The sequence below is a fragment of the Mustelus asterias genome, chromosome 13 (assembly GCF_964213995.1).
Source record: "Mustelus asterias chromosome 13, sMusAst1.hap1.1, whole genome shotgun sequence".
NCBI lineage: Eukaryota > Metazoa > Chordata > Chondrichthyes > Carcharhiniformes > Triakidae > Mustelus > Mustelus asterias.
In genome coordinates, this window is record NC_135813.1 from 23,619,479 (window position 1) to 23,865,052 (window position 245,574).

Sequence of the window (245,574 nt, forward strand, 5' to 3'; positions counted from 1 at the left end):
TGGCGCTTGATTATGTTTAAGTCTAAAAGTGAAATAACATATCTCTGAATATTATTTGGAATCCATTCTTTCTTGAAAATCAGAGGCTGTCACTCCTCTGTAGTCTGTGAGACATTGTAATACCAGGTAGGACTGGTAAAGGAGAATAGTTCACCTCCTGCCACTCAGCTTGGGATTGTGAAGCCTCATTGAATTGGGGGAGAATTTAAAAAAAAAATTGTGATGATAAAAGTAAGCTGAAAAGAAAATATGGAGAACTGTATTTTGCTTTATATTTTATAGTTGATATTTCAGGCAATGATCAAGAGACAATATTTACAGCGCTAACAAAGTGCACTCAAAAAGGAATCAATAGCTAGATATCTAGAATCCATTATCCCATTTTAAATCTAATGCAAACCCTACAGCAACAGAGTTTAGTTTTTTATGATGTTGTATAGTGATTTAAGGTCCCAAAAGGTAAGCTTGTGCTTTTATATTTCAACAAAGCAAGAATTGGTGTCCGGAAGGTAAATGCAGCATGTTGTTTGGAACTGGGTCATGCCAGCAGAAAGATTGCAGATTCAATCTTTTGTCTATGCTGAATTTGTTGATCTCAGCCAGAGTTGGTGAAGACATGGAAACTCATCAAGACTAAGAGCATACAGCAGCCAGAGTCCATGACCTTTATCTAATGGTCTCTGCTGGAAGTGTACTGTGCAGATGACAGATTTGATTTGATTCGATTTATTATTGTCACATTGGTATACAGTGAAAAGTATTGTTTCTTCTGCACTATACAGACAAAGCATACCGTACATAGAGAAGGAAAGGTGAGAATGCAGAATGTAGTGTTACAGTAATAGTTAGGGTGTAGAGAAAGATCAACTTAATGCGAGGTAGGTCCATTTAAAAGTCTGATGGCAGCAGGGAAGAAGCTGTTCTTGAGTTGGTTGGCACGTGTCCTCAGACTTTTGTATCTTTTTCCTGACGGAAGAAGGTGGAAGAGAGTATGTCCGGGGTGAATGGGGTCCTTGATTATGCTGGTTGCTTTTCCGAGGCAGCGGGAAGTGTAGACAGTGTCAATGGATGGTTTGAGTGATGGACTGAGCTTCGTTCATGACCCTTTGTTGTTTCTTGTGGTCTTGGATAGAGCAGGAGCCATACCAAGCTGTGATGCAACCAGAAAGAATGCTTTCTATGGTATATCTGTAAAAGTTAGTGAGAGTTGTAGCGGGCATGCCAAATTTCCTTAGTCTCCTGAGAAAGTAGAGGCGTTAGTGGGCTTCCTTAACAATAGCGTTGGCATGGAGGGACCAGGACAGGTTGTTGGTGATCTGGACACCCAAAAACTTGAAGCACTTGACCATTTTTACTTCGTCCCCATTGATGTAGGCAGGGGCATGTTCTCCACTACGCCTCCTGAAGTCGATGACTATCTGCTTCGTTTTGTTGACATTGAGGGAGAGATTGTCGTCACACCAGTCCACCAGATTGGGATTAGCAATGATAGATTTCTCTACTATCAAATGGTTTGCCAAGATGCACTGTCCTAGCTCAAATATTTCAACAAAATATCACAGAACTGTACCCCACTTCATTCTCTCTTGCCAGAGACAAGCAGGCAGAATGACCATGCAGATTTGCTAGGGTTACAGGCTTAAACAACAGTGGACAACAAACTGAGATGTTGCAAATATCTCCAGCTCCAGCCTGAAAGGAACCAGACACCTAAAGGTTCATTGCCACAGTTATCTTCACATCAACTGGATATGTATTCCAATGTGGCTGTAGCAGTTGGGAAATTTCAGCGATGACCTCCTTAGTGAAACACACAAGTCTCACACACTGGGATTCGGGTAGGAGAATCGGTCCCTAAAAAACCTGAGCAGGTTAGACAACCTGCTGAGAGCCTTTCACACCTCCACTTCCCTCTTTCAGAAAATTGTCCTACTCCACATGGAGTTGTGAAATTCGGTGCATTATTCATGTTTTAGAGGTATAACATTTATTTTTTGGAATTGAAGTGTTAAATGTAAGACAAATGGAAACGCTTGGTTGAGAAACTGGTATATCGCTAATGTATATTTAAAAGAACAAAGTTGAGTTAATTACACAATTAAAATGCAACTTTTGTATATCTTACAAGGTCAGGGATTGAAGTGTAAAACCTAAACAATCTCTGGGCTTGTAGTGGACTCAATAGGTCGATCCTTACTTGAATAAAAGGTTTAAATTATTCATGTGGATTAGATCAACAGAAGGTAAAACCAACAAAGATGGTTTCTTGTTGGGATCCAGCAAGTCTGGAGAGAGGGCATTCATATCCATTTGAGATTTAAAAAATTATTTTTATGGATTACAGGATCAAAAAGTTGTTTTGGAGGTACAAAGTTTACATATCTGTTTGAAACATCCCAGGTGTGCCTGGGATGTTTCAAACATCCCAATGAGGCTTGGGATTGTGGGTGGGGGTGGGCTATGGGGGTTAGAAAGTTCTGTTATTTAATTTATCTCTGAGTATTAGCTCACAGAAGCAAGCAGCTAGCAGTCAGTCAGTTTAGAGCAGGCAGGGAGAGACCAGAAGCTGGGAATCAGCTATGGAACCAGAAACTGTGGTAACATTGATTGCCATTAAGAAACAGGAGTGTTTAAATCCCCTAGCAAGAAGGCGGTGAAGCCCACACTTGAACTGAAGAGTCCACTGTCGTGAGATATTTGAAGAAAATGGAGGATTGCTTAGTGAAAAGCTAATGGAAGGATCCCCATGAAATTTCATACCTCCGGAATAACTGGAAATCTGAGGAAAAAATGACATCTGGAGTATTATAACATACATTTACGTTGGTCCCAGAAAAAGTAAATGAACTTTCAAGATTTTTGTAATATGTAAGGGAGCTCTTGGGGAGGAAGCAACAAGTAGAATGGAATTTATAGCACAAGTCTTTATAAGCAATAGTATTACGTTAGTGGAGTTTGCTTTTTTTTTGTAAATGTGACTGCCTATGATGTACTTCTGACAATTAATTGCTGAGTTTTCAGTTTCTCTTTAAATATTAAAGGTCTCTAATGGGATTGTAACAATGGCCTTCACTCAGTCTCCAAGTCATGTGCTGTTCCAAGTGGAAGGCCTACAAGTATATCCATATCTGGGAGGAAGTGTGCGTGCAGAATCCTTGGAAGTCAGCAAAAAGTACTTCAGCACCTGGCACACCACTTCCTGCTGTTTCATTCTGAAACTTGAACTAACTGAAATGCTTCAAAATATGTAAAATTGTAGCCGTTAACCTGTAATTAGTTGACGTTTCCTTTAAATAATGCTGTTGGAGTGGTCTTTACTGCTGTATAATGTGTATTCAGCATTGTATGCTTAAGAGAGGGCATCAACTGGAGCTTTGAGCATCAAAATGGTAGTGCTGGTGTCAGTTTAGTGGTCATGATCAGCCTGCTCTGCAGATTTATGATGTGGAGATGCCGGCGTTGGACTGGGGTGAACACAGTAAGAGTTTTAACAACACCAGGTTAAAGTCCAACAGGTTTATTTGGTAGCAAATACCAAGTATTTGCTACCAAATAAACCTGTTGGACTTTAACCTGGTGTTGTTAAAACTCTTACTGCAGATTTATAGCAGGCTTTCAATGTGTGCATCGAGGTGTGTTTGGCACACTTTACATCACAGGGATGCGTGCATTAACATGGACAGCATTTTTTCAGCTGAAACAGCACTCATAGTACCCCAAAACACAGGCGCGAGTGAGCCTAATTTCTCACCTATTGTGTTTAGGACAGCATGGAATAAGGAACTGAACAGTCTTTTCACAACGTTATGATTATGTTGCACACTGTTTAATCTATCAAGAGCAAATAATTCATTGCTATGTCACAGCTGCTTCAAAGGGTCTTTTTTATACATTTATCAAAATGTTTTACTCAGACCCTAACATGCAGTGCACATTTGTATTAGCAACATCTGTCCTGCTCCTATCATTAAAAGCTTGCCTGAACTTATTTTACGTAAAAGCTGTGGTTATTTTCTGCCCAGTTTGTATCCTGATTCCCTTGCTTTAATCCAATCCAGTATTTAGCAGAGAAATGTTAAGACCACCTTTGTGCTGGCTTATTAAGGGTCAATTTTATCAGGCTGTACAAGAGGTGCAAAACCTCCTCCACCGCAGGCTTAGGCCATAAAACTGGGCTTTTAGAGGGTGCCTACATGGTTTGCTGTGCATTGCATTTCAAACACATTTCAGCAATCAACATGGGACTGCTGTTTGGGCAAAACACAGTTCCCATTAACATTGAACATTTATTAAAATTAGATTTTGTGGCAAATTTCATAATTTATGAATGAGGCACTACCCACTGCTTCCATATTACCCATACTCAATGAATGCATAAGAACTTCGGAAACTGGCTTGAAGTATTTTATCATATTTTTGAGTTGCTGCTGAAAGTTTTTCAATTTTGTATTTTGCTGCAATTGCTCCATTCATTAGTTAGTCATAAATATTCACCTTCATTTAAATAGATCCTCACAAATTTATGAGATAGGGTTCCTTTACATAGCCGCACAATAGTATGATTTACAAGAGGAAGATAAATTCATGAGAGAAGAACAAATGCAGATGGTTAGAAACTTGAAACACTTCCTTCCATATCTGTTACTATGCCAGACTCCATATTATAAACCTTCTACATGTACTGGAAACATTAGAGAGACCTGGATAAAAGCAAATTACTGCGGATACTGGAATCTGAAACCAAAAGAGAAAATGCTGTAAAATTTCAGGTCTGGCAGCATCTGTAAGGAGAGAAAAGAGCTGACGTTGAGTCCGGATGACCCTTTGGGCCCGATTTTACCATTTTCATTCGAAGTGCCGAATCTGGGCATAATGCAGATCCGACTTGGAAATCTGCTTTCAGGCGCCCCCATACGCACTCGGCCATCTCCAGTCCCATTTGCGCTGTGGGCGGCGGGGCTTAGCGAGGCCAAAACGATCGGAGCTCTGAACTGTGCATGCGCAGATAGAAAAAAATTTGAAAAAGCACGCCCGTGTCAGATCGCTCCCGGGCCGCAGAAAATGAAGAAAGCGGCTTTGGAGCGATAATCGGGAGTGAGGGTGCACACACACATCACTGTCCCCCTTATCCACCCTCCGACTACCCACACACATCACTGTCCCCCTTATTCACTACCCCCCACTACCCACACACATCACTGTCCCCCTTATCCAACACCCCCACTACCCACACACATCACTGTCCCCCTTATCCAACACCCCCACTACCCACACACATCACTGTCCCCCTTATCCACCCCCCATTACCCACACACATCACTGTCCCCCTTATCCACCCCCCCATTACCCACACACATCGCTGTCCCCCTTATCCACACCCCCACTACCCACACACATTGCTGTCCCCCTTATTCACCCCCCCACCACTGTCCCCCTTATCCAACCCCCCGCTACCCAAACCGATCTCCACTCCTGCCCCCCTCCCCTCCCCACCGATCGCCCGCTGAGTGACAGCGGACCCCCCTGCCTCCCTCACCAGAGATCCATCTGCCCCCCCCCACCACCACCAGAGATCCATCTGCCCCCCCCCCCCCCCCCGAGATACATCTTACCCGCCTCCCTCCTCCCCCCCCCCCAGACAACAATCTGGCCTCGCCCCCCCCCCCCAAGAATGGTCTGGCCTCACTCCCCGCCCCCCCCCGATAACGAACTGGCCTCACTCCCCCCCCCCCCCCCCCCGATAATGAACTGGCCTCACTCCCCCCCCCCCCCCCCATCGCAGAGAATGGTCTGGCCTCACTCCCCCTCCCATCCAGAGGAACATCTGACCCGCCTCCTCCTCCCTCCCCACAAGACAATGATCAGCCCTCCCCCCCTCACCCCCAGACAACGGTCGGCACTCTCGCCTCCCCCCCCCACCCCCCCGAAATACATCTGACCCGCCTCCTCTCCCCCCCAACCAGACAACGATCTGACCTCACTCCCCTCCTCCCCCCTGCAACCAGAGAATGATCTGACCCACCTCCCTCCTTCCCCCCCCCACCACTGATCTGAGTCAGAGAGCCATTGGAAACACTGAATGCGCTCTTCAGAAGCTGGAGCATCCGTTTCAGACTTTTATTTAGCAGGTCCATTACGGCGCGGTTCCGGATTGGCAAACGTGGTGGTAAAGGGGTAGATGCTGATAAAGTTGGGTGGGCAGTTCATTAATGCAATTTAAATGCATGCAAATGCATTTAAATCGTCGTTGTGCCTGTTTTGGGCGTGAATCGGATCGGCGCCATTCCCGGGTTTCGGTAAAGTGGCAATCTGCGTGGATGCGGGCGCAGATCGCAATAATGGCCTCACACCTGACTTTAACACGTTTTCGCGCCCGTCTCAATGGTAAAATCGGGCCGTTGTCAAAGCATTGCAGAATCTTTCCGATCCTCAACAGGACATTGCTACGGGAAATCTGCATCAGCTGTCATTTACAATCCATTTAATCTTTTCTGGACACAACAGTATCAGATTGACTGCATCTTTGTGAAATGGGGATACTGGATTTTTCACCAATCAAACCTGCCAGCAAAGTATGCATAGACCAAGTTCTCTGTCAAAGCCTTTGATATACCAGTGGCCGATTCAAATTACCCAGAAGGAACGGTTGAAATTGAGATGAAAACAAAATAACACGTAACAAGATTAGCAGGTGCCTGAAGGAATAATGAGATGCAATTTCACAGTTGTAAGATTAGCAAGTGTCAAGAGAAATTGTGGTGTGATTTGCCATATCAGAAAATGATTTACCAGAGACCAGAGGGGCTATACAAATGGAGACCCCATCTTCTAAAGTCAAGGAATTTGAGATGTCGACAGCCAAATCCACAAGGTGGAATATCAAAGAAGCTAAACAATATAACCACTAGCACTCTCATTGGGGAAGAGGGTTAGTTTTTGATCCAACAATCAGAAAGAAGCCTGTTCCATCTAACATCTAGATGGCAGATTGCAGATATTCTCCTCTAAAAGATCAGTTTTGTGCCTTTGCTGAACCAGGAAAAGACATTTTCCCAGACTAATCATCTAAGCTATATTGTGTAGTAACTAATAGCTGGATTTGACTTATAGGGTTACTAAATTGGATGTAATCTCCGCCACTCATTTATATTTTCCAAAAGGTGCTGCACCTCAGACCTTGTTCTTTTATATGTCCTTACTCCTTTGTCCTTGTTTAGTGTCAAGCTGCTTGAGATTTCATGCAGGTGAAATTAATGCTAACATTTATTTTCCTGTGAGAAAGCATAGCCACTGCACCACGCCGATATAAATTTTTAGAATTTTTTCTGGAAATTTCCAGTATGTATAGAACCGAAGTGCAGGAGACTGCTCCTTTGAGTCAGGGTTGGACCACATTGCTGGAGTGCCGTGTATTCTGTAATAATTTTATGGACTGTTTATTTATTTTTCAGAATATGTTGAAAAGATCCAATGCAAGGGTAGAACTAAATTAGATGTTAGGGAAGTTCTGTTCCCAGGGAATAATGACTTTGTGGAATTTGCTGCTGGCCTGTGTCGTAGACTCTGATTCATTGATTTCTTTGAACACGAATTGGACTTGTTTCTGCCTGTATGGTGATCTTTTCATACAAGTGGTAGGTATCTGGTAATGTTGGTCAGAAAGGTCTTCTGGACCAGTTTCTGATTGCCCAAAGAGATGGGAGAAGAATCTTTCGTCCCCCTCTTTAATGGTCCTTTGTTTTTACCTTTTTACGGCCTCTCATGGGGCTTCCAGTTGAGTGTGTGTGCATTGTGATGCTCAAGGCATCATAACTGAATGGTACAAATTGGCTGGATCTGTAGATATTTCCCAGTTATTTATTTTTCATATGTTTGTAGTGGTGATGATGAGTGTGGTCTGTATCTATATCTACAGCTAATTTTTAATCAATTTCTCTGGAATTGTAATGATTTGAGAGAAATTTGCTGACTGGTTGCTCTAAGAGTGCAGTATTGCAAAGTTATCGTTTGGTGGCAGAAGATAGGAGTTAAGGAAAAGACTGGGGTTATGTTTGAGAATAATAGTGGGAGATCTGTTGGATTGAAATGCTGTTGGATGCACTGTTAGCTCCACAAAGAAATGGGCCATTTAAAAAAATTTGTGAAAGACCATAGAGGTCTTCTTGGAATCAAAGGTATTAGTTCAGAAAGTTCCTGTCATTAAGGACATTATTTAGAGATGTTGTACTGGTAACAGCATTAGCCATTTTGTACATTGGAGCATTAATGTGTTGCAATACAGCCAGAAGTTTAATTTCCCCATACATTGCTGACCTTAGTTGTATTGCTGTGGACAGCAAGGAAGGATAGCATGTCATCATGAGCTGCTGTTGCAGTGCTTCAAGTGAGTTTAAGGGTGGCATTGCCAGAAGCACGGGAGCAACATGCTCATCCACATGAAGTACACGTCCTACACAGCAAAACCCACAGAGGAAGAAAAGCAGCAAAACTGAGATTTCATACTCTCACGTTAAAAGTTGAAACAGATGATATGCCAAGAATATTGTCCCAGTTTTTTCTAGCCCCTCTTCCTGGATGTCTTTTCCACTAAATAAATAAGTTGAAAACTGGCAGGAATGAAATAGCACCAAAGGTAGCAGCACTATAGTCTGCAAAATCACAAGTGACTATTAAATCTGCATTGTTTCATCATTTTGTCTTATTCTTAAAGTTATAACACAACAGAAAATTCCTTCTTGTGCAGCATTTTGGTAGATGGGTATTCTGTGTGATGAGGTGTTATGAGTAGTGTCAGGACACCAAGACCTCACACTGTACACTTTTATAAAATATATAGATATCCTCATGACTAATTTGTAAAATTAAAAAAAACTGGGCAAAGAGCTTTCAAAATGGATGTATTTGTCTGTGATCCTGAGCAAAAGGAGCTACCATGACAATATTGCAGAAATATGCACTTCATTATCTCTGAAGAGACACTAATGACCTTGGGTTGCAGAGACTAAATTCAAAGAACTATACAAAGACCATCTGCATTTCATAACCCAGACTGGCTGACCAGAGTCTATCCATCTCGAGGACACAAGTTCCCAAAATCTTCCTTTCAAGTCTGAATGGTCGGAATATTTAACCATCTCAGGGACCCAGATGGTGATCCACACCCCTTATCAAAGAGGGAGGGTGCATTGACTTGTTATGCTCTTAAACCAACCATAGCAGATGGTTTCAAGGCAGCATAAAGAGCACAAGAGTTGGCAAGTCATGTTGCAGCTCTCTAAAACCTTGGTTAGACCACATTTGGAGTTATTCCGTGCAGTTCTGGTCACCATGGTGAAGAAATGGTCACGTGACATGGAATCCTCTTGCTTGTGTAATCAGCCTTTTCTATACTGAAAAACCTCAGTCTGCCATTTTGCCATCTTTTGGCAGCAGCATTGAGAAGGGGCTCTATGATTGAATACCTGAATATCCCATCAACACTTTCTACTGGAACTACTGTAGTATTACCTACAAGATTGATTTATCTCTGCATGCTCATCACCTCGCGTGAAGTCAATTCCACTAGAAAAGTGATTTATACAGCATCAGTTTTCAACTTGCCAGCTTCTGTGAAGGAATGCCTCATTGGACTATCTTTCTGGACACACGTGAAACAATTATTTTCTCTGTCGGCTTTGCCCAATACATCTTTCTTTTCTCTATCTCTTTTTCCTTGTATTGAGTGGGGGTTTGTGGCGATCCCCCTCCTGCATTTTGAGCGTGTGCAAATAAACCATTTGCTTTCTCCCTCTCACATGTTTGCTGGGAGGTTATTAATAGAAATTGGATCACACCAAAACTGAGAGATTAGGAAACATGCCATCACTTATAAAGACGAAAGCAAATCAAAAAGCACCTCTCTGTTTACGGATGCGTGGCAAGTGATGAGCGGAGCAATTAGGGCTGTTTAAATTAACCACCTTCCTGTTTGTAACAGGAGGGCGTTCTCTACCACTTTTCATGTTTTGAATATCCAGTCTCAGCCCACCAGTTGTATGGGGATTGAATGCAGGGAAGATGCATTTTCTGAAAGAGGGAGGGTGCATTGACTTGTCATGCTCTTAAACCAACCAAAGCAGATGGTTTCAAGGCAGCATAAAGAGCACAAGAGTTGGCAAATCATGTTACAGCTATATAAAACCTTGGTTAGACCACATTTGGAGTTATTCCGTGCAGTTCTGGTCACCACACTCCTAGAAGGATATGGAAGCTTTGGAGAGAGTGCAAAGAAGGTTCTCCAGGATGTTGCCTGGTCTCAAGGGCATTGGTTACGAGGAGAGGTTGAATATACCAGGATTGTTTTCACTGGAAAGACAGAGGTTGAGGGGAGACCTGATAGAAGTCTACAACATTATGAGAAGAAAGACAAGGTGGATAGTCAAAGGCTTTTCCCCAAGGTGGAAGTGTTTATAACAAGGGGGCACAGGTTCAAGGTGAGAGGGGGAAGTTTAAGGGAGATGTGTGGGGGAAGTTTTTCACACAGAGTGTTCACGCAGCCTGGAACGCGCTGCCAGAGGAGGTGATGGAAGCTGGCACATTAGCAACATTTAAGAGGCATCTGGATGGGTACATTAATTTGGAAGGAATAGAGGGATATGGACCGAGTAAGGGCAGAAGGTTTTTTTTAAGTTTAGTTAGGGCATCATAATCGGCACAGGATTGGAGGGCTGAAAGGCCTGTCCCTGTGCTGTTCTTTTCTTTGTTCTTTATAAACTGGAACTTGAGAAAAATGTAATCTGTTTTCCCTGAATGATGGACAAAATGGGATAGGGAAAATGTTACAAATTAGACAAATGTTTAGGTTAAAATGGTCTTAAAACTGATGCCCTGAACTCATCTTGAGTAATTAATGGGGTTGCTGGTTCTGATTCTTGATATGAAGTACAACAATGTCAGAATATTTTTTTTAAATGGGAGCTGATGGAAAGAAATACACCTTAAAATTAATCTACTAAATGCTTTAATTTAATATTTAAAAAACTGATTGCATGTGAATCACAATTTCTGATAAGTACCCTGGAGTTTTAACAAAAATGATTTCCTGGTAACACAGCTTTAATAAAAAAAATTATCAACATACAGGCTGTAGATCTGGGACACTAGAGCTCATTGATAATTCACAAAGTGTGCCACTTTTGGTTGATTGCAAATCTACAACCAGCGCTGCAATTTATGACATAGGACTAAACCTCGTTCCAAGGTGTAATTTATGTTTCTGTTCTGGATACATTGAGTAATGGTGTTGGAAAGTGCAGTATATCATGTATTATGCACTTACATGTGTAAAAATGCACTACTTTGGCACATTACATGGCAAAACTGCAAATCTATTGGGAAGTTGTGAAATAAAAATTGACAATTTTCAACTCAATTGTTTCTACTATTCTGAATAAAAAGCTATGCTTTTGCTAAAATTTAAAAACCAAAGTAATGTTCAAGTATTGGTGCATTTACATTGATTGTATCTCCAAAGTCTGACATGCCTTTGAATTTAGAGCTTCCACATAATCTGACAAGCACTGTTTAGAAATTTATATTCAGGACAAATAATTAACTGATGCTTAGATTCACTCACAAACCAACATTTTCACTGCCTTAGGAACTTTACATGCAAAATTGTGGTATTCAGGCAGCAAATTACTATTCAACACTAAGTATTTGCTGAAGTGTTGTGAATGTTGCATTACATCATTTGCTATATATTACAAATTGCGATTAGGGGATGTGAAGAATATCAGTGCATTCGCTAAAGCTATTCCTGACCTTTATGCCCTCCAATAACCCCTTCTGAGCTGGGAACCCTGCTACCTATCTCATTGGAAAGAATGCTTGAGAAAATATGATAAATTGTTGGACGTATGCAAAAAAGTCATAAGAGTTTCATAAGAGTGAGTGTAAAGAGGCAGAAAACCTGTTCTAACTTTTTGGACCTGGTTAATGTTACAAGAGACCAACTGATAATTTAAAAATGATTCACTCCTTAAAATATGATTGAGAATGACAATTTGGGCATCTGGTTGTAACTATCTTAAACTAAAATAGAACGACATAACCCTCAGTTCTTTCAACAATTATCAAACAAAACTAATTTGCTAATTGGAAGTCTATCTTATAGTATTGAATGCTCATCAGTAAAATCAGCACTCTTCAAATTTATTTTGTAGTGTGCAGTCATCATGATTCTACCCAATGGTTGTCAAACATAAAACAACTTTCACAATCAATAGAAGATTTAAGGATCTTTTAATTCAACATCAATACAAGAAGTTCTTCCATAACAACTTAAAGTCACCTATGATATCAAAGAATAAACACTCACAGTTAAAGATTATTTATTAGTCACAAGTAGGCTTACATTAACACTGCAATGAAGTTACTGTGAAAATCCCCTAGTCGCCACACTCTGGCGCTTGTTCAGGTACACTGAGGGAGAATTCAGCAAGGCCAATGCGCCTAACTAGCATGTCTGTTGGTCTGTGGGAGGAAACCGGAGCACCCGGAGGAAACCCACACAGACACGGGAGAACGTGCAGATTCCGCACAGACAGTGACCCAAGCCAGGAATCGAACCTGGGTCCCTGGCTGTCAGACACGAGTTTAAAGACCTGTTTTACATATTTTTCAATTTGGTATTACATATTTGCTTCAAAATACAAACCAAAAAGGCAATGGTGTGCTAATTCACTACCACGCAAGATTCCCCGTGAAGTGATTCCCTGATGTTGTCCAAGGGAGGTGTGATGCTTCCCCAGATGGAGGCACAGAAAACAAGATCCAGGCGACCCAGTCAAAAGTTGAAAGCGTTCTGCCTTTTGCAATTGGTGAATGGTGGAAGTAATGGGGAGGAAACATCGCTCGAAAAGCATATGGAATATAAATGGCACAAAAATAAAAAACATTTTTTTAAGTTCAGTTTACCAAATGTTCCATTTTAGTACTGCATGTCTAAAAATAAGATTTAGAGCATAACTTTCAACAATTGTGCAGTTCAACTAGAAAAACAGTAAAATCATAGTGCTTTGAATGGCCTCAGTGGTAAAAAGCAGATGCAAACAAGACTGAAAAGAATTAGAATTGTAAAAGTCTGAAATCGTAAGTTGTCAACAAGTGGCTGCATTAAGCAGTTAAGTTGTTAGTGCATTTAAAATGATCAAGTCCACTGATTTACATATTTTCACACAAAAAAGGATGAAATCATGAAATGCATTCTCCAAAACATTGGTGAAAATCCTAGAACAGCTAATAAAAACATGATTTAACTTACTGTAAATCAATGGTCCTGCATTCTAAATTATTTTTGTGATCAAGCTCAAGAGACTGGGCAGATGGTACCGACTGCGTCACATGGCTAACCACCTACAACAATCACACTCTTATGTGAAAGGAATACTAAACCAATTTATCTTAGTTTAATAGAAACAGGTCTTTAAACTAAACAGCAGTCAGTATGTTCATCATATCAAGAAAAAGCGTAGTGGAAGTCTGAATTTTTAAAAAAAATGACAGGATGTGGATGTTGCTGGCTAGGCTAGCCTTTATTGCCCATCCCATCATGAGAAGGTGATGGTGAGCTGCCTTCTTGAACCGCTACTGTCCCCGCGGTGTAGGTACACCCACAGTGCTATTTGAGAGGGAGTTCCAGGATTTTGACTCGGCGACGGTAAAGGAACAGCAATATATTTCCAAGCAGGTCAGAGGCTAGGAATACTGCGGCAAGTAACCCACCTCCTGACTCCCCAGAGCCTGTCCACCATCTACAAAGCACAAGTCAGATGTGTGATGGAATACTTCCCACTTGCTTGGATGGGTGCAGCTCCAACAACACAAGCAGCTTGACACCATCTAGGACAAAGCAGCCCATTTGATTGGCACCACATCCACAAATATCCATTCCCTCCACTACCGTGCTCAGTAGCAGCAGTGTGTACTATCTATATGATGTGCTGCAGAAATTCACCAGATATCCTTAGACAGCACCTTCCAAACCCACAGCCACTTCCATCTAGGACAAGGGCAGCAGATACATGGGAACACCACCACCTGCAAGTTCCCCTCCAAACCACTTACCACCCTGACTTGGAAATATATTGCCGTTCCTTCGCAGTCGCTGGGTCAAAATCCTGGCATTCCCTCCCTGACAGCATTGTGGGTCAACCCACAGCACGTGGATTGCAGCGATTCAAGAAGGCAGCTCACCACCACCTTCTCGAGGGTAACTAGAGATGGGCAATAAATGATGGCCAGCCAGCGACGCAAATGTCCCATGAATGAATAAAAAAGTCAGGATGGTGAGTAGTTTGGAGGGGAACTTCCAGGTGGTGGGGTTCCTATGCATCTGCTGTTCTTATCCTTCTAGATGGAAGTGTTTGTGAGGCTCTGCCCAAGGAGTCTTGGTGAGTTCCTGCAATGCATCTTGTAGATTGTATACACTGTTGCCACTGTGCGTAGATGGTGGAGGGATTGAATGGTTGTGGAAGGGGTAGCAATCTGGCGGGCTGCTTTGTCCTGGATGCTGTTGAGCTTCTTCAGTGTTGTTGGAACTGCAATCCAGGTAAGTGGAGAGTATTACATCACAGTCCTAAGTTGTGCCTCATAGATGGTGGTCAGGCTTTGGAAAGTCAGGTGGTGAATTAATTGCTGCAGTATTCTTACCCTCTGACCTGCTCTTGTAACCACACTATATATATGGCTAGTCCAGTTCAGTTCCTGCTCAATGGTAACCCCCAAGGATTTTGATATTCGGGGATTTTGTGATGGTAATGCCATTGAATGTCAAGGGGAGATGGTTAGATTCTCTCTTGTTGGAGATGCTCATTGCCTGGCACTTGTATGGTGCAAATGTTACTTGTCACTTGTCAGCATGAACCTGGATATTGTCCAGGTATTATTGTATTTGAACATAGACTACTTCAATACTTCAGGAGGGGTCACAAATGGTGAACATTTTGCAGTCATCAGCAAACATCCCCATTTCTGACATTTTGATGAAGGAGGCGAAATGGTTGAATGTAGGACACTACCCTGAGGAGCTCCATGTCCTGGAACTGCAGTGATTGATCTCCAACAACCACAACAATCTTCCTTTATGCCAGGTATGACTCCAACCAGTAGAGGGTTTCCCCCAATTCCCATTCATTCCAGTTTTGTTAGGGCTCCTTCATGCTATACTTGGTCAAATGCTGTCTTCATGTCACACTCGTCTCACGTCTGGCATTCAGCTTTTTTGTCCATGTTTGAACTAAGGCTGTAATGAGGTCAGGAGCTGAGTGACATTGGCAGAACCCAAACTGAGCTTCAGTGAGCGGGTTATTGCTGACTAAGTGCTGCTTAATAGCACTGTTAATGACATCTTCCATCACTTTACTGATGATCAAGAGCAGACTGATGGGGCAGTAACTGGTTGGATTGAATGCGTCCTGTTTCTTGTGTACAGGACATACCTGAGCAATTTTCCACGTTGCCAGATATATGCCAGTGTTGTAGTTGTACTGGAACAGCTTGACAAGGGGTGCAGCAAGTTCTGGAGCACATCTTCAGTGCTATTGCCGAAATATTGTCAGGGCCCATAGCCTTTAATGCATTCAGTGCCCTTCGCCATTTCTTGACATCATATCGAGTGAATCAAATTGGAAGACTGACATCTTAAGGTGTTGGGGACCTCTGGAGGAGGCCAAGATGGATCAGCCACTCGGTACTTCTGGCTGAAGATTATTGCAAATGCTTCAGCCTTATCTTTTGCACTCATATGCTGGGCTTCTCCATCATTGAGAATGGAGATATTTGTGGTGCCTCCTCCTCCAGTGAGTTGATTAATTGTACATCACCATTCACAGTTGGATGTGGCAGGCCTGCAGAGCTTAGGTATGATCCCTTGTTTGTGGGATCGCTTAGCTTTGCTGCTTAAGCTGTTTGGCACACAAGTACTCCTGTGTTGTAGCTTCACCAGGCTGTCACCTCATTTTTAGGTATGCTTGGTGTTCTTGGCACGCCTTCCTGCACTCTTCATTGAACCAAGGTTGCTCCCATGGTTTGGTGACAAGTGATAGAATGGGGATATGCCAGGGCATGAGGTTACATATTGTAATTGAGTATTATGCTGTTGCTGCTGATGACCCACAGCATTTCACGGATGCCCAGTCTTAAGTTGCTAGTTTTTATCGAAGTCTATCTTATTCAGCATGGTGGTAATGCCATACAACATGTCCTCAATGTGAAGACTGGACATGTTCCCTAAAAAGACTGTGTGGTGATCATTCATACAGATTATGTCATGGACAGACACAGCTGTGGTAGGCAAGTTAGTGAGGATGAGGTCAAATGTGTTTTGCCCTCTAATTGGTTCCATCATCACCTGCCACAAACCCAGTGTAGCAGTTATGTTCTTTAGAACCCAGCCAACTCGGTCTATGGTAGTACTACCGAGGCACTTTTGATGATGGACATTGAAGTTCCCCCACCCAGAATACATTCTGTACCCTTGCCAACTTCACTGCTGTCTCCAAGTGGCGTTCAACATGGAGGAGTACTGATTCATCAACTGAGGGGGGATGGTACGTGGTAATCAGCAGGTTTCCTTGCCCATGTCTGACCTGGTACCATGAGACTGCATGGCATCTTGAGTCAATGCTGAGGACTTCCTGGGCAATTCCCTTCCGACTGTATACCACTGTGCCATCACCTCTACTGGGATGGTGATGGTGGCGTTGCGACATTGTCAGTAAGGTACGATTCTGAGAGTACAACTTTGTCAGTATGTTGCTTAATTAGTCTGTGAGACAGCTCTTCCAATTTTAATAAGAATGTTAGTAAGGAGGACTTCGCAGGGTCAACAGGGCTGGGTTTGCTTTTGTCAATGGTGTGTTGTGGAAATTGTCAACATTTCACATAATCTTACAAGATTTATTGGAATTTCAAAAGGTTGAGCAACTTTTGCCATGGGAATTTGCCATGCATTCAAATCATGTTTTTAGGAGATATTCTGATAAATAAATAAATTAGATACCGCACTTTAAATATTATGTTGATGACATCCAAATGTTGACTAGAATAATAATCATAGGGGACATCTCTGAAAGACTTACCTATTCTTAATGTGTTGTTAGTGCTCTCTTATACAGCTTCAGAAAACAACCATTTTCTGCTTAAGAAAGCTACAAAAGGTAACCTTCATTGTGCTCAGCAATAACATGTTGGCTTTTGCTCGTGCAACTGCAACTGTGAGATCAAGGCCAATAGCCTTCTGCTTCTAGAATACTAAATATTAAGAAAAAAATTCTTCCTTGACACCAGCATTGTTTCCTGCAACAGTTCACAAAATTTCATCATTTCACACACACACAATTTTGAGGCTCATTTTTAGTAATTTTACTTTCCGTGTGGCATTTCTTAAATTTTCTCTCCATTAATTAACTCATGCATCCCTCTTAGAGCCACCACAATGTGCCTGTGCCGTGAGGAGTTTCTCCACAAATGGTAAAATTGCTGACTGATCAGTCCACTTGGCACAATTGTGCTTTTCCCCCATTGGGGTTACAACTCAACACAGTTCATCATTTGCAACAAACTCCAAAACAAAAGAAGCCTTCTTTAATATTCTACTTAAGTAAACATATTTTAAATGAATACGGAACTGTTCACATTATATCCTTCAAACTCAAAACAGAATGGGAATAAATGAAAAAGAATGCATTACAAGCTTAATATAGTGCTCTATTTGGTAATTAGAACAACTAGAAGAACTAAGACAGCAAGATGCATGGGAACACCACCACCTGCAAGTTTCCCTCGAAGTGACAAACATCCTGATCTTGAACTTATCAGTGTTCCTTCATCATCGCTAGGTCAAAATCCTGGAACTCCCTCCTTAATAGCAGTGGGTATACCTGCACCACATGGAATGTAATGGTTCAAGAAGATGGCTCACCACATTCTCAAGGACAATTAGGGGTGGGCAATACATTCTGGCTTTGCTAGTGAAGCTCACATCTCATGAATATTTTCTTTTTGCAGAGGATGCAATGCCTAGCAATCTTGTAACCTGATTAGGGATGTGCTATAAACCACAATCAATGATCTCTTGTGCAATTTAGAAACTAGAAAACTAGAAAATTTGGTATACTAAGGAGATTCATATAGTAAAAGATAAAGTCGCCATAGTCTCAGATGACTATAGCCTGCTCTTCCCTTTCAGGGAGATGGCTGACTGGTGGTGACTTTAACATGAGGATCACCACACCTCAGCCAAGGGGCAAGGTTGAGAAGGCTGGCCTTCATGAATAACCTCAGCTGGTACAGGAATTGAACCCCCACGGTTGGCATCACTCACCAGCCATCTGAGCTAACCAAGTGTGCAGAACAGTCACTAACAATATGGCAGACCAATCCATGAACTCGCATAACTCATCAACACTTCTAGCAGATGCAGTGGGTATTTTCCAGGTAAGGAATGTCAACTCCAGCACGTGGTTTCAATTTTAAAAATTCTGATTTCAAGTTCTCAGCCATAAATCACAGAAGACCACACCCATAATAATTCTTCCACATGAAAGATGTGCCATTAGAAAAAGTCAGCTTGACTCCAGGGGAGCTTTTGAGCAAATTTAGTCAATATGTAGCGGAGCCAGACAAACCAGGAAGATGACAGTTTCAATCTCCAGCGTAGGTTAGCTGATCTCAGCTGAATAGCTATAGGGATACCACAATCTAACTCTGTGTTTTGGAGTTACAGCTAATTCTGTTCCATTCCTAACCAATATCTGCCTGAAGTGCATTTGTATGGGTATTGCAGGTCCTGGTCTGATACCATCCTCACTCTACCCATTTACCCCTGCCAGGTGAATTATCTGTTAACAGTCCATGTCAAAACTCAAGTGAATAATGACTGGTCAGCAAGGTACAGTAGAGCAACCAGCATCGATGGAAACGTAGGCAACCAACCTTTAGAAGGGGGGAAATTTGGTGAAACAAAAAAACTTCAATGATATCGACAACTATGAAAATAACATTTCTACCTATATATTGTAAGAAAATACATTCTAGAAAATCCATGTTCCTAAAAATTGCTGTTGCATCAACTGGGAACTGAGAGAATGTTCCAAGGTTTATCTGCAAAGTGATGCATTTTTGCAACAAAATGTGTGGGAAAATATCAGCATATAATCCACACACAGCCACCAGTAAACAAAATCCACGGTGTTTCAGTATAAAAGGAAGTTTGTTTCCTTTGAATGCTTAGAGTATCACAGTGACGTATGTTTCCATTAGGGACCTGCCAGAAGCCAGTCAAAATGTGGTTGACTGTTACCTCAGTGGTATTTAAGAAAGGGGCTTAAAAGCAAACTCACATTGAGTGTTGCACATGAATAGTGGGAGAGGACACCCCTCCGGAGTGAGAAACAGCCAGAGTGAGTGTGGGTGTCAGGAATTTGGAGCCGAATGGGAATTTGGTGCAGAAGGGAAAGAGGTGCCTTTTGCTTTTTCTCCTCACTTTCTAACTTTTAAATCTTCAGAGAGTAGTCTTGTCCTGCTGCAGTAGTAGAGGGCACAAGGGAGAGAGCTGATTGTTAAGTAGTGGGTAAGGTAGGGTAAGTATTTAATACTTTTATCATTTATAGTTTGACAGGTCTTTTTTTGTGGTTTCTAGTTTGTAAGGGTATATTCAGTAACAAGGGCCAGGAAAGAAGGGCAAAAGAGAATAGGATATAATCTGATATCAAGCATCTTCCAAAGGTTTAATGTAAAGGGGTAAGTCATGACTGGAGAGCTCCAAGCCAGGTGTGCTCCTCATGTGGGAGGCCGGGAACACTTTCCAATGCCCAGGGCCAGCATGTGTGCAGGAAGTGTCTCCAGCTGCAGCTCCTGGAAGCCCGGGTTTCAGGGCTAGTGTGGCAGCTGGGGCATTGGAACATATGCGAGGCGGAGAGTATCGTGGATAGCATTTATAGAGAGGTGGTCATACTGCAGGCTAATATTCCCCAGGCAGGAAGGGAATTGGTGACCACCAGGCAGAGCAAGAGGGTGAGGCAGGCAGTGCAGGAATCTTCAGTGGTCATTCCCTTGAAAAACAGATATACCACCTTGGATACTGTTGAGGGGAATGACCTCTCAGGGGAAAGCAGCAACGGCCAAATTTGCACAGTTGGTTCTGCTGCAGAGGGGAGGAGTAAAAGTGCAGAATACAAGTTATAGGGGATTCAATTACAAGGGGAATAGACAGGCATTTCTGTGGTCGCAAACAAGACTCCAGGATGGTATGTTGCCTCCCTGGTACAAGGACCAAGGATGTCTTGGAGTGGTTACAGAACATTCTGGAGTGGGAGGGTGAACATACAGTGGTCGTGGTACATATCGGTACCAATGGCATATGTTTTAAAAAGAGATGAGATCCTAAAAGCAGAATATAGGGAGTTAGAAAGAAAGTTGAGAAGTCGGACCTCAAAGGTGGTGATCTCAGGATTACACAAGTGCCACTTGGTAGTCAGAATAGAAATATAGCTGGATATATCGGATGAATATGTGGCTGAAGAGATCTGTGAGGGGGAGGGGTTCAGATTCCTGGGGCATTGGGACCAGTACCAACTGGACAGGTTACAGCTAGGTAGGACTGGGATTGATGTTCTCGAGGGAGTATTTGCAAGAGTGGTTGGGGAGGGTTTAAACTAAAATGGCAGGACGATGGGAACCTATGCAAGTTGTCAGAGGAGATGGAATCAATGACAAAAACCAAAGACAGAAAGGGGATTAAGAAAGTTGATAGGTAGAGAAACTATGGGGCAGATTCAAACAGGGCCTCGGTCAAAAATAGTGGGAAAGGGACCAGTAATGTTAAAAAGACGAGCCTAAAGGCTTTGTGCCTTAATGCGTAGAGCATTTGCAAAAAGGTTGATAAATTAATCATGCAGATATAATAATAGTCAAAATTACGGAGACATGGCTGCAGGGTGACCAGGGATGGGAACTGAACATCCAAGGGTATTTAGTATTGTTAACTTTGACAATGTGAAATCTATATTGGTAGAGCTAAGAAATACCAAGGAGCAAAAAACATTAGTAGGGGTTGTATATAGATGCAAACTGTAATGGTGATGTTGAGAATGACATTAAACAGGAAATTAGAGATGCATATGGTAAAGCAACATCTGTAATTATGGGTAATTTTAATCTGCATATAGATTGGACAAATCAAATACTGTAGAGAAGGAACTACTGGAGTGTATACAGGATGGTTTTCTGGACTAATATGTTGGGGGACCGAGGGGGCAGGCCATTCTAGAATAGGTATTGTATTGAAAAAGGAATAATTGGCAATCTAGTTGTAGGAGACCTCATGGGGATGAGCAACCTTAACACAGTAGAATTTTTCATCAAGATGGAGAGTGATATCGTTGATTCGGAGACTAGGGACCTGAATCTTAATAAAGGAAACTACGATTAGATGAGGCGTGAGTTGGCCATGATAGATTGGGAAATGCTACTTAAAGGGATTATGGTGGATAGGCAATGGCAAAGATTCAAGGAGTGCATGGGTGTTTATTCCTGTCTGGCGCAGATGTAAAACTGGAAAAGTGGCCAAAACATGGTTTACAAGGCAAATTAGAGATAGTATTAAATCCAAGGGACAGTCATACAAATTGGCCAAGAAAAACAACAGACCTAAGGATTGGGAGTAGTTTAGAATTCAGCAAATGAAAACCAAGTGATTCACAAGGGGAAAATAAAGCAAGAGAGTAAGCTTGCATGGAACATAAAAACTGACTGTATAAGTTTCCATAGGTATGTGAAGAGAAAAAGATTGAAGACGACAAATGAATGTCCCTTACAATCAGAAACAGGACATTTATAATGGGGAACAAATGGCTGACAAACTGAATACATACTTTGGTTCTGTCTTCACAAAGGAGGACACAAATAAGATATCAGAAATGTTGGGGAACCCAGGGTATAGTGAGAGGGAGGAACTGAAGGATATCAGTATTGGTAGAGAAATGGTGTTGGGGGAACTGATGTGACTGAAGGCCGATAAATTACAGGGCCTGATAATCCACATCCCAAAGTACTTAAGGAAGTGGCCCGAGAAATAGTGGATGCATTGGTGGTCATAGTCCAAGATTCTATAGACTCTGGAACACCTCCTGTAGATTGGAGGGTAACTAATGGAACCCCACTATTTAAAAAGGGAGATAGAGAGAAAACAAGATAATATAGACCAGTAAGCCTGATGTTGGCAGTGGGAAAAATTCTGGAATCCAAATACTTACAAAACAGTGGTAGGATCAGACAGAGGCAGCATGGATTTATAAAAGGGAAATCATGCTTGACAAATCTACTGGAATTCTTTGAGGATGTAACTAGTGCAGTTGGTGAGGGGGAACCAGTGGATGTGGTTTATTTGGACTTTCAAAAGATTTTCAACAAAGTACCATGGAAGAGATTAGTGTGTAAAGTTAAAGCACATGGGATTGGGGGTAGTGTATTGACATGGATAGAAAACTGGTTGGCAGACAGGGAACAAAGAGTAGGAAAAAACTGCTCTTTTTCCAAATGGTAGACAGTGACAAGTGTGTCATTGCAGGGATCAATGCTGGGACCCCAGCTATTCACTACATATATTAATGATTTAGATGAGGGAACTAAATGTAATATTTCCAGATTACACAAAGTTGGGTGGAAGGATGAGCTGTGAGGAGGATGAAGAAATCCTTCAGTGTGATTTGGCCAAGTTGAGTGAGTGGACAAATGAATGGCAGATGCAGTACAATTTGGAAAACTGTGAGGTAATCACTTTGGTAGCAAAAACAGGAAGGCAGTTTACTATCTGAATGGCCATAAATTAGGAGAAGGGAATGTGCAAAGAGACCTGGGTGTCTCCGTACACCAGTTACTGAAGATAAGCATGCAGGTGCAGCAGACAGTAAAAAAGCCAAATGGTATTGTGGCCTTCATAATGAAAGGATTCAAGTGCAGGAGCAGGGATGTCTTGCTGCAATTGTACAGGGCCTTGGTGAGGTCACACCTGGAATACTGTGTGCAGTTTTGATCTCCCTTATCTAAGATAGAACTTTCTTGCTCTGGAGGGAGTGCAGAAAAGCTCTTTCAGACTGATTTCTGGGATGGCTAGACTGACGTATGAGCAGAGATTGAGTAGATTGGGATTGTATTGCTAGCATTCAGAAGAATGAGGAGGGATCTCATGGAATCCTATTAAAATTTAACAGGACTAGTCATGGTAGATACAAGAAGAATGTTCCCAATGGTGGGGGTGTCCAGAACCAGGGTCACAGTTTGAGGATACAGGGTAGACCAGTTTAGGACAGAGATGAGGAGAAATGTCTTCACCCAGAGAGTGGTCAGCCTGTAGAATTCCCTACTACAGGACGTAGTTGAGCCAAAACATTGTATGTTTTCAAGAAGCAGTTAGATATTGAAGGTGATCAAAGGATAAAGAAAGGCGGGGGGGGGGAAAAGAGACGGGATCAGGTGATTGAGTTGGATGATCAGCCACGAACATAATGAATCGCAGAGCAAGCTTGAAAGGACAAGTGGCCTCCTTCTGTTTTCTATGTTTACCTACCTTCTGAAACCGTGTAGCATGCCACTGAGTCATAGGCTGCTCACTGCCATCTCCTCAAGAGCAATTAGGGATGGACAATAAATGCTGGGAGGAGGTCAAGTTTTGTAATGCAGTGCATAACATCCTGCCTCTGAATGAGAAGTTCCAGGTTCAAGTCCTGCCCCAGGACTTGATGGCCATGGAAAATACATTAATAACGTGGCCAAACAAGTTATCAACTTGTAAATTCTTCCAACATACGCCAGTGGCAGGTGGTAAAATCAAGAGAGATTCCTGCTCAGCCATGTGATGAAAAGAAATTGGAACATACACTTGTACAAGTGTGGATTAGATTGATGCCAACAGCATGGGGTTCGATCTCCATACTGGCTATGGTGGATTTGGGACCTGGCTCCAGTCTACCCTTTGGGCAGAGAACTCAAGGTGAAGAAATGCTGGTCTTGCCAGCGATGCTAACATCCCAAGAACAGTTTTTTTAAATAAACATTGTTCTAGTTTCATTACAATAACTGATCATGATTCATTCTGATACTTCCACTAGATTGTCATGAGATTTAGTTGAGTTTCCAAATTTCACAGGAGCATTTCTACAACATAATTTGTTGATCAGAAATTGGACAAAGCCCTAAAGGACATTTTATGGTAAAAATATACTTAAATTCAAAATATTAGAGAAATCTGTGTTGAAAGGATTATATCACAATTGTTGATATATGTTGCGATATGACAACATGCACCTTTATCTTAAACTGCTATCCATCATTACTACCTCAACAGGATATGATGCATTGGTCTCAAGATTTGCAGTCAGTCTGTAAGCAGCAGGGGTAGAGATGCATAGTACCCATGTTATTGTTTCACCAATCCTTATGTATGACTAGTACTTTTGCATTGAAAGGAAGAAGAAAATAAAGAAAATAAAAAACTGAAAGTGTATTTCAATTGTAAAACTTAGCAAATGTCTTAATGTTTTAAACAATTTGCCTGACAAGGAAATACGGAGGTCTGAGAAAACTGCTAGAAGGGGTAACCCAAGGTCATGTTTGAGGATGTGTTTTTACTGCCTGGATTGATGAAAGACAAGTAGTTACCGCCGAAGCTCCACATCTGCAACAACTGGAACTATTATTAGGTGGGATGTATATATATATATATTCATATGTAGTCAGGAAGTTGGTAATAATGCACTCGTAGGTTATAGCGAATTGTGCAGGTAACCACATACCAACTTGTGGTATTTGCAAGTTGCCTAGCAAAAACTATAAAATACAATCTAAGCTGTCAGATCTCCAGTAATCATCTAATGTCTGTTCTCCATCAGTTCTTTGTGGTCAAAGATAATGGCCCGAGTCTTCCGATAATCATTGCTCACTCTTATTATAGTGTAAATTCAAGAGCAACTTACCATGCCTGCACATGTGCAGTTAAAATTGGAAATCAGGAAGTTGCTGTCCAATTTACCCTGCTTCTCCACAAGCTTTGCTTTTACACCTTTATCTCACCAAAGGATTTGGCATTAAAACACTTATGAGAATTTGCAGTGCATACTCACTGAACATGCCAGAAAATCTTTAGTTTGTCTATTCAAATGCAAGTCAATTTTAACAGACAATAAGTCTCAATTACTGTCAAATGTCACTGGCACTGAAGATTTACTTTTGCAAGTGTGGAGCCTCAGTCCTTCAGATTTTAATTATTGGAGATTTTAAACAACTTTTAGCAACACTGGCGAGTTTCTGCTCCCTAGACCTAGAATAACTGATGCTAAAATGCTGCCCCTACTACCTTCCGCGAGAGTTCACCTCAGTTAGCCTGACAGCAGTTTACATCCCACCCATGCGAACGTGAAGACCACGCTGGATGAAATGCACAACACCTCAAGTAGCCTTGAGACGAAACATCCCAAGGCCTTGTTCATCGTGGCCGAGGAATTCAATCAGGTCAAGCTCAAGAGATTCTGACCACGTCTCCTGTTCCACCAGAGGCCCAAATACCTAGACAACTGCTACACAAATATCAAACATGCCTACCCACACTTTAGCAAATCAGACCACTGCTCCCGGCTAACAAGCAAAAAATGAAACGGGAGAATCTGTCAAAGAAAGTCGTGCAATGTTGGTCTGAGCAATCAGATGATCTCCTACGGGACTGCTTTGAGTCAGTAGACTGGTCAATATCTAAAAACTCAGCGACCAACCTGAATGCATGTGCCACGACAGTAACTGACTTCATTAGTAAGTGTGTAGAGGACCATGTGTCCAGTGGATATCCCTGTTCATCCGTGTGTTTCCCAACTGGAAACCAAGGATGAACAGGGATATCCACTGCTTGCTGAAGTCCAGATCTGAGGCATCCAAGTTAGGCAACCCTGACCGATAAGAAATCCAGATATGATCTATGGAGATCCATTAAAGATGCCAAAAGACACTAGCGGACCAAGCTAGAGTCCCAGGCTAGCCACACGGATTGCCATCATCTTTGGAAAGATCTGCAAAACATAACAGGCTACAAGATGAAGGCATGTAAAATCGCTGACACCAATGCACCACTCCCCGATGAGCTCAATGCATTCTATGCCTGTTTTGAGCAAGAGATCCGCGAGTGCACGCCCTACACCATGGAAGAACCTATATCTGAGGTCACCATCGCAGACATCAGCGCAGCCTTCTCGAAAGTCAACTCACAGAAAGCGACTAGCCCAGATGGGGTACAATGAGTACTCAGATCCTGCACGGATCAGCTGGCGAGGGTATTCGCAAACATCTTTAATCTCTCTTCATACCAATCTGAAGTCCCTAGCTGCTTCAAGAAGATGACCGTCATCCCGGTACCAAAGAAAAGTCAGGCAGCGTGCCTTAACGACTATTGTCCAGTGGCTCTGACATCCATCATTATGAAGTGCTTTGAAAGATTAGTCATGGTACGAATCAATTCCGGCCTCCCAGATTGCCTGGATCCACTACAGTTCGCCTGTAGTAGCAGACGCCATCTCCCTGGCCCTACACTCAACCCTGGAACACCTAGATAACAAAGACACCTATGTCAGACTCCTATTTATTGACTGCAGCTCAGCCTTTAACACCATTATTCCTACAAAACTTATCTCCAAACTCTGTGGCCTGGGGCTCGGCTCCTCCCCTTGCAACTGGATCCTAGACTTCCTAACCTAGACCGCAATCAGTAAGGATAAACAACAACAGCTCCTCCATGATCATCCTCAACACTGGTGCCCCACAAGACTGTGTCCTCAGCCCCTTACTATACTCCTTATACACCTATGACTGTGTGGGCAAATACCCCTCCATCTCAATTTTCAAGTTTGCCAATGACACCACCGTAGTGGGTCAGATCTCAAACAATGATGAGACAGAGTACAGGAAAGTGATAGAGAATCTGGTGAACTGGTGCGATGACAAACTCTCCTTCCATGTCAACAAAACGAAGGATAGTCATCAACTTCAGAAAGCCATAGTGAAGGACATGCCTCTGACTACATGAATGGGGACGAAGTGGGAATGGTCGAGAGCTTCATGTTTCTAGGTGTCCAGATCACCAACATGTCATGGTCCCTCCACACCGACGCTATAGTTAAGAAAGCCCACCAATGCCTCTATTTTCTCAGGAGGCTAAGGAAATCTGGCATGTCCGGTATGATTCTCACCAACATTTACAGATGCACCATAGAAAGCATTCTTTCTGGTTGGTATCACAGTTTGGTATGGCTCCTGCTCTGCCCAAGACTGCAAGGAACTACAAAGGGTCATGAGCGAAGCCCAGTCCATTATGCAAACCAGCCTCCCATCCATTGACTTCCTGCTGCCTCAGAAAAGCAGCCGGCATAATCAAGGACCCCACGCACCCCGAACATACTCTCTTCCACCTTCTTCTGTCAGGAAAAAGGTACAAAAGTCCGAGGACACGTACCAACCGACTCAAGAACAGCTTCTCCCCTGCTGCCATCAGACTTCTGAATGGAGCTACCTCGCATTAAGCTGATCTTTCTCTACACTCTAGCTAGGACTGTAACACTGCATTCTGCACACTCTCTTTTCCTTCCCTATGGATACAAAGCTTTGCCTGTATAGTATGCAAGAAACAATACTTTTCATGGTATGTTAATATGTGAGACAGTAATGAATCAAACCAAACTTTCTTTTTACTTTTTCTTACTGCCTCTTATCTTCATGTTTTTTTCATTTTAGTCCCACAAATTTTATTTCAAGTAATCTTCTGGATTACCATTTTCCATTATAACTCCATAATATCACCTCTGAGACCATTCCTTTCTAAATTGAAAAATTCATGTTTTTCAGTTTTTATTCATAATCCAGACTCCTGATCTTGAGGGTTAGAATCATGACTTCAGCACTTGAATGCCTTGTTTCTTGGCGACGAGAATTGGATACTATATTCAAGGTACAGCCTGACCATAGCATCATAAGATTTTATCACAATTTTGTCTAATTGCTATCATGTTGTTTTCGATTGTTTTGTAATTCAAGATTGTATGGGTTTATAATTTTTGCTGCACTGTGCTGATTGGCCAGACTTATTATTGAATCTACAAAGAAACTAGGTCTCATTCAGCTTCATAATTATTTCCCTAATATGGAATATTGACGTTATGTGTTTTCTTCTTACGCACTTTACATTTATCTGTATTAAATTTCACCTGCCATTGTTCCTAAATATTGAGATTTAAAGTTCCAAACCTTATCTCATTTCATGCACATGCTTTGGTTTTCTCATCAGGTATGCTAATGTTATCCATATTTGATGCAAATGAATATTTTGTCTAACTCGTTCTGTAATTTCTGAACTAGTCCTCCAAAACAGTCAGCATCTACAATTTTTAACTTTGTATTGGCTGACTGAACACAGTTCATTTATGAAAATTAGGACCAATAGTTGTTTCAACACAGAGCCCTGAGATACCTCACTCAGCACTTACTTCCCTCACCTTGACATAATTCCTCCAATGAGTGAACATTGTTTCAAACTCTCAACCAGTTTATTTATCAGTTCCTAGTGTTTACTGTGTATTCTTACAACATTAAATTTAATTCGTTTTTACAGTGAAACTTTATGAAAAGCCTTCTGAATGTCAAGGTACACCATGATCCATTCAGATCGCCATTTCTTCAATTAAGATGGCTGGTCAGATAGGACCTACCCTTTCAATCAATTTTGATTACTGATCAATAGTTTGTTAATGCACAGATGATTCTTGTTTACACCTGATGATTAACTCCATTAATAAAGACTAATGGGATTTGTATGTTTTGTCACATTTTTGAACACAAGGACATCATTAGCTATGTTCACTATAATGCTAACTTCCTAGTATCCAAAATAATCTCAGAATGATTGTTAGTGCCTCTCAAATCACCTCCCAAGTCTTCCACAGCACTCTTAAATAAATCCATTCTAGGAGATGTGGTTTTTTTTAGCCCTTTTACCCCAAGACTTCGAACTCATATTAAAGTCATTGATTGTCCTTGATCCACTGGAACAAGTAGATAAGTTTGTCTATTTAGGACAAATGATAACAAAACGATAGATGCAAGGCCAGAATTAGAAGAAGGATAGAGATAACCAGAAATAATTTTGTGAAGTTGAAAGATGTGCTAACAAGAACACTTAGGCTTGTAACAAGGAGCAAACTCATAAGATGCTACATTTTATCCAATTTCCTATATGCCCCAGAAACCTGGACAATAACTAAAGATCTGCAGAAGAAAGTAGAGGTCTTTGAAATGTGGATGCTAAGAATTGCACTAAAAATTCTGAATACAGACCGTAAGACTAATGAAGAGGTGCATAAAATAGCAAGTGTGAAAAGAACTCTTAAAAGTGACATCCAGAAAAGAAAATATCAGTATTTTGACTATTTGATTAGAGCTGAAAAGTACAGAGATCTCTCCTTGAGGGCAAAGTGAAGGGCAGCAGAAAGAGGGATCAACCTAGACAAAGTTGGATGACAGACATTACAGAATGGTTGCAGACCAACTACATATGGGTGATACAGTGGTTAGCATTGCTGCTTCATGGCACCAGAGACCCAGGTTCAATTCCGGCCTTGGGTGACTGTGTGGAGTTTGCACGTTCTCCCCGTGTCTGTGTGGGTGCTCCGGTTTCCTCTCATAGTCCAAAGATGCGCGGGTTAGGCTGATTGGCCAACCTAAATTGTCCCTTCATGTCAGGGGGATTAGCAGGGCAAATGCATGAGGTTACAAGTGTGGGACATGGGTAGGATTGTTATTGGTGCAGACTCAATGGGCCAAATGGCCTCCTTCTGCACTGTAAGAATTCTATGATTCTATCATCTTAGATGAGTAGACACTAAGTAAATAGTGGATGTGTGAGCCCCGTACAAGACAGACATGCAGGACACGACAGTAGATTTTGTGGCATGTGTAGCTCAGTCGCAAAATAGATTACTCAAAAGGTTTTGATTAAAATACTTTTCCTGCTCTTGAATACCTTTCCTATCCCTAACAGAAAACTATTAGTGTGATAATATTCCATTTGGGAACTACATAAATAGCTTAAAATGTATGCTTTTATTAGTTTGCATACATCTTAAGTTACTGGGTGTCTAATTTTAAATGATTAATCCACCAATACTGCAATAGTGATAAAAACAAATAAAAAGACGCAAACCTCCAGGGACTCGGGGCTCATGTGGCCCTAACGCAGTAGGAAGTCTGAGAAACACACCCAAACAACCTAACTCAACCGAAGCACATAAGCAGACTTGGCCTTCTACCATTCACTGCTTTTAGGGACAGGCTGAAAGTTAACGTTAATTTCAATGTAAATACAGCCAATAGCTTCCCTGTGGCAATTTAAATAATTTCCTCGTTTAGCATTTAACTAATTTCCTTTTTCCATCTGAAGTGATGAAATATTTTTCACATTCCTCCCCTAAATCGTATTCCCCAAAACCCACACCGCTGCTATTCCTCCCGCCAAGGTCTACGAAGCTGTTTTTGTTGTCAGAAGTCGGTCCACTGCTCAATTCGAACAAGGGCACTTGTCCGGCTGCTTTGCTGTCGGGTTTTGCCTCCGTGACAACAAGCCTGGCTACCAGGGTGTATCACGGCATCTCCACATCATGACTACCAGGGTGTCCCATCATGGTCTTCACTCAATTTCACTGCTTCTCCCCCATCATCTTGAGTTTTCTTCTCCCACCTCGGCGGCCTGGCTACTTTACCCGTTCCCCTTCGCTTCTGAATCTTTTTCCCCCGGCCCGGCCGATTACTCACTTGTGCCGGCGAGTTCGGCTCTGCTGGAGTAGGGCTGCTCCGGGCTCCGCTGTGGAGGAGGCCCCGTCTCCATGGAGCGGGACGGCGCGGGCCAATGAGAGGTGGCGGTGCGGCGCCACGTGAGCGGCGGTTGGTGCGGGCGCTGAGAGAGAGAGAGAGGGCTGGCTTTCCCCCCCCCATCCTGCACTCGGTCACTTCACTCACACTCCTCTCTCCATGGCCTCTGATTTTCCTCATCTGTCGGCAGAGTGAATGAATGTACAGCCGTGAAACTGCCGGCCGCGGTCGCCGATTCCATTTGGGTGAGTTTCACCTTGATTTTTTTTCTCTCACACCGCGGATTTTCTCTCTCGCGCGTGGTAGAGTCGGATCCAGGTTCCATCCGGTGCGGTGCCAAATAGTGAGCCCCTGTCCCCGGGCCCCCCCGGGCATGCGCAGATGCGGCCAGCCCTCCTTCCTGCTAGATATTGCTCCATATGGGACATGGGTTTTGTTCTGTGTCAGAAATATTTTAAATAGAAATTTAAAAATAACTTCGATTTGAACGATGTGATGTGGGGGAAAGGATGTGAGTTTTAGCGGGGAAACTTGGTGGTAATTAGGCAGCAGCTCGGAATTGGCTCGGAGCTTTTCTTTTGCTCATGTACTTTGTGGTCAGGTTATTAAAATAATTGTGTCCAAGGGATCCACTGCTTTGTGTGTTTGACATTAGCAACTGATGACCTCTGACATGGAAAGTGGCTCCATAAAGATGCTCGCCGCTTTTAGCTGAAGGTTGGAAATGATGTTGTGGGGTTTTTTTTGGTAAAAGGAAGTGCTGCAGCTTAACGTGTGGCTTTGTTTTGTAATGAATTTATTCAGTGAAAACGTATTGACATTGAAGAATAAATAAATCTGTGGCGTTATGCAAGGTGCTTAAGTGTTTTTATTTACCCTCTTCGGATATAAATGCACGGACTCCCGAGCCCTTTTTTTCGTTTATTTGTCTGAAGCGTGAAATGTATCATGTTACTGTGAAAAATATCTCAGCTTCACTGATTGTAATACCACTGGTTACTTTCACCACTGGTTACTTCCGCCTCTGGTGCCGATTTGTGTCACCTCACGAAGAAAAAGCGCACAAATCTTTGTTTTATTCTGGCATTATACTGCTGTTGGTGTATGAGAGAGAAAAAAATTACGATCGGGCATTCCTCCTCCGCGGAACAATCTGATTACATTTCGTACCAGGTTGGATATTCCCCTTCTGTAATGACCGGCTCTTGGGTATTTAATGTCTTTTTTCAATCATGTAATCAACCTGGAAGTTAGCAGAAGTGATTTCCGTCCTGGGTTTTGCTGGGGTCCACTATTTGGCAGGCTAGTGGCTGAAGGTGCATCATTGTTCGACATGAACACTTGATATAATACGGCGTCTTCTGATGAAGAATTCAGATTTCCTTCGCAATTGTTAAGCAAATATTACAGATTCACCCTAATCGTTTCAAATTTGAAATCGTTTTTTTTGTTCTTTTTGTGCGAATTCCGGTTTGTCGCATTGTCCTTGACCCAAATTTACTTACAATTATTACTCTCGTGAAATAAATGGAAGTGTATAAAAGCAACCATGTACAAAATTCGACCACATTTCCTACACGATTTAAGGCAGTAACGAGGTGCCAATTGGAATTCTATAAATTCGCTTGTGTTGCTATGCAGAATATTTAATTATGCATTGCAAAACCGGTCCGTCTTGTTCTGAATTGTGAGAGCTGTCCAATTCAGCCATGCATTATTATTTGTAAGCGATCTTCCACATAGAACTGATATTTTCCTTCAGTTCTGCAAAATTGCATTAAGTTTAGAATATGCAGCACTGCAAAATACCTTCGCTGCCTTTGCGCAGAATATTTATAGCTTGCGTTTAAGTGGAGCATTTCCGTGTCGGGTGCACGGTGCATTGACTCCTCCAGATCTTTTTGTGATCTGTAAAACTTACGTAAGTCTCTCGGGAATCTCGAAGATTAAGGGTGACACCAGCACAGTGGCATTGGAGCGTCAAGCAAATTCCATAGTTCTTTTTAAAATACATATGCTGTAGATTCAAATCTAGTCTCTGTTTCTACTATGAATCGAGATCCAGGCCATGTACAAATCTTACCCTTTCACTTTATTTCAAGATCGCTATCCTATATTTTAAAAATGCCTTATTGTAGGGTTAGATTTCTTTGAATTGGCTAAAGAATTGGAATGACATTGGATAAGAAATAATTATTTTGAAACTAAACACATTTTAAGTTGATAAACTTACTGCAGTGGTGTATATTCGGGGATATAGCAATCTGTTCATAAAGTTTTTTTCAGTGTAGTTTTGTATTTTAAATTAAACTGAATATGTCAAGTTGCCTATTTGCAGAAATCAATCTGCTGTTAAAGGAAATGGAAAACAATAAGTTGGCCTTATGTTCATTGGGAGAGTGTTTATATCCCTGTGGCTTTGGAATTTTTTGATCAGCTTGACACTCAAATTTGGGCATTGTGCTTGTTCCAGTTTAGAACAATGGCACGTTGCTTAAAAGAGGTTTGCTTCTGGACACTAAACGGCTGGCGTTCAGTCTTGCCGGCGTTGAGCTACTGGAGATTTTATTGAAAAGTCTTCCTGACATCGGAGTAATAAAGTTGGCTGACAACAGTTGACACACACAAGCTGACTCCATGCTTACGAATAAGAACATATAAAATACATACAGGAGTAGACCGTACAGCCCATCAAACCTTCTCTGTGTTCTCTGTGAGATTGCAGCTGAACTTGTATATCGACTCTAGCCTCCTGCTCTAGTGCCCAAAATCTATCGATTTCAACCTCAAATATACTCATTGAGCACCCATCGCCTTCTGAAGTTGAGAACACGAAAGACTCACAACCCCCAAAGTGAAGAGATTTCAGTTTGAAATGGCCCATCCCTTATCTAGTCTATGACATTTGATTTTTAGACTTTCCGGCAGACGAAACAACCTCTTGACATCTAACCTGTCAAGCCCATTAATCAATGTTTCAATGAGATCACCTCTCATTCTTCTAAACTCAAGAGAATATAGGTCCATTGTACTCACAGGACAGCCTTGTGATCTTAGGACTCAACCTCATGAACCTTTATTCCATCCCTTCTAAGGCAAGTATGTTCTTCCTTGAGTAAAGACACCAAAAACTGTATAATATTCAGGGGTGAGCTCATGAAATCCTTATCACAACACGACATCCTTACGCTTATATTTCAATCTCATTGTTATCATTTGCCTTCAAACTGCTGTACCTGCATGTTAATTTTCTGTGATGTGAATACAAGGACCCCCAAATTCTTCTGAACACCAACATTTACTTGTCTCTTGCCTTTTAAAAAAAATCAGGTTTCCATTCTTTCTAGCAATATGGATAATTTCACACTTGCCCATGCAATTATTTCATCAATGGCCACCTTGTCCAAGCATTTAACTGATCAGTAACCTTTTGCAACCTCTACAGGTCCTCCTCACAGCATATTCTCTCTACTTACTCTCTATACCTTCTGTATTGTCACCAAACTTGAATATATTACACTTAAGTAATTTGAGACAGATTGTAAATTGCTGAGGACCAAAAGCTGATCCACATGGCATTTCGCTAGTAACAGCCCACCAAACTGAAAGTGATTAATTTATTTCTATGTTTCATTAACTGAACTGCAGTGCATGCTAATATGTTACTCCAATCCCATCAGCCCTAATCTTGTGTAACAACTTCTTGTGTGGCACCTTATTGAATATCTTCTGAAAAGTCAAGTTACCACATCTACTGGTCTCCCCTGATCTATCCTCCTAGCTCTGCCCTCAAAAACTCTTAATTAATTTGTCGAACACAGTTCTCTTTTAATAAGCTTTGTTGACTCTGCCTAATTATATTGTGCTTTTTTTCTAAGTTCTTGATACCATGTTCTTGATAGATTTTCACATTTTCCCTACCACTAGGGTGTAGGTAATCTGGTCCATTGATTTGTCAACTTCAGGTCCCATTAATTTCTCTGGTACTTAGTAGAATTGGTTACTTTTAAACTCTTCACACTCTTTGGACCCTAGCTTCCCCACAATTTACAGTCTGCCCTTCCTTTGTGAAGACAACATTAAAAAATTGTTTAACATCACTGCCATTTCCTTATTCCCTATTTATTACTTATCTTGTCTCTATCTCAAAAGGACCCACATTTACATTCGCTATTTGTAAAAGCTCTTATCTATTTTTAAATTTCTTGCTGGTTTATACTCATTCTATTTTCTCCCTCTCTTAATTTTTTGATCATCTTTTGTTGATTTTTAAAATACACTGATTTTTAAAGAACACTAATTTCTCAGGTTAGTACTCTTTTTGGCAGCATTCTAAGTCTCTTCTTTTAACTAGTGTTATCTTTAATTTCTTTAATTAACCACTCGTATTGTTTTTCCAAAATAAATGTTCTTCCTCAAGGGAACGTATATTGAGAATTTTAAGTTATTTCTTTTACATATGTGCCACTGCTATCTGCCCTGATATCTTTAATCTAATTTCCCAATCTATCTTAGCCAATCCACCCTTCATAACTTTAGAACTCTAGTTTCAGATTTAATCACACCACTCTATTTAATGTGAAATTTATCGTAATATGATCACTATCCAGAGTTCCTTTACTACAAGATTACCGGTGAAACCTTTCTCATTCCAAATACTAGATCTAAAATAACCTGTTCCCTAGCTGGTACCTCGACATATTGTTCTAGAAATTGACATTTGCTGATTTGATTTGCCCAGTCTATATGAAGATTAAAGCCCCTCCCTATCCAGATAGGATTATTATATTACCCTTTTCAAAGTTTGTTTTAAACAGATTTGTGGAAAGTAACTTTCATTTCTTAAACTATTTGTAGTGTGTGTATAAAGGAAGGAAAAACAGAAAAGTCCTGGACGTCTAACTTTTAACAAGCAAAAAATGTACAAAGTGAATTCTTTTGACAGTCTGAATGTTGCATTTACTTATGTAGAGATGAAGTGTTTTTTTCCCATGATTTTATGTAAATAAAACATTTTTCCTAATTCATTCATGGGATGTGAGCATCGCTGGCAGGATTTATTGTCTATCCCTAATTGCCTTAAGATGGTGGGAGCTTTTTTAATGCTGCAGTCCATGTGGTTAGACATACCCTTGGATATGAGCTTGCATTTCAATATTTACTAATTATTTTGCACTTGCACCCCATCCACCACCTTAAAAATTAATTCCCTCCACCATTGACACAAGTGACAGCAGTGTGTATCATCTACAAGATGCACTGCAAGCAACTCACCAAGGCTCCTTCAGCAGCACACTCCAAACTTGCGACCTCTATCACCTCGAAGATCAAGGGCAGCAGATGTATGGGAACACCATCACCTGCATGTTCCCCTTCAAGCCACACAGCCGTCCATTCCTTAAGCATTGTTGGATCAAAATTTAGGAACTACCTTTGGAACAGCATTATGGTGTACTTACACTAGGTGGACTGCAGCAGTTCAAGAAGATGGCTTATCCACCACCTTCTTAAGGGCTATTTGGAATGGACAATAAATGCTGGCCTAGCCAGTGGCACTCATGCCATGAAAGAAAAATAAATCTGACAATGTGATATTAGCTAAGTAAGTTGGATGGAAAGGACAAATAATTTGGAATGAAACTGTGCATGACCCTCCTATCTGAAAAATAATACACTTCATAGTGTGATTCTGAGCCAAACAGCAGGAAGGTCATAAATTCTATTCCAGGTCTGTGCTGAATTGGGAGATAATGGTAAGGATGGCACAGTTTGTCTCTGCATCCTTGGAATAGGAAAGCAGAAAAAAATCATTTGGGGAGGACCCTGCTCCTTATTCCTATCCCTGTTGGAAGCTTGATTGCATATCGATATTGAATGAGCTTGCTTTTAATGGTGCTATGTGTAATGTCCCCACTTAACTCATTTTGGAGGCTAATACCTGTACAATGGCTGCCAGTGCAAGAGGAACAAAGGGAGAAATCAAATGCAAGATTATCAAAAGAATTTTAAAAAGTGATGTAGCTGGTAAAGATAAATTTTTAACATACAAAGCTTTTTATTTCTAGTGTGAAGTTGTACCCGGTTTGGATCTTCATTTAAAGAACATTTTCTCTGCACCAAAAATCTGTGTATTTGTTAAAAAATACAGGCCACCGTTCAGAAGGAAATAATGCTAGTATGGAGTTCTGGAGGAAAAATTGAACTCTTTTTTTTAATGGAAACTATTTAGTTTTTAAATACGAAGTTGTCCATACCCTTATCATCATAAACTGATTTAAACATGTATTCCCAAATGCTTTTGTAGTTTATGTAATCATGTCTTTTTAATGAGCTTTTCTGCTGCTGGTGGATTTTTTGACTTTGTGATTTGTGTATGTTGTTAAAATGCAGTACAGAACAATTGCCAAACTTCAAGAAAGCACTGACGTATGCAAAGTACTTTTTTGAACTTCATAGTTTGTGGATAGCTGAATTTCTTGAGCACAGACGTACAATTTAAGTGTTTGATTAATTACTCTAAATTGTTTCATCCAGTTTTTCAAAGATACATATTTTTCCCGTGTCAATAATGGTCTTTGGCTAATGCTGTATTTTTCAAATAATATGCCATTTTACTGTTTCAAAAATTCAGCATCTGCTGGTCTCCTTTAATAAAAAAATGTTTTAATTTAAAATATATGTGCATTTTTAGTGAAAAGGCAAACACAATTCTGTGACGTTTTGTGCCTCAATCTTATGAGATGTGCTATGAAATATTTCATCTCAATTTTTCATTTGAACAACAAAGAAAACTGGTTAAAGATTTAATCATGGGTAGAGCAAATTTTCTTGGTACTGATATTTGAAAAAATGTTGTATAAAATGGAAGAAATCAAATTTAAGGAAATTTTCATTTTGTGTTGATAAAACTTGAGAGTTTTAAACAAAAAAAACTTCCCAGCAAAATTATTTGTATCTTTGAGTTTCCTCCCATTTAAGTGTGTGGGAAAAATTATCTCATTACAATTGCTGAGGCAGAAATTGCAGGCCCATATCCATTTGCATGGCTACAATTTATTGAAGGGGGTGGTGGAGGAGGAGGAAGAGAGAATCAATCAGTGCACAATTATCTTTGACATTCTATGATGAATTCACTGTGAAATGAGTTGCTCATGTTACAGTTACAGATGGTTTTAAATGCCATCAAAACTTTGCACTGACATACATTTCAAAGCTGCAAAGGATTTTAAAAATTATTCATTTTCAAATGTGGGCAGAGCTGGTATTTATTGTCCAATCCAATTCCTTTGACAAGGTGGTGATGGACCAGATTCTTGATTTGCTGCAGTCTGTATGGTGAAAGTACCTTCACAATGCAGTTAGGTATTTTGACCCAGCAACAATAAAGGTGCAGTAATATGTTCTATTTCGAATGATGTGTGACTTGAAGGGGATTTTGAAGATCATGTTGTTCCCAGTGCATGTGCTGCCCTTGTCCTTCTGGGTGGGGGAAGTACCAGTGTTTTAGAAGATGTTGCTAGGGAAACCTTAGTGAGTGCAGTACACCATTGCAGCCACACTACACTATGTAACAACTGGTCTTGAATGAAAAGTTACAAAACATTGAAAAACTAGAGCCTGTGACTTCAGCCACTATCATTAACTCCAGACCTCTGACCATTGACTTCACTCCATTCTTGATCATTGTCTTAGTATATACTAAATTGTACACCATTTCAGCATCCTTTTCAGCGTTGAGCTGTTTTCCTTGTCACTGTCTCCTTCTGTGCCCTGAATAAACTTATTCTCATCGAAAACTGAGCTACCAGTGCCTTATCCTGCACCAAAGTGTGCTCACCAATCATATCTGATCTTACTGATGTACATTGGTTCCCACTCTCCCAAATCTCGAATTTAAAATTTATAATCTCATTTTTGTCACTTCATAATTTATTTCATACCTTCCACAATCTCCCTTTCCCAAAGACTTTATTCCTCTGATGTGTATAACCCCTCGCTTTACCCCATTACTGGTGACAGCTGTCTAGATCCCAATCTCCGGAATATTTTCTCTAAATCTCTCCACCTCTTTCTATTTTGAATTAAACCAGTATTTGATCTAGCTTTTAGGTCATCCCTTCTGACTCAAAGAACAACAAAGAACAATACAGCACAGGAACAGGCCCTTCGGCCCTCCAAGCCCGTGCCACTCCCTGGTCCAAACTAGACCATTCTTTTGTATCCCTCCATTCCCACTCCGTTCATATGGCTATCTAGATAAGTCTTAAACGTTCCCAGTGTGTCCGCCTCCACCACCTTGCCTGGCAGCGCATTCCAGGCCCCCACCACCCTCTGTGTAAAATATGTCCTTCTGATATCTGTGTTAAACCTCCCCCCCCTTCACCTTGAACCTATGACCCCTCGTGAACGTCACCACCGACCTGGGGAAAAGCTTCCCACCGTTCACCCTATCGATGCCTTTCATAATTTTATACACCTCTATTAAGTCTCCCCTCATCCTCCGTCTTTCCAGGGAGAACAACCCCAGTTTACCCAATCTCTCCTCATAACTAAGCCCCTCCATACCAGGCAACATCCTGGTAAACCTCCTCTGTACTCTCTCCAAAGCCTCCACGTCCTTCTGGTAGTGTGGCGACCAGAACTGGACGCAGTATTCCAAATGCAGCCGAACCAACGATCTATACATCTGCAACATCAGACCCCAACTTTTATACTCTATGCCCCGTCCTATAAAGGCAAGCATGCCATATGCCTTCTTCACCACCTTCTCCACCTGTGACGTCACCTTCAAGGGTCTGTGGACTTGCACACCCAGGTCCCTCTGCGTATCTACACCCTTTATGGTTCTGCCATTTATCGTATAGCTCCTCCCTACATTATTTCTACCAAAATGCATCACTTTGCATTTATCAGGATTGAACTCCATCTGCCATTTCTTTGCCCAAATTTCCAGCCTATCTATATCCTTCTGTAGCTTCTGACAATGCTCCTCACTATCTGCAAGTCCTGCCAATTTAGTGTCGTTCGCAAACTTACTGATCACCCCAGTTACACCTTCTTTCAGATCGTTTATATAAATCACAAACAGCAGAGGTCCCAATACAGAGCCCTGCGGAACACCACTAGTCACAGGCCTCCAGCCGAAAAAGACGCTTCCACTACCACCCTCTGTCTTCTGTGACCAAGCCAGTTCTCCACCCTTCTAGCCACCTCCCCCTTTATTCCATGAGATCCAACCTTTTTCACCAGCCTACCATGAGGGACTTTGTCAAACGCTTTACTAAAGTCCATATAGACGTCATCCACGGCCCTTCCCTCGTCAACCATTCTAGTCACTTCTTCAAAAAACTCCACCAGGTTAGTGAGGTATGACCTCCCTCTCACAAAACCATGCTGACTATCGTTAATGAGTTTATTCCTTTCTAAATGCGCATACATCCTATCTCTAAGAATCTTCTTCAACAACTTCCCCACCACGGATGTCAAGCTCACCGGCCTATAATTACCCGGGTTATCCTTCCTACTCTTCTTAAATAACGGAACCACATTAGCTATCCTCCAATCCTCTGGGACCTCACCTGCATCCAGTGACGAGACAAAGATTTGCGTCAGAGGCCCAGCGATTTCATCTCTCGTCTCCCTGAGCAGCCTTGGATAGATTCCATCAGGCCCTGGGGATTTGTCAGTCTTTATATTCTCTAACAAACCTAACACTTCCTCCCTTGTAATGGAGATTTTCTCCAACGGTTCAACACTCCCCTCCGAGACACTCCCAGTCAACACATCCCTCTCCTTTGTGAATACCGACGCAAAGTATTCATTTAGGATCTCCCCTACTTCTTTGGGCTCCAAGCATAATTCCCCACTTTTGTCCCTGAGAGGTCCAATTTTTCCCCTGACAACCCTTTTGTTCCTAACGTATGAATAAAATGCCTTGGGATTCTCCTTAATCCTGTCTGCCAAGGACATTTCGTGACCCCTTTTTGCCCTTCTAATTCCCCGTTTGAGTTCTTTCCTACTTTCTTTGTATTCCTCCAGAGCTCCCTCCGTTTTTAGCTGCCTGGACCTAACATACGCCTCTCTTTTCTTTTTGACCAGTCCCTCAATTTCCCTGGTTATCCACGGTTCTCGAATCCTACCCTTCCTATCCTTTTTTACAGGCACATGCCTGTCTTGCAGCCCTAACAACTGTTCCTTAAAAGACTCCCACATGCCAGATGTGGATTTATCTTCAAACAGCCTCTCCCTATCAAGAGCTGCCAATTTCTGCCTAATCTCACTAAAGTTAGCCTTCCCCCAATCCAACACCTTACCCTTGGGACACCACTCATCCTTTTCCATCACTATCCTAAAGCTAACAGAATTGTGGTCACTATTTGCCACATGTTCCCCTACCGAAAATTTGAAGACCTGACCGGGTTCACTCCCCAGTACTAGGTCCAGTATAGCCCCCTCTCTAGTCGGGCTATCTACATATTGTTCCAAAGAACCCTCCTGTACGCATTTTACAAATTCCTCCCCATTCAGAGTCCCAGCTCTCAGCGATTTCCAGTCTATACCAGGGAAATTGAAGTCTCCCACGACAACAACCCTATTTTTCCTGCACCTATCCAGTATCTCCTGACATATCTGTCCTTCCACTTCCCTTGGGCTGTTGGGGGGCCTGTAGTATACCCCCCACATAGTGACTGCGCCCTTCCTGTTTCTGAGCTCCACCCAGAGTGACTCGTTACACGACCCCTCTGAATTGTCCTCCCTCTGCAGTGCTGTAATATGCTCTCCAACTAATACTGCTACTCTCCCACCTCTTTTGGCCCCTCCTCTGTCTCGCCTAAAACACTTGTACCCCGGAATATTCAGCTGCCAGTCCTGTCCCTCTTTCGACCAAGTCTCTGTCACCGAAACCACATCCAAATTCCTCGTGAGCGTTAAGGCCCTAAGTTCGTCTGTCTTACCTGCTACACTCCTTGCATTGAAGTATAAGCACTCCAGACCTCCAAGCCCAGTGAGGTCATCCTCCCCCAGAGTGCTCTTCTTCTTTGCCAGCCTTGTCCCAGCCCCAAGCTCGTCCCCAGCCTCTACACTTGTAAACCTAATATTTTGATCCCCACCCCCCTGCCATACTGTTTTAAACCCCCCCCCCCCGAACTGCACTAGCAAAACTCCCAGCCAGGATATTCGTGCCCTTCCAACTTAGTTGTGACCCGTCCTTCTTGTACAGGTGCCATCCTCTCCTGAAAACTTCCCATTGATCTCAGAAAATGAAGCCCTCCCTCCTGGACCAGTCCTTTAGCCAAGCATTCAATTGTACTAACTCCCTATTCTTAGCCTCACTGGCACGAGGCATTGGGATCAGCCCAGAGATGGCCACCCTGGAGGCCCTACTTTTTAGTCTATTTCCCAACTCCCTGAATTGCTCTCGTAGGATCCCCCTGCTCTTCCTATCTACGTCATTTGCACCAATGTGTACAATGACATCTGTTTCTTTATCTTCCCCTTTTAAGATGCCTCCTATCCGCTCGGTGACATCCATTACCCCAGCACCAGGTAGGCAGACTACCATCCTGGAGTCCAGTTCGCACCCACAGAATCGCCTGTCCGTGCCTCTAACCGACGCATCCCCCACCACTATTGCTCTCCTAACCCCTCTCTTTCCTTTCCGGCCCACAGAGCCTGACTCTGTGCCAGTGACCTGGTCACTGTGGCTTACCCCTGGAGAGTCATCCTCCTCCACACTATCCAAAACAATATACTTGTTTTGGAGTGGGACAACCACAGGTGACCCCTCCACTAATTGCTCACTCCCCTCCCCTCTCACACCTGTCGCCGAGCCCTTCCTATTATGAGAGACAGCCACTGGAGTACTCTCTGGTACATTACCCTTCTGATCTTTACACCTCCTAACTGTGACCCACGTGTCTTCCTCCCGATGCCCCGGTGTAACTAGTTCCCTATAACTCATGTCAATTATTCTCTCATTCTCCCTGACTAGACCAAGGTCAGCAATCTGCAGCTCCAGTTCCGTGACGCGGTCCCTCAGGAGCTGCAGTTCCACGCACCTGGCGCAAATGTGGTCCTCCGGGAGGCTAGGTGTTTCCAGGAACTCCCACATCCCACACCGGAAGCACCGAACTGGCTTATCACTCATAGTTACCCTTATCCTATATAGGTTTGGATAAAAATAACTTACCCTGCCTCGCCCTTTCTGCCTAAGCCCTGTGAGCCAAAGCCCTGACAGCTTTCACTCAGCTTCCCACTCACTACACTGCCCGCTCCTGATGCTGCCCGCTGTATACTGCAGCCTACCTTTTATACTTTGCGCGCTTAAAAAACCCTTCCCAGACTCCTTAGCAGCCCACTTCCGGTTTTCACTTTAAACTTAAGAAAAATACTACTACAAAAGTAAAGGCCAAAAAAACACACACACACTAACTGACTAATTAAATAAATAAATAATTCAATCAATCTCTCACCAGCACTCCTGCCTCCAATCACTCCCTCTCTGCTTGCTCCAGTGGAACAATGAGAAAAGGTAGAGAGAGGTAAACAATTAGAAAAGGTAGAGAGAGGTAAAAGGGACCCAATTTGGGGGATTTTGAGAAGATGCCACTGCTCCAAGGTACCTGCTATAGGCTGTCCAAGTCTAAAACACAGGACTTCACTGACTCCACAGACAAGAAAGAAAAGGACACTGAGCAAAGAAGGGAAGAGTTCCCTTCTTTGCTCAGTGTCCTTTTCTTTCTTGTCTGTGGAGTCAGTGAAGTCCTGTGTTTTAGACTTGGACAGCCTATAGCAGGTACCTTGGAGCAGTGGCATCTTCTCAAAATCCCCCAAATTGGGTCCCTTTTACCTCTCTCTACCTTTTCTAAACATATCCTACCCGCAATGCTTGATTCACAGTCCTGATTTTTCTGTAGCCATGTCCCAATAATTCGTGCTGCGCTTTGTTTCTCCACAAGCATGATTGTTGCCAGTTTATCGGTTTTATTAGATAGTGAAATAGCAATTACAGATATTTTAACTCATTTTAAATATGATTTCTTCTTCACTTTGTGTTTAATCATGTTTTTAAACTCCTGTTTCAACTCTATTCTTTCCTGTGTTGTTCTTCCCTCTTTTGTTTACATTAACATCTCTTGGGATATCCCTCCCTTCATTTAATTTAAAGATTTTGCCACCTCCCTATTTGCCCTTTCGTTAAGATACAAATTGGGTGGCAAGAAAGGAGTCCATCAGCAAGCCAAGATGCCCAGCATCAAGATATTAAAACTAACTGTGCTGAGCAGGTCATGTCCTCAAAGCATCCCAGAAGAAATTGAACATCCCAGTTGACACATGGGAGCCCCTGGCTTGTGACGGACCAAATGGAGAAGGTTTATTTAGGAAGGCACTGAACACATTGAGACATCTCAGGAGCACACAGATAGTGTCCTCTTCAGCCCAGAATGAACATCGTAAAAGGTGCTTACCCAAGTACCAGGGTGAGGGATATCTCTTGCTGACCACAAAGGAACTTGGAAAAGAAGGAGTGTAAATTTTGTTGTCATGAATCATATTAAAAGCAATGACAAAGCAGAAACAGGGAAGCATTCTACTCTATTTTAAAAGACGTGACCTTAAGGGTAATAATCTCTGCACTATTGCCCAAGCCACATTGGAATTGGAGCAAATAGATCTGGAGAATTAACATTTGGCTAAAGGGTTGTTCTGGAAAGAGGAGTTCCTTTTCACGTGACACAGACAGGATGAAACTGTACCTATGGGATGGGCTCCATCTGATCCGAAATTGAATTTGTATCTTAATGGAAAGGGCAAATAGGGAGGTGGCAAAATCTTTAAATTAAATGAAGGGAGGGATATCCCAAGAGACGTTAATGTAAAGAAAAGAAGGAAGAAGAACATAGGAAAGGATAGAGTTGAAGCAGGAGTTTAAAAACATGATTAAACACAAAGTGAAGAGGAATCTGTAATTGCTATTTCACTATCTAATAAAACTGATAAACTGGCAGCAATCGTGCTTTTGGAGAAACAAAGCGTAGCACGAATTATTGGGACGTGGCTACAGAAAAATCAGGACTGTGAATCAAGCATTGCGGGTAGGATATGTTTAGAAAAGGTAGAGAGAGGTAAAAGGGAGGTAGGGTAACTATTAGGGATAACAATGGCAGTAGAAAGAAGAGGCAGCTATCAGCAAGATAAAAATAGAAATATGGATAGATGAAAAAGCCAATAGGTCAATCAGACTAATAGATGTTGTCTATAGATCACCTAATAGAGGGAGGGAGGTAGACGAAGAAACAGCAGAGAAATGAAGGAATCGAGTAAAAAAAAATCTTCGGGATTTCAACTACCCTGGACAGGAAAGTTAGATGAAAGGATAAGGCAATGGATTTCCTACGTTGTGTACAGGACTGGTTTCCAAGCCAATATGAAAAAAAACCCAATAAGGACAGCTTCATTTTCAGTTGTAAATCAGAGCAGGTAAGAGTAGGAGAACATTAATTATTGTAATATAATACACTTTTTAAGATGAAAACGAAAGACATAACTATGATGAAAACCAGGATAACCTATTGGAGAAAAGCCACTTTGAAGGTGCTGAGAATAGAATTTGGAAAAATAAAGCTAACAATGTGGACAAACAATGATGTAAAACAGCAATGGGAAACATTTAACATGGTATTCAACAAAGTGAAGAAAAAATATATTCTGCTAAAAAAAAGAAAGAACAGACACTTGTGGAACTCCATAGATGAATAAAGACACAGCGGTGCTTCCAGAGGGGGCACAATGATTAGCGCTGCTATCTCACAGTGCCAGGGACCCAGGTTCAATTCCGGCCTCGGGTCACTGTCTGTGTGGCGTTTTTGTACATTCTCCCTGTATCTGCGTGGGTTTCCTTTGGGTGCTTCGGTTTCCTTCCACGGTTCAAAGATGTTCAAGTTAGGTAGATTGGCCATGCTAAATTTTCCCTTAGTCTCCCAGGATATGTGGGCTAGAGGATTAGTTTTTTTAAATTCAATTGTGGGACATGGGAGTCGCTGGCTTGCCAGCATTTATTGTCCATCTCTAGTTGCCCTTGAAGTTATTGGCTTGCTGGGCCATTTCAGAGGGCAGTTAAGAGTCAACCACATTGCTGTGGCTCTGGAGTCACATGTAGGCCAGACTGGGTAAGGATGGCAGATTTCCTTCCCTAAAGGACATTCGTGAACCAGATGGGTTTTTCCAACAATTGACAATGGTTTCGTGATCATCAGTAGATTCTTAATTCCAGATTTTTTTATATTGAATTCAAATTCCACCATCTGCTGTGGCAGAATTTGAACCCAGGTTCCCAGAACATTAACTGAGTTTCTGGATTAATAGTCTAGCGATAAGACCACTAGGCCATTGCCTTCCAATAGTGGGGTAAATACGTGGAGTTGCAGGGATAGGGCGGGGATGGACCTAGGTGAGATGCTCTGACAGAGAGTTGGTGCAAACTCGATGGGCCGAGTAACCACCTTCTGCACTTTAGAGATCTTATGATTCCATTATATGGGGACAAATAAGGAGTTGGAAAGAGCGATATGTTAAGCACATGGACAGCAGACTGATAAGAGAGGATATGAGTAACTCACCTCCTGACTTCCCAAGGCCTGCCCACCATCTAGAAGGCATAAGTGTGTGGAATACTCATCACTTGCCTGGATGAATGCAGCTCCCAACAACACTCGAGCACGACATCATCTCGGACAAAACAGCCCATTTTCAGGAAAGTTTTAAGTAATCTCTATTTGTATTTTTGGGTGTTAGAAACAAGGTGAGTTTATTTATTAGTCACAAGTAGGCTTACATTAACACTGCAATGACGTTACTGTGAAAATAGATTTGAGTGTTTCATTGTGTGTTCTTATGTAAGAAAGGGTTAAAACTTTAATTAGATTCATGTTCAACAAAGGGGCTTGTATTTGTGGGGGTTTTGATTTTCTTTCAAACGGTGCATGCATTGTTATTAGAGAGCTTGTGATATGAAAATAAACCAAATCTTAAAGCTTAGCAAGCAGAGGCCACTTTGTTGGAAAGACCCTATGAATTTAGTTGAAGCTGGACCCAAGGCAGTTAGAACTAGGTAGCTGGAGAGGTAGTTCTCACAGGAACTGCCCAATGCAGAAGCAGAGAGGCAGAGCAATGGAATAAGGGCAAGAAAGCAAGTTCCAGAAGCTAAAGAACAGAGTTCTAGAAATCGGGGACTGAAAAGAGAAGTCTCAGGAAGACTGAAGTCAAAGGGACACAAAGAACTGGAATTTGAACAAGGTACTGTTCACTGAAGTTGAAGAGAGGTTCCCAGTTAAAAACAGATCTGAAAGGCAGACCTGGTGAAACTGGTTAGCAAGGAGCCAGATATCTAAAGGAATCCTAAGGTTGGTGAGCTTATTACAGCATATGAAGTAGCAATGTTATGCTGGAGTGGATGGGTACCTGAGAGATAAGTGGAAGATTGAATGCATTTGGCAGTTCAAGACAAAGGAATACTGAAAGAAATCCTGGAAGTGGACCCGTGGTGAAGCATTTAGAGAAAAAGCATTGCTTAGGAGAAGATTCTAAGACATGTATTTTCAAGAATGGAGTTTGGAAACAATCATGTAGAAATCGAAGATCTTGTCAGGCCACTTGGCTCACAATGTGAGAAACATCTGGGAGGATTTGATTGGAAATCCACAGAAGTTATTTTGAGTGGCATCTGACACTAGGCTTCACAGCGGGGTGTGTCTGAAAACAGTTGGACTGTTGGTTTACAGGCACTGTGTACTTGCTGAGAACAATATAGTACAGGATATATTCTGTAACTTGTCTTGGCCTTAAAAATCTGGATACATGGTGAAAAAGTATTGTATTATACTCAATCTTTTCATGTTTAACAAATGTTTTGTTTTGCGAAAAGCTAAATGGCAGCCCTGTGACTTTGTTCATCCATGTTTCTAAAAAAAAGTAAAAGTTACGGTATATTGAGTCAGGATTTCATTCTGGGAGCTTGCTGTCCAGTAATAACATCACCTGACGTCGTAATACCATCCACAAACATTCACTCCCTCCACCACTGATGCACAGTGGCACTGGATTCTAGAACTTGCACTGCAGGAACTCGCCAAGTCTCCTGAGACAGCACCTTCCAAACCCATGACCTCTACCATCTAGAAGGACAAGGGCAACAGACACATGGGAACACCACTGACCACACAGACCTGGAAATATATCACCGTTCTTTCACCGTTGCTGGGTCAAAGTCCTGGAACTCCCTCCCTATCAGCATAGTGGGTGTACCTACATCACAAGGGCTGCAGTGATTAAAGAAGGAAACTCACCACCACTTTCTCGAGGGTAATTAGGGATGGGCAATAAATGCAGGCTTCGCCATGGTACCCACACCCCATGAATGAATAAAACAATTGAAGAGATTAGGCGAAAAGTCAAAAAAACAATTAGGAAGGCAAAGAAGAACTATGAAATTAAATTATCAAAGCACAAAACAAAATAATAAATAATTTAATGGCACATTGATTTTTATATACAAAAAAGGAAAGCTGTAAAGGGAATCAGAAGTTTAACTGATGAGATAATGCCACACGTAACAAGAGAGATGGCAGAAATGTTTTGCTTAGGTGTTTATACCAGGGAAATAGAACAGGTAGACATGGCATTGCATGATGACATGAATTATAAGATAACTGCGTTTAAAATGAAAAGGGTGTATAAAATAAATGAATCAAGCTCAAAATAGGATAAACCTTTGGTCCAGATGGGTTGCATCTCCACATTTTAAAAGGGTCGAAAAGGAAAGAGACAACTGAGGCATTACCACACATTTACTCATTTGTACTAATTTATCTACTCCTACCAGGAGATCTGTTCTGTTAGTCTTGCGCCAATGTCAGTCATCCACTGTCTCAACTGCAACCACTCTACCCCTCTCTCTGCTGCCTTCCACTTTGCCCTCGAAGAGATTTCTGTAGCTTTTCAGCTCAGGTGGCCAAAGTACTGACATTTTATTTTCTGGATGTCACAGTTCTTTTCATACTTGCTAATTCAAGCACCTCTTCATTGCTCTTGTTGTCTGTATATGGTGTTTGTAGCATTTGTCTGAGCGTCCACATTTCAAAAGCCTCTTTTATTGTCCAGGTTTTTGCGGCACACAGGAAAGTAGTTAGAATGTGGCATCTTTTGAGTTTTTTCCTTGTTACAAGCTTGAGCTTTCTTGTTAACACATTTTTCATCTTCACAAAATTACTTCTGGCTATCTCTATCATTCTAACTGCTGCATCACATCTGCTTAACATCAGTGCTAGAAAAAATAGTGGAATCCTTACTAAAAGAGAGAATAAAACATTTGGAAATCAGAAAGATATTAATGAATAGTCAGTATAGATTTCAAAAGGAAAAATGTTGCTCGACCAACTTTGTCTGCTATTTTCTCAACAAGTTCAATAGAGTCAATAATGGTATGGAGTAGATGTAATTTGTCTGGATTTTCAAAAGGCCTTTGAAAAGGCACCCCATAATAGACTTGTAGGAGAATGCAGAATCTGGGAACAAATGGCAGAACATATTGCTAGTTGACTTCAAGACAGCAGAGTGTTGGAGCAAAGGATCAGTGCTGGGACCACTGCTGTTCACAATTTACATTAACGATTTGGACTTTGGAATCAAAAACACATTTGCTAAATTTTCTGTTGATACCAAAGTTTGTGGGGGAATTTCAATACTGAGGAGGGCTGCAACACATTGCTGGAGGATATTAATAAACTTACAGAATGGGCAAATAATTGACAAACGAATTCAACACAGATAAATGTGAGGTAATACATTTTGATATGAAGAATGGAGAAGTCACTTATTACACAGAAGGTGCAAGTTTGGAAGGAGTAGAAGAACAAAGGGATTTTGGAGTTTAAAAACATCAATTGCCAAAAGTTGAGCTTAAGTTCACAAGGCCATAAGAAGGCAAACCAATACCAGGCTTTATTTCTGTTGGGATAGAATTGAAAAGTAGGGAAGTAACACTAAACTTATATTGAACCTTGATTCATTGTCAATTTCCCTTTGTTATTGAAGATGGCCATTTCTTGCGAATGGTGATGAGAAATTTCCACCTTTTTGCAGAATTCCAAAGATGTGCGGGTTAGGTTGATGAATCCAAAGATGTGCGGGTTAGGTTGATTGGCCATGCTAAAATTGCCCCTTAGTGTCCTGAGATGCGTAGGTTAGAGGGATTAGTGGGTAAAATATGTAGGGATATGGGGGTAGGGCCTGGGTGGGATTGTGGTCGGTGCAGACTCGATGGGCCGAATGGCCTCTTTCTGTACTGTAGGGTTTCTCTGATTTCTCCAAACTTTATTTTTTCTGACCTCCACTTCTCTGTAGTTATTGATACGCTCAACTTCAATCTTGACCTTTTGGCCGATCCCTAAAGTCTAGATTGTCCAGGGTGCGATCTCTGAACTCGAGTTGGGAGCCCCATCGCAGCTCACACCTGAACCCCAACTGCTGCTACTCAGCCTTGTGCTAGCCCAGACCCAGCTGTCATCACTTCCCAACAGCATGTCATGCTTCATTGTTGACTGCTCGGTGGAGCCATGGAGTTCATCAGGCACTGGAGTGGAGGGGGCAGTGGAAACACAAGCTTTGGATGGTTGTGGTGAATCAATGCTGGTTTTCAGTCGTGTTGGCTTGGTCATGAAGGAGCCTGTGGGGACCAGGGTGACTTGGTGTTATTGTAAGGCTTTTGGGGAAAAGCTAGGCTGCTGAGTGAGTGAGGGTGGGGGGGTGTTTTCATTTGCTTAGAGGAGGAGGTTTGAGAATTGGGGTTGCTGAGTGAGTTTGGTGTGTATGTGTACATTGTGGGTAAACCAGCAACCTGTAACATGAGTGGAGCATTTAATGCTGCCATGAACGGTTTGACTGAATACCTGTTTCTCTGTTTCTGTGCTGTTTATCCTATGCAATTTACATACTTGGTGTAGGTATGGCTCCTACATCAATACACAACATTGCGTCACACCAGTGCTTAGGAATGGCCATCTCCAACAAGAGAAAACTAAATCTCCCCATGACATTCAGTGGCATTACCTCCACTAAATCTCCCATCGTCCATATCCTGGGAGCTAGCATTGACCAGAAACTTAACTGGACCAGCCACACAAATATTGTGGCTACAAGCACTGGTCAGTGGCTGGGAATTTAGTGGTATATAATTTGCTTTCCGACTCCCCAGACACTTCCACCAACCACAAGGTGCAAGTCAGGAACATGCCGAAATACTCCTCACTTTTTTGGATTAGTGAAGCTCCAACAACATTCGAAGTTTGATAGCATTCAGCTCAAAGCAACCTGCTTGATCGATACCCCGTCCATTACCTTCATTCATTCTTTAAACCACTAGCATTTAGTAGTAGCCATTGTGTATACCATTTGTAAAATGCACAGCAGAAACATCAGCACCTTCTAAACAGATGACCACTAACACAAGAGAAGAACAAGAGTAGCACTTGCATGTGAACATGCCCAGCTGCAAATGCTCCTACAAATCACCATTCTGATCATTCCATTCTGATTTGGAAGTGTATCGCCATTCCTTCAATGTCACTGGGTTGAATTCCTGGAACTCCCTTCTGAACAACCCTGTGGATGTATCTACACATCGAAGACCAGAATGGTTGAAGAAGGTGGCTTACCACCACCACCTCAAGGGCAATTATGGATAAGTAATAAATGCTGACTTTGCCAACTTTCCCAAATTCCAAGAACAAATGGAGAACACTAGCTGTATGATAGTTAATGAGCAGCTTTCCTTAATAGGGCTCATTCTCTAGACAAGCTTTTTTTTTGTTTCTATATTTTTGAAAACTTGCTTTCATTGTAAATTGAAGCATTGACGCTGGCTAGTACAATGGTAACATATTCTCACGCAAATTTGAACAATGACATGTAATGTGTTTCTACCCAACTGGACCAATTATTGTAGTTTATAGAAGTAACCCAGTGGTAAGATTAAACCATAGGCACAGTTCTCCCAAATCGGGACTAAGTGCCCAGGCCAGCGGGAAAATACGATTGTTTCCAGTTGGTGCTGGGAGTGTCTATTAGGTGGGATTCTCCCACCTGATGGATCCAAATTTATCCATCCCATGAATCAGACTGGCCAATCCAGCTTTTCAGAGATTGGGGTGCTGTTTCTAAAGGGCTCTGGATCTCTTCGGTCACAGACAGGTCCCCCTCTCCCAAAATCAGGGGAGCACCACAGCCTCTCAGCAAGGAGGGTCATCCTCCCGCCCCACCACACTAATGGGGCACTGTCCCCTGGCATCCAGGCACTGACCCTGGCCTGGCGCCTGGGACCTCAAAGGGGTTGGGGGTTCAAGGAGGTAGGTCCAGTGGCCATTTGCTCTTTACCATGGCTATTGGCTATTTATCTGGAAACACCTCAATTTTAAAGTTTTCAACTTTATTTTCAGGTCCTTTCTTTGTTTTCCCTTTCCCATCTCAGCCCTCTGAGATCTTGGCTGCTTCAATTTCGGTGGCCTTGTGCGACCCTGATTCCATTGCTCCACCATTGGTGCCTTCAGCCGTCTAGGCCCAAAGTTCTGGAATCCCCCCTCAAAGTTTGACTCGTTAGCTCTCTGAGCTCCTTTATCACGCTTCCTTAAACCTGTCCTAATCTCCTTTTGTGGCTTGGTATCAAATTTTGTTTGACCCTCTGAAGCACCTTGGATTATTTTAATACGTTAAAGGAACTATATAACTCAAAGTTGCTGCAGTTGAAATTACTAATTTTCGGTGGGTGGTTATTCCAGTGAATTTATGAAACAAGTTGTTGCAGCGGAGAGTTGTGTAAATGTGATAATTTAAGCATTTTTTTCTTGATTGAGATTTAACAAAGCCAACTCATTTTATAGAAAGCTGAATGTCTTTTTGTACATTTTAGTTGTGATTAGGTCCTAATGTATCAACGAGTGAGATATACTGATTTTTTTGTCTAAATGTATTTCTTTCTTCCCTTTAAATATTTTGAAATGTTTTGGTACAAATGTAAATTTAATTTTTTTAAGGAATTATTTTGTGATAGATTAATTTTATTAAAATTTTGAAAACACAAATTTATCATTTTCCAAATTACAGTATTGAATCTCCACACTAAGGTTTGATGTGGAAGGTGATGACACATATAAGGGAATTCATAGAATCCTACAGTGCAGAAGGAGGCCATTCAGCCCATCGAGTCTGCACTGACCACAATCCCACCCAGGTCCGATCCCCATAACCCCATGCATTTACCCTAGCTAATCCCCCTGACACTAAGGGGCAATTTAGCATGGCCAATCCACATAAGCCGCACATCTTTGGACTGTGGAAGGAAACCAGAGTACCCGGAGGAAACCCACGTAAACATGGGAGAATGTGTAAACTCCACACAGACAGTGACCCAAGTCGGGAATTGAACTCGGGTCCCTAGCACTGTGAGGCAGCAGTGCTAACCACTGTGCCGCCCTATTCTTCTGAGTTATTTTTGGCCTATTGCGAACTTTTGGGTCCGTGCAACAGAAAACAAATGTTTGTGCACAAATTAAAAATGTTTTTCCTTCCTTTCCGTTAATATGTGACCAGGCAACCAGATTTCCTATTTATAAAATTTCCACAGATCTTCAGGAACACATGAGGAGGCAGAGAAGGAATTTTGAAACCATTTAGTTTGTTTGTGGTCTTGGCACCAATTAACTTTCAGTTTTACATGTATTTTATGTATATTTCTATTTTCCTAATTCATTAGGCTTTAGTTGCAGTTTATTTAAATACTTTGTTTAAGAATATAAGTATTTCTTCAGGTTTGCATTCTATGTTTTTTTTTACAAAACTATTTTTTCCATTTATGTTTCTCACCAGTAGCTTGCTGGAATCATTTAGCAGACAAAAGTCCCTTAAGTAGCCTTGGAATGATTTATCTAAAATAGGAATTTGAAATTTCTATTTCCTGTGCCGTCATTGTATTGCACATGTGTAGAAAGCTAATGCTGTCTTGTCCAGCCAGTAGATAATGAGAGTTCAGACAGTCCCATTTTAGAGAGAAAAGAGGAATATAATATTTTAATTCCATAAAATTGCCTTTTACTTTGTGTGCTGTGTTGATTCTAGAATGAAATTGGATCTTTGGCAAAATTTTTTTGTTCTTCTGCATGATGAGATTTGAAGTGATGCATCTCTACAGGTCAGTAATATCCTTTGCTTCACATTGAGTAGGACCTGCAGGCACGCATCCCTTTTTATCTAAAATTGCTTTGTACATTGAAGAAAGATACATGTGTGCTAGGATGAAAAATGTATTTCTAAATTTGTCATTAAAGTGACAAAGAGGTTATCTTGGGTCAGTAATTCGGAGGTAGGACACAGAGTAATGATAAAAGGAATATTCTGATTGGCAGGGTGTGACGAGTGCTATTCCCCAGGAACATGTTGTGTTGCTTTTCACCACATATATTAATGGCTTAAATGAAAGAATAGAGAATTATATGTCCACATTTGACGCTAATGAGTTAGGTGGACAATAAGTTATGTGAATGGTTGCAAGGATTTACAAAGACTAAGGGAGATGGAGTTCAATGTGGAAAAGTCTGTTCAAGTCGAGAAAAAAATATTGGCGAAGAATAGAAATGGAGTCAATCTTTACACTTCTTCTATTTCTTTACAGTTATGTAATACAAACATACTAACCCCATACCCAACAATTGCGGTTTGTCTATGCGTATTTTTATAGCGACTTAAATTAATCTCCAGTTCATATCTACCAATTGCATACAATTTAACATAAGCAGTATGCAATTAATGGATTCTCTTCTTTCTGTGTAAATGAAAAATGGAATTAGTGTGTACAATCAAAATTTCTAACCAAACTAAATCAAAAACCTCCATATTCTTTACAAAGCACTGCATTGTGAGACACCTGCCCCCCAGGAATCGTAACAATTCCATTGTTTCACAAAAAGAAATGCATATAATAATCAGAAGATGACTTGTATGTACCATTAATTTTAGAAATTTAATTTTCTCTATACCATTTGTTTCAAGCCAGCAAAGACATTCTGTAACTCTTTTGCACTTTCTCATTTTGTAAAGTACATCATTCTGAATGAATGATCAGTGCATATACTATCTTCGGTATGCTCCTTGTACAAAATCTCACTTAAAATAATTGACAAATAGAATCGAGTGTTTGCTGTCACCACATGTGCCAGTGTTTCAGCAGTCAGATTAGTTGGAACAACCTTGTAATTTGGCTTTCTGAGCTAAAGGACAGAATTTCCTGTTTTTACCCAAAAGAGATATGATGACACTATCTGTACTAGAGAAACCCTTGAGAAGATTGACATGTGAAGCATTGCTGGAAACGACTAGTTTCATGTTCCTTGGGTCAGCTAAGGATGGTAACTCGACTGCACATTTCTCCAGATTTGATTTTTATTTTGTTTTATTTGTCCTTAAAACGTTCTCTACTTTATTGCTTGAACTAGTATTTGGTCTATTTCCAGTGCCCAGTCAGTTTAGCTAGCCAATCGAGCAACTCACTGACCTTGTCTTGGTCTTAAAATATAACACTGTGGTGACCTAGAACAGTTAACTGGAATTGAGGTAATACTCTTAAACAGGATTGTTGATTTAAAGTTATTCCAGACCTACTTGCATTTAAAAACTCTGGAAGCCAAACTCCCTATTTTTAAATTTTTCACTGATCTAATTAATAACATTTCTCAAAATCTACAATATCATCCCATAAGAAATCATTAACGTGCATGTGAAAATCACTGAAAGTTTTCCTTTATGATACCAATGAAACATTGCATGATCATCTTGTAATTTAATTTAACCCTGTTTTCAGCAAAACAGATTTCATCAAACAGTATCAGACTTTGTAAGCATCATCCAGGATATAGATGCATTTATTTAATATCCACTGCATCAGCTGCCTTTTTGGGCAGTTTAAAAAAATTTCTGCCTAAAAAGTATTGCCCTGCAGAAACACAGATTTTATGTTGATTGATCTATACTCCCATGAGTATGAGGCCTAAAGAGCTAAATACATTTCATGATGGCTTTTCAGTCATGGGGGAGACTATTCTAACATCTGTATCAGCCAATAGCTCCACAAAGCCCTGAACATCTAATCTCACTTCAGTCTTATACGTACCATCTGCAATGACCTTTTCAGTTTAATCCAGCGATGTAATGAAGCTGGTTGCCCCTTAACTAGTGCCTACGAACATATGAATTCAAAGCAGGAGTAGGACACTGGCCTGTCGAATCTGCTTCACTATTCAATAAGATCGTGGCTGATCTGATTGTAACTTCAAACTCACATTCCTGCCTTACCCAGATAAACTTTCATTCCCTTATTAATCAAGACTGTACTGAGCTCTGCCTTAAAAATATTCAAGGATTCTACTTCCACTACCTTTTTGTGGAAGAAAGTTCTAGTGAGTTGCGACCCTCAGAGAGAAAAAAAACCTTATCCCCATCTTAAATGAGCGACTCCTTACTTTTGAACACTGACCCTTAGTTCTAGATTCTCCGAAAAGAAGAAACATCTGCTCCACATGCACCCTGTCAATACTCCTCAGGATCTTAAAGGTTTCAGTCATATCACCTGAACTCTTTTACACTAGTGGATACAAACCTAATCTCAGCAACCTTTCCTCATAAGACAACCCATCCATTTGTAATTACTTTTGTAATAATTCACCTCACAATAAATGACAATATTCTTATTAGTTTTCTTAATTACTTGCCGTCCTGTATATTAGCCTTTTGTGATTTCATGCACTGGGACACCCAGATCCCTTTGTACCTTGGAGCTCTTGTTGAGGAAAAGTTTAAAAAACAGCCTACATTATGGCAAATCCACTCAATATTACTTTATTTTGCGCTTATAATGGCCATTGGGAGTGATCAGAAGGATCTACTCAAAGTTGTTCTGTTACAGCTGTCTTTTATACAGATCTAATCATATGAATATATTCAATTCTGTACAGATCTAATCACACCAGCCGTCTTATATAGATCTAATCATATGAGTATATTCAATTCTTTACAGATCTAATCACACCAGCCGCCTTATATAGATCTAATCATATGAATATATTCAATTCTGTACAGATCTAATAACATTCCTCAGTACAGTGGATTTTCTACCTTGTTTGCCCAATAGGTCTTTACCAGAATACAATGTTACACCCATAATTAAATCACTTGTGGTTTTAGCTTTCTTCCACGAGCATTCCTTTCTTTGTATGCCTTCGTTTTGTTTTTATTCAAGTCATGCTATCAAGCCATGCTAACCCATATTTTCTGAGTTAACCCTTTATTTATATTCCATTTTCTCACTCTGCAATCTCTCTCCATTTAGATAAGCTGTTTTATTCTTCCTGCCAAAATGGGCAATTTCACATTTGCCCACATTATACTCCATTTGTCAGATTTTTGCCCACTCACTTAACCTACCTATGTCCCCTTGTAGCCTCCTTATTTCTTCTTCACAATTTACTTTCCAACCTATCTTTGTGTCATCAGGAAATTTAGCAACCATTCCTTCATATTCTGAGTGATTTATATAAATTATAAAATGTTGATCCCCTTGGCACACAATTTATCACATCCTGCCAATTAGAAAAATACCTCTATATGCCAACTGTTAGCCAACTAGTCTTCAATCCATGCCAATATGTGATCCCTACATCATGAACTTTCACTTTCAACAATCTTTGATGTGGCATCTCATCAAATGCTGTCTGGAAATCTAAATACAGTACATCCAGTGGGTTCTCCCTTATCCACAGCACATGTTATCTCTTCAGAGAATTCCAATAAATTAATCAAACATGATTTCCATTTCACAAAATGAAGTTGACTGCCTGATTACCTTGAATTTTTCTAAGTTCTCTGCTATAATGTATTTGATAATGGCTTCTAAATTTTCCCTGCCATAGATGTTAGGCTAATTGATTTGTAGTTTACTGCTTTGTCTCCCTCCCTTTTTGAATAAAGGAATTACGTTTGCTATCTTCCAATCTAATGGAACCTTCTCTGAATCTCGGGAATTTTGGACAATTAAAACCAATGCATCAACTCTTTCGCTACTTCTTTCAAGACCTTGGGATGAAGTCCATCCAGATCTGGGGATTTTTCAGCCCATTGTTCCAACAATATGCTCAATACCACTTCCCTGGTGATTGTATTTTTTCTGAGTTTCTCCTTCCCTTCCATTTTCTGGTTTACAGCCAATTCTGAGATGTTACTTCGGGCGGCAAGGTGACACAGTGGTTAGCACTGCTGCCTCTCAGCACCAGCGACCTTGGGTGACTGTCTGTGTGAAGTTTGCACATATCCCGCCATATCTGTGTGCGTTTCTTCCAGGTCCTCTGGTTCCCCCCCACGCTCCAAAGATGTGTGGATTGGCCATGCTAAATTCTCCCTCAGTGTGCCCAAACAGGTGCTGGAGTGTGGCAACTAGGGGGTTTTCACAGTAACTTAATTGTAGTGTAAATGTAAGCATACTTGTGACACTAATAAATAAATTTTATAAACTCTCTTCTGTAGTTTAATATGGCCTTGAATGGTCTTGTACATTCCTCCAAGACCTCAGTCTTGAAAACTGCTCATCTTCTTGCATGCAGATCACTAAAATGTGGGGGGGTTGGAAATAACTAGTATCTTCAGGAGCAGGAAGACCATCATACTTTGCTGGTGCCTTTATCAATTTCTTCATGGATTTTGTCTGTAATTTTTTTTGTCCCCACTATGTATTATTGTAGAACATTACATCTGGTAGCCAATTCTAGGATCATAGAATCCTACAGTGCCGAAGGAGGCCATTCAGTCTATCGAGTCTACACTGACCAAAATCCCACCCAAGCCCTATCTGCATAACCCCATGCATTTACCCTAGCTAATCCCCTGATACTAAGGGGCAATTTGGTGGATTAAAATATTTATGTCTTTGTCTCGTACCTATGGCAATTAGACCTATGGCAACCGTCTTGTTAAATTTGAGTGCCTGTGCAAATCTTACAATAGGATATGGTGGCATCCTAATAATACCTTTACAGATTTTACACTTCTCACTAACCTATTGGCCTCATACTCTCCATTAATCACAGTTGCATCTTTTGGCAGGTTTTTTAACTTTTGACAGCTGGGTGAAAAAGTAATTTCAAGACACACTTTCTTTTTGTTAATTGTTGATGAAAAACATCAGATTTTGTTAAGGGCATCCAGTAATGTTCTGACCGGGTAAACTGCAGACCAATGACTTTCTGAAAATAATTGTCTTATCATGTTTCATGTCAGGTTTCATTTGTGCCTTTTTAAGGGAGCTTTACTCAACAGCAAAGGTATCTCGCCTACAAACTACTTGAGGTATTTGAATGATGGAAGGATGTGATAGCGCAGATATAGTTAAATTATTTGCTTTGATAAGGAAATCTAGAACAAGAGAGCATAACTTTAAGATTAGAACTGGACTATTTACGAATGAAATCAGGAAGCACTTTTTCCAGATGAAAGGCTTGTCAGAATATGAAACACTCATTCCAGAAAAGCCATGGAATGCTGAATCAATCAAAAATGTCAAAACTCAGTACTTTGTTGGGTAAAGATATCAATGGATATAGATCTAAAGTAGATAAATGAAGTTGGGGCACATATCAACCATGAGGTAATTAAACTTAGTGCCCCTGTTCTGAGAACATGTTGGTATTTTGTTGTAACCGTACCTTTTTTGAAACTTTCTTTTGTTTAATCTTTTATAGATCTATAATTAAAAATTAGATTATTGTATTACTACTCGCCTGTACAACTGCATACATAAAATTAAAATCTCCATGTTTTCATTGTGGTATTTAGATCACACTAATTTGGATTATATAAATTCTAATGGTCGAATGGTTTGAGAATGTAATGTTGCTTTGTAAATTTATTACATGAACAATAGACGACTGAGTTAGAATCATGTCAGCATTTTTATACTGTATATAAAGTTAATATTTGATTACATAGCCTATTAGCTGCTGTAAATGTAATTCTTTGACCCAGTGATTGGTAATTCACTTCATGGTTCACTATACTCGTCAGACTTTGCACTTGTGCAACGTTGATGTGTGGAAATTGAAAGATATAACGCTCCCTGGCTTGTGTTTAAATATTATACGTGAAAGCCTGCTAAGGTGACTTTTTCTGTCAGTTAGTGATTCATTTTCATGCCAAGGAAATTCAAAACTGCTCTTCACTCTAATTATACAACCATTAAGCATTACAGAAAAGAATGTAATTATGCCCCATCACAACTTAACATCCTCAGTTGTTAGTACCTGTTGTATAAAGCTGCAGTTTAAATTGTCTGATTTTCATACACTTGTTCATTGTACTAGATAACCACTACAGTATGTTTACAGGCAATAATGAATGACAACAAAGTATACAGCAAAAACTATGCTTTTTTTTTGTAGTCCAAATGCCACTTACCTTTTGTGCCTCGAAAGCTGATGGTTTCAGCTATGGTGAATGAAACGGGAAATAGGAGTACTGTAATTTAATTTATGTTGTTGTTAAAATGATATCTTAACCCTACTATCTTGGAGGATTATATTCACTTGCTTCCACTCTTACCTATCTAATCGTGGCGCATCTCCAGCAATGGCTTCTCTTCCAGACCCTTTGCATTGCCTTCATGTCACACAAGGTACTAACTATCTTTGGTCCCTCTTTGCTTATCTGTATATTGCACTTTGCTGATATCATAGATTTGTTACAGCACAGAAGGCCAGTCAGTCCATCATGTCCATATTGGCAAATCATCTACTACATGTGGTCAGCTTTCATAAGTATGTTGACATTAACCCATGCGTTGACCCTTCCATTATCTGTACAGTTGGACTGCTTGTCCAATATTGAATCTTTGATTAACTGTAATTTCTTCAAGTGAAGCCATTGACTTTGACCCCTTAATGCCATAAACTCTGTATAATCACCAGCATTCCATACCTTTCCCCAGCCAATGTTTTGGGCTGAACCAGACTCTTCATGTTCTCAGTGTCCATTTTGACCTGATTTACAGGTAAGTTGTTACGTGGGTATTAAATGCCATTTTTATTCCATGTGCCAAGAAGAGCAATTTATACAAGTGGAATAAATATATTTAATAACTTTGTATGCCATATCAATTGCATATTAGAATATGCCTCTAGTTAAAAATAAAGCAATTTGGGTGTGGCATTGAGATGGTTTCTATCCAGAATGCTTCAGGTCATCATAAAGTCAATTATATCATTGTTTTGCTGTTTGGCAAAGAGGGTACTGTATTTGCACCCTGATTTGTAGTCACATTACTAGAATGTCTGCTCCATTTAGTAGGTTTGCTTGGTTCAAGTTTGTTGAATATTTTTGCAAGGTAACTGCAGCATCAGCATGCTGTGATTTGTACAGATGAGCTGTAATTCTTGAGTACTGTCTTAATGAGGAGGATGGAGAGATTCCAGTTGACACTGATGGTTAAAGTCAGCAGATTTTTGATTTTGTTTTAAGTTGCTGTGGTACATGGAATGAATTCTGTATTTCATGTATAGGACATAATATGTTGTCAGTACACATTGACATAACTGAAGTGGGTAAACTGCTATGCATAATTTGCTTGCTCTGCAGTAAAAATGGCAATCTCAGCAAAGTAGAATTAATCTCACCTAACTTGCTTGATTTCTTGATTCTTTCTTTAATCAAGCAGTTATTATATGCTTTAAGCTCTCAGAATTACAGAATCTGTGCAGCGCGGAAGAAGACCATTCTTTACTGGTTCTCTGAAAGAGCATTCTACCTAATCCTATCCTATAACCTTGCACATTCTTTCATTACAGATAGCAATCAAATTCCCTTTTAAATACCTTGATCAAACCTGCCTCCACCAACCTCTCAGGAAGTTTGTTGCAGACTTCAACCACTTTCTGGATGAAAAAATGTCTTCCTTGCATCACTACTACTTCTTTTGCCTCTTATTTTGAATCTGTGCCCTTTAGTTCTTTGATGTATTCTTGCGTGGGAACGGTTTCTCACCATCTATCTTGTCCATAGCCTTCAGGATCTTGAATACCTCTATCAAGTCTCTGCTCAGCCTTCTTTTCTCCAAGGAAAACAGACCCAACTAACCTCTTCAGTCTCTCCTCACAGCTATGGTTGTTTATCCCTGGAATAATTCTTGTGAATCCCCTTAACCTCTCTCCAAAGCCTTCACCCCTACCTCAAGTTTGGCACCGAGAACTGGACACAGTACTCCAGAGGAGGCCTTTGTCTCCTCTGTCAGCAGACACCGATAATTAAACAAAATTACCTTCTAACCAAGGTTCCACCCTGCCTGAATCACTGTGTACGGCAACATGATACACATGGCATATTCCCAGATATAAATGAAGATTAACTGCCTTTAATTCCAAAGTTTTCCTTGATTCTAGGAAGCCTATGAATGACTTGTATTTCTAACAAAGACAGGACAATGCTTCCTAGACTTGCTGGCGAAGATAGGAGCAAGCTCCATGCTCTTTATGATCTTAACCCACTGACCCCTTAAATCAACGTGGCCCAAGCTTTTGATTATCAATTACCTTTGGTTTGCTTACTATTTAAGTTGTATTGAGAAGTTTCAACTTTCAGACCGGAAGTTATGTTCCTAAACCAGAAGTTATAATTTAAAAGACATGAATCATGAACTTGAGGTTCGCACCACTTGTTTTTCATGGAGGATTTGGGAAGGGCCGTGGTGATTCAGTTTTACTTTAAACTGTAGTACATTGCTATTATATAGTGTTATGATGCCTGACTCGTTAGGCCTATGGCACTGTATTAAATATCTTCATAAACATCTAATGTGTAAGCTGTAACTTGTCTGTACAGTAATTACTCCATCCCATCCGACAACAATTCTTGATTCAGAATGCCAATGCTAATTGTGCACTTTGAAAATCTGTGGTTTGTTTCACTTTGTGGTCATTGTTACATTCGTTTGCAGATCTATATTCCAAGAAAATCTTTTATTGTGATTGTGTAATGACAAATTTTGAAATATAGGTGTGAATTTTGTGCATTTCTCTAGCAGGAAAGTTGGAGTAATTGTTATCTAGCAAATACAAGCTGTGATTACTGAAATATAAAATGCTTTATTCCTAATAGTTCTACTGCCAGAGACAAATGTATGTATTTTATTAGACATTGCCAGGAGAATGAGCAAAGTATTTATGGAAGTTGCACAACAGCTGGCCTTTAGCAATATAACACATTTTTTAAAGTAAATTTGCAGTATGTTATTTATCCATTCAGTCATAAATTTAGATATATGCTGACATTTTAGCTACTGAGAGCTGAGCGTTCCCGCAGATATTTAGTTGCAGGTCCTGAGGCAGGGCATCTCACCAATCAATCTGCTGGCACAAAGAAAAAGGTGGAGACTGCCTAATGAAGGATGGCAGGTGGAACAGGGACATGGAAGGCCCAGTGAAAGGGCCTGCGATAGTCCCAATAAGAGGGGCCATCTCAGTCTTGCCGGGAAGATTCTGGCAGTAGTTTTTTCTCTTGCAACAAGTTTCTATCACTTTTGACGAGATGCATTGAAAATTCATGGAAATGCAACTTTGAGTTCTGATTCACCACTTATTTTGCATGACTTGAAACCTAAGTTTTTTTCTTATGTGTTAGGAAAACCTCTGACTTGATCTATTTTTCTAATTAAGTTATGAGTTCATAAGATATAGGAGTAGAATTAGACCATTCAGCCCATTGAGTCTGCTCCGCCATTCGATCATGGCTGATATGCTCCTCATCCCCATTTTCTGCCTTCTCCCCATAACCCTTCAATCCATAACCAATTAAAAATCTGTCTAACTCCTCAAATTTACTCACTGTCCCAGCATCCATCGCACTTTGGGGTAGCGAATTCCACAGATTCACAACCCTTTGGGAGAAGTAATTTCTCCTCAACTCTGTTTTAAATTTGCGACCCCTTATCCTAAGACTATGACCTCTCATCCCACCAGCGGAAATATCCATTCCACGTCTACTTTATTCATATCTTTTATCATCTTGCATATCTCAATTTGATTTCCCCTCATTCTTCCAAATTCCAGAGAGTATAGGCCTAAACTGTTCAATATCTGTTCATACACAAACCCCTCATCTCTGGAATCAATCTAATTACACTAATATGAAAGTGTGAGAAATTTGGAGGATATTTTTTGGAAAAGTAATAGGAATCAAATGTGTTTAAAAATTCCAAAATCTATTGATTTAATGAGCAGATGCAGTAGAGAAACTAAGAAGGCTGTGGAGTAGAAACAAATTTGTAATTCTGGATCACTTTGATTCAGGCTGGTTTCTTTCCCAGAAGTAAACTTGTGGTAATTTGTTCCTCAGCTTTAAGAAGGAAAAATAGTTTGTGGTGGGATTGTTGTTTTACTGGTTTGATTGGTTTAAGATATCAGTTATATTAGTTGGGAGATGACACATGAGTTATGTGAGGAGAAAAAACAATGTTGAAAAGGTTAATTCATAAACTCCCTTGTGCAGGTGAAAAATACAACTTTTAAGAGGAAAAAGGTGACTGGAGTCCAATGAAGTATCCTAAGAACTATAGAACAACACAGAATAACTGCAGATAGGTAAACATAGGGCAGCACGGTGGTGCAGTGGTTAGCACTGCTGCCTCACAGCGCCATGGACTTGGGTTCAATTCCCGGCTTGGGTCACTGTCTGTGCGGAGTCTGCACGTTCTTCCTGTGTCTGTGTGGGTTTCCTCTGGGTCATAGAATCATCATAGAATCCCTACATTGCAGAAGGAAGCCATTCAGCCCATCCAGTCTGCACCAACCACAATCCCACCCAGGCCCCATTCCCACAACACCACATATTTACCCCACAAATCCCCTGACACTAGGGTCAATTTAGCATGGCCAATCCACCTAACCTGCACATCTTTGGAGTGTAAGAGGAAACCGGAGCACCCGGAAGAAACCCACTCAGACTCGGGGAGAATGTGCAAACTCCACACAGACAGTGACCCGAGGCTGGAATTGAACCCAGGTCCATGGCGCGGTGAGGCAGCAGTGTTAACCACTGTGACACCGTGCCGCCCCAGGTTTCGTCCCACAGTCCAAAAGACGTGCTAGTTAGGTGCATTAGCCATGCTAAATTATCCCTCCGTGTACCCAAACAGGCACTGGAGTGTGGCGACGAGGGGATTTTCACAGTAACTTCATTGCAGTGTTAATGCAAACTTACTCGTGATACTAATAAATAAACTTTAACACAATGGAAAAAGGGAACATTGTGAATTGTTTTGAACTAACTGGCAGGGAAAGATTGAAATAAATCTCTTCATATACAGTTACGATCCAGTTAAGGACTGTTAATATTTAAAGAGAAATCTGAATACCTTGTTTTAATGAATAGATCAAAGCACAAGATTGATATTTTAAAACATAAACTTTAGTGTGTATATAAGTCTTTAACAAAACAAGTAGTATTTAATGTAATATGTGGTAATGCACTCACTTCCCCCAAGAATGATCTTACAAGACATATCAGTCTTTGTTATTTACAGAGAACATCCCTAAGCATAATGATGTAGCATGCTCTGGACTATCCTCCAACTGACCTTTGGATTAACTGCCATTCATTTACAATTTCTCTTTTGAACTGATGAAGTAAAGGGGTTTACAACTTTTCGGGGTTTACTGAATGCTTTTAAAATAAGAACAAAGAAAATTACAGCACAGCAACAGGCCCTTCGGCCCTCCAAGCCTGCACTGACTATGCTGCCTGACTGAAGAGGGACCATATCCCTCCATTCCCATCCTATTCGTGTATTTATCAAGATGTCCCTTAAAAGTCACTATCGTATCTGCTTCCACGACCTCCCCCGGCAGCGAGTTCCAGGCACCCATCACCCTCTGTGTAAAAAAAAAAAACTTGTCTTGAACATCTCCTTTAAACCTTGCCATTCCTGTGAGAACAAACCAAGTTTCTCCAACCCTACCTCATAGCTAATGCCCTCCATGCCAGGCAACATCCTGGTAAATCTTTTCAGTACCTTCTCCAAAGCCTCCACATCCTTCTGGTAGTGTGGCGACCAGAATTGAACACTATATTCCAAGTTCAGCTTAACTAAGGTTCTATAAAGCTGCAACATGACTTGTCAATTTTTAAACTCAGTGCCCCAGCCGATGAAGGCAAGCATGCCGTATGCCGTCTTGATTACCTTCTCCACCTGCGTTGCCACTTTCAGTGACCTGTGTATCTGTACACCCAGATCCCTCTGCCTATCTTAAGGGTTCTGCCATTTAGTGTATATTTCCTATTTGTATTTGACCGTCCAAAATGCATTACCTCATATTTGTCCGGATTAAACTCCATCTGCCATCTCTCCGCCCAAGTCCCCAGCCGATCTATATCCTGCTGTACCCTCTGGTCCTCATCGCTATCCGCACATTACCAACCTTTGTGTTGTCCGCAAACTTACTCATCAAACCAGTTACATTTTCCTCCAAATCATTTATATATATACACACACACATTACAAACAGCAAAGGTCCCAGTACTGATCCCTGAGGAATGCTACTTGTCACAGCCCTCCATTCAGAAGCACACCCACTGCTACCCTCTGTCCTCTATGACCGAGTAAGAAGTCTCACAACACCAGGTTAAAGTCCAACAGGTTTATTTGGTAGCACAAGCCACAAGCTTTCGGAGCACTGCCCCTTCATCAGGTGTCTGGGAGTTGTGTTCACAAACAGGGCATATATAGACACAAACTCAATGTACAAGATAATGGTTGGAATTGTGAGACTTCTTACTGTGCTTACCCCAGTCCAACGCCAGCATCTCCACATTATCTCTATGACCAAGCCAGTTCTGCATCCAGGTTGCCAGTTCACCTCTGATCCCATGCGACTTCACCGTCTGCACCAGTGTGCCATGAGGGACCTTGTCAAAGGTCTTACTGAAGTCCATGTGGACAACATCCACTGCCCTACCCTCATCAATAATTTCACTCCACCTCTCAAAACAAAACTCTCACCTGCCATTATTGCAAGGATTACAGATGTCACACCTCCAGTCCTTTAGCTAAGTAAGCCTACCTGCTGTTTTATTTGCCGTTCTAACTGTGTAAGTGTAATAGACTCTCAACGTGCTTTAATTGCATTTTTCCATATTCTCCAGTTAACTTTAATTCATAAAACTAAACATTTTGTATTAAAACACATGAACTAGATATTTGCAACAGTAGTTAAAAATGCCTCTGTCCAGTTTTTCAGAGCAGGAATCAAATAAATAAACAGAGTACTGAGTGCCAACTTAATGCCAAATTGCTGAAACTATATAGTGCTGCGCTCAGGCTGCATTGTATATATCGAGTTCAGCTGTGGCTACTCGAGAGAAACCAAAGCGAAGAAATAAAACAGGGAAGGGTCAAAAAGGCTGACTAATGAACAATGTTGAGAAAAACAGTAACTATTTATCCTTAAAGGAAGGCAGACGAGGAGAGACTTTATAGAGGTAGGTGGAAACCAGGACAAACTGGTAAAATTAAAGTTCAGACCTAAGGTTGGGAAATACTTTGTCATTTAGTTTGCGTTGAAATACTTTTGTTGTACAAAATATGATTGCCTTGGAGATAGGAGAGCAGAACTAAATACTTGGAATTGTTTGCAGCAATTAACTGCTGTGATGATTGGGACTGCAGATTCTTGGAATTAGCTTTGATTTAAATAAACGTATATTGACGAACTTGTCACTGAAACTTATAATGCACATGCAAAATCTGCATGTAAATAAACAGTTGCATTAACTGTTCATCGGTATTTGTGTTACCATGTCTGTTTTTATTAACTGAGAAATCTAATTTTCAGCAAAAACATTAGTGTTGGATCATTGTAACATCAGTTGATGCAATCGATTATTTTGAAATCATTTGGTATGTTTGCTTTTAACTGCACCCTTAAATACTCCAAATATTAACATTATGAATAACTTGACATCAAGTGAAATGGTAAGCTCAATATTTTGAATTTTGTTGTTGCATTTATCTACTTTATATATTGAAGCCTTAGAATGCTGACATTTTTCATTACTTCCAGTTGGAAGTTTGACTCTGTTCATATGCCCTAATTCAAACACTTCACACTATCAGGATGTCAAAGGTCCAGTGAAGAATACTGTTGTGCTGACTGAGCTTCAGAGAACTCGACAAGAGCATTACATTTTGGCAATAAACTTACAACAGTAATGATTCTGTTCCAAACAGTAGCACAATGTTTCAGATGGCTAGCAACAAATAACTGAGTTAGACTCAGCCAAGTGGACTTGGCACAGTATATCGTTTCCTGCAATAAATAGTTTGTTGTTATGGGTAAATGTAGAATTGGGGCAAAAATGTTCATACATGTATACACACTCTTTCAGGTGACCAGACCCCTCATGTTTCACTGGGATAGCCCAGATTTTTCACTAAGCATTCCAGTGTCCCGACAGTTTTTTTCCAAATTGCTCAAGTGCCCGTGTTTTAGGCTCAGCTGAGGCCTTCCCCTTTACCCTGCTCCTTGTGTTCCATTTATTACAGATGGTTCGCCTTTTAGTACCCTGATCAGCTAATCAAAGGTTTCTGACGGGCCAGTCCCATGGATTCCTTGGAGGGGGCCAGAGGGGAAGAGTGGGAGGCCAGCAGAATGAGCTGAGTCAATGTGAGTTCATAGTATAAAATTACTCAAAAGTTGGTACTAATTGGCAAACTTATTCAGAAACCAAAAGAATGGCTGTTTGAGAAATGAAAATGTTGCACTGGTGTAATAGCATGGGCGCCCTTCATAGGCTAGAATATATTGATGGATCGAAATTGAAGGCAACTTTTTCTTCTTTTAACCCCACTGCACCTAATCTTTGTCCTCTCCTTGGGGAGGCAGTAGCATAGTGGTATTGCCACTGGACTAGTACTCCAGAGACCCAAGGTAATTCTCTGGGGACCCATGTTCGAATCCCACCATGGCAGATGGTGTAATTTGAATACAATAAAAATCTGGAATTAAAAGTTTACTGACGACCATGAAACCATTGTTGATTGTTGTAAAAACCCATCTGGTTCACTAAGGTCCTTTAAGGAAGGAAATCGGCTGTCCTTACTTGGTTTGGCCTAAATGTGACTTCAGATCCACAGCAATGTGATTGACTCTTAAATGTCCTCGGGAATGGGCAATAAATGCTGGCCCAGCCAGTGATGCCCACGTCCCATGAACGAAGAAGAAAAAAAAGAAATAGCGGCCGCGATTCACCTGAATTGAGACTGTGCTCACGCCAGCATGAAACCTGGAGTTCACCTAAACCCCAGGACCCTTAAGGGACCTGCCCTCTGCAGCCTGGCAGCAGTTGAGGGGCATATGGCCACTGGACCTACCCCATCGAGCCCCCTCAGGGCCCAACGCAATCAGCCAGGATGTCAGTGCCAGCGGGCAGTGAAATGCTGGCATTGCCAAGGTGTGTGGCCTGAGGAGAGGCTAAGTGGGAGGTCTGATGGGGAAGGGAGGGGTGCTGTGTGGGGTTCTGGGAGAGAAGGTGGCTTGAGTGGAGCGTTGGATCGCAGAAACCCCATGCCTGAGTGGGCGTGGGGGGGTGCCTCTCATTGCTGAGGGGTTGGTGATGGTGCTTCCTTGAAACACGTTGAGATTTTGACCAACTAAAAGATTATATAAATGCAAACATTCGTTTCAATCTGGGACAGAAAGAAAATCTATTCAATGGAGTTTAAAACACAGGAGGGGACACAGTAACAATTTATGACAAATCTTTAATTTTTCTTCACCTAATAAAATGAGGATATGTCTTTAAAAAAGCAAAGTTATGGTACCAATCATGTGAGGTCCTAGGAAATTCCCATTGTAAATATTTTGGTTTAAGACAAATTCCATTTTTATTGTGCGATTCTTTGTATTTACCGTATCATGTGGATTTAAAGAGTTGTGGCAGCTGTCAGCATACTTGGCATTCACGTTCTGTACTGTTGCTCATTTAAGGGTTGAACATTCAATGATTGGTAGCCTCCTTTGTTCAGGTAATGGAATGGATTAATTGATGGCGACATGAATGCCATCCATAACCAATAGGATCCTGGAGAAGCCAGCTCATTGGTGTAACTGCTGTTGGTGGAATTTGCTAAAGTCAATGATGATGAACTGATGTCCAGTCAAATGCAAACATGGCCATCAAACTGACTTATGTTACTTAAGTTCTTCTGCTTCACCTTGAATGGTGATTTTTCCAGAGGTCAATGTGGGCATGCGGGAGGCTAGAATGGGCGATGCGTATTTATGGACTACTGGGTGAATTTATGGGAGGTTGTGGGGTAACTTATCCACAGGACCTCTTAAAAGTTAACCCATGACCACCTTGAAGCAGGGATTGATTCAACTTCGTGTTGACGACAGAAGGTTGAGTTTGTTATCCCCAGATTCTAAGCTACGCTTGAAGAGGAAGTCAGATGGCATCCATTGGTAAAACCATCAAGAGATGCTGAGGAAACTAGCAGGCAGGCTTGGTTGAGCTATGGCACGTTCAACCAAATTTGTCATTGAAAGTTTGCATGTTTTTCTGCTTGCGGCTCAGGGTGCAAATATGATCCCCACATCTTAGGTATGTTTGTTAGTTTAATATCCATTTTGAACTTAGTGAGAAAATAAACAAGGCTTTTAAATGAAGATTGGTCTTACCATTGTGCATTGCATAATACAATTAGAGTGGAATAGAGGATTCTGACTGGCGTCCTGTGTCAAATGAAGCCTTGGTTCAGATTATTTAGACTATTTTAAGAAAATTAGGTAGAGATGCCAATGAAACTGCTGTCTTCAATATTTTGGTATCTTAATAGGTTACTAACTCTGGCTGGAATACCCGAGACCACCACCTTTTTGCTGCCCCTCCCCCAGGCTCCTGCCATTGGTCGCCCATCATGACATTCCAGCTTCCCAAGACTTTCCGTGTGTTCCAGCTTTGACATTTGAAAATCTGATCACCTAACTATTTCTTTGCCCAAGAGCGAGTTGTTCTGAGAAGCCGCAGCTTTGCAGAGAAATTGCCCCATTTGCCTGTGCATGCGGACTCCTTGGTCACAATGGTTTGTGGAGAAGAAAACCGTAAAAAGGAAAATAAATAGTGTGGGAATTCTGGTAGATAGAGCATCAGTTTAAAAGAGTTCATTTCTGCACATTTTCTGGCTGGCTGATTATGCAAGCTAAGAGAAAGCTGTTTTATCCACTTGTATAGCAACTTCAATTCTAACATCCTAAATTTGGGGTGAGAGAGGCAGGTGGCATGGTTTGGCAGGGGTGGGGTGCCTGGGTGGCATGGCCTTTGAATTTAAACAAGAGTTATGAAGATCAGCCCCACTTTTCCCATTGCTTTTTTAATTGCATTTTGGGTTGCAGCCTTCAGCAGTTATTTAAAACACCACTGACTTAGTTGCTAATAAATCCTTACAACTGCCGTTGTCATTCTCAGTCATATTTTATGAAGAGATGTCTCAATTTGTATTTGCAAAAGTGTTGTGATTCTTGTTCTTGCACATACAATGGACAACAATGGAAGAACCCTCCCAAATGTGGTGGGTGGTGCACTTCTTTTGCATAATACACTCCACCTGTTTTATCAGGCCCTTGCATGTAACACCTACAGAATAGGTGTAACACAATCCAGTTTCTAAACCCAAGACGTTCTGCTTTAATTTGGGTCAAAATCCAGCAGTTTTGACAATTTTTAAAAAACTGCCTTTTAGCATTAAAATTGTACACATTAACACAACAGCAACTGTAAACTCCAGCCCTTTCCTGTGTAAGTTAGAAATGGAAATAAAAGCTCATTAAGGATAAAGTTTACTATTGACTGCCAATAGCCGGGTTAGCAAATCTGGTTAAAGCCCCTATTCACACAAACTCAAAGCTATTATGCCACTTGGTCAGCGACGCAGTCACTTGTGATCCTGGGCTTTTGGTGGATTGGTGGGTGCGTTGTCAGCCGTTGCCCCTGCTCCCGTTGGCACTGACTGAAATGGGCAGCTGCCATCTTCTGTTTGGTTGGCAACTCTGGGGTGGGATTTTCTCCCCGGAGTCCTTATTCTGGAAAAGCCCCGCTGCTGACCAGTTAAGTACTTGATGAGCACTTAATACTGTATGCCTTCCCCAGTGGAGGAAACACAGGGCTCTCGCTGGTTCTCCAGCCAGGAGCCGAGACCCTTGTCACCCGGATTAAATACTCTTAGTTTCAGTTGTATCCTTTGAATACCTGCTTCATTGTGAACAAGAGATTCTGCAACAACAATGTAAAGCACCAACATGCTGCTTACACAGGAAGTGATTTCAAAGTTTCTCAGTGTTTCCTTTTTAGCCATTGTCTTTTTTTAAATTAAATTTTCCGGATGCTTGTGACTGGGTCTTGCTTCAAAATCTCCTCTTCGCAATAATTTTTTAATAAAACTCTGTAATTTTTAAAAACATTTTTTCTCCTTTGACACTTCTGCACTGTATAGTAATATCTTTTCATCATTGGATTGCAAAAATCTGACTTATCTATTGCCCTGACCAGAAGCTGAGTCAGGGGCGGCACGGTAGCACAATGGTTAGCACTGCTGCTTCACAGCTCCAGGGACCTGGGTTCGATTCCCGGCTCGGGTCACTGTCTGTGTGGAGTTTGCACATTCTCCTCGTGTCTGCGTGGGTTTCCTCCAGGTGCTCTGGTTTCCTCCCACAGTCCAAAGATGTGCAGGTTAGGTTGATTGGCCATGCTAAAATTGCCCCTTAGTGTCCTGAGATGTGTAGGTTACAGGGATTAGCGGGTAGGATATGGGGGTAGGGTCTGGGTGGGATTGCGGTCGGTGCAGACGCGATGGGCCGAATGGCCTCTTTCTGCACTGTAGGGTTTCTATGATTCTATGATGAGTGGAGGTCCCAGGTTCAGTCCCTGGTCTATGTCAAGTTCACCGATCTTAATCAAGCCAGAGTAGATGAGCTATAATTAGCTACATGGCTTCTGGGCTTGGGTGGGCAAAAGGAGAGAGAGGATCAAGCATGAGTGGCCTGATTGTTGTGCAGTGATCCTTGCTGGAAATGTGTGAATATGAAAGTTGAGGTCATTATTGAGTTTTGCTGAGTTTCCTTTTACAGTTGAATTAGCAGCTACTGCTAAAGCTTTTGCTGAATCATGGTTATATTATCAGAATATGCCTGTGAAGTCAGAAATTGGGTAGAGGAACGAGGGAAAGAAAATTGACATGAAAAGAAAAGAGGTTTTCTCTTTCTAAGCACCAGAAGTTTAAATGGTTGTAACTCTGAGCAAACTAGAATCCTGTTCCATTGTGTTTAGAAAGAAAAATTGAACGCTTCTGCTAAATGTATTGTCTGAGCTACATTATATTGGGGGTAAGTCGCTCTTTTGTTTTGGTGACCCAAACTCTGTATTAATTGTGATATGGCCTGATTAGAATACTACAAACTTTGACATCTCTGAATTGAATGATGTCTATTTCATAGTATAGTTGATTACTCTACTTTGTTAATTAGAAACAGTACTTTAGTCACTTTGGTACCAAAGATAGCGTATTATTGCCATCCATAGGACATCTTGTAGCACAGTAGTAGCATCCTTACCTCTGGACCAGTAGTCCTGGGTGCAAGTCTAATGCCAAGACTTGTTGGCCACGGAAGGAGCATCCATAATGCATTCATTGAGCTGATAATCAATATGGGAATCCTTTCACAGTATTTCCCAATGGAAAGAAGTGCGTGTGTGCGTGCGTGTGTGCGTAGATACGCTAAAAATAATGTCATCCATTTTTTTCCAATATGGAATACTTAAATGCAGTCTGATCTTGTGATTGCATACTTTATTGGACCATTTATAACAGCATTGTTTGATAGAATTTTGGCGCATGCCAAACATTGGCATCATTGCTGATTGTCACCATATTCGCTAAATTAATAAAACAGATGCACAATCCTTTGAACTGGTTTTGAGGATTTAAACTGTCAGCACCCAGGACTGATGCACTCACTGCCAGAACCGGAGAATAGCTTAATCCAACTGTACTGTAAAGGAAGCCTTCATTGTACAGTCTTAAAAGGTAGTGACAATCTGTGTCCAGTTTCTGAAGGCATGTTCCAGCTTATTTTTGATTTCTTTCTGGTGTAAGCTGCCTCTATTTTATCAAAATGGATACATTAGGGTTCCAATTTTGGGGGAGATGGTGGCGTACTGTTAATGTCACTAGACTAGTAATGCAGATGCTCAGACATGCCCTGTGGGCCTGGTTTCAAATCCCACCGTGGCAGCTGGTGGAAGTGGGTAAGTTCAATTAATAAAAAAAGTCTGGAATTGAATGATAGCCTCACGAATGATTACTATGAAATTATCATCAATTGTCATGAAAATCTATCTGGTTCACTAATACCCTTTAGGGAAGGAAGTTTGCTATCCTTAACTGGTCTGGTCTATATGTAACTCCAGACTCTCAGCGATGTGTTTGACTCTTAACTGTCCTCTGAAATGGACGGCAAATCTCTCTGTTCAATGACAATTGGAGATGGGCAACAAATGCTGGCTTTGCCAGCAATGTTCACGCCCCATGAAAGAATTAAAAAAACTTAGGAGAGGGAAAATAATTGATAAATCTGTGTTTTGGCTTGTGTGTTCTGACAATGCTCATGCTTTGTAGCCTGACATTTCCCAACATTGTCCAGACATTTAATAGACCTTTGGCTCATGGCCAACTTCCCATAATCTCTCCTTGTATGTCTGGAGCACCCTATTCCTTTCATTCCCTCGTTTCAACAGATCTGTGAAGTGGAGGGCTGAACAAAATTAGACTTTGTTGCACCAACCCAGCTTGACAAAGTTGTACATATTAGCCTCATTGGCAGTCATACAGTGCTGTTTGTCAATCGGGCATCTTGATTGTTTTGCTAAACTACCAGCTAAACAAAACCTGATACTTCAGTTGGCATCCTCGGTATCACACGCGTCACGGTGGGGGGAGGCGGACTCTATTTAAACTGTCCTGATTTCCCCATATCCTCCCTGTCTGCGAACAGGTTTTTAAAAATCCTGATTGCCCCCTCTATAAACAGTGACTTTTTTTCTCCAACACTTAAATTTGGAAATGTTCCAATCCTCTATTAATCACTTGCATGGAAGGCTCAAGGTAAGATGAAAATAATATTTATTTTTACACGCACCCACAATCATGCCAAAGGGGTTTTGCAACATCTATCCCATTTTACACTCGCATAATAAATAGGGGATAAGGGAAAAGGAAGAGGGTTCAAGGCAGGACTACAATAAACATATCTTCTCAGGGTGAGATTCCCACGATTGGAGAAAGCTCGTTGAATGGTCTAGAGGCACAATTTCCGAGGTTCCAGTAGTTGGCAGGTTTGATGAAAGTCCTTTCTGTTGTCACCAGCTTGATAGTAGACAGCACACGCTGTTGCCTGGAGTTCTGTTCACATTGGAGGTTCAAAACATTAACTGCTCAAATTCAATTCCACTGGATGATACCTCCCCGTGTCTGCGTGAGTTTCCTCCGGGTGCTCCAGTTTCCTCCCACACTTCAAAGATGTGTGGGTTAGATGGATTGGCCATGCTGAATTGCCCCTTAGTGTCAGGGGGACTAGTTAGGGTAAATGCATGGGATTATGGGGATAGGGTCTGGGTGGGATTGTGGTCGGTGCAGACTTGATGGGCCGAATGGCCCCCTTCTGCACTGTAGGATTCTATGATGTCACAGTGCAGCTTGGGAGAGGTCATGTGACATACCTCCTCAATGTTCCCATGTCTGCAATCTTGAGGTGTTTAATTGGAGTCAGGGTTCCTTTGTTCTCAGAGACACTGGTTTCGAGTCAGTAAACAGGTTCTCAATTGTTGAGACCACACTGTCAGAATTGTTAATGCTTCAGCCATTAGCACCATAATGGGAGATTTACATCTGCAAAGGTTTTCCTTTGAAGTTAGCTGGAACAGATTCACTGTCTCCGTAGCTATTGTTATGTTGAAACTGCTGCAGGGCATCAGGTGACCAGCTAGAGACATGTTAGCTCAGCAATTTTCCACTTTTAACAACATAGAAAAAAATGACTTTATAAAGTAGTCCAGCTGATGAAATCTTTTTTATCTTTCACGTCTCGATCGTGACATTAGATTCCCCAAGAAAATTTTGAGAGCAATCAGACAGCTGTCCTTTTGAAGGCTATAGCTGTTCCAGCTTTCACAGTGCTTCACAAAGCGGTCCCGCAGTCCTAAACGTTGTAATTTGGAACAGGAACTGAGAAACTAACTTTACTCGTTTCACTGAGCAAGTGACCCTTAGGTTTTAGGTTCTGGAAATCAGAAACCCGACAACTCAACAATATTCTAATAAAAACAGAAAATAACTGGAAATTTCAGCAAGTCTGGTAGCATCTGTGGAGAGAGAAACAGTTAACATTCTGAGTCCGTATGATTTCTTCAGAAGAGTCATACGGACTTGAAACATTAATTCTATTTCTTTCGTCACAGAGCTGCCAGACCTCAACAGGTCCACAGCAGCCACCATCTCCCTGGCCCTGCACTCAACCCTGGAACACCTAGGTAACAAAGACAACTATGTCAGACTCCTATTTATTGACTACAGCCCTCAACACCATTATTCCTACAAAACTCATTTCCAGACTCCATGGCCTGGGCCTCGGCTCCTCCCTCTGTGACTGGATCCAGAATTTTCTAACCCATAGACCACAATCAGTAAAGTGACTCACCTGATGAAGGGGCAGCACTCCAAAAGCTCGTGCTACCAAATAAACTTTATGGACTTTAACCTGATGTTGTGAGACTTTTTACTGTGCATACTCCTTATACACCTATGACTGTGTGGCCAACTTCCCCATCAACTCTATTTTCAAGTTTGCTGATGACACAACCGTAGTGGGTCGGATCTCAAACAATGATGTGACACAGTACAGGAATGAGATAGAGAATCTGGTACGATGACAATAATCTCTCCCTCAAAGTCAACAAAACGAAGGAGATTGTCGTCAACTTTGGGAAGCATAGTGGAGAATGTGCCCCTGTCTACCTCAACGGGTTAGAAATGGTTGAGAGCTTCAAGTTTTTAGGTGTCCAGATCACCAACAACCTGTCCTGGTCCCCCCATGCTGACCCTATAGTTAAGAAAGCCCACCAACACTTCTACTTTCTCAGAAGACTAAGGAAATTTGGCATGTCATCTATGACTCTCACCCAAGTTTTACAGATGCACCATAGAAAGCATTCTTTCTGATTGTGTCACAGCTTGGTATGGTTCCTGCTCTGCCCAAGACCGCAAGAAACTACAAAAGGTCGTGAATGTAGCCCAATCCATCACGCATACCAGCCTCCCATCCATTGACTCTGTCTACACTTCCTACTGCCTTGGCAAAGCAGCCAGCATAATTAAGGACCCCACCATCCCGGACATTCTCTCTTCCACCTTCTTCCTTCGGGGAAAAGATACAAAAGTCTGAGGTCACGTACCAACCGACTCAAGAACAGCTTGTTCCCTGCTGCCATCAGACTTTTGAATGGACCTACCTCGCATTAAGTTGATCTTTCTCTCCACCCTAGCTATGACTGTAACATTACATTCTGCACTCTCTTGGTTCCTTCTCTATGAATGGTATGCTTTGTCTGTATAACGTGCAAGAAACAATACTTTTCACTATATACTAGTATCATAGAAACATAGAAACCCTACAGTGCAGAAAGAGGCCATTTGGCCCATCGAGTCTGCACCGACCACAATCCCACCCAGACCCTACCCCCATATCCCTACATATTTTACCCACAAATCCCTCTAACCTACGCATCTCAGGACACTAAGGGGCAATTTAGCATGGCCAATAAACCTAACCTGCACATTTTTGGACTGTGGGAGGAAACCGGAGCACCCGGAGGAAACCCACGCAGACACGGGGAGAACGTGCAAACAGTGACCCAAGCCGGGAATCGAACCCGGGTACCTGGCGCTGTGAGGCAGCAGTGCTAACCCACTGTGCCACCATTAATATATGTGACAATAATAAATCAAATCAAAACCTGCTGAGTTTTCTAGTATTTTTTGTTTTTAATTCAGAGTTCCAGCATTGCAATATTTTGTTTTTATATTCTAATAAACCTAGTCCTGCTCTGACCAGTATGTGATTCCTGTCCAATTGCAACATGATTGATTCTTCCTTGCTTAATTAGGGATGGACAACAAATAGCACTCGAGAGTAACACTCACACCCACCACAACTTTAATATAACTCGGCATTGTCTTTGACTAATTTGCTACAATTGACGAACGCATTGGACAATACAGATCTACAAGATGTACTTCAGCTGTTTGCCAAACTTCCTTTGACTGTAGCTTCCAAACCTGTGATCACCTGCAAGTCCCTCCTCCCCCAAAGTCACAACCATCCTGGCTTGGAAACATATCACCATTCCTTTACTATTGCTAGTTAAAATCCTAAACCTTAACAGCATTATAGGTGTACCTACATCACAGACTGTAGCCATTTAAGAAGGCAGCTCACCATCTCACCTTCTCAAAGGCAGTTAGGGATGGGCAATTGTGATGCCAACATCTCATGAACAGTTTTTTGAGAAGTGCCACAGCATCACTATTGCAATTAGAACCCCTATTCAGCAGTAGAGTGGCAGAATCCAGAATTGGTCCTTTACAATCATAGAAATTACTTGGGTGTTTTTGGGCAGTATTTGGAATAAAATATGAAATAAGGTCAGTATTCAAGTTTATCTTGGAGACCTCTTTTTTAAATTCGACAAGAGGCTTGATAAATTTTTGCCATAGCATCTTGGCTACTTCCAACTACAGAATTGCTTTTTGCATATTATACGTTTCCTTTGAAAATGCCTTGATGAATTTGATTTTTTAGCTACAATAGTGCCTCAGATTGACCCTCTGAACTCTTCTCCAGTCATTGGTTAGACTTCCAACTTCGAGTTACTTTTGTTTTCAGCCTATTGAATATGAAAGTATGTTGTTAAAATAGAACTCCATAGATGCTAACATTTTTATTCTAAAAGTCAGTCACTGAATTGGAGAGTAATGAAAGCTAATCAAACTTTATGGTGTTGGTGCACGATATAAATAAAGTGCACTATGTAGTCTCATTTACATTGACTGTACATTATTGCACTGACATTAGTCATTTCTCAAACTGAAATGCTATTGCATCGGTGCAAGTATTTGTAAACTTACGTTTTTCAGAGCATATTTTGAAATTGAGAAGTTTATTGTTTTGATGAGCTTTGCTGCATTGATGTTTCAATTTTGGTATCACCAAAGTCAAAAATGCAGTATAAAGCAGTTTGGTTTGCATCAGTATTGGAAATTCTTAATAACCAGACTGCCCATGATTGGTTGAAATATTGCATTGGTTTACACTATTCCAAATTTACTCCACAGTACATCAGGTAGAAGCATTGACCCATGATGACATGACATGATGTGGATACCTGTTGTCGTGAAGCTTGTTTGAAGTACACATAAGGTAATTGAGGATCTGTTTCTGAAGTGTATGTACTGAAGTATACTAAAAGTTATTGATGTGGTGTGATGTATACAAATACCGTTGAATAGACGCTCTGGGGCTGAACCAAATGAATAGAAATAAACAGAAGAAAATGGATGCAAATGTACACCGAACAGAGGTGAATGTTTCTTTCCAATGGAATGGCATTTACGGTCCTAAATACTGTACAGTAAATATTGAGAAGAGAATAGGTCCAGGAGATAACTATTCTCTCCAATATTTGCTCTTGTGCTATTAAACTGATATTCTCTTAATTCCATTGACATCTAACAGATTTGAAGTTTAAAATACTGTAACCCTTGCCTTACTGCTGAGGTCCATTTACCCAACTCTCCAGCACTATTCTCCATCTGACTCGACCCAGTTTTGCAGCAATTTGTTCCCCACCCAAACTGATGTGATTCAAAAAAAGTGAAATGTTGTCAGGATGATGCCTGATCACTTTCAGAATTCACTAATGATTCTATCAATGCTTCTATTATTCCAGATTTGACTCTGCAATTTGTCTTCATTTCTAGAGCCAAAATAACGAGACATCCAAGGGGTATATTTGTAATTTATGTATAAATCAGCCAAAGATTTAATGGGGGAATGTTTTTACCAAACATTGCCCTAGTTTTGTGCTGGCTGATCTGTAATGATATTAATAACCTTTTATTTGGTTTAATCAGTAATGTTAAATTAATGTCTTTAATTTATGAAAAATAGACTTTAATTTTCCCCATCAGATTTATTTTGATAAACATCTAACTAAGTATGTTGATTCTACTTGTTCCTCAGGCAACTACCCCAAACAAGTTTAAAAATAACATTACATACCTCCAAAGGCATTACTCAGTTTGGGACAAGCGTGTTGATCCTCTTTCCTCAATCTTGTGGTTAAAATGTGACAGTGATTAACCCAGCTATGAAACAGTTTATCTCATGACTGACTGGAAGTAAAAATATTAAACACTTTATCGGTACTGAAACATACAACACCAACACAGAATGTTCATAATGCTAACTTTACAGAACATATTTTCCTTATCAAAGCATCTAAGTCGATTATTTACATTCAGACTTTATTTTTGCTTTATCTCCCTCTGTTTGTTGAAGATGCAAGAGCTTTTCTTAATTTCTTCTTCCTCGCCAAAGATGTTGCTTTCTCCTCTGTTGCCTACACGATTGTAAACAAAATTGCCTTTCCCCGTTACTGTGGATTTGTAGCTCTTAATGAATCTATCAATTTAGCACCACAGAGATGTTTTTCACGTGGTTTAGTCTCCTATGGGCAGCATTTGAACATATGTAGTTATTCAGCAAATACAGGTCTGATTTACTAATTTTAGTCATTATGTCAGAGGTCAACATTAAAACTTATCATAAATATCCCCACTCTGGCCAGAGTTAAAGCATTGGTCAATCTCAACAACAAGAAAAACTACATTCCAAACAATATGAGAGGTCATACAACACCAGGTTATAGTCCAACAGGTTTATTTGAAATCACAAGCTTTTGAAACGCTGCTCCTTCATCAGGTGAAGTCAAGTGAATTTGCAGTGCCACACCTAAATCTCAAAGTAATCAGGCAGAGCCAACATAGTTTTAAGAAAGGGTTATCATGTTGATTAATTTATTGGAGTTCTTTTGAAGAAGTAGCAAAGTGCGTGGATAAAGCTGAACCTGTGGATGTGCTGTACTTCGATTTCAAGAAGGCATTTAACCAGCTGTTACATCAAAGGTTACTATGGTGTAGGGAGGTAACATATTGGTTAGCCAACAGGAAGCAGAGAGTAAGCATCAGGGGGTCTTTTTTGGGTTGGCAAGATGTGATGAAATGAGTGCATTTTAAATTTATATCAATGACATGGATGAAGGGACTGAATATATGGTTGCTAAACTTACTGATGACTCAAAGATAGCTGGGAAAGTAAGTTGTGAAGTGGACATAAAGGGCAGGATTTTCTGGCTGCGTGCGCCCCAAGACCGGAACATCCTGCCTGAAGTCAACAGATCTTTGCATGTTCCTGTCCCACCCACTACAATTCCCATGGTGGGCGGGATGGGAAAGTTCCATCCAAGGAGTCTGCATAGGGTTAAGTAAATGGGCAAAAATTTGGCAGAGTATAATTAGGGAAAATATGAAATTGTTGACAGGAAGAATTGAAAAACAGTATTATTTAAATGGAGAAATATTGCAGAACTCTGAGGTGTAGAGGGATCTGGGTGTCTTGGTACATGAATCACAAAAAGCTAGTATGCAGGTACAACAAGCGTAGGGAAGGCAAATTGAATGTTATTATTTATTGCAAGGGAAAAGTAGAAATGCTTTGCTACAGTTGCACAGCACATTGAGACCACATCTCAAGTACTATGTACAGTTTTGGTCTCCTTATTCAAGAAAGGATATAAATACAGTCGGAGCCATTTGCGAAGGTTCATTCGATTGAGATCTGGAATGGGGTGTTTATCTTGTGAGGAAAGATTGGGCAGACTGGGCCTGGATCCATTGGAGTTCAGAAGATTGAGAGATGATCTTATTGAAACAAAGAAGATCCTGAGGGGGCTTAGCAGGGTGGATGGAGGTTAAAAGATGTTTACCCTTGTGGGAGAAACTAGATCTAGGGGACATATTAAGATAAGATGGGGATGAGAAGTTTTTATCTGAGGATAGTTAGTATTAGGAACTCTCTTTCCACAGAGCGGCGGAGACAAAATATTGAATATCTTAAAGACAAAATAAATTTGTGGCTGGGAGTATCTGAAAGAGGAACCGATGTTTTTTCTCAATTACTTAAAATAACTGAGTGCCTAAAATAACCAAGATTAATAATTACACCTTCCCAATGTGAGCCACAATATTGTGGTGATGTGCTTAGTGGGCTTTTGAGCATAGTCTAAGAGAAGGAGGAGGGAGAGATTTAAGTAAATAACCACTGGGATGGAAGCATGAAGGCCAATTTCTTGTTTGTTTTCTAATATCTGGATATTGCATCGCGGAACACCAAGGTGAAAATATTTTAATACAATGGTCGCTCAAAAAGATGTGGTGCAAGTCAATGTATGGTAAGATTTTATGACAAGATTGATACACAGCCATTATGTTGAGCTTTTATATTAAAAGGTATTTAATTGGTGCTTGATCATTGGATTTCTTAAAATGGAACTGCAGCCTTTTTAATTTTGTGATAGGAAGGGAAAATAAAAAATGTCATCATGTGCTCAGCAGATTGGCTTCCTGTTGGAAATACTGAATCTTAATATTGTGCATGTGGCTTAAATCTGAAGAACTCAGCTTGGATTTTTACACATTCCCGCAGCACAAAATGCCACTATTAATTAGCAGAGACTAGCACTGCTGGGTTGACTTCATTCATTTGCTGTGGCAGCATAAATGAGTTGATCTGCCCCTGCAGCCACTGGGGGTCACATTCCTAATCTGAGACAGTGAAATTGTTTATGGGCCATGAAGTTTAAATTATTGATCAGGATTTTTTTTTAATAAAGCAGTTTCATCAGGACTTAACATTTAATATAATTAAGGAATTCTGTAACTTGTGTTGCATTTCAGAATTCTCTTCTGTGGCGTTGTAGTTCTAATTTGGGTAACATACCCAATGTTTGCTGCAAAAATGATAAAATAGTGCCAGCCATTATTACTTTGCAATTTGTGGCACTGAAGAGATGTACCATGAGAGTCAGTGTTCCGAAAATTAATGGATGATTTGCATTGCTCTGCTGTTAGCCTCAAAAAACTGAACAAAGTTGTAACTTTGCCATGTGTCTCGCAGTCCGTACAAACTATTTGCTGCGTTTGTGACATTAATTTCAATGAGTCATTTCTATTGCCTTTTAAAGTTGGTAGTTCATGTCATTTGGACCCTGTAATGATATGATTTGTGGTCCTGACGCAAAATTCAACTTTGGAGATCTGGAGCGGGAACAGATTAAGCTGCTGAATACTAGTGAATTGTTTTTAGAACAATGTAAAGATATTTTAATAAGTGCAGCATCAATAAAATATGATTTTACACCATGGTTAAGGATTGCAGTTTTCACAAAGTATTGAACTCCAAACAGTAGTTAAAAATCCTGGGATCACGACTGCGATTTGCTCACTTCCCTGCCTGCTGCCTTACTGGTTGCCCCCCTCCTGACCCTTCACTGTCGTCTTCTCACTTGCTGCCCTGGGTTGGCGAATTAAGTGGCTAATTCGTGGGCTGTGAACATAGTGACAAAAGGGGTGGCCAGTTGGGCGGCAATTAGGATTTGATTTAATTTATTATTGTCACATGTATTAACATACAGTGAAAAGTATTGTTTCTTATGCGCTATACAGACAAAGCATACCGTTCATAGAGAAGGAAACGAGAGAGTGCAAAATGTAGTGTTACAGTCATAGCTAGGGTGTAGAGAGTTTAAAAGAGTTAGAATGAAGTTTTAGAAGCATAGAATGAGAGTAAAAGAGAGAATTAGAAGGTATGCGAGGCACAGCTTGCAAGAGGTCGCCTCGCTCCGGCGCCATCTTGGAATGAAGTGGCCATGTGGGTGGCCTGTTGGGCTGCAAGCAGGACAGCGAGTGGTGTGAGCAATTGGGTAGCGAGTGTTCTACAGGCATACAATGATGACGCCAATGGCACTGACTTCCTAGTGACAGGAGATAGTGAGTGAACTTGACCCCAACCTTTTGAACATAATAGACTCCAAGCTGCATTAGTTGAATTTATCCTCATTTTTCCAGTTAAACTTTGATATTCCCAGAATTGAAACTAGCATGTAAAATACTAGCATGAACCATGAGTTCGATATTCATCACCAATGTGATGCGTTTTCATTTACCATTTAGAATATAATGACTAACAATGTTATATATCTTAAAACCATCCGAATTAGTCGTCCACCCATTGCCCATTGAAATTCAGATGCCCATCAGTATTCTGCTGAAGTTCATGTGCAGTTTAAGATGAAAAGTATTACTTTGAGATTTTCTGGAAGTTTTGTTCTTTGTAGTCCAAAGGTCCATCTGCTAATTAAGATCTCTAATCGTTATATACAGATGAATTTTCAAGTTCTTTCTTAAACAGGCCGTTCTCCATGTCCGTAGCATTGTCATTTAAAAAATCTACAAAGGATGTCTCTGTTAAGTTCATAGTTAAATTGTCTCCAATTTCTTTAGCTATAATAGTATTTTCAGTCTTAAATTAATTTCCCAGACAATATTAAAAAAAAATTTTGTTGAGATAATCAGTTCAAAATTTCTTCTCTTTATGTCAACAGCTCATTGCTCTTTTGTTCAAAATCTTCCTTAGCAGTTTTAAGAATATTGTTCAGATGCTTTTTGTGCTTAAACGGGTTTGATAAAACTCGTAAAAGGACTAGACAGGGTAGATGCAGGGAGGATGTTTCCGATGGTGGGGAAGTCCCTTGCAAATTCTATGAACGTTTTATTGTCTTTTTTCAAAAAAGTCCTAAATTTCCATTGAATCCCTACAGTGCAGAAGGAGGTCTTTCAGCCCATCGAGTCTGCACCAACTAAAAGAGCATTTTACCTCCCCCACCCTATTCCCGTAACCCCGCATATTTACCATGGCCAATCCACCCAACATGCACATCTTTGGGACTGTTGGAAGGAACCGGAGAACCTGGGGGAAGCCACACAGACACGAGGAGAATGTACAAATTCCACACACGCAGTCACCCAAGGCCGGAATCAAACCCAAGTCCCTGGCGCTGTGAGGCAGCAGTGCTAACCACTGTGCCACCCAATAGATATGCTTCGGGGGCCAGCTTGTAAGCATTAAGTATCACTGCTTTCACTGGCTCATAATCTGAGGATTGTTCTTCCAAAAAGGCTAGAATATACATCCATAGTTTTCATGACCAAAATGGTCAGCAAATTGAATGTCCTTGTGTCCTTTGGCCACTTCAGCTTTAAATATGTCTCCGCTCCATTCTCAGTGAATTTACATCAAAACTTTGAGTGGGACTGACTCATCATTCAAACTACGAGATTCCCTTTCACTCTGTAACCTAAACCTTTCTTTAGCCAGTTTGTATTGTCGGATTCCTCTCTCTCTCTCCCTCGTGCGCTTGCTCTCTCTCTCTCTCTCTCACAGACTCTTTCCTTTCTTTTTTGCCTTCTTCCTTTGCTAGCTTCTCTCCCTGGAGTTCACATTCACATTTTTCTTTCTTGCTCTGTTTCAAGTTGAAGTGTTTTTGGTTTTCTCCATTTACCTCAAGCTCCTTCATTTGTAACAGAATTCTAGCCAACTCAATTGAATTGCTATCTAGATTAACTTTTCCTTCTAATTTCAAATGCTAAGCTATTACCTCAACAAGAATGGTTTTCTTAGCCCCTGCTTTTGACTCTAACCTCAACTTTTTTGTTAATGCAAATAATTAAACCTTGGTTAATTATTGCAAATCTGGGATAAATCTTTCCTCTCCAGAAAGTCGTAGCATTTGACAAAGCCACTCTGCTTTTCAATAAGTATAGTAAAATTCATAATGAAAAATCTTATGAGCCCAAACCTCTGTATTTTGGCAGATCTGGGTTCGAAATGCTGCAAGAGCCCTTAATTTGTCACAATCCAGGGAGGGACCAATAACTTTTTTGTTTGAAGTAAATGAAGTTTGAAATCCCAGGCACCGAGAATAAAGCCACAAGATTCCATGGTTTTAAACAAATAAAATAAACTTATTACACAAAATCAGAAAAGTATATCAATCTACATTATCTATCCTAAATTCTAACATTCAGAATTAACAAGTTAACCATGAATTAATAGGGAAAACGTGGTTGAGCGCACCACACGTTAGATAGCAGATACAACCAAGACAGATCCCACAGATTTCTGAACAGCACACCCAGATGTCGGTGACCACTGAGTCATAATAACTTGTTAAAACTCCATCTCTCTCGCTTTCAAAGTCCACCCTCTGAATTCCCTCCGAAGCTGCTCCAACTCAGATTGCCCCAACGACTGTTCACCTCTCAATGGTTCAACCTCACCCGAGACAGCAGTCCATGAGATTCACAAAGCTGCATTCCGGCCTCTAATTACTGGCAGATTTCAAAACTTCTGCAGGCTGCTAGCTTCATTTAGATGGTACTGCCCTATGGTTTCTCCAAACTCCAGTTTTCTGACTGCACCCAACTATAAATGACTCCTTGGACTCTAATTGCCTGCTAACTGCTCACAGGGCTTCTCTGAGCTGCAAACCACATAAGTTCCAAACTGCAACTAACACTCTCCCAACAACCACACAGATATATTGAAACCAAAGAACCTTCTTAATCTCCACCCATCTCCACAATGATGCAGCCTTTCAGGGTTCACTGACTGCTTTTAAACTAATTTAGCTCGAACTCCCAAAACAAAACGTCTTTCTGGGCTGCATTTCTTGGCAAGCAATGTAGGCATTATGTCTCCAGTTCTCCAGCTAAGTAAGCCCACCTGATGTATTAGGATCTTATCTTTCTAGCTGTTGAGCCCTTAAATCAACATGGCTCCAATCTTTTAAATGTAATAGACTCTGGGCTGTGATAGATGCATTTATCCCATTTTCTAGAGATTAAACTTTAATCTTCTCTGCACTATTACCACTAAAATATTAAAGTGAACTACGCATCAGTTATTTATAATGTGAGAATATTAATTTTTTTAGGGAAAAATAAAATAAGGTAGGCTTTGATGTGAGCAATGTTGCATTGAAGTAGGAGTTTGTGATCTATACTACTGAGCCTTCCTGACTGAAGAAAAAATGCATCAAAATGAGGGTTCAAAAAAAATTGGATCAAGTTTTGGGAAGTTTAAGTCTGAAGTGCTTTAATCAGTCTTCACTTTGTTGCCTTTATACACAAAGCTTTAGGCTCTTGTACAAGGGATGTTAAATTATAATAAGGGTGAATGTCCATCACTAGTTTTTGTGTTAAAAATACTAATCCGCATTAATATGGGATGCTGCTCTCAAAAATGCTTTTGCTTACACTGATATTGATTTGAAACAGTTTTGTAGATTTTATTTGTCGTGACAAATGGATTGAAGTCATTCATGAGTCAGCTGAAATCAACCTCAGTTTGCTATTTATCTGGGAGTAAACCAAGTGCATTACAATGTTAATGAGCACAAAAATACACTTCTGTTATCTAGATCCTGGTCACAAGTCATAATGAACATGCCGACAGCCACAAAATACCAGTTGCACTTGTACTCTCTCTCTCCAAATACCATGCCCTAAGAGGGCGTAGCAACCATGGACTTCCATGTGTTGGTCCATAGTTATGATTGTGCAGGTTCCGGTTGATCAGGAGACTCTCCTCCTTGTATCACTTGTCATCGGTGTATCAGAAGGATTTGCAGGTTGATAATCAACCTGTTTGACCGCGTCATGAATGTACCTTCTGCGACCATCAGGTCCCAAAGTGAGACTCAAACTCAGAGCTTTCTGCTCAGAGGCAGGGACGCCACCTACTGTACCATAAGACCTCCTTTGCAGCTATCCCATTGGTGCAAAATATTTGCAGTACAGTTGACAGCCATGCACAAACAATTTTGTTATAGTCTGAATGCAGGCGGAATCTATAGTTGGGTTCCGTCTTACCTCTGAAGCGAAGTAGAGCAAGACTTCCTGAAACAGGAAGACATCTCTCATGTCTGTCTGAAATCAGAATGGGCCCAGATTCTGGATCGACACTGGAGTTTAGCATTGGTGTATACCAGAAACCACTTCACATGGACAGTAAACTCAGAGTGTCAGCTTGGCTTAGCTTCTTTATCTCCTAGGTCAGTATAAGGTTTAAATACTCCAGTATTCTGACACATAATTTAGGCTGATACTTAAGTGTAGTAATGAGGGAGAAGTACTGGATTGTTGTGTCACTTTAGCTGAGATATCAAACAGGGCCTAATGGACTAATATACAACGAACAAAGAAAAGTACAGCACAGTAACAGGCCCTTCGGCCCTCCAAGCCTGTGCCGATCATGACGGCCTAACTAAAAAAAACCTTCTGCCCTTGCTTGGTCCGTATCCCTTTATTTCCTCCCTATTCACATACCCATCCAGATACCTCTTAAATGTTGCTAATATGCCTGCTTCCACCACATTCTCTGGCAGCGGGTTCCAGGCACCCACCACTCTGTGTGAAAAACTTTCCCCGCACGTCTTCCTTAAACTTTTCCCCTGTCACCTTGTGCCTGTGCCCCCTTGTAATTGACACTTCCTCCCATGGAAAAAGCCTCTTGACTATCTACCCTGTCTATGCCTCTCATAATTTTGTAGACCTCTTTCAGATCTTCCCTCAGCCTCCGTCTTTCCAGTGAAAACAATCCTGGTTTATTCAACCTCTCCTCATAGCTAACACCCTCGAGACCAGGCAACATCCTGGTGAACCTTCTTTGCACAATTTCCAAAGCTTCCACGTCCTTCTGATAGTTGGTGACCAGAACTGCATGTTATATTCCAAATGCGGCCTAACCAAGGTTTTATATAGCTGCAACATGATTTCTCAACTCCTGTACTCAATGTCCCAGCTGATGAAGGCAAGCATGCCATATGCCTTCTTAATCACCTTAATCATATAAAACTCCGTGGTACTATTTAAAGAAGAAAGGGGGGGATAAGCTAATGTTTATCACTCAACCAATGTCACTGAAAATCGGTTAACTGGTTATTCATCCCGCTAACATTTGTTGTATCTGCAAATTGACTGCTACATCTGCTGACGAGAAAACCTTCATGGTTGTAAAGTACTTTGGGATTTCCTGAGGATGTAATGTTCTTTCTAATTGCTCCTTTAGGTGAGTTATAAAATAACAATGCAAGGTTCAGATAATCAAAACTGCAAGAATCAAGTTTATTCATCATCTGCACCCAGCAACAGAATTGTACTCCAGTACTGTACTGGCAGGATCCCAGATTTCAATGGGTCCATTCTTGCCTCAAAGCTTATAGGGCCATATTTGATGTTTTTCATTGTGCTTGTTGGAATACGGTATTTTGATTCTCGGGATGTCGGGTTCAATGTTAAGATCAGCATTTATTATCCATCAATTGTTGTCCTTTTAGAAGGCAGTGTTGGGCTAACCTTTTGAACTGCTCCAAACTGGGCTCTTTAGGATTTTGATCCTGTAATGAAGAATGGCCATTGATATATACCCAAATCAGAATGGTGTGTGACTTTGAGAGAAACTTGTGATAATTGTCTGCTGCCATTTGCCCTGCTGAAGAAGCCTTGATAAGTTGTTGCAGTGTCCATGGTGGGCATTTTTAATGTTTCATTAAGTGCTCTGTAGATCTATTTGAAAATAGAATTAAATCCATTTTAACTGGTGTCATCAGATCCTAAAAACATATACATAGCCATAAACAAACAGAATGTTAATTTTAATTCTGCAGTTCCTGGTCTTTACTGTGTATTCAATGAATATGACAATCCATGTTTATAGCCAGTGCAGGGGAGAACCTCTGGCTAAAGTAAAACAGGTGTTTTGCTGCAATTATAGGAGTATTGATTGCAAAGCAAAACATATCATTTTGTCCTTGTGCCGCACAATTTGGACTGTGTCCAGTTCTGGTGCCCTCGCATCTCTCATCTCCCCCCCTCATAATTGGCCTTGGGTATTTGAATTTTTAAAAATCTCTCCCAGGGAACTAACTAGAATATAAAGGTTAGGTAGTTTCTTGACCTGATGCATGAGCCATCATAACTACATGGAACAGGCTAAATGCATCAACTGGCCTTTTTCTGTCCAGATTGTTCACATGTTGTATATGCAGCTCTCAAAAAAAGGAGAAATTAATTGATATAATTAACACGAACTTGAAATCGTGACCTGAATTTTACCAGAGAGATATGCAGCAGATTACTACCTATTATTCATGGCAGAAGTTGATGCTGTGTCCATCGATAGATACAAGCGTTGACAATACTGCCACTTTTTCATTGACATCAAACAGAATAAAAGTTCTGAAGCAATTTAGTATTGGGTTACACACAACTAAGACCTCTGAGTATCATTGCATGGAAGCAAGTTGATGGCCGTGTGCCCATATAAACATCTTGTAACAATAGTGCACTTTTAACTGCTTCTACTTTCTGGCTGTAGCAGATTGCTGCTTTACTGGATTTACGCTAATGCAGCACTTTTGCAGTAAATTGGATGCTTCATCCATCATTTTCACTGCAATTTCCTTGTAAATGTTGAGTGTGCATATCTGATGCTGACTGCATTCAAAGATGGTGAAGTTTGGTAAAAATCTGGAGCCAAATCATTCCACTTTAGCCCTATTAAGAGCACAAACTTAATGGTGAATCTGCAAATAAGCATAAAAACAACTTTAATGTACCTACTGACACTTCATGAATTATCTTGTATGGATAACGTTGTGTGCATTTTGCAAATTCGGTATTTGAGATTGTTACTCATCGTTGCAGAAAACATCTGGTGAAATTGTTGCTTTAATCAATAAAAAAGTAATACAAGCAAAATGCATTTCCATGTTGGCAAAAAGCATAAATCACGTATAATAATAATTGCCTGAGTCGATTTCAGACCCTATATCCTCTCCATTATCAAGGACATCTATCTCCACCCCTGCTTCAGGCAATCTGCTGCTGAAACAACCATCTGTGTTGATACTAACACACCATTTCCTGGCCAGCCTTCCATCTTCCACCCTCTGTAAACTTAAACTCATCTAAAACTGCTGCCTGTATGCTGCTTTCCTTCAAGCCACAGATATGCATCATATCTTTGCTTATTGAATTACAGCTTTTGGCCACTTGTTAATAATGCCTGTTTGGTTCAGTGTTCAAACATTTTGTTTGATAATATTCCCATGAAGCTCCTTGGGACCTTTTACTGCATTAATTCTCTCTCTTGTCCTCCTCTGATTTTTTCCTTTGGTGGGAGGAGATTTTTTGTTGGGGATTGCAGTCTTCAAGCAACTTTGTTTCCATATCCTCTCCCAGGAGTTATGCTTCACCCATTGAATGCTCTATTATTTGCCTTTCCAACATGCTGCACAGAAGAAGACCATTTGGCCCATTGTATCTGTATCAGCTATTTGAAAGAGCTATCGAATCAGTCTTACTCCCCTGCTCTTTCCTTGTAGCCAAGAACAATTTTTTTCTCAAGTAATATATCCAAATCCTTTTTGAAAGTTACTATTGAATCTGCATCCATCAGCTTTTCAAGCAGCATGTTTTGGATCATAACTCTGCCATATATAAAAGTTTTCATTTTCACCCTGGCTTTTTTATAGGAATCATCTTAAATTGGTGTTCTCTGATTAATAACCATCCTGTCATTAGAAAATGACAGCAAAAGGGCATCACGGTAGCACAGTGGTTAGCACTGCTGCTTCACAGCTCCAGGGTCCTGGGTTCGATTCCCGGCTCGGGTCACTGTCTGTGTGGAGTTTGCACATTCTCCTCGTGTCTGCGTGGGTTTCATCCGGGTGCTCCGGTTTCCTCCCACAGTCCAAAGATGTGCGGGTTAGGTTGATTGGCCAGGTTAAAAATTGCCCCTTAGAGTCCTGGGATGCGTAGGTTAGAGGGATTAGCGGGTAAATATGTGGGGGTAGGGCCTGGTTGGGATTGTGGTCGGTGCAGACTCGATGGGCCGAATGGCCTCCTTCTGCACTGTAGGGTTTCTATGATTTCTTCTATGATTAAAATCTCTCAACTATCTACCAAACCCCCTCAAAATTTGGAACCGCTTTATTACATCTCCCCATAGCCCTCCTTGCAATCCCACTTCCTTCCCCAAGCTGCTCAGTTTGAGTTCCACTCGGGTCAACCAGCTCCTGAATTCATTACAGCCTTGCTTCAAACATAAGAGCTGAACTCCAGAGGTGAAGTTGTGCGGCATTAAAGTGTCCCTTCAAAACCGGAGTCGGGGGGGGGGGTGATTGAATAATCTCCACTTGCCTGGATCAGTACAGTTCCAACAACACTCAAAGATTGACACCATCCAGGTCAAATCAGCATGTGACTAACATCCCATCCACAAACATTCATTCCCTCCACCACCGACGCCTACTGGCAGCAAGGTGCACCATCTACAAAGTGCATTGGAGTAACTCACTAAAGCACCTTAGACGGTATCTTCCAAACTCACAATCTAGAAGGACAAAGGCAGTAGATGACTACGAAGGCTACCATCTGGAAATTCTTTTCCAAGCCCCTCATCATCCTGACCTAGAAATATGTCACCATATCTTACTTGTTGCGAGGTCAAAATCCTGGAAATCCCCCTCTAACAACACTGGATGTATCTACACCACAGCCCACCACTGCCTCCTTGAGGGCAATTAGGGATGGGCAATAAATGCTGGCCAAGCCAGTGATGGCTACAACTCATGAATTAATCAAAAAATCAGCTCCATTACCACCCCCCCCACCCCCCCAATTATTTCACAAAGTCTCCTTGAGAGTATTTTTTTTAGTTTTGGAGTTGATCTTTTTCCCAAACAATTCAAACATCGGCAGTAATTTTTGTACAGTTGTGTCAAAGGCGAATTGTTCCCAACCAAACAGGCTATCATGATCAGCCAATCGGAACGTTCTGATGCAATGACCAATTGATGCTGAGGTATGTGGCAGGCAATTTCATTTGAGCCCTGGCACGTTCAGTCATTCTGCTCAATCAGAGTACTGAAGGTAACCAACCAGGCCCCTGAAAAGTTGTCCCACCGAGAATCCATTACAGGAATAAAATTGGACCCAGCTCTGAATGCCTGTGAGAAGGATTCCTGCACACGTAGGAGTGCCAGGGCACAGTCACTGAACGGTCAGTGAGTGGGTGGCTTTCTGAGTCTGCACAGCGCAGGAAGGGTTTTTTTGTGTTTGTGAATGATGTGTGGAAAGAAATGCAGAAAATTACTTCCTAATCATTGAAAATTACTTAATTGAAAATTATTTCCTCAGCATTGCGAATGGGACTGGTCAAAGAAAAATTTAGTGCACATCTGTGGAAGTTGTTCTTTACACAAAGTGGAATCAATGCATGAAATGGCCCTCTTAGCGGAGTGGTAAAAATGAAACACTTGAAACATTGAACAAACCATTTGATATCTTAAAAGGGTAGTGCCTTTCTAGAAAGATGAGCTAAAATGTCTTCTGTCATCCATATTGACCTTGTGAATGGTAACCTGGGTGAGATACTAGAGACCTATTAGTGCATTTAGAACTACTGTCTCATGCATTACTGCTTTTGGGGGGACAAGGGGAGAGAATTGGATGAAAAAGACAATCGTGCAGTCATGTGGAAAAGTTTCATCTAGTCTGTCCTACAAGTTCTTAGTATTGGAGTACATTGCATCGGATATCTCTTGCACCACAAGGTGAATCTGACTCTGTATAGTTCAGAAAGACACAGAAACAAGGGCTGCACAGTAACTAATCTCACAATTGAAAATGTTAATCTTGGGTAATCTTTGTTTTGGTAACATATTTAATTGAGACGTAACAGTGACACACGTTCACAAATATGCAATGCCTGCATAAGCTTCCATGTATACAGAATCTACAGTGAAGAGTTGTGATATTCCGAAGGCTGCAGGCAAATCAGCATGTGATTGATGCATGTGGTCAGCAATTGATTGTAATTAAAAAATTTCTACCCGGGTACTCTTCCATTCCATGATTAACAAGCATTGAAAAAATTAATCTTAATCATGTTATTCGAGGAAGTTAACTGTGATTAATTGACAACCTTAATAGAAATACATAAAAGTTATAATACAGAAACATGCCATTTGGCTCATCCAGTCTGTGGTGGCATTCACCTGTTGTGAATAAGTATTTCTAATTATGTTGGCCCATCCAATTCTCCTACTCATTCAGCCCCTTCTGCTTCATCCAACTATTCAATCTAATCTTTGATGCAGAAACTATGTTAACATTCATCACTAATTCTCAAGTGAATCCCATAGCCGTACAGCACTGTGAAGAAATCTCTCCTGCTCTTTGTTCTGTATCTCTTACGTTTATGGCCCCTAGCTCTTGACTTGTTTCAGCTACTGAAAACAGCTGTTTCTTTCTACCCTGTGTTGTTCTGAGGGAAGAAAGACACCATGTTCAAATCTGTCTGTGTACTTAAGTCAGACCTGTCAGCATTCGAGTGAATCTCATTGCACTTTCTGCAAAAGTTCAGAGTCCTTCCTATAATGTGATGTTCAATATTGCATTCAGTATTCTTAACTAGGATCTTGCTAGGGATTTTATATTGGCTCTTATCCAATGGCTACTTTGTATCTCAAGATGCAGCCAGCATAACCAAGGACACCACGCACCCTGGACATTCTCTCATCCACCTTCTTCCATTGGGTGAAAGATACAAAAGTCTTGAGGTCATGTACCACCGACGTGAGTCCTTGCTACCCACAGTGCTTCAGCGATGTTTAACATGGAGGTGTATTCATTCATTAGCTGAGATAGGATGGCAAATGAAAATTAACGATAACAAGTGATAATCCTTGTCCATATTTGACCTGATGACATGAGACTTCATAGAGTTGAGAGTCAATGGTGAGGACTGCCTGGGCCACTTCCTCCTGACTGCATACCATTCATTGTGCTGTCTTCTTCCCTCCTGCCATCAGACCTTTGAATGGATCTATCTAATATTAAGTTGATCTTTCTCTACATCCTAGCTATGACTGTAACAGTATATCCTGCACCCTCTCCTTTCCTTCTCAATGAATGGCATGCTTTGTCTGCATAGCGCAAGAAACAATACTTTTCACTGTATACTATATATGTGACAAATCAAATCAAAAAACCTTGAAATTAATTTGACCTAGGCATACATGATGTTTGAAACTGAAGTCATGAGTGCTATGTTTAGAGTTATTGTGGCAACTTGAGGAGGTCAGTATAGGTATCGTGTCTTAATAGCAAAAGTAAACTGTCCTAGTAAAGGAACAGGCAGTTTTTCTCCCCTGTATCCTGGCCAATAATTATCTCTCAATCAACATCACTAAACCAGCTAAAAGCAAATTATTGTAGATGCTGGAATCTGAAACAAAAAACAGAAAATGCTGGACAATCTCAACAGGTTTGACAGCATCGGTGGAGAGAGAATAGAGCTAATGTTTCGAGTCTGGACCCTTGAAGTGTTTTTGTCACTAAAACAGATTATTGGGCAATATTTTTATTCTCCAGTCAGCATCACTAAAACAGATTATCTGGCCATTAACACATTGCTGTTTGTGGGACCTCTGGGTGAATTGACTACTTCTTCCCTACTTCACATCAGTAACTACACATCAGAGTTGCTTTATTGGCTGTAAAGTGCTCTATGATGTCCTGAGGTCATGAAATGGGCAATATAAATGCAAGTATTTTTACATTGTTAAAAATAAACATGGGATGGTAGCACAATGGTAATGCTACCGGACTAGTGATTCAGAGACCTAGAATAATGCTCCAGAGATGAGAGTTCAAATCCCACCACGGCAGTTAGGGGAATTTGAATTAAATTAATAAATCTGGAATAAAATACTAGTTACTAGTAATGGTGGTCATGCAACTACCGGGTTGTCGTGAGAACCTTATAATATCACTATATTGTCCTTCAGGAAAGGACATCTGCTATTGTGACCCAATCTGGCCTACATGGCTGATTTTTGACTGCCCATTGAAGTGGCCAAGCAAGCAATTTAGTTGTGTTAAATTTAAATAAGAATAAGATTAGACTCACCACCTGGTGTTGCATTGACCTAGGCACTGGAAATGACAGTGGGCACACCCAACCCATCAACCCTACAAGACTCTGTCATTACCATCTAGAAACTTGTGGTAACATTGGGAGAGCTGTCCCACAGATTAGTGGAGCAACACTAGTGGAGCAACATGTCATCACATTCACCAAATCATACCGTATGGCCAACGTCCCAGTCTCCTTCATTACCATCCCTGGTATATCCTGTTCCACTGTCCAGAGACGACAGCACAATGGTATGCAGTCAGGAGGAAGTGGCCCAGGCAGTCCTCCCCATTGATTCTCAACCCTATGAAGTCTCATGTCATCAGGTCAAATATGGACAAGGATTATCACTTGTTATCACTAATTTTCATTTGCCATCCTATCTCAGCTAATGAATGAATACACCTCCATGTTGAACATCGCTGAAGCACTGTGGATAGCAAGGACTCACGTTAATCACCAGCAGAAGTTTGGTAGCATCACTACTGAAATAAATTGGCTGAGTCTTGTCAGACATTTCTGTCAAACTGGAACTGTGGTAGTGGTGAGAGAACTGAGGGGAGAATCCTCACCAATCTACCTGTTGCAAATGGGATGTTGGCCTATATCGCAAGGGGGATAGAATATAAAAGCAGAGATGTCTTGCTGCATCTGTACAGGGCATTGGTGAGGCCGCAGCTGGAATACTGTGTGCAGTATTGGTCCCCTTATTTGCGGAAGGATATATTGGCCTTGGAGGGAGTGCAGAAAAGGTTCACCAGGTTGATACCAGAGATGAGGGGTGTTGATTATGAGGACAGACTGAGCAGATTGGGTTTGTACTCGTTGGAATTTAGAAGGCTGAGGGGGGATCTTATAGAGACCTATAAGATAATGAAGGGGCTGGATAGGGTAGAGGTGGAGAGATTCTTTCCACTTAGAAAGGAAGCTAGAACTAGAGGGCACAGCCTCAAAATAAAGGGGGGTCAGTTTAGGACAGAGTTGAGGAGGAACTTCTTCTCTCAGAGGGTGGTGAATCTCTGGAATTCTCTGCCCACTGAAGTGGTGGAGGCTACCTCTTTGAAGACGTTTAAATCACGGATAGATGGATTCCTGATCGGTAAGGGAATTAGGGGTTATAGGGATCAGGCGGGTAAGTGGAACTGATCCACTTCAGATCAGCCATGATCTTATTGAATGACGGGGCAGGCTCGAGGGGCTAGATGGCCTACTCCTGCTCCTATTTCTTATGTTCTTAAATGCATCTATCCAGGACAGCATTGGTAGGCTTGACCACTGCACAGTCCTTGTGGGAACGAAGTTCTATCTTCACGATGTGGCACTACCACCATGCTAAATGGGATAGGCTCAGAAAAGATGTAGCAGCTCAAACTAGGCATCCCTGAGGGGCTATGGGCCATCATCATCAGCAGAGTTGTATTCAACCACAATTTGTAACCTCATGGTCCAATTATATACTTCATTCTACCATTAATGTCAAGCCATGGGACCAATCCTGATTCAATGAGGAATTTAGGAACAATACCAGGTAAACCAAAAATGAGGTGCCAACCTGGTGAAACTACAACACAGATCTACATGCATGCGAATCAGCAATGCTATAGACACATTTAAGCACTCCACAACCAACAGATCAATTGAAAGTTCTATAGCCCTGCCACATCTAGTTGTGACTGGTGGTGGACAATTAAACAAAAGCCAGAATAGGAGGCTTCACAGACATCCCCATCCTGAATGATGGTGGAGCCCAGCACATCAGTGCAAAAGAAAAGGTTGAAGTAATTACAACCATCTTCAGCCAGAAGTGTTGAGTGGATGATCCACCTCTGCAGTCTCCTGAGCACCCTATCATTATAGGTGCCAGTCTTCAGTCTATTCGTATGAACGTACAAAATAGGAGTAGGCTAGTCAAGCCTGTCAAACCTGCTTTGCCATTCAACAAGATCCTGGCTGATCTGATTATGGCATCAACTCCACATTCCACCTACCCCTGATAACCTTTGACTCCCTTGTTAGTCAGGAATCTATCTACCTGTGCCTTAAAAATATTCAATGACCCTGCTTTCACTGTTCAGTGGGGAAGCGAATTCTAAAGACTCACGACCATCAGAGAAAATATTCCTCCTCATCTCTGTCTTAAATGGGAAACTCTTTATTTTTAAACTGTGACCTCTAGTGTCCTTGTGTCCTCTCTCCCACAAAGGGAAACATCCTTCCAGTATCCACCCTGTCAATCCCCTCGGGATCTTATGGTTCAATAAGATTACTTTCCAATCTTCTAAACTTCAATGGATACAGGGCCAGCCTGTCCAACTTTTCCTCATAAGATATTCCACACCCCATCCCAGGTATCAGTCAAGTGATCATTCTTTGAACTGCTTCCAATGCATTGATACGCTTTCTTAAACAAGGAGACTAAAACTGTACACAGTACTCCAGATATATTTAATTCCCCTTGCAATAAATAACAAGATTCCATTTGCTTTCCTAATCACTTGCTGTACCTAGAGTCATAGAGGTTTACAGCATGGAAACAGGCCCTTTGGCCCAACTTGTCCATGCCGCCCTTTTTTTAAAAAAAAACCCGCTAAACTAATCCCAATTGCCTGCATTTGGCCCATATCCCTCTATACCCATCGTGCCCATGTAACTATCTAAATGTTTTTTAAAAGATAAAATTGTACCCGCCTCTACTACTACCTCTGGCAGCTTGTTCCAGACACTCACCACCCTCTGTGTGGAAAAATTGCCCCTCTGGACACTTTTGTATCTCTCCCCTCTCACCTTAAACCTATGCCCTCTAGTTTTAGACTCCCCTACCTTTGGGAAAAGATATTGACTATCTACCTTGTCTATGCCCCTCATTATTTTATGGACCTCTATAAGGTCACCCCTTAGCCTCCTATGCTCCAGAGAAAAAAGTCCCAGTCTATACAGCCTCTCCTTATAACTCAATCCACCAAGTCCCGGTAGCTTCCTAGTAAATCTTTTCTGCATTCTTTCTAGTTTAATAATATCCTTTCTATAATAGGGTGACCAGATTTGCACACAGTATTCCAAGTGTGGCCTTGTACAACTTCAACAAGACATCCCAACTCCTGTATTCAATGTTCTGACCGATGAAACCAAGCATGCCGAAAGCTTTCTTCACCACTCTGTCCACCTGTGACTCCACTTTCAAGGAGCTATGAACATGTACCCCTAGATCTCTTTGCTCTGTAACTCTCCCCAGCGCCCTACCATTAACTGAGTAAGTCCTGCCCTGGTTCAATCTACCAAAATGCATTACCTCGCATTTGTCTAAATTAAACTCCATCTGCCATTCATCAGCCCACTGGCCCAATTGATCAAGATCCCGCTGTAATTGGAGATAACCTTCCTCACTATACACCATGCCACCAATCTTGGTGTCATCTGTAAACTTACTAACCATGCCCCCAATATTCTCATCCAAATCATTAATATAAATGACAAATAACAGTGGGCCCAGCACTGATCTCTGAGGCACACCGCTGGTCACAGGGCTCTGGTTTGAAAAACAATTCTCTACAACCACCCTCTGGCTCCTGTCAAGAAGCCAATTTTGTATCCATTTAGATACCTTCCCCTGGATCCTGTGAGATTTAACTTTGTGCAACAACCTACCAAGCGGTACCTTGTCAAAGTCCTTGCTAAAGTCCATGTAGACAACATCAACTGCACTGCCCTCATCTACCTTCTTGGTTATCCCTTCAAAAAACTCAATTAAATTTGTGAGACATGATTTTCCACTCTCAAATCCATGCTGACATCCCCTAATCAGTCCTTGCATCTCTAAATGCCTGTCGATCCTGCCTCTCAAAATACCTTCCAACAATTTACCCACCACAGATGTGAGGCTAACTGGCCTGTGGTTCCCAGGTTTTTCCCTGCAGCCCTTTTTAAACAAAGGCACAACATTTGCCACTCTCCAATCTTCAGGCACCTCACTCGTGACTATCGATGATTCAAATATCTCGACTAGGGGACCCGCAATTTCCTCCCTAGCCTCCCACAACATCCTGGGATATACCTCATCAGATCCTGCAGATTTATCTACCTTGATGCGCTTTAAGACTTCCAGCACCTCCTTCCCTGTAATATGTACACTCCTCAAGACATCAATATTTAATTCCCCAAGTTCCCTAACATCAATGCTTTTCTCAACAGTAAATACTAATGAGAAATATTCATTTAGGATCTCACCCATCTCTTGTGGATCCGCACATAGATTACCTTGTTGATCCTTAAGAGGCCCAACCTGCATATTAAGTTTTTGTGATTCATGTACCAGGACATCCAAGTCCCTTTGTACCTCAGGGGTTCTGTAATATTTCTCCATTTAAATAATATGCTGCTTTTCTAGTCTCCCTGCCAAAGTGGACAAGTTCACATCTTCCCACATTACATTCCATCTGCCTACTCACCTAAGGAATTTGCAAAGGGACATTGGCAACTTATTTTCCTACCAATCTTTGTGTCATCAGCAAATTTGGGAACCATACATTCTGACCCTCATCCAGGTCATTGATATAATTGTAAATAGTTGAAGCCCCCAGCATTGATCCCTGTAGCACTCCACTCATCATATCTTGCCAACATGAAAATGACCCATTTATGCCTACTCTGTTTCCTGTTAGCTCACCAATCCTCAATCCATCCTAATGTGTTTACCCTCTACACCATGAGCTCTTATTTTGCGCAGTAACCTTTGATGTGATACTTTATCATACACTTTCTGGAAACCTAAGTATAGCATATCCACAGATTCCCCTTTCTCCATGCTTCTGGTTGCTTTCTCAAAATAACTCCAATAAATTAGTCAAACATCATTTCCCTTTCACAAAATCATGTTGACTATGCCTGTTGCATTGAGATTTTCTAAGTGCTCTGCTCCTTCCTCAATAATAGATCCTAGCAATTTTGCTATGGGAGTTGTTCAGCTATAGTTTCCTGCTTTCTCCCTACCCCTTTTGCTTGAATAGGGGGGGTCACATTCACCATTTTTCAATCTGATGGGACCTTTCCAGAATCTAAGAAACGAGGGGGCAGCAAGAGAAAGAATAGGCCCACTCAAGGATAATGGAGGGAAGTTATGCGTGGAGCCACAGGAAGTGGGTGATATCCTTAATGAGAACTTTGTATCGGTATTCACAAAGGAGAAGGACATGACAGATGTTGAGGTCAGGGATAGGTGTATGAATGTTCTAGAGAATGTCAAGTGTTGAGTATCCTAAATTGCATTAAGATAGACAAGCCCCTGGGGCGGGATGGGATCTATCCCAGGTTACTGCGGGAGGCAAGGGAAGAAATAGCTGGGACCTTAACAGATATCTTCACATCTTCTTTGACCACAGACGAAGTTCCAGAGTACTGGAGGATAGCCCTTGTTTAAGAAAAGAAGTAGGGATAATCCAGGAAATTATAGATCAGTGAGCCTGACATCAGTGGTGGGGAAGCTTTTGAAGAAGATACTGAGGTACAGGATATATGCACATTTGAAAGAAAATGGATTAGTTAGTGACAGGCAACATGATTTTGTACAGGGAAAGTCACGTTTCACCAACTTAATTGAAGTTTTTGAAGAGGTGACAAAGATAATTGATGAGGGAAGGACTTTAGTAAGGCGTTTGACAAGGTCCCACATGGCACACTGGTACAAAAACTAAAATCACATGGGATTCGGGTGGGTTGGCTAGATGGATACAGAACTGGCTTGGTTATAGAACAGTAAGAAGTCTCACAACACCAGGTTAAAGTCCAACAGGTTTATTTGGTAGCAAATACCATAAGCTTTCGGAGCAATGCTCCTTCGTCAGATGGAGTGGTCTCTGTTCTCAAACAGGGCACAGACACAGAAATCAAATTACAGAATACTGATTAGAATGCAAATCTCTACAGCCAGCCAGGTCTTAAATGTACAGACAATGTGGGTGGAGGGAGCATTCAACACAGGTTAAAGAGATGTGTATTGTCTCCAGACAGTACAGCTTGTGAAATTGTGCAAGTCCAGGAGGCAAGCTGTGGGGGTTACTGATAATGTGACATAAATCCAACATCCCGGTTTAGACCGTCCTCATGTGTGCGGAACTTGACTATCAGTTTCTGCTCAGTGACTCTGCGCTGTCGTGTGTCGTGAAGGCCGCCTTGGAGAACGCTTACCTGAAGATCCAAGGCTGAATGCCCGTGAATGCACTGGGATAGGATGAGATTTATACTGTAGTATAAATGCTTACGAGGAATTTGGATGTGGTTACGGTGACAGAGACTTGGTTGAAAGAGGGACAGGACTGGCAGCTGAATATTCCGGGGTACAAGTGTTTTAGGTGAGACAGAGGAGGGGCCAAAAGAGGTGGGGGAGTAGCAGTATTAGTTAGAGAGCATATTACAGCGGTGCAGAGGGAGGACAATTCAGAGGGGTCGTGTAACGAGTCACTGTGGGTGGAGCTCAGAAACAGGAAGGGCGCTGTCACTATGTTGGGGGTATACTACAGGCCCCCCCCAACAGCCCAAGGGAAGTGGAAGAACGGATATGTCAGGAGGTAGTGGATAGGTGCAGGAAAAATAGGGTTGTAGTGGGAGACTTCAATTTCCCTGGTATAGACTGGAAATCGCGTAGGGCTGGGAGTCTGAATGGGGAGGCATTTGTAAAATGCGTACAGGAAGGTTCTTTGGAACAATATGGAGATAGCCCGACGAGAGAGGGGGCTATACTGGACCTAGTACTGGGGAATGAGCCCGGTCAGGTCTTCAAAGTTTCGATAGGGGAACATGTGGCAAATAGTGACCACAATTCTGTTAGCTTTAGGATAGTGATGGAAAAGGATGAGTGGTGTCCCAAGGGTAAGGTGTTGGATTGGGGGAAGGCTAACTTTAGTGGGATTAGGCAGAAATTGGCAGCTGTTGATTGGGAGAGGCTGTTTGAGGGTAAATCCACATCTGGCATGTGGGAGTCTTTTAAGGAACAGTTGTTAGGCTGCAGGATAGGCATGTGCCTGTAAAAAAAGGATAGGAAGGGTAGGATTCGAGAAGCGTGGATAACCAGGGAAATTGAGGGATTGGTCAAAAAGAAAAGAGAGGCGTATGTTAGGTCCAGGCAGCTAAAAACGGAGGGAGCTCTGGAGGAATACAAAGAAAGTAGGAAAGAACTCAAACGAGGAATTAGAAGGGCAAAAAGGGGTCACGAAATGTCCTTGACAGACAGGATTAAGGAGAATCCCAAGGCATTTTATTCATACGTTAGGAACAAAAGGGTTGTCAGGGGAAAAATCTGACCCCTCAGGGACAAAAGTGGGGAATTATGCTTGGAGCCCAAAGAAGTAGGGGAGATCCTGAATGAATACTTTGCGTCGGTATTCACAAAGGAGAGGGATGTGTTGACTGGGAGTGTCTCGGAGGGGAGTGTTGACCCGTTAGAGAAAATCTCCATTACAAGGGAGGAAGTGTTAGGTTTTTTAGAGAATATAAAGACTGACAAATCCCAGGGCCTGATGGAATCTATCCCAGGCTGCTCAGGGAGACGAGAGATGAAATCGCTGGGCCTCTGACACAAATCTTTGTCTCGTCACTGAACGCAGGTGAGGTCCCAGAGGATTGCAGGATAGCTAATGTGGTTCCGTTATTTAAGAAGAGTAGAAGGGTAACCTGGGAAATTATAGGCTGGTGAGCTTGACGTCCGTGATAGTGAAGTTGTTGGAGCGGATTCTTAGAGATAGGATGTATGTGCATTTAGAAAGGAATAAACTCATTAACGATAGTCAGCATGGTTTTGTGAGAGGGAGGTCATGCCTCACTAACCTGGTGGAGTTTTTTGAAGAAGTGACCAGAATGGTTGACGAGGGAAGGGCCGTGGATGTCGTCTATATGGACTTTAGTAAAACGTTTGACAAAGTCCCTCACGGTAGGTTGGTGCAAAAGGTTGGATCTCATGGGATAAAGGGGGAGGTGGCTAGATGGGTGGAGAAACTGGCTTGGTCACAGAATAAGAAGTCTCACAACACCAGGTTAAAGTCCAACAGGTCTATTTGGTAGCAAATACCATAAGCTTTCGGAGCGCTGCTCCTTCATCAGATGGAGTGGAAATGTGCTCTCAAACAGTGCACAGAGACACCTTGGTCACAGAAGACAGAGGGTGGTAGTGGAAGGGTCTTTTTCCGGCTGGATGCCTGTGACTAGTGGTGTTCCGCAGGGCTCTGTATTGGGACCTCTGCTGTTTGTGATTTATATAAACGATCTGGAAGAAGGTGTAACTGGGGTGATCAGTAAGTTTGCAGATGACACGAAAATGGCTGGACTTGCAGATATTCAGGAACATTGTCAGAGGCTACAGAAGGATATAGATAGGCTGGAAATTTGGGCAAAGAAATGGCAGATGGAGTTCAATCCAGATAAATGCGAAGTGATGCATTTTGGTAGAACTAACGTAGGGGGGAGCTATAAGATAAATGGCAGAACCATAAAGGGTGTAGATACGCAGAGGGACCTGGGTGTGCAAGTCCACAGATCCTTGAAGGTGACTCACAGGTGGAGAAGGTAGTGAATAAGGCATATGGCATGCTTGCCTTTATAAGACCGGGCATAGAGTATAAAAGTTGGGGTCTGATGTTGCAGTTGTATAGAACGTTGGTTCGGCCGCATTTGGAATACCGTGTCCAGTTCTGGTCGCCACACTACCAGAAGGACGTGGAGGCTTTGGAGAGAGTGCAGAGGAGGTTTACCAGGCTGTTGCCTGGTATGGAGGGGCTTAGTTATGAGGAGAGCTTGGGTAAACTGGAGTTGTTCTCACTGGAAAGATGGAGGATGAGGGGTGACCTAATAGAGGGGTATAAAATTATGAAAGGTATAGATAGGATGAACGATGGGAAGCTTTTTCCCAGTCGGTGGTTACGTTCACGAGGGGTCATAGGTTCAAGGTGAGGGGGGGGGAGAGGTTTAACACGGATATCAGAAGGACGTATTTTACACAAGGCGGTGGGGGCCGGGAATGCGCTGCCAGGCAAGGTGGTGGAGGCGGACACACTGGGAACATTTAAGACTTATCTAGATAGCCACATGAACGGAGTGGGAATGGAGGGATACAAAAAAATGGTCTAGTTTGGACCAGGGAGCGGCGCGGGCTTGGAGGGCCGAAGGGCCTGTTCCTGTGCTGTATTGTTCTTTGTTTTTTGTAGTGGTCCGGGGGCGGCAGGGGAGAGCAGCTGTGAGAGCTGGATAGATAGAGAGCCAGTGGTTGGCAGAGATGGGAGAGATTGACAAAGAATTCAGAGACAAAAAGACAATAAATACATTGACATTAACAATATAAATACATTGGCTACAAGAACCGGTCAGAGTTTGGATATTCTGTGGTGAGTACCTCACCTCCTGAAACTCCAAAATCTGTCCACCATCTGTCAGGCACAAACCAGGATTGCAATTGAATATTCTCCAATTGCCTGAGTTAGTACAACTCCAATAACACAGAAGAAGCTTGACACCATCTGGGACAAAGCAGCTCCTTTGATCAGCATCACAGATGCCACTTTAAAAATTCACTCCTTCCCTCAGCATTGTGCACCATTTACAATTTGATTTGATTTATTATTGTCACATGTATTAGCAAAGAATGAAAAGTATTGTTTCTTGCGTGCTATACAGACAAAGCATACCGTTCATAGAGAAGGAAATGAGAGAGTACAGAATGTAGTGTTACAGTCATAGCTAGGATGTAGAGAAAGATCAACTTAACGCAAGGTAGGTCCATTCAAAGGTCTGATGGTAGCAGGGAAGCTGTTGATATGTGACCTCAGACTTTTATATCTTTTTCCCGACGGAAGAGGGTGGAAGAGAGAATGTCTGGGGTGCGTGGGGGTCCTTATTTATGCTGGCTGCTTTGCCGAGGCAGCGGGAAGTGTAGATAGTGCCAATGGATGGGAGGCTGGTTTGCGTGATGGATTGGGCTACATTCACAACCTTTTGTAGTTTCTTGCGGTCTCGGGCAGAGCAGGAGCCATACTAAGCTATGATACAACCAGAAAGAATGCTTTCTATGGTACATCTGTAAATGTTGGTGTGAGTCGTAGCTGACATGCCAAATTTCCTTAGTCTTTTGAGAAATTAGAGGCGTTAGTGGGCTTTCTTAACTATCGTGGCGGCATGGGGGGACCCTTTCTACTTCGTCCCCGTTGATGTAGACAAGGACATATTCTCCTCTACGCTTCCAGAAGTCGATGACAATCTGTTTTGTTGACATTGAGGGAGAGATTATTGTCGCTGCACCAGTTCGCCAGATTTTCTATCTCATTCCTGTACTCTGTCTCATCATTGTTTGAGATCCAACCCACTACGGTGGTGTCATCAACAAACTTGAAAATCGGGTTGGAGGGGTATTCAAAGATGCATTCACAGGATGCAGTGTAAAAACTTGCTGAGGATTCTTCAACAATACCTTCTAATCCACTATCCTCTACCACCAGAAGAACAAGGCAGAAGATGCCTGGGAGCACCGCCACCTACAAAATTCCCTTTGAGTCATATGCCATCATGTTTTTTGTTTAATTAAATTGACATTCCTACACTCACTGAATCAAAATTGTGGAACTCCCTCCCTAACAGCGCTGTGGGTGTGCCGACACCACGTATACTGCAACACTTCAAGAAGGCATTTCAACCACTTCCTTGAAGGCAATTAGGGATGGGCAATTCATGATATCCTGCCACCTCCAGTGTGATGCCACCATTAAACACATCTTCCCCATCCCATTCAGCGGGCTAAAGGGACAGTTCTTTTTATCATACCCTTATTCACTCCTCAAGACACCCCAACACTCCATCCCCTTCATACAGCACCTTTCCATTCATTCCAGGTGAATCAGCGATTTACATGCACTTTTTTCAACCTAGTCTAATGTATTTGCTGCTTCACAGTGTGGTCATCTCTACACTGGGCAGGTCAAATGCAGATTTAGTCACCACTTTGCAGCACACTGTTGTTCATTGCACAAGCATGGAAACTGAAACACCCGGAGGAAACCCACGCAGGCGCTGGGAGAATGTGCAAACTCCACAAAGACAGTCACCCAAGGCTGGGTTCAAACCTGGGGCCTGCTGCTGTGAGGCAGCAGTGCTAACCACTGTGCCACCGTGACACCCACTGACCCATCTTGTTTTCTTTATTTGCTTCAGTTTTTCACACATTTTTGCCTTCAGTCAGAAGCAGCACCTGCTCTTGGCACATCTTTTGTTTCCTTTCCTTGCCCCATCACCATTCCCATTGACCCTGGAAGATTAACTGTTCCATCATTCAATCTCTCCCGTCTTGCACCTTATCACAGACCTTCCTTTAGTCCTTGTCCCACTCACACCTTGCTCAAAATCTAATAATTCTTTTCAGTTCTGATGGAAAGCCTGAAATATTAACTCTGTTTCTCTCTCCACAGATTCTCCTGACTTATTTCCAGCATTTTCTGCTTTCACTTCAGATTTTCCTGTACCTGCAGTTTTCTGCTATTCAACTAATTGCAGTGTTTTGTGTGAATAGTATAATGTTGAAATTTTGAAAATTTCTACAACTTTCTCCTATTGGAGGGATTTGTACATCTGAACATTTTAATTTTCTATCTGTTTCTCCTGTGCAATGAATACTGCAGCTTTCCAGTTGCGCCTTCAATATACGAACAAACCAGCTCTGAGACTAACTCACGAGTGTTCAAGGAAGTAAATGCATCCATTAAAAACACTACTGGAGAAACTGGATCTATGAGTAGCAACGTGTTGCTGGTAATATACTCGACTCTGAGTTCTTTAATTGAATCTAGTTCTAAGTGCTCTCCTAATACACTGGAATTCAGTCTCACTTTTGCATTTCTGGGTTTTTATGCCGGGTGTTTTCTTAGGTTTGGCTTCACTGACCTGCATGTTAGTTATGTGAATGTAAACACAAGCCATTTCGAAATTCTCATCTTTTCAAAAGGTAGAACTCCATAATACATTCTGTACACAATATAAATGCTATCCGATAACTATTTTATTGAAATAAACCAAGTAACCAGTTACGTAAGTGAATTATACATTTCACTGTTCTCATATAAAGCAGCAAAAACAATACTCGCTTTCTATCAACTTTAAAACAGACACTTTCTTATGCTGAACATGTGGCACTTTCAAAACTGGCCTAACCTCTCTGCTGTTGGCGTAGACTTAAAAGACAGCTTTTGTATTGATCTTTTCATAAACAATGTCAACCTGAAATATTAACTCTCCACAGATGCTGTCATTGAGTATTTACAGAATGTAGTACTTATTTCAGATTTCCAGTATCTGCAGTATTTTGCTTTGGAGCCTTTCTGCTGGTAGAAAACGGAAAACAACTGATTTTTTTAAATTGGGAGATATACCATATATCCACATATATCTTTTGAAGATGCGCTGAAACAAAAGGCTCTTTCCCATATCACTATTAAATGTAAAGTCTATTTAAGACAAAGGGGAGCCAGTGGCGCAGTGATATTGTCACTGGACTAGCAACCCAGAGACCCAGGGCAAGATCTGGGGACCTGGGTTCAAAGCGTGCCACTGCAAATGGTGAAATTTGAACTCGAGTCTAATGCTGACCATGAAACTATTGTCGATCATTGTAAAACCCATCTGGTTCATTAATATCCTTTTAGGAAAGGAAATCTGCTGTCCTTACTGGTCTGGCCTACATGTGACTCCAGATCCACAGCAATGTGGTTGACTTGCAAATGCCTTCTGAAATGGAGAGCAGTTAGGGATGGGCAATAAACGGTGGGCCCTGCCAGTGACACTCACATCCTGTAAAAATGAATTTTAAAAAGATACAACCTTTACTATGTATGGTGAAATCCTGTAGCCCAATGATGCAATTAGCAAATTAGACTCCCTATTGTGTTTCCTCAAGAATTTGCACTTTGTGGAACCTGCTGCAGTCAGCTCATTTGATTCCTGAGCTTTTCCTTTTGTGAAATTATTTGTGTGTCCTTGAGTTTGGCTATTCATATAGCTGATTTCAGCAATAAAGAATGTTAATAGCTCACCACAAACAAAAAAAAAGTTATTATACCAGTCACAATTGATGAAATAACACAAGTAACTGTCTTTTGAACGGCAGATAGTTTTAACTACTCAAGATTTATCGCTAAGATTTTGCATTACTGGATGTTTGGGAAATGGCATTTTTAACCCCCTGCAGCTGTTGAAAAATTTGCAAAACTAACATTCTGATTTAGTGCGTGAACTCTTAAAAGTTCATGAGTAGAGATTATGTACATGTGTAAAAACTAATTTAATGAGATGAGAGATAATTAATTTCTCTGTGCTGATTGAATGCATCTCATCCATCTGGAAAAAAAACAGGCGTTTAAATAGTGTGTGCATTTAACAACATTTTTGTGGTTTCTGGTGATGTCAAATGGGAAGAAAGAAATCTTGGCCTGCTTAACCTATCCAGAATCTTGGGAATATTGGGGCAGCCAAGCAATCAATTAGATATGCTGGAGACTGGTGGTTCCATATTCCCCAGAGCCTCTGCTCTCAGTTCAACCTTAATGGTGTGACCATTTTTGAAGATGGTTACCTCCTCATGTACTAGTTTCAATTCTACATAAGCTATGATTTTAAAATTGAAATTTGTATTTTGCTTTTGTAACTTAAAAGAAATTGCAAATTAACGTTATTTGGCCAAGTGATTTTTGTTGCCTGAGTTTCACTTTGGATTGCTGGTGTTTTTCTCCAGGTACATTAAAAAGAACGTCTTGCTATACCATTTGCTATTTTAAGATCTGAGTTGTCGAGGGATTGCAAGAGCTTATGAGGAATTTCTGTTGCGAGAAAGAAAACCAGTGGCTAGAGGAGACTGCAGAACGTAAGGAGCATCAAACAGGGAAAGACGGAAAAGGGAAGCTGGAATAGCAAGTGGAGAATCATGGTATGTTCTTGGATTTTGTCACTTCTGACCTTGTTTTATGTGAAAAATTAGCAAGCAGTCTAATGGATTCAATCAGAATAGCTGAGTAAAACAAAAATCTATTTGGTGGTTTGGTATTAACTACATGGATACTACAATTCCATATGCAGATTGTACTGTTCTTGATTTATTTCCAAGGTCTTTAAACCACAAAATGAAGCCTCGAGTCTGCAGCATATGAATTATTAATTGCAAAGTGGATGTTCATAAATTACGCGCTCTAATGAAACTGTCGTTAACATGCTGCTGTAAGATGCCAAATGACCTTGGACTCTGCTGCATAGCTAAAATGTTAGGTGCTTGTCATTGTCCTTTGTGTAGCAAAATCATTGCAGTGAGTGAATCTGGATACTTTGACAGATGCATCAGCTAGCTTGGCTATTGTTAGGTAAACAGATGCTGCATGTCAGCACTATTTAATCTTCTGCTCAAATTACTTTATTGTATCACCTGATTACATGGTGAAGTCAAAAAGCACTAATGAAACTTAAGGGAAATAGCTACTACCACTGCTCAGAAAAGAGACATGCTGTCAAAGCTTTTCATCTTGCACCCATCAGGACAGAATTTACAAGAAAACCAATTGTAAAAGGAACAGTGATTTATACTATGAGTAGAGCTTGCAGTTTGGCAAGTGGACTTTGGTAGCAACATTGCCATGGAGAATACACCAGAGATCAGTTAATTGCCAAGACTTTTTAAAAATTGAAACCAGGCAGGTCAGCTCTAATCAGTCAAGGCATTGCCATGGAGAATGAACCAAGGAATGGCTGTCTCTCACGCTTTTGTTTTGCCTCAAAAGGCACAATCCATTGAAATGATCCTTCTGTCTGCAAAAGGTAGGGCCCTGAGCGTGAATATATGGAGCTTCTGATATACGTAAGTGAACCAACTGAGGATCTTAAATTGGTTGTCACAATCAGGCTTGTTTAGCAAGTGTAGTCCAATCACGGAATTGCAACTAATGTTGGACATTATGTTTTGAGTTCTGCAAGTGCAGGCCTGTAGGTACAGTCGGTACTTTGCCTGTTGCGAACAGCTGAAGGGACATGTGGTTTGATGGGATCCACGAGTCTTTGGGACGTACAGCCTATTTACTTGGCATCCCACCGATACTGAAATTAATTTACCACATTACTCATTTGTGTGACAAACAGAATGTCTTTTTGACTTGACAGCAGAATCCTGTTAGTAGAAAATGCCACTCCTGTTACGACTGCGAAATAGCAATGTGAACTCCTAGCTTCACTTGTTGTTCAAATTTTTGAGACACCTTAAGTAATCTGAAGCAGACAGGTCATTTTTCAGGATGGAAAGTGGCGGCCTTAGGCCCATTCGTGAGTTTGCGTAATGTACAATGAGCAATGATCTGATAAGTGTAGCCATTACCCTGCAGGATAGCTTTGATGCGTCGTATTTCAGCATCAAGCTTGCATGGCGAAATGATGGATAATATTTCCAAGGTAAAAGTTACTGTAAGGGAATAATGGAAAATGCAGCTAAATCTGGAGCCCCCAAAATTGTATTTTGCTTGTTTGGTATAGCAGTGCCCTCGGGACAGAATGAAGAAACACAATATAAATGGGAAAAACAAAACAAGAAAAGGGTGATGAAATATGAATACCCAGAGCATTCGTAGGTTGGGCAATGTAAAACTGTCTTCCCTAAGACCTTGCTGACAGTTCTGCCAGATAATCGAGACGGTGGATAATTGGGAATTCAGAAAGTTGCATCTTTACGTAACATCTACATGTGGAATTATGGGCATGAAAAGATAGCGCTGGCCTCTTCATGAGGTTCCAAGAACCCAGCTAGTTGTCCAGCAATCCTGCTCTCAGTAATCCAAACTAGTAAGTCTGTTTGCCTTCAAACTGCCAAATTAAAATTATCCAGTGTTCTCAGTGCTCTTTGCAGCAAAGATTTTTTTCCCACTAACAAGGCTAAGTGTTACAAACTAGTCATTTCTTTTCCACTGCCCGGTAATACCCTGGTATGAGACCAAGCCCTGAAGACCAGGAAGACTCCATGTTATATCGATTGTCTTCATTGAATCAGCCCAAATTGCATTGTGAACAGTGGAGAAGAGGAGTCAATCTCTCATTTGGTTAAATAACCCTGAATACAGGAGTACAACGTGAGATCGGGTTTCTGCTCCCAAATACAATCCATGTTTTTGCCACATATGTGCATCCATTCCTCCGTGGTGGAAAGGCTTATGTATTCTGATGATCCCTGAGCAATGTCGTCAGGAGAGACTCTTTGCCCCTGGTAGAATCATCCATGGCAGCAAAGTTGTGTGTGGCTGCCACACAAAGTGTAGTTCAAAACGTCCTCAAAGTGGAACAGGGCATCTCTTCAAATACGAAGCTGGAAGAAGGCTGCAGCGTAAGGTAATCCTGGTCATTGTGGTTAAACGTGTGACCAAAATTTGACGACCAACCTGTCAAGGTTGTGTAGACAGTGATGTGCCCCAAAGTTCCAATGCCAAACAAAGTCACATGCAGACTTCTACCAAGGACTGTTTGTAAAGTCCTGTGGCAGTGGAGAATTGGTGATCGGGGCAGGGATGTGAACCTGGGAGCCCCTAGTCAAGAGTCTTCACACAGGTGACAAATGCATGAAAGTCACTGGACATCTTGTTGGGAAAGAGGTACCTTTGGCAGCAGTATCTATGACTGTGCAGTATTTTTCAGAGTACTCTCTCCTCACCCCAAATGGGGAAGAGGCTCGAAAAAATGTCCTGAAAAGAGTTTGTCCCTGTTTCTCCTAACTTGGGAACCACATTGCGGGATCAAAATCTGTACGGGTTCAAGAAAGTAAACTTTAAACATTGCAACTTGACATGTTCGAAACACTCGTGGATAATCTTAAGAGTGACCATCCAGAAAGAAGATCTGCGATTGTATCACGTGAGTTATCAAGACTCCAAATTGACATCACTGGCCTAAGTGAGGCACATCTACCTTGGAAGGGGCAGCTGAAGGAACAAGCAGGTGGATGCACCTCCAATTGGAAAGGAAAGGCTGACAGCAACTCTCGTATTCAGAGTTTGTTTTGCCATCAGGAATAAGTTGTTGGATTCATGGCCAGAACTCCCCAATTGTTTAAATAAAATGTTGAAAGACACTACACCTATAGCTTAGCCGTAATCAGAATGGCCTTGATCCTTGACTCTGATGAAGATGTTAAGGAAACATTCTATTCTGATCATTATTAACCCGTCACTGCCATCCCGAGAAAGAAGATCATCCTTCTGCGTAACTTTAATACCAGTGTTGATCATGACTCTAATGTCTGGAGAGGAACTATTGGAGAAAACTGGTTGAGAAAAGCCAATGCAAGTGCTGTCCCCCAGCTGCTGACAATATGTTTAGCGTGGCTTCATTATAATATACACCCCCTTTTGCCAGAAGAACAAATATAAAACCACATGGAGGAATCCTAGATCAAAGCATTATGATCTAACTTAGTAACCTGCTTTCCTCCCATATCCTTTGATCCCTTTAGCCCCAAGAGCTAAATCTAACTTCTTGAAAACATACAATATTTTGGCCTCAACTGCTTTCTGTGGTAGCAAATTCCACAGGCTGACCACTCTCTGGGTGAAGAAACTTCTCCTCATCTTTTCCCTAAATGTTTTACTCCATATCCTTCGACTGTGACCCCTGGTTCTGGACTCCCCCGCCATCAAGAACATCCTTCCTGTATCTACGCTGTCTAGTCTTGTTAGAATTTAATAGGTTTCTATGAGATCTGAACCTCCCCGCCCCCCTCATTCTGCTGAACCCCAGCGAATGTAATTCTAACCTACTCAATCCCTCCACGTATGTCAATCTCGCCATCTCAGGAATCTGTCAGGTAAACCTTCGATGTGCTCCCTCTATAGGAAAAACATCCTTGGATAAGAAGACCAAAATTTCACACAATATTCCAAGGTCCTGTATAATTGCAATCAGACATCCCTGCTCCTGTATTCAAATCCTCTTGCCATGAAGGTCAACAATTGCCTTACTTTCAGTGACTGATGTACAAGAACACCCAGGTAATCATAGAATAGAATCCCCACAGTACAGAAGGAGGCTCATCGGGTCTCTACCGACCACAATTCCGCCTAGGCCTTATTCCCGTAACCCTCATTTACCCTGCTAATCCCCCTGACACTAGGGTCAGTTTAGCATGGCCAATCAACCTAACCTGCACATCTTTGGACTGTGGGAGGAAAGCGGAGCACCTGGAGGAAACCCACACAGACACGGGGAGAATGTACAAACTCCACACAGACAGTGATTCGAGGCTGGCATTGAACCTGGGTCCCTGATGCTGTGAGGCAGCAATGCTAGCCACTGCGCCACCGTGCCACCCCATGTGTCTTGTTGCACATTTCCCCCCTCTCAACCTACAGCCATTTGGATAATCTGCCTTCCTGCTTTTGTTATGAAGCTGGATGACCTCATATTTATCCACATTATCCTGCATCGGCCATGCATTTGCCCTCTCACTCAACTTGTCCAAATCACACTAAAGCATCTCTGCATCCTCACAGCTCACCCTTCCTCACAGCTCACCCTCCCACCCAGCTTTGTGCCATCTGTAAATTTGAATATATTACCTTTAGTTCCTTCATCTAAATCCTATATATATATACATATATATAGCTGGGGTCCTAGCACTGATCCCTGCGGTATCCCACTAGTCACTTCCTGCTATTTGGAAAAAGACCCGTTTATTCCTACTCTTTGTTTCCTGCCTGCCGACCAGCTTTCTATCCATCTCAATACACCATCACCAATCCCATATGCTTTGATTTTACACGCTAATCTCTTATGTCAGACTTTGTTGAAAGCCTGCCGAAAGTCCAACTAAAGCACATCCACTGGCTCCCCCTCATTAATTCTATTAGTTACATCCTCAAGACCATTGGGCTTGAACATTGTAGTCACTAGGACTGGTTCAGTGAAGACTTAGCTGAAGTATATGACCTTCTGAAACAAAAAACATGCCGCCTTCATTGTCTGGCAGAACAAGCCAAGGACTCAAGTTAAGAAGGCAGTGTTCTAACAGCTCAAGGCTGGCACTCACACAAATCGGGAAGATAAAGGACAAGTGGTGGGAAAGGAAATCCAGAGAGCTCCAGCAACATGCTGATCATCATGATATGCAAAACCATCAGGGCCATCTATAAACCATGGTCAAATGGACAACATCTTCATCGCCCACGGAATGGGATTTCTTTTCTTAAAGATGACAATGCCATCCAGCAATGCTGGAAAGAACATTTTCAACAGCTTCTCACCCATCAATCCACAGTGGCAACTTGCATGCTTCAGACTGCCCCTTGCTTGCAAAATCTACTACGATTGTTTCCAGATAGCCGTGAAATGTCTCCACCACCTGATCCTGTTTTCTCACCATTTTCCAATGCTCAGTGAGCTAGGGATGGGCAAAGAAAATACTTCACTGGAGCTCTCCTTGAAGTTCGGCAGCATTGACATTAATGACTAGGAGAAGCTTGTTATTAGTCATTCCAGATGATGACAACTTGTTCAGCAGGTTTTGAGCCCAATGCATTAATAAAAAGGCAGCAGCAGCAGAGAAGGAAAGAAAGGGAAGCAAATCCTGCCCTCCAGACCCTACTACTTGGTCAGAGGTCCTGACCTGCTCGATATGCATGAAGCAAATGGCAAATATTTTAAAAGTAACTATGGGAAAGTGCTTTTCCACAGCTAATCTTTAGTGTATGATTTATTTACTTAGCTCCTCTTCAGTCAATATCGCTACGCATTGCATTGGATGTTGTATTGGTGCGATATGCTAATGACCATCTTTTAACTTTTACTGCAAATGTCGTCTTAGTTTATCAAGTTAGTTGAATGCTTCACCTTGATTGTTAGATGTTATTTTGCATGCAACAAGCAGAACTAAATAGAACTGGGGGAGATGTATGTATCTCTTTCTCCACATTTTCATTAGACCCTCTTTGAAGCCATCTTTTTGATCACTCTTTGGTGATACCTATTCTGGTTCAGCATCCATTTTCATCATGTCTCTGTTTATTTTGTTGTTTTCCATCATACTTCACATAACATTAGAAGTTAGAACCCAGAATATTTAAAGTTTACTTATTAGTGTCACAAGTAGGCTTACACTAACACTGCAATGGAGTTACTGTGAAAATCCCCTAATCGCCACACTCCAGCATCTGTTCGACTACGATGAGGGAGAATTTAGCATGGCCAATGCATCTAACCAGCACGTCTTTCAGACTGTGGGAGGAAACCCGGAGGAAATCCACGCAGACATGTGGAAAACGTGCAGGCTCCACGCAGACAGTGACCCAAGCCAGGAATTGAACCTGGGTCCCTGGCACTGTACGGCAGCAGTGCTAGCCACTGTGCCACCATGCCGAACCAGGAAAGTGGCACCCTCTTAAGATTTATTTTGCAATGAACTTGGATCTTTTCTCAAACAACGTTCTTTCTGGCAAACCTCTTCCTTAGTCTTTTCAGCTTCCTAGCTCCAGATGATTTGTTAATAGCTTTTGAAAGCTCACAACGTTTTGAAGTCATCTGAGTGCAATAAATCCTCACTTAAAGTTATGGCCGCGTTCCTGAAAATCGTGACCTTCATGTTATGATCCTTGACCAGACCCCCAAGTTTTTGGTAAGATTTGGTGAGGGACAAATAATGTTTTGTTTAAAATAGACCAAGTTTGAGATTTAAGACACTTGCTCAGTGAATAAAGCTGCAAGATTCCACGGGCTTTGGACAAACAAAAATAAGCTTTAATATACAAGGTCAGAAAGATAGAACAATTTACAATATATATCTTTTACACTAACACCCAGGGTATATGTGAATAAACAAGCCAACTGAAGTCAAACACACCACACAATGAACGGCAGAAGCAACTGATGCAGAGTCCGTGGATTTCTCAATAACCCACATGTGTAACTCTGTAACATGTGTAACTCTGTGAAGTCACCCAATCTCACTGAAACTGTCTCTCTCACGAGGGATTCCGGTCTTTAACTTTGAAGATCTAACCTTGGAATTCTCTTCAATCATTGCTCTAACTCGGGCATCATCAATGACTGCCCACCTAGCAGGGTATCTATCTCATTTCCCGAGATTCCATTCGCCTGGATTCTCAAGTATATACTCAACTCACAAGCATAACTTCAGCTCTTTGGCTGCGCCGAGCTGGACACTACTGCTCCAAAGGGGTATCTTTGCTTCAATGGCCCATAGCATGGAGTCATTAATCTTCAGTTACCTTCTTGGATCCTCAGAACTTCTTCTGAGCCCTCTTGATTTACCAGACTCGGACAGCACCAATGACAGGCCACCTGACAGGATTTTAATTTAATCTCCTCCCAAGATTCTGTTCCCCTGGATTCCCAAGTATGCAGTCAAGCACCAACTCAACAACACCGCTTCGGCCATGTTGAGCAACTACTTTGCTCCAAAAGCCCTCTTTGATTACAAAAGCTTCCCTGAACTCTCTTCAATTAAAATTTACCACCAGCAGCCCTTTTCCTGTTTGGAGCCTGTTTCTCTACTATTTATTTTCTCTGCCCCCTAACTGGGTCTTTGTTTTAGGACCTCTGTCCCCTCTCCCTTTGGGACCCCTTTCCGTCCCCTCTCCCCATCCCCTGCCCAGGGGACTTGCAGGTGATGGTCGGCTGCACCTGGTCACATCACCCAGGATTTTGCATCCTGCCACGCCAGGCCCACCCAGCGAGCTGACAGTGCCAAACTGTTCACGTGCAGTGCACTCCTGGTCTGCATATATGTCACAAATATGAAGTTTGTGGAGAGTTGGAAGTACCCAACCTCCGCTATCGATGTTATGCTAAGTTTGACTTTCATAACAAGTGAAACAACTTTGTGAATTACCTCTCCCACCCGGGCGTTCATCCACCCCCCCCATCCCAACCTGGCCTCTCTGCCGCCCTCATCCAGCCCTATCTTCAGAGCCTGGTGTGGAGAGGCTGTATGATGGGGAGGGGGCTCCCTTTACACCCCAGGTTATTCACAGTTCACCCGACCGGCAGCCAACAGCCTGCGGTTCTGCACCATGGATCTTGTGCCTAGCTATCTCCCTGCAGCCTGGGCCTGTGGTGACTGCAGCAGCAGCTTTAGCAACAGAACATGGTGGTGGCTGGCTCAGCATTCAGTATGGAAGGGGCAGTACTCGAGTGCAGATGACATGAAACTGAAAATAGCAACTCGAATGAAAAAGTCCTGAAGAACGAACATTATGCTACAGCTATCAACTGACACTCTTTGTGATCTTTCCAAGTCCGTCTTCTCTACAGTGGTACCTTTACTACTTTTTGATATCACAGCCGCGACAGATAGATCAATCAATTTACTTGACTTGTAATAATGTACTCTGATGAAATGTTTCGGGCATAAGGCATATCTCTGTTAAACTAGGTCAGTCCTTTGGTGCATTATTAGCTACGTGCTTTTTTCCTATGTTAACTACTCTTTGCTAGTGAGGCAGGTTGGATATTACAGTGGAGAGGTGGAGGCATTGTTGGGGAGTTAAAATCAACCAAACATCAGTTCCTAATGTTTGATTATTGGCTAACTGATGATGCTTGATGAAGAGAAGATCAGGTAAAACTAAGAAGCTCCACAGTGTAGAGTAACTTGTTCATGTGAAGAATGAACACTTGGGAGCACGATACTGTAGGATGTCCATTATAGTGTACCCCAACATTCCCATATCTTCAGGAGTTTAAGAAAAGAGGAAAGAAAATGGGAAAACCACTGAAAGAAAATACTTTGAATGCATTCTGTGCATCAGATTTCTTGGCTGCTTCTGTCCTTCCTAATCCTGCTATCCAGTGAAACTGCATCCCGTTTTCTGGCTGGCTGGAGCTGAGTATTAATTGACCCATAAAACATTGAAGGCAAGATGGATCAAATATATAGCATAACTTTCCTCCAAAGTCTATTTGATGGCTTGTTTCATGAAAGACGTTGTTTACGTTTGGTAGCAACAAGCTGTTCATGTCTAGTGTAACCACCATTTTAATGTTGAATCACATGGTTTGCCGTTGATATCAGAACAGCATTCTCAGCACTTCATAGCATGATTAAGTGTCTCCTTTTTTAATTACAGTCCCAGGTCACTCATAACTTGTTGTCTTGGTTTGCAAAAGAGCCCAGGGCAAGCTATTACAAATTACTCTGCTTCTTGTTTGGAGACTCTAGAGCAGCCTGGAAATTTTACGTCATTCTTATAAATTGCATTGCCCACAAGGGACCAGTTTTCACCAGCACAGCCTCAAAATTAAGTCACTACTGTCACGTACTGTTGTAGTAATTTGGTATAATGCCTTTGCATGTGAGGATTGATTGTTTAATCATTTTTTAGGCCATACTGTAAATGGGTCATCATGTTTTTTGGTAATAGTTTATCTATCCTAGGAGGTAAATCACTTGCTCTGCTTTTCCATTACAAAAAGTAGTATCTTCAGCACTTCCATTAGAAATTAGCTTGTTTGCTCAGAGCCAACTGCCACTGCACCCCACTGTGTGAATCACCCATCAGTAGAATAAGAACAAAATAAGTGGGAACAGGAGTAGACCACACAACCCATGAAGCCTGCTCTGCAATTAAATAAGATTATGGTTGAACTTCTGTGCCAACTTCACTTTGCCACCATATCTGTGTAACCCATGATACCTGACTGCCTAGAAATCTACATATCTTGGTCTTGAATATATTCATTGACTGCGTCCACAGCTCTAAGTAGAGAATTCCAAAATGTCTCAAGGTTTTGAGTGAATTTTTTTTTCTTATCTGAGTTCTCTCTGGAATGAGCCTTTATCCTGAAACTATGGTCTCTGGTTCTAGATTCTCCACAGTAAGAAGTCTCACAACACCAGGTTAAAGTCCAACAGGTTTATTTGGTAGCACAAGCCACTAGCTTTCAGAGTGCTGCTCCTTCATCAGGACTTTAACCTGGTGTTGTGAGACTTCTTACTGTGTTTACCCCAGTCCAACGCCGGCATCTCCACATCGAGACTCTCCAGCCAGGGAAACAGCTTTTCAGCATTTACCCTGTCAAGCCCTCTTAATAATTTTACACATTTCAATTACATCATCTCTCGTTCTTTTAAAGTCCAGGGAATATAGGCCCAAAATACTCCCTCTCCCTTACATATAAAAAAAAGTCCAGCCTTTTGTGACTTCCTTATTTGCGTATTCACCTACCCACGCTAAAACCTTTGTACAGCACATCCCCTATCATGTGAGATTTTGTTCGTTTATTTGCGTTTTCTTTCTGTAGGAAGCAGCGGCCATGAGGAAACGGAGATTGTGTAAAAAGTCTTTTGCAGTGGACAACCACCATTCATCCATGCATCCACTGTCTCTGCAACTATTTCTTTTAAAATCTTAGGATATAGACTATCTGGTCCAAATGATTTGTCAGCTTTTCCATTTATTTTGCCAGTGCTTTACGAATATTAATTACTTTAAGTTCTTCACTCTGAGTGGCATCAGTTGGCATCTTCTACTGTGAAGCCAGAGACAAAATATTCGTTAACATCTCCATTCGCTATTATAATTTCTCCTTTCGTCTCTGGGGTCCCATATTTATTTTCACTGACCTCTTCCCTTTTGAATACCGATCTTAGAGTCTGTTTTGTATTTCTTGCTAGTTTACTCGAAATATTTTCTCCTTTTATTAATGTTTTGTCATTCTTTGATGCTTAAAACCCCTTCAGTTGTTATAATCCAGGTCAGAAACTCCAAGGTGTTTTACAAAGTCAGCCTCGACCATAAGTTTTACACTTGAATTTGGCATGGGTGAGCATGTTTCACTCCTGGTATGATTCAAGTGAACCTCGAGGAAGTGTTATAATTCAGGTCAGAAACTCCAAAGTGTTCGATGAAGCCCACCTGGATCATAAGCTTTGCACTTTGAATTTGACTAGGGTAAGCATGATATGTTTCACTTCACTTCAGGTATGATTCAAATGATAAACTAAGGAGCTTCTATCAAACAAAGTTTATTTAAGAATATAGTTAACATGTATGGAAAGAAAATTAGTAATAACTTTTATCAATTATAAATAAAAGCAAAACAATGTATAATGTATAACCCTTAACAAATATATCTAAAATGTTCCAATCAAACAAAAACTTCCCACAGACAAAAAAATCCCATTTTCACAGGTTTAACACAGCAAAAACTAATGCTCTCGTGACGCTGGAACTGAGTCCTTTGGTTGGAGAATTGAAAATCCTGACTTCTCATCCTTATAACTTCCAGCAACCCTCTGGATACACTCAGAACTGTTTGAAGTCAGAACAGCTTTCTGGAACACCATGTCTGCAACATTAATTTTCTTTTGAGGGAGTGGGCTCCACAATTGTAAAGTTAATTTTATAGGGTTACAGAGGTTGTTCAGAAGTAATCATCTCCTGAATGCACTAGCCCTAATGTTTGCAGGTCTTTTTAGTGTGACACTTGTGGGTAAGTACCATAGGTTCACACCATTAATAATTTCAGTGCTGAGTCTCATCAGTGAAGACCGCACCAAGGACACCCTGTGAAAGAACAATGTGTCTGACAGCAACTTCCTGGATTTTAACTATGCATGTATGGATGCCAGAAATTGTTGTTAAATTTGCCTTGTAATGCTTTGTTGGCTTTGTCGTTATTAGAACAAAGCCCAGGCTATTAAGTTTAGTTAAGGGGATGCGGTTGACAGAGGGGAACCGGTGGATGTGGTGTATTTAGATTTCCAGAAGGCATGCAATAAGGTGCCTCACAAAAGGTTGCTGCATAAGATAAAGGTACATGGAGTTGGGGGTAAAGTGTTAGCGTGGATTGAGGATTGGCTATCTAACAGAAAGCAGAGAGTCGGAATAACTGGGTGCTTTTCCGGTTGGCAATCAGTGACTAGTGGCATGCCGCAGGGATCGGTGCTCGGGCCTCAACTATTTACCATATACATAGATGATCTGGAGGAGAGGACCGAGTGTAGGGTAACAAAGTTTGCGGATGACACAAAGATGAGTGGGAAAGCAAATTGCGTGGAGGACACAGAGTCTTCAGAGAGATTTGGATAGGCTAAGTGAGTGGGCAAGGATCTGGCAGATGGACTATAACGTTGGTCAGTGTGAGGTTATCCACTTTGGAAGGAATGATAGTAAAATGGACTATTATTTAAATGGTGAAAAATTACAACATGCTACTGTGCAGAGGGACCTGGGGGTCCTTGTGCATGAATCACAAAAACTCAGTTTGCAGGTGCAGCAGGTAATCAAGAAGACAAATGGAATGTTGGCCTTTATTGCGAGAGGGATGGAGTATAAAAGCAGGGAGGTCATGCTGCAACTGTACAGGGTACTGGTGAGGTCGCACCAAGAGTACGGTGTACAATTTTGGTCCCCTTATTTAAGAAAGGATATATTAGCTTTGGAGGGGGTACAGAGAAGGTTCACCAGGTTGATTCCGGAGATGAGGGGGTTAGCTTATGAGGAGAGATTGAGTAGACTGGGCCTGTACTCATTGGAGTTTAGAAGGTTGAGGGGAGATCTTATAGAGACATATAAGATAATGAAGAGGCTAGGCAGGGTAGAAGCAGCGAGGTTATTTCCACTTACAATGGAAACAAGAACTAGGGGGCATAGCCTCAAAATACGGGGGAGTCAATTTAGAACAAAGTTGAGGAGGAACTTCTTCTCCCAGAGGGTAGTGAATCTTTGGAATTCTCTGCCCAATGAAGCAGTAGAGGCTACCTTGTTAAATGTTTTTAAGTCACAGATAGATAGATTTTTAACCATTAAGGGAATTAAGGGTTATGGGGAGTGGGCGGGTAAGTGGAACTAAACCCACTATCAGATCAGCCATGATCTTATTGAATGGTGGAGCAGGCTTGAGGGGCTAGATGGCCTACTCCTGCTCCTATTTCTTATTTTCTTATGTTAAATGCATGTTCTGCTGTACAAGCTGCCCTTTACACGAGAAGAGGAAAAAACTATCAGGGAGAAGTCCAAACCATAGCTGATGGGATTAACATCACTCAGGAACCAAAAAAGATAGCATTAAATTAACAAACAGAAGCAAACAGCTGCAAATGAAAGGAATTGACTTTGGGGTTCAAAGAAATGTGGGTTGTGATCACAAACTTACCCATCTAACTGTGGGGGAAAAAGAATTAAGACGTGCTCAGCAGTTAGAATTTCATAAGTTGGATGCAGAAAAAGAACAGTGAAAACAATAGAAGGAAAGAAGCACAAGGAAAGGAATCAAAACCAAAAAAGCAAATTGGATGCTGCAGTTAACACAGAGGAGGACTGCAGCAAAATACAAGACAGTGAGCCTACACAACCAAAGTGTAATTGGCAAATGAATTTGCGTAGCTGTGTGCAAGGTAATGTACATTTTGGTCAGAAGAGCAAGGAGGTCGTTTATTCCTTGGGAAATAAGGATGTAAATGAGGTGAAGGATATATGATGTAGATCACTGAAGGTTAATGAGACTATAAAAATATAACCAAAGCATGGGTTCGTTTTGAGAGGGGTGGAGTTGAAAAGCAGAGATCATTTTCAACTTGTCAAAACCTTGATTGGAAAACACTTGGAGAACTGTAAAGAGCTGTGGTCTCTGTTTTATAAAATAGATATAGACATTAGTGAAGGTACAATAAAATTCTACTATTATGCCAGAGCTGAGATGTTAATACCTATTAGGAACAGGTTAGGGCCTTTTTCTCTAGAAAACAGAAGTCTGAACAATTCCTTCAAGATTATGAAAGCGTTTAATAAGGTAAACATAAGAGATGTTTCCACTTGTGAGCAAGATAAGGAGAGACAGGGCATGAAATATATAAAATAGTTTCTTCTCCCCCTCCCCCCTCCTCCTCATTCCTTGGTGATTATCCACCAAACCACACCAAACTGCCACAATTTTTAACCACGGTAGGGCAAAGAGGCAGCTATGAGCCTACCTCAGTCGAAATGGGAATCGAATCCATACTGTTGCCATTAATCTGATCCACATTCCAACCATGTAATTATCCCACCCCACCCTCCCCCCAAACAACGAGAAATTTCTGTACCCAGAGATTGGTTAGAATGTGGATTTTGCTACTCAGACTGGCAGAGTGAATGATATAGATGCATTCAAGAGAAAGCTAAATAACCACCTCAGTGTGAAAGAAATAAAAGGATACGTTCATTAGGTTGAGAGGAGGTGTGTGATACATTCCTGGGGAATATATTAAAACATGAGCAAGAAACAGCTTGGGCAGTCATGATTTCATATATCAGCCAGAAGAGGCGATAAAATTCCATAATGCAGCTTCTGCTGCTTATCAGACTTTATGGAAGCAATTGAGGAAATAGAGGATTCCCCATGATATTTTGCATTGTACCAAAGCGCCTGCACAGTTTGAATTGTGTTGAGCTAACTATGGGATCTGTACTGACCTCACACAAGAAATCATTTATCAGCCTCCAACAACCTAAACCTGCAGAGTGGCAAAAGTACGAAGAAAGGATTTTGATTTAATCATGGAAATCAAAGCAATTGAGGGACAGAACACAGGAGTGTTCCAGCAAAGAATCGTATCTTGGGCATGCTACCAAGATTTATTAAAGGTAGCCCAACATTCTGCTGCAGGACGTCAAGGCATGGATTACATAATGAAGATTGGTATAAAATTGATCTACAAGGAAACTGCTACATTTTGTAGCATGCGGAATGACTGAGAGAGTAAATTAGGGTTTGCATCTAAGCATCACTATTATGTTCCCGTTATAAACTGGCTGTTTAAGAAAATTGGCTTACTTCTCAGTGGGATTTTGTTTTGGAAATGGTACTTGCTGACAATACTCGAAATTGCATTTAGATAACTGAAAGTGATGGCATCAGCAGACATTGATATCATGATTGATGCATTGTTCGAATTTTTTATGTTGGTTGGATTCCCATCTGATGTTCTAGTTTCAGGTCTCAACAACTAGTTATCCAATTAGTTATCCATTGCAGCAGAGAGCCATATAAAAAAAAAAGTTTCTGTCCACTTGGTTGGCTTATGATGAAACTGAGGAGGTGTGGGATAGAGCGAAAGTTGGCCGATTGGATAGGTAATTGGCTGTCTGATCGAAGACAGAGGGTGGTGGTCGATGGAAAATTTTCGGATTGGAGGCAGGTTGCTAGCGGAGTGCTGCAGGGATCAGTGCTTGGTCCTCTGCTCTGTGATTTTTATTAATGACTTCGAGGAGGGGGCTGAAGGATGGATCAGTAAATTTGCTGATGACACCAAGATTGGTGGAGTCGTGGATGAGGTGGAGGGCTGTTGTAGGCTGCAAAGAGACATAGATAAAATGCAAAGCTGGGCTGAAAAATGGCAAATGGAGTTTAACCCTGATAAATGTGAGGTGATTCATTTTGGTAGGACTAATTTAAATGTGGATTACAGGGTCAAAGGTAGGGTTCTGAAGACTGTGGAGGAACAGAGAGATCTTGGGAGTCACATCCACAGATCTCTAAAGGTTGCCACTCAAGTGGATAGAGCTGTGAAGAAGGCCTATAGTGTGTTAGCTTTTATTAACAGGGGGTTGGAGTTTAAGAGCCGTGGGGTTATGCTGCAACTGTACAGGACCTTGGTGAGACCACATTTGGAATATTGTGTGCAGTTCTGGTCACCTCACTATAAGAAGGATGTGGAAGCGCTGGAAAGAGTGCAGAGGAGATTTACCAGGATGCTGCCTGGTTTGGAGGGTAGGTCTTATGAGGAAAGGTTGAGGGAGCTAGGGCTGTTCTCTCTGGAGCGGAGGAGGCTGAGGGGAGACTTAATAGAGGTTTATAAAATGATGAAGGGGATAGATAGAGTGAACGTTCAAAGACTATTTCCTCGGGTGGATGGAGCTATTACAAGGGGGCATAACTATAGGGTTCATGGTGGGAGATACAGGAAGGATATCAGAGGTAGGTTCTTTACGCAGAGAGTGGTTGGGGTGTGGAATGGACTGCCTGCAGTGATAGTGGAGTCAGACACTTTAGGAACATTTAAGCGGTTATTGGATAGGCACATGGAGCACACCAGGATGATAGGGAGTGGGATAGCTTGATCTTGGTTTCAGATAAAGCTCGGCACAACATCGTGGGCCGAAGGGCCTGTTCTGTGCTGTACTGTTCTATGTTCTGTGATACTATAAGCTGATGCATCAGCTATTACAGGTTTCATAGCACTTGCCCCATGTACATTCAGCCTTTTGCTGAATGTACATGAGGCAAGTTGTTCCATATATCACTTTCTGGTAGGAAGGTGCCACAACAATTAACTGGTTCTCTCTATTTGATTTAATATGCAGATACTAAGTGTGCAACCAATTAATGCTGTTCAAAGATTTGTCGTCGGTTGGAAAGCCCAAACTAGGACCAAAGTATCAGCAGTAGCCACTTGCTTGTTCCTCCATTCATTGTGGTCTTGAATAATCTGAAGTCTAACTCCATGTACCTGCTTTTGTCACCGTATAGGTTTTCTCTGTTTACACTGTTACAATTATAAGGTTTAACAGATGGCCATGATTTGGACTGTGTCTTTACACTTAAGTTAAAATGAAGGGTGTCGTGTGACTATTCCCAATTCCTGGCTTCGTCAAGGGACCTGCTGAGCAAAGTGAAAAGTTCTCAGACTTCGAAATAAAAGACAAGGGCAGCTGTAATTAGACTTGCCAGCTCCAAACTTTTGGCCAAAAGAGAAAAGAGAGAGGAACAGCTGTTGCCGTGGTCATCAGAGAGAAGAGGCTGCAGTTTCTTCATGAGCCACCGAAGCTGGATGCTAACGGGGTATGGAGTGGTCTTTGGTCAAAGAGGTGCACTCCACAGCTCCCTAAGGAATCCAGGAAACTTATCCTGCCTTGGCCAGAAGGAATCACTGCTGGTAGTGGATTTGGGAAATGAGGGATGCATCTGGAGATGTTCATTCAAAGGGCAGAATCTTACCAAAGAATGGCAGAGCGTTGGGTCTGGCATGAGTGTTTCACGCCAGTATGTTTTCGAGCCAAATCTTATGGCTCATTAGTATTTCTATTCCCACAAACTTTGGGTTTCCTCTGCTGCTAGCATTGGGGAGCTCCATATAAACAGCCCCCCTGGCACCTGTTTCACAATGACTGCAAGGAATAGCAGCCAAAGTCATCTCAGGCAATAGGGCGTGGAAGTTTGCATGTCACCTCAACCTCAGCTGTGAATCCTGGGGAAACACCTAGACATAGTGGGAAGGTGAAGAAACCGTGGACGCCTAGTGGGCACGGGTGAATATAGGCACAATGGCAGTAAGGTCACTATTTTGTTCCAAGTGAGTGTCAATAAATTTCACTTTGTGCACCCACAGAAGCTCCACCCTGTCTGTTCATGTCACCAAGTTAGGGGGTACCACCGCACTCACCCGGCTCCTCATCCCTGTGGAGTGAGAATGCCCCTCCCACTCTCTTGCCAGCCCCACAAAGGATGGTCAATCCCTCAGCTGCAATGTGGACAGGAGTCCAGGAAGGAGGACAAAAAGAGCGCTGCCTGCATACCAGCCTTCGCAACCCCTTTAGAGCAAGGGGTCCCCCAACACGAAAGGTAGAGACGGTCAGCAAATAACCTCTCCCAATCGCTCTGCTCTAAATAGTGATTTTGGGACCCCATCCCGGCCCTGAGTTGAACATATTCATGTCCCCCAAGTCTTTCCAGTGCACCCTGAACAGTGCATTCCGCAAAAGGTGCTGGCTGCCTGGGAGTACCCTCCTTGGAGGTGAAAGCGCCAGATTCACACTTCTTTAGACCTGTTGTAAATGGTGCCGGCAGACTCGATATCTAGAGAGAGTGCTCGCCCACAGGCCACTCCACTAATGAGGTGCCAGGAAGATCGGAATCTCGCCAGCGCGAATCACGCCCTCGAGATTTTGAGCCCGTGCCACCTAGTGGGCATGGGTGAATATAGGCACAATGGCAATCGGAGAGTGTGGGCTCAAAATCACCCCCAATATTACTACTTGGTGAAATGAGAAAACGTGAACTCATTAGAAACTGGAAGCAACTGTGGACTGTATGCTAAAAGGACTAATTCTGTGGAGAGTGCACTGTGTGGCAAGTATAAAAGAGGATTGTAGCATTTTATAATTTTAGTACAAGTTGCCTCCAAAATTTGTGTTTTGTTAGTGTTGTCAGTAAATTCTTACGTTAAATATTTCAACCTGTGAAATTTGGTTGTCATCTTTTTCAACTATTGGGAGTTTGAATTTCCTTTTAAATATTGCTGGGGGAAAAAAGAAATGCTGTCAAAACTTTTCGTCTTGCATTGACCAGGACAGATTCACAAGGATTCCAATTGCAAAAGGAACAGCAGTTTATATTGCATGAGAAGAGAGTACTGATTGGTTGCCAAGTGGCCTCTGATTGGTAAAGGCATTGCCATGGAGAATGCACCAAGGAACAGTTAACTGCCAAGTTTCTGTTTAAATTCAAACCAGGCAGGTCGGTTCTGCTCAAGGCATTGCCATGGGGAATAAACCAGAGAATGGCTCTTCCCTGAGCATTTGCTTGGCTGAAAAATGTGCAATAGTGTTTGTGAATATATGTAGCTTCTAGCAAGCCTAAATGAACCACACTGCGAGCCCAAATGATGATCTTAAATTGGTTGTCAGTAACTGCAAGACAAAAAGCTTCGACAGCATGTTTCTTCAGCAAACTACTCTTCTTTTTAAATGTTATTGCTTTCTACATAAATCTCAAGCAATCTTACCTATTCCTCCCAATATCTTGAAAATTTGTTCAAATCACTGTTGAACGTTCTGAATTCCAGTTTATTTTATATAAGCTCACCTTGTAATTTGACCCTTAGGATTCAATATAAAATTCTGATAAATCCATCTTCATTCCCTCCAATACCAAATACATCCTTCCTAAGATGTGGTGGCGCCATGAATTGCCCACAATACTCCAACTGTGGTTTAACCAGGGCTTGGTAGCATAACTTCTGCCCACTTGTATCTTCGTCTGCTATATATAAATCTCAATATTCCGTTAAGCCTTTTTGATTATTTTCTCTATACATTCATGACATTTTAATGATCTATATGCATTGACCACCCCACCCCGAGTGTCTTTGAATGTCCACAGTTTGTGGCTTTTCACTATTTAGAAAGTACAGTTCAAACCTTATACTATCCAATGAGAATGTGCGGCGCATGTATTGAGGTTGAGAAATCGAAGCAAAGCTCAACATCTCTAGAAGAATTTCAGGGTTACTAGAAAAGATGGTGCAGCCATTTCACCAGCTACCGAGAGTAATACAGATGCTAGAATTTACTTATTATGCTTCGCTTGTGAGAGAACAAATTTCAGGTAGGTCTGTACACAATGGTGGAAAATTTAATGAGACAAATCAGAGTTGAAATCAAGGAAGCTGATGTGGCTGCGTAATTGCAGAGAGCTTTGAGTTGGTCAAAGGTCCTGCGTAGATTCAGCGCAAGGAGACCTATGTTTCATGGAATGATATGCTACATAGTGCTGAACACAATCAAGAGAATAATCTCATTTCTCCATTGATTTGTTATTGTATATAAAATAGAAAGCCCACCTTTTATACTGTTAAAGGGTTGCATAGGTGATCATTCCCAGTGGTGGAAGTTGGTGGGAGTCTGCCCTGGGCGGGAGACTCGGTTTTTGGATCCTGGCAGAACTTCAGGTACTGATTCTGAGGACAGATTTTCACTTTACTGGTATTGTGCGGGCGGTAGCTCTTGTTTTCTCACCTACCCAAGTCGCCCTCCCACAGTCATGGCTCAGTTAGGAGAAGGAGAAAACAAAATGCAATTTTTACAAATTGGAAATACCACTTGTCTACTTGGATATTATACAAGCTTTCACTGTAGCTGACGCATGAAAATCTAGTCAGATGTCTTAAATACTGAAATAACATTGATGTTTCAAGATCTGGTATTATCTTTCAACACTACTTACTTTTGTTTTACCCATCTCTTAGCACTTGGACAACTATTTTTATATTACCAATTGCAACCTTGTCTTTTGTGATTGTACAAGTGTGGATTTAGCATCAGATTAATTAAATTATACTTTTATCTTTGGAAATTAAAATACCAGTGTGGTGAACCATAGATGGTTACAACTATGGGTACTGAACCATAGATGGTTATCACTATGGGTACTTGTACATATGTTACTCTTGTTACTGTTGGGGTTAGGGTTGGGGTGTTCCACCTGTTGGTATTGTTCTGTGGTATACTCCGGTTGGCTCCGCCTACCTATAGGAGTATAAAGGTCACTGTACTGCCTAGTGACACTTTAGTCTGGGATTGTATTGTTAAGCAGTATGCTCCACTCTTGTTACTAATAAAAGCCTTTATTTCCCGGGTACGATCCAGCCTCCTGAGTGAATTAATCGCGCATCAACCAGTCAAAAACCCTTAATCAATCACATAAGCACCAGGTCTGTCTTGTGATCATGATAGAACAGTGTAGGTTAGGTTAGTTTGGTGGTTCAACTATTCTCCATGCAGAAGCAACTATACTAAATGCATATAGGTAAGTTTGAAATTGTAGGCAATGCAGAATAGCAAAGGAAATTGCCTTTTGCAGTGCAATAAGGAAATGGTATTCAGAGTAGCTCAAACCATACAACCTCTTTTTCTCACTTGGCGCTTACCAATTTCTTGCATGTATTTTGCACTATATCAATTTGATCTCTTCTGTTTTCTCCTCCATGAAAGAACTGAGGTACAGAATGAGCCTTATATGCAGCACAGGCGGGGGAGATCATGTGGCTTGCATGGCTACTGCAAGGATGAAAAGTCTTAAATGGACAGTCTTGCAATCTTCCCCCGTTTGGGTGATGGCTTAATCATTTGTATTTGGAGGATGAAGTATGTTGAAAGAATGAAGAAGACCATACGGAAGGTAAGCAATTTGACATTACCTACCTTGGTAGGGTCTTCAACATTCTTCAAGTTATGTTCTCTGCATGCCAAGCTCTTAACCAATCCTCTCCTGTGCTATCTGATTTGCAATTGAGAATTTATGCTTTTTGCATTTTCTCCTGAAATCAAAGGCTTATTTTTAAGCCCACAGTCCCTGCAGGCAGCTTCACTTGCCTAGCTCTTAAAATCATCTCCAGTATGTGTATATGCAGTCTCAGTAATATCTCTCAATGTTATATAAAGCTAAAAGGGATGGCTTGTACACCAGATTTAACAGCATTAACTTGGTTTCTCAATGATAGACTTACACAGGGAAATAGATCATTATCCAATTTATGATCATGATGTTGAGGAAAATAATTTTTCAAACTGGCTTTTTCATTTACAACCATATGATTTTGAATAATGTGTCGGAATTGCATTTTGCTGAATTAACTACATAGATTTTCAGTAAGTGAATTATATTAATGGCAGAGGTAAATAATATTTCTGAACTTATTATTAATACTCATTGTGATGACATTACAGTTATCTTGTTCTCCAAGGTACACATTTGTTATTATGTTCATCATTGGCCCCCACCAGGAAAAAAAATCACTCCCATAACAAATGGCAATGAAATCATGAAAGGATGGAGAGAACAGCATGCTTCATGCCTCTTGAACTTGAAAGTTGCGATCTCCAATTTATCCACTGTTAACCTTTTAGAGTTTTCTATCGAGCAGTGGTAGTAAGACCAGAAGAAAATCTGAATATCTGTTTTCCTCACCCAGTGGAATGGATGCCCAAGAGAATAGCTGAAGAACAGAAGAGCAAGCATTATCCTATGCATGGATTTTGACACTGCTTTTTTTTAGTACTTAAAGCTTTTAGAACGTTTTGTTTGTTAACTTGAAAACAGTTCTATATATAAACTTAATTTTCTATTTGAAGAGACCAATCCGAACATTTGCTAATGATGATCGACATGTCATGGCAAAACATTCCTCGGTGTATCCTTCCCAAGAAGAGCTTGAAGCTGTGCAGAATATGGTTTCAACAGTGGAGTGTGCACTGAAACATGTATCGGACTATTTGGATGAAACTAATTTGCAATCAGTTAACGCAGATGAAGGTGAAGATGAGGCTGCAGATGCGAAGAAAAGTGGCACATCAGAAAGCAATACAAAGTAAGTTGTTGCCAATTGTGCTGAAGAGCTTTTTCCTGTCTTTTCTGTACAGCAGAGATATTCTAATTGATTCTCATATTAGCGTCAGTGCAAGAGTGTTCTGCTGATTTATTAGATTTTCATCCACATCATTTGTTGTTCGGTTGCTGGCAAATTGCAATTTTCAGTTTCAAAATTTGATCAACATTTTCTAAACAGGTTCTCTAGCCCATAAAGCTTAATCAAATTTCTAAGTTCCAATAGTGTACGATAATTTTAACTTCGAGCAGACAAAATTGTACTGTGTCATTTAAAGTAGAAAATTACTTATTTCCAAGGTCATGGTTTCCAAATTTATTTTCCAATCCAATTATTTAAAAATGTACAACAGGGTCTAGCTCTGGAAAATGAAATGAGGTGAGTGGAGCGTGTTTGGAAAGCTGTGATCCCAATATAATTAGGTTTAGATTTGTTATGGAAAGGGACATGGGTAAAGTAACATAACTGGAAGAAGGCTGATTTGAATGAGTTGAAAAGAGATCTGGCCCAGATGGATTAGATAAAGAAATTGTCCTCTGAAATAGAATTAAGCAATGGAAGGCCTGCAAGGAGGAGAATGCCAGTGAAGATCAAACATGCTAAAGTAAAATGCTCTGCATGCTGGAAATTAAAGTAAAAACAGAAAATGTTGGAAATGTTCAGCAGATCTGGCAGCATCCTTTGAGAGAGAAACAGAGTTAATAGATTTTCCCCAAAAAATTCTAAGTGCTGAACTGGCAAGAAAAATTGTGTAATTCACGATTGATTTTTCAGTGGGAATTCAAACTCGAATCTCCCACACTCTGTGCAATGCAGAGGGCAGAATCAGAATCGTGAATCTCATTTGGGGGGGGGGGATTCACACCAGAGTCTGACTGGGCCTCTGCGCATGCACAGTGACCCCGAACTGTCAGACTGCACTTCGCTGGCCAGCCCCGGATCCCCGTGGTGTTGCCCCTCGTGACATCCCCACGGCCCGATCGTGGCCCGCACAAGCATTCCCAGGCCACCCCCTATCCTGTCCCGGAGCATCGCAATCTCCAGCCCCCCCCCCCCACCCGCCACCTGACCTCCTGGGGGGCTCCAAATGCCCACCCCCCATCGCTCTGGCAGGGTCTCCTGCCAGATCCCCGCAAGTGGGGAGCTACTCTAAATCCCACTGGACTGAAGCACTCCTGATGGGGTGGGAGATGCTATCGGGCTCGGAGAATTCTGTGCCGGGCCCGATAATGACATTTAAATAACATTAAAAATAGATTTAAATCACCTATCTGTCTTCCCGCTGGTTTCCAGTATGGTCCCGTCTGCGCCTGCACCTGCACTCCTGCTGTGGGAGATGCACATGCGTCGGGAACCACTGCACGAATCTCGCAAAATGGCCAACACGTGCATCTCCCAACCCAACGTGCCAAACAATGTGCGCGTCGGGATGGGAGAATCGGGCCCAGTGTTTAGTGTGTGACAGGTTCAGCTGAAATGTCACATACCTGAAAGGTTAACCCTGTTCCTCCCAGGTTAATCATATTCCTGTGACAGGGAAAGAAAGGGTATCCAAAGTTAAAGTTCTGTGACTGATAGAAGAAATTGAGATTACAATAAAAAAGATTCCCATGACAAATTAAAAAGCAAAGTCTTGCAAATGCTGGGACTCTGAAAAATGAGGATGATGAGTGTCGGGTTCATTCAAAAAAAGCAAGCAAAATATAGAAAGTGCAGAAGAGAACTTATGAGGGAATAAAATAGGTTAAGAGAGCATGTGTGTAAAGATTAGCAGGAAACACAAAAGGGAATACTATGATCTTACGTAAACATGCAGAGCAAACAGATAATCAAAAGAAAGAATGGTTCCAATTTACAGAGCAAATAGGAAATGATCTTGTGGGAACAGAAGACATGACTGAGTACTTTGTACTTGTCTACACAAAACAAGAGGATGCTGTCAAAGTCACATTAAAGGAGGTGGGGCAAGAGGAATTGAATAGGATAAATATAGCAGTGTTTCATGGAATGGCAGTGCTCACAATAGAAAATTAATTTGGTCCAGGTGGGATACATCCCAGGCCATTAAGGAACAACATAGAACACAGAACATAGAACAGTACAGCACAGAACAGGCCCTTCGGCCCACGATGTTGTGCCGAGCTTTGTCTGAAACCCAGATCAAGCTATTTCCTCCCTATCATCCCGAAGTACTCCATGTGCCTATCCAATAGCTTCTTGAATGTTCCTCAAGTTTCTGACTCCACTATCCCTGCAGGCAGTCCATTCCACACCCCAACCACTCTCTGCGTAAAGAACAAGCAATGGAAAAGTGAAAACTCTGGCCACAATCTTCTAATCCACTTTGAATATGGGAGTGGCATAATACTGGAGAATTGAAAATATTATATTCCTTTTCTAGAAAGGACAAGGGATAAACCCAGTAATTCTAGGTCAATCAACTTGATGTCAGTGGTGTGGAAACTTCTAAAAATCACAATCAGGGGAAAAATTAATTGTTACTTGGATTAACAAGGGGTAATAAACTGCAACCAACATGGATTTTTTAGTGCAAGTTGTGCCTGATGAACTTGATTAAGTGTTTGATGAAATAATGGAGAGGGCTGTGAAGGTGATGTCATGTATGTGGACTTAAATGCTGCAAAATAGACTTGGAGCAAGATTAAAACCCAGGGATTAAAAAAGTACTGAAACATGGTACAAAATGGACTAAAAGACTGACAAGCAGAGAGTAGTGATGTACATTTTTTCCAGATTAGAGGGAAATATAGTGATGTCCCAAAGGTTTGGTATTGGGGCCAAAATTTGTTTTGATACATATTAATGATCTGGACCTGAGCACATATTCAGAGTTTGCAGATGATGGATAACTTGGAATTGCAGTAAAGAGTGAGGAGGATTGAAACAGACTTCAGGAAGACAGACAGAGATTAATGAAATGCGCAGGCTCATGGTAGATGAAATTTGATGCTGGAGTACAAAGTAAAAGATTTTGGAGAGCAGAAGGAGGAGAGGGAATACAAATTAAATGATACAATTCTAATAGTGTTGCAGAACAGAAGAGACATTGTGATATACAAATGCAAATCTTTGAAGTTGGCAGGAAATGCCAATAAGGCTGGTTAACAAATGCATACAAGATAATGGATTTTATGAACACAAAGTACTTGCAAGCAAGTTATGCTAAATCATTATAAATCGCTGTTATGCTGATCTGAAATAAAGTATTATGTCTAATTCTTGGCATCACAATTTAGGAGAAGGCACAGAAGAAATATTATTAGCATGGTATCAGGAATGAGGAACTTTGTGAAAAGTATTGCTGAAAAAATATATTTCTCAAAGCTTTTCATCTTGCGCTCACCAGGACAATTGCAAGAATGTCAGGGGAAGCAACACTTTATACTGTATGAGAAGAGAGTGCTGATTGGTTGGTGGGCAAGTGTCTTTTTTCAACAGTACTCAAGGGCGGCACAGTGGTTAGCACTGCTGCTTCACAGCTCCAGGGACCTGCATTCGATTCCCGGCTTGGGTCACTGTCTGTGTGGAGTTTGCACATTCTCCCCGTGTCTGCGTTGGTTTCCTCCGGGTGCTCCGGTTTCCTCCCACAGTCCAAAGATGTGCGGGTTAGGTTGGTTGGGGGCCTGGGTGGGATTGTGGTCGGTGCAGGCTCAATACCCTCAGGAGGGTAGTAGAGGCGAGAAACTTCACAACTGTTGAAAAGTATGGAGATGACACTTGCAATGTCATAACATTCAAGGCTATGGGCCAAGTGCTGGAAAGTGGGATGAGTGTAGATTTAGTGTAGTTTTGTCATTGCACTAAACAGGCCTTTTTCTGCACTGTAGGGTTTCTATGATTTCCATGATTCTGTACTACCAAACAACCATATGTGAAAATGTCTAAAGAAGGTTGAGGAGAGCCTAATTAGCAGTGCTTGTCCACAGATCCCTGAAGGCAACATAGTAGGTTAATAGGGTAGTTAAGGCATACAGGACACTTGCCTTTATCAGTCATGGCACAGATTATAAGTCATGATGTGGCTTTTGCTACCAAATAAACCTGTTGGACTTTAACCTGGTGTTGTTAGACTTCTTACACAGATTATAAGAGCAGGGAGGTTAAGCTGGAGCTGTACAAAACTTTGGTTAGGCCACAGCTGGAGTACTGTGTGTAGTTCTGATTGCCTCACTAGAGGAAAGATGTGATTGCATTGGAGGGGGTGCAGAGGAGATTCACCAGGATGTTGCCTGGGATGGAGAATTTGAGCTTTCAATAGAGCCTGGATAGACTTGGTTTTCTTTTAAGAGCAGAGAAGGCTGAGGGGGGGAACCTGATTGAGAAGATTGAGGGGTATGGACAAGGTGGATAGGAAGCAGCTGTTCCCCTTAGTTGAAGGGTCAATAACAAGGGGGCATAATTTTAAGCTGAGGGGCAGGTGGTTATGAGGGATCTGAGGAAAACTTGTTTCACCCAGAGGTTGTTGGGAGTCTGGAATGCACTGCCCAGGAGGGTAGTAGAGGCGAGAAACTTCACAACTGTTGAAAAGTATGGAGATGACACTTGCAATGTCATAACATTCAAGGCTATGGGCCAAGTGCTGGAAAGTGGGATGAGTGTAGATTTAGTGTAGTTTTGTCATTGCACTAAATAGGCTGAAAGCACCTCTGTATGACTATGACTCTACATGAAATAATAGTTGAAGTAGTTCAATAGTAAATTTCAAAAGGGAATTAAATATATTTGATGAAAAATTTAAGATTTTATATATTAGAAAATTTAAGATTTTATATATTAGATTTTATATATTATACATATTATATTATATATTATATTATATGTTATATTAGATTTTATATATTAGAAAATTGTATATTTTGAAAGCTTCAAAAGAATTCACTATTCAAAGGGCTAATTCTTCTAGCTGTTTCATAAAAGATTTTACTTTTCCCTTTTTGGACGAAAAACAAATCACATAATTGATCATTGTTTTGACAGTGAGCAGAGTGGTCGAGTCTTGTGTGGAGTGATGAGAATTGGATTGGTTGCAAAGGGTTTGCTGATAAAGGGAGACCTGGATTTGGAGCTGGTGTTAATGTGTAAAGAAAAACCAACCGAGAAGTTACTAAACACAGTGCATAACAATCTACCAATACAAATTCAGGTGAGTTCCAAATAATTTGCTGTGCTTGATAGGAAAATGTACAATGCATAAATTGAAGTGATGTGTGACTCTGCATGATTGAAAATGTTAGTTTTAGTCTACGTTAAACACTATGGGCGGCAGAATGTTCCCATAATTTGTCGAATGTGTCAAGCTCTGATTGAAAACCGGCGTGTATCTCTCCAGATGCATAGCTGAGTTTTCAGACCAGGTCGTAGGAGAAAAGAAAAATCAGGGAGGGTGTAGTTTACTGTGGTGAGGCGGGGACTGATAGAGCAAGGCCGACTCCACGGAGATCAGGGCACCATCTTTAAAGGGTGCCCTGATCAACATTAAAAATAAACTCCCCTCATATATTCTGTCCTTTTTTCCCCAAATTTGAGAAGTAAAAAAAATAGTTATTTGGAGCAGAGAAGTTTTAGTGCAGTACAGGCTGAAGAGCTGGGAGAAAGTCTGCTTATTCAGGGGAATATATAAGATTGCATGGCACTATTCGAGGAAGCATTGGGAAGAATGTTTGATGCCCTCACCACCACCTGTCCCAAAATCACATCATGAAATTTTTAGTATTTCTTCTAAATCCTGTTAGTGGGACTTGGGCACAAATTGGAATTACTACAATACTTGCTTTACACCTTTATTTCAATGATTTTCTGCTACATAGAAATTACAGCACAGAAATAGGCTGTTTGGCCCATCTTATCTATGCTGGCATTTATGAGCCTCCTCCCACTCTATTGCCATTAATCCTATCAGCATATCAGAGCTGGCTATCTCTATAGTTCCAATTTAACCAATATGCCCATCGACATACGTCCTTTTTCCTCTGAAGTTACCCAGCTCCCCCTTAAATGCTTCAATACGTTTCTCCACAACTACTCCGTTTTTGTTTGTTCATGGGATGTGAGCATCACTGGCTGGGCCAACATTGGCTCATCCTTAATTGCCCTTGAACTGAGTGGTTTGCTAGACCATTTCAGTGGGCACTTAAGAGTCAACTGGTGTGGGTCTGGAGTCACATGTAGGCCAGACGGGTAAAGATGCAAATTCAGATGTTCTTCCCTAAAGGGACAATAGTGAACTAGATGGGTTTTTACAACAATCAACAATGGTCATCCAGATTTTAATGCCAGATTTTTATTGAATTTAATGCCAGATTTTTATTGAATCAACTTTAACAATCTGCCATGGTGGGATTCAAATCCATGTCCCCAGAGCAAACAGCTCTGACAAAGGGTCATAAAATCCCTACAACGCAGAAGGAGGCCATTCGGCCCATTGAGTCTGCACCGACAACAATCCCACCCAGGCCCTATCCCCATAACCCCATATATTTACCCTGCTAGTCCCCCAACACTAAGGGACAATTAAGCATGGTCAATCACCATAACACACACACATCACTGGACTGTGGGAGGAAACCAGAGCACCTGGCGGTAACCCACGCAGACACGGGGAGAATGCAAACTCCTCACAGTCACCTGAGGCTGAAATTGAATCCAGGTCCCTAGCACTGAGGCAGCAGTACTAACCACCGTGCCACCCATCCACACTCGAAATATTAGCTCCAGTCTCTCTCCACAGATGCTGTCAGACCTACTGAGATTTTTTTGTTTTTGTCCATAGACCAATACCTTGGGTCTCTGTCCAATACCATTACGCCATCGTTCCCCCCTAAATATGCTACTGGTTGTAGAGTTTGATGCCAGTAGTTTAATATTAGCAAGAGATTTTATATGTGGTAGTTAGCATGTTGTTTTTCGTTTCTCGTTAACTGCTCTCCTAAATTCCGCATTGGATTTATTAGTAGTTCATAATTAGAACCCCATCGTGGCCAATTTTTCCTGGTAGTTGTAACCCCTCATTCCTGGTATCATCATTTTAATTCTGTTGCATCTTCGCCAGTGCCTCAAAGTTCTTTATGTAATGTGGAGACCATAATTGTTCACAGTACTCTGTTAGGCTGATAGGGACCAGATCAGAAACTCCAAGGTACATAATGAATTTAACCTCGACCCCAACATTTTCTGATTATGGCATCCTTGCGAACATAAGGTGTTTCGCTCCAGGTGATTCTGTTAACACACTAAAAAGCTTTTATTAAAACAAACTTTATTTAAGAACACAGTTAGAATATAACAAAAAGAATTAACACAACTTTTACCACTTTAAATACTTAAACATGACAAGTTTTAATTCTTAACAGCTGGCTATCTCTATAGTTCCAATTTAACTAATATCTCCATAGACACACGTCCTTTCTTCAGAACCAGTTAGCACCAAAAACAGATATGCTCACATGAATGCTAGATTTCCAGCCTTTTAACACCTCCGGACAGAGATCCAAAAGACACATGTCTTCTGACTCCCATACAGCAATCTGCACAGAAAGATCTAATTTCAAACAGCAGAATTTCCGAGAAAGATCTCTCTTCAAACAGCAAAACTTCAAAGAGGCCTATTTTCTGGCAGATCCCAGTTTCCAAATCTAGCAAGAAAAAGAGCCACTTCTTACTACAGCTCCCAAGCAGCAGCTGAACTGGGTTTCTCTGTGAGCCTAGCCGCACCCAGTCACATGACTTATTCAGTCAAAACCCTAATCAAACCCCTTTCTGAAAAAAAGCCAGGGGAAAACATTAAGATATCAACAACCCTGCATTAATCCAGATTAAAACAAACATTCTAGAAATAAAAATCAATTATGCTAATGCAGTAACAACAAGGGATGCCGGCTACAGACAAAGCGACACCAATAAATGGAAGTACCTGTGTTAAAAAAAATCCTACACAAGAAATATAACACAAATACAATTCTTAAAGGCACAGTATCATATCAGTGTGTTCTGAACAAGATTCCTTATAAGTTTGATACAACACTCTTGTATTTCAAATCTATTCCTCTCAAAATGTATCCCACTGCTTTGTTTTAATTTTTAAAAGGTTCTTGTTCTGGGGTTAAAGAGCCATTATAGCACAGAAAGAGGCCATTTGGCCCATTGAGTCTATGCCAACTCTTTGTAGAATAACCCACGTTAATCCCATTACCCTGCTGTTATCCCCATAAATTTATTTCCCTCAAATGCCCATCCAATTTCCTTTTTGAAATCTTTCATCGTCTCCCTTTCCACAGCTCTCATAGGCAGATCATTACCACACTCTGCATTAAAAAGTTATTCCTCGTGTTCTCCTGCATTTCTTATCCAAAATCTTAAATCTGTCCCCTGGTGCTTATACCATATGATAATGAGAACAGCTTTTCTTTGTCAACCATATCGAAATCTGTCATAATCTTGAATGTATCTCCTTCCACTGTTGTAAGGGAAAGAGTCCCAGCTTCTCCTAGCTAACATTGCAGCTAATACCCTCATCCTTGGAACCATTCTAGTAAATCACCTCTGTACCCTCTCAAGGACTCTCGTGTCTTTCCTAAAATGTGGTGACCAGAACTGGGTGCCGTACCCATGTTGTGACTGAACCAGAAGAGAAAATTATGTAAATAATCTTGAGCTCCACTGATAATTGTCAATTGCATAAAATGAAATGGTTCAGGGAAGCTAATATCTAGATTTAAACAATTGAAACAAAATCCATTTAGTGTCCAAGTATGAATTAAATGGGCAATTGCTCAAGTAGAGGTGTACCGAGCGATTGTCCCGTTAATAGTTGATGACATGTCAGTATTTTTGTTTCTGGCAGAATTCATTCTGTTAAGTACAACCAGGAAATATTTTCATCACTATTATCATTTATCCATACTATTAATTTCTCAGTCTTTTCCAATTTTATTTTGATTTCACCAGTTTTTTAAAACATATTTGCAAAGCCATTAAAATTGACTGCCAGCCTTTTAAATAAAGGAATTTGAACTCTCTTGCTCACCGTGTGTGTGAACTAGAAAATTTTAAAGCTGACTGACATTCTTCAGTAAAGAAAAACTGTAATTGTGATTGTTCCAATAAACTGAACCTTTTATATAGAGCAAGCTGCCTTTTTAAAACCATTTCTGAAGCTGTCTCTTCAATCAACAAGAGTAATTTTAGGTTCATGCAATTAGTTGTTCTAATTTTTAGCTCAGGAAAATTGTCTACCTATTTATGTAACTATATTGTTCAGTTAAAAACCTTCATCATGCTTTTCCTTGAAAAGGACAACTTGATTTTAATTGTCCTATACAGTAAACAATGAAATATAACATTAGGTTTTCACCAAGTAATTTGAATTGAAAGCGATACCCCTCTGCAAATGTCTTTGGGTATTTTTATGTTTATTAAATAAACCGTTTGAACTGTTTTTGGAAAAAAATGATTGAATGAAATTATTAGCTGTATGTTATAATGACTATTAATCAAGCTGTATACTATTACAGACTAATAATCAATACTGTACCAAATAATTGTTGAAGATGAATTAACATTTTTATTTAGACATTGTGAAATTAATGTTTTGTACTGAGTTGTTGTGGGGGAATTTCAGGAGATGGCCGATTGTGTCTTAAACTAAGACAATTCAAAACTCGCAAGACAAATATCTCTGTATAAAAGATGTAACAAATTTATTAAACATAAAACATAAGACAATACAATACAAACGTACAGCCCACTGGAGTCTGACGAAGGGCTAAACAGCTTTTAGGACAGAGCTGTAGAACCTCTCCGAAAGAACTCGATTACCGAGTCAAATATGGATCAATTATACTTTTTCATAATCAATAATTCCGCCTTTCATTAGCTTAAAATCAATTCCATTTAACAGTTACACATCAATGCAAATTTCTGTCAGATACCTCAGCCAATCATAAGATACTTAATAGCATGGTGATATCTTATTCACCCAACTGATTCCAGATGTAGTTTCCCCTTGGCACTAACTAACTTTCTGTCGCTTGGTAATGATGACTCCACCACAATGGACGTTCCCATTGGCTCACTGCCAAGTTGAACAGATATGTGTTCCTGCGTCCAGGTTTCGTATCTATTCTATGTCTGGGCAATGAATAGAATTATTTTTATTGTTGCATAATGCTCTTAGGAATGTCACCCGATAAAACTCTTTTCTCAGACCTTTTGGCTTTAAACTATTGACTCCGACTATCATGCCTTTCGGTATCTTTGCTTGACCAAAGTGTACTTTTACATTGAAATATGTTTAAAATATCAGCATATATGTTTTAAAATCATAGTTACTTGTTTTGATTCACTTACTGCATTCACATTTGTGTAAGTTGTTTGTGTTATCTTGCCCAATAATCATTTAACTCTTTACTGATTCCTTGTCCTCTGAAAGATTGCATTCTGCTAATAAATTTATTAGCTGGTTAGAAATCCCCTTCCACAATACATTATAATGACTCATAATCAGGCTGTATGCTATTACAGACTAATAATCAATACTGTACCAAACAATTCTTGAAGATGAATTAACCTTTTTATTTATACATTGTGAAATTAATGTTTTGTATTTAGTGAACAGTAATTCGCCAGTAATAGCTTTTCAAAATGGATTTCTATAGCTGAACACTTGTAACTTGAAGGTGCTTTATTTTAGAGTGGTTTATTTTTATGCTGATGGGATGCACTAACCAATTTATTGAAGTTCTATGAAGGAGTGCTCTGGATGAAGGAGAACCACTGGATGTAGTACATTTAAATTTCTAGAAGACATTTGATAAGGCACCACATCAAAGGTTACTGCAGAAAATATTGGCATGGATTGAAGATTGGCTGGATAACAGGAAGCAGAGAGTTGGCATAAGTGGGTCATTTTCTGGTTGGCAAGGTATACTGAGTTTAATGTCACAGGGTTCAGTGATATTTGTAATTTATACAAATATCTTGAATGAAGGGATCAAGGGTGTAATTATGAAAGATAAGTGGGGAAGTAAATTGTGAAGAGGACATAGTTTAAATGAGTGGGTAAAGATCTGGCAAATGGAGTATAATGTGAGAAAATGTGAAATAGTCCTTTTTAGCAGGAAGAATAAAAAAGAAACATTATCCAAATAGCGTGAGATTGCAGAGCTCTGTGATTCAGAAGGATCCAACGCATAAATCACAAAAAACTGTATACAGAAACAGCAAGTAATTAGGAAAGCTAATAGAATGTTATTGTTCATTGTGGGGGAAACTGATTACAAAAATAACAAGGTTATTCTTCTGTGGTACAGGACACTGGTGAGATCATGTCAGCAATACTGGCCGGAATTTTCCAGCCCTTCACGTCAGCAGGATTCTCTAGTCCTGCTGGTGGCACACCCCCCGCTGCAGGTTTCCTGGTGGCGTGGGGTGGCTTCAATGGGAAATCCCATTAACAGCGGAGGACCAGAAGATCCCACTATCGGTGAATGGTGCACTGCCTCCTCCTGCAGAGAAAAACAGAGGGGAGTGCAGAGAATCTAGTCCATTGTGTATAGTAATAATCACCATATTTAAGGAAAGAAGTAAATGCATTAGAAGCAGATCAGAAAGATTTACTGGACTAATACCTGGAATGAGCTGGTTGTCTTATGAGGAAAGGTTGCACAAGTTAAGCTTGTATTCAGAAGAATAGAAGAATAAGAGTGATTTGATTGAAATCTTTAAGATCCTGAGAGGTCTTGACAGGGTGGATGTGGAGAGGAATTTTCCTCAAGGTCACCCATTTAAGATGAAGATGAGGAGAATTTTGTTCTCTGAGGTCATGAGTCTTTAGTAGGCAGGAATGTAGGTTGAAATTATGATCAGCCTTGATCTTATTGAATGGCAGTGCAGGTTCAAAGGGCCGAGTGGACTACTTCTGCTACTAATGTGTATGTTCGTATGTTACTGTTTTGCAACATGTAAATGTTGCAGAAGCAAACTTGTCTTTTTGGAGATGTGAATATGAAGGGCCATCTTTTCTTTCTTCAGATTAAAATTTGATTTGTCTATATCTTTAAATGTTAATACCTTTAGAAACTTTCAGAAGAAAAATATGAAGTTGAGAAATGTGTGGAAGAAGCAGCAATTACTGTTCAAAATACAAAAGAACCCAAGTTGACACTGAAGATTATTCTGAGTTCGCCAGTGGTGAGAGATGAAATGGAAAATAAAGAAGATGGAGGTATATTGAGCAGCATTTTTCAGATATGTGTTACAGTTTTATGTTGCTTGCTTGTAAGACTTCTGTGGTCTTGCAGAGCAGGTTTGAACAAACCTTGAAAATAAACTTTGCAGCTTCAGCGGTCACTTACAGCAAAGCGTGCAGATCTTTCTCTTTTTAAAAGATATACAAAAATCAAAGAGTTACTTCTCCGGAAATTTAAACATAGATCTTAACTTTCATGATTTCTGAACAGATTATGAATACATGATATTGAAATACAGCAGGGTCTTAAAAGTAGTGTACTCCATATGTGAAAGGTGTACTGCTCCATTACGTTTTGTATTTAATTACCTGTCTACTGCACATTCACAGAACATGTTCTGACCACGTAAATGTAAGACTTGCTGCATTTTTAAAAGTTTATATAGTGTCAATATTGCCCCATCTCAGTGCTGCAAAAATAAAAGTAAACAATATACTTAGATGCAGAGCAATGCATTTCAATTTGTATGTATTCAAAAATATAAAACAGGGAATTATAGACTCTAAATGTATTTGTATGTTTGAGGAGGGTAATTAATGTTTGTGCAGATGATTAAAAATATATAATGGTATGTCTGACACAGCACCCTTAGCCCGTGCAATTGTGTTTATAGTTCTAACCATCAATAGCAAGATTTGTAAAGTATCAATGCTGAAACAGAATTTATTATGATATACAATATCTTAAGATTTTGAGGTTTAATTAACTAAGCACGGATCACATTTTCCAATTCTAATTTTATAAAAAGTTATTAATCCCGTTAATTAATACTGTTCTTGTAGTATGCGTAACTTACAAGAATAGGACTCCGAGCCACAAAGAGCATTCAATATTCAAACAGTCTCTTCAATATTACTATCTTCAAGTGTGCCTTGAGTACGTTTATTTAAAATGCATGGAGCTTGTAACAGCACTGAGATTGGGAAAGAAAAATAACTGGTAAGAATAAAGTAGTATGTGTTAATTTGGTTTTATTGTTTACTTGTAGGATTTTTTTTTTAATTTAGCCACCAAAGCGTGTCAGTGATAGTTTGTTGAGCCTTACTGGACAATGTCAGACCTTTGACCAACTGGCCGCTCTCTGTCATGGGAATGGAGGCAGCTGTGCCCACCTGGGCAGGAGGGGACTCCCTGTTGCTGTTCTCCCCATTTCTAGACTTGCTACAAGTCCCTTCAGTAATTTTACTACTGTTCAGCAAGAAATTATGGTATGAAAAGATGTATGCTGAGAAACTCAGAAGGAATTTTTAAACACTATTAGTAATAATCAACTGATTTAAGTACACATTAGTTGCCAAAGTTAATACCATCCAAAATTTCCTGCCACACAGTACGCTATACAGTCACTAATCAGCACCCAATGCAATAAGGGCTGAAGGGGACTTACTCAGCTGTTTACATTTTGTCTTATATGAATGATTCATGTACGTTCATGCCCTGCTGTCTGGGGGTGGGGGAAAACTTGAAGTTGCTTGTGCTATTGCATATTTTGAAAAGTTGAGATGAGCAGGTTGTTGACACCTACTACCATGTGACCTACAATTATATGTTTGAAATTAATGTATTGGCAACAACAGAATTGAAGAATAATTTTAGGCTCAATTTTCTGAATTAGTTTTAATCTTAACTATGTTACCATTGCTTTGATTTCTTCCCTGAGATTGTAAAATTCTTCTAGTAACGTAAAATTAATGCAGTTTTTTAAAAATTCCAATATCAAGGCCTCTTGAGGTGGTGATTGGCTTCACACTGCTTGAAATGTAGTTTGGGTGTCAATAAACTTTGCATTGGCAATAGGCAGAATTTTCCCTGCCTAAAGGGAGACTTTGAACTTTCTACCATCCATTCTGAATCAGTTATTGATTCTGTGTAAGTTGCAGGGAGTTGTATAATTTGCTGCCACCACATGCCATGGAACATTATTCATTTATATTTGATGGTAAAATTAACATGTTGGAAGCCAACATTAATTTTGAACTCAAAATTGTACAGGGCATGAAGTGAATACATGAGTGTTTTTAAAAGGGACTTTGGTGCAAGTCTATCCCATTCACTGCCTGCTCTTTGTCCCCTATCCTTATCTTTTTTTCTGTAGAACTTGCATGTAAAAGATGACTGACTGCAAAAAGAATGTAGTATTGTATGTTTATAGTAAGTTTGTAGAAGAGCCCTTTAATGCAATAAATCTTGGATTGCAAGAAACTTTTAAACAAATCAAAATTTTGTAGTAGGAACAATGTTAAGCTTAACCATAAACATCAAAACAGAATGAAGCTATATTTATAGTTTTGAAACAAAATGTTAATGTGCCTTCTTTTGAAAAAAAATTAGGACATGACTCAGTGATGATGAAGTGAGTGAGGTTTTACAATTTGATATGTTTTGATACAGAATTGCGTGGCTAGATAAAGATTTCCCCTGCAGACAGTCATCCTTTATGCTGTCTAATCCAATGTTTTAGACTATTAACCACCCATCTACGGCAGTTTATCTTTGTATCCCTTGTGTAAGAAATATTGTACTTTATAGCAGATGCTTTTGTTGCTTTAAAAGGCAGAAAACTCCAGCTGTTGAAAATATTTTAAATTATTTGCTTTTGCAAATTTCAGTAGGGGTTAACTGCCATATTGAGTTTCTGTTACATTTTAATACCTTTTTTGCTGGCGCCTACTGGTAGTTTATTTCTAATATTATCTAAACTCAACTGATAGTTTTGGAGAGAATTCCTCAGAAAACAATAACTTCCACAAATGGCACTTGCACAAGGCATTAAAATGATAAGGCTATACATAGTTAATTTCTGGCTTCCTGGGTCCTCAATATCAATGTTGTGTTGTCGTAAAAAGACAAAGTCATGAAACTGAAATGGCATTTTTATATGTGAGCTCTTGTGATTTTGTTCTACAAAAGCTGAAATCATTGTGAAGGCAAATGCAAACTGAAAGACTCAAAAGTCTGGTAGTAGGTCATACTTTTCTCCTAATAGCAATTCATTATTTTAATTTTAGACTACCCTAGAAACCAGAAATTAAGGCCTGACTAACAGTCAACAAAAGTATCTGCTGTGTGGTATAATCTGTTGTGTTCTGCATTTTAAATAAGACTCAGAATCATATACTCTGCAGTTGATATGCCATTGATTCGTATCCCGAATGAATGCCTTTTGCTTCTGTCTCACATGTTCACGTTACTGTAAATGGCTGTTGTAGTAACCACAATGCACTATTAAACCATTAAAATTTCTGGGAGCCTTGTTTGCCTAGGATGCTGCCACTCCCTAGTACTGAATGACAGAAACCCCTTGGTCAAACTGTATCTGTCTTCTTATTCCATTCACCAGTAGAAAATTTTGCGATGAAAGATCCACCGGACTTATTGGACAGGCAGAAATGCCTAAACGCCTTGGCGTCTCTGCGACATGCCAAATGGTTTCAGGTTGGCTACTTGTTCTTACCTTATTGTTATTGTAGCCTTATGAGGTTTTAATGTTAAAACTATTTGTTATATTAAAACACTTAATGCTATTCATTTGCTCTTTGTAGCTTTGGTACTCTGCGCACAGTTTAAGTCAGTCGGTATACTACAATAGGTAGATAGTTTTATTTTACTAGTTATCATGAGGCTACAAAAGCAATTGTTAAACATTTATGCTTCTTGCTTGTTCTTGGAATCGGTCATTCTAAAGATGGAGTTTGTTCTCTGTAAAATTTCCTTTTTGTTTGCATGAGAATTTAATTTAATTTTCTAACTTACTGAGAAATGCCAAGGAATATATAATTTATATCTCTGCTAAGCAGATGACATATCACTACAATTCTGTATGTTTTAGGCGAGGGCAAATGGATTAAAGTCATGTGTAATTGTGATTCGTATTCTGCGTGATTTATGCAACAGAGTACCCACATGGGGACCATTGAAAGGATGGGTAAGTTTAAATATAGACTGTTCCCTTGTCAAACTAAATAGTCTGAACACATAGAAACTTCTACTTTTAAATACTCCACAACTCTTCGTATTTCAAAATAAGACAATTCAGAAAGTTCAAGGAGTAAAATGCAAATTTGTAAATGTGTGCAAAGTAAACATGAAGTCATTTAATCAAAATATATATTTAATTAAATTTAGTGGGTTTGGCATATCGGGTATAGATTTTTTTCATGTGGTATTGTGAAGGATTTACCGTGGCCAAATATTAATTAAGTTTATTTCTTGACACTAACCAGGTGAATTTGAACTAAACTGGTGTGAAAAGAATTTGGAATTTAGCTTGAAAATCTTTCAGCTAATCTAAGGGTGTTATTATTTTATAATAAAAAACCATCCCCATTACGTGTTACCAGATGTGACTGATTTCTTGTTCCTTATTACGTTTAGCCCCTAGAGCTTATTTGTGAAAAAGCCATAGGTACTAGTAATAGACCGTTAGGGGCTGGTGAAGCCTTGAGACGTGTAATGGAGTGCTTGGCATCAGGGATTCTTCTACCTGGTAAGAATCTCAAATAACAATTAATAGATATATTGAAATAGGTTGCTAATATTAGTATTACGTAAATTAGAATTGTTTTGCTATGCTTTAAGGTTCTATGCTAATTCTCAAGGATAGATAATAGGTAGAGTGTTCTGTTTTTTTCATATGAAAGTTCAAAATTAGTAGTTTCTGCCAAACACTGGTATGGAATTGATGAAACATCAGCTACGGTACATAAAATTTAACATTTACCTTGGATAAATTACAAATGCATTTTTTTCACCCTCTTAGAATAGCTAATAACTACTTGCTTACCACATTTACTAAACAATATGCTTTTCTATATAGAATTTATCCTGCTAAATGTCAACTGCTTGAAATGCAAAATGCCTATTTTCTATGCAGGTGGTCCAGGACTGCATGATCCTTGTGAAAAAGATCTAACTGATGTATTGATCTTGATGACTTCACAGGAAATGGACAACATTACTCATAGTGCCCAGGTATGATCAATAATCAGGATCACGACCGTTGAAAATTTTCATTAGGTAGAATAGTATTGTGGGAACTTGAATAAATATTTTCCCGTCTTGAAACATTGGCTTCTATTTAAAAATGGATATATTTAGATCATCCATACCTGTAAGTAATTGCTTTTATATTGTTAAGTAAATTGAGTGTAGCAGAGAACTTGCTTCCTAATTTAGTGATTATTTAGTGGTAATTTTATACCTTGATAGTTACCAGTTGAGAAGATTTGCAAGGTAATAATTGTGAAAGCATTTCACATAAATCCGAGGATTGATTTTAAGAATAATCAGTTGTAGTGTGTATGTGTAGCCATTAGTTACATATCTATACTTGGAGAAGATGTTTCCACTTGTGGAGAACCCAAAACCAGGGGCCATAAATATGAGTCACTAATAAATGCATAAAAAATTCAGGAGAAAACGTCTTTACCCAGAGAGTGGTGAGAATGCTACCACAGGGTAAAAGTCGTAGATGCACTTAAGATAGATGAGCTAGATAAGAACATTAAGGAAGGAATAGATGAAGAGGAGCAGAAGTGTAAGGTAGATAAGCTCGATAAGAACATGAAGGAAAGAATAGATGAAGAAAATTGGGAGACTTGTATGGAACATATCACCAGCATGAAACAGTTGGACCAAATGGTCTGTTTCTCTGCTGTGGATTCTATATAATGTGGAAAGCTATAATAGAACATGATTAGATAATAAGTTTGTTTTTGATTGACAGTAAAAGTATAACTTTTCTTCCCCCGAACTTATTGGGGCTTTCGTGTTCCTAGTACAAGAGGACAAATTGACGAAATGTGTCTTGGGAGAGGGAAAAAAAAGGACCAAAATGGTGTGAACTGAACTTGCTGCTGCTACTAAGCCTGCATTCATAATCCGGCTGAGATTGTGATTTTGTGCGGAGCACCTTGGGGAAGTTCCTACATCTTACTAATTGGGTATTGGGGACATTAGTTACTCCATTGAAGATCTCATTGCTAGATTATTTCTTCCTTTAGTACCATGCCTATTTGACATCATTCTCAGCTGTTCAAATATTGTAGGTGGTAAAGCTGAACTTGATACTGTTCTTGTCTCTCCACACATACATACTTCCGGCAGGAGTACACATGCATGCTTCTAGCAGGAGTTGCTGAATATTAATCGGAAGCAAAACTCGTAGCAGATTTTCCCCCAATTATGACTGCCCTGCTGCAGCTCTTGTTCAGATCTGTTAGTTTTGCATGTGGCCAGGCATCAAATTTCAGTCGTTTCTTGCCTTTATTACTCAGTTTATTTCCTGGATAAACTTGCTAACCCATTTATGAACCCTGGAAATGTTTAGTAATACAAAACTCAGTCTAAAATAACTTGCTTATATGTATGAAGTTGTAATTTATTTATCTATTGATCTTTGCTTACAGCATGCACTTAGGCTCATGGCCTTTGGTCAGATCTATAAAGTACTGGAGATGGATCCACTTCCATCAACAAGATCCTCCCTTCAGAAATGGTCCAGATCACTGGGTGATCGAGATGGTAAGTCGCTGATCAATTATTTTCAAGATCCAATTTGACACGATGGCCTGTGTTTTGTGGTAGTAATAATAGCAAAACTATTATTAGCATTTGTCATTTTTACTCCTCTGAAATTGACAACTTCTGGAGTCTGCACATGCTCAATTAAATGGGGAAACCATTAGGTCAGTAATTCTGCACTTCCATATAGGAATGCAGTATTGAAGTTCCCTCCCTACTACTGTCAAGTAGAACTCACTGAACTGATGAAAAATTGCCCTTTTTGTGCTAGAAAAGCCCTTGGGAAAAAAATTGAGCCTTAATGAATGAGGTGTAACTGGACTTTTAACAGTGTACTAAACGCACAATTACTGCTGAATGGCCTCGGAGATCAATTTTATATTTTTGGAATATAAGATCATTCACATTTCTTTTTTTAAATAAAAATTAAAATGTTGGATATGCCAACTTCTCAATCCCATGTGTATGACCTGCTTATTTGGCTTGGTGTAAATTTTTAATTAACTAAATGAAAAATTTGGTACACTTCTGTCTGAGAGAAAACTTCAGCATGATTGAACCCTGCTTGATGACATTGCTATTGTTGGATGCCTAGATATCGCCTTTCATTCTTAAATTTGGGCCAAATTTACTCAGCCTCTCATCATAGTACAAATCTAATGAACCTTTGCTGTATTTCCTCCAAGGCTGCCATAACCTTCCTTGGAAATGGAGATCTGAACTATGTATAATGCTCCAGGGGCTGGGCTCACCAAAACCGTGTACAATTGTAGCTCGACTTCCTTATTTTTATACTCCCATCCCCTTGCAATGTTAGTCACCATGTTGTTTGCCTTTCTAATTGCTTGCTGTACCTGGAATATTCAGTAAGAGCTGGACATTAAAAGTATTAGTCTCAGACTCTTTCAATTGTTGTATGAAACTGAAATTTAATATTTAACTATTGATGAATATTCTAGTCTTGACCAAGGTATTTACTGGAACCAAGGGCTGAAAAAAATGCTGCGCACATTGTAAAATTCCTAAGCTTGCTGCTGAGTGCTTAGAGTGGACTTATGGCTCTGTAGAGACAGGTGTCCCGCACATTCTCTAGGTATGGAAGATGCGTGGCATAAAGCTAACAAGACTTGCAGTATCCAATCAACCAAAATTTAGACAACTGGTTTGCAGAAGCAAATATTTTATTTATCACTTTCAGAAAAGTCATTGTAGTCAGTCCCTTGAAACAAGGATGACCTCTGCCAAGCTTTGTGATTTGCGTGGCTGCTTCTAGAGCCACTGGTCTTCGGGAAGAGAGGACAAGAGTAGCCCTGAGGAAAGGAGATTTTTGATCCAGAGTTTTGCTCTCTCTCCCTCTGCTTTTGTTGCTGTCCTGCAGCAGTTTATACAGCCAGTTTCCGACTGTGTTGCAGCTTAGATGAGATATCACCATATTGCATGGTTAGCAGCAAGTTTCTCCCACTCACCAATGCCAAGTTATCTCTTTAAAAGTAGTTACATTTTCTTAGTGTGTTGTAAAAGACCAGTAGGAACAGAAATAGGTCATTCGGCCACTTGAGCTTTTTTCACCATTCAGTAAGTGATGCCTGATTTCATTGTGGAAGTAACTCCACTTTCCAGCCTGCCTCTCGTACCCCTTCATTTCCTTGTCAATCAAAATCTGTGTAACCCAGCCTTGAATATATTCAATGACCCAGCCTCAATTGCTATCTGTGACCAAAACTGTACACACTACTCCCGGTATGGCCTCACCAGCACCTTATACAGCTGCAACATAATCTCGCTGTTTTTAAACTCCATCCCTCGAGCAATGAAGGACAAAATTCCATTTGCCTTCTTAATAACCTGCTGCACCTGCAAACCAACTCCTTGAGATTCCTGCACAAGGACACCCAGGTCCCTCTGCACAGCAGCATGCTGCAATTTTTTACCATTTAAATAATAGTCCGTTTTGCTGTTGTTCCTACCAAAATGGATGACCCCACATTTACCAACATTGTACTCCATCTGCCAGACCCTCACCCACTCACTTAGACTATCTATATCCCTTTGCAGACTTTCAGCGTCCTCTGCACACTTTTCTCTCCCATCCATCTTGGTGTCATCTGCGAATTTTGACACACTACACTTGGTCCCCAACTCCAAATCATCTATGTAAATCGTAAACAATTGCGGTCCCAACACTGATCCCTGAGGCACACCACTAGTCACTGATCGCCAACCAGAAAAACACCCATTTACCCCCACTCTTTGCTTGCTGTTAGTTAACCAATCCTCCATCCATGCTAATACATTACCCGTAACACTGTGCACCTTTATCTTATGTAACAGTCTTTGGTGTGGCACCTTGTCACATGCCTTCTGGAAATCCAGATATACCACATCCACAGGTTCCCCATTGTCCACTGCACATATAATGTTCTCAAAGAATTCCACCAAATTAGCCAAACATGACCTGCCCTTCATAAACCCATGCTGCGTCTTACCAATGGGACAATTTATATCCAGATGATCTAAATGATCTTATTATCTAAATGAAGAATGGTAAGTTCATATCTCAATTCGTAATATTCCAATACAGATCATTGATGAAAAATGTTGTTGATTTGATCTTTCACCTAAAGATGTATAATGTATTAAAATGCTTCAGAATTTTTTGCAGGACCACTCTCAGCACCTTTGAAGAGACCGTATGAAGATGGTATAGGAGATGACAAAGATCCAAACAAAAAGATGAAGAGGAACCTGAGAAAAAGTAAGCTAATGTCCACATTTCCCCAATCAGCTTACCATTGACAATAAAATATTAAGAAACACATGACGATATGCTCCTAATTATCTGAGACTATCATGTATCCAATTTGCAACTACTACTTCCATTCCATGTGCTTTCAGCTTATCCAAAAAGTTTTTGTGACAGTAAAAATAAATATCTTCAACTCTGTTTCATGACATTTTGTTCAAATACTTCTTGTAAACAAAAATTATTGACATTTATTGGTACTTCCATTGAAGATGGAGGAGCTTTTTTCACCTGGCGGACTAGAGTGCATAAGAACATAAGAATATAATGCCTTACAATTCAGGACCTCATAATGTGAAGGATGTTATTATAAGATTCTGTTCTTAATTTTAATATTGGTTATTCTGTTTTGGCTAGTTATAGGACATATAGTTTATGACCATACGAAAGCCATTAGACCCAGAAAAAACAATTTTTTGATCAGTATCAAAATTTTGCTCAACATCAGAATTCTGCTTTCTCAACAAAGTCCTCGATATCTTTTTCTCAGAAATACATCCAAATACTTTTTGACTTAATTTGTTATTGACCTCAGCAGCCATACATACTTAGTGGTTTTGCCTAAGTCCATTGTTAATTGTTTTTAAAAATGATGCTGCCTCACTTTTTGAACTTTAATAAGCATTACCAATTTATTTGGAACAATTTTATCAATCAGCTAATGATTCTGAAAATTCTTGTTGCGTTACATCTAAATTTATTCTTTTAGAGTGAGATCGGGCCAAATTTTATTGATCCTTCCTCATAGCTTAACTTCCTGAGGTGTGGTATTACCTTTGTTGCCTTCCTTTGCACCCTCTCAAGACTCTTAATATCATGTTATAAAACCCAATATGCATTATTCTCAATAGGTCCAGTTATCTTACATTTAAAATGCTATACAATGTTGACAAGCTTGATGTTTTTTAGATATGGATACTTTTTGTGTAACGACAGATTTCAGTGAAGTGTCATAGTGGGTGCGTAAAAGTTTTCACACTGCGTTTTTTGATGAACTTCACTGGCAACACATTAGATTCTGACCTTCCAAATAATAGGAATAAAATTAGTGAATACTTGGAAATGTGCAGGCTGATGAGGGCCCCACAATGTGCATTTATGAACGCCTTCACTATTGGAATGGAGGAATTGAAGACATTGCTGAACTTACAGACTTAGGTTACAGTGGATGCAGCATATTTGTTCAGAAAATATTTGATGAAGTGCCGAATATGAGACTTCTAAATTCCTTGTGGTAATGTGGCAATGTGGATAGGAGATAGAGAGCAAAACAAAAGAAGAAATTAATATTTTCTTTGGATTTTCAGGATGTAGCTCATGATATGCCCCACTAATCTGTGTTGTGGCTTTGCTTGATTTCCACAAATATAAACAAGTTGGATATTGCTGATGTTATTGTGGGCTGTTCCTCAATTCAAGGAGAATGTCTATTCCGGGCCATGAGTTTTTACCATGGGTCTCCATCTAACTTCACAGGCACACTCCTGATCCGCAGATCTTTGGGCATATGGGCAGATCTTTGGGCATATGGGCAGGATATCCCATGAGGTAGTGAGATCCAGAATGTCACCGTTCTGCCTCATTATTAAGGTGTTTGGCGTTAAACTATAATGCAGCTTGATGAACAAGTGATCGTCACTTAGAACAAGTGGTAACAAACTCCTTCCAGTCATTGATGTCAATGCTGCTACGTGTCACGGAGAGTTTCAGAGTGTCTTTGAAGCATTTTCCTTACCCTCCCCCTGAAATGCTGGCCGTTTCAGAATTGAGGAAACGGGACTGGTGGGAAAGACCCATTTTCAGCCATCCGGACACAAGTGTCAAGTCCATTGAAACTGATTTTGCAAGAGTTTTGCCTAAATGTTTGTGAAGTCCTTCCATTGAATTGAAAGCATGCGGCAGAGGCATTGCTGATGGAATTTTTCTAGTGCTATTGTGTCGCTGCTACATAGTCCTGTTCTCGCTGCTGTAGAGGGATTCGGTGATGACAACCGCTCTGTACACTGACTTTTGTTGACTTGCACAAAACTTTGTTGTCTAACACTTACTGCTGTAGTTTGTAGAAGGCTAAGCTGTTATTGCTGGCCCAGTGTTGGGCCTCCTTGTCAATGGTGCCTTTTGAGAGAGGTGGCTGTTGAGGGATGGGAGCTGCCCAACATATTATAGAATCTCTCCTGCAACATATATGGGAAGTGGACTATTTGGCTGACCAGTTATGGGTTGATAAATTAGTTTTGTTTTGGCAACATTCAAGGACCAGTCAAATCTTTTGTGTACACAATTGAAGACATTGAGATTGACTTGCAAATCTGATGAAGAATGGGCAATGATACTGTAGTCACTCACAAACTGTAGATCATGTATTTCTTTGGTCAGTTTAGTTTGGGTATGGAGGCGACTGAGGTTACGGAATTTTCCATCTATGCCATATTTAATACTTATTCCAGAGGGCAGTTGTTGTTTTAAGTGAATAGCCACTGTCAGGTAGTTTTTAGATAGAATCAGTGCTATCATATAGCCTTGCTTGACCGCAGTTTGGATTTTGAAGGAATCTGTTTCAGAACACCCACTCAAGACCGTTGTAATCATATCTTCAATAAATAATTGCAGGATTATGATGAAGCTTTTTTGGACATTCAAATCTTTGGAGCTCAAGCCACACAGCCTTTCAATTTATTGAGTCAAATGCTTTGGCCAAGTCAATGACTGCAAGATTGAGGAGTTTGCAGTGGTCAAGAGGGAATGTGGTTTTGTAGAATTCAGTGGGTTGCAGGTAGGCGGTGGTGGTGATGGTGTTGGAGTGGGAGCTAATAAATTTTGACAAGGAGAATTGTAACTGAAGAATGGTGCAGACATGAAAAGTGTTTGAGCCTGGAATGACAAAGACATGGAGCTGTTTGTAAGGTACAGAATGGCACAGAAGAAGACTTGCTGATGTTTGGTATATAATTTGAAGTTCAACTCCTGAGTTAATCAGAATCCCCATGTAAAGTAGTTTCTTAATGAGCAACAGGGTGGTGGACAAAATCTGGATCAAGTTGCAAAGTTTGAGATAAGAATTAGTTGTTTATGTTTTTCTGATAGTGAACTAGTCAGATAGCTAAGTGCTGCTCAGGTAGCTCAGGGTGGTGGTTGGCAGGAAACTAAAGACCAAGGAAAGATGATGGATACAAACCAAATCAGAAAGTAGAAAGTTTGAGGGGGGAGTTTCAAAGACATGATGAAAGAGAGGGATTTTGAAACATTGGATAGCAGATAATGTTAGAAGCATCTAAGAAAACATTTCTAGGGAAAAAACTATAAATGGTAGAACAAACGGAGTGAGAAACAATGAGGAATGAAGAGCACGCTAGGTTGTGTATGGCTGGAGTGAGGTTATGGACAAAGTCAATTTAGTGGTGCATAAATTAATTGGATATTAGAAAGAACAGGGTGATAAAAGTAGGCTGCTAATAACAATAGTGAGAATTTCCCTGTACGTAGACAATTGTATTTGTGTCTGCAGTGCACTGTGGGCAGATAAGACTTTCTCAATTCCCAGTAATTTGCCAGCTAAATGTTTCATTGAAGAAAATCTGGTGGATACACAACAAAGAACGGTCAGATTACTGAGGACATATTGTAAGTCCTGTAAAGAAAAATGTGATTAATTAAAAACTGTTTTATACATCTTAATTCTTCCCCGTTAAAATTTTAGGTGGAAAAATTCCAATTATTTTTAACAAAAACAAAAAACTTTTAGCAGTCATAAGATTTTCTTTTTGCATATTTTTTTCTAGTAATGGAAAGCAAGGCAATAGATGTTAACCAACCTATGAATGCTCTGATGAGACTGAATCAAATTAAACCTGGCCTGCAGTACAAGCTTCTTTCACAGTCTGGTCCTGTGCATGCACCTGTCTTCACAATGTCTGTGGATGTTGATGGGAAAACCTATGAAGCCTCAGGACCATCTAAAAAAACCGCCAAACTTAATGTAGCAGTTAAGGTAAGACATAGTAGTTTACAGTAATGTGATCTTTTTTGCTGGTTGGAGTAAATTTTGATAGGATTAATTTGGGAAAAATACTCATGGAATGCACAACCACACCATGGATAGGAAATTTCCAGTGAAACAAACAATAAAATTTACTTGGTATCATGCCCAGTACAGGCATGACAATGTTACACAATTTAAACCTATATTTTAAAAAGTGAACACCAGTGGCTGCAACGTATCATGAGTTTTGGCATTTGAACTGTAGACATTGGACTTTGTGACCAATACCCAATTAAATATGTACCTGAGTGAAGGGACCACACGGCGACTTGTGAAATTCGTACATCTAAGTTTAAGGATGGACCAAAACCTATAGGCAATGGGGTTTGCAGAAAATTCATCTCCATGTTTCACCAGGGACATCGAAACTCAATGAGTGTTAGACAGATATGAAATAGATCCCATCAACCTTTCATTGTATTGTGATGGCCCTCATCCAAATACAAAGACCGTGGCTGTATCAGTTTTATCATTGTATGAAAAGCCACAACACACCATGTTTATCAGCCAGTGTAACACATCAAAAGTCACACTGGTCAGACAGCCATGTTTGTTGCCTGCTCTTAAAACAGCAAAAATCAATCCTGCAGAGTCAGAGGCCAGCAGAAAGTCATCAAATCAGCTGCAGTCAAGTAAGCATTCAAAGTAATTAACAGTCATATCTTAAAAGTGATAGAAGGACTCACTCCAACCTGTTTCAATTTCAAGTTCACTTAAGAGCCAACCTCCCTAAAATTCAATTACAAGAAGGCTTATAGCTTATTGAGAATCCTTTGCTTACACGACCTTTACTTAAAGTATCAATTCATCTAAGAACCAACAGATTTGCCACAAAAAAGAGAGACTGAAACAATTATACCTTTTAACTTTTTTTCTCTCTGTGTCAGATCTTTGTGTGTGTGATGCATTCTGTTTTTGTACTTCCAGGACACATGTGGGATATTAAATAACCTTCTTTATTTTAAAAAATCACAGAAAAGCCCGCTAATGGGATTATTTAAATTAGGACAACTACTCTGAGGGTAGAAACACACACACCTCAAATACAAAACACCTCAATCACAAACAGTAAGAAAGCATAATAGCTATCCATGACATCAGATTTATTTTTTGAGCAATCAATTATTAGTGAAGAAATATTATTTAGAATCTTTGCATACAAACCTGCACCTAAAATGAAGGTTATTGTATACTGCCTAATTAGTTCATTTCAGTCCATCTTCTCTTGTAATCTATGTTTATTGTGTTTCTATTTATTGTATAACTATCAAATGAGACCGTCTCTCCTTGAGAGGGAAACCGAGTTAATGTTTCAAGACCTTTCATCAAAAACGTTATCTCTGTTTCACTCTCCACAGATACTGCCTGACCTGCTGAGTTTCCTGCATCTATAGTATTCTGCTTTTCAATTAATCTTGCTTCAACCATCTGAAATGCCAGTTTCTAGTTTTTCCAACATATTTCACTTGCTATAGACCTCTCACTTAGTGGGCAAGTTACTTTTGAGATGTAATTCCTCTCCCAATCTAAGAACAAGGATTTGACAACAAAATTAATTCACTGGAGAGGGATTCTGGATTACAATAATATCACAACTTGAATCTTGACACCAATATCTCAAAACAGCTGGCAAAAGAAGGTCTCCGTAAATCATAAGTCAGAGAATTGAGCCTAAGGAAATGTTCAAAAAAAAGACATAGTTGTAGGGAGGTCATTCTGGACTCTGTAGCTCACCTGTCAACAAAAATGGTTTCACACAAATAAGCTGGTTGAGACATAGAACATAACAGCGCATGTTCCACGTTGTTTGATGAATCTAAGGGTTCCAGTAAGATTGGGTTACTTTTATCAAAACTGTGACACTGCTACGTTTATCACCAACCTCACAATTCATCCATCCAGTAGATTTGTATATGATCCTAGATTTTAAACGGAATAAAATACCAATTTTTAATCAATTACATCAGTTTGCTTTCTTGTATAGTGAGCAGCTCTTGCACTCAAATATTTAGGGGTTCACCCAAGATTGCATGTGAGGCAAGCAAGAGCTGTTATACATGTTTTTACTGAACATTAATCTTTGACTTGACAGCTCAGGAAGTCAAATTTTTTGCTGCAATTTTCTCTGGAGATGCAGTCACAGTTGAGATTTCCACAGTCAATTTCTGTGCTACTTTGGAATGTTCCTATTCCATATGACAATTGTAAAGTGGCTCATTTTGTTTTAGTTAAAAACCTATCTACCTATTATCTTTCTCAAACTTTGGGCTGAATTTTCACTTTTAGCATTTGGGAAATGGGAGCCACAACTACTTCCATCTCTGAAATTCACCCTCAGGACTTAACAGTCATGTTGGAATTTTGGTTGGAGCTCTCCCTGAAATGGCATGGATACAGGTTTTCTGTCCTATCAACAGTAGCAGGCAGGCTTTCAGAGTCGGAATGTCAGTCAAAGGTCTTGCTTCAGAGGAACAGATGGCTATAGTAGAGGATTAGTAACTGAGAGGGCACTTCAACGTAATGATGCCCTTTCACCAACATTTTAAAAAAGAACAATTTAGAAAATAGAAAAAGCAAATAGGCTACCACTGTGAGATTGGAGGGGAGAATCCCACAAAGACCAGCTTTTGGTTACATACATACCCAGTCAACACGAAGGGGCTGTTGAGTCAGGGAAATTGAGAGCTGTCTGAAAAATCTTAATTGGCCTCCTTAAACCATGAGCCAATTGTCAGCCTCCCCCAAAACGGCCAGCATCAGGACCGGGGTTGCGAAATAAGCAGCCTAGTTGGCACTGGTAATTTTGAGTTCCACCAACTTCCATTCCTGATCTTGGCAGGGCCTGAAAATTTTCTTGTGCCAAGCCCCATCCTAGAATACCTGTTGTTTATGTTTCTACTTCTTGTGTCTTGGATTTATGCTACCGTTTATTGTTTTATTTGAATAATTTGTGCTGTTCGGTGTGGCCACAATGCTGCCTTTTTTAGGCAATGAGCTGAGGGCTCATTATATATTTATATTTGCAATTGATCCAGTCTTTCTTTTGCCTGTCACCACTTGATATACTAATACTTGATATAAATGAGACACAGGATGCAAATTCCTTAAAGGATTAGTGTCTCCAGGTAGTTTTTAAAAGAATGATGACATCTGTACATCAGGTAATGTTGTAATATGATGGCAGAATAATTTATTGATAAATCTCACTCGGTTTCAGATTTGTAAGTCATGGGTTCCCACAGTTTTCCTACACTGGAGGCTTTCCTTTTGAATCTGAGGAATTTTCCACTTCCGTTTTTGGGAGGCAGAATCGGCGGCGAGGGCAGAAAATCCTGCTAGAGTCCCAAAAGCCATTTTATGGCCCATCCCCATTTGAATATATTTAAGTATCATTATCAGACTATTACAGTTGATAGTCGCCTTGGAAGCCGGGCTTCCATCCTGTTTTTCATACCTGCTGCAACACTGAGACAAAAAAAATTAGAAAATTACAGAGAGCACGGAGGTCTTATTATGCCATCTCCTTTTGACCAGTTGGTGATGTTAACAGAAGAATAAGTAGTTGGAAGCCTTCATCTTAATAATGGTCATGGACAAAGGAATGGAGGATTGGACAATTGTAAAACAGGAAATCTATCACAATAATCAACAGTAGATGGAATATTCGTGTGCGAAGGCTGATTGTTTATACATTATATTTTTGATTTGGATGATTGAGAGCAAAAATTTGCAGTTCTCAGCATTAGTTGTGAACCAGTTTTGTTCTAGATTAGGGCTGTTTTTGCAGTGGTTTGCATCTACTTAATATAGAAGTTTGCCTGCTGTTCCTGTTTGTTAGGGTCTGGCACAATCCTTGGTTGAAATGACAGCTCCAATACCATTTACATTTGAAAGGAAATAATGCGATAAAATCTTGCTTGTAGAGTGCTCTATGTTTGTTCTAACAAGATAAAAAGGATTTGTGGTACTCTCAAATCTTTTTCAGTTCAAAGCAACCAATATGAGTGATATAATTTCCAGCTGGTTAAAAATGCATTGAAATTTCTTTTGAGCGCCTTGGTCTCGGAGCTTTATTTGTAGTCAAGGAGCACCACATGACCACTTGAAACAGGTGTAACTGGGCTACTGCATAACTTTTCATGTTTCCACTGTTTTTGGAACAGTGCCTGACTCCTGCTAAGGTCCCTATGGTGGCTTAACTGACACCAAGAACTTTATGCGGGGACTTTAAATTACAAATCCACATTCCACCATATTGACTCGGTATTCCAAATGAACAATTTTTAAGTGTCGCATCTGCCTTTTTAAGACGAACAAATAATTAAAACTAAATACTAAAATAGCCTGTTAAGTTCCTGTGGGCTATTGCTGAAGAAATTTACAAAGGAACGTAATCATTTATGACTTTGAATGCTAGCTTTTAATGATTTCAAGATTCCTCAGTTTTGAGACAAATGTAGAATGACCTAGGTTTCCCTCAAATACAAGCAGGCTATGTATTTTCCTGAAATGCTGTCTCACATAAATTAAGAAGGTGAATATGCAACCTGTTCCAAAGTCTTTAATGTTCCACCAATGAATCCATGAAGCTGTGTGAACTATAAAGGCAGATAATCTGTTGCAATGTGTCAGCAGAAGAAGTGAATTTGAGCCAGTAGTTTAGTTGACTTACTTTGCTAACCAGCTTAATTATTACCAGATTCAAACACACAATTCTAATATATGAAGCTGTTTTATGCTCATTCATACACAAATATTGCTCCAGTCAAAAGAATTACCCAATTATCAGTTTTATTAGTTTTTATCACATTGCCCAATTTTAGCAGGAACTGCAGATTTACAGTGGTGTAATTCTTTGGTGCTGATTGGTGTAATGTTTTGAAAAATTAAATACATTGAATTACAGCATGTGTAATTATTATAAATATTCTTCAATTGGATACTCTACAGTGGACTGTGACAGTCCTGATTTCAAGTGCAATGTTTTGTAACGAGTTACTTTGGGTCCATAGGTTCCTGTTGTGTTAATGTGGCCTAAATTTCATCAGATTATCTCTATGAATCATGTGTTTTTAATTTATTCTTTCATGGGATGTGGGCATCACTAGCAAGGCCAGCATTTGTTGCCCAGAAATTGCCCTTGAACTGAGTGGCTGATTGGGCCATTTCTGAGGGTGGTTAAAAGTCAGCCACGTTGTATGGGATTGGAATCACATGTAGGCCGACTGGGTAAGGATTTCAGATTTCTTCCCTAAAAGGGCATTATTCAATCAAATGGGTTTTTACAATAATCAACAATAGTTTCATAATCACCATTACTGAAACAATTTTTCAATTTCAGATTTTGTTTAGTCGAATTTAAATTCCATCAGCTGTCCTGGTGGGATTTGAACCCATAATCATTTGCCCCAGCCTCCAAATTACGCACCCAATGAAATTACTGTCATGTCACCATCTCCCCCTTTAACACTACTTTTACTGTACAGTAGCCTAATTATTATGATAGTAGCAATGGGCTAGTAATCGAGAAATCGTGACAAATTGCAAAATTGAATGCAAAGAAATCTGTTAATTTTTTGGTCAGCAACAAAAAAACTGGCCAAGAAAACTGCTGAATTGTTGTATTCATCATGGAGTGCGGTTACAAGTGGTGTACCTCAGGGATCTGTTTTGGGGCCACTGCTGTTTGTAATATTTATTAATGATCTGGATGAGGGTATAGTTGGGTGGATTAGCAAATTTGCTGATGACACCAAAGTCGGTGGTGTGGTAGACAGTGAGGAAGGGTGTCGTAGTTTGCAGGAAGACTTAGACAGGTTGCAAAGTTGGGCCGAGAGGTGGCGGATGGAGTTTAATGCGGAGAAGTGTGAGGTAATTCACTTTGGTAGGAATAACAGATGTGTTGAGTATAGGGCTAACGGGAGGACTTTGAATAGTGTGGAGGAGCAGAGGGATCTAGGTGTATGTGTGCATAGATCCCTGAAAGTTGGGAATCAAGTAGATAAGGTTGTTAAGAAGGCATATGGTGTCTTGGCGTTTATTGGTAGGGGGATTGAATTTAGGAGTCGTAGCGTTATGTTGCAACTGTACACAACTCTGGTGCGGCCGCACTTGGAGTACTGTGTGCAGTTCTGGTCCCCACATTACAGGAAGGATGTGGAGGCTTTGGAGAGGGTGCAGAGGAGGTTTACCAGGATGTTGCCTGGTATGGAGGGGAGATCCTATGAGGAGAGGCTGAGGGATTTGGGATTGTTTTCGCTGGAAAGGCGGCGGCTAAGAGGGGATCTTATTGAAACATATAAGATGATTAGAGGTTTAGATAGGGTGGATAGTGATAGCCTTTTTCCTCTGATGGAGAAATCCAGCACGAGGGGGCATGGCTTTAAATTGAGGGGGGGTAGTTATAGAACCGATGTCAGGGGTAGGTTCTTTACCCAGAGGGTGGTGAGGGATTGGAATGCCCTGCCAGCATCAGTAGTAAATGCGCCTAGTTTGGGGGCGTTTAAGAGATCCGTAGATAGGTTCATGGACGAAAAGAAATTGGTTTAGGTTGGAGGGTCACAGTTTTTTTTTAACTGGTCGGTGCAACATCGTGGGCCGAAGGGCCTGTTCTGCGCTGTAATGTTCTATGTTCTATGTTCTAAAACCCAACACATTCACTTGTCCTTTTGAAGCATGGAGCCTTCAATCCCCAGCTTAGCTCACCAACATGTGATTCCAGTTCAAGTAAGTAGACAGCTAGGGGTTATGTGTTTTGTCAGTTTCTGACAAATCCATGAATAAACAAATAATAGTAATATTGAATTTGGACACAATGGAGTGAGTGCCCTGATAACTTAATGGAATAATTGTAGTTTTTGAACCAACCTAGAGAAACACTTGAATATTCCAAAATGACTTTTTTTTAATCGCTGTTATTCCAGGTACTTCAGGCAATGGGCTGCCCAACTGGTATGGATTTGAAGATGGGTTTTGAATCTCAGGAAATGGAAGAAAAGTCCTCAGGCGATGATAAGAATGAAACTGTCTCTACAAACTCTAGCAATGACACAGTTGGCTGTGCTACAACCGCAAGCACCAATACTCTAGAGGTACTAGATTTTGAATACCTAATAATAATTAGGGTAAAAAGAATCAGTTAATTATTTCACTATTGTAATTCACAGCCTTTATAATTTTGACTTTTTTAGTTTCAAAGTAAGTATTCACTATCTATATGTATCAAATTTTAACCAAATAGTTACTTTCCTTTTATTAACACTTGGAGTTCTTTTGAAAGTAATCATGTTGGGGATAGTGAATTTCTTGCACTTCCGGGATTATGCAGTTAGAAGATCAAATGGAAGCGGAGGCATTTGAAGTGTATGTGCTTTAAAAGTGCAGTTATAACTATTTTCCCAAAACTTGTGCAGCAAGGCAAATTAATTACCTTTGGGCAATAAGGTAAGTTGATGAACTTTCAGGTTCCATCAAATTGAAGTGATGAGAGAGAGAAATATGACTGAAATTAGTAATTGTGTGCACCATTTAAAAATGCTTATTGACATAGTTTATTTCACTTACAGTTGAGTGGTCAAGTTGCTGGAGTGTTTTCAATTGAGCTCCAAAAGTGACAAAGTGTGATTACTACTTGATGCATTAAATTCTGGCTCAGCAAAAACATTCAAGAGCAAATGGATCAATTTCTGCTTCAGCGGCTTGTGATAAATATAGATTGTGAAATAGATTCAAAATTGTTCAATCAGATCATGGATAATGGAGTGAGCAAGTTGGGCAAAAATACCTTTCCTCCTTGTGTAACTATAAATTGGGATTGTTTCTAGCAACTTTAGGATGAGAAAGAAAATGCCCACATATTGTGAATTTGGGTCTCAACACAAGTATCCTCCCTGTCATGCATGCAAATCTTTAATTTGATCAAATTAGCATGAATTGTCATGCTTCAGTTGATGAGCAAGTTGACGCTGCTTTTGCACAAGCTCAGACATATGCCTTCACCTAGTTTGGGACACCATTAAACTGTGAAATTGCAACACCAACCAACTTTTTGACCAGTTGAGAAATTTTATTTGATGGACCACACCCAGTAGAATTAGATTAGTTTTACCCAAACGTGTTCGGTATTGGGCTATTTTAGTTGGCAGCCACACGTGAATATGAACTACTAAATCTGGATTCAGTCCCAGGTCTTTATGTGACCATTTACCATTGTGCACTTAATACAAGACAAATTTGGATAAATCTAATCTAATTCTACTGGGTGTGGTCCTGTTTAAAGTGGGTAATGATTGTGGGAAATAAAAATGTCACACTGGAGTGAAGTAGGAGTTGTTGCTCGTGACTCTGAAGTTTAGGCAGATTGTTAATATAATGTGTGGGAAGGTCTGTTTCTTATTGCATCTGGCCTGTGATGTATCTTATCTTTAGGAGTGCTTGATGTCGCTTTGGATGCAAAATGAAAAATAATTCCTGCCAAATATCAACTGGGGAGAATAATTACAATTCATAAGAAAATACTGACCGTGGCTTATTTTAAAATGTTTAGATAATGTGCAGTGCTAGGTTTCAGACTTTATACATGAATTGTTAATTTGCATAAGTAGTAGCTAACTTTTCCTACTTATCTCCTAGTCACTACTTGAATTAGCTGGCTACTCTAGTATCACCTGCCTACTTCAGTTTGAATATTGGAAGCATTATGCTTTGAAATGTGTGTTTGCAGTATTGCTCCAAATAAAATTCAACAATAGGATCACAGATAACAGCCAATCAGACCCTCTAAATTTAAACACATAGCATTGCGAAATATCCCAAAGTAAGAAAATAAGTTTAAGGCTTTACTCCTGCAAGCCCCCAGGTGGTTGAGCAGATTGCTGCTGGTTCACAACAAGTATGGTTGAGGGCTATCATTCATGGTAGCGTACTTGTCATTTCACCCTGTCCAATATTCAATTTCATTGAAGTCCGTAGAACGGAATATTTGATTTGATTTATTATTGTCACACAGTGAGAAGTATTGTTTCTTGCGCGCTATACAGACAAGGCATACCATTCACAGAGAAGGAAACGAGAGCGTGCAGAATGTAGTGTTACAGTCATAGTTAGGGTGTAGAGAAAGATCAACTTAATGCAAGATAAGTCCATTCAAAAGTCCGACAGCAGCAGGGAAGAAGCTGTTCTTGAGTCGGTTGGTACGTGACCTCAGGCTTTTGTATTTTTTTCCCAACGGAAGAAGATGGAAGAGAGAATGCGTGGGGTCCTTAATTATGTTGGCTGCTTTGCCGAGGCAGCGGGAAGTGTAGACAGAGTCAACGGATGGGAGACTGGTTTGTGTGATGGATTGGGCTACATTCACGACCTTTTGTAGTTCCTTGTGCTCTTGGACAGAGCAGGAGCCATACCAAGCTGTGATAAAATGGTGCATCTGTAAAAATTGGTGAGAGTCATAGCTGACGTGCCAAATTTCCTTAGTCTTCTGAGAAAGTAGAGGCGTTGGTTGGCTATAGAGTGGGGCCTATAACAGGTGGCCAATGTGATACCACCCACTTTCCATGACAAATATTTACACTTGCATGTCCAAACCCGGAGATTGCTGCAGTGAAGAAAGGCAGCCAGATAAGCAAACTATGCCAGTGTGGAGAATTCTCTTTTGTTTTTAACCTTCCTTATTTGATCTGTATTGATTGCTCGAAAGATCTGGCAATGCACACATTGATTAGTTCTATATCTTCAACTGTGGAGCCTTCCAACGTTTTCATGCTGCTTCACAGGACTATGCTAACTTAGAATCCCTGCAGTGCAGAAGGAGGCCATTCAGCCCATCGAGTCTGCACAGACAGCAATCCCACCCATGCTCTATCCCCATAACCCCACACGTTTATCCTGCAAATCTCCCTGTCACTAAGGGGCAACTTAGCATGACCAATCCATCTAACCCGCACATCTTTGGACTGTGGGAGGAAACTGGAGTTTCCAGAGGAAGCCCATGCAGACACGGGGTGAACGTGCAAACTCCACACAGACTGGCCTGAGGCTGGAATTGAACTCGGGTCCCTGGAGCTGAGAGGCAGCAGCAGCACTAACCACTGAGCCGCCCTTGGGTACAATGTTTGCTGAGCATTTCTTCAGTGTGGCTTATAACTTCCTTCAGTTTTGTTATTTGTTCAGAATTCACAAACATTTGTTTGCCATTGGTCAGTACATTTAAAATTATGTTTACCCAGCAGGGAAGAGCAACATCTATATTCCAAATGATTAATTTAAAAGGTAACAACTTCTGTGACAGAATGTATATTGCTGCTTTTAAATGGGAAAATGTTTAATTGGTCAAGAGTCTTACATTATTCAATAGTAGGATTAATCATACATATGTAGGTGTTTTCATTTAGGTTTGTATAAATCTGGGGTCAATGGGTTAAGAAGGACTTGGATGGTGAAGAGAGCATAAACCCCTCACACTTAAAATATACTCAATGTGCAGGTGATCAGAAAATCATCAACCAAAACATCAGGCATACCAAACTTTGTGGCAATGAAGAAGTAGCAACAGATAGGGGATACTACACATAGCTTTCAACGATAATCCTGCACACAGGCAGCCTTGGAGTGACTGTCCCCCTCCAAAGATCTGGGAAGATATGGAGTTTGTACCCTTCTGAGACAGCAGAGCAGATGCTGTCAGATACATTGCTGCTCTCCACAATCCAACAAAGAGGAAGATAAAAAAACCCTAAACATGGCAGGAACAGGGAGTGTAGGCTAAGATCAGTTCACCAAGATCAAAATGTAAAGAACAAGATTACTAGTCATCGTATGGAGCTCAGCTCATGGGATGCCAGAGCACTTCAAGACACCAATACAAGACCAGATTACAGAACAACCCTTATAATCAGAATGCTGGGGAGGAACAATATTGACATGGCTGCCCCAAGAGAAACAAGGTCCACTGAGGCGTCTCAATTTGAGGTGATTAGTGAATTCTATATATTCTACTGGATTGGCAAGTTCAAGGACCAGCCTCGACAATCGGGCATGCCATTTGATCTGAGGTGGCGCACAGGTTTGACTCACTTCCTATGGGAATTAGTCATCAACTCACGGTCCTTCATTTAAGTCTTGTCAGAAATCAGCATGCAACATATATTAGCGTCTATTTTCCAACAATGACATGAACAGATGAGGTCAAAGAAATATTGTATAAGGATCTCAGCAAGATAATTAGAGATATATGCCATGAGGACAAACCCCAGCTTGGTGATTTCAGTGCCCAATTAGGCACGGACTGTAATATATGGGAAGGAGTACTAGGATACCATAGTATTGGCAGAGCAAACTCCAGAGGCCAGCTCTAAGTGCAGCAGGTTTGAACTAGCCATCACTAACACAATCTTCGAGCAAGCAGATAAACTGAAAACAACATGGATGCACCCCAGATCCAAACACTGACACATGTTGGACTATGTTATTGTATAACAGAGATTTCTAGGAATTGCGGCAGTGCTTTGACGAAGAGTCATCGGGACTTGAAATGTCAGCTGTTTTCTCTCCTTGCAGATGCTGCCAGACCTGCTGAGATTTTCCAGCATTTTCTCTTTTGGTCTCTGGGAAATGTGCTCTACCCGCTCCATTGGAGGTGTGGAATGCTGGTCTGACCATTGACTTGTCAGGAGTGTTGTATCTTTTGATGAGTCAAAAGGGAAGCTTGAGGTAACTCTTGTTAAAGACATGGCCGAGAGACAAGAGTGCAACACAAACTAGGCACAGGAAGTGCTGATAAGCGGGAGGGCAATATTGCTATTGAAGTCTTGCGGCGGGGGGGGGGACAATATCAGAAGTCTTGGGATTTGTTAAATCAAAGCACCAAGACTGCTTAAACAACAACAGCCAAGGCACACACAAGCTTCTAAACGAAGTGCACAACACTCTGAGATTTTACGTATCCAGCAAGGAACAGCAGAATATAGAATATCACTTCTTTAAATGGCAGAAAAAAATATTATAAATGTTATTGAATTGCCACTATGCCAATTGTAATTAAATGTATTCCTGGAGGTTTTAACACATGGCTTGCCCAGATTCTTGCCATTAGTTGACCAATGCATCCATGCTTATGACACACTGTCTCCCATGCCAGTTAGTAGGCAGGGCGGAAACAATAGACATGGGAGAGGAGGGGCTTTCAGGGCCCATTCCCCACAGGCGCAAATCCTGTTACAGCCGCCAACTCTCGCAAAAGGGCCATAATGGTATTTGCACCAGGGAAATCTCAGAATGAGATCTTCCTGGCCCCTCACTGGTGATGTAATCAGGTTCAAACCCAGCGAGGGCCAGAACCTGACTACGATCAATTTTAATAGATTTAAATATTTCTAAAAAAGCTTAATGCTTTTGATTCCGGGGGCGGGAGCATCGATGTCTCCTCCATCCTCCGCGAGATCACGCTGATGGGAATCACTACTGCTCTTCAGCTGGGAAGACCACACCAGGGGTGTGGAGGCCAATGTATCCCTGGTGTAGTCAGGGATATGACACCCTGGCACTGCCAGGTTGGTATTGCCAAGAGGCGGGGACTCCCATTATGTGGTGGGGGGTGAGGGTGCGGTGGGATTGTGCCTAGATAGTGGGGGGGGGGGGGGGGGGTGTCAGGTCACCCTGATAGCTGCGTGGTGGGGGCTATACATTAAGTGTTGGGGGAATGATGCTCCTGTGTGGTTGATGATTAGGGGTGCTCTACTGATATGCTGAGGTCTCAATGTCCGGTGGGGGGAGGAGGGTCTTAAATTTGAGGCTCTTCTCAAGAATGACACCACAAAAATGCCCCCCTGCTTTTTTTGACAGACAAGAGAACTGGAGAGAACTTGGCTGTTTCTCTGGGGCGAAACATGCAGTTTTCAGTCAGAACCTGACACTTTGCTGCTATTTTTGAGGAAAATTCCACCCATGATCTTTGTAGCATGTCAAATTCAAAAACAATCCCACAAATAAGGATCTCTATATGGTTTTTTTGTTGATCAGACGAAGGCTTTTAACACAAACAGGGAAGGCTTGTGAAAGATTCTGTACAAATTTGCCTACCCTGAAAAGTGTTCCGTGTTATTCGTTCATTTCACAATGGCATGATGGCCAGCGTGATGTAAAGTCCATACACCAATCGACGCCTGTCCTGTCGTCAATGGCATCAAGCACCGCTGTGTATTGGCTCCAGCTCTTTGTCATATATTTCTTCGCTGTGCACCGATAGGCACTCAAAGATCTTGACACAGGAGTACACATTCAATTCAGGATAGATTGCAACCTCTTTGACTTGCAAAGGTTCAAGGCTTGCATGAAGGTTATTGAATGGCTACTCAGCAAAATCTTTCTTGCAGACGTCTACACCCACATAGCACATACTCCAGGGCTCATTCCATGCTGAGCAAAGAAACCCACCCCATATAACATCCCAAGCTTAGATATAAAAGACAATCTGAAAGTGTTCAGAGCTTGCAAGCTGGATCCCTGTACATGGAAAGAAACCACCTCGGACAGACGCAAATGGAGTATTCTCAGTCATCAAGCGATTTTGACATTTGAGGAGAACAGAGTCAATTACTTTCAGGACAACCAGTACAGCACAAAGCCAGTGCCTCCATCCTTCCCTGCAGCACTGACTTCATATGCAGTATTTGCAATTGGTTTTGTAGTTTGAGTCTTAGCTTAATAATACATGTGAGATAACATCAACCTGGACTGTAAACTGCTTTTTTTATCGAACACACATTTTCAAAGCAACAGGAGAATCCATATATTTTTTGTATGATTTTGTATTTTCTAGGAAAAAAATGCAAAATCTACATAGAAGTTTGTAGCAATTAATTCATTTCTCTCGATAGATTTTTTTTTTCAAAAGTAATGATATGAATGAGAGTTGGATAGTTTAAAAATAAATATTTGAGTGGTATTTTCCGCCAGTTGAAACCAGCTGTTGTACAATTTCATAGCGAATTGATGGATTAATAAAGTTTCATATTCTGAGTCTTCTGTGTGGTACTTTCTATCTTGAGACATTTTAAATTCTAGCTTTGAGGCTGTTTGATAAAATTAGACATCTGACAGGTTTGTATTTGCATGATAGTCGCGTAGCAGCTAGTTCAAAGTAATTTGTTGCATGCGAAACCCCTCGAGATGTTTCTGAGAGATGTAATAAGATGCTGCGTATGTACAAATCCTTTTATGTTATGGGGCTGTGCCAAACTTGCTATATTCTGAGAGACAATCTGTTGGAAAAGCAAATTGTGGTATACTGTGTGCAAAGTACTGCGTAATTTTATTAATATGCTGTATCAAAAAGTTCCAAACAAATAAATATTTGATTGACAAGTGATCCTTTATTCTGTCCAATCCTGTTAATTTTCATAAATGTTTGTAAGCGAGTGGAACATATTACTTTGAGAAATCGCTAAGCATGACCAAGTATGTGGATCAAATTAACATAGCTTAGATAAAAATGATTGCTGATGCACACAATCAGTTTAGGTTAATTTCCCTTATACAGTTGATGTCAATGATTCCTCACAGCTAGTTGTGCCAGCATTTGTTTGAACAGATGAATAGAAATAGACAAAAGTCCAATGTAAATCATAATGATTTATTTTAAGACATCCTGTTTTTAAATGAAACCATGTGGTAGTGCATAAAATATTTTATGCATATATTTTGTTTTGTATTTAGATGAGAACACAGGGTCCTATCCTAACTGCGAGTGGAAAAAATCCAGTTATGGAACTAAATGAGAAGAGGAGGGGTTTGAAATATGAATTGATATCTGAAACTGGTGGCAGTCATGACAAACGCTTTGTTATGGAGGTACGTTAAGATTTAGCATTGGAAATATTTTTTATACTGATTTTTATTTCAAGTTTACAGTTTCCACAATATTTTGCTTCAGAAATTTTTATTACATTTAATTTAAATGTCTAATTTCTGAGATCAGTAGTCAGACATTGCACGCTTTCTTTAAAAAAAGTGTTTACAATACTAAATGTCACAACTTTACTGCAGCACGTGCGAGTAGATAACAAGAAGGAAAACTTAGCCTTGTGGCTCTTACTCTTTGGTGTACTCAGTGGAGAAAATTGAGCTATAGATGTGTTTCTTGTGTTTAAAAGATATGATGTGGAGATGCCGGCGTTGGACTGGGGTAAACACAGTAAGAAGTTTAACAACACCAGGTTAAAGTCCAACAGGTTTATTTGGTAGCAAAAGCCACACAAGCTTTCGAGGCTCTGAGCCCCTTCTTCAGGTGCTTAGCGATTTCTCAAAGTAATATGTTCCACTCGCTTACAAACATTTATGAAAATTAACAGGATTGGACAGAATAAAGGATCACTTGTCAATCAAACTCACCTGAAGAAGGGGCTCAGAGCCTCGAAAGCTTGTGTGGCTTTTGCTACCAAATAAACCTGTTGGACTTTAACCTGGTGTTGTTAAACTTCTTACTTTAAAAGATATGGCAGAAATACTATTATTCAGGTTAGAGAAATTGAGAATGGGCTGGATTTCACCATCCGCAGTTTACATGTCAATATAACTACATGCACTGATTGTGCTATATCAGCCAAATACAAATGAAGTACCTGTTTATCAATGGTACATCAGCATTGACAGCAGACTGACTGGGGAACAATTGATTGTCCAAAGTCCTTGAATTACATTGCGCTATAACCTTCATAGTACCTTTTTTTTTGTTACTGCATGAAAGCTGAGGAAATATTTCTGAACACAAGAAATAAAAGCAGTGAGTAGGCCACCAGGCCCTTCAAGCCTGTCCAACCATTCAGTGTGATCATGGCTGATCTATGCCAGCCTCGACTCCTTTTCTGCGCCATTTCCCCATAGTCCGCTATTTCTTGATCTGTGAAATATTTATCCACCTCCACTTTAAATACGTCTAATGATCCAGTCTCCACTACCCTTCGCGGCAGAGAATTCCAGGGATTCACAATCCTCTGCGAGAAGAAATTTCTACGCACCTCAGTTTTAAATAACCAGCCGTTTATCTTGTCACTATGTCCCCTTATTCGAGACTGTCCCACTAGGGAAATCATCTCACCATTTACCCTGATGGAGCAAATAAATCTGGGTTATCTTTGATCTCCAGAATGATTGTAGAGTAAGGTGTATTTTTGGCTGAGGAGAATGAGACTCGATAGTGCTAAATATTAATTTGCCTGATTTTGTAATTGGTTTCATTCTTTGCCGCTCATTATGCCCAGATTTATCACTGTTTCTTGTGTGTCACACAACTCAGTGAGCAGAAGACCAGAGCTCTAGCCTTTGAACATTGAATTGACATCCAGCAAAGTACTCATATCTGATGAATGAAATGGTGTCTCCACTTCTCATCTAGTCAGTGTCCTGATCAGATTCAATACCTATCCAGATAAAAAGGACATGAGCTGCTAAATGCAAAACACTGGAAGAAATTAGTTGCCTTTTACACTGTAAGACAGGAAAGAATGTTTCAATAATACTGAAATCATCTGTTTAGCTTCCTCTGGTACTTCTATCCTTTCCCTTTGTCCACCAAGCCAAATTTTTACCTCCTGTCTCCAATCATGCCTTCTCCAAATTCATCATCTTGTCCATGAAAACCGCTTGAGGCAAAAATACCAAGAGCTTTTAACACCTATGGAAGAAAAAATCTCTCTAAGAGTTGTGCACACTACAAAGTTAATAATTTTGATCTCTGCATGATTTAATAGAAAAATTATTAACGTTAAATTCCCTTTTATTGGCTACAATATGCAATAATTAGACTTGCATATATTTATTATTCCACACTCCATCTTTGCATACAAACATGCATACTTACAATTATGTTTTAAGAAAATGAACAGATCATAATGTGGTTTAGATATTGACTGAAGTGGTTTTTAAATACAATATTTCTTTTAGAGACAAGAATAAATAGTTATTGATTTATTTGATCGCTTAAGTACATTACAAATCCTTGGCAGCAATTGCAGTTCAACCTACAGACAATTTAATATAATTACAGAATTGCTACAGCACAGACAGGAGATGATTTAGCCCGTCATGTCTGCACCAGCCCTCCGAATGAGCAGTTCACCTCGGGCCGTTCTCCCACCTTCTCCTAATAACTCTGCACATTCTTCCCTTTCATAAAACAGTCTAATTCCCTTTTGAATGCTTTGATTGAACCTGCCTCCACCACACATTCTGCCAGTGCATTCCAGACCTTAACCACTTGCTGCATGGAAATGTGTTTTCTCATATAATTTTTGCTTCTTTTGCCAATTATTTAAATCTGCGCCCTCTCATTCTTGATCCTTTCATAAATGGAAATAGTTTCTTCCTATCTACTATGTCCAGGCCTCTCATGATTTTTGAATATCCCTATCAAATCTCTTTTCTCCAAGGAAAAGGAAGTCCTAATTTCTTCAATTTAGTTTCATACTGAAGTTCTTTTTCCCTGAAACCATTCTCGTGAATCTTTTCTGCATTATTCCCAAAGCCTTCACATCTTTCCTAAAATGCAGCATCAAGAACTCAATAGGCTTAACTTGCATCTTATACAAGTCAACGTAACCTCCTTGCTCTTATACTCTATGCCCCTATTAATAAAACTTCGGATATTGTATGCTTTATTCATCACACGCTCAACCGTTCCTGCCACCTTTGATGACTTACGCACATATACAGAGGGGTCCCTCTGCTCCTGCACCTCCTTTAGAGTAATAAGGTAGAGGTATATCAGCCTATTTAGAACCTCACGTTTTCTATGATTATTCAATAGCTTGTACAGGATCTGATTGAAAATTCTCATCTTCTTCGTAGGTTGAAGTAGATGGTCAGAAGTTCAAGGGAGCAGGTCCTAATAAGAAAGTAGCAAAGGCCAGTGCTGCTTTAGCTGCCCTTGAAAGATTGTTTTCTGGTCCCAGTGCTGCAAACAACAAGAAAAAGAGGACTGGTCCTCCGGTAGGGTTTCTATGGTTTTCTTTCTGCTTCTGTTGCATTAAGCTATGTGAATTAGGTAAGTGACTGATCACAAATAACACGCAAACGGTTTGTAATCAAAAAAGGCACCTTCTAACGCCAATTTATTTACACACCCAAATGTTGTGTGTAATTCCACACATTGTAGCACTTATTTCTGGAATTAACAGTTTCTGTACAAGTCCTCTTGCCTTTTTTGTAAGTTTGGTAAATGCGCTTTAAGCCACACAAGTAGAATGTGTGTTATTTAATTACCTCATTACAGGGTCGACTTCCTTTAAACCTGAAATGATGATGCTTTGAATTGTTTTTAAAACCTGCATTTAATCAAAATGAAATCATCATTTATTGGCTGATGCCTTTTCATGTCTTTCATTTTATAAAGGCTAAGGGTCCAATTACTGCTCCAGCAGCTGCAGTCCAGTCGCTCAGAGGCAGAGGCAGAGGAGCCTTGAGCAGAGGAGCATTTGCTGGTGCAGCAGTAACAGCTGCTCCAGGATATCTAACACCAGGTATGACGCATTGCAAAACAGCTGTGGTCAAAGTCGAAAGTTATCGAAGAAAATGCTTTTTGCTTTATAAATATCTCAGATTTTATATTCTATCGTCTTGTGGGTTTTGCTGAAGGCACATGGAATTAAGTCATCTCTGTTCAAATAATACACAGCCTTGCAAGCACACCTGCATATAATGAAGCTATCAATGATAGCTTTATATGCTAGCTATGATAACTATGAAGCTATCAATGATAGCTTCATAGCTGATTTTGTTAATTTTGCTTACTTGCAAGAAAATAACTGGATTAAACTATTTTTAGACCCACTTGGAAAAATATAATTTGAAGTATTAAAGCAAGATGATAAAACGTGGAAAGATAAGTATGTGAGGTATAATCATGGCAATGCATTAATATCATTCATGACATCTGCATGCAGATATTGGTAATTGTGTACTGTGAAAATTAATACTTTGAAAATATTAGCAAACACACAACCAATGCTCACATCAGTTTTAGTAAGTTTACCTGCCCCTGCAAGATGTACTTCCTGTTTAATGATTATTATTTTTTTATTCGGTAAATGGAATACCTCTTGTTTCTTTGAATCTTACAGTACAGAAGAAGGACATTCAGCCCATCGAGTCTGCACTGACTCTGAAAGGGCATCTCAGGCCCTCCCACCCTATACCCTTAATCCCACACATTTAACATGTCTAATCCACCTAACGTGCACATCTTTGGACACTAACGGGCAATTTAGCATGGCCGATCCACTTAATCTGCACATCTTTGGACTGTGGGAGGAAACCTGGGCACCCGGAGGAAACCCATGCAGACCCGGGGAGTTCATGCAAACTTCACAGTCACCCAAGGCCAGAATCAAATCCTGGTCCCTGCCTCTGTGAGGCAGCAGTGCTAACCACTGTGCCACCACTTCATGTATTCATACTTTTAAGAATTATTAAAATAGATTTTAAATCCCAGCAGAAGTATCAGATGCCAAACAATTTTAATTCAGGTCTGTTGGTCTCTTAGCATACTATCAGAGTCATCAGATATGGACAATCATGGCAGTTAACTAGTTGATCACATATTTGCAGACTTTAAACCCACATGCATTCACTATTGATTGCATGAACCTTTCCACTCCTCAGTTGTCCTAACTGGCAAAGATGCTTCCTTTTAACCAACATATTGTATTTAACCATTAACAGTAATACATATTTGCCTGGTTCAAGGTGCCCAAGATGGACAAGTAAAAATCAATGACCCATTTCCCTCATTCTTGCCAGTAACAAGGGGATATACCTTGATTCATATTTAGGAAATATTGTCCAATATAGAATGTCAGCAACCACACATTCCCTTTCTGATGGGCCATAATGTTTTAATTTTACAAATTTATTTTCACATGGATCCTCGAGTTACATTTTGTAACTAATGTATGGCAAATCAGTTAAATGTCTTAATTTTCCAGAGATTATAGCTTCAAACTGTAGTGCCAGGATTTTATGTCGTGAATCCCTGCGCAGAAGTTAGTAACCTCAGTTGTGCAATCAAGGGATGTAGCTAGAGGTCAAACATTACAGGGGGGGGGAAAAAGGAAAATTAATGTGACTCAAATGTGTTACTTTCACATACTTTCTAGCAGCTGGATTGAGATTTATTTTTGGACTCAAATTTGTTGCTAATTACTTTGTTCATGGGAATATTTGTTTTGAACTATGTCGCAAGTTGCACAGGCCGTTTTGAGATGTTTGGCAACTAACTTAGAGAAATTGAATGCTGGAATGAGACTTGAATCCACCAATCTTCTGACTCAGAGGTGAGGTTTCTACTGATTGAGCCATAGTTGACAATATATACATGCAAGTCGTTGTTGCGTGTTTTGCAATTATGCAAGCAAAGCACAAGGCTGATTGTTGTTTATGCCAAGATAGCGGATGTCAACCTGTGGAGCTTCTTTCATAGACTTGTACATAGTTATCCATTTGGTTATGTAGAAGTTCCTTATTATTTACAGTGTCAGTTGTTGAAATTATGCATTACTGCAGTAATAATGTTCTTTCAATTTTTCCACCCAACAATTTTCTCCCCATAGTTACACTGATGGCCATACTTCTTGCAGGAGTGTAGTTCCATAAATGCCCCACTCAATTCCCTATTCTTTGTAAGGATCTGGACAAAGTGCCTGTAGATTATCTACTTGGAATTCACAGCTAAGCTTAGTGTATTTTCATGCAGTATTCACATGCAATATGAGTGCAAATCCTGACCATGTGTTTGTTTTGTATCTTCGGTTGCTAGCTTTGAAAAGCTAGCAGGGATTGGAAAGAAGCTCCACAGGTTGACATATTCTAACTTGGCTTTAAGCAAGAATCAACCTTGTGCTTTGCTTGCATAGTTTCAAAACATGCAACAATGACTTGCATGTATATATTGTCAACTATGGCTCGATCAGTAGAAGGCTCACCTCCGAGTCAGAAGATTGGTGGATTCAAATCTCATTCCAAGACTGGATCACAAAAATCAAAGCTGTGGCTCTGGTTTACTGTCGAAGATGCCATCTTCCTGATGAAATGTTGAATTGAAGATCCATCTACCCTCTCAAGTGGATATGAAAGATCCCATGACTATTTAAAGAGCAAGGAGTTAACCCCAGTGTCCTGGCCAATGCTTATCCCTCACTCAACATCACTGAAGAACATAATCTGCTTATTATCATAATGCTGTTTGTGAGAGCTAACTGTGTGTAAGTTGGCTGCTGAGTTTCCTTTATTATGACAGTGACTATGTCGCAAAAGTATTTAATTGGCTGTGAAGCACTTTGGGATGTCCTGTGATTATGAAAGGCACTGTGTGAATGCAAGTCTTTCTCTTGCTGTTTAATATCTCACAATGCCTCAAGGCCCTCCAGGTACATTTTTAAATGTTGACCTCAGTCGCAAGAAAGATGGTCTAAAATTTTGTCAAAATGATGGATTTTAGGAACAAAAGAGGGAAGCATTGGGCTAAACTTTCTCAAAGAATACTGCAGTTGCAAACAGTCTCGTTTAGATAGTAGTATGGGACTGACCCAGTGATAATGGTACGGAGTTTTTTGGCAGGGATGAAAGAAATTGATGTTGGCCTTCACAGTGTTTAATTGGAGGAAATTATAGCTCATCCAGCACTGCATGTCAAATAAGCAGCGTAACAACCTCAGAGTGATAATTTAAGAGAGGGGGTGGAGAGGTACAGCTGGATACCAATCACTATACAAGTGGAAGCTGTCCCCTTGTTTGCAGATGATGTAATCAAGAGATAGCATATGGATGAGAGAGATGCTCAGGGGCTTTCAGAGGTAATGGTACAGGTTTGGGAAGAAAAGCCATTGCTAAAGATTCTCCGGTCAGAGTGAAGTCAAGCGAGGGTGGTCACACTGATTAATACAGTGGTGAAGTGATGTTGGGAGATGTGTAATGAGTAGGGAAGGAACAAGCAGGGAATAATTTAATTTTCTGGAAGTATTTATCTTTTCACTAGTTCCACTAAAACTTTCTGATTCTGACATTTGAGCCAGGATTTTATATTGTTCAGGTGGTCACGCACCCAATCCAGAAATGCGGAAATCACGCGCGAAGCCATTGGGAATGCATCCAAATGTTGTTGCACACTCGTGCAATGTTTCGGTTGGCATGTGCGAGTGAAAGTCGAAAGCACACCCGCTGACAATATAGCAGGCAATTTAGCCCATTAAAGAGCCAATTGAATACAATTTTATATGGTCTGTCTACTTTTACAGTTGATAGGTAGGCAGATTGGCCTGGCGGCCTTTACGTTTTAGCTGTAACCGCAATCCAGGGTGAGATGGATGTCAGGATTGAAGTAAGACTAAAAAAAAGTGTCTGGGGACTGAAGTTTGCATTTGAATGTGCTGCCAAGACACTATTTGTAAAGTTCTGTATTTTTATAGGCCTGCAGCTCCTTGAGACAGCCCCGCACCAACCTGTACTCATTTTCCTCAGTGCCTGACCTTTTCCCGCCTTGTAAGAAGACTCACAACACCAGGTTAAAGTCCAACAGGTTTATTTGGTAGCACGAGCTTTCGGAGCACTGCCCCTTCATCAGGTGAGTGCAGGATTTGGTTCATAAACAGGACATATATTGACACAAACTCAATTACAAGGTAATGGTTGGAATGCGAGTCTTAACAGGTAATCAAATCTTTACAGGCGCAGACAATGCGAGTGGAGAGAGAGTTAAGCATAGGTTAAAGAGGTGTGAATTATCTCAAGCCAGGACAGTTAGAGAGATTTTGTAAGCCCAGGCAAGTCGCGGGGTTAGAGACAGTGTGACATGAACCCAAGATCCCGGTTGAGGCCATCCTCATGCGTGCGGAACTTGGCTATCAGTTTCTGCTCGGCAATTCTGCCTTGTGTGTCTTGAAGGCCGCCTTGGAGAACGCTTACTCGAAGATCAGAGGCTGAATGTCCTTGACTGCTGAAGTGTTCCTGTGATTCAGCCTGTGATCTTCGGGTAAGCGTTCTCCAAGGCAGCCTTCGAGACGCACGACAACGCAGAATCGCCGAGCAGAAACTAATAGCCAAGTTCCGCACACGTGAGGACGGCCTCAACCGGGATCTTGGATTCATGTTTTTTTTAATACTTTTCCAATTCAATCAAATCAAGTCCAATTCAGAGTCTCAACAAGTTGAGACATTTCCGATCCAAGCTGACAAGACAGGGCCTACACTCCTGTCTTGGGCCTGATCTACATGAGCCAAGCTGATTGGAGTAGGTGCAGACTCACCTCCTCCAAGGCTTGATCTCATTTGCATCTTAGCCAAAAGGCCAAGATGCCGCTTTTAAAAATTGCTTCATATGAAAATGAAGCTTAAATGTAACCTAATGACCTCAACCAAGTGCAACATCCTCTTCATACTTCACTTGATCTTAGCCAAAAGGCTGAGAAGCTTGGTTCATCTTGGGTTCATGTTACACTATCTGTAACCCCCACATCTTGCCTGGGCTTGCAAAATCTCACTAACTGTCCTGGCTTGAGACAATTCACACCTTTTTAACATGTGCTTAACCCTCTCTACTCATGCATTGTCTGCATGTAAAGACTTGCATTCCAACCATTATCTTGTAATTGAGTTTGTGTCTATATATGCCCTATTTGTGAATCAAATCCTGCACTCACTTGATGAAGGGGCAGTGCTCCGAAAGCTCGTGCTACCAAATAAACCTGTTGGACTTTAACCTGGTGTTTTGAGACTTCTTACTGTGCCTACCCCAGTCCAACGCCGGCATCTCCACATTTTTTCCTGCCTTGCCTGGCAGCTCTGAGCCTTTCCCAGCATGCATTACATGCTGGCTGCCCGAAATTGTGTTCTGGGGCCGACGGTGCAAGAAGCATGTTTCACAGCTGCTTCCAGGCCCACCTAGTGCACTTGTCTAAAAGCTGAAAAATTCAGGCCATGTTTGTAGTATTGTATCACTTGCTCCCAGTGTTTGTAGATTTGTATTTTACTTCTGATTTTGTTGTAACGCTGGTTTTGATTTGATTTGATTTAATATTGGTATACAGTGAAAACTATTGTTTCTTGTGCGGTATCAGACAAAACGTACCATTCATAGAGTACATAGGGGAGAAGTACAGAACATAGTGATTTGTAAATTTCTGGCAAAATTCTCAGCAAACTAGTATAATGTTTTTGAAGAAGCAGAAGTAATGTATTTGGGCTGGTCCAATAATTAAATAGTTGGTTGGTTTAATATAGTAAAATGGTTAATGCAGTTAACATTGAAGCCACGAGCATGTGTGCCTGCAGTAAACTTCAGTGCATCAACAAGAATTATGGAATAAAATTACTTTTGTTTAATTGCTTTTTTTTACTGACAATAATAAAATTTAGAAAAATAATGCTGTTTTTCTTTTTGGCTTTAGGTTATGGGGCACCATATGGTTACAGTCCTGCTGCCCCAGCTTACGGTATGTATTGCAACGCAATGGATTATGACTCTAAGATGACTATCATTTCCTTAGTGCCTTAATCTAGAACATGTATATCTCTGCATTGGGCAGAGATATATATATGTGTGTGAACATTGACAACCCTTCAAGTACTCAAAGTCCTTTTCCTGGTTTATGATTTCGTATATTCAACCATAGTGAAAATATTTCAAATTTCCACGGCTCACTTTTGATTTTCAATTTTTATGTTTGTAAAGTAGGATTACAGGGAGTGTGGAATATATTATGAACTCATAAAATTATGGAGTATTTTCCCAAAAACAGTTTGAACTTTTATTATCTTATGTACTTTGAAGGGTTCAATGTTACATTGAATTAAAACACAAGGTATTGTTTTTAAATAGCAACTAGTTCATTCCGATTTACATACTTGTACAAAAACAGTCCAATTGTCGTTTTGACCCAATTTAAAACTCAATAGAAGAAATCAGCATAACCTTGTGGTTCTTCTCATGGTTGGAGCTCCTCCTTGCAAAGATTTGTCCAGTTGTAAAGGGACTGCTTGTAAACTGCTTGTCCCCTTCCATGCCAGAGTGTACATTTTATTAAATGTAGCCCCAGTGCTTACAGCCATTAGATGCTCTATTCAAAGCAAACTGCACTGCCAGACAAATTAACAAGTTGACTGCAGTAACATTTATTTAGTTCACTGCTGCAATTACTCTTTTTCCATAGCCTTAAGCGGGCATAATTAATTTTAAAGTTGTAAATGTAAAATGAACCTTAATTACTTGATAAGTAACAGCATTTGTGTTTGTAAAATTTGAATCTTTAATTCTAATGTTATTGAATAATATGCCAGTTTTCAAATTTGGCTAATATTTTCAATCAGTTATTACAGTTTCAAGGAACTGTGGAACATGGATATATTGTGGTTATTTAGCTTCAAAATTATAACCCACATATTAAATTGATTAGCAGCAAAACAGGTGGAATGTCAACACTTGTGCCCATCTCACGGTTGGCTCTTGACAGTGTGCTTATCCTTGACAGCTGAAGGGCTTAGTGAAATGACTGCAATTTTAGTCACTAGTGTGACTGTGGAAAATATTTAATCTTGTTAACAAGTTTGTCTGTGGCCAAAATGAATCTCTCCCCAACTGATAAACTTGTTGCTTTGTTCCTAATTTTCCCAATTTATTTTTCAAATTTTTACACTCAACTTAACCATTACTTGGTTTAACCTGGTTGAGGCTATAATGAGGGAAGGATTTAAACTTGATTTAAATTTGGCAATTCAAGTATTCAAGATGAAGAGCAGCATTATTAGTATTCTAATCTAGTAAATTACCATTTTAAGGACTTAATTTTAAGTTTGTATTTTTCTAGTAAACAAAGCAAGCCAACTTGAAAAAATTTAATTTTTTTTTAAAGTCCTCTTTCAGGGACATTTAATCCCATGACCCACTTTCAGTATAACAGGTAAATGTTTAATACTGGAAGGTATATACATTGGCTCAAGCTTTTACCAACCTTTGACTGTTCATACACCTTTGTTGTATTGTAAAATACATTTTTTAAATGTTAGAACAATACTGACAGATTCCCATAACTTACTGAAATATGCTCGATTTAATCACAAAAACTGGCACCATGCTGTTGCTTTGAATGAGTCTTATGTGCAAATGATGACAAGCAAATGTAAGATTTATTTGGAGCCTGAGTTGGGCTGCACATGTGAGCTGTTTGAGTATCACATGAGTTCCAAATATAAATCTGCAAAGTTTGCTATTACAGTCACAGCTGGCATGTGTCTGAAATAACTTACCTGATGTATTTCTAAAATCAATCCTGAACACTACAGTTCATATTTTTTCAGTTTGGTGTGCAGCAATGTTCAACGAGGTCCAAATTAATGTTATTTCCTAGAAATAGATCATTGTCATCATTTCTCACATAAAGGCCCTTGTTTTTCCAGTGTCTAGATGTAATGCAAAACAATATTTGACACGGCTGTTTTCTTGGCTGTAGGTTGAAAGTGTCTTAATGCCTTTGTAAGCTGTTGCATGTTGGGAAATTTGCACTTCAGTCATCTGGTGCTGTTAAAACACCTACTGTTGCTGCTTTGTGATTTCTAATGAAGATAAAAATTGAGAATAAGAAATCTGTCCAGATACTTAGAATTCTGTGAGGCCACAAGAACTTAGTATTCAACCAAATAACATTAATTAACAACCCATAGACCTTTCCAGATCTGCTGTTCAAATAAACTGTGGAATAACTTTTCTGTAGATGACATCCGATTTAGATACAACCTTGAGAAAAATAGATAGTGTGGTCTTTTGAAGAAGCATGATGTAAATTTATGGTAGCATCTGTGGTGAACATTTGCTGCCCAAATGTGCTAGGAACTACACTTTTAAATGATCTGGAATTCTAATTTCCTGCAGACACTCTTGTATCAAGATAAAGATTGGAGTGTAACAATTAATGTCCCAAGTCCACCTCCAATGCGAAAACAACTTATTTGTACGTTTAGTTGAAATAATTTTCGTTTTTTTCAAATTGTTCCAGTGTTAACCATTGCTGATCATTAAATCTGGCAAAATATTCCATTTAAAAGATAGAAAGGTTCTGCTTCACTGCAGGGACACTTATTAGAGGGAAAATGAAAGCTGTCTGGGTTGAGGAAGAGAGAATATTTTACTAACATAATGAATTTGTATAATGAAAAGGATGGCACAGTGGTTAGCACTGCTGCCTCACAGCGCCAGGGACTTCGATTCGATTCCCAGCTTGAGTCATTGTCTGTGAGGAGTTTGCACGTTCTCCCTGTGTTTGCGTGGGTTTCCTCCGGGTACTCCGGTTTCCTCTCAGAGTCCGAAAGACATGCTGGTTAGGTGCATTAGCTATGCTAAATTCTCCCTCAGTGTACCCGAACAGATGCTGGAGTGTCGAGGGGATTTTCACAGTAACTTCATTGCAGTGTTAATGTAAGACTACTTGTGACACTAATAAATAAACTTTAAAAAAACTTTTTAAAAAGCTGCTCCAATGGTTTATTTTGTATTCTGTTTTCTTTAAAATACATGAATTAAATAGATACCTCAATTTGTTATATAGAATTAGCAGCATTGCAGCCAGACTTAGTAGCCCTTTTAATAATTGTGTGATACTGTTTCTGCCCTGATATCCTTTTCCACAATGACAGATTTTATCCCAAATGAATCTATTTTGCAAATAATAAGTTTATGTTCAGCAAGATAAGTTTTATTTTTAAAAATAGCGGGTAAAGAAATGTTCAAAGCTTCGTGGTTTCCAGTACTTACTTAAAAGTACAATTTGGGGACAGATGTGGATAAAATGTGAAGTTACCACACATTGCTGATTTACAGTTTCTACTTGTTAGCACTAATTTTAATGCTGAGGATTTGTCAGCTTGTTCAATAAAATTAGGTGGTATATATAAAGAAAAATAAATAAGTTGAAATTGAATGGCTAATCTGGAAAGATCTATGGTAACAGAACCTTATATTCTTAAGTCAATTTAATGGACCATTAAACTTATTTGGGGTCCTTTCGTTTCTTCTCTCTATAGGTTTGCCAGGCAAGAGAATGCTTCTGTTCCCTGTTATGAAAATTCCAACATATCCTGTTCCCCTTTACTCCTTTTTCAGCTAATTACTGTATTAGAAGCCTAACAACTGATTCTGATCACAATAGCAAAAAAAGTGAGCATTAGGAGAAAAAAGTTGCTTTTTTTAATTAAATTTCTTTTGAAAATGTTGTATGAAGCAAATTATTTGTAAAATAATTTTTCCTATCTTTTTGATTTTAACAAAAAGGCTTAGTTCATTAAAACTTGAAGATGTACTGTGAAATGTTACCTCATTCTCAATATAACTTATGCCAGCCTTCTGTGGTAGAAAGTAATAAACTTTAAAAAGAAAAACCTCACAAACATTTTAATTGAATCATAGCTTCTGAAGAATTTTATGGAAGCTTATTTGTGAAGGATGTATAGATAATAGATCTCTGATCACAAATAAACACTTTCTGTTTCAGAACCAGCCAGCGTATTGCCTGTTTTATAAATCTCTTTATGTAGCAAAGCCTTAACCCAGTATTGTGCATATGCTCTGTACTGGCCATCATTTGTGTAATGAAAATGGTGTTTTCCCTCCTCAAATTTTATAATTAGTATGTATTAATTTATTTCAAAATTTAGTTTATGTTGTTCCAAAACACTCAAGTTAGATCAAATTGATGGTAAGTCTTATACAAATGATGGAAGCTGCAAATGAGCTAATATACCTACGTCCTTCCTAAGATTCTGGTATGAAGCATGTGTGTTAAAATTGGCTTAAGGCTGTTTTGCCTCCATAATATTATATTTGGTTCTTGTGGCCTTTTTTATAGTTATCTGAGATGCATCTTGACTTTGCATTAGTTGCTTCTAGGTAGATAGGTTTTTAATTGATGAGCTGTAGTACAAAAACAAAAAATCTCCTTTTCTAAGGATCTTTTTCCCACTGCACAAAATGAAGAATCTGAAGCAGCAACAAGGTCCCCATGGATATTCGCTACTTAATTGTCCCAATTCTTGTTGAGTGCTGCTGTTTTTTTTAAAAAGTGACACGTCTCACCCATGGGCCATCATTCTTGCATCATTGTCAAGCCTAACAAAACTTCAGATGCTTGTGTTTATATAATTGTTAACCAACATTTTTTTATCCCGGTGCCCTTTTTGTGTATATGCATGCCTTTTGTGAAAATGATATGCCACTTTTATAGGCTTTGAGAATTATTTTAAGATCATCCTTGATTACATCACTTTCTTCCTAAGATTAAGGTACCAATCAGTTTGTTTGCAGTTTATTCCCGAGAAGGACACCTTCCTCTTAAAATCTTTTGACTTTATTGGACTGTGGTAAGGATGGAAGTCAATGATAGCAGTTTATCAAGGTGTGTACGAAAAGTCAGACTTAATTCTAAATTGACCAGTATGTTAAGAATTTCGTGCTAGGGGTCTTGATACTCTGTTAGGAAAGTGCTTAAAGGGATATAAAACATGAGATTTCTTGCCAAAATTGTAAATCTCTACTTAATAAAATCTGAAAGATTGTATATTTTCCATTGCAAAACCCCTAACGATATGTGCACATGCTGGACTAGTGAAATGCAAAATATGCATATTATAGAATCATACAGCATAGAAATAGACTATTCAGCCCATTATATCTGTGCCAGTTCTTTGAAAAATCAATCCAGTTAGTCCAATTCTCCTGCTCTTTCCCTAAGAACTGATTTTTCTTCCCCCTGAGTATTTATCCAGTTATCCTCAGAGTTATTAAATCTAATTCTACTATCAGGCAGTGCATTCTTTAACAAGTTGCCAAGTTCTTCACTTCTGCCATCCTTTGCGCGAGGAGGTTTTTCCTAACTTATTTCCTAATGGCCGTCTTATGAGTTTAAAGCTATGTTCTCTTGTTTTAACATTCCCAACCAGTGGGAAATTTTTCTCTCCATCAAATCAATCATTTCAAAATCCTAAAAAAAACTTAATTGAATCACCCCTTAGCCTGCTATATCCCAGGAAATACAAACCTAATTTATGTGATCTCTCAATGTCATCTAACCCTTGGAGCCATGGTGACATCCCCTTCTAAATGCAATGTCCAGAATTGGGGACACTACACCAGCTAGGACCTAACCGGTGAGTTACAATGGTTTAGCTTGGCTTTCTTGCTTTTGTACTCTATTCTTCTATTTATAAAACCACGGACCCCATTTGCTTTAGTTTAAACAGCCCTGCTCCTTTTCCTGCCACCTGATCTGCAAAGATTTGCATACATATACTCCAATGTCTTATTATTCTTGCATCCCCTTAAAATTGTAATTTAGTTTATATTACCCAGTAAATTATGTTTAAATTTATATATTATGTATCATATATTTATATATAATTATATTTAAATTTATATTTCCCAGTAAAATGCATCACTTCACACTTCTGTTAAATTGCATCGACTGTCTGTCTGCCCATTTTGCCAGCCTGTCTCTGTCCTCCTGAATTCTGTTACTGTCCTACTCTCTGATTACTACATTTTCTGAGTTTCATTCAAACTTTGAAATTATGCCCTGTATATCCAAGATCAGATCCTTAATATATTTCAAGGACAGCAAGACCAGATCATTAATATAGCTATCAAGGACAGCCAATGATCCTAATATCTGAACCCTGGATGTATGACTGTTTACTTCTCTCCAGCCTGTAAAACAGCTGTTCATCACTGCTTTCAGCCTCTTCGCCAATTTCATATCCATATTATTGCCCTCTTAATCCTGTGGGTATCGATTTTACTCACATATCATTGCATTTGGAGTTTTAAATGGGATAATTTATTTTCTTTCTTTTAAACTAAGACTGTGTACGATATAACTTCAGTAAACTTCTGAAAATTAAATATTGATTGCATTGATGCTTGCAACAATATCTTCATTAATTTATATATGTACATATAATTATTAATGCAGTAATGCTGGATAAAGTGTGAGCTTCACTGCCCTGTTAGAGCACATTCACATTTGATGGCTGGTGACACTTGACTATTGCCATTCGCACAGCAATTGTCAGCCTATCAGTTGCATAATCCTTAGGCTTCTTATATTCATCAAGACTGTTTCCTACAAACCCAGAACAAGTATATTTTGAATTAATTTAACATAAGTGAGAATTTTAAGGCACGAGTTAAATTGAGTTTGCAGGGAGATGGTGACTTGAGTGGCAGTGTCACTGGACTAGTAGCCTAGAGGCTCAGGCTAATGCTCTGGGGGCATATGTTAAAATCCTACCATGATAGCTTGTGGAATTTGAACGTATTTGATAAATCTGGAATATAAAGGTGGTCTTAGGAATGGTGACCCTGCACCTACCATCAATTATTCTAAAAACACATGTCCTTTAGTGAATGAAATCTATCATTTTTACCCAGTCTGGCCTATATGTGACTCCAGACCCACAGCAATGTGGTTGACACTTAACTGCCCTCTGAAATGGCCTACAAACCACTCATTTCAAGGGAATTAGGAATGATCAACAAATGTTGGCTTTGCCAGTGACACCCACATCCCACAAAAGAATAAGGAAAAGGGCCTCTATTGAGGACCTAAACTTCTAAATTGGTGCTTATGCAAACTAAATGGGATATAATAGGATTATAGGGAAATGTTTTATCATTTCTTTACAGTAGAAAAGATGTTGCGTTATTGAGTATTTGGCGGCCGAGTTATTTCCTTCATAATGCTGACTGAGACACTGGATTGCCTCTTCAATATTCAACTATCCAAGAGGCGGCTGGATATATCACTTTGGGAAATGGAATCAAAGGTTATGGGAAAAAAGCAGGGTTAGGCTATGGAGTTGGATGATCAGCAATGATCGTAATGAATGGCGGAGCAGGCTCGAAGGGCCAAATGGCCTCTTCCTGCTCCTATCTTCTATGTTTTTATGTTCATGTGCCGCAACCTGTTTGGCTGGGATGCCACAAGGGATAACCAAAACCCATTTTTACTGACTTGTACCAATAAATTCATGGCTTTTTCTGGTGAATTGCTTTTTGTAAAGCAATAATTCATCTCCACTTTGAGGGGTAAATCACTGAAAATTTCTCCCAACTTTTTTTCTGGTTGAATATCTGATCCAGAACTGTGTACAGATTGCATTGGTGGCAATTGCACACATTGCATGCTAATTACCAACAGTTTTTATTATTTCAACATCAGTGTGGCTGAAGCAACAACAATAAATCTGATTAATCTTAATTTAAATAAAACCATCTAAATGTTACGTGAGAATCCCATATAAATAATGCCAATGACTGTAAACAATTGTGTATTATTTAACTAGATTACTTTTTCATTCTCCTTTTGCGTGTTGTGATGTTTAAATTAAAAACTGCTTTTTATAATTTGCTGTGAAGTTTTACAGGTTATTTAAAAAAAAAATTTCAAAGCTGACTAAGCAATTTATTTTTTGGGCAAGTGATGTGAACTTTTTCTCATCCTCTGTCAAGAGAGAAATATTGACTTTGAAATGATAAGGAATACCACAGTCCATTGACATTTACAAATCCATTTAAAGGGTGGTGACTGGAGGATATTTCATCAACATTTAAAGATCGTTATAGTTTTGATCTTCAGCTCTGTTTATTGTTCACTGCATATGATTTATTATGCATCTAATCCTTGTGTATATAAAATGAATTAAGTAGGTACATTTTGATGACCAAGAATATATAGGAATGACCCAGGTACGTAACTCATCTAATTCTATCTGTCTCCTAACACCTTTCAATTTAGGAACTACCTAATGATACTAATAAGCCCTGGGTACTTTGGCTGGAAAAATTCAAAAAGATAATGTTATCATCAACATTACTGTTGCCTTGTGATTGTGGTGTTCATGTTTAATCATTATTACAAATGGAAATACTTTTTTTCCTTTTGATTGATTTTCACTATAATCACAGTTCTTTATGCAATATTGTATTAAAACTGAATTCTTACAATTTGCTGCCTGTGTGCAGTGCTGAACACTGTCAAACAGTTAAACACAATAATGGAATGATGGTTTGCGATCCCACCTCAGAAGAAACAGGACTAAGGCAGCTTCCTTATGCCATGTTCGTACATCAATTATAGAGCAATGGTTGCAGAATTATGGCTTTTATTCCCAATACAGTGATTAACTTTAGCCAGACACATGGGGAAGAGGTCCTAAGCTAAACCAAAAGGCAGAAAGGGAAAAGCGGAGACCAATTGATGCTGGTCAGAATCTCAGTACTAATGGAGTCAGCAGTATGAAACCAGCTTCAAATTTGCTCTTCTCGCTGCACCACAGAGATTTGGATGTTCTACACAACTCTAATGAAAAAGAAAGTGCAGATTTGGATTGTTAAAATTTTTAAACTATTTTTGCTATCATTGGCTTCTTCCTTTTCACATGGAAAGCAGGGGGGAAGGTCTTGAACAGTACCTGACGATAATGGATATTGTAAGCCTTGCCTGTGTCTACATCCAGCATGTTGAAAGTATTCTGAATAGCTTCGTATAGGTACACGATCTGGTGGAATGGCTCATAAGCTAATTAGTAAAGGTAGCTTTTTGTGATTGGGTGTGACTCAAATGAACGGCAAGTGGAACTATTCCATGCGATTAAGGATTTGGAATTTATTTTGGACTGCCAAGGATAGGAGCTTTCCACCATATGGCAGAATTCCAACCTTTCCCTAGCTTGGGGAGACATCACTCAGCCTTTAATCGATCGCATGTCCAATCTGGCTTTTACTTCCAGTTGATCTAATTACAGTCCCAATAACTCAATTTCTGTGATTGGGAGATGCAGAGACTTTGACCACCTGCCCCTCCTCCTCCCCAGTCGCTGCTGCTCCCCATGTGCAACCTGCATTGGGTCCTCATCTTGGTGCTGTCCGCTGCAAGGGTTGCTTCTGCTGGCAGAGGATGACTGGATTGTTTGGCCAATCTCAGACTCCATTACTGATAGAGCAACTGGATCCCAGCTCAACCATAGTCTGTTTCTTGGCTTCAGGCTCTGGTTCCGGCGCCAACTGTGGGATAGAGGGAGGGAGACAGTAATCTCAGCCACATCCTGCTCTCAGCAGCAGTTGTCACTTTCTGCTGCCTCTAGCTTGGACAACCCAGAATTCTGGTGCTGCCCAAGTGCCCAGTGATTGAAGAGCCGGTGTCCTGCGGGGTCTGTGCACCCAGAGCCTGATCTGCTAATCCTCAGGGAGTTAGATCCAAGTGTACCAGCTGAAGAAGATTCCCACTGGCAGCAAGGATAGCAACAGGGATGACGAGCCAAGTTTGGAGAAGGTGAAGAAATCCAGATTGGGTGGGAGGGTGGAGAAGGAAGATGGATGAGAGTGATTCTGGGTGGGGAGAGATGGAAGGGTTGAGTGAGTGGAGGTGGGTGCGAAAGGGATGAGTGAGAAAGCTGGTTGGGAAGGGAGGGGTGAGTGAATAAGTGAGGGGGAGGTGGTTTGGGAAAAAGAGCTATGGGTGAGTGTGTGCTGGTGGTTGGGGCAAGGAATGTGTGATGGGGAGAGAATCTAATGACAATGTGGGTGGTGGGTGAAGAAAGGGTTTCCATGAGTCTTCTGACACTATGGAACATGAGAGCTTGGCTGAAACCTACATGAATATTGTAAAATAACATTTTTCAAAAGTGCTTTACAAACACAGATTTTCATTTTTATATGATGAATTATGTTGATTTATAATAAGCTGACTTTAAAAGTTACATACACAATGCTACTATGTTTTATTGCTGTTTTTGCTGGTGGAGGGCACATTAATTTTCAAGCGTTTATATATATATATATATATTATATTTGTTCATGGAATGTGAGCATCGCTGGCAAGGCCAGCCTTTGTTACCCATCTCTAATTGCCCTTGAGAAGTTGGTGGTGAGTATGGAGCCACATTGGAAAATAGTTTGCAAAAACCGCTATATTCCTTTGCTTCGCTTCGCATGCACCTAGTCCAGCAAGGTCATGTTCTGTTGTTCATGTGGACTTCGTCCCGTATTACATGCACTAACTGCATTGGATGCTGAAATGCTGAGGTCACTATGGTGATTTGCTACAGACACATTGGCAGTAATTGAAGGTAAACAAAGGGAAAGCTAATGTTTTCACCCGCTCGAAGTCTAATAATTCCACCCATTTCAAGTGGCTTAGACATACATGCATTTTTGCTACAGATCATAAAAGGTGCTCTGATTACTTGATTCCTTATCACAAAAAAATTCAGACCTTTTTGTCTTCGGCCGCTCTCATTCCTGAGCTACATACATTCAAAATATAATGTTTTTTCAGTTGTAAGACTTTAGTGGCAAATGTAACGGCAGAATCTGAAAAGTTAGTTTAAGGTGTGCACAACATTCTCATTTAGAATAGCTGCTGCAGATATTTAGGCAAATGCTTTCTATTTTCTGACCATGTCTAAAGAATAAATTCAGAAATATTTGCCCAAATGCAATCCCTCAACGATAGTTGACTGTAATGTTGAAATTATCTTTGCTACAGGTTCTTGTTGCTTTGCAAGGCAGTCTTAAATTTCATGAACACTCATACTGTTAGCTCTTGTGATTTGCAAGGCAGAATTTTGAGCACACATGCCATTTATTGTCCCGAGTTCTATTCGGTTTGTTTTGCTGACTTTTAGATAAAACAATATCTGACGTTAGGATTACTACTGCTCATAACTTTGCCAAATTCAAACATGTTAGTCACATCCCAGAACATAGATCTATCAGCAAGCAGTTGTACACTTCCAAAATGATGCTTGAGATTGTTTCATAATGTATATATTTTTTTGTTTATTCCAAGTGACTAACCACATTGTCTGAAACTCCAGTTGCTGAAAATTTTACATTTCTCTGCTTTATTTAAAATGAGCTTTTTATCAAAGTAGGAAATGTGTGACTTGAATGCCTTTGACAAAGAATGTCCCGTTTGCAATGAAAATTCCACATACAGCTAAAGGAGCAGAGAAATATAAATGCTAATGAACAGCTTCACTGCAGTGATAATTAATGTGCAGTTTTGCTTCTCTGCTTTTTTCCTTACTGTAGGTGGTTTTTTCATTGACAATCCCTATTACCAGCCTCGGGCCATCGCACCCTTTATTATTCACTTGGGTCCTCAGGATTTCGACTCTGACTTCTAGAACCATCAGGTTGTGAGACTTGAAAACTTATTTTTGTTATGTCAGTTCGGCTGTGGGCTAGGGAAAAAAATGGCAGACTGTTTCGAGGCCATATATCTATCCATCCCTTGCACGAATAGCAATCTTTGGCAGTAGCTTACTTTAAATTTAGAATTTAAATGTTTAAGCCAAGATCATGAGGATTATTTATCAATGATTCCAACCATTAGAAATTTGAACTGTATAATGAAGTTGATTCTCTTTCCTATTCTTCCATTTTAACATATACCAATCATATGCTGTTTCATTAGAGTTTGCATTTGAGTCCTGTATTTTGTTTTTGTACTCCAGTAAAAATTGTTGTGAATTTGACTTACTTTGTCAGCTCTGCTGCTAGTCATTTACTTAATGGGTTCAACAATTAGATTTTAAAGTGAAATACCATTAATATGTTGCAAAACCACCAGATTATTAGTTATAAATATTGTGCACTACGAAAGTAACAATCAATCCTTTATTTAAAAAGTAATGAATATTCTCCAGTGTGGATGTATTTGAATGCTAACGACTCAAGTGTTTTCTTTGAATTATTGATACAGGGTTTAAAATACAATTGTAAAATAATTTTCTAAATTTATGGTGGCTGGGCACTGTTTAAGGTAATTGTTTAATACAAGCAAAAATGTGAAAGCTGAACAAAGCCACTGGCTTTGCGTACAGTAAGATACTTAAAATTAGATCAAATATATTTGAAGGAGATGATGAGCACAAATAGAGGAAAACAAATTTTCATCAATAACCAACATTTTCTATAGCATGGCTGATGAATTAATACTTATTCAAATATAAAACGTATGGGATTAATAATGAAAATATGGCCAGTACTTGAAATGTGTCTTCATTAGCATTTTTGTTATTTATAGAATTGTAATTTTATACTATATTTCTTTAAACTGTTGGAACAATGAATGCCATTGGAGATTGGCATTTATCTTATTTATTATAAGGCATCTGAAATCATATGCTATTTATTTAGATTAACATTAAAAACTACCCCAGTTTACGTTTCCGTATCTGCAATTAGTTTCTTATCCAGTTCACTGCCATTTTCATTTTAGAAGTAAAATAACTTTTTGTTATTTTATGTTCAGATTAATTTGATTAAAAAGTACCTGGATCTGCACCTTAAGTGCAGTATATTACAGGACTATGGGTGCAGGAAGGTGGGATTAGAAAGGGCACGTAGGTGTCCTTGGGTTGGCATGGACAAGATGGGCCAAATGGCCTCCTGTGCTGCAACCTTTCCATGGTTCTAATAAATGTGGCAATTGAGAAGTTATATTTTTGTTTAACTTCATCCATCTCAGTGGTTTATTAAACATTGCTTGTGTCTGCAATGTCCAAGTTAAATTACAGACTTTCTCTTTCTGCTGCCAATGAAATTGATGGCAAAACTATATCCAGGCAGGTAACATCAGCAATGGCATCCCATGGGTGAGTGAAAAATTATTACACAGTATTCTTGGAAAATAGATGTTCTCAACAAGTATCATCACCTGAAAGTAAGACATAATTGTCTTTCTACACTGGAAAATTCATTTAGTGACACTGTTGACACTATTTTAAATATTTTTTAAAAACATGTGCCATTATGCTGCTATCAGGTTATCCTCCCTCCACCCCATTGCTTATAAAACCTTATTCTGAATGATTGCCTTTGAGGGTTCTCCAGTTGCTTTCGGGTGCCCACTTTCTGAAAATATTATTTTGCCATTTATTGCTTCTTTTGTGGATTGATAATCTTTTTGAAAATTAATTTTCAATTTGCAGGCTACTTCTCAAAAGCCTTTTTCTACTTGCACAGTGTCACTGTTACTTGTTGCATCTCAATATTTTCTCATAGGGGTTGCCTTAAGAAATTTCAGTTCAATTCTGCTCCTTCTGCCACCAACTGATGCAAGCTTCTGATTCTAAAAAGATTTATGGTCAGAATGACAACGGTATCATCATCTTCGAACATCTGATTTTTGTTCTTGATTAATGAAAAACATTCTTGACAAATGATTTTGTTTTTGTTCAAAATGGTTCTAATTCTAAAACTTCCCAGGTATTCTGCTTTGTATTCCCTTGATAACATTGACATTTGTTGCCCCCTGACAAACATTTCATGATATTCTGAAGTAGCGCCTTCACCAAAAGTTGCAAATTCAAACTATTTGTAAGTAGATCCTGCAAATGAGCCACAGTTTTGCAGTTATGCCAACAATTTGAGTAGAACCTGGGAACACCATACAGAGCAAGCAGCATTCTGCCCTTTTCGCATCAAAACTCTCTTCTAGAAATAGTCGGAAGGTTACTGTATCCCTGGGTTCTGCGGTGGTGTTGACACCAATTGTAACTGCTAATATTATCAAACTTCACCTAATCTTTAGGTGATCTTTGGTGCAACTATCAGCACTCCAAATTAAACACCCTGATCTTGGTGCCAGTTTAATTCCAGTTGATGATCACAAAACATGCAAGGCAGAAGGAGCCGCTTAACCCAGTGGTATTCAAACTTTATTGATTGAAGGACCCTTTTTCAAATGGATTTGTAATCACAAAGACCTCCATCCAAGTTATAATACCCATCCTATGGAAGTGCTGCATCGAAGGAGTGTTTTAATCATGCTTTTAAGAAAACAGATAATCGCTTTGCGTTGCAGTTTGAGGGTTAAAACCCATGATGAAACATACCAGATAAATCTTGAGATAAAGACAAAACGCAGGTCCACTAACATTCCAGGGTATGTCAACTGAAGCGGTTTTTATGTACTGGAAGCTTATGCATGTAGTGTGTCATTAATAGGCAGTCAGTTCACAGATCTCATTTTTACTTTATTTAGATATTTAAGAGGCTCAAGGTAGGTTTATTTTTTAATTCGCAAACATACAAGTTTCCCTCCCTCCTATTCTATGAAAGTAGTCACTTGAACATGTCATTTGCGAAAATACAGACTTACGCAAACCCAGTTCAGTTTCTCAGTGTTATTTAATCATTCAAGGGCTTACATGGTGAAAGATTTAAGTAAGTCAGACTGACAGCTTTTCCACATTAACAAGAATCAAGCCAACAGGAGATTAAAGCAAAAAGAAGATGCTGAAAATATTTAGCGAGCCTGGCAACATTATAATTACACTTGCTCACAGCATGGGTCCAAATTGAATACACCCGAGTATCAAACAGCAGCACTCCCTGCCCATCAGCTTTAAATGCGAGACTCATTGCTGAAACCCTGACAAGTGAGACACCCATCACCTTGAAGAAAGACAAGTATTCAAGAGTTTTGGGCTGCAGTGTACATTTGCAACATATGCAAGGTTGTATTTCTTGCCCTTGCCTCGTTGTCTTGAGAAGGTGTAGTGAGCTTTCTTGAAACACTGCAGTCCTCTTGGTTATCATGCTTCTGGGATGTTATTGTGTTGGGAAATTTTGAGGATTTTTACCCAGTAGCAATGAAACGATGATGCTGTTGTCCAAGCTGGAATAGTGTGCAACTTAAAGAAGAACTTGGAGGTGGTGATGTTCCTATTTTATTGATGAAAATGTTGCATGCTTAGGTTTTCCATTAGATCTGCAGAAATCTTGTTTCCAAGGGAGGAGATTTTGTGGTAAGCAACGTGAAGCTACGTTGAAAGTTGACTGGGAATGAAACTGTCCAAACTTCATTTAGTTCATTGGACTTAATGCTGTAACTGCATTCTTAGTAGACGATCCCACTGACTGCAAAGCATCTAGTTCCTCTGCCCACTCCTACAATAGGGGTTTTGAGATATATGGTCTTTTTTGACTTATCTCAAAGACCAAGGAAGACCCCCATATCTGGTAATATCTATTAGCCAATGATTGCATATTTTTGAAGGATGGTATAGTATTTCCAAAATTATGCCAACTGTTTTGAGAAACTACAAATAAACTAACCTCCAAATTTCTGTGTTGTGGCAAGAGTACAAAATGTAATGGCTCCTATATAATTATTGGTACTTCCAAGGCTCTTTATCATCATAAGGGATTTGTTCATTACGACTGGTGTGAAACACTGTAGTTCAAGTATTTTAGCCCAAGGACATATTGAGAATACTGGTAAGCTAATGCAGATCATTTGGACTAGTCAACTTGTTCTGAGTTACTGTACTGCTGGATGGGTTTCTACTCCTGTTCTGGGTGACTACTATGAATCTCTGTTTGCTTCAAGAGCATTTATTTGCAGTGAGTCTCTTTCCTCACCAGTGTAGCTGAAAAGCTCCGCTGACACCAAATAAAACATGAAATCAGCAATTGAAGTGGGGAGGTTTCATCTATGGCAGGGAAGAGGAGTACATCCGTACTTGTTGAGAACCATTTTTTCCAGAGTATAATTGTAATAATCTTTCACGGTTCTGAAGTTAATATTGGTGTCACATGTTTCATTTATCTCTGTGAAATCAATCATATACTACAAAGTTTATATTTTTATCAATATTTTCTGTTCCAACAATAATCTAACTTGCATGTTAATCTTCACTCCAGTAAAAATAGTTATCATATTTAAATTGCACCATTCTCTCATGTATTATGGTGTAGTGTAATAGTTGTACTGCGCATTTGAGGACCAGAAATGGATTAGAATTGTGGCAACATTATTTTTTCCAGTATACAGGTTAGCATTTCCAAATTGCTCAAAGCAATGCCAATGCATTGGTTGCATGAAATTCCAAATTGTTTTGGATTTTGGATTGTGTGTCCAGAATCCCATTGTGAGCTACTCCACGTTGCTACAGGATGTATTCACAATCTGTGTATAAAACCTGTGAGTAAATAGTGGAACCAATGCATAGGCCAGAACTATTCAGTGGAATGAAGTGAACGGTCTCAAAGTCGAAAATTGCTAGGCTGCTATTGCAAATGTTTAGTGTTTCAGACCTAGTCTGGGCTATCTTTCATACTGTATTTCTCTGTCGTTCTTCTGCTTTAAAATAGTGGAACTCCTCTTTATCATCACTAGCAGAAGCAGGCTTACCAAGTAAATCTTCTGCTGGAGAAAGCAATTTATGTAGCAGTGGAGGTTTCTTGTACGAGGCATTCTATCCTCTATGCCAAAGGAATTGGTTAGCCAATGTGTATATATTGTCTTTTATTTTTATTTTTGGTGTGGGAAGTTGGGGTGACACACATATGCAACAGGATGGAAATTGTTTACAAGTTTATTGATGAACACATGCCCATATTTCTGTATTGGCTGCTTTTCCTTCCAAATTATGCTAGTCATGCAATTTGGAAACCTTTTATTTGCAATGTCCTGTTTATTGCAAAAGGCAAGCACTGAATAAATGTTGGATCTAGATTTCTTAATATGTTAATCGTTGAATTGTTTTTCATTTTTCATGGTTGTTCCAACTTTGTATGTAGATGCATACAAGTTATACTAAAAGAATTGACCTATCACATTTCATGTTTGCAAACGGCTTATTACAGTATTGTTTGAATACCATCAGCCATGTCTTGAATGTGCTTTGAAACTATGCCCAGTCACCTTAAACTACAGTTTATGCAATAATTTGTTAGAATTGAATACTTCTCAGTTGTAAGCTAAAGCACAATTCTAATTCAGCAATACTTCTCTCAGGGTAATTAAGGGATTTGAAATGCTGGTGATCAACTCTGGACGTTTAAAATCCCTACCAAGATGTAAATTGAATTTTCAAATGCACACAATCAGGGCAGTATAATTACCAAACTCTTCCAAAATAATTACCTTGATGTAATCAATTATTTAGCTTTCCATTTGTTTCTGCGTATAATTTACAGAAAGTACTTTTGAAGCCTCAAAGCTCGCCTTTTGAGGTTATCGGTAGGTGTACTCCATCAAATATATAAAAAATATGTAAGTATTTTCAGATAGATAAAAGCTACAGAGGAAAATTAGTCTTCATTGACAATGTATATAATTACAAGTTACTAAGACTAGGAAACTACCTTAAAGTAGAAGCTTATTCATGTGTTATTAAATGTTTAGAGAAGTGTGTATGAAAAGAATAAAGGCAATAACTAGGTTAATCATTATGAACATAAATGAAATGATATATAGTGTATATTTTTTTGTTGTATGCGATTTTTGTCACAAATAACTGTGCAACACAGCCAGTACTTGCATTTTGTACAATAAAATATCACAATTTAAATTTGTGTTGAGTATTTTTGAAAAAACTGATTCTACTTACGGCCACTTCCCTTCTTTGAATACTCTCCCGAATGAACTTTCATGGGTGTTGGAATCTTAGCTATTACACAAGTGAATGGACATTTCATCTAAAAGTTAACACCATTTATATTGCATCATTCTATAAAATGTTATCTTTGTTCAGTATTTCCATAACTTTGTGTTGAGATCCACTAGAGATACTACACAATTTTTTATTGTCTTATCTCAACAAGATTTAATTAAGCATTTCAATGTTTTAAGTGAATTTCAATCGAAGTGGCTAATTGGAAACTACTATCTCTAACTTGTTGGAGCAATAGTGCAAGGCATTAAAGAGTCTTAAAACATATTTATTTTAATCAACTTTTCATATTTTGGCTGTTCTGCATTGGGGAAGTGTCAAGGGGAGATGAGACCTCTCATTGGGTGAAATATTAAAGAGGCCAATTTCAGGCTATTTTCCAAGACTCAGCTAACACTGAAACATTGAAGTGAAGAACCTGGAGCCAGACATTCCAGCCCTTCAGCCCCAAAAAGCAATGACCAAAAACAGGTAAACCCACATTGGGAAAGATATTTAATGAGATGATGAGTGAAAGTGAACTGCATGCATGCAGCACAGACTTCAATACTAATCATGCTTTTGCACAGGTTTTGTTTGACTGGAACTGCATTTTTAATGTTCAGAGAGACAAATATATGCCTCTGAATGTGAATTAAATAAAGTCACATATCTACAAAATATAACCCTTTCATAGGACTGTCATGGTTCTGGACATTTTTAGGGTACCAGAGCTGACAAAGTATGTTTTAAAGTTGGACGAGACCCTAACAGCTTTTCTATTTTGGCATTAGTATGAGGATAAGATGTTTCACTCCCTGTGATTTTACTGACACGCTAGGAACCTTTTATCAAAACAAACTTTATTTAACAATACAGTTTAAATATAATGAATAAATTTGTATAATGTCTACCAAATTAAGTACTTAAACATGACGAGATACAATTTTTAACAGTTAATCCTATCTCCATTAGTACCAATTCAATCAATATTCTTCTTATAAACTTAAACTCCTCTCCAAAATCAGTTAGCAAACCCCCAGACTTTTATGCTTGTACTTGTTAACAATCCTAGGGCATTTGAACATCTCTCGAGAGAGACAGACAGAAAGCTTGTTTTTTTCAGGACCATCCAAAAAACTGACGTTTCAAATCAAAGTGAACTGTGTTTTCCCTGCAAGCTCAGGTCCATCCATTCACATGACTCTGCCTCTGTCAATCAAGCTAATCAAAATCCTCCTCTGAAACCCAGGGGGAAAACAAAAATGCATGAACTCAGGTTAAAACAAATACATACCCAGCTAAAATCAATCATTAGCCTGCATTCTCAGCACGTGAGCTATCTGGTGCAGACAAATTGACACCATGTTAACACAGCTGAATTTTAAACATAACCCTTACAAGAAACATGATAAAAATATGTTTAAAGGTACAGTATCATCACAACATTGTACTGGATACTACAGATCCTTTAATGGATTCTTTGTAGAGAATGATCTTATTAACAGTTGCTTGGTAATAAATAGAACTTGAATGTTGCTGAGAAAAGAAGATGTGTTGCTGAAGCTTTTCATCCAGCACTCATCAGCACAAACACAAGAATGCCAAATGTCAAAAGATCATAATTTGTACCACAAGAGAAAAGGTTCTGATTAGTTGGTAAGTTTGCTTTGGCGGAGATTTGCCATGTAGAAAGCAACAAGGCGTTATAGGCTCCCATGCTTCTAGTTAATTTTTTTAAAAGCATGACATATTCCTTTTGTTTGCAGAGAATGTCACTTCGAGTGAGCATTAAGAAGCCATGCTATGAGCTTAATTTAAAATGGATCAAAGGCCGCCACCTTTAGACCTGAAAAATGGCTGGTCTACTTAAGATCACCTTAGCAAGGACAAAGTACCTCAAATATTTGAACAGATTAAGCACACTACTTCACACTGCTGCTACACAGTGGCAATGCAAGTGGTTTTTTTCCATTAATTAGGATGCTTCTCAGTCAAAAAAGAAATTCCGCCTAACCACACAATTGAGCAATGTTGTGTATGGATTTCGGTGCCAATGTGATGCCAGGTACATGGACTCTATGTCCCAATGATTGGCTGGTGATTCAAAGTGTTCCTTTGACTGTAGTAATAGGGGAGATGGTGATGTACTGGTAATGTCGCTGGATTAGTAATACTTTGGGACATTGGTTCAAATCAATCAATCTGGAATTGAAAGCTGGTCTAACCTTGAAACTACCATGAACCATCTGGTTCACTAATGTCATTTTAGGGGTGGAAATCTGCTGTCCTTTTCCCTGGTCTGGCATACATATGGGTCCAAACCCAGAGCAATGTAGTTGACACTTGACTGCTCTCTGAAATAGCCTAGCAAGCTACTCAATTCAAGGGCAATTAGGAACAAATGCTGGCCTTACCAATGACACCCCACATCTGATGAAAGAATTTTAAAAAGGCAGACATAACACAACCAGCCCAAGCTTGCAAAGACCAAAACATCAACTGTTAGATGTGATTGGGCAGCACTTGCTGAAAATTCCTGTGTGTGGTAATAGCTACACTAACAAACCTATTTAAGATCATCAGTTGGACTTGTAACTTGGCTTGCTTACATAACACATTCATACCCAGGGACCCATCCTGTGGTATAAATTGTGATCATTTGGCATTTTTGTGTTTGTCCTGATGAGTGCATGTCTCCTTTTTCAGCAATACCTTAGTAACTGATATTCCAAATGACATTTTAACCCACTGTATTAAATAGCTATGGAATGCATAGTCAATGTGAAGCCAATTTCTGAGTTTATTTTTAGTTAGCTTGAGTTTTAAAATCACTTTCTACGGGAACTTAAAGTAGTAGTGAAAAATAAATACTTGTAATCTGGGTGCACTTTTAATTATCACTCAAAATCTTTTTATAAAGTATGCATATGGTATACTGTGCATGTGTGTATACACAACTTGAATGGACATTTTTAACTGATTTAGACATTTCTTAACCTTGCTGTTGTGTAGGTTACTTAGCTTGGCTCTGCTGTTTGTTATTTAAATTTTAAAATTATATTGCACCTTTTTAAAAATAGTGTAAAGTTTCTCCTGGTATCAATATGAACCATCATCTAGTAGATTACTGTATAGTGATTTTGTCTTTGTTCATTGTTACTTTGCATACATACTGACATGAATGTGTTGCAGCAGCAATCCCTGTCCCTTGGTTTGACCATGTTTTCTCTGACTCTTGCATTTGGTTTTGTTGAAAAGCTTATATTCTTGATGCAGAATGCATTTCAGGCAGGAGATGACCCAGCCTGCCCATTTAATAATCCCCAATCTTCCCTGTAAGATATTTCCTTGTCATTTATAACAACACTGAATATTTAAAAATACCAAAAATGTTGTTTTTGAACTCTTGGGTCCATTCATTCGTTTGAAGAGACAAGAGGACAGCACTGGTTTGAGTTTTAAAATGATTTTCTTTTATTGAAAAAAAACTTTGTCAAGAATTGACATGACAGAAGCAAAAAAGCAAACTTGCAGACTGGCTTCTCGGCCAGGCTCGCTACAAAAAAAACGTACTGAAATGAGCGGAATCTAAGAACTGAACACACACCCTCTAAAATTAAAATATATTTCAACCCTTATCTTGTTATTGGAAGTGTTTTTCGCATGTTGTCTCAATCTAGAAAATCAATCCTCACTGTTGTTATGGGAAACTTGTTTGCCTGCATTGTTTACCCCTCAGGAATGCAGTCAATTTTTAGCTAACCCATCATGACTTCTGAGTCTACATGTAGTCAAGTTAGCTACAATTGTTTAGCTTAGCAGAGTTAGTTAACCGCTACAGTCTAGCGTTTAAATGTAGTTGTGCATAGGCAGAAATATCTTAAAATGAAGTCTGCATGGACTGAAGAAAACAGGGCTCTGCAAACACAGGATCCCTCAGAACCAATTAAAATTCCTTTCAACCTGTTGTGTCAGTTTCTTTAATAAACTGATGAGCCTTTTGCTAAAGTAACTTACTGGAAGCTTTGTTGGTCTTCTGAAGGTGTGGGTGTCCTGGTTATACAATTGCTTTTCATAGCTCAATCCTGATTACTATTGTTAATCTTCTAGCCCTCCGAACTGTCCAATATCTTATCATTTTTGAAATAAAGGACCACAATTAGATATGGTATTTCAGCCCAATACTTTCCTTGCTTTCTTCAAAACTTGAATGCAGGGTTCAGTGATCTTTGCACAAGTGTTCTAAGATCTCTCCTCTTACACCACCACTATAATCCTACTGAATCCATAGAATCCCTAAGGAGTCCATTCAGCCCATCGAGTCTACATCAACTCAACATTTTACCCAGGACCACCAATGAGTACAATATGTACTCATTGAACCTTTTCTTTTATAAGTGCTATTCATAAAGCATTAAGTTGAATATGCTGTGTTTTTCTTCCCACAGACAAAATTCTTCTAATGTGTTCATATTTTTCGCCTGCTAGTGTTCCAGTTTTGGTATCATCTGCAAATCTTCCACAAGTATAAGTTGGCTGCAAGGTCTGAGTCATATATAATGTTAAACAGCAGTGAATACAATGTCGATCCCTTTAATACACCACTAATAAACAACTTCTTTTCACTTATTCGTATTTGTTTTCTTTCAGTTAATCAATTTAGTACATTCCCATTAATCGCAAAGTCCTGAAACTTGTGCAGTGTTTCCTATATAACAGGATAGTTCCAAAAGTTACCTAACTAATGACAAACATTTCACCTTTAGCCACAAGATTCCATGTCCTCCCATTCTGTAAACCATATTGACTGTCTCCAATTGATCTGTGCCAAGATAATCCTACTGCAACTGCTATACCCAAGCTGAGTAAGATAGCAACCTGAAAACAACAGGCTGAGTTCACCAAGCCTAAGTCCTCAGCATATTGCTCTACAGTGGTGAGATGTGGACAATGTATACTAGGCAGAAGAAAAGGCTGAAAAGTTTCTACCTTTTGTTGTCTCAAATGTATTCTTGGCATCACTTGGCAAGACAGGGTCGCTAACTTGCAGGTCCTGAGGCGTGCTAATTCCATCAGCATACACTCATTGCTAAGCCAACAACATCCGTGCTGGCTCAGCCATGTTTATCAGATAGATGATAGTTGTATACCCAAAGACTTCTGTTCTTTGAATTGGCTACTGGGTCACAACCTATATGTCCATATCTCCACCACAAGGACACCAGCAAACTAGGTATGAAGATGGCAGATACTGGCACTGATGGCTGTGAGCTCTGGAAGGACATTGGAAGAGGCAACCAAAAATGAAAAGTTTAGCCACCCAAGAAGAGGGTCTAGACAGAATGGAGGACAGTGAATTGTGCACCTTCTCAGCCTCTGCAGCAAGTGAAGTGGGGACTGCCATTCCAGAGTGGATTTCCTGAGTCACACCTGATAATGCTTAACACAAGAGTTGACCATCGCGGTGCAAACAATTATGAAAGGGAAAGCTGCCATGTCCTGAATCAGCGAATCTTGGAAAACATCTTCAGTATCCCTAGAATTTCTTGAACCAAATCATTTTAAAAGAAACTTGGATAAACCTTGTCAGGCCCTAATGGTTTATTTATTGTCATGCAACCTTCCTAATACTTGCTCTTTTGCAATTACAAAAATGCCAAGGCTGTGATATTTCTGAACTCCCAATCCTCATGAAAAATAGCAACTGCTTGCATTTATGTAGTGCTTTGATCATGGTAAAATCTCTCAAGGTGTTTCACAGGCATTTGTCAAACAAAATTTTTAACACCCAGCCACATAAAACATTCGGGCAACTGACCAGAAGCTTAACAAAAAAATTAGACTTTAAGGAACATCTTAAAGGAAAAGAGATGAAGAGGTTATGGGAGGGAATTCCATTGTTCACTACTACAACTTTATATGGCACAAATAAAACCCCCAAAGTGCTTCACAAACTCATTATAAAACAAAGTGTGACACTGAGCTGCATCAGGCGATATAAGGTCAGATTTTCAAAGAGGTAAATTTTAAGGGGTGTCTTGAAGGAGAAAGGCTAGGTAGAGAGGCTGAGAGATGTCAGGGGAGGGGGGAATGTTGGTATTCCAGAACTTGAGGCTTTATAGGCAACTGAAAGCACAGCCACCAATGGTGGAGCAATTAAAATTGGGGGTACACAAGAATTCAGAATTAGAGTAGCTCCGATATCTCAGTGGCTGTGGGGCTGGAACAGATTGCAGCGATAGGGGCAGGGCCATGGAAGGATTTGAAAACAAAAATAAGAATTTTAAAATCAAGTTGTTGCTTGACTAGGAGACAATGTAGATCAGCAAGCACAACACTGATGGGGGAACTGAACTTAGAGAGTAGAATGTGGCAATGCAATCCAGAACAAGTTACTTTGTGAGTCAAGGAACGGCTGTTTATCTCATTTGAAAATATATTATTTAAATTGAGGACCTAATCTATAAATACTAATGGTTTAGCCAGGAACACATTGGTTAATGTAATAAAGGCAAAATGCTGGAATCTGAAACAAAAACAGAAAATGCTGGAAAACCTCAGCAGGCCTGACAGCATCTGTGGAGAGAGAATAGAGCCAACGTTTTGAGTCTGGATTCGAAACATTAGCTGTATTCTCTCTCCACAGATGCTGTCAGACTTACTGAGATTTTCAGCATTTTCAGCTTTTGTTAAATATAATATATGTTTTGTAGATTCAGTTTAATCTGTTCAATTAAAAGTGGTGTTTTTCATTTAATGGATGCCATTGTGTGCCTGCTATTGGAGGGTAGGTGGTGTCCTGATAATGTCATCGTCCTCGTAATCTAGAAGCCCAGGCTAATACACTGGGCCATGGGTTCAAATTCCACCACAAAACCTGGTGGGATTCAAATTCAATTAAACCTGGAATATAAAGCTTGTCTCAGTATTGGTAACCATGACAACTATCAAAAATCCATCTGAATCACTAATGCCCTTTTACGGAAGGAAATCTGCCATCCTTACCATCTGGCCGAAGTGTGTTTCCAGACACTCAGGAATCCCTCTGAAATGGCCTAACAAGTCACTCAGTTCAGGGGCAATTAGGAAGGGGCAACAAACGCTGGCCTAGCCAGCAACACCCACCTCCCATGAAAGAATTTTTAAAAAGCAACTGACTTGAGATGTAATTTGACCTGCACTCTGTTACTTTTAAACAAAGTATAGATACTTAAAGCACTGTTTTGTGGATTACTTTATAACAAAAGTAATAATTGTTTTCAAGTTTGTTAAAGTTTTCTAGAACTGCTTGGTAATTACTGATGATACTGTGTAAGGAATCCAATAGAAGCCCTACAATACTGATGGTGATTTGAATACTGAGTATTGCCTTGTTCTGGTTTAATTTTCAGTGAGTGAAAAGCTGCCTTTCTGCAGTGTTTCAGACCATACTGTATTTCTTATTGTATTGCTTTTTGATAATAAATGTTTTCTTGCTAAGTTTCTTCTTTTTCTTTATACTGTTGCATTCAAATATACTAACAAAGCAGTATCAATTGGCATTTGGCAATTAGAGTCCTCCTGTATCCCTACAACTACTGCATTTTTACAAAGGAATCTTTCCCAAGTTTATTCTTTCTATTTACTGACGCTGACAAGTGGATATTTTTTCTCCTATTTACTTTATCAAAGACCCTAATAACTTTCAACATCTCGGTCAGATCTCCTCTTGGCCCTCTGCTGTAATGAAATGAACCCCAGCAGTAACATTGTCCCAAGTCAGATATTCAAAAGTATTAAATTATTGGTTCAACCCATACAGGTTGAACTTCAATTCTGAAATTATTATAATTTTTGTAGCCGTTTGCAAAGCCCCTGCTTCGTGCTGATCAAGTGCTAATTATTTTCCCTCAATTTGATCAAAAAGAATAATGTGAAGTAAGTACTTGTAATTGGTGTAAATTTGCAATAGTTACAAATTAAAATGACAGCAAGAGTGTGGACAAGTAGAATATAATATGTTCCACTCTATGATGTGAGTTGATTATTTTTACCTTGACTCTTGAAAATTTGTTTATTAAAGAAGTAACTAAGGAACTAACAAATATCTTGCCACTTGTAACTAACAACCTGAGAATGATAGATATAATATATATAGTCAAAAAACAAATTGCTGTTTGTTAAATGTGTGACCAAAGTGAACAATAATAATTGAGGAAAGGAAACAAACTGCCGTTGGAGCCCTCCGATTAACCTGTCTGAACTTTCAATTGCAGGCAACACCACAAATATTACAAAATTAAAGTAAGTAAGATTCCATTAAACTTAAATTGAGAATTAGTCCAAAGTTTCCTGTGAGCACATCAATGCTGCTTTTTCAAAAGAATCATATTGCTTATTTCAGAACCTCAGAAGGAGAGCCATGATTCATCTTAAATTGCTTGTGGCATCTATGACTGAAGACTTGCATTCAGGTGTTAAGTGATTCATGAGTTTTAAGTTCTACATAGCTGACAAGCATTTTGATAATTTATTTAAGAATACCATAAAAGTAGCAGCATTTGGGAAAGTTAATTGCAACAAATTTCATCTTCGGCAACGTGCAAGTTTTAATTTATAAAGAACATGAAGTAGGAGCAGGAGCAGGCAGTTCAGCCCCTCGAGCCTACTCCGCCATTCAATATGACCATGGCTGATCTTGTCTCAGCCTCAACTCCATTTTCCTTTTTGTTCTCCATAGACCTTCAACCCATTACTAATTAAAAATCTGTCTATCCCTTCAGATTTACTCAATGTCCCGGCATCCACCCACTCTAGGGTAGTGAATTCCACAGATTCACCATCTTTGGGAAACCTAATTTCTCCTCATCTCTGGTTTAAATCTGCTACCATTTATCCTAAAACTATGACCTCACGCCCAAGAGAAAACATCCTCTCTATATCTACCCTGTCAATCCCTTTTAAAATCTTACCTATCTCAATTGGATCTCCCCTCATTCTTCTAAACTCAAGAGTATAGGCATAAACTGTTTAATCCCTTAAACCCTTCATCTCTGGAATCAATCTAGTGAACCTCCTCTGAACTGCCTCCAATGCAACTACACCCCTCAAGTAAGGGGACCAAAACTGTGCACAGTAGTCCAGGTTCGGCCTCACTTACAGTTGCAGCACATCAAGTTGCCGTTACAGTAACAGTCACTTACAGTTGCAGCAACACTTACCTACTTTTACACTCTTTTCCTTAAGCAATAATGCTAAAATTCCATTTGCCTTCCTTATTACCTGCTGTACCTGAATACTAGTTTTCTGTAATTCCCTCAGATCCCTCCACACTGAAGCACTCTGAATTAAAAACAAGAAATTCAGCATCATCAACAAGCAGGTTATTAAATGAAGTAACGATCCATGTTAAAAGATTTGTAGACCACAAGGTTTCAAAGTTTGCATTTTAGTCCACTGAATTTCCTGATCTAAGTTGGCCTTTCTGCCAGGTCCCGTGTCTCTTGTTACTCTCACTACTGAGCCCTGCGTGTCTGGATATTGGATGAGAATAATTGGCTAGATCCTCATATTCTACACAGTGTAATAGCCTGTCGATAGGAACAACCAAAAATTATCTTCCAGTCTCACAAGGTGAGCTAAACCCCCATGAGGGGTTGAATTATATATGTTTATAGTTTTTAAAAATTGAAAAGGTATTGCCATTAATTTATTCTGTCCATTTTTGTCTGAACACTTGAGAATGATTTCTCTGCTTTCCACACCTCTGGGAAACATTTTTCCAGTGTTAGATTTGTATTTAATTTTTGTTACATGTCCCACTTCCCATATTTATGGTCATACAAACATTAGTGGCTGCCGACTGAGTTCTGAATTGTCAGTAAAAGCCTTTTAAGGTTGTCTTCAGAGTGTGCTTAGTTTAGCTTTTGCCTTGTGCTTTGTTCTGATCATTTACTGAAGTTACTGGGCTGTGGTTGTGATTTTTTTTTCATTACTCATTAAAAGGAAGGATGTCTGTACTCTAGCAGCAAAAACTATTCTTTGGTCATGCAGTATTCCCAAAATAAGAGTGGAACTCCTTCTACTTTGTCTTCAGTCCCAATTACTGAAGATAATTGGTGTTTTTTTTTCAGCATTATTTTGGCCAATGGCAGATGCTCTGTTGTATCAATAAGAATGGCTGATATTGTAAATATAAAACTTAAGGCTTCGGAGAGATTGCCAATTTGCTTCTTGTGCTGTGGATTTTTGCCTTCTATGAACTGATTTCACCCTGTTCTAAGTCATTTTATATAGGGCCCCTATATCCAAGTGAAAAAGAAGACTCCCATCTCTAGTAGTTGCAAAGGTAGATGAAATGATAGTATGTGAATCCACTGTGTCATCCAGTTCCATTTCTCTTCTGAATAAAAGGGGAAAGCAAACTGAGTGTCTACAATTAGCAAGAGGAGAAATGTAAAAGGTGTAATGCCAGATTTAAATACTCAAGAGCCAGAGTGGAAACAACATAACATTTGAGAATTAAGCCTGTCTTTTTCCACAAAAAGAACTCAAAGTAACCCTTGGTCCATTTCCCCAACCTTTCAACAACTTCTTCCTGGCTGTTGGTCGCAACAATTACCTGCAATAATTAGCTACCTTTCCATAACCTTCTGACGATATTCACTGCTTATGTTCTTCTTAATAGGCGTTCGGCTCATTACTTATAACTATCTTATGTTCTCTATTTAAGAGGTTTTCTATTGCTAGTCAGATGCCCAGCATGAGCTATGTCAGTAATTAAGAAAACATTCCTTCCAATTACATTTATATGAATTGAATTGTTAGGAGTTTGATCGGGATAATGGGGAGAAGAATTTTGTTGATCAGTTTAATGCTTTTTGAGTGATTCGTGTTGAATTTGAGTGTCATTGTGGAAGTCTTTCTGCAGCCTTAAATGTTCTCCATTCAGCAGAGGTCAAAATTTTCCTGTAATAAGTTTTTAAAAATAACAATCTGGGCTAAACTGATTTAATGCAACATTTTCCCCACCAGCCTAAATAGTTTGGATCTCTAAATCTCTCCAAGTGAAGCACCAAACAACTTTCTGTTCCTCATTATTCTGGGCGAAGTCTTGCTTAAAGCAAATTTGAAAATATAAGGCATATAGGTGTCTGGATTAAATTAATGACAATCTCAACATTTCCTCTAATTTTATAAGGTAAAATCTGTTGTGGTTTGGAATCTGGACTAAAAGATTTAGTTAGTCTAAAATTTAGGATGACCATTCTAGATTGAATTGTTTCACTGATCTATGAATTTGGTCCTCTGTGCTGAATAAGGAAATAAGCATTTATAAAGTGCTGCACAGCTTCAGGACATTCCAAATAGTTTCACAGCCAATTAATTCCTTTATGAAAGTGTTGTCACTTGCTGCCAATTTGACCAAAATAAGGATCAACAGACAGTACTGAGATAAATGTGTTTTTAATGGTGTTAGTGGAGGTGTGAACGTTAGCTCAGAAGTTCCTGTGCTCTTCAAATGATGCTATGGTCATTTATGTCCACTTGAGGGGTTAGACATAACCTGTGACTAAAGTACTGTCGACTTGGTTGTTGAATTGTGCACCTAATTAGCTTCTTACATTCTCCTGATCTGCTATTTTAAATGCCACCTTTGATGAAAGATGATCTGCTGTTAAAATTCTGAAAAAACTGGATAGAAAAGCAGGCAAATGACCGAATTCAGAATACTTTTCAATGTTTTGTGTTTCAGACAATGCAATATAATACATTTCCTGTTTTAGTCTTTTTCTTCTTCTCTGATTTTTAATGTGCTTTCTTCTGAGTCACATTTCAGTGATGGCCATTTCATTAATTGAACTGAACTGAATGGGCGGCACAGTGGTTAGCATTGCTGCCTCACAGCGCCAGGAACCCGGGTTCAATACCGGCCTCGGTCACTGTGTGGAGTTTGCACGTTCTCCCTGTGTCTGCATGGGTTTCCTCCGGGTGCTCCAGTTTCCTCCCATACTCCAAAGATGTGCAGGTTAGGTGGATTGGCCTTGCTAAATTGCCCCTTAGTATCAGGGAGATTAGTAGGGTAAATATGTGGGGTTACGGGGATAGGGCCTGGGTAGGATTGTCGATTCAGGCTCGATTGGCCGAATGGCCTCCTTCTGCACTGTAGGGATTCTATGAATTCTCAATTAATACACATTTAAATATAGTATTTTGAAAGTTAGCAATAATGGACTTTGTCTTTTTCAAATATTAAAAATAAATAATTTCATAATGTAGGTGGAAACTGAAGGTGATATGTAAAGAAGACATTTACTCTTTAAAATAAAATTTCTCCTGCTCTCTGTTCTGATTCTCTTGCATGTAATCTTGTCCATTGGCCTTTCATTGTTGCTCCCTCAACTATTGGCAACAATCCTTTATTCTACTGTGTTCGAACCTTTCATAATTTTAACCACTCTTTCTACAATATAGCCTGCAATCTGTGATGTTCTAATGAAAGAATACAACATTTTTCATGTCTTTCTTCAACTTTGTATTTCCTCAGACCAAGTACCATCCCAGTAACTGTACACTATACTTTCTCTAAACCTCTTTTTTTGTGGTGTGGTACACAGTCTCATTAATATTTTATATTGATTCACCATTACATCTCTGCTTTTATATTTTATATCTTTTGAAATAAAATCTACGTTCTATTATTTATTCAGAGTGTTATCTCCTGGGGCGTTGCCTCTGTACATGTAAACCAAATCCTTCTCTCTCACAACGCAGAACCTCCTTCCTTTTTATAGTTAAATGACTGCTGTTATTTTTATATTTAAACGCATCTCCTCGCCCTGTGGATAATTAAAATTCTAGAACAATAATTTGATACCAGCTACTCATTCCTACCCTTCTCCATAATCTGACTATAGATTGCTTTTTCTTTATCCTGTTCAGAATTTGAAGGTCTATTGGAACGTAATCCAGTTTGGGTGGTGGTAAGAAATAGTAGCAAAGAAAATAAGTTACTGGCGGGAGTAGTTTATAGGCATCCTAACAGTAGCTTCACTTAATGGGGGCTTAAAAGAAAGGTGCTGCAATAATCATGGGTGATTTTCATCATCATAATGATTGGAAAAGTCAAATTGACAACAGCAGCCTCAAGGAAGTTCATAGCATGTATTGAGAACAGTTTCTCAGAATACTTTGTGGAACCAACCAGAAAACAGATTATTTTAGACGTTGTAATGAGATTGGATTAATTAATGATCTCAAAGTAAATGATACCAGGGAATAATAAAGCATTCAATAAGGTACCATGTAAAAGGTTACTACATGGTGTTGGGGAAATATATTAGCGTGAATGGAGGATTCGCTAATGAACAGGATATGGAAAGTCAGAATAAATGGGTGATTTTCAGGTTGGCAAACTAACAAGTGGGCTGCTACAGGAAGCAGTGGGGGAAGGTAATGGGCTAGACTATTAATCCAGAAACTCAGCTAAGCTAATGTTCTGGGGACCCGGGTTCAAATCCTGCCATGGCAGGTGGAAGAATTTGAATTCAATAAAAAATAACTGGAATTAAGAATCGACTGATGACCATGAAACCATTGTCGATTGTTGGAAAAACCCATCTGGTTCACTAATGTCCTTAAGGGAAAGAAATCCGCCATCCTTTCCTGGTCCGGCCTGACTCCAGAGCCACAGCAAAGTGATTTGCTCTCGGGCAACAAATGAAATTTTTAAAAAAGTGCTGGGGTTGCAACAATTCAAATTAACGATTTCGATAAAGGCATAGAGTGTATTGTTGCATATTTGCTGATGATACAGAGGTGGGAAAGCAAGTTGTTAGGAGAATACAGAGGCTGCAGAGGAATGTGGCTAGGTTAAATAAGAAGGCAAACTTTTGGCAGGTGGAATATAATATGGGAAAATGTACGGTTACTACAGAACTTTGGTGAGAAGGATAGAAAAGCAGAATATAGTTTGAATGGAAGCAGATCATACGGAATGTTAAGCTATTGTGGGATCTGGGTGTCTTCATATATGAATCATAAAATTAGCATGCAGGTACAGCAAGTAATTAGGAAGGCAAATGGAATGTTGGCCTTTACTGTGAGGGGATAGAATATAAAAATAGGGAAACCTTGCTACAGCTGCACAGCGCGTTGGTAAAACAACACCAAGAGGACTGCGCCAAGCTTTGGTTTCCTTATTTAAGAGAGATATACTTGCATTGGAAGCAGTTCAGAGAGGTTTCACTCTGTTGATTCCTGTGATGAAGAGGTTGTCTTATAAGGAAAAGTTGAATATGTTGGACCTAATTGCAATGAAGTTTAGAAGAATGAGAGATGATCTTATTGAAACCCAATACGATACTGAGGGGGCTTGACAGAGCAAATGCTGAGAGGATATTTCCCCTTGTGGGGGAATCTAGAATGAGGAGGCACACTTTCAGAATAAGGGATCTCCCATTAAAACAGATGAGAAATTTCTTCTCAGAGGGTTGTGAATCTTTAGAATTCTCTACCGCAGAGAGCAGTGGAGGTGAGGTCATGAATATATCCAAGGACTGAGACAGATTTTTGATCTACAACGAAATCAATTGATGGTTATGTGCAGCAGGCACGAAACTGGAAGTGAGGCCACAATCAGACCACCTATGATCTTATTAAACATTGGTGTAACCTCGAGGCCAAATGGCCCACTCCTCCTGTTTCTTATGTTCTTATATAAAGGACCAATTTTAATCTTTGAGGTCTAACCATATTAACTACGTGCTCTCTATAAGTCTAACTTCACAAATCCCTTATTTTGCCAGTACTTTCATTGTGCCTCCTTTCTTATCTTTCCTCTCCCTCTTGGGTATCTTCTACCCTGACCTATTTATTCTCCATTTCTTTATTGTTATTAAGTCCAGCTTTTTCTGTAAAATAATTGCTACGTGTACTCCCAGTTTATTTCCCACGCTCCTCGTTGCAATATATGCATTTAAGCTTATTTTGTTCTTTAAGGCTCTTCCATTTCCCCTGATCATTTTTGTCTAAGTTTCATTCACTTCTAGTCTTTTCCCTGTTTATAATTGATCCATTTGATTTCAATTATTTACCACATATCTCTCTCGTGATATTTTATCCATGTGCCTTTTCTCCCTTAGCAGTTGAACTTGGTTGTTTTTATTTTCTCAACCATCTATTTTCCCATGCATCCTTAAATTTATATCTTGATGAAGTAAAAACTTAAATTTGAGGTAAAGCAAACTTCTATTTTATAAATTAGCAAAATCTATTTTCAATAATACTTAGTAGAAGTGGTAACTTTCTGTTTTCATATAAATATCATTATTGCCATTTTATTTCACCACACCATGTGTTGTAAAAAATATATACAAACCCAAACTCCTTTTTAGCTTCTGCAGTAAGTTATTTGTATTCGATCTTGTGGAAGTCGTATTACTTTCAGCTTAATTATTGCAAGATGTGCACATCGTTAATGTAGCTCTAGCTGATATTAACATAACTGGCATCATCGCTTTTGTTGAAATTCTATAATGTCATGGCTCTGAGGATTGGGTTCCTGCCAAGACTTCAGACGTACATTTTCCAACACTCCTTTCTCGCGTGGTCACTATTTACAAATTTCTTCAACTATGAGGTTTTCCAGTACAAACTTGAAGAGCTTATTTGTTCAGAGTAACATTGCCAAATCGTTAGGGGAGATAAAGAAATGAAGAAAGGAGTGTGGGCAGAATTGTAAAGTTTATGGGTACAGCAACTTCTTAATGGTGCGCTATACATATACCGAAGCTCTAACTATAGTGTAGGGGTTATATCAGTCTGCAACTGAGCCGTCTCTTGAGCTTCAAGTTTCCAGTTTCAATTTAGCTTTAAATCTCCCCACAGGAAAAAATGGAGGGTTGGCAGATGAAGCTCTCTCACAAGTGGGAAAAGAAATGAGCATTATTGTGTGCTCCCACCAACTAACTATGGAAGAAAGGACTTGAATTCATTCATATAGTGCTTCCCACATCAAGACATCCCAAAATACTTTATGGGCAATGATTTGTGTTTTTAACGAGTGCAGCCACTGCTATGTAAGCAGGTGTAGCAGCCAATTTGTAGATACGAACAATAATGTGTATTTATTTAGCAATGTCAATATAAAGTGCCCTAAGGGGGCTTCACGGGAGCATCAACAAATAAAATGACACAACCGAGATATTAAGGAAGATTTAGTCCAGGGGATAGATTTTAATTAGCATATTAGGAGAGGTAGAGGGGTTTAAGGAAGGAATTTTCAGAGATTAGGGCCATGGCAACAGAAGACGCAGCTACCAGTTGTGGGGTGATTAAAAATAGCGAGGGTCAGGAGGGTAGAATTGGAGGATTGCTGATATTGTAGGGCTGGAGGAGGTTACAGAAATTGGGAGGATCGGAGTTGTGGAGGGACATAAAAACAAGAATAAGAATTTTAAAGTTGAAGTATTGCTGGGAGTTCATGTAACAGTGCGCACAACCGTGACAGGCAATTGCAACTTGCTACAAGATAGGACGTGGGCAGCAGAGTTTTAGATGACATCAATTTTATGGAAGATAGAATCTGGGAAGCTGCCCCAGTGTGTTTTGGAATATTTGGGTCCAGAGGCATGGATGTGGACAGGATCCCACATATAGTAAATTATTAAAAAACTGTTTTTGGTGACCATCTCTGAGCAATGCTGTATGTCCATCCCAGAAAGTTTAGTACTACCTCAACACAGAAACAGAAAATGCTAGAAAATCTCAGCAGGTTTGACAGCATCTGTGGAGAGAAAATAGAGCTAATCTTTCGAGTCTGGATGACCCTTTGTCAGATCGCAAACGGGTTCTGACAAAGGGTCATCCAGACGCGAAGTATAGCTCTATTCTCTCTCCACAGATGCTGTCAGACCTGCTGAGATTTTCCAGCATTTTCTGTTTTTGTTTCAGATTCCAGCATCCGCAGTATTTTGCTTTTACTGCCCCAAAATCATTTTAGATTCTGTGCTCAAGTCCATAGTGCAGCATAAGCCCATTCTTGATTTAAGAGAGTGCCAGCAACTGAGCCAAGTTAGCAATCAACCAATTTTATCCTGTTGAAGTTAAATTAACAGCCCAGAGTATTACTGCCTTGTTGATAGTGTGAATTATAGTCGTGCAGTTACTATTCAACACATCAGTAATTTTGGTTGCATGTCATAATAATGTGCACCCTAATGTATTTTTGTATTTAGATGATAGAAGATTTTAAAAGATTTCCGTTTGAAATATTTGTAAATGAGTTGGTTTCTGTTCAGTCAATTTGTTTGCTAATGATGTGGAGATTTAGTAAATCATATTCTGCTTTGCGGAAGGGGGGTGTGCATTAGTTTTGTTTTGCTCTTTCCAGTTAGAATTCCATGGTGATTTCATAGTCTGTAGTTTTGTTTACATTTTCAACAGAATTTCTGCTTAAAAGGAAAATGTTGTAACTTTGATGAGGTGATTTTTACTTGTTTGTCAGCCCAGACTTCCCTTACTAGACCCAGTCATCCAGCAAAGTCAACAGGCCAAGGAACACTTTTTCTGAAAAGGAAAAAGTCTTGTGTTTAAGCGATCCCTTTACACAACCACCGGATGTCTCTTCACAGCCAATTAGCCACTAAAGTCCTTTTGAAGCATAGTCACTGTTCTTGATTATGATCAGATAAGCTGTTTTTGTGATGTTGACTGAGGGATAAATATTGGCAAGAACACCAGGGATAACTCCCCTGCTCTTTGAAGTAATATCCTGGGGTTGCTCATGTCCGCCTGAGAGAGCAGATATCTGAAAGGTGCACTCATCCTTGTATTCAAATCCCTCGCCTCTCCTGATCTCTGTAATCTCCTCCAACCCCACAATCTTCTGAGACATCTGTGCTCCTCTAATACTGGCCTCTCGTGCAATCCCAATCATAAATTTATAAAAACCATTTTACTCCATTCTTAAAGTTACAAAGCCAATGCTTAGAATGGACCAGGCAAACCCAAATCCACTCCTTGCTTGCTCCAAAAACCAAATTCAAAATCCAGTTAGGTTCCCCCTGGAGAGACAAACAAGATCCAAGCTGACAAGATGAGGCATTGCACCCCATCTTGGGCTTGAACTGATGCCTAATCTTAGCCAAAAGGCCGAGAATCCCAATCGTAATTGCTCCACCATTGGTGGCCATGGTTTCAATTGCATAGACCCCAGGCCGTAGTATTCCCTTCCCACAGCGCTCTCTCTCAATTTCACTTTCCTCCTTTAAGGCACTTCTTCAAGCCAAGCAGGGTTGGGGGGTGCAGCAGCAAGGATGGGTAGGAAAAATGGAGTGGAGAATATGTATTTCAACAGAGTAGCACAGCAAAATAACTATAGCTAAATAACAATGTAAATGAGTGGGCATTGCGACATAAAATGAACAAATGGCACTTCGAGGGGGATCTGCACACTGAGGTAATATGGGCTGAAGTTAGAAATAGGAAAGGAGCGGTCACGTTTTTAGGAGTTTGCTATAGGCCCCCAAATAGTAATAGAGATGTGGAGGAAGAAATTGCTAAGCAGATTATGGATATGTGTGGGGGTCACAGGGTAGTTGTCATGGGGGACTTTAACTTTCCAAATATTGATTGGAACCTTTGTAGGTCAAATAGTTCGGATGGGGCAGTTTTTGTGCAGTGTGTGCAGGAGGGTTTCCTGACACAATATGTGGATAGGCCGACAAGAGGTGAGGCCACATTGGATTTGGTACTGGGAAATGAACCGGGCCAAGTGTTAGATTTGGTTGTGGGAGAGCACTTTGGAGATAGTGACCACAATTCAGTGTCTTTTGTTATTGCAATGGAGAGGTATAGGGCCGTACGGCAGGGCAAGGTTTACAATTGGGGGAGAGGTAATTATGATGCGATTAGGCAAGAATTAGGGGGCATAAGTTGGGAACAGAAACTGTCAGGGAAAGGAACTAATGAAAAGTGGAACTTTTTCAAGGAACAAATACTGGGTGTCCTTAATAGGTATGTCCCTGCCAGGCAGGGAGGAAATGGCCGAGTGAGGGAACCATGGTTCACAAAAGAGGTGGAATGTCTTGTGAAAAGAAAGAGGGAAGCCTATGTAGGGATGAGGAAACAAGGTTCAGATGGCTCGATTGAAGGTTACAAGTTAGCAAGGAATGAGCTGAAAAAGGGGCTTAGGAGAGCTAGGAGGGGACATGAGAAGTCCTTGACGGGTCGGATCAAGGAAAACCCCAAGGCTTTTTACTCTTATGTGAGGAATAAAAGAATGACCAGGGTGAGGTTAAGGCCGGTCCGGACAGTAGTGGGAACTTTTGTATGGAGTCAGTAGAGATAGGAGAGGTGATGAATGAATACTTTTCTTCAGTGTTCACCAAGGAGAGGGGGGCCATGTTTTTGAGGAAGAGAAGGTGTTACAGACTAATAGGCTGGAGGAAATAGATGTTCGGAGGGAGGATGTCCTGGCAGTTTTGAATAAACTGAAGATCGATAAGTCCCTTGGGCCTGATGAAATGTATCCTAGGATTCTTTGGGAGGCAAGGGATGAGATTGCAGAGCCTTTGGCTTTGATCTTTGGGTCCTCGCTGTCCACGGGGATGGTGCCAGAGGACTGGAGAATGGCGAATGTTGTTCCTCTGTTTAAGAAAGGGAATAGAAATGACCCTGGTAATTATAGACCGGTTAGTCTTACTTCGGTGGTTGGTAAATTGATGGAAAAGGTCCTTAGGGATGGGATTTACGACCATTTAGAAAGATGCGGATTAATCCGGGATAGTCAGCACGGATTCGTGAAGGGCAAGTCGTGCCTCACAAATTTGATAGTTACCTCCTCAAAAAATTCTAAGTGTGTTGATGAAGGTAGGGCAGTTGATGTCATATACATGGATTTTAGTAAGGCATTTGATAAGGTCCCCCATGGTCGGCTTATGATGAAAGTGAGGAGGTGTGGCATAGAGGGAAAGTTGGCCGATTGGATAGGTAACTGGTTGTCTGATCGAAGACAGAGGGTGGTGGTGGATGGAAAATTTTTGGATTGGAGGCAGGTTGCTAGCGGAGTGCCACAGGGATCAGTGCTTGGTCCTCTGCTCTTTGTGATTTTTATTAATGACTTAGAGGAGGGGGCTGAAGGGTGGATCAGTAAATTAGCTGATGACACCAAGATTGGTGGAGTAGTGGATGAGGTGGAGGGCTGTTGTAGGCCGCAAAGAGACATAGATAGGATGCAAAGCTGGGCTGAAAAATGGCAAATGGAGTTTAACCCTGATAAATGTGAGGTGATTCATTTTGGTAGGACTAATTTAAATGTGGATTACAGGGTCAAAGGTAGGGTTCTGAAGACTGTGGAGGAACAGAGAGATCTTGGGGTCCATATCCACAGATCGCTAAAGGTTGCCACTCAAGTGGATAGAGCTGTGAAGAAGGCCTATAGTGTGTTAGCTTTTATTAACAGGGGGTTGGAGTTTAAGAGCCGTGGGGTTATGCTGCAACTGTACAGGACCTTGGTGAGACCACATTTGGAATATTGTGTGCAGTTCTGGTCACCTCACTATAAGAAGGATGTGGAAGCGCTGGAAAGAGTGCAGAGGAGATTTACCAGGATGCTGCCTGGTTTGGAGGGTAGGCCTTATGAGGAAAGGTTGAGGGAGCTAGGGCTGTTCTCTCTGGAGCGGAGGAGGCTGAGGGGAGACTTAATAGAGGTTTATAAAATGATGAAGGGGATAGATCGAGTGAACGTTCAAAGACTATTTCCTCGGGTGGATGGAGCTATTACAAGGGGGCATAACTATAGGGTTCGTGGTGGGAGATATAGGAAGGATATCAGAGGTAGGTTCTTTACGCAGAGAGTGGTTGGGGTGTGGAATGGACTGCCTGCAGTGATAGTGGAGTCAGACACTTTAGGAACATTTAAGCGGTTATTGGATAGGCACATGGAGCACACCAGGATGATAGGGAGTGGGATAGCTTGATCTTGGTTTCAGATAAAGCTCGGCACAACATCGTGGGCTGAAGGGCCTGTTCTGTGCTGTACTGTTCTATGTTCTAAATGAGTAACAATTTTGAGTTCCTATTTATATTTGCTGTCTTGACTTTAATGAAATAGATGGAGTAGTGGACAGACGAGACATTGCACATGATGTGAATAGCTGTGACCATTAAACATTGAGAAATAAGCATATGCTATTAATCCATGGTGCCAAAAAATAACAAGCTGACTTGATTAGCAGCTTCTTCGGGAGTTAAAATAGCTTTAGATATGCTTTTTGTTGTATCACAGCCTTCAGTCTTCCTCCCGAGTTCACACTTTCTTTCAATGAACGTTTCCTGTTGCTGACGGCATTAATTTGCACAAACAGGATGGATGTTTCACAAAACATTAAATGAACATGTTTGAAGTGTTGTCACTTCAGGCGCCTCAGCACAACACAATGCCCTTGTTTCTGTGAGAAAACAGCTGATGGGAAATCAAACTGCGGACGCTGCATTCCAGCAACAACTATCATTCATTTAGCAGATTTTAGCTGTGTCCTTTGAGCTCAACGTGATTGAAAAGTTTGGTTTTAATTTTGACGATTAAAATGCTTTTATGATGAGTTAACTGATCTGCAATACAATTTGAAGAAGGCTCGAATTGTGTAGGAGTAAATGTGCTCCTTTCTGATCCAATCAATTATGGCCCTGATTAAACAATTAAGTTTTATAAGCAACACGATTTCATGGAATAGAATTGTCAGCATAGTAATTTCCCTTGGAAGTACTAGGGTCAGGAAACATGAGGAGCACTGACCATAATGAATGTTTGATCACATCTGAATCATGAACGATCACTAATGAACATTAAAAGAAAAGCCAGTGAAATAGTGAGTATGACATTAATGTAATTATTTAATAACCTTGCAATTTGTTGAAGGACTGTTCTGTGAACTTTACAACAAAACTATAAGGTTGAATATGCAATGAGACAGAAATTGCTGGGCAATCAAGTCATTATAATGATTCAATAATGTCACTCAGCGTTATTAATTCATAAAAGGTCCAGTAATTTGCGGAGTCGAAGGAATATGCCATGAATTCCAATTCTCCACAAATTGCTGGATGATTTGCTCCACTCCACTGTTAAGTCTTGCCAAAGGCAATAAGGTTGTTCTTGCTGTGAGGCTTCCCATTGAACTGAACGTGAACATTGAACATGACCTTTGCAACATTACGAATAATCCGCACCATTTAAGGTTGGTATTTAATGTTGTCAGGGACTCTGGCAGTGACATGATTTATGGTCTTGACATGACGTTCTGCATTACAACAGTGATTACACTCGAAAAGCATTGGTTGTAATGTGCTTCGCGAAGTCTTTAGAAGTCACGAAAGGCCAAAGCTTTCTGCATTCTTTACTTCAAACTTTGAGGCCCCTAGGGGAATGAGTGAAGCTGCAGATTCTCACTCCAGCAGATAGTGAATTGTTGCTGGAGGTTTACAATTTTTGTTTGTCTGAGCAGTCTTTTTGTACCAGTCTTGCCAGCCATACACCTGTTGGTTTTGAAAGACAATAATCTTGATGCAAAGTGATTTTGACTCTCAGAAAAAGGTCACTGATTCAAATGTAAAATTGATACATTTCTTTCAGAAAACATGCTTGGGAGGAAGGTGGTGATTTAGGACCTTCCCAATGTGTCATTTCTGGGTCCATTGTTGAACAATTGACAAGGATTGGTTGTTTTGATTCACCAACAACTACATTTTCATTGTATCATGTTGCTATCAGGATACTATACAGTGGTTGTGGGCAGCACGGTGGCACAGTGGTTAGCACTGCAGTCTCACAACACCAGGGGACCCAGGTTTGATTCCGGCCTTGGATGACTGTCTTCGTGGGGTTTGCACGTTCTCCCCGTGTCTGTGTGGGTTTCCTCCAGATCCTCCGGTTCACCAGACAGCAAAATTTGAATTCAGTAAAAAAATTTCTAATGATGACCATGAACCATTGTTGTGGTAAAAACCCATCTGGTTCTTGTCCTTTCAGGAAGGAAATCTGTATCCTTACCTGATTCCAGATCCACAGCAATGTGATTGACTCTTAAATGCCCTCAGGGATGTCCGCAATGCATGAATGAATTTTTAAAAATTATAATTTTTGTACACCTCGGGTCACTCCTCAGCCATCTCCTCTCTTAGGAAAACAACCCTAACCTACCCAGTGGTGGTGGTGGCTGGGGATTATTCAGGCCTCTGTTCCAGGAAGAAGTGAAGGGCTCTCAGGCCATCCTGGTGACGAATGGAGGTGAGGAGGGATTGGACATCCATGGTAAAGAGTAGGTGGTTTGGGCCAGGGAACTGGAAGTTGTTGATATGGCTTAGGGCATCAGAGGAATCACGGATGTAAGTGGGAAGTATTTGCTACATTGCTTGCATTTACAAATATACCTTTTAACACTGCCAATTTCCTGTGCTGTACATTTTTAACTTGTACTGCTTCTGTCTTTCAGAGTCACTCACTCATTTTCTATCTGAATTTGCCCTCGGGTCCCCTTCCCCCTGCCTTCTAGTTTAAATCTTCCCCAACAGAACTAGCAAATCTCCAAACAAAGATGTTCATCCCAGTCCTGTTCAGAAGTAGACCGTCCAGCTTGTCCAGATCCCGCCTTCCCCAGAATAGTCTCAATGCCTGAGAATTTTGATGTCCTTCCCACACCAGCTTTCCAGCTCAATTCCCCTGTTTCTATACTCACTTGCATATGGGACTGGGAGTAATTCTGAGATTACTGTTTTAGATGTCCTGCTTTTCTAACCCCTTTCTAGCTCTCTCAAATCTGCTTTCCGGACATCATCTTCGCTTCTGCCCAAGTCATTGGTACCAGTGTAGGCCACGACCTCTGGCTGATCACCCTCCTCCAGAAGATTGTCTTGTAGCTGCTCCGTGACATCTTTGACCTTGGCATCAGGGAGGCAACATGCCATCCTGGAGTCGCATCAATGGCCACAAAAATGTCTCTGTTCTCCTTACTAACAAATCCCGTCTCACTATTGCTCTTCCTTTCTTCTTCCTCCCCTCGGTGAACAACAGAACTCCCTGTGTGCTACAACCTTGGCTCTGAGCGTACTCCATGGTACCAATGCCCTCACCTGTATCGAAATGGAAAACCAATTGATGAGTGGGACCCCAGGGGACTTCACCACTACCTGCCTGGATCTCTTGGATTGCTTGACAGCCATCCATTCCCTTTCTGCCTCCATGCTCCTAGCCTGTGGTGTGACCAACTCTTTGAGAATGCTTTCTTTGTAGCTCTCAGCCTCATTGATGCACCACAGTGACTCAAAAACCTAGAGCTCAAATATCTGCAGCTGGTGATACTTCCTGCGCATGTGATCGTCTGGGATATCAGTGGCATCCATCACTTCCCACACATTACATGACATGCATTCCACCTGACTTCATTCAGTTTGAGAATGCACAGAGGAGGTAAGCAGATGGGATGCTTTAGAGATAATAAACTAAGAAGGATAATAAGCAAGATCTACTGTTCAAACTAAAATTGGACAACCCCATTTCTTTGTACACAAACTTGTCAAACTGTCTGTCAAATCCTGACACCACTATCAGATTTCCAGATGCCTGGCTTGAATGTCATGACAGCTGCAGTTTGGATTAGCGTTTTAAAGGTCTTTTTAAGCTCAGCCTTTCCAAAGTCTAATAGCACACCGATCAGCTAAGCTGTTTAAATTCCAGAGTCAGAATTCCCCAAGACATTGCAGAACCTGGCATCCTTTCCCAAATAAACTGTTAAAATGACAACTGAGTACATAGAAATCATTCATTGGAAGGTAAAGACATTGTTACTGAAAACACTGACTGGACGGTTATTCAACCTGCTGGTGTAACTGTATATATCTTTTTAAAGAATAATGGAGATTGATGAGGCAGGAGTACACTGCAAGGGTTCAGATAGCATACCGAATAACTTCTAATGATAACAAACAGTCTGAGATTTTCTCACAATTTGAGTTCACCAGATTATTTCACTGTGACCTTGTACATATTTCCACATGTTACTCATGCTCTCTGATATGCTGCATATAGTTTTAATGTTAATTTCAGAAACTGTCTAGCATTGCATTTTAGAGAGACATCAAGCATTGCAAACTTTAATGTGTCATGTAATTGATGGAGAAGTATGCAATCAAACAGAGTTACTTATCTTTGCTATATCATAAACAAGCTAGTGCTATGTATCTTTTGTTGGGTTGGTAATAGGTTGAAACAGTGAGCACTCGTGTGCCAATTACACGTTGGCAAGTCCAAGAAAAATAAATGCACTATTTTCACACTATATTTGAGCTAATTCAATGTCAGATGAGACATTTCTCTCAAACTGAATGGAAGGGACAAATAATGGTCAAATGGATGTCCTCGGGTGGCACAGTGGTTAGCACTGCTGCCTCACAGTGCCAGGGACCCGGGTTCAATTCCGGCCTTGGGTCACTGTCTGTGTGGAGTTTGCACATTCTCCTGTATCTGTGTTGGTTTCCTTTGGGTGCTCCAGTTTCCTCCCACAGTCCAAAGATGTGCGGGTTAGGTTGATTGACTGTGCTAAATTGTGCCTTAGTGTCAGGGGGATTAGCAGGGTAAATACATGGGGTTAGGGGGATAGGACATGGGTGGGATTGTTATCGGTCCAGGCTTAATGGACTGAATGGTTTCCTTCTGCATTGTAGGGATTTTATGATTCTATGAAGTCCATGGCTGACGGAGTTGAAAATTATCTACCTCTTTCAAGCTCCTGGGATACATTTCCATCAAGGATTATTTCTCAGAACATTAATCAAAGCAATATATTGACATTTGTATCTGCTACAGCCATTATACAAAAAAAATCCATAAACAGAAATGTGCAAAAGAACTGTTTCTTCTGTGATGTATGGAATAGGAAAAGGTCATTTAATCGTGAAGCCTGTATAGATCATGTCGCTGTTATGTCCTCTGCCCAGAGCGAGACTTTAAAGAAGGCCAAACTAGCTGAAAGCTCCCCCACCTCCCAGTCATCAAATAAGACACTGGGATCTCAGTCCAAATGTCCAGCAGCCATCTTTGACCAAAGATGACACTGGACTACGGTACGGTTGCTATATTGCATAATTGATCATCTGCATCTTTTGTTATCTCTGTAATCTAATATTAGTTCTTATATGTATGGTAGTGTTGCAGCAATGGCAATGCATGTGAACTGGTACTTCATAGGCCTGGACTAATAATCCAACTTCAAAATCCAGTATGGCAGGTTATGAATTTAATTAAGGAAATACTTAACAGCTTTCTTGTCACAGATTTTATCAGTTAAAAAATAACTGTGACACAGTCAGATTGTTATATTTCCTCATGTCCGCCTCTAATTTTTCGGCCAATTGCTTCAAATTGGTGCGCTCTGGTTATCAATCCTTCTGCCAGTGGGAAGAGTCCCTCTTGATCTACTCTGTATGGATGCCTCATGATTTTGAACACCTCTCTTACATCCTCTCTTAACCTTCTCTTCTCTAAGAAGTCCAACCCCAGATTCTCCAATGTATCCATGTAACTGAAACCTCTCATCCACAGATTCACTCTTGTGAATCTTTTTCTGCACCTTTTCCCATGCTTTCACATCCTTCCTAAAAAGTGGTGCTCAGAGTTGTACCTACTTCAGCTGGGGCTTCAGTTGGGGCTAATCCAGTATTTTAAAATTGTTTTCCATAACTTCACTGCTTTTGAATGATACCTGCAAAGCTCAGGATCCCACATGTCTTTTAACAACTTTCTCAACCTGCCCTACCACCTTCAATGTCTTGTGCAGATATACCTCGATATACCTATGTGCAAAATTGTAACCTTTATTTTATATTGCCTTTCTTTGTTCTTCCTACCAAAATATATCAGTTCACCATATTTAGTATCCACTTTCATCTGCCACATGTTTGCCCATTCCATCAGCCTATCTTATGTCCTCTTGAAATCTATCTCCGTTCTCCTCTCAATACTGCCAAGTATTGTCATATACAAATTTTCAAATTGAACCCTGCACATCTCAAGTCTAGTTCATTATATAGATCAAGAAAAGCTGTGTACCTAATTCCGAACCACTATATACTTTCCTTTAGTTTAAAACGCAGCCATCCACTAATATAATAAAAGCAAAATACCACAGATACTGGAGATCTGAAATAAAAACAGAAAATGCTGGAAAAACTCGGCAGGTCTGGTCGCGTCTATTATCACTCTTCTTCAGAGTTAAAGAGAGGATTTTATGTTGTTGAGAAGGGGGCGGAGCAACAAAATAGGTCAGAGTTAGGTGCGAACCAGGAGAGATTTGATAAAGATGTCATGGGTACAAGACAAAGCGGGTCTTAACAGTCGTGTTAAAGACTAAAGAAGGTGCTGATTGTGGCATGAGAGTAAAATAGCAATATGTGTTAATCGAACAAGGGAAGGATTCAAAAGCAAAACTTAACAAGCGATGGAGAGATTTGTAGGGGAAAGGGTAGGGTTAGGCCAAAAGAAATTTAATTAAAAAAGGGGATCAAGATGGAGGAGAGAGAGAGTTTGTGGTCGAAGTTATTAAATCCAGATGGCTGGCTTGTAAGATGAGATGCTGCTCCTGCAGTTTTCATTGGGCTTCGTTGGAACATTGCAGCAGGCCAAGGATGGACATGTGGGCATGAGAGCAAGATGCTGAGTTGAAATGACAAGTGACAGGAAGGTCGGGTCATGCTTGTGGACTGAATGAAGGTGTTCCGATTCACTATTAGTCTGTTTCCTGTCGCTTAGCTAACTGATACCATGGTCCCCTTTATTCCAAGGACTTCAACTTTACAGACAAATCTGTTATGTGGCACTTTACCAAACATCTTTTGGAAATCCATGTGTATCACGTCAACTGCATTACTCTGATCAACCCTCTCTGTCACCTCATCCAAAACTCAATCAAATCAGTTAACCATGATTTGCCCTTGAATCTGTGCTGGCTTTCCTTAATTACCCAACATTTGTCTGAGTGACTGGGAGAAAGAGTCTTTGTTGATGGAATAAGCGAGAGTGTGAGCAAGGAAAGAGTGCAGCCAGCAGTGTGTCAGCTGGGAAAAAGGATTGGAAGTCAGGTGGAATGAGATCATATGTGCATTTGAAGTTGAGGATGAGGTTAAATTGGGTGACTAAAGTTGTACAAGGGAAGAGGCGTCAATCTTTCACTCACAATCGGATGTCAAAGAAATTGATATCTGCTCTGCCCTGCACTTTAACCATTTCCATATCTATGTCTGAGAAATAGAAAAGATGTGGATTATATAGTTTATTAAGACTGGCTGCTTCCTCATATCTTGTGGAACCTATTATATTGTAAATTCCACCCCACTTCAATCTCTCAAGGACAAGTTCTAATTAATTTTCTCTTAGCTGTCAAAGATAATTAAGTGAAGCTGCAGAATCTCTGTCTATCCTTACAGCTCCATTATTCATCGCTGGCTGATTGTTTTCCACAGATAATATTTCCACTGGTCCCAGTAGCACAGGAAACCTACTTAGAATTATTATGCACAGGCTACTCTCCAGTACAGAGAATCAAGGCTTGCCTGAAATATTTTAGAGATGGACTCGCACTCGATTCTACATGGAATGGAACAGTACCAGATAAAAGAACAGTAAAAAAAAAAAGACTAATCAGGTATTGAAATTATGGCAATTGGCTAAATAAATTGAATTATCACCTTGTGCCAATTTTCCTTATCATGTTAGCTAACGCTAATGTACAATATCTTGTCAAAATAACGGAAGACCCACAATTTTGCCTCCTGATAGAAATAGGCACAAACATCCTTGAGGTTACCATTGACCAGAAACTCAATTGGACTCGCCACATAAATGGTGGCTACAATAGCAGGTCAGAGGTTAGGAATACATGCGGCAAGTAACTTACCTCCTGACTTCCCAAAGCCTGTCCCACCATCTACAAGTCAAGAGTGTGATGGAATACTCACTTGCCTGGATGGGTGCAGCTCCAACAACACTCATGAAGTTTGACACCATCCAGGACAAAGCAGGACTTGATTGGCACCACATCTACAAACATCCACTCCCCCCACCACCGACACTCGTCTACAAATGCACTGCAGAAAATCACCAAAGGTCCTTAGACAGCACCTTTCAAACCCACAACCACTTCCATCTAGAAGGAAGAAAAAAGGCAGCAGAAACATGGGAACACCACCACCTGCAAGTTCCCCTCCAACCAACTCACCATCCAGACTTGGTAATATATTGCCGTTCCTTTGCAGTCGCTGGGTCAGAATCATGGAATTCCCTCCCTAATGGCATTGTGAGTCAACCCACAGAACCTGGCCTGCAGCATTTCAAGAAGGCGGCTCACCACCACCTGCTCAAGGGCAATTAGGGATGGGCAATAAATGCTGGCCAGCCAGTGACACCCATGTCCCACGAATGAATTTTTAAAAATGTGTATTTCAAAATATGCCAACATAACATTTCTTGCAGGGTTTAGAAAACGGCCTGTTATCTGTCTTCCCTGTGTAAGTATTGCATGTCTCTTGTTAAATTCACACTCTATTCTGAACACAAATGCTGGCATTTTGGTAACTTCACTGCCAATAATTCACAAGTATATTTTTGGGAAATATAGTGAACTTGTGATCAACACTTTAGAAAACTTCCTCTGCGTAATGGAGGGTTGGGTTTACAAGTTGGATAACGGTTTAAGTTGAAAATTGCCGTCTCCAAATTAACTTTATTTTCACATCTTGCTAGGTTCTGTCACGTACACTGGATATTTTTCATGGGTGTTTGCCTACCCGAATCTGCATTTTTTATTGTAACACTGAATTGATAAATAATTAACAAATAAGGGAGAAAGATGACAGATTCATCGATTCCTGCAGCAATCATGTACGAATATAAATGAGTTCTGAACCTTATTTAGAATATTATGCAATCTGGTGATTTTGCAGGCCAAGAGTGAATCTCTCTTGTTAATTGGATAAATCAATTCCGTCTTCTATTTGTGGCAGTGACAGTTGTCTGGATCTTCATGATTCAGCAGCCGCATGCTGTGCTGTGAGATTTCTACACAAAGTAAAATGTCTATAGAGCATTTTTAACATAGCAGTACTTAAAGTAACAAAGGGGAAAGTCCATGATTTGTTTTACAATTCATGGTCTCATTAAACAGGACCATTCTGAAATTCAGTGCCTATATTCCACAGTCAGGAAAGTAGGATTTAATGTGTGATGGCTTAGCTTATTTTTATGTCAACACAAGATCATTACTAACTACAAAGGAAGGAATTGAATTTACTTTGTACTTTATCATGTCCTTTCAGATGTCCCAAAGTGCTCGACATTAAATAAATCACTTTGAAGTGCAACTCCTGCTGTTACGGGGGCAAACCCACGACCTGCTAAAACAACTTTCTGTCCCACAAACCTTTAACGGTCCTACAGAGAATAATATTGATCTCTTTTGGATGGTATTAGTTACATGGGGAATCTTGACATGTTCACCAGGAGAACTGTTTGCTTTTCAAACTAAATACTTGGTTTATTATCTCATCCAAAGAACAGCACTCTTGCAACACCATCAATAGCGCATGTAAGTATCAACTGAAATTATTTGCTCAAGTGCTGAAGAAATACAATGAAACTAGTTGTACTAGAATGCACATCAGGAAAATTAGCATGCGAAGTATCGCTAAAATGACTAGGTTCATGTTCTTTGGGTCACCTAAGGATAGCAACTTAAGTATTCTTTCTCAAGATTTAATTAGCTTACTCCAGCTATTTTACATGGAATTGCAACACTCTTTCATATCACCAAAACCTAAAGCAAGTAATATTTTTATTTTCACTAATACCTAACCTCATGTCAATTTTTAACTTTTCAGTGAATCAATAACACTAGAATCAAGCTGCGTCGCATATTGTTGGGGTACAAGCACTTTGTAGCACTGCACAGTTAAAGGAATCCTCAACTAACATTCATCACAGTACAAAAACCCCACTTGAACAACATTTTCACCCTCTTCCTCAGAATTAAATTTGTTATGTCGCATTTCAAGGGCTCTGCCTCTTTGCTTTAGGCAGTTCACCACATGATCATACATCAAATTGCACCTGAATTACCTAATAATTGTTCCTTAGGCTTTACTGGGATTCAATCACTGATTATTTTTGTTCCATTGTGTCTTTGCTGTAATAGACAGATCTGCTAAAAGGGGCTTTCATCCTCATTCTGCTTGTCTTTAATTCTTCCATTGTATTGCTGCCTCCAATATCTGGCCTATTTCAAAGCTGATGATCATTGAGTGTTCCATTCTTTATGTCACTGTGGGATGTCTTGTATGTACCACTGAGATTGAAGGAAATGACTGTTCTGCAGTAATGTTTGGAGCAGTGATCCAGCAATGTCTCCTTCTCCGAGAATAGAACACTAGTTAGAATCAGTTGCTTGTCTATATGAGACATCTTAACATAACTCAGTAATTTAAATACCAATATCGATGCAGGAATCCCCAAATTGAATTTTGCCAATCACTGAATCATTCCCATGGAATGGCCCAACTGTTTTGCAAAATCATAAGCATTTAATAGATCATCTTTCTAATAGATTTCACCCAAGAACAACAGTACGGGGTCCATACCTTCATCACTAACAAACTGATGAATATCTAATTCACAGAATATTTCAAGAAGAAATTAGTTATAGTTCTTGGGGCTAAAGCGATCAAGGAGTATGGGGGGGCGGGGGGGGGGGGGGGCGGAGGGAAGGATCAGGGAATTGAATTTGATGATCAGCCATGATCATAATGAATGGTAAACAGGCTCAAAGGGCCAACTCCTGCTTTTGGTTTCTGTTTCTATGCTTCACTGACAACAATAAATAAAATCAGATGTAATAATGCCTAGGCCATACCCTCTAGGAGGAAAAATACTCATGTCCATATCTTCACTTCATTCTTCCACTAATCATGTGATTCCAACTCCGAAAATATCAGAGGGTAATCATAGCCCCAAATTTATACTTGCTTTCTGGAATTTTCCCCAATGGCTATTAGTTTTAGTTTTCTATCTGATTTTCTTTTTTGTATTTGCCAAACTTCATCTTTGGGCAACCATTCTTCTTTACTTTGTTCTGTTCCTGAAACCCAGGCAGTTAAGGAAGAACTGGGAAGAATTTTCTAAGCTTTATTTACAGAAATGCACTTTGCAAACATGCTCTTCCTAATCTAGCCACCATAGTTTCAGTCATGTTTCTATTCACAGGAGCAGACGCGAGTCCCCAGTGAATGCCCACCAGCTATATACAATGAAACAGAATTAATTTGCAATTAACACCTTCCTGAAGGATTGACCCTTAATGGAGTTTAGTTCTACCACTTTTTTTCCAAATATTGTACCTAACAACTATTAAATTTCTGTTAAATCTCTATTATTCCATCTGTATCATTGTACAAACCACTGAAACAATTTGTAGAATCATCTAAAATGCCAAATATAGTTAGATTTTCAGCCACTGATGGTTACAGTTATTTTAATTTATGTGGATCTCTGTCACTCTGATGGAACGGTGGTGTTAAGAGGTTTGTGATTTACTCCCAATGTAAGCTGCTTTCTCCTTGTGGTTAATTTTCCTAAATTCCAAAGGAGAAACCATTATTTGACTATCAAATCTGTTGATACAAGTACATATTGAAGTTATATTTTTGATAAATGTTGCCTGGCATATTGCAGCATTCCAGGTTCAGCATAATTTTCTTTCCACTCCTTAAGTCAGTGACAAGTTCATCGCCACTACCTCATCAATAGATGACCATTCTTCATACGCGAACCTTCACTCTGACTATAAACAAGCTGGTTTTCAGGGAAGGGAGAGATCACATCTGAGCCCGATTTCTTTTTCCTCTCGACAGCCATGTTCACTTTTTAGCATGAATAGTTGCAAAGGAATCAGTCTCGACTTTTCTTTCCCTGGCTAAGCAAAATACACCCGAACTACTGACAATGTCCCCTCACTCCGATACACAAGAACTTGCATACAGCAGAGATAGATTCTGATATCATTTTTGTTAGTCCGGTGAAGCCTGCAACGTAACTCATTAAGGTTTGGGTGAAGTTGGTACAGTACAGTATCTCAAACCCTGTGTCCATAAACTAGAGTTGTCTGAAAACAGGACATTTTTATAATGGGCCGTGCATTGATTTTAATTGAAAGGAAACTTACCTGGACAATTCAGCTAGAGGTGCTACATTGATGCATTGTGGGAATTGATTAGTTATCATCTTTGCTGCTTCACACACTTGTCTATTCCTGTGCTCTGGAGCAACCCTCAATCCTACTCAACCCAGTTTGACCCAAACCGGCCATGGCCTGAACCAAAGTTAAAGTTTATTTATTAGTCACAAGGCTTACATTAACGCTGCAATAAGTTACTGTGAAATTCCCCTAGTCGCCACACTTTGGCGCCTATTTGGGTCAATGCACCTAACCAGCACGTCTTTCAGACTGTGGGAGGAAACTGGAGCACCCGGAAGAAACCCACGGAGACATAGGGAGAACGTGTAAACTCCACACAGACAATGACCCAAGCCGGGAATCGGACCCGGGTCCCTGGCGCTGTGAGGCAGCTGTGCTAACCACTGTGCCACCATGCAGCCTCACTGGAAAAATAGCAAGATCTTTATGGGACACTGTACCTGCAGTATATCACATTTCAATAGGTGGAGTTGCTTTAATGCTTATCAGAGTGCTATACAGGTGAGACCCTTCCTCTCCCCTTTATGTTGAGCTGTAATGAAGGTATTGTGAGAAAGCTGACTTTTATTATCGTGAGGAAATATATGCCAAGGAACCTGACAAGTCTTTAATTCCCTCCTTTAAATACTTACCACATCTAGGGTTCTACCTCCCTGTCTAGGCTAATGGATGTCGAAGTCGGCTTAGTGAATCACCTTAACCAGTCTGAGCAGAATTAATTTAATTTGATAACTTTCAATTATGAATATCCCAACTTTCTGAACGAGTGAATTAATCTTTTCTTGACAAATCAAGAAAGAAGCTAGACCACAGGCTTGGTTGCAAACCACAACAACTTGGTGTTGTACGCACGAATACTTAACAGATGTACATAAATGTTGCTAGCTGTTGACTAGCAAATCATTAATGGACAAAAGCTATTTAACAAAATGTAGCAATAGTTAGCCAAGCAACTCAGTGCATCATTTTAAATCAGCACTAACATTTGCTGAATATTACTTATAAAAATACCTGGAGACTTAAGCTATGAACTGTTAAGACTACTTTCACAATTCCTTAAAAAATTGATAAGGTAACAAATGTGAACAGCCAATTTATCAAATGGCTTAAGTTGAACTGCAGTGGTTAGCTCTGCTGCCTCACAGTGCCAGGGACCCAGGTTCAATTCCTGGCTTGGGTCACTGTCTGTGCAGAGTTTGCACGTTCACCCCATGTCTGCATGGGTTTCCTCCGGGTGCTCTGGTTTCCTCCCACAGTCTGAAAGACGTGCTGGTTAGGTGCATTGGTCATGCTAAATTCACCCTCAGTATACCCAAACAGGCGCCGGAATGTGGCGACTGGGGGATTTTCACAGTAACTTAATTGCAGTGTTAATGTAAGCCTACTTGTGACACTAATAAATAAACTTTAAACTTTGACTTGTGATTAACAATGTTCTTGGGATACAGATGCTAACTCGAGTGTAGAGATGTTTTAATTCTTTTGTTGCAGTGTTATCTGTTTCACCTGGGCTTTCAGTTCTAAGTGAACTCACTTGACACGAGTGATAAGATCTAAATTTGTTAATAAGATATTTGAATATCTGAACTTTCCTCAGTCTCAATCTGCAGTCAACTAAGTAACATTAAATTAACAAGCTAACAAACTCTGACATTGTCCTTAAAGGTATCTTATATTGTGATGAATGCCTCATCACAAGATAAAGGTTCTTGGAGAGAACAGAAGAAACAAAGTTTTCTGATTAATGCAGATTCTAACAATAAAGTAACACTGTATCTTAGGGTACCTATCCTGAAATCCATTCTCTTGAACAGAGCTAGAATTAATTATGGATTTAAGTGATTTATATAAAGCAAAAACTGCTGGAAAAGCACAGCACACAGATTCCGATGTAGGATAGAATTGATTTTGCATCCGTAAGTATATAATTATGTAGTTATTTGCTCATTGAATTGAGCGTAGTTGCCTTCCATTATTTAGTGAACTGTTTACTGCCTCTAACTTGAGAAATGAAAAAAAAACATTGACAACAGCATTTATTGTAAAAATAACCCCATATTTAATTTGAAGTGGTGGATGAAATGGCTTCTGCTAAACCATGACTTCAGAGGTCACATGACTATAGCAAGCCACATTGCACAAACGCATAAAACATCCTGCAGACATTGCAGTCAGGCATGTATGTGGATAATCATCACACGTGCAGGAACCTGGTCATTCTAGTCTGACCCACTTTTGTTTGTCCTTCCACAATCATTAAAGTGTTCAGATCTTCTAATGGTATAGGTGTGGGTTTTTATTGGCTGCTGATCTGGTGTCTGGTTGTTCCTGGGGGGACTATTGCTGCCGTGGCAAGTGTTGCTGCAGAACTGCTGCCTTTGCGGACTGATAGGCATTCAGCTTCGTGTGTGGCTGGTCACACCTTCCTCACTGGCTGTGAAAGGGCAGCTTCGAGGCCGACATAGCTATCTGTGGTTACAACAGTATCTCTGGCTGTTTATTTTCACCTTATTGAATCGAAGTGAGAACTTCTCGACACAGGTCCCAGGTTTCCAAATAGGCAGATCTCTGTTGCATGTGCTGAACTCCCAACGATTAGACAGCTTTATTACAATGAAACTTAGCTTTCTGTTGCTTCACTTTGATTTTGTCACTCACTCCTGTTATTACTTCTGGCTTCAGTAGTGTTTAACTATGGGAAGAGTGATTTGGTTATGGCATGACATTAGTTACTGAACTGGCCTACGTACAAATCACATACAAATCAGGTATGTTTCCCCACTCCAGCATTTACTTGATTTTTTTTGATGATCTTTTGGAACTGTCACAGCTCTTGGCCTTTCCATTTGACTGGGGATAATGCGGAGATGGTGCGCGGTGCTGAATCTCCCAATCATTCGTGAAGTACCTGGATTTGTCACAAGTGAACTGAGGGCCAGTGTCATTCATCACAATGTCAGGGCTACCATAATGGCTGAAGTAGGCTTTTAGACATTCTACGATCCTACTTGTGGTCATTGATGTCTAACTGCCAGTGGTCTGAATAGTTGTCAACAATGATGAGCTCTACTCCAAGCTTCATCCATGGTATGTCTGGGGATGAATCCTGAGTTTGCTCGGCTTGATGTTGGCCAAGGCCTCATCATGGATTTTGGTGAAGGTGGCTTGGAGCTCAGCAACCAAGTGTACACAGATGCAAGCATCATGTGCATACTGTAGTTCACAGACAGAGGATGGGCGAACCATGGATCTGGCCTGCAGGCGGCAGACATTGAACAGATTCCCATTTGTTCTGTAGATGAACTCCACTCCAGCGGGGAGCTTGCTGAGGTGGAGTATTGCAGCAAGGAAGATTGATAATAGTATTGGCGATGATGCAGACTTTCTTCACCCCCAGTTTGAACACCCCTGACTGATGCCTGACCAAATCACTCTGCCTATGTTGCAACACCAAACTTTATTTAACAGTTTATTTCATACACTATTTCATCCCTCCCTTGAATTAGAGTATCAATCGCGGCATATAGTCCAATTGGGGGAGGGGATGGGGGAGAATGAGGTTTGGGGTGGGGTGAGGGGAATGAGGTTTGGGGTGGGGGAACGAGGTTGGGTGTGGGAACAGGGGGGTGGGGTGAGGGAAAGAAGAAGAGTGGAGTGGGGGGGATATGGCCAGGTGATGCTTGTGGTTGTTCCTCAGCCTTTGCAGTTTGGCTGGACACGGTTCCATTGGCTTTCTTCCAAACAACTTTATGTCTTATCTGAATTGGTCAAAACTTGTTAATTCTCAAGGTCGGGCAGCACATTTCAAACACAGACATTTTATTCCCAAACACCACATCTTTGTTTAATTTGATAGCACTGTCTGGGAAAACACAATTACTTCAGCAAGTTTTAACAACCAAACCGCCCTCAGCTCTCAAGGTTTGATAGTGATTTCGTGACCCTTTAGGATGAGGTTAATTTTTTAGTAAAGCCATTATGTCTTACACCAGAACAGCTCCATTTTAACCATCCCCAGCTCTGTTCTGAGTGTTAAAATAGTCTGTTCCCATCTTACCTTTTGGATATTGGGGTATGTGGGGTTTTTTTTGTAGCTGTACACCATTGAAATTATTTGCCAGTTTCTTTAATGGGATTGGATGCACCTTATTAAACTCAGAGACCAGAAGCCAGGTAATGTTTTTAAAGAGCTAAGTTTGAGGAATGCCGAAGCAAATGTATTGTTGGAGTGGGAGAAAATGTGCTCAACAGCCCTTCAGTGGAGGATAAGTGAAGCATACTTAAAGCTATAATGCTGTGTGTACATGATAATACCAAGGATCAGCAGGCATTGGGTGAACAGGCATGGCTCTAAATGGATTAAAAACTATCAGAGTGAAATAAAAAGGAAAAACACCTACAAATCCTGCAAGAGAAAGGCAAAGGATTTAACAGCCATGAATATAGGGACATGCTTAACATTGTGATGTTTGAGTAGGATGAATACTAATATGTTGGTTTTCAATAAGAGTTAACCCAAAGTTACAAATCCCTCTCTCAGTTATATTGCCAGAGTCTCTGGGTCATAGGGAAAATTGATATGTGACCAAAACGACAATGGCTGTTTTCCATGATGAATGGGGACACTACCTTATGTCAGATATTAAGAAAAAGCACCACCAAATCTGAAATAATATTTAAGGCACAACTAAAATTGTTAAAAGGATATTCAGAAGCACAAAAAACATGGTGGTAAGATGCAAACCGTAACAGCAGGAATTCTGGTACTAAAGGAGTAAGTGGACGGCAGATAATAAAACATATCATAAAAGATACAAATATAAGGTAGTTACTATTCTGAATGATGACCGTCTTAGGATTCTCATGGGGAAACATGAGCAACATTTCCTCCCTAATGCTGTTGATGAGAATGTTCCATACAGATGAAAATGCTTCAGATAAAACACATCTCCAGGGATAGATCATATTTATCCTGGAGTCTTAGGAAAGAATGAAGAGATTTGTGAATCATTAACAGTTATTGTGAGTGAGTTAACAATGTGTATTTATACAGTGCCTTTAATGTAATAAAATCTCCTGAGGCGCTTCACAAAGACAATTATCAAACACATCCAACTGCGAGTCACAAAAGGAGATATTGGAGCAGACCAAGCAAACTTGGTTAAAGATGAAGATGTTTAAGAAGTGTCTGAATGGAGAAAAGCAAGGTGAAGAAGTTTAGGGAGGGAATTTGAGAAGTTAGGGCCCAGGCAGCTGAAGCATGGCCACCAATGGGGGAGGGAGGGAGGGGGGGGGGGGGGGGTGGGGGGGGGGGAGAGAGAACAATCAGGATGGTCAAGAGGCTGGAAATGAAGGGTGTAGCAGATATCTTGGAGACTCGTGAGTCTGGAAGAGATTGCAGAGATAGGCCAGGGAGGAATTTGAAAACAAGGATGCGAATATTAAAAATGAGCAGATGAATTGAGATGGGCAGAATCAATCAATGTTAGGGAGGTGGAAAGAGAGATAGCACGAAGACATGGTTAGAAACTCATTTTGGTCACCAAGATTGCAAACAGTCTGATTCAGCCACAGACAGCTGGCAAGGTGAGAGCGAGAGTTAATTCAGCAGCAGGGTTATAATAGAGTCCAAAGACAGCTGGTTTTGGTCTTATTTTATTGGAGGATATTTATGCTCAAGCACAACTGGATATCAGACAAGCAATCTGACAATCTAGCGGCAGTGGTGATGAAGGGGAGATCGAGCTGGGTAACATCAGCATGCACCTGCAAGTTCCAAGCCTTTGATCCAACGACAGTGAAGGAACCAAATTTATTGATTGATATGGGAATTGAAGCCATGTGAGATGGCAAAGACAAAGGGGTGGCCATGAATATGGGAGGTTTCGATTAAGACAGGATAGGAGGGCAGAGAAGAGAGAAAATAATAAACTGAGATGGAGACAGGTGTGCAGCAATAGTAGGAAACGACAAATCAGTTTGAATGGTTATAAAATAAGTAAGTAGATTTGCCAATGTGGAACCGGTGTTAAAATAGCCCCAGGTGAACTTGAAAGAGTTCCAGGGATTCAAAACTCAATACTTCAACCAAAGCAGAACACTCTTCATAATAAACTGGAAAATTGCTCTATTTAATTGAATTTTGATTCGCCTGCACAAGAATACAGATGCAATTGTGGAGTTGTGGATAATGAGGAGGCTCGTCAGAGGATACAGCAGGATAGTAAGTAAGTAGAACATTCTATTAAAATCATTGCAAGATGGGAAGTAGAACTATTATCTTAGGGCATGGCAAAAAAAAACCTCCCTCAAAGCCTCGATCAGAATTTTATTTTACCTCAACAGAAACAATTTTATGAAAGAAGTAATAACTACTGTCCACCCAGGGGACACTTAAAATTGTCAGCTCATCCACAGATACTTCAGATGAAGATCGAGGTAAAGAAGTTATTGAAGAACCAACTGAGGGAGATGGAGCTGGAACTGGCTCAGACCAAACTGCAAAATACAAGTGTGTACGGGCAGTGTGATTAAAATTTATGGCGCATCCACTGAAGTGGAGGAATAATTAATGGACAACAGGTAGTGAGGGTTAAAACTCAGTGACTTGTGCAAGTTCTTCTAATTCTACAATATATTTGAATCCTAGACCTTGCTGTGCAGAGCACAATTCAAAATTTGCAGGCGATGTTAAACTTGGAAGTATTATGAATCCATGAGGAGGAGAGTGTGGAACTTCACAAAGACAGAGAAAGATTGATGGGATTCATGGCAGATGGGCACTAATACAGAGAAATGTGAAGTGATTTATTTTAGTTAGAAGAATGCACTGTGGAACCGGTGTTAAAATAGCCCCAGGTGAACTTGAAAGAGTTCCACGGATTCTAGTGGATTCAAAACTCAATATTTCAACCAAAGCAGAACACTCTTCATAATAAACTGGAAAATTGCTCTATTTAATTGAATTTTGATTCGCCCGCACAAGAATACAGATGCAATTGTGGAGTTGTGGATAATAATTGAGGAGGCTCGTCAGAGGATACAGCAGGATATAGAGAGGCTGGAGACTTGGGCGGAGAAATGGCAGATGGAATTTAACTGGGACAAATGCAAGGTGATGCATTTTGGAAGGTCTAATGCAGGAGGGAAGTGCACAGCAATTGGCAGAACCCTGAGAAGCATTAACATACAGAGGGATCTGGCATACAGGTTCACAGTTCCCTGAAAGTGGCAACACAAGTGGATAAAGAGGTCAAGTAGTCATGTGGTATGCTGGCCTTCATCGGTAAGAACCTAAAAATTAGCAAATCATATTAGAATCCATTGAATCCCTACAGTGCAGAAGAGGCTATTCGGCCCATTGAGTCAGCACCGACCACAATCTCACCCAGCCCCTATCCTCATAGCCCTACGTATTTACCCTGCTAGTCCCCCTGACACTAAGGGGCAATTTGGCATGGCCAATCCACCTAACCCGCACATCTTTGAACTATGGGAGGAAACCAGAGCACCCGGAGGAAGCCCATGCAGACACGGAGAGAATGTGCAAACTCCACACAGACAGCGACCCAAACCCGGATCCCCGGCGCTGTGAGGCAGCAGCGCTAACAACTGTGCCACCCACACAGCATATTGCAGCTGTATAGAACTTTAGTTAGGCCACAACTGGAATATTGCGTACAGTTTTGGTTGTCACACAACTAGAAGACTTTGGAGAGAGGGTACAGAAAAGGTGTACCAGGATGTTGCCTGGTTTGGAGGGTATTAACTATGTGGAGAGATTGGACAAAGGTGGTTTGTTTTCACTTGAATGTTGGAGGCTGGGGGGCGCGGGGAGAAGAGGCGACCTGACAGAAGTTTACAAAATTATGGGAGGCATGGATACAATGGATAGTCGGAATCTTTTTCCCAGGGTAGAAATGTCAATTACTAGGGGACATAGGTTCAAGGTAAAAGAGGGAAAGTTTAAAGGAGATGTGAGACACAGGTATTTTTTACACAGAGGATGGTAAGTGCCTGGAATGCACTGCCAGTGGACGTAGAGGAAGCAGATACAATAACAATGCTTAAGAAGTATCTTGACAGATACACGAATAGGCAGGAAATAGAGGGATACCGACTGTGCAGAGGCAAAAGGTCTTTAGAAAGGCATCATGTGCCGGCACAGGCTTGCTGGGCCGAAGGGCTTGTTCCTCTGCTGTACTGTTCTTAGTTCAAATAATATTTATTTACTCTGTTGCTGGCGAAATATTTGCTTTGCAGTTCAAGTCTTAATCAGCATGTGTTTTATTGCAGCAAAATGCTAGTTTTGTTTCGTATATTTGTCATTAAAAAACATTTCAATCTCCTCACACCTCAAAAGATTCAGAGTGACACTCTTCATGGAGTTAGAGATAATGAATTTTAAAACATCACGAGTAACACTCCAGAATGATGCAGTATTTATCGCAAACTGAAAATACTGCAGTTTGAACGGCACTTTCATTAATTGCCTTAAATCTGCTTTAAAACCAAACGTTACCTCTTGTTGATATTTTAATTGGTATTTCCTCCTTCCACTAATTGATAAGCTTGATGATCGTACAGTATATTTTGGAGCTAGATGAATATTTAGCTTCAATTGACAATCTATTTAATTATAATCAGACCCTCATTTTCTCCAAATAATAAGATTTTCAAGATGGTTGTATCTGGAGATTTAATGCAGAGTTTGAAATATTTTACTTTTTTCCTTGTCCTTATTTGTGACTTGTGAAGCACATCATTCTCCAATAGAAAAACAGAATGCTCCCAAGTTGTGCTGGGGATTTTATGTGTGCTGGGAGGTCTCAATCTCAGACTGGAATTTGGTGTAGGAGTTGCTCTTACTTGTTGTAAACATGAATGTTCTCAGCCTGACCGAGTGTGTAGTATCTCAATTTTCAATCAACATCAAAATGGAGACTCCAAATTGTAAGAGACTTCAGATACTAAAAGCGGTAGATATACCAAAAGCTAGAACCCTTTAGTTGACAGCAATAAGACCATAAGACATAGGAGCAGAATTAGGCCATTCGGCCCATCAAGTCTGCTCCGCCATTCAATCATGGCTGATATTTTTCTCATCCCCATTCTCCTGCCTTTTCCCCATAACTCCTGATCCCCTCATTAATCAAGAACCTATCCATCTCTGTCTTAAAGACACTCAATGACCTGGCCTCCACAGCCTTCTGTGGCAAAGAGTTCCACAGATTCACCACTCTCTGGCTGAAGAAATTCCTTCTCATCTCTGTTTTAAAGGACCCTTTAGCCTGAGATTGTGCCTTCTGGTTCTAGTTTTTCCTACTAGTGGAAACATCCTCTCCACATCCACTCTATCCAGGCCTTGCAGCATCCTGTAAGTTTCAATAAGATCCCACCTCATCCTTCTAAACTCCGAGTACAGACCCATAGTCCTCAACCATTCCTCATATGATAGGCTCTTAATTCCAGGGATCATCCTTGCGAACCTCCTCTGGGCTTTTTCCAAGGCCAGTACATCCTTCCTTAGATACGGGGCCCAAAACTGCTCACAATACTCCAAATGGGGTCTGACCAGAGCCTTATACAGCCTCAGAAGAACATCCCTGCTCTTGTATTCTAGCCCTCTCGACATGAATGCTAACATTGCATTTGCCTTCCTGTTGACTGAAACTGCACGTTAACGTCAAGAGAATCTCGAACAAGGACTCCCAAGTCCCTTTGTGTTTCTGATTTCCAAGCATTTCCCCATTTAGAAAATAGTCTATGCCTCCATTTCTCCTTCCAAAGTGCATAACCTCACACTTTTCCACATTGTATTTCATCTGCCACTTCTTTCCCCACTCTCCTAACCTGTCCAAGTCCTTCTGCAGCCCCCCTGCTTCCTCAATATTACCTGTCCCTCTACATATCTTTGTATCATCTGCAAACTTTGCAACAGTGCCTTCAGTTCCTTCTTCCAAATGAATACCAATACCCAGTTAGGTATACTATGCAGTTTTGAGTATTGCTGGTACACAGTTTAGAAAATCAATGGAAATGTTGCCAGAATAATAGACGGGAAAAGTTGGAGTCGAGAAGGTTAGTGCTGACCTAATAAGACTTCAAGGTTCTGAAAGTCTGTGAAAATGCAAAATAATATTGTTTCTACTGTACAAGTCTTTAAACAGAGGGCACAACTTCAATATTATCAGGAAAAGGACTGGAATTTAAAAATGGTTTCTTTACATGAAGCATGATTGAAATTTAGAATTCTCTGCCACAAACAGTTGTTGGAGAAGAATCTTTTAGACGGATTCTAATTGTTTGAAAAGGAGGAAAACTGAAGGGTATGTGAATAAGCGTTAAGAGTGGAACTGGAAGAAGTCTCACAATACCAGGTTAAAGTCACTCACCTGAAGAAGGAGCGACACTCCGAAAGCTTGTGCTACCAAATATACTCGTTAGACTTTAACCTGGTGTTGCGAGACTTCTTACTGTGCTTACCCCAGTCCAACGCCAGCATCTCCACATCAGAACACACCAACACAGACTTAAGGGACAGAATGGCCTAAATCCATGCTGGAATGTTGAATGATGGCGGATACTTGGAAAAGGTTTGCGGAGCACTGTTTATAGCTGTGGAAAACTCATTGGGCACTAGTAGGATTCCATGAACAGGAAGGAAGCAAATGTATCACTGTATTTAAGTGACTAAACTAACAATCGATTAGGGAAATGTCGAAAAGGTATGAGGTTACATAACAACATGATGAAACAATCAAGAAGCCTAAGAAGATAAATAAAGAACAGAGCAGCTAAGGCTATAAAATGAAGTTAAGATTTACAATATACTAGTCAGATTATAAGGAGTACTTACCAATCCTAGGTGTCACACTAGAAAAACAGAGACAGATGCATTGGAAAAGGTCCAGAAGAAAGGCACAATGCATCTTAAAATGGGAACAGGATAGACTACAAAGAAGAGAAACACAAAATGGGCAACAAGCAAGATGGGGAGGAGTGGGAGCAGTTTCATTTTGAAGTAAATTCAGATTATCGCTTCATAATAAATGAACAGAATCAAGATGATCCAACATTGGATAAATTGTGCCTTTGACAAATTACAGCGGCAAATATTTAACAACAAAGACCTCTACAAGTCAATAAAAGGATTCTGTACCGAGCAGTTGTCGTTACCACACACACTCAATGCAGTGGGACTTGGATTGTGTATCAGTGACACATGAGAGAATTCCCATCAGCAATGCCTCTGTTGCATCCTCCAGATTGAATGGGAGGATTGTCAAACAAGTGTGGGACAAAGTGCCCCATCTTCCCAAAGGTCAATGGGTCAAGAATTGGTCTCTCTAGTCACATGAAGATCCATGGCAGAAACTCACAACCCTGAGTACTCATCCTAGAATTGAAGGACAGCTGGCGTTGATGACAAAACGAACGTGGATTTAAATTTTAAATTAGAGAAAAGTAGATTTCAGCAGATATTGGTAAATATTTCTGCATCTGCAGAAGAACTCAGCAGCCGGCTTCACCAGCGAGATTAGGCCCCGCCCTCTCTCACTGGCGAGAATCGCATCCTGGCTCTCTTTTTGCACTAAGACCATAAGATTGCAACTCTCAGCTCGCCCAAAAAACCGGCACAATTTTCTCCCGTTTTCCCGCTTGTTCGACACTTAGAATTTTTTTCATAAAATTCCGCCCTTGGTCTTTTATTCAAGAGGAAGCAAG

The 245,574-nt window shown here is 40.3% G+C and overlaps 1 protein-coding gene across 35 annotated transcripts; it reads left to right on the forward strand.

Annotated features, from left to right (window-relative positions):
- The first annotated feature begins 17,489 nt into the window (after positions 1–17,489).
- strbp (spermatid perinuclear RNA binding protein) lies at positions 17,490–205,200 on the forward strand. Of its 35 annotated transcripts, XR_013499347.1 has the most exons (22): positions 17,491–31,181; positions 79,508–79,592; positions 107,981–108,110; positions 110,086–110,277; positions 131,075–131,261; positions 132,215–132,450; positions 137,467–137,632; positions 144,562–144,709; positions 148,075–148,169; positions 148,564–148,659; positions 149,109–149,220; positions 149,608–149,705; positions 151,142–151,256; positions 153,907–154,011; positions 157,839–158,047; positions 165,022–165,189; positions 172,808–172,942; positions 175,937–176,077; positions 176,481–176,607; positions 182,527–182,571; positions 187,400–187,518; positions 194,214–194,308. XR_013499347.1 is itself a non-coding variant. In XM_078226530.1 (21 exons), exons 5-21 carry the CDS (start codon positions 131,163–131,165, stop codon positions 194,306–194,308), a joined length of 2,187 nt encoding a protein of 728 aa, XP_078082656.1. In that variant the 5' UTR covers positions 17,490–31,181; positions 79,508–79,592; positions 107,981–108,110; positions 110,086–110,277; positions 131,075–131,162; the 3' UTR covers positions 194,309–200,585. The 35 variants fall into 35 exon arrangements, 34 of the variants coding, with proteins under 34 accessions (XP_078082656.1, XP_078082651.1, XP_078082661.1 ...); XM_078226530.1 differs by lacking the exon at positions 187,400–187,518 and having other exon boundaries at positions 17,490–31,181; positions 148,078–148,169; positions 194,214–200,585; XM_078226525.1 differs by lacking the exon at positions 187,400–187,518 and having other exon boundaries at positions 17,490–31,181; positions 194,214–200,584.
- Positions 205,201–245,574: the final 40,374 nt, after the last annotated feature.

Excerpts from the sequence above, each read along its gene's own strand:
- strbp (XM_078226525.1), top strand. The coding sequence starts at position 131,163 with ATGGACAGTCTTGCAATCTTCCCCCGTTTGGGTGATGGCTTAATCATT. Across the intron at positions 165,190-172,807 it reads CAAGCACCAATACTCTAGAG|ATGAGAACACAGGGTCCTAT; the intron begins GTACTAGATTTT and ends TTTTGTATTTAG. Across the intron at positions 172,943-175,936 it reads ACAAACGCTTTGTTATGGAG|GTTGAAGTAGATGGTCAGAA; the intron begins GTACGTTAAGAT and ends TCTTCTTCGTAG.